The following is a 268,784-nucleotide window of genomic DNA, read 5'->3' as shown; positions in this document are numbered from 1 at the left end:
CCTCACTGATGTAATCTGATTTGTGTTTTTGAACTGAAAGACAAATTGATAATTTGATGACAGTTATTCTATCAAATGATTAAAGGAAATGTTTAAGATTTTGGGGATTATTCTCCTGTTTTACAATGTTCCTCTCTGGGCTATGACAACAGGTCCATCGGTCCGTTTGTCATTCTGTTATTTTGTGTATGTTACTAAAAGAGAAGAAATCATTAACCAGAGTCACATTTAGAATGGACGGTCTCGTAGTCTCGCTCAACACATTTCCAGCAGGGTCTTTGTAGTGGTGGGGGTGAAGCCTTTGGTCAGAGACCGATATGACAGCAGATGTGGTCTTTGTTCTTGCTTTAGGCACATTTTGGGTCACGGTAAACCAAATGTTGACACCTGTAACAATTGAATTAAGTTACCAATATAACCATTTTCACATGGAAGAGAAAATCAAGTTTGTTTGACATGTTACGATAGAAGGTTGGACTGAACTAATGGATTTTTTTACTAGAACTCAGCCGTGTGTGTAAGTGAAGAGGCTAGGCGTTAATTATTACTGTCATTAATAAACACCTGAGTCAGTCTTTTTCTGGCGACCAAAGGTCTTACTGACCATCCACTCTGACCATTCTCTCCTTTCCTTCACCTGGCCTTTCTCTTATCGGACGTTAGGAAGGGAGCCCTCTATTTAATAGACACTTGTATTATCATTATCCTTTCCTCCAAGTCCTGGACTGATACCCTTTGGTTTGACATTATTAGGGCCGTTGACGCCGTTCTTCATTTTTGTTGAGAAATGGAGAATCCCACGTCTGAGACCACACCGGCGACGAGGACCATTAATAATCTAGCTGATATCTTGGTCATAATCGGCTACTTCATTCTGGTCATTGGCGTGGGCGTCTGGGTTCGTAGTTACACCTATCTGTATATCTGTCTGTAGCCTACATAGTTTTAAGTTATACATGACTCTCCATGTATAATTGATCATAATGATGTTATGTCAAACTGGGTATTTGTATAGGTCATATTCCACTTATTGACATGTACAATACAGTAGAGTACGTCATGAGGTAAACCACTGTTTAGGGATTACATCCAGTGAATGTCCTGTCTTCCAGTCTATGTTCCGGACCAACCGTGGAACTGTGGGAGGCTACTTTTTGGCAGGACGGACCATGACATGGTGGCCAGTGAGTTCAACTTGACCTTTAACCCCTTTGACAACTCTTGTATTTTAACTAACCCTTTGGGTCTCTGCTTCCACTAGTTTTTGCTTCCAGTCACCTTTCCTGTTTTGCCCAGTCCCGTTGTATACATTACAGCCTGTATGTGTGTTCAAGGACAATTCCACTCAAAAGCTATCTTTTGGTATTTGTTTAATTAGTCCACTGTTGATACAGTCCCAATATGTTTTGCATGTCAACAGTCAAGTTTTCAAGATATAGGATATTCCAGAAGCAAAGCGTCACATGCCACATCATGACGATGTGTTTCTCCTTGAACAGTTCTCCCCCGTGTCTCTCTCTCTCTCTCTAGGTTGGAGCATCACTGTTTGCCAGTAATATTGGTAGTGGTCACTTTGTGGGCCTTGCTGGTACCGGAGCAGCAAGTGGAATTGCTGTGGGGGGGTTTGAGTGGAATGTAAGTATAATTTGCCCCCTTAAAATAAGTTATGACATGTTATTAGAGAGTTTTGTTTTGTAAAATGTGCTGATCAGGAAATTGAGATTCTTCTGACATTGGAGCCCTCTTTCTCTACCCAGGCCTTGTTTATCGTGCTCCTATTGGGCTGGCTGTTTGTCCCCGTCTACCTCACAGCGGGGGTAAGTTACACAAGACCATTATATGCCAGCTAACATGGCATACTGCAGAGATTTGTGCCCATTTGTCTGTAATTTCTGCATTTCCCATTGCTTAGGTAATTACAATGCCTCAGTACCTGAAGAAGAGGTTTGGGGGAACTAGGATCAGTCTGTACCTCTCCGTCATCTCTCTGTTCCTCTACATCTTCACCAAAATCTCTGTGAGTCTAGGACAGGGCTCCCCAACCTTGTTCGTGGAGAGCTACCGTCCTGTAGGTTTTCGCTCCAACCCTAATCTAGCACACCTGATTCTAATGATTAGCTGGTTGATAAACTGAATCAGGTTAGTTACATCTGGGGTTGGAGCGAAAACCCAAAGGAGGGTGGCTCTCCAGGAACAGGGTTGGATTTAAATCCTACAGGAGGGTAGCTCTCCAGGAACAGGGTTGGAGAGCCCTGGTCTAGGACAGCACTATGGGGCACTGTTTGTAACATGCTAGAAACGTCCCCCACAGTCCTTCATCATTACATTTTCTTCAATATTGATTGTATCTGTGGTATTGCTAAGACTCCTGAGTTCTGTACGTTTTATTGCGGTATAAACATACCTGTGGACCAGTCTGTCTGTCTCCTCATCTCTCTCTCCAGGTGGACATGTTCTCTGGGGCTGTGTTCATCCAGCAGGCTCTAGGCTGGAACATCTATGTGGCTGTGATAGCCCTGCTCTCCATCACAGCTCTGTACACAGTCACAGGTCTGTTTGATCAAATTATGCACAAAACTCTTTCATTACTTGTTGAAGAAAAGGCTGTCCGCGATTAAAGAGAGGTCATGATTGGAAAAGATGACCCATAGGGAAAAAACAGAGCCTCGGGCATTTTGTCTGTTAACCTCAGCCCAAAGTGTGTGTAGGGTCATCTAGAGGTGAATAGATAATCATTGTATTGTGTGTGTGTATCCTAGAGGAATGTTTCCCAACTCCGAGTTTGGGAAACACTGTCCTAGATGACCTCAGTGGTTTGTTCATTAACTGGGTTATTGTTGCCTAGTCACCTTACCCCAATACATATCTACCTCTATCACTCCAGTATCCCTGCACATGTAAATATGCTATTGGAACTTATGCTTACTTATTTACTTTATTGTGCATTTCTTATTCTACTTTCTTGTGTTTTTTTCCTAGTAATACATTGTTATTGATTATTGCATTGTTGTGTTTTGAGTTGTCAAGAAAGGCATTTCACTGTACTTGACACTGAAACTTGAAACGTATTAATCTGTGGTGATCTGTTTTGCTCACTAGGGGGCCTAGCTGCTCTGATGTACACAGACACCGTCCAGACATTTGTCATCATCGCTGGCGCCTTCAGCCTCACAGGTTTCGGTAGGTTCAGAGTCCTGTGTCCAGAGTGCCACACATTCCATCTTGTTGACTCCACTTGTTACTCAACGCATGACGGAGTAAAAAACAGCAAACGTTCGCTCACACCAAAAAACTAAAAGAATTGATAACAAGCAGTCAAAACTTGTACAAAGTGACATCAATCGGTGCTTAAATGTCCTTTTTGTTTATGCATTCATGTGTATATACGGTGCATTCGGAAAGTATTCAGACCCCTTGACTTGGTCCACATTTTGTAACTTTACAGCCTTTTTCTAAAATTGATTAAATAAATAGTTTCCCCCCCCATTTACATAAGTATTCAGACCCTTTCCTCAGTACTTTGTTGAAGCACCTTTGGCAGCGATTGCAGCCTTGAGTCTTCTTGGGTATGACGCTACAAGCTTGGCACACCTGTATTTGGGGAGTTTCTCCCATTCTTCTCTGCAGATCCTCTCAAGCTCTGTCAGGTTGGATGAGGAGCGTCGCTGCACAGCTATTTTAAGGTCTCTCCAGAGATATTTAAGTCCGGGCTCTGGCTGGGCCACTCAAGGACATTCAGAGACTTGTCCCGAAGCCACTTCTGCGTTGTCTTGGCTGTGTGCTTAGGGTCATTGTCCTGTTGGAAGGTGAACCTCCGCTCCAGTCTGAGGTCCTGAGAGCTCTGGAACAGGTTTTCATCAATGATCTCTTTGTACTTTGCTTCGTTCATCGTTCCCTCGATCCTGACTAGTCTCCCAGTCCCTGCTGCTGAAAAACATCCCCACAGCATAATGCTGCTACCACCATGCTTCACCGTAGGGATGGTGCCAGGTTTACTCCAGACATGATGCTTGACATTCAGGCCAAAGAGTTCAATCTTGGTTTTATCAGACCAGAGAATCTTATTTCTCATGGTCTGAGAGTCCTTTAGGTGCCTTTTGGCAAACAGCAACTGTCATGTGCCTTTTACTGAGGATTGGCTTCCGTCTGGCCACTTTACCATGAAGGCCTGATTGGTGGAGTGCTGCAGAGATGGTTGTACTTCTGGAAAGTTTTCCCATCTCAGAGGAACTCTGGAGCTCTGTCCGAGTGACCATCGGGTTCTTGGTCACCTCCCTGACCAAGGCCCTTCTCCCCCAATTGCTCAGTTTAGCCGGGGGGCCAGCTCTAGGACAAGTCTTGGTGGTTCCAAACTTCTTCCATTTAAGAATGATGGAGGCCACTGTGTTCTTGGGAACCTTCAATGCTGCAGAAATGTTTTAGTATAGTTCCCCAGATCTGTGCCTCGACACAATCCTGTCTCGGAACTCTACGGACAATTCCTTCGACCACATGGCTTGGTATTTGCTCGGACATGCACTGTCAACTGTGGGACCTTATATAGACAGGTGTGTGCCTTTCCAAATCATGTCCAATCAATTACATTTACCACAGGGGGACTCCAATCAAGTTGTAGACACATCTCAACGGTGATCAATTGAAACAGGATGCACCTGAGCTCAATTTCGAGTCTCGTAGCAAAGGGTCTGAATACTTATGTAAATGAGGTATTTCTGTTTTTTATTTAATGCATTTGCAAAAATGTCTAAAAACCGGTTTTTGCTTTGTCATTATGGGGTATTGTATGTAGAGTGATGAGGAACATATTTTATTTAATTCATTTTAGAATAAGGCTGTAACGTAACAAAATGTGGAAAAAGGGAAGGGGTCTGAATACTTTCTGAAAGAACTGTAAACTAACTGATACCAATGATGTACAGATGATGTCATGTATTATAGATACTGTACCTCCAAATTAAATACTTTACCATGTTTTAGTTATGACTGCATTTAGTGTCTCAAAACACTATTTCAGTGGTCCACAGTGTGACTTTTAAAATGTGTATTTTGTATTGTCAACTATTGTATCATTGTGAAGTGACAACTGACTCAACTGGTCATGTTCAATTAGCTGCCGTGTCTACTGAATCTGTTAGTGCACTCACTCACTCACTCATTCACTCACTCACTCACTCACTCACTCACTCACTCACTCACTCACTCACTCACTCACTCACTCACTCACTCACTCACTCACTCACTCACTCACTCACTCACTTCCTCAGTCACTCACTCCTTCATCCAACCTCCCTCTCTCATCCACCACCCACTCCTTCATACAACCTCCCTCTCTCATCCACCACCCACTCCTTCATCCAACCTCCCTCTCTCATCCACCACCCACTCCTTCATCCAACCTCCCTCTCTCATCCACCACCACCTTTAGTAAACCACTTCCTTGACCTATCCACACTGTAGACCCACTATAGATCTCCCAGTCCACTCCTCCTGACCTCTGCTCCCTATGTGACATTATGTGTGTGTCCCTCTTCCTTTCTCATCCTGTCCTCAGCCTTCTTTGAGGTGGGGGGCTACAACGCTCTGCTGGAGAAGTACAGGTTAGCACTGCCCTCCAAGAACCAGTCCCTGGAGCCCCAGCGCTACAACATCTCCCCCCAGTGCTTCACCCCCCGCGACGACGCCTTCCAGCTGCTCAGGGACCCCGTGACCGGGGACCTGCCCTGGCCGGGGGTCCTCTTTGGCATCGCCATTGTGGGCGGCTGGTATTGGTGCACCGACCAGGTAAATAAGCTCATAGGAACACAGTGGATGGAATTCATATGTGGGTTTATTTCACAGTGCATTTAGATGTAGATGACCCATTCAAAACTGCACATTGCTGACTGAATCTAATTTGACATAATGTTGATGTCTGCTCTGCTCATTCTGTTGCTATGGTGAGAGATACTTAAATTTGATGGATGTGAAACAACATGGATCAGATGGGACGATTAAATCGTTGGTTGAGTTGATCTGGTATCTGTGTGTATAGGTGATCGTGCAGCGCTGCCTGGCGGCCCGCAGTCTGACCCATGTGAAGGCGGGCTGCATCATGTGTGGATACCTGAAACTGCTCCCCATGTTCCTTATGGTGTTCCCCGGAATGATCAGCCGCGTGCTCTTCCCAGGTGAGTTCCCAAAAATATGCCATCATAGGATTGACACAGAGTTGAGTGGAGAGTTTCATGAACAGGGAAACAAGCACACAGCAAAAGAGTCAGTAAAATACCTTTTTTACCCTGAATATGTGTGTGTGGTGTTCCCTCTCTTTTCCTCCTGTCATTATGGTAACAGAGCCTGTCTTCTCTCTGTTGACAGATGAGGTGGGTTGTGTGGTGCCAGAGGTGTGTAAGAAGGTGTGTGGGACGGAGGTGGGCTGCTCCAACATCGCCTACCCCAAACTGGTGGTCTCTGTCATGCCCAATGGTGAGAAGTCTCTTTCCTCTGCTGAACTTGTTGCTCAGATCTGGGTGACACTTTTACCGTATTATATATATATATTTTACACACAGAATTTGTCTCTCCCCCCATCTCCTCTCCCTCTCCCCCAGGTCTGAGGGGCCTGATGCTGGCGGTCATGCTGGCGGCCCTGATGAGCTCCCTGGCTTCCATCTTCAACAGCAGCAGCACCCTGTTCACCATGGACATCTGGACCCGCTTCAGACCGCAGGCCAGAGAGAGCGAGCTCATGGTCGTTGGCAGGTCTGGGCCTTTTTTCACTTGGTTTACATAGAAAAACTTGGTTTAGGTAGAAAAGTTCAGCTGTCCCAGACCATTTGCTGGAGTAGGTCAATAAAATGTCTGCCTCTCACTGACTCCGTCTCTCCCTCTCAGAGTGTGGGTCCTCGTCATCGTAGCCGTCAGTATCTGCTGGATCCCTGTGGTCCAGGCGGCCCAGAGCGGTCAGCTGTTTGACTACATCCAATCAGTGACCAGCTACCTGGCCCCGCCTATCGCCTCAGTCTTCTTCCTGGCTGTGTTTGTGAAGAGGGTCAATGAGCAGGTGAGGTCAGAGGGTGTGTTGTGTTCTAGTTACATTGTTGTGAGAGGGACGACATAGGAAAAGCATTGGCAATGTAACCTATGAATGTGAGAGAGACATCTGGGCCCTTATTCACAAGGCATCTCAAGGTAGGACTGCCGATCTAGGATCAGGTCCCCCCCGTTCATATAACCTTATTCATTACGATCTAAAATGCCAAACTGATTCTACATCAGCACTCTTACTTTGAGACTCTTTGTGAATACAGACCCAGACATATACCACTGGATGAACTTTTCCTTCCGTTTACTTTGGTACTACATTTTTATTTCAGGGGGCGTTTTGGGGCCTGATGGGGGGCCTAGCTATGGGGCTGTGCCGTATGGGGCCAGAGTTTTGGTTTGGCTCAGGCAGCTGCCTGTTCCCCTCAAACTGCCCTACTCTGGTGTGTGGGGTCCATTACCTCTACTTCGCTGTGCTGCTCTTCTTCTGCACCTCCATCCTGGTGCTGCTGGTCAGCTACTGTACACCGGCCATAGATGACAAACATGTGAGTGCTCGTAGGCAGAATAGACAGTGTGCCTCAACTGTTTTATCAAATGCCTGCATCCATTAGATATTATTAATGCAAGGGAATCTTACCCATTATAATGAGAATTTACTAGAAACACAGAGACGAATAAACCGACGGTGGTATGCATCTACCCATGTAATGCTCTGTGAGTGATTTCTGATAGAACTGCTCTTCTCCTAGCTCCACCGTCTTGTGTTCAGCCTCCGCCACTCCAAGGAAGAGAGGGATGACCTTGACTGGAAGCAGGAAGTGAAGGGGAGGATAGCACGCAGGGAGGCAGAGGAGAAAAGCAGAGACAAGTCTGAGGACAGCCCAGGTATGAGAGAACATACTTCCACTTTGGTGTCAACGCCCCCCACCACTACAGTAGTGCAGATCAAATCCATGATGCGTTGTGGGTAAATTGGGACTGACTGATCTACGATTAGTTTATTTATTATGCGAAAGGATTTGTAGATTGTCTTGACTCGCCTGCAATGTCTAACAAGCCCATAATCTTGTTTTATTTCCTTTGTTAGTGGATGCTGAAGAACCCAAACCAGGTATCTGTCGTCTCGTTGGCTGGTTCTGTGGCGTCAGCGGCACTCAGGTCCCAGAGCTCACAGAGGAGGAGGTTACTGAGGCATCCAAAGAGCTGCCTGACATTAGTGAGGAGCCCTTCTGGAAGCATATTGTTGATGCTAATGCCCTGGTTATGATGGCTGTGGCAGTCTTCCTGTGGGGTTACTATGCATGAGGGGGCTAGGGACCATTGATAAAGTGCACTTTCGGTCATTCTCACTAGATTTTGAATTAAACCAAAAGTGTATGTCATTCAATGGACACATCTATTCATGAAAATAAAGTAGTTCTGTGTAGCCCCTTTCTTGAAATATTATCATCGTTATGAAATTGGGTATAACCAATAATCCACACTCCTATGCTAAACCTGGATATTAGCACACATCTCTCCCCTCGTGGCCATTGCACATATCAAGCGTCACCATCTTGCGTCAACTAGAGTCATGTGGAGGACAAATGGTTTGCAAATCATTTCTAATCTATAAATAAGCAAAAGTAAATCAATATATGTTCAATAACCCCTAGACCAGGGGTGGGCAATTCCAGTCCTCCAGGGCCTGCTTGGTGTAACAGTTTTGCCCCAGCTAACACACCTGACTCCAATAATCACCTAATTATGATCGTCAGTTTAGAAAGCAATTTGATTAAATCAGCTGTGTTTGCTAGGGATGGAGAAAAAGAGTGACAATCAGGCCCCCAAGGACTGGAGATGCCCACCCCTGGCCTAGCCTGTAGCAACTTCTCTATCAAAATAAACATGTTACCAACACAGGTCATCATGCAGAAGGAAACATGTCAAGGGTAAAATTCCAGTTTTAATCATTTCTGTTTATTTGAGAAGCACATTCCCATTAGCATTGTACAACTGAAACCTACAGTGGTCTCCCCTACCCAGTCAGAGGGGTCAAGTGAACAAAGTTCTCTATACTGTATTTGTCAAGGTTTTGCAGATTTAGGGATTGTGAGCAGGACCAGTGGGGTTAAGGCTGGAAGCTGGTGTAGAGAGCTCTATGGTCCGTGTTTCTTTTCACCCGCATTGACGCAAACGACGGCTTTGGCAAAGACTGCCCTCTGCCGACTAGCAGGTTGGGTCTGGGGGTTAGTGGGGATCGGCAATTTTTTTTTTTTTTTAAAACAATAAAAAAAAAAAAAAAGGTTAAGGGAGGGAGAACAGTCAAAAAAAAAAAATGAAAAAACTGGAAATAACAGCAAACATTCGCTCACACCAAAAAACTAAAAGAATTGATAACAAGCAGTCAAAACTTGTACAAAGTGACATCAAATTGCCTTCTCTTGCCCCACACTGTTAGTCTCATTCATTAAAGGCCCAGTGCAGTCAAAAACGTGACTTGCCTGTGTTGTACATACATTTTCACACTATGCGGTTGGAATTATACTGTGCAATTGTGAAGATGCCCTTTTAGTGTAAGAGCTGTTTAAAAACACAGTCTGAAATTTTGGTGATGTATTTTTGGCCTGCCCGGTGACAACGGGTAGTACATTTGTTAATAGACCAATAAGAAAGAGTTCCAAACCTCTCTGCCAATAACAGTTTTCCCCTCCCGAGCAGACCAGTCCCATACAGTCCTATCAAAAATTGTTGCTTGAGAATTTGCTCTTTACCAAGATGATATTTTTGTTTCATTTTGACCATTTTAATTGAAACAATTACAGTAAGGTACTTAATTGTTACCTAGAAATTATTTGATAGAGATAAAAACAGCTGCATTGGACCTTTAAACTTTCACAGACTCCCTCTGTGAGCCAGCCAGTCAGTCCTCAGTGGCTGACCCTATGGTCAGTAAAGTTGAGGTCAGCTTTAGCATTGACAGCACGGCTAGGACGCGACTGTCAGTTGACCAATAGGCAGAAACGTTGAGCATCAGGCCCCATGCAGCACCATACCATACCACGAGCATGGGCCCACTCATCATGAGTCCAGTTTTCACATGTACTAACATCCGAGTAGGGAGCTAGTCGACTGCTAAGAACAAGGTGATAACGATCAGAGAGCTGACAACCCAGGAGAGAACCCTGGTCTTTAGTTCAGCACCAGGGCCAGTGGGGTCTAGAGGGAGTAAGAGGGGTGCTGGGGATGGCCCCTTTACCTCCCGTCCTCCCTCTTAGCGCGGGTCTGCACCAGCTCGCAGGGCTGCAGTACCCAGTTGTTGTCGTGCAGCCCCACGCGGCAGCCCGGTGTGTCCTTGTCTGTGCGCCGGCAGCACATCCAATAGGAGCGTCCATAAGGCAGGTCGTGGTGGTAAGGTTTGGGGTGCCAGCGGCAGAGAGACACATCACCCCGTTCGTACTGCCGCTTGCACTGCTTGCAGGGGTCGTCGCGGTACAGCGGGTCCTGGTTCCAGCGCGAGTCGGTGGCGGGCACACCGTACGTCTCAATCAGAACCTTGAAGTCGTAGCAGGTGCACTTGAGGGCGGCCAGCGAGCGGGTGGGCAGGTAGCTGAAGATGTTGACCATGATGTGGTCGGGCAGTAGCAGCATGTACTGACGAGGCTCCAGCAGCCGCTGGATCTGGAAGCGGATCTCCAGGAAGTCGTGAGAGACGTGGCGGTAGAGACGGCACAGGGAGGGGTCCGAGCAGTCCTCCACACCGGCCAGGGGGGAGTCCGGCCGGTCAGCAGCATCCCCAGCAGGATTGTTGTTATTGGTGCAGTCCAAAGAGCACATTCCATTGCTGCTGCCGGTGCCACTGTCCTCGTCAAACCCTCTCTGGGGCTGCAGGAAGAACAGCTGGCCTGGAGGGGGGTCCTCTGAGCTGTCGGCCACACTGGGCATGGCGAAACACACAGTCTCCTCTTGCACATTCTCTGTGCTGTCCTTGCCATAGAACACACACTGGTCTACAGCACCTGTGACCACCACCTCCACGTGGAAGCCAGTCACCCTCTCCCGGGCCACAGGCTTCTGCTCCCCAGAGCCGAGCTCCTGGCTGGGGTCCGGGCTGCTGGAGGCTGGCCGGTCCGTATGGCCCTCCCCATGGGGGTCAGCTTTTGGAGAGCCGGACAGCAGGAGGCTGGGGTCACGTGACGAGGGGCTGACCAGCTGGTAGAGATCACAGGTGATCTTCTCGTTGGCCCGGGCCCCCGCCTGGCCCCCTCCTCCCCCACAGCTCATGAACATGCAGCGGGGCCTGCCTGCGGGCTCTGACTGCGAGCCAGGATCTAGGCTGGACACCCGGAAGGCAATCCTCACTTCACCTCGGCCGTGGGTGGGCCCAGAGTCCCCGCTCCGCTCCCTCTCCCTGGGCGAGTCCAGGCCCGACACGGGCCTCAGTGTGTTCTCCAGGAGCTGATGTTGGGACTCAAAGTGGGCTATGGCCTTAGCCACACGCCGCGACTCCTGCTGCTCCTCCTCCTCCTCCAGGACACCGTGTGGGGGGTGCGGGGGGTCAGGGCTCTCTGACAGGAACACCATGGGGCTGGGGTCGGAGACTGTGCCCTGCAGGAGCGTGTGTTCGGGGTGTTCTGTGGCGGTCTGTCCCTGGGTCACCATGCCCTGCAAGGCCATGGCTGTACGCTGCTCTACCAGGGCCACCATCTCAGCAACGGACAGCAGGTCAGTCTCGCACACTCCCGGGATGTCCTCTGGGGTGGAGGCTTCTGGGGGCGGGGTGGTGGGGATAATGTTGGTCTGGGCCCGGGCGGGGGGGTCATAGGAGGAGCAGCGCCGCCTGCGCTTGGCCTTAGTGCAGTCCGTGGCCCAGTTCCCTTTCACCTTTATGGCGCTGGGTCGAGGGAGGCCCACCCCACTGAACTGGTGGGCCACGAAGAAGGCAATCTTCTCCTTGGTGTTGCCCGGCTTGATGACATACCAGGTGTCCAGCAGCACCCTCCCATCCTCCATCTGAGTGGCGCCAGAAGGGGTGGAGGGAGCCTGCAGTGCCGAGGCCGGGTCGGCGTCTGGGGGACTGTTCTCGGAGCCGGCATCCTCCTCTTCCTTCTCCTCCTCCTCCTCCTGGCCATCCACGCTTCCCCCGACCTCCAGCGACGTGCGCCCCGCAGTGTCAGCCTTGCAGAGGAAGGGGGCTACCCCACTGCCCCCCGTACCGCGGGGCTTGTTCTGGGAGTAGGTGCCAAAGGGGCGTGGGCACCACAGTCGGATGTGGGAGAAGGTGTCTCGGTCCATCACGGGCCAGAGGGAAGCATATCGGCGGCGTCTAGGCTGGGCATCTGCTGTGCACCACACCACTCATTCTCTCTGTGCGAGCCAGCAGGCACCGTCACGGGAAGAGGGCATACAATCTGTAGGGAGAGAGAGGAATTTTATTACAGGAGCACTATTACAATATTCACCATCATAGGTCATCTAGCTGGGGGAGACAAACATGAGTAATGTCATTTCATCAAATTTAATTAATTACACATCTAAAAATGTAATTGGAGGGAGAATTTCTTCCCATGCATTCTACATGTTGCATTAGTATTAAGTCCCTAAAAATGACCTCATCTAATTGTGTGACATGCCGATTCAGAAGCAACCACTATGGAAGGTTATTTCAACTCCTAGCCATTCAATACAATACAGCAAGAGCACAGCAAATGATAGGCAAATCAGCTCCTAGCCTCTTGGTGGTTCAGAAACAAAGGTCACAGTGCACAAGTCAGGAAAACTCATGCTTTCAGACAGCCTCAACAGCGAAACTCAATTAGTCATTACATACGCTCACTGTAATATAAATTCTCTCGCCTTGAAGGTTTTCAATCTAATTAAAGGCTTCCATTTCGGGGCCTTGTGTCTGGGGCAGATGAAGGGAGATATAAAAGGAGGGGATGAGGGGAAGAAAATGGATTCCCATCCTGACGCTTCAAAGAGGACCTGCCTAATAGGAGGCAAGGAAGGCATATGCCTAACCTATTTTTAGAAAGGGAGAGTAGTGGAGTTGATGTTGAGAGTAAAGGACCTTGGCTGCGGCCTGCAGGAAAACCGTTTACGAAGGGTGCCCGTGCCATTTCATGTTACCAGGCCAAAAATGTGGCACTGGGGGCTTAAGAGGTATAAGTGGCACAAGACTGTTTCAACAAGACATTTAGACCTCTGATGAAGCTGTCTGTTGTTCTTAATATGGTTTTGTAATTTCGTATATTTTATGTGTCTGATGTATGTAGGGCTCATCTGTAAAATACACCCTAGTCTCAGTATGACTTCCCTGTCAAAAATAAAATAGTATAAAAATGAAGAAAAAAAAATTATTTGTGAGACATGCTGATTCAGAAGCAACCACTATGGAAGGGTGCGAGACTCACTGGATCAAATTTCACCTTCTAGCCGTTCATTACAGCAAGAGCACAGCAAATGATAGGCAAATCAGCGTCTAGGCGGTTCAGAAACCAAGTCGCAGTGCACGTGATATATATCTATATCAGCAATGGGTGTGGCTGAAATGGCCAAATCCACTAATGTGAAGAGGCGTCTACACATACACAGGTGTATAAAAATCGAGCACAACGCCATGCATTCTCCATAGACAAACATTGGCCTTCATGAAGAGCTCAGTGACTTTCAACATGGTACCGTCATAGGATGCCACCTTTTCAAAAAATATCTGCCTTGCTAGAGCTGCCCTGGTCAACTGTAAGTGCTGTTACTGGGAAGTGGAAACGTCTAGGAGCAACAACAGCTCAGCCGCGAAGTGGTAGGCCACACAAGCTCACAGAACGGGACCGCCGAGTGTTGAAGCGCATAAAAATTGACTGGTACTGTTTATATACAGATTACCGGTCAAAAGTTTTATAACACCTACTCACTCAAGATTATTCTTTATTTTTATTATTTTCATCATCATTGTAGAATAATAGCAAAGACATCAAAACTATGAAATAACACATATGGGACCATGTAGTAACCAAAAGTGTTAAACAAATCAAAAATATTATATACATTTGAGATTCTTCAAATAGCCACCCTTTGCCTTGACAGCTTTGCACACTCTTGGCATTCTCTCAACCAGCTTCACCTGGAATGCTTTTCCAACAGTCTTGAAGGAGTTCCCACATATGCTGAGCACTTGGCTGCTTTTCTTCACTCATCCCAAACCATCTCAATTTAGTTGAGGTCGAGGGATTGTGGAGGCCAGGTCATCTGAAGCTGCACTCCATCACTCTCCTTCGTAAAATAGTCCTTACACAGCCTGGAGGTGTGTTGGGTCATTGTCCTGTTGAAAAACAAATGATAGTGGGACTAAGTGCAAACCAGATGGGATGGCAGAATGCTGTGGTAGCCATGCTGGTTAAGTGTGCCTTGAATTCTAAATAAATCCCCAACAGTTTCACCAGCAAAGCACCTCCACACCATCACATACAGAGATCATCCATTCACCCACACCGCATCTCACAAAGACAGTGTTTGGAACCAAAAACCTCCAATTTGGACTCCAGACCAAAAGACAAATTTCCATTGCTCGTGTTTCTTGGCCCAAGCAAGTCTCTTCTTCTTAAATGGTGTCCTTTAGTAGTGATTTCTTTGCAGCAATTTGACCATGAAGGCCTGATTCACAGTCTCCTCTGAACATTTGATGTTGAGATGTGTCTGTTACTTGAACTCTGAAACATTTATTACGACTGCAATTTGCGAGGCTGGTAACTCTAATGAAGGTATCCTCTGCAGCAGAAGTAACTCTGAATCTTCCTTTCTTGTGGTGGTCCTCATGAAAGCCAGTTGTATCATAGCACTTGATGGTTTATGCGACTGCACTTGAAGAAACTTTCAAAGTTCTTGAAATGTTCAGTATTGACTGACATTCATGTCTTAAAGTAATGGACTATCATTTCTCTTTGTTTATTTGAACTGTTCTTGCCATAATATGGACTTTGTCTTGAAGCAAATAGGGTTATCTTCTACCTTGTCACAACACAACTGATTTGCTCAAATGCATTAAGGAAAGAATTTCCACAAATGAACTTAAGGCACACCTGTTAATTGAAATATATTCCAGGTGACTACCTCATGAAGCTGGTTGAGAGAATGCCAAGAGTGTGCGAAGCTGTCAAGGCAAATGGTGACTGAAGAATCTCAAATATATTTTGATTTGTTTAACACTTATGGTTACCACATGATTCCATGAGTTATTTCCTAGTTTGTCTTCACTATTATTATTTCTACAATGTAGAAAACAGTAAAAAAATTAAAATCCTTAAATGAGTAGGTGTCGTAAAACTTTTGACCGGTATTGTATTTATGTACACTACCGTTCAAAAGGTTGGGGTCACTTAGAAATGCAGTTCCCGCTCAGCCCAGTCAAAACTGTTCGCTGCTCTGGCACCCCAATGGTGGAACAAGCTCCCTCACGACGCCAGGACAACGGAGTCAATCACCACCTTCCGTAGACACCCGAAACCCCACCTCTTTAAGGAATACCTGGGATAGGATATAGTAATCCTTCTAGCCTGTAATTGAACCCACAAATGCTGATGCTCCAGATACTCAACTAGTCTAAAGGCCAGTTTTATTGCTTCTATAAATCAGAACAAGTTTTCAGCTGTGCTAACAATTGCAAAAGGGTTTTCTAATGATCAATTAGCCTTTTTAAAATGATAAACTTGGATTAGTTAACACAATGTGCCATTGGAACACAGGAATGATGGTTGCTGATAATGGGCCTCTGTACGCCTATGCAAACTCAGCAAAAAAAGAAACTTTGCTTTTTCAGGACCCTGTCTTTCAAAAATAATTCGTAAATATCCAAATAACTTCACAGATCTTCATTGTAAAGGGTTTAAACACTACTTCCCATGCTTGTTCAATGAGTCGTCATACCGCTCAGGAAGGAGACGTGTTCTGTCTCCTAGAGATGAACATACTTTGGTGCGAAAAGTGCAAATCAATCCCAGAACAAAAGCAAAGGACCTTGTGAAGATGCTGGAGGAAACGTACAAAAGTATCTATATCTACAGTAAAACGAGTCCTATATCAACATAACCTGAAAGGCCGCTCAGCAAGGAAGAAGCCACTGCTCCAAAACCGCCATAAAAAAAGCCAGACTACAGTTTGCAACTGCACATGAGGACAAAGATGGTACTTTTTGGAAAAATGTCCTCTGGTCTGATGAAACAAAAATATAACTGTTTGGCCATAATGACCATCATTATGTTTCGAGGAAAAAGGGGGAGACTTGCAAGCCGAAGAACACCATCCCAACCATGAAGCATGGGGGTGGCAGCATCATGTTGTGGGGGTGCTTCGCTGCAGGATGGACTGGTACCCTTCACAAAATAGATGGCATCATCAGGTAGGAAAATTATGTGGATATATTGAAGCAACATCTCAAGACATCAGTCAGGAAGTTAAAGCTTGGTTGCAAATGGGTCTTCCAAATGGACAATGACCCCAAGCATACTTCCAAAGTTGTGGCAAAAGAGCTTAAGGACAACAAAGTCAAGGTATTGGAGTGGCCATCACAAAGCCCTGACCTCAATCCTATAGAACATTTGTGGGCAGAAATGAAAAAGTGTGTATGAGCAAGGAGGCCTACAAACCTGACTCAGTTATACCAGCTCTGTCAGGAGGAATGGGCCAAAATTCACCCAGCTTATTTGACCCAAGTTAAACAATTTAAAGGAAATGCTACCAAACACTAATTGAGTGCATGTAAACTTCTGACCCACTGGGAATGTGATGAAAGAAATAAAAGTTGAAATAAAATCACTCTACACTATTATTCTGACATTTCATATTCTTAAAATAAAGTGGTGATCCTGACCTAAGACAGGGAATTTTTACTCGGATTAAATGTCAAGAATTGTGAAAAACTGAGTTTAAAATGTATTTGGCTAAGGTGTATGTAAACTTCCGACTTCAACTGTACATACAAAACATAGTAAAATGACTGAACAAGCCCCACTCTTTCCATCCTGTGATCCCAAACAGGTTGAGACAGACAGCACTAGTATAACACTATAGTTTGGCAACTCTTACCAGGCAAACGTAGGTTGATATCTAGCCTATCTATACTTGTCGCCAGTTGAAAGCATGATAATGTGAAATGTGTACCTTCGGCTGAAGAGGAATGTCTGACTAGTCTGCTACACAGGCTGTTTGTGTGTGTGTGTGCGTCAGAGGCCAGAACTACTCCTGGGCTGGTTAAGGGCTTTATAATCACACAGCTCCAGCTAAGAGCCTGCAGATTACTCTCTGTATGAAGTACATCCCAGGGCCACCACCCCACCGATAAAAAGATTGGATGGCGTAACAGGGACAGTGAGCGTCAGTCCATCTTTGTGACTAAAACAGGCACTTCCTGAAGCAGTGAGAGAGAGGCAGTGAGTGGCAGCCAGTGCATGATTGAATGGCTCCAGTCAGATTTCCTCTCTATTGACCAGTATCTATTATTCAGAGCCAGCCAGCCAGCCAACAGTGCTTCAGAAGATGGAAAGATGGAAGAGGGCAAGGGGGGGGGGCAGTCCACTACCAGTCATCCAGAGGCTGGAGTCAGTAGCTTTAATCCATGCTGTAGTCTTCGTTGTCAATTAATAGGCTATACGACGGTTTACCCTGCAATTTAATTAGGAAGTAAGGCGGCCGATGAACAGGTGGTAGTAAAATGCTACGATGGTAATAGATGGCATGCAGTATGCAGTTCTAATGACTGGCCTAGTAGCCTATAGGCTAGCTATTTTACACTTGTCTCCATACCAGGTGTTAAACAAAGCTAAACTCTGCAGGGAGATGTTTAAAGACATCTATACTGGCTTAATATCAGGTAATGAGTAATAACCTGAATATATGAGAAAGTCCACATAAAATATGAGGACATGAGACTAGAAGTCCCTTCCTTGTATTCGAATGATATCCACGGGCCAAAACATGGCCCAGATGTTGCCGACAATCTGTATTCATGAAGACTTCATTCCCCGACAGATGATAACTGCATTATTATTGCAGAGGTTTTTTCGTTTCTCATTTGAAACAATTCCTGCAAATTAAGGCTTGTTTTAATCTTTTTGCATAATCCACCAAATCCTGTCCATGCCCAGCAGTACAGAAATCGCTGAGTGCCGTGCTAGAGGCTCGTCTCTCACTGTCTCCCCAAGTTGTCCGACCTCTGAACTACACACACCAATGCAGGAGGATTCATTCCTCCATCATGACCTCGCTCAAACAATCCAGAGACTTTCTGTTGGAGGAGATTCAGCAGGCTCAACATCATAACACAATGCTCCAGATTAACCAGGGAATGTATAGAAACAAAACAGTTGTCAATTGGCCACATGACAGCCACAGAATAAAATGTCAATTCTAAAACTTGCGTTTCTATCTGGAGCATTCGGAAACATTACGCCCACTAAAATACCACCGTTAGAATAGTCTCAGGCATTGAAGGAATGTTCAGCACTACACCATTCCTATTCTATTACAGAGAAAATGTCATATTGAAAAGACAACTTAGGCACAGTAAGCAGGGAAGGACCTTTCAAACAAAAAAACACTTGTTATTTTTTTCTTCTTCTAATTCCAGGCTGTCCTCAGATAATTCAGACAGCCCCCTCATTCACCTCCAGGGCTATCCTCCCTCTCAGAGGCTATGGGAATGGTGGGCAATGCAGGGAGGTGATAAATGGTGCTCGCCTTGGCTGCGCCTGCAGGGACAATACAGCAGTAGTCCTGCAGCAGGTGAGGCTGATGATACTCGTCTACAAAAACAATGGACTCCCCCCATCCCCGATAAAATGAACCCAGAGTGCCTTCGTCATGAGAAGGTCAGGCAGACAAGCTGGCTATAGAATTGTTTGGTCTGTCTATGATATCTATGGACTCCTTTAAACTATAGCTCTTCATCAGGTTGTTTCTTCCACCACTTGGCTTCAACTAAAAAAATTTAATAAAAAATAGTTCATCAACCCCCTTACTCAAATAGTGTTGGTTGTAAGGGCCAGGACAGTGGTCGCCAAAATGGTGAATTGTTGTTTATCTGTAAACATTGAATACAAACCATGCCAGTACAAAACTGATATACAGGCTATTCTGAGAGGATTTTAGGCTGAACCAAGCAGGCGCATCAATGGATGTTCCCTGGAACTTAACTATTGAATATTTTTGGCGCCAAAGGCTTTACGTTTCAATGCCCCATTGCTCCACTATTCCCATACTTCTGATTCTAAAGTACCAAAGATAAAGATGTATAGGCCTAGTTCTCAGTTGAATAACAGATACCAGCTCACCAACAACATAGGTGCTCATCCTGTAGTTTGATTACTTCTTTAGTCTTTGAGAAAAGATTAACGCCCACAGATGACTTATTTTTGGTCCGGTCCAGACCGGCCTTGATTTGGCACAAATAGACATCCATGATTGGTCCAGATTATGTTTCACAAGTTTTTCAGAGCACAACACAAAAAGTTGAGTACAGTATACTTCAGTACAGCAGAGTAGAATAGAGTTCAGTTGAATACACAGTAAAGCACACTAATGTACTGTGCTGAACTACTAAAATATTTAAGAGCCTTTGAACGGGCTATGAAGTAGGTGCCAGGCGTACAGGTTTGTGTCAAGAACTGCAACGCTGCTGGGTTTTTCAAGCTCAACAGTTCCCTGTGTGCATCAAGAATGGTCCACCACCCAAAGAACATCCAGCCAACTGTGGGAAACATTGGCCAGCATCCATGTGGAACACTTGACACCTTGTAGAGTCCATGCCTGACGAATTGAGGCTGTTCTGAGGGCAAATGTGGAAACAGACATCAATGACTGGCTCAGATTTGGCCCGGTCCAACCAAATGTGGTCTCATTAAAATAGCCAGTGTGTAGAATAATACCCAAATATGCAGAGGTCTATATTGCATATTTCTACATTTGTGTGCCTATTTAGGATACAACACCTTAATATCCATAATGATGCAAGCATTTATGTGTAGTACAGATCAGGGACCTATGATGAAATTCTGTTATCGCAATTCTAAATCCACTTCATACTGTAGTTTAATAACCAAAATACATTTTTAAATAACCAAAATATATCAAGGTGTCATAGCTGACACCCCATTGTTTCTGCAGACATGGTTGAATCTTAATTCAGAGTATATATTTAACAGTGTTTGGAAAACGTGGTCACCTAGCCAATGCTAAATCAAGAAGCTGAAAACTAAATAGACAGAGAAACGTTACTGCACTGAGGAAGTACAGGTGACATTGACTAGCTATAAACAAAGCGCCTTCAGAATTGTAAGGCACATTTCCATTAGGTTGTAACATACAGGTGGTCAGCATGGGTAACCATGATTAGCCAAGGACTAATTATTGACATGCTCATAGGTGTTCATTCAGTTGTCTAACGCTGATCAAATGGTAAGTTGAAATGTGCAAAAATGTCATAATTTTACAAGAATTGCGCAATCTAGCTAGGAATAGGATGAAACAGAAATCCAGCCTGTGTGGTTTAACTATTCTTACAACTACAGTAACGTTAACTAAGTTAACCCCCGAGGTCCGTATTAATAAACCAAGTTGGTTAACTAGCTAACTAATGTGAGCTTACGTTAGTAAAAGTGATTCTCATATAACTAACCTAACTAGCAACTATATGATGTGCAGGCCAAAGAAGTAACGTTAAACACTCATGTTAGCTAGGTAACGTTAGCTATCAAAGCTAGCTAGGTAACGTTAGCTAACCAACATCATTTCTTTGCTGCTAGTTTAGCTTAACGTTAAAAAGTTAACGTTGGCTGGCTAACTAACTAGGCTGAGTTAGCTAGCGCGCTACAGCCCAAAGGCCAACAACAATCGCGTTGTTACATTGATGTTACGAACACTCGCCAAGGCGCGGCTAACTGATAGGCACCAACTGATCGTCTTTGACGAAAATAAAACGAGTTAGCCAACTACGTTAAGGGGTGTAACGTTGTGTGCTGACTAGGCTAACGTTGGTTAGCCAAACAAAATTGCAATGGAACCCATATTGTGTGTTGCTGGCTAACGACGTTGACTAGCTTTTGAATTTAAATACAGCTAAGCTTCGCTAAAGTGAAGTAATTAATGTTTCTGTCATCTTACCTGTAGATCCGCAAGCACTTGACCTGCAACAGTGCTGATGACAGTAACGTTACTAGCAAGCCCCCCCCCCCCGGTCGTAAAACCTGTTTTCCTCTCAACAACCGACCGATGAATCAGATTGAGCAAGGATAGGGGTGCAGGTGACTCGGGTTATCTTTTACTTGTCCATTAGCTAGCTATCTGGCTGCAGAGTACTTTCCAATATCAACCTAATGTTAATATCGAAGCCTACTGTCCGTTTTTCAATTCTACACAACCTATCTATACTGATCCTGTTTCACACTCTTCCTCGTTCATCTGGCTACCTTTTCAGAACTGACACAGGCTGACCTTTACGGTATGTTCTCTGAACAACCAAAATAATCGGAGTCAGAACATCCGTGGAGAGGAAGGCCATCTTGTTGACAGGCAGCTGCATAAGGCCCACAGCCAATAGCAAGGCAGAGTCGATGGTGTGCCCATATATGGCATATATGGCCCCACTCACCCCCCTTCTTAGGTCTCACTCCTCCGCATCTCTCTCAATTCAATTCAATTCAATTTAAGGGGCTTTATTGGCATGGGAAACATATTATAATGAAACCGGCAGGGAGCAGGCCTCGAACCCTCGACCTTCTAGCCCGAAGTCCAGCGTGCTATCGACTGTGCCCCAAAAGCATGCTCAAGCGGCAGAATCGATATCTGCGCATATACATCAAGGGTCGTTACAATATGTTAACATTGCCAAAGCAAGTGAAGTAGATAATATACAAAAGTGAAATAAACAATACAAATGAACAGTAAACATTACACTCACAGAAGTTCAAAAAGACAATAAAGACATTACAAATGTCATATTATGTATTTTTACAGTGTTGCAACGATGTGCAAATGGATAAAGTACAAAAGAGAAAATGAATAAGGATAAATATGGGTTTATGGTGTTTGTTCTTCACTGGTTGGCCTTTTCTTGTTGCAGCAGGTCACAAATCTTGCTACTGTGATGGCACACTGTGGTATTTCACCCAATAGATATGGGAGTTTATCAAAATTGGATTTGTTTTGGAATTCTTTGTGGGTCTGTGTAATCTGAGGGAAATATGTGTCTCTAATATGGTCATACATTTGGCAGGAGGTTAGGAAGTGCAGCTCAGTTTCCACCTCATTTTGTGGCCAGTGTGCACATAGCCTGTCTTCCTCTCTCAAATTCAAATTCAAGCTGCTTTATTGGCATGAAAAACATTGCATCAATATTGCCAAAGCAACAATGTATACAATATACATTGTAATAAAATAAAATAATAAAGAATAACAAATAATGATATAAAATGGTAGTAAATAATCATAATAAGACAAAATAACAACAATAAAATGGTAACAGTCAATACTAGAAATATAATAAATATAAAAGGCTAAACATGGAAAATGAAACTATACCTAACTTATAACTAACTAACTGTCAGCCTCAGCATTACATCAGTACTACAACTCCCATCATCATTACCACTACTACTACCACCACCATCACTAAACTGCTATCACTACCATCACCCATACCACTACTATTTGGAATAAGAATCACAACAATATAATAGTAATAACAATAATAATAACTAAGTTACTGTTTACTATGCAGGTGTTATTATTCCGTTTTTGTTTTTCCTCTGGGTTTAATAAGTTAAAATTTGGAATAAATTTAGTAATTTCTGTAAATAGTGAATCTCTTGGTGAGGAAGATTTATCACAGTAAAGGAGAAAGTACATCTCTGTTTCTACCTCCCCTGATGTGAGGTGACCACATACACACTCCTCTTTGGGTAGCCATGTCTTTTTATGTCTGCCGGTTTCTATTGCCAATTGGTGGTCACTCAGTCTGTACTTGGTAAGGATCTGTCTCTGCTTCGTATTTCTGACAGAGTAGAGATAATCAGACAATTCATATTCTCTGTTTAGGGCCAAATAGCAATTTATACGGCTTTGGGATTTTGTTTCGTTTTTTCCAATGTTGTAAATATGAGTCCTTTGATTGGTTCATGATTTTGTTTATTTGAATTCTTTCTTTTTGGAGCAGTACTGGTGTCAGCTTGGTTGGTTAGGTCCAACACCAGCTGACTGAAAGGGCTCGTTTCTGGGCTTAGCTCTTGGGTTTGAAGTGCTTTAAATTGGAGACTTGAATTTGGACTTGAAATTAGATGTAGCCAAAATGTTTATGATCTTTTGTGTGTTTTCATTATCACTGGAAAGCGGCCAAATTCTACCCTGCTGTAAGGTTCTGTGTTTATTTTCTTAGTCATCCTTGTGTTTTGTTTCGTTGTGTTCTTGAATGTAGCCCTGTTTCATTGTGTTCTTGAACGTAGCCCTGTTTCTCTGTGTTCCTGAATGTAGCCCTGTCTTTCATTTTTGTTTATTGATTTCACCTGTGTTAGTTACTCACCTGGTCTCATCAGCTCCTTATTTAGTTCAGTTCATTCTGTTTGTGCCTTTGTGAGGTATTGTTTGTTTTGACTCTACTAAGCCTTGTCTGTTTGTGAGATCCAGTTATAGCATTCAGTCCAAGTTTTGATTTACTTGCCTGTTTGCCTACCTGCGTGTGACCGATTCCTGCGTAGACTAAATAGTCACCTGCTGCGTGTGAATCTACAAATTTTTCTCCCTGAGTATTCATGACACCTACATGCATTGGTTGGTATTTCTTTGGAATTGTAGAATTTTGGACAGAATTCTGCATGTAGGGCTTAAATTGGATATTTGTCCCACATTTTAAAGTCCAGTTTATTGAGTGGTCCCAACCTCACTTCCACAAAGAGCCTATTGGTAGGATTACGATGTCAAATATTTTGGTCCAAATTCTAATTGGGATGTTGATTCTGAATAATTTCACTTTTATTGTATACAATGCTCTGCAGGCTTTTTCTTTGAGTGCATTCACTGCCATATTAAAGTTTCCTGATGCAGATATGGTCCGACCAAGGTGTGAGTATTTTTTTTTTGTGCGTTCAATCATGGGTGAATTCAGGGTGAATTTATATTTGTTTGACTTTTTTTCTTTCTGGAAAATCATGATTTGTTTTAAATTTTATTTACTATGAGGGCCCAATTATGGCAATATTGCTCTAGAATGTTAAGGTTCTGTTGAAGACCTTCTTTGGTTAGTGACAGAACAAAATCCTTAGCATATAGCAGGTATTTTACCTCTGTCAAATACTATAGTGTGTCCTGGGGCTGGAGGATAGTCCAACATGTCTGCTAATTCACTTATATAAATGTTGAAAAGGTTTGGACTCAAACTGCAGCCTTGTCTCACACCTCGGGGTTGTGAACATTTTTTTTCTGTGTACATTTCATTAAGTCATACACCTTAACAGATTTATAAATAAAAAAATTGGGGTGGGCTGGATGTGTTTATTAGTGTGATGGTTGGGGGGGAAAAAGCCAATTTGACATTTACTTATTTTGTTTCTTGAAGAAATTCTTGAATTCAAAATGCTACAGAACCTTTCCCAAGTTGCTGTTTACACAAATTGCCCTGTAATTATTGGGGTCTGATTTGTCTCCACTTTTGTAGATAGGGGAGATGAGCCCCTGGTTCCAGACATCAGGAAAGCAGCCAGAAGTTTTTACTATGTTGAACAATTTAAGCACAGCATTTTGCATCTAAGGTGTGCTGTTTTTCAGCATTTCATTTCTGATATCTAGACCACAAGCCTTTGGTTTTATAGCTTTTCATTTTGTTCTTATTGGGTAATCTAGTGGAGTTTTTTTTTTCATTACTAATTCAAGGATGCTAAATTTAACTTGAATTTCTAATTGGTTAAGTCTTTTTGTGGGATATTTATGTATAGATTATCAAGATAAGTTTTCCAAATTCCTTCATCTTGTATGGCTAATTCTTGTGGCTCTGTCGTGCTTAAATTGTTCTAAATATCCCAGAACTGATTTTGGTGAATTGTGTTTTAAATTTCATCAAGTGTCTGACAATGGTGTCTGTGGTCTGACGGTGAATGCACTAATGGAGAAGGGGTTGACGTCGGTGATGGCATAATCAACTACACTTGTCCCAAGACAAGACGGACAGTAAGTAAACCGACCTAAAGAGTCCCATCTAACTCTACCATTAAGCATGTCCACGCCTAAGGCCCGACAGACGCTCTAACTCCTTCAAATTTTTATTCAGTATTTGGTCAGGACTGTTTCTATTATTTATAAGGCAACTCTACAAGGAGAGGTGTCCAAATATGCACCTCCTGGAGTCAACTTAAAGCAGCCAAAGCCTAACTGAACTTGGACTATATTTGGGAGATTTAAAAAAAATGAAGTTTTCTTTACTAAACAGAAATACCACGAGTATAGCAATAGGCCTAGTAGATTTCTTTCTTACCAATTAAAAAAAGAGCAGTCAGAGCGTACAGCGTACAATCATGGCTATCCGAACAGCAGAGGACGAGGTCACATATGACCCAAAAAAGATACATTTAACTTTTCATGATTTTTACTGCAAACTATCTACTTCTGAGAGAACATATGGAGGCAGAACTCCATTCCTTCCTAGAGGGAATCTCACTACCTAAACTATCAGAGACCGACCACGAAGATCTCAACTCCCCCTTCACTCCTGAGGAGGTCCTGGAGGCAATTACCTCCATGCCACCTAATAAGTCCCCAGGCCCAGATAGATTCCCCAGAGAGTTCTACAAAGCTTTTTGGCACTAGCTTAGCCCTACTTTCATGCCAATGCTGGGTGATTTTTGCAAAAACGGAGTTCTCCCAGACTCTATGCACACAGCTCGCATTAGTGTTGCTCAAAAAAGACAAGGACCCTCTATCCTGCTCGTCCTTCCGGCCCATGTTGGATTTCGACTACAAAATAATTACCAAATTGCTCGCCAAAAGACTAAACACTCTCTTCCAAAATAATAAAAGCGGACCAAACTGGATTTATTAGAGACCGGTACTCTTCTGATAACATTTGCCGTCCTTTTGATATTTTTGATCAAGTAAACGCACAGAAGACCCCTGTCCTGTTGGCTTCACTGGATGCTGAGAAGGCGTTCAACAGGATGGAGTGGAGCTTTCTGTTCTGTCTTAGAAAAGTTCAATATGGGCCCAAACTTTATTAAATGGATTAAGTCCCTATACTCATCCAAATGCCATGGTGACTACTAACGGACTGAACTCTGACAGATTCCCTTTGGGATGGGGCATAAGACAAGGGTGCTCGCTGCCCCCCCCCGCTCTACTTGTTGGGGGCGGAGCCTCTGGAAGAGTCGATAAGGAGCAATCCAAGTATTATGGGTGTTTCTGCAGGCGGCCTGCAGCACAAGATTTCGCTCTACGCGGAGGATGTCTTGCTCTACATATCCAACCCTGAGAAATCCCTTCCTTACATTTTAGACAACTTGCCATACTGAGCAATTTTTTCAGGATATAAGAAATTTTAACAAATCCACTGTTTACTCTGTCAATCTTACACTCACCAGCTCTATGAAGACACTATGTCCGTTCCAATGGAAGACACAGGGGTTTCAATACCTTGGGATCTTCGTAACACCAGATCTGAATTGCCTTTTCAAGGAAAATGATCTTCCACTCCTGGATCGAATCAAGAACGATCTCCAAACCTGGATCTCCCTCCCAATTAGCTTAGTCGGAAGGATTAATGTAATCCGTATGAACATCCTCCCTAGATTGAACTATTTATTTCAGATGCTCCCATGCTATCCCCCAGTTTCCTTTTTCAAAACAACTAATCAAAGCATCACCAAATTTATATGGGGCAATAATAAACCTAGGATCAAGTTCTCCACTCTATCGAAACCTGAATCTAAGGCTGGTCTTGCCCTTCCCTCCCTTCAATTGTACTACTGGTCTGCCCAAATCCGCAACATGCTAACATGGATCACAAACAGAGAAGACTCAACGTGGATTCAGAAGCCCAATCCTGTGGTTCATCGGCCCTTAGCTCAATTATATTCATTAATAACTTTAGTGAAGTGGGCAACATAATCACAAAGGTTTTGGCTAACAGCACCCTACTAGCATGGAGGGACTGTAAGAAATACCCGGGCATTTCCTCCCAAATATGTTCTCACTCGCCTATAGTATGCAACCCAGACTTGCCAAAGCCCTGAGTGGTGCCAATTTTAATATTTGGCATACTCTAGGGATCAGGAACTTTTCAGACCTATTTCATCAGAAAACCACTACACTGAAATCCTTTCAAGAGCTCTGCAGTGAATACATTGTGCCAAGATCCATTTAAAAAAAAAGATATATCTTCAAATTAGATATGAGGAGGTTTAGAGCTCAGCTGAATGAAGTTGAAACCCTTCTTGCTACAGCACAATCCATTAAAGGCAAAATCTCCTATATCTATAGACTCCTTTCTGAGGAAATAATCTGGGAAAGGGACCTTGGTCTGACTATCAGTGATGAGTTATGGGCGGAGGTTTGCGACAGGGTATACTGCTCCTCTACTAATGTAAAAATTGAAAGAATCTAATTCCAAATTTGTGTACAAATTTTATTACACTCCAATGAGATTCCATAGAATGAAAACAGACATTTCTCATAGCTGTATAAGATGTACCTCTGAAAGTGGAACCTATATGCATGTATTTTGGAGCTGTAGAGAGATTGCCAAAATCTGGCAATCTATACATACTGCTGCACAGAAAATACTAGATGTACAGTTTGATATGACCCCGTGTATCTATCTTTTTAATGCCCAGCAGGACTTTGTTCTTGATCCTGACAGAGAAAATTTGTTTATCACTATCGCATACTTTGCTAAGAAATGTATTCTTCTATTGTGGGCTTCTAATACCTCTCCTACATTTAAAATGTGGATTGACCAGATTGTTGACTTTCTCCCTCTTGAAAAGCTCACTTTTGACCTCCGCAAGAGACAGTCCAAGTTTGATAGACTCTGGTCTCCACTACTCAACTACACTGCTCAAAAAAATAAAGGGAACACTTAAACAACACAATGTAACTCCAAGTCAATCACACTTCTGTGAAATCAAACTGCCCACTTAGGAAGCAACACTGATTGACAATAAATTTCACATGCTGTTGTGCAAATGGAATAGACAACAGGTGGAAATTATAGGCAATTAGCAAGACACCCCCAATAAAGGAGTGGTTCTGCAGGTGGTGACCACAGACCCCTTCTCAGTTCCTATGCTTCCTGGCTGATGTTTTGGTCACTTTTGAATGCTGGCGGTGCTTTCACTCTAGTGGTAGCATGAGACGGAGTCTACAACCCACACAAGTGGCTCAGGTAGTGCAGCTCATCCAGGATGGCACATCAATGCGAGCTGTGGCAAGAAGGTTTGCTGTGTCTGTCAGCGTAGTGTCCAGAGCATGGAGGCGCTACCAGGAGACAGGCCAGTACATCAGGAGACGTGGAGGAGGCCGTAGGAGGGCAACAACCCAGCAGCAGGACTGCTACCTCCGCCTTTGTGCAAGGAGGAGCAGGAGGAGCACTGCCAGAGCCCTGCAAAATGACCTCCAGCAGGCCACAAATGTGCATGTGTCTGCTCAAACGGTCAGAAACAGACTCCATGAGGGCCCGACGTCCACAGGTGGGGGTTGTGCTTACAGCCCAACACCGTGCAGGACGTTTGGCATTTGCCAGAGAACACCAAGATTGGCAAATTCGCCACTGGCGCCCTGTGCTCTTCACAGATGAAAGCAGGTTCACACTGAGCACATGTGACAGACGTGACAGAGTCTGGAGACGCCGTGGAGAACGTTCTGCTGCCTGCAACATCCTCCAGCATGACCGGTTTGGCGGTGGGTCAGTCATGGTGTGGGGTGGCATTTCTTTGGGGGGCCGCACAGCCCTCCATGTGCTCGCCAGAGGTAGCCTGACTGCCATTAGGTACCGAGATGAGATCCTCAGACCCCTTGTGAGACCATATACTGGTGCGGTTGGCCCTGGGTTCCTCCTAATGCAAGACAATGCTAGACCTCATGTGACTGGAGTGTGTCAGCAGTTCCTACAAGAGGAAGGCATTGATGCTATGGACTGGCCTGCCCGTTCCCCAGACCTGAATCGAATTGAGCACATCTGGGACATCATGTCTCGCTCCATCCACCAACGCCACGTTGCACCACAGACTGTCCAGGAGTTGGCGGATGCTTTAGTCCAGGTCTGGGAGGAGATCCCTCAGGAGACCATCCACCACCTCATCAGGAGCATGCCCAGGTGTTGTAGGGAGGTCATACAGGCACGTGGAGGCCACACACACTACTGAGCCTCATTTTGACTTGTTTTAAGGACATTACATCAATGTTGGATCAGCCTGTAGTGTGGTTTTCCACTTTAATTTTGAGTGTGACTCCAAATCCAGACCTCCATGGGTTGATAAATTGGATTTCCATTGATTATTTTTGTGTGATTTTGTTGTCAGCACATTCAACTATGTAAAGAAAAAAGTATTTAATAAGATTATTTCATTCATTCAGATCTAGGATGTGTTATTTTAGTGTTCCCTTTATTTTTTTGAGCAGTGTATATTTCAAATTGGACAGAGTGAATGGGGTGGTTAGGGAAATGAGCAGATACATGTTGTGTAAGGTGCTGTAAAAACTAATTATTTGCTCGCCGTCTCAGCTAAGGCTGGAAATAGCTAATAAGAACCTTGATAGTGCTGCTGCAAGTTTATTTTTTTATATATTCTTTTATACATATTTTTTTTAAATAATTATTTTTAATTATGTTTATTTTTTTATTATTATTATATTTTACATTTAAGTCTGTCACATCTGTGAATGTGGAATGTGTTTTGTTGGTTGATTGAAAAACAAGAGAACTTAAAAAAAAAAATGCTCCCAGACCTTACACATGTAGTTACACTTGCACACAGTACTGTCAAAATATAAATTATTCTCATTAAAGCTGCAATATGTAACTTTTTTGGGTGACCTAAATTCACAGAAATGTGTGTTATAGATCTGTCATTCTCAGAGAAGTAGTACTGCTAGATTTGGGGTTCTACACAGTCAAATGTAACAGATAACTACATTTTTAGTAAAGAACTGTACAAATGATACATTTGTGACATCAATATTTAAAAAATATCAAATACAGTAATATGAGATCTGTATGTAAAACATTTACATTTGACATTTTAGTCATTTAGAACATTCCATTCCAACTAAACATACCATTCCAGTATTTACATCAAATACAGGTATAAAAATATATTTGGTAATTTCGACACAAAATACATTTACAACTACATGCCTTCACAATAACAAGATTCTCAGTAACAGTAACAACAATTGTTTAACTTGCTATGACTGTGATATGTAGTTGTTAATCTACCTTAGTTACGTGCTGCATATCATTTTGCCCCACTGTAGTATCAATGCGCAAAATAGTACGCAGCATCATCTGGATATGTGTGCAACAAAAGTTAAACATTCGTCTTCTGCTACTATTACTGTCAAGCCGTCTACGCAGACAGTTTGACGCATACGTTCTATAAATCCAACGTATGCACCACACAGAACGCACAGCAAATGCCTCTGCAATGCAACGCTGCAAGGCAAACGCAGTGTTTCATTGGAAATGAATACAATTCTGGTGTACTAAAATGAAATAACGCTGTCGGTGTGATCGAAGCGTACTCTTTTTGAGCAGACGGCTGGCGCTGGCTGGCTGCTGCAACAGAGCATCAGATAGATGGGCTACACATACAGAGACAGAGGGACGCTGTATCGCTCGCTCGTATGCTTTTTCTGGTAAGATACATTCAGCCTCTTGCGAATTGAATAACTTATGAAACACAGAGATACGAAAGATATAAAATAATCTATTTGTTCTTTTTTTATTGTGCAACATTTTCAACCATAAATACACGCCTTTAAGCATCAGCAACATCCTCATGATTTTGTAACTACATTCCAAACACTTGCATTTTGCTCCAACGTGATACGCCCTTTAAAAGTTATTGGCCATTGGGTTGCCGTAGCTTCTCCTGTTACTTCTCTGATTTGTTCAGTGGACTTACTTTCATCCGTTAATCATACGTTAAATAATTTAAACGTGCCGTATGATTGGTCTAATTATATTATGCCCGCCTTCTCATATTTCGCGGGGCGCAGTTGGACCACAGGCACGTCTGTCAAGTTAGTCAAACCTCTATTTCCGGGTTTGAAAGTTGTTGCGAAACAGCGTCAATCGTTAAACAAATATATATTTTTAAATTTTGCACCACCATCTTCACTCGGTAATCAAACGGTAACGTCTTTGGAATGGATATAAGTCAATTAGCTAGTTAATGCCTTAGCTCATGAGTGCAGGTCTGTCACACGTGTCTGTATTACATGTGTTACGAACCGGCTCTGAGTTCGCAACAAAAGGGAGACAACGTGGAGACAAGGAGTATCAAAATATATATTTATTAACTAAAGTAACTAAATAATTAACAATGGCGTGTGTAATCAGTAGTGTAAGTGAGTGTTTTGCATACCTGAATGTAATAATGCAGGGTGTTGAAAGGTGCCAAAGCAAATAACCAAAAAGCCACAAAACTACACAACCAAAATCAACAAAGTGTCTGCATGGAGAGAGTCCCTCTTAATGACTGTGGAAGAGGTCTATTTATCCTGGGACCCATCCGGGCCCAGGTGCTTCCCATTTAGCTGACGACCCTTCCAACTCCGCCCACCGGCATCCTAATAAGGAAACAAGAACAAAGAGAGAGAATACGGCAGACAGTGGGAGGGTCGTCACACATGTCATGCTCACTGAATCATCTTTAATGATAAGCGAAGCTTAGAATACATGTATAGGTAGCTAGATTGTTTAAAATGTGCGTGTGTTTGTCTTTCCAGTGATGCTAGCTGAGGTGTTTCAGGTGCTGCGGGGAGCAGGGAAGGTTGGCCAAGCATTTGCCAACACACAAGGGGAGATGCTGAGGCTAATGGCCTGCAACTCCACGCTGGGCACTGGGGTCAAAGCTGCCCAGGAGGTGGTCGAGGGCGTGATGGGCACAGTCATGGGTGGTACTGCCATGGTATGTTCAAACGGGAGAGAAGGGGGGCCTTTCTGCACACATCAAATAGATATACGGATATTGGAGACATTATCACAGTTCAATGTCCTTTTCAGCTTTTAGGCTACATAAAGTGTTATAGTACTCTGCCAAATACAATTGAATGCACCATGGTGTATATTGCCTGGAGTGACATTGAATGAGGCACTGAATGTGACTTTTTCCATGTTCAGCAACAGTCCATCAAGGAGGATGTGTTCCCTGATGCTGAGGGATGGGAGGAAATGGATCCGGACGAGGCTGCTAAATGGGCGGTGGGCTCTGAATTCCCACCAGGCCTAGAGGCCACAGAGATGCCCAGCGGAGCGCCTCTCAGCCCAGCTGGGGGTCCAAGGGGAGCAGGCTGGCCTGGCCAAAGTGCCCGGTTCCTGCACATTGCCTTGACGCAATGGCACAGCAGGTTTTTCCATGACTCAGTAGTGGCCAGACTCACCCCAGATGACATCAAGAAGGCCAGGGAGTCCAAGCAGGCATTTGCCAGGCCTATTGTTAAGCAGAAGGTCAGTGGCATAGGCTTACCTCCTGATTGTCTTTGATCTCATGTGTGGGCTGTAACACTGACTGGGTTTTGGGTTGATATTGAGGTAGGTGTAAATCATGATGGGGCATTGGGGGGTTAAGTTGGTCTGTGCTATATTAGGAAATGCCCACAAGTTCTCAATAGGATTTAAGTCTGGTGAGGAAGGGGGGTCAGGTCATTATTCGGGCATCTTTGAGGCTCTTGCTGGCTAGTCAAGCAGTGGAGTACTTGGATGCATATGATGGAGCATTGTCCTCCATAAATATCCTGGCCTTCTTGAATGCTGAGGACTTCTTCTTCAAGCAGTGGTACAAGAAAGTATCTTCAAGAAACTGGCAGTAGGTTTGGGAGTTGAGTTTCAGTCCATATCAAAGTTTATTTGTCACGTGCGCTGAATACAACAACTAAATACTTACTTACATGCTCTAACCAATAGTGCACAAAAGGTATTAGGTGAACAATAGGTAAGTAAAGAAATAAAACGACAGTAAAAAGACAGGCTATATACAGTAGCGAGGCTATAAAAGTAGCAAGGCTTCATACAGACACAGGTTAGTCAGGCTGATTGAGGTAGTATGTACATATGGTTAAAGTAACTATGCATATATGATGAACAGAGTAGCAGTAGCGTAAAAGAGGGGTTGGCGGGTGGTGGGTGGGGGACACAATGCAGATAGCCCGGTTAGCCAATGTGTGGGAGCACTGGTTGGTCGGCTCAATTGAGGTAGTATGTACATGAATGTATAGTTAAGTGACAGAGAGTAGCAGCAGCGTAAAAAGAGGGGTTGGGGGGGGCACACAATGCAAATAGTTCGGGTAACCATTTGGTTACCTGTTCAGGAGTCTTATGGCTTGGGGGTAAAAACTGTTGAGAAGCCTTTTTGTCCTAGACTTGGCACTCCGGTACCGCTTGCCATGCGGTAGCAGAGAGAACAGTCTGTGGCTGGGGTCTTTGACAATTTTTAGGGCCTTCCTCTGACACCGCCTGGTGTAGAGGTCCTGGATGGCAGGCAGTTTAGCCCCAGTGATGTACTGGGCCGTACGCACTACCCTCTGTAGTGCCTCGCAGTCAGAGGCAGAGCAATTGCCATACCAGGCTGTGATGCAACCAGTCAGGATGCTCTCGATGTTGCAGCTGTAGAACCTTTTGAGGATCTCAGGACCCATGCCAAATCTTTTTAGGTTCCTGAGGGGGAATAGGCTTTGTTGTGCCCTCTTCACGACTGTCTTGGTGTGTTTGGACCATTCTAGTTTGTTGTTGATGTGGACACCAAGGAACTTGAAGTTCTCAACCTGCTCCACTACAGCCCCGTCGAGGTGTTTAGTCCCAGAATCCTTAGCTTAGTGATTAGCTTTGAGGGTACTATGGTGTTGAACGCTGAGCTGTAGTCAAGGAATAGCATTCTCACGTAAGTGTTCCTTTTGTCCAGGTGGGAAAGGGCAGTGTGGAGTGCAATAGAGATTGCATCATCTGTGGATCTGTTTGGGTGGTATGCAAATTGGAGTGGGTCTAGGGTTTCTGGGATAATGGTGTTGATGTGAGCAATGACCAACCTTTCAAAGCACTTCATGGCTACAGACGTGAGTGCTACGGGTCTGTAGTCATCACCCCGAAAAGGTTCAACTACCTCATCCTTAATGATAGCAGCCCATACCAGTACCCCTCCTCCACCTTGCTGGCGCCTGACTCGAAGTGGTGCACTGTGTCCATTACTGAACCATCCATCTGGTCCATCAAGAGTCACTCTCATTTCATCTGTTCATAAAACCTTTGAAAAATCTGTCTTCAGAAATTTCTTTGCCCAATCTTGACGCCTTAACTTGTGAATCTTATTCAGTGGTAGTCGTGTTTCAGCCTTGTAGACCTTGGCCATGTCTCTGAGCACTTGACACCTTGTACTTCTGGACACTCCAGGTAGGTTGCAGTTCTGGAATATGGTGGCACTGGGGGTCAATGGGTTCCTGGTAGCTTGAAGTCTTTTGCAGTTAATTTGCGCCCCAGTTGACTATTCGCAACAAAACGTTTGTCTGGTGGTCACGCCTCAATAGTTTAGCTATTTGAAGAGCGTTGCATCCGTTTGAAAGGCATTTTACAATTAGATTTTTTAGTGTCAGTTAAATCTCTTTTTTGGCCCATTTTTACCTGAGGCAATGAAGCTGTCTAATAATTATGCACACCTTAATATAAGGTGTTAACTTTTCACACACCCTCCCTCATTACACATACATATCACCTGAAAAATGATTAAATCCAATAAGCATTCAAGTTTATATGGTTTGTAGTTGAAAATGTGCATAGAAATAATAAGATCAGAATACTCACTTGCCTAATTGTGCACGCAGTATATATATTTTTTAACATGTGTTAATGTGCAGTGTTGTCCTTTGGTATGAGACTTGTTCTTTTTGCAGTAGCTCAAATTAGCAAATTTGATCGTTAAAACAATAACATTCTCATTTTTACAGCTTAGTGATCGTGCAAGAGAGAGGAAGGTCCCTTCCACGAGAATCAGCAGGCTGGTTAACTTCGGGGGTAAGCGTTTCACTGCAATTAATGTAAATCACCCCCAGATATTGAAGTTGTATTAGGTACACCTATAGGATTCTATTGCTAGAATGCCATACAACAGATGTCTAAGGAAACATGACCCAGCCAGCATGCAGCTATATTACAATCAATATTTCTAATATTCTTAAATCAACTATTATAGTCATGACATCATTGCACAGCCCTGTCCCTATGACCTTGAGTCAAGTATACCTCTGTATAATCACTTACACCAAGCTCTCTGTGACTCATCTTAAATGGTACATGTTACTGTGTATGATCGGTGTGTCTCAGAAGTGAATGCGTATAATGGTAGGCACACTTACCATAGTTCCTTATGTCTGCCTCCTTGGCAGGTCTGGCTGTCGGGCTGGGACTAGGTGCCATTGCAGAGGTGGCGAAGCAATCTATGGGAGCCAAGCGTGCAGGTAGGTTCCTCCATGCATCTCTGAAACAGACATGAGATGAAGAAGCTGCATGATAGGTGGCACTGGAGGTCGTACGATTGGCTGCCAGGCTGGACTGACTGAAGTTCCTCTCAATATGGCTTGGTTCACCCTTTGTATGTTATGATATACAGTGTTTCTCAAGAGTGTAGTTACTTCGGTCTTGCTCATGAATTCAGACTTTACTTTGTTTCACTCGCTCATTCACTCTGATTCTGTAATAAACTCCACCATGTCTTTCTCAGAGGGTGCCCTGTTGGACTCACCTCTCTTGTCTGAGGCCAATGCTGAGAGGATAGTGAACACCTTGTGCAAAGTCAGAGGGGCAGCCCTCAAAATAGGACAGATGCTCAGTATACAAGGTATAGTGATCTACCCTCCCCTCTGTCACCCACCACATTAACTTTGATTAAATTACTTGGAATACTTGTTAGATGCAGCATATCAGAGCAAAAACCAAGCCATGATGTTGAAGGAATTGTCCGTAGAGCTCCGAGACAGGATTGTGTCGAGGCACAGATCTGGGGAAGGTTACCCAAAAAATGTCTGCAGCATTGAAGTTCCAGAAGGACACAGTGGCCTCCATCATTATTAAATGGAAGAAGTTTGGAACCACCAAGACCGTTCCTAGAACTGACCACACGGCCAAACTGAGCAATATGGGGAGAAGCGCCTTGGTCAGGGAGGTGACCAAGAACCCGATGGTCACTCTGACAGAGCTCCTCTGTGGAGATGGGAAAACATTCCAGAAGGACAAACTTCTCTGCAGCACTCCATCAATCTGGCCTTTATGGTAGAATGGCCAGACGGAAGCCATTTCTCAGTAAAAGGCACATGACAGCCCGCTTGGAGTTTGCCAAAAGGCATCTAAAGGGCTCTCAGACCATGAGAAATAAGATTCTCTGGTCTGATGAACCCAAGATTGAACTCTTTGGCCTGAATGTCAAGCATCACATCTGGAGGAAACCTGGCACCATCCCTACAGTGAATCACTTTCGTGTTTTTGACGTAAAATGGTTTTGTTGTACTGTATGAATGTTTCTAGTTTTGTTTTATGTTGTGTTAGTGTATGTAAGTTGTTTTGTCTGAAACGTTCCCTCTGCTGCTGTTGGACCAGGTCTCTCTTGGAAAAGAAATGTTATCTCAATGAGAAAAACCTGTAGAAATGAAGGTCAAAAAATGGTGGTGGCAGCATCATGCTGTGGGGATGTTTTTCAGCGGCAGGGACTGGGAGACTAGTCAGGATTGAGGAAAAGCTGAACGGCGCAAAGTACAGAGAGATCCTTGATGAAAACCTGCTCCAGAGTGCTCAGGACCTCAGACTGGGGAAAAGGTTCATCTTCCAACAGGACAAAGACCCTAAGCACACAGCCAAGACAACACAGGAGTGGCTTTGGGGCAAGTCTCGAAATGTCCTTGAGTGGCCCAGCCAGAACCCAGACTTGAACCCGATCAAACATCTCTGGGAGAGACCTGAAAATAGCTGTGCAGCGACGCTCTCTATTCCAACCTGACAGAGCTTTAGAGGATCTGCAGAGAATGGGAGAAACTCCAAGCTTGCAGCGTCATACCCAAGAAGACTCAAGGCTGTAATCACAGCCAAAGGTTCTTCAACAATGTACTGAGTCTGATTACTTATGCAAATGTGATATTTCCATTTTTAATACATTTGCAAAAATTTCTAAACTTGTTTTTACATTGTCATTGTGTGTAGATTCAGGGAGAAAAAAGCCCCAATACATTATAGAATAAGGCTGCAACTTAACAATGTGGAAAAAGTCAAGGGGTCTGAATATTTAGATGGATGGTTCTGTCGACTGTGGGACCTTATATAGACAGGTGTGTGCCTTTTCAAATCATGTCCAATCAATTGAATTTACCACAGGTGGACTCCAATCAAGTTGTAGAAACATCTCAAGGATGATCAATGAAACAGGATGCACCTGAGCTCAATTTTAAGTCTCATAGCAAAGGGTCTGAATACTTAGGTCATTAAGGCATTTCTGTTTTTTATTTTGAATTCATTTGTTAATTTTTTCTTTTTTTTTCTTCACTTTGTCAATATAGTATTGTGTGTAGATTGATGAGGAACAAATCAATATTTAATCAATTTCAGAATATGGCTGTAACGTAACAAAATGTGGAAAAAGTCAAGGGGTCTGAATATTTTCTGAATGCGCTGTATACTAGGTCAATTTAACACGTGTTGTGTTCTTCCCGGTAGATAACTCCTTCATAAACCCCCAGCTACAGAAGATCTTTGAGCGGGTCCGACAGAGTGCGGACTTCATGCCCGCCTGGCAGATGAATGTGCGTCATGCATACACTGAAATATCTTCTTAAACTTCAGTTATTGTATAGTACAGATAGACATTCCATATATTTGACTTTCCACTACTATGACTGTTTTACTATGACTGTTTGCAAGTCATTTTGGAATTGAATTGGACTTCTAGACTGATGTCCCCTCTGCTGTGTATGTCACTGCAGAAAGTTCTGGAGGAGGAGCTAGGTGCAGGCTGGAGGAAGCAGCTGTTGTCGTTTGAGGACAAGCCTTTCGCCGCCGCCTCAATTGGCCAGGTGCATCACGGGATGCTGCAAGACGGCAGGGAGGTCGCCATGAAGATCCAGGTGAGGGATGCCATAAATATCCTTTGACATCCAAAGGGAACCAGCCTCCAATGCCAGGTTCAGTAGTATAGTAATGGTAGCAATAGTAATGGTATCAGTCACTGACCCATGAATAGAGGAGGTTTAATTTGTCATTGTAAAGTCTTTGGATGAAGAAAAAAAAAAACAACCTACTTAACATCCCAACCCCTAGTTAGTGGTTGGGTGTGTTTTTATTTTAACACTAACTTGTAAAAAAGGTTCTTGTTCTGGTGAAGAGATTCTCGCTGTGTTTTGTCATGGGAGCTCTAAGATTAGATTCTTGATATTCTCAGACAGTCTTTGATCTTTACTCATGTAATTCTGTTCTCACTCTCTCTCTCTCTCTCCCTCCATTGCAGTACCCAGGAGTAGCTGAGAGCATCCACAGTGACATCAACAACCTGATGTCTGTGCTGAAGATGAGCCTTGTTCTACCAGAGGGTAAGGGTTCAGAAATCTAAACCTATTGTAATAATGATGATGATGATGATAAGAAGAATGTATTCAACTTGTATAGCGCTTTTCATTACAAAAATGATCTCAACGCTTAAATAATAATTGGTCCTCTGTATTGAATGCTTTGTAGTGAGAGTCCCAAGTGCTTGGGAAAATGCCCTGAGGCTGCCCAACTTATATTGACATTATTTTCTCGCAGGCTTGTTTGCAGACAGTAGTCTAGAGGTCCTTCAAAGAGAGCTGGCGTGGGAGTGTGACTACAAGAGAGAGGCGGAGAGTGCCAAGCATTTTAAGTAAGCCCTACACCTCTGAGTCTGTCATAAAGCATGAAGTCTCTTCAGAAGGACTGATCATTAACTTGAATAGCCTGTAGTAGTCCTCTTAGTGTATCCAAATGTTACTATACCGTGACTATAAATTAAATACCACTTAAAATACCACTTTCCACAGTATTGGAGATGCTGGCCCTCATTTTATTTTCTAGATTTATTTAGTTTAGTTCCTATCAAGATGATACTCTCTCTAATGCACTGTGAATCTGATGGTAGTCCACTTTGTGTGCCTGTTGTATAGTGATTCATAGTAATGTACCAGTTTAGTCCTGTTGAGCAGATGATTGATTTATGTCTGCCTCAGGTCACTTTTGGCAGATGACCCATTTTTCCACGTGCCATTTGTGGTGGACGAGCTCTCAGGAAGGAGGGTTCTGGCCATGGAGCTGGTGTCAGGGGTACCGCTGGACAGCTGTGTAGATCTGGATCAGGAGACAAGGAACCAGGTAAGAGCTGACCTCTGATCTCCAGCCAGGAGAATAAACATTGGGTGAATGTGATGAATGGTCTTTTTCCTGGTAGCGCTGTGGGATGATGTTGTGGCCACATTATTACCTACCCTTAGTCTAACTCGGTGACTGGTTGACTGACCGGAGACCTTTTTGTAGCTATGACTGCCCTTAACCCAGCTTTCCCAAGGCGTGCACGTTTTGGTTTTTGCCCTAACACTACACAGCTGATTCATATTATCCAACGTTGATGATTATTTGAATTAGCTGGGTAGTGCTAGGGCAAAAACCAAAACGGGCACGCTTTGGGGTCCTGAAGACTGGGTTTGGGGAAACTCTGCCTTAATAGATATGTTGCTATACTATGACTCTGCAGACCAGCTGTGTACTATGACTGCAGACCAGCTGTATAATGTGCTCTTCTCAGTTGTCATTGATTTGAAGAAATTAGGCATTACCCCCAAAACCCTTTTGAAGCAATGAATCACATATGCCATTGTCTCTACAGTAGAGGAATCATGTATATTTATTAGATGGATCTAGTGATTTGTAGCATCTGGTTTAAAATGGCTCCAGGTTCTTACTTTGTAAACAGACAATGTTTCACTCATGATTCAGCACCTGTGGCATTGGGATGAAATGGAAACCACAGAAAACTGAGAGGATTATTAAGGATCGGACCCTTTTTTTCCAATTTTCCCCTAAAATGACTTACCCAAATCTAACTGCCTGTAGCTCTGGACCTGAAGCAAGGATATGGATATTCTTGATACCATTTGAAAGGAAACATTTTGAAGTTTGTGGAAATTAATGTAGGAGAATATAGCACATTAGATCTGGTAAAAGATAATACAAAGAGAAAAAACATGCGTTTTTTATTTTTTCATATTTGAAATGCAAGGGAAAGGCCACAATGTATTATTCCAGCTTAGGCGCAATTTTGATTTTGGCCACTTGATGGCAGCAGTGTAAAGTTTTAGACTGATCCAATGAACCATTGCGTTTAAGTTCAAAATGTTGTATCAAGTCTGCCCAAATGTGCCAGATAGGTTTATGAATACATTTTCTAGTTCATAACTGTGCACTCTCCTCAAACAATAGCATGGTATTCTTTCACTGTAATAGCTACTGTAAATTGGACAGTGCAGTTTGATAAAAAATCATGTAATCTTTCTTCCCATATCAGAGATGTCTATGTCCTGGGAAATGTTCTTGTTACTTACAACCACATGCTAATCACATTAGCTCAAATGTCCCGTGGGGGGGGACACTGATCCTGTAGAAGTTAAAAGGATGCTCTAAAACCACATTTCTGATGCAACACTATGCACATGGGCCATTTGACCAGCAGAGGGCCGTAACCCGAGTTGAGTGGTGACACTATCGCTCACTATGTAAGGTTGTGCCCCCCCCCCCCAGATCTGCTTCAACATCCTACAGCTGTGTCTGAGAGAGCTCTTTGAGGACCCCAACTGGGCCAACTTCTTTTACAACGCTGAACAGAACAAGGTGAGAGGATGAGTGAGCCTGTGACAAGATGCTGGGGACGTCCCATATGGCATCCTATTCTCTATATAGTGTGCTACTTTTGACCAGAGCCCACAGGGTGCACAGATTATGTAGGGAATAGGGTGCCATTTGGGAATCAGAGCTTTGTCGTTCATCAATACCATGACTCTGACCTTCAAGCTAGTTTTTGTATGAATTAGCTTTATAACGAATTTATAACAGCATACATGTACAAAAAAAGTAACATTCATTTTCATGAGAACATACCACTTTATTCCCCGCGTTTATGAACATGTACGGTGGCGATTGTTGTTTTGGTGGGGATGTGACGTAGTTTAACCTCTGCCCACTGTGTCTCCAGATTATTCTGTTGGATTTCGGTGCGTGCCGGGATTACCCTGAGGCCTTCACAGATGATTACGTACAGGTAAATTAACCTCAGTCGTGTGCATTAACACCAAACGGAGGAAAATGGACTGAAACGGACAGACTACCTGGACACATTTTTGCTACGGTGTGCCCTAACAATTAGTGCATTCAGAAAGAATTTAGACCCCTTGACCTTTTCCAAATGTTGTTACGTTACAGGCTTATTCTAAAATAGATGAAAATAAAAATACTCATCAGTCTACACACAATACCCCATAATGACAAAGCAAAAACGGGGTTTTAGAAATGTTCTTCTAATAAAAACTGGAAATATCCCATTTACAAAGACCCTTTACTCAGTACTTTGTTGAAGCAGTGATTACAGCCTCGAGTCTTCTTGGGTATGACGCTACAGTCTTTGCACACCTGTATTTGGGGAGTTTCTCCCATTCTTCTCTGCAGATCCTCTCAAGCTCTGTCAGGTTGGATGGGGAGCGTCGCGGCACAGCTATTTTCACGTCTCTCCAGAGATGTTCGATCAGGTTCAAGTCCGGGCTCTGGCTGGGTGACTGAAGCCACTCCTGCATTGTCTTGGCTGTGTGCTTAGGGTTGTTGTCCTGTTGGAAGGTGAACGTTTGCCCCAGTCTGAGGTCTTGAGCTCCCTGGAGCAGGTTTTCATCAAGGATCTCTCCTTTGCTCCATTCATCTTTGCCTCTGCTGACTAGTCTCTCAGTCCCTGCCGCTGAAAAACATTCCCACAGCTTGATGCTGCCAACACCATGCTTCACCGTAGGGATGGTGTCAGGTTTCCTCCAGAAGTGACGCTTGGCATTCAGCCCAAAGAGTTCAATTTTGGTTTTATCAGACCAGAGAATCTTGTTTCTCATGGTCTGAGAGTCCTTTAGGTGCCTTTTGGCAAACTCCAAGTGGGCTGTCATGTGCCTTTTACTGAGGAGTGGCTTCCGTCTGGCCACTCTACCATAAAGGCCTGATTGGTGCTGCAGAGATGGTTGTCCTTCTGGAAGGTTCTCTCATCTTCACAGAGGCCCTCTGGAGCTCTGTAAGCGTGACCATCGGGTTCTTGGTCACCTCCCTGACCAAGGCCCTTCTCCCCTGATTGCTCAGTTTGGCCGGGCGGCCAGCTCTAGGAAGAGTCTCTTGGTGGTTCCAAACTTCTTCCATTTAAGAATGATGGAGTCCACTGTGTTCTTGGGAACCTTCAATGCTGCATACATTCTTTTGGTACCCTTCCTCAGATCTGTGCCTCGATACAATCCTGTCTCGGAGCTCTATTGACAATTACTTCAACCTCATGGCTTGGTTTTTACTCTGACATGCACTGTCAACTGTGGGACCTTTATATAGACGTGTGTGTGCCTTTCCAAATGGTATACAATCAATTGAATTTACCACAGGTAGAATCTAATCATGGCTTTGAGTTTGTTCTCTGTAACCTTTTTGATATGGTAAGTTGGTCTGTCTGTGTCCAGGTGGTGCACGCAGCCTCCATTGGCGATAGGGAGACTGTACTGGAGAAATCCAAGGACCTTAAGTTCCTCACAGGGTTTGAGGCCAAGGTAAGAGGGTATTTATGTGCAGTGGTAACTATGGTATCATGAAGCGCATACATTTTTGATGTGTGGTTTGGGGTATATACGTTGCAATGTACTGTTCTATACTTTTGAGTTAGTAAACAAAGGGACATAAAGTAATATTATAAGCCATAAAGGTGCATACATGGTTATAACACGTAATAAAGCGTTATACATGCAGAGTGTTACCGAGTTGTTGTGTTGAAATGCCCTCTCTCCCCAGGCGTTCCAGGACGCCCACGTGGAGGCTGTGATGATTCTGGGCGAGGCCTTCGCCAACTCTCACCCCTTTGACTTTGGCACCCAGAGCACCACGCAGCGGATCCAGAGTCTGATCCCCGTCATGCTGCGTCACCGCCTCACCCCGCCCCCGGAGGAGACCTACTCCCTGCACCGCAAGATGGCCGGCTCCTTCCTCATCTGCTCCAAGCTTGGCGCCAAAATCGCCTGCAAGGACATGTTCCTGGACATCTACAACTCCTACCAACAGCGGCGGCTGGAGAAGGCTGCCCAAATTCAGGTCTAGATAGGGTCAAAGGTCATTACTAGTGGTCACCCTCTCAGACTGCACCCTAGTGGGCAGAACTGACAGTCCAACTCCCATGGCTTTGTACTATGTTTATTTAAGATATAGTAACTGCACTACATGGATGATCCACAGACTCCCAGCACTTTGACTCTGTCAGTGACTTGATGCCACTCCAAAACTGAGTGAGGTGGTCTGGCAGTAAGGAGTGGGAGGCAGAGCGTCTGCTTGTATAAAAGAACACAGAAAGAAACTCTAGCATTTGTGTGATTTGAATCACTTGAGATTAGTGTTAATAATAATTGTTTAAAGGTATGGTCCAACTTGATGTACATATAATTGATTTGAGCTGTGTCTCTGTTAAGGGAAAAGGTAATATGTTTTGAGTGTTGGATTGTGTTTTTGATGTGCCCTGGTCCAATGGTTTCCATCGAACTGTCATTTTTAATGTAAATGCCACAAACATCGTATTTGTTTCTGAAAATGGCAGTGTTTGTCCTCAAAGCCATTTTTACACTGAAAGTGAAGTGGATGTTATTATACACAGTACAAAGATTGCAATAATATTTGAAAGAGCAATCTTCAACAGGTATAATTTTGGCTAAAAACAATGTGGGGAATATTTAATGCTGGAAAATAACTTCTATACAAGGCTTATTTCACTGCCTTTGGTTGCAGTATTGAGCTGCCTTGTGCATGTATTTCCACAGCATGTTGATGAGCATTGTTCTACGTATTTTAAAGGACTGTTTGATGGAAACCCTAATGTCCTTGAAAACAGTATGATAAAATAGTCCAGCTAGATGACGTCGTCTGTAAAAAAAACATCTGCATAAATGTGTGCGTTAATGTTCTGTTCCATGCACTTTGGGACCGTACTCCACCTCCGTAAGACATAATCAATGATTATTCTGTGGGTTTCCATCCTTGCAATTAACAGTTGACTAAAAGGGAGACCTATTGCCACGCGATAGCTATTTAAATTGGGTTAAATTCAGAACAAAACGGGCTGAAATGTGAAGGATAACCTCCTTTTCTCCAATAAGAAATGCTAATTTTGTTGCAAAAGGTTTTGCTATGGTATACACTAATGAATATACGCCTGTATTAGCAGGCGCCTGCTAGTAATGAGGTGATTTACCAGCTCAGATAACACAAAAACATACCTTAAACATGTTTACTCTGATGTTTAAGAGATGGGGCAGGGAATGGAACATCGACTAAATGGCCCATCTTTACTGTATATTCTGCTAAACTCTCTGATGTACACAAGGTGAAGCACTGTAAGGTGCATACGGAGAAGATGGTTTACTGGTGTGAGCCCTAGCTGTTGGATTTCCTTCTTCACTCCCCGTGAGTTATTTACTGTTTATGTCTCTGGACTGAAATAGAGGAGACCTTCCAGGGTCCACATACAGAACATCATGATAATAGCTCTTTCCATTCTAATGCTATTTCCTCCACAATAATCTAATGGACAGTTAGCCATTATATTCCATCACCTCTGGCCCATCTACCTTGTCCTTGTACCAGACATACAGTGGCAAGAAAAATTATGTGAACCTTTTGGAATGATCTGGATTTCTGCTTAAATTGGTCATACAATTTTGATCTGATCTTCATCTAAGTCACAACAATAGACAGTCTGCTTAAACTAATAACACACAAACAATTCTACATTTTCATGTCTTTATTGAACACACCATGTAAACATTCACAGTGCAGGGTGGGAAAAGTATGTGAACCCTTGGATGTAATAACTGGTTGACCCTCCTTTGGACGTAATAACCTCAACCAAACATGTTCTGTAGTTGCGGATCAGACCTGCACAACGGTCAGGAGGAATTTTGGACCATTCCTCTTTACAAAACTGTTTTCAGTTCTGCAATATTCTTGTGATGTCTGGTGTGAACCGCTCTCTTGAGGTCATGCCACTGCATCTCAATCGGGTTGAGGTTAGGACTCTGACTGGGCCACTCCAGAAGGTGTATTTTTTTCTGTTGAAGCCATTCTGTTGTTGATTTACTTCTGTGTTTTGGGTCGTTGTCCCGTTGCATCACACAACTTCTGTTGATCTTCAATTGGCGGACAAATAGCCTTACATTCTCCTGCAAAAAGTCTTGATAAACTTGGGAATTCATTTTTCTGTCGACGATAGCAAGTTGTCCAGGCCCTGAGGCAGCAAATCAGACCCAAACCATGATGCTCCCTTCACCATACATTACAGTTGGGATGAGGTTTTGATGTTGGTGTGCTGTGCCTTTTTTTTCTCCACACATAATGTGTGTTCCTTCCAAACAACTGAACTATAGTTTAATCTGTCCACAGAATATTTTGCACATCGAGGTGCTCTTTTGCAAACTTGAGACGTGCAGCAAGGTTTTTTTTGGACACTTCTTCCGTGGTGTCCTCCCATGAACACCATTCTTGTTTAGTGTTTTACGTATCGTAGACTCGTCAACAGAGATGTTAGCATTTTCCAGAGATTTCTGTAAGTCTTTAGTTGACACTGTAGGATTCTTCTAAACCTCATTTAGCATTCTGCGCTGTGCTCTTGCAGTCATCTTTGCAGCACGCCACTCCTAGGGAGAGTAGCAACAGCGCTGAACTTTCTCCATTTATTGACCGTTTGTCTTTATTGACAGGCTGATGAACATCAAGGCTGAACATCAAGGCTTTTAGAGATACTTTTGTAACCCTTTCCAGCTTTATGCAAGTCAACAATTCTTAATCTTAGGTCTTCTGAGATCTCTTTTGTTTAAGGCATGGTTCACATCAGACAATGCTTCTTGTGAATAGAAAACTCAAATGTAGTGTTTTGTATCGAGCAGGGCAACTCGAACCAACAACCCCAATCTCGTCTCATTGATTGGACTCCAGGTTAGCTGACTCCTAACTCCAGTTAGCTTTTGGAGAAGTCATTATTCTAGGGGTTCACATACTTTTTCTAACCTACACTGTGAATGTTTAAATTATGTATTCAATATAGACAAGAAAAACACAATACTTTGCGTGTTATTAGTTTAAGCACACTATGTTTGTCTATTGTTGTGACTTAGATGAAGATCAAATTTTATGACCAATTTATGCATCAATCCAGGTAATTCCGAAGGGTTCACATACTTTTTCTTGCCACTGTACCTCTGATTGTCAAGGTAGAATATTGACTAAGTAGGCTATTACTGTCAAACCTAGAAGCTATCAATAATGAAAACCTTAACTATTATCTGTATGAGAAGAGGAGTGCTGCGCTGCAGTCCTGTAGTCACAAGCTTTAAGTTACACAATTATGCATGTAGGGCCAAACGAGTATGAATGTTAGTATTAATTGCCACTTCTAAGCAGTGGTGTAAAGTACTTAAGTAGTACTTTAAAGTATTTTTACTTAAGTTGTTTTTGGGGGCGTCTGTACTTTACTATTTATGTTTTTTAGTACTTTTACTTCACTACATTCCTAAAGAAAATGTTATTTTTACTCCATACATTTTCCCTGACACCCAAAAGTACTAGTTACAATTTGAATGCTTAGCAGTACAGGGGAAAAGGTCAAATTCACATACTTATCAAGAGAACGTCCCTGGTCATCCCTACTGCCTCTGATCTGATGGACTCACTAAACATAAATGCTTCCTTTGTAAATTGTGTCTGAGGGTTGGATTGTGCCCCTGGCTGTCAGAAAAGTAATAAAAAAGGAAATTGTCCAGTCTGGTTGGCTAAATATGAGTAATGTGATGTATAGCTTTTTTGAGTACTTTTTCCACAACTGTACTTAATTACATTTAAAATTGGATACTTTTAGACTTTTACTCAAGTAGTATTTTACTGGGTTGCTTTCACTTTTACGTGAGTCATTTTATATTAAGATATCTTTACTTTTACTCAAGTATGACAATGTAGTACATTTTCCACCTCTGCTTCTAAGGACATTTATCAAATAAGATGTAATAACTGGCACATACACTGGGAAAGGAAAGGCTCAGTGATGTTGTAGTTTTGTGTAATGGAAAGTTGGATTGCAATGGTGCTAATAATGACCAGCTGGTTTTCGTTTATATCGGCATGAAAATGGACATTTTGGCCCTAAATCACACATTTTATTAGGCACCATTTTTCATTGTGTCTTGCTAAATGCTGCTGATGTCTACTGAAACCACAAAGTAATTTGTGGAAAAATGAAACATTTCTTATAGAAGCTAAATCTGGAGACTTTTAAGGATCTTCAGTCAGAATTTATCTCTGAAGGTTTTTAGAACACATCAGCCATTCAGTAGATTCTCATCCACAATCTTGAAGGCAGGACATCATGGCATCTTCTGCCTGACAAGAACACATTTGTCCATTTAAAGTCCATTTATTGTAGTCTTCAACATCAATTTAGGTTTAATATAATCCAACTTGAAAGAAAGGTTCTGTCACTTCAGTGGCAATAGCGCAGTTACTTATTTTGAATTATACAATCACACGGTGGCGCTGTAGAGTGAAACATGGGTCCGTCGTGTTTTTGTAAAACATCAATGGGTAAAGTAAATTTGCATGTCCGGGCGTCTGTGCCAATAGGCTCGCTCAGAAGGCAGGGCCAACGATTGGAGTTGGGAGAGGAACCCAGTCTGTGCGACAGTAAGTGCACAGTGAACTAAAGCATAAAGATTACAAACAATTTATTGAAATCGTTCTTTACTGCTCGTCTTTTTTTTGTTTTATTTTATTATAAGCAGATTGATTGACTTGTACAAGTATTTGCATCAATAAGACCACTTGGCCGCATCGTATCATCGCTCCATCCAATGTTCATGAAGACATTCTGAAATTACATGTTCTTCCATATTTCTTTGGGATTGGATTACACAAAAGGCGGCACGGACTCACAATTATTCACTCTTCTCATTGGTGAGTTCACTCTATATTCCCTATACCGTTATTTATGGGGACTTGATGTTTTGTTGATTGTTAATGGTTAATAATGAATTAATCTCCGCGCGTGCATGTCTCGGAAGTCTTCTTCGTTTTCAAATCCAAGAAATGGGATCAATTAGTATGGACAAGATACGAAACAATTCAGATCTATTGAAAAATAACTGCAGTCAATATTTTGAAATAGGCTATTTATATGCATGTAATATATGAAATGAATTGCAGTGCCTGCAGTAACCTATGGTTCAATCAAGACCACCCTTACAAACCCCTCTGCATTGCTGAATCATTACGTTCTGAGTCAGATGTATACCATTGTATTCTGCTTGTGGTGTGGGAAATGATCTGGGTTTTATTTAAAGGTAAACTATGAAATATCTGTGTTCGGTGTAATAAGAGCCGTGCCCACCTTCTATCGTGTTCTGTGCGGCAGTAGTTTTTGCCTATTCATCTCTACAGTAATACATTTCAAAAACGCGCCCTGCATTTTTATACGACGCCTGCCTGCAATGAACCACCTTGTACTGTCATGTAGGCTAGCTGTCAGCATCCTTTGATATGGCAAAGTGAACAGTCAACTGGAATAGTATGGGTGCGATTGAAAGGAAGTGTAGTTTGCCTACTGTATCCTATTGTAATGGATTGATATAAAGCACATCGGTTCTGTGGACCTTCCTTCTGGCCATATGGGAATGGGTCAAGAAAGACCTCAGGCCAGGGCTGGTATGGAGGGATCGACACTAACATTATGCACAATATATGACTGGTTTGTAAGCCTAATACTATGGTAATACTATGACACAATGACTTGCGGGTTCTGAAACTCTGGTAGGATGGCTGAGATATGTGTCCAGACCAGCGTCCAGACATTGATGTCCCCCACACTATACACTTATCCTCTTGTTAGAAACCAACTGTAGCTCAGTTGGTAGAGCATGGTGTTCGCAATACCAGGGTTGTGGGTTTGATTCCCACGGGGGGCCAGCACAGAAAAAAAATGTATGATATGTATGAAATTGTATGAAATGTATGCATTAACTACTGTAAGTCGCTCTGGATAAGAGCGTCTGCTAAATGACTAAAATGTAAATGTAAATGTAAAAAATGTTGAGGCTGGGGATGATGATGAGGATGCATCAAGTTTCTTGTTATCCCATCATGGCCATACTTATGCGCCCTGACATCGGGGCCGTGTTGTCACCATTAGGCAAAATATGTGACTCAGCAGCCCGTCTGAAAGGGATAGATGAATGTAATACATTGACAGGTGGTGCGTATCTGCTGTATTGATCTGTTTCTCCGCCCTGAGACGGAGAACAGGGGTAGATCTCAATTGTGTTGTCCTCGCGTCCTCTCTAATCTCTCCTCGTCTCCTTCTCAAACCTCATTGGATGAGAAAGCCAGATGCCCCCCCCCCTCCTTGAGGCCAAAGTGTTGACAACTCTCGACAAGTTTTACATCGAAGCCACCCACCCGTGAAATACTCCAACCATCAAATGTGCAAAGCAACGCTAGGAATGATCTCTTGAGTACCCTATGTATTTGTAATTTAAAATTTAAAAAAAGCTGTTTAAATGCTTGAGTTGACATATAGGTATGCATATCATGTATCGATAAACAACAGTGCGTGAACATTCTTTACGCGTGTCTTGATTGCATACCTTACATTCTTGAGCACAGCGAGTCATGTTATTTCAGGGGTCTGTTAGTGTGTTGGCCTCTAAGTGCTATAGTTTCCCCTCCTTGGTGTCACATTCCGAGTATTAACATGGGGACAGTGTGGCTTAGCCCAGGATCCAGGACCACCTACCTGGATAGCTAGACAGCTGCATGGGCAGGAATCTCCAGGGCTGGGCTGGGTCTGACCTGGGTGCAGCACTGTGGTACAATGACTTTAAACTTAGGTCTATTGTCTTGGCTGGTATCAGACCATTTTAATGCAGTCAGTAAGAAATGGTTGAGGATTTGGGTGAGGAGTATGTACAGTTGAATAAGCAACTGATTGCCTGGCAACCTCTCATCTCCCCAAACTGTTTCCCCTTCCTTTTAGTTAGATTGCAGCATTTAAAGTTGGCACCCTTTTGTTAGCCAGACGGACACACGGAGGGACAGACCAGCTGGGCTCACAAAGGGAGGGGGTCAAAGGTAATCCAATCAGTGGCGAGCTGAGCGGCAGCCAGCAGTGGAGGGTGTTGCTCCCTTTGTGATAATCAGGGTGTGACTGCTGAACAACGGGCTGAACTTCCACCCCGCTCTGACCGGCAGTGTTTGAATATACTGTTTAGGGTTTTGGCCTTGTAACTTCCAGTCGAGAACATGGGAGGGGTCTTTTTTGTCTCTGACACCAGCCCAATGATATATAGGTTACTAAAGGAAGTGACTTTGGTATGTGCTATTTTTGTCAGCCTCTTGACAATTCTCATGTTTGTACTCTGAGTCTGTGTGAAAGGGACTACGCTCTACTAGTAACCTAGCATTAATTATAGCAGTCTATTTTGGGTGGCTGAATTAATCACAGAAGAAAGAGGGGGAGAGAAAGAGAGAGATGGGAATTAGCCAACGGGGGAAAAAAAGCTATTTGTCTCCTGTTTTCCTCTATGCCCGACAGAAAAATCCTCAGGTCATTGGAAATGATTACATCAACGTGTGCATAGCTTTGAGCCAGAAGATTCTCTTGTCTTCCTCAATTTGTATTTCTGTCAGCTGCTGTGGCCCACAATTTTGTACACAGACATTCGTTCATCAGGACTTTCTGATCTTTTCTGTGCCTATATGCTAAGTTGAGTGATTGGTTTTCTTGCTAGGTAATTGCATTCAGCCTATTGTGTCATTTTCATTAGAGCACTCAATGGCTATGTACAGTGCATTCGGAAAATATTCAGACCCCTTGACTTTTTCCACATTTTGTTACGTGACAATCTTATTCTAAAATGGATTATATTGTTTTTTCCCTTCATCAATCTTTCATCAAGCATCTCTCTGTACTTTGCTCTGTTCATCTTTCCCCCGATCCTGACTAGTCTCCCAGTCCCTGCCGCTGAAAAACATCCCACAGCATGATGCTGCCACCACCATGCTTCACCGTAGGGATGGTGCCAGGTTTCTTCCAGAAGTGACGCTTGGCATTCAGGCCAAAGAGTTCAATCTTGGTTTCATCAGACCAGAGAATTTTGTTTCTTTTGGCAAACCCAAGCGGGCTGTCATATCATGCCTTTTACTGAGGAGTGGCTTCCGTCTGGCCGCTCTACCATGAAGTCTGATTGGTGGAGTGCTGCAGAGATGGTTGTCCTTCTTGAAGGTTCTCCCATCTCCTCAGAGGAACTCTGGAGCTCTGTCCGAGTGACCATCGGGTTCTTGGTCACCTCCCTGAGCAAGGCCCTTCTCCCCCGATTTCTCAGTTTGGTCAGGAGGCCAGCTCTAGGAAGAGACTTAGTGGTTCCAAACTTCTTCCATTTAAGAATGATGGAGGTCACTGTGTTCTTGGGGACCTTCAATGCTGCAGACATTTTTGGTACACTTCCCCAGATCTGTGCCTCGACACAAACCTGTCTCGGAGCACTACGGACAATTCCTTCGACCTCACGGCTTGGTTTTTGCTCTGACATGCACTGTCAACTGTGAGACCTTATATAGACAAGTGTGTGCCTTTCCAAATCATGTCCAATCAATTTAATTTACCACAGGGGACTTCAATCAAGTTGTAGAATCATCTCAAGGATGATCAATGGAACAGGACGCACCTGAGCTCAATTTCGAGGCTCATATCAAAGGGTCTGAATACTTACAATTTTTAATAAATTAGCAAAAATGTCTAAACCTGTTTACGCTTTGTCATGGGCTATTGTGTGTAGATTGATGAGGGAAAAAATAATTTAATACATTTTAGAATAAGGCTGTAACATAACAAAATGTGGAAAAAGTCAAGAGGTCTGAATACTTTCCGAATGAACTCTGTCCAACAGGCATATAAGAAATGTATGAGTATGTGTTTGGGTATGTGTATGAGCGAAGTGATTGGTGCGTGAGAGCAATCATACAATTTTGTTTGCGTCTGCCGATTTCCCCTGGTAATCAGTGATTCCACTGCACTGTTGGTTAAGGGCTTGTAAGTAAGCATTTCACGGTAAAGTCTACACTTGTTGTATTCGGCGCATGTGACAAATAAAGTTTGATTTGATTCTTCCGCTTCAGTGACATTTTGGCTGCAGATAACAAGTGAATTGCTGTTTCTTAGCAAGGCCAAGTTGGATGTGGTCGGTGTGTGTATGAATGCTATGCCATCGGTGAAATAAAAAAATCGGTGTGACAAACAAGTGCAATCCCCAAAAGATGATTGGGGTCGTGATCTTGTGTGATACACAGGTTCACGGTTGAACAGGTCTGACTCTGTGCTGCATGGTGGGCTTAGTTTGAGGTAGAGCTCTCGGTCTTCTGACAGGAGAGAAGTGGAGCTTACCGGGACTTTCTGAACCACAATCTGCCAAGCACAGAGCACGCTATTCATCTTGCTCCGTCAAGAGTGGAGAGAAGGGAGACAGCAGGGGGGTGGGTAGGGCTGGTGAGGCTGGGTGCTTTTTCGATGGGGTGGGGGTTGAATTGGATGGCTTCATAGGCTGAATTATCCCAACACATCCAGGCAAGCAACTCTGAACAGAGAGGAAGGGATGGCAGAAGCCAGCAGGGAAGGACTTTTTCTGGGGTTAACAGAAGCAGTAGGTCGCTGCTAGGTTTTGTGTGTGTGTGTGTGTGTGTGTGTGTGTGTGTGTGTGTGTGTGTGTGTGTGTGTGTGTGTGTGTGTGTGTGTGTGTGTGTGTGTGTGTCTCAGAGCACTTCTCTGCTCTGTCAAACATCTAATTTTGGAACACGGTTGGTGGTTAAAAAAATGTCAGATGAAATTCTCCATCAGGGCCTGTCACTCTAATCACATCTGAGATGGAAGTGAAGATTGACCCCTGCTCCGTCATGTCCATCCCTCACCTGGGAGGAGCAGAGGACATTATCACAGTTCCTCGTTTGGTATTCCAGAGAAAACGACTCGAGCTATAACCCTAGCCATCAAGCTCAAGACGTGAGTAGTCACTGAGGTTTCAATCTTTCTTCATTTGGAACAATACAGTTCAGGCCACAGTTCTGAGGCAGTTTTCCAAAATCACGACACCAGCACCGACTCAAAAGTTGTTTGGATGACACCAGTCAAACTTCTTTGCCTCATCTGAAGATACTTGACTGAAGATACTTGACTGAAGATACTTGTCTGAAAGGAACTCTCTATTGTTTAGAATATGCCTTTGTCTTTGTGTATTATGCCTTTGAAACAGTGCTTTAGAAGCAATGTTTTCTACCTTTTAAGCCAGACAGAGAGCAGAAATTGAAGAGACTGCTTTAGAAGAGACAGCTAATTGAGATCCAAGGCAGATGTGAGTGATCCCTCCAGCTGTGTAGAAAGTCAGAGACAATGACTCATGCCCTGAGAAAAGGTTACAACATCAAAGTTACGTCTGAGATGCACTCTGGCTGCACATCGTCTCTGTACATCATCTCTTATCCGGTTTCCATCCATTTTAGGCTTGCTTAAATATTTTTGTTGGGAGAGTCTGCTGGCTTTGGATGACTTCTGGTTGTAAATTTGCAAACGAGGCATGCTCCTTTCTCTTTTTATGGCCATTACTTACCGTAGCCATGGCTGATGGTATCACAGCCAATTTGGCGCATCTGGTTCGACACGAGATCTTCGCCATGCTCTTGCTCCCACTTCACCTCGTACTCTCCGCCCCTCTCTGCCCTCCCCTGCCCCTCTCAGCCCTGCCTCCTGGTGTGCCTGTCTGAAAACCCCCAGCTTCTCCCCAGATGTGGCCGAGTCACCCAGTTGTTACGCGGAGTTCCACTGTGAAGGAGAAGGAAGGGGGTTGGGAGAGAAGGATGGGAGGAGGGATAGATTGGGAGGGAAAGATACATCTCTCTTATTTCACAATCGACACCAATCCTTCAGCTGCAGAAGAGGCCAGATCCTAGTTGTTTGCTCCTAACGGGTCTAGAATGTGTTACTCTTGACCCCAAACCGCTGGGTTGTTTCCTTGTTAAGATGTCCGACCATGTTGTCCTCTACAGAGGGTGTGGGAACTGCATGGGAACCAAGTTGAAGTGGAAGGTTATTGCTGTGTGATGAAGAATCAGAAAGAAACCTGGTCACATTGCCTGGGAACTGCATACAATCACCGTATGAAGATGTACAGTAGGCCTACAGGCATACATAGTCAGGTCCCATTATTGGTGTCTTACAGGAACAATCATGGTTGCTCATTGAAGATAGCCTACTACTTAGTCAAAAATTAGTCATAGAAACACATTATTCTGCCGATTCTGCAGATCGTTGCACTTTAAACTGAGGACCTGCTCTATCCCTAAGAAACCTCAGGGATTTGAATGGAGAAGTTGGCCTTTTCAGGACATTGACTACAGCTAACAAGCCTGCCTGCCTGCCCCCTAATGCCCCCCTCTGGCCGACCCTGCCCTGTGACTGTCTGTCACTCACATAGACCTAATGCCTCGGCATCTAGCATTATCGAACGGGTGGAAGTGGTCGTTCCAAGACAGGGAGTCTGCCCCTACAGACAAACAGACCTGCCATTGTTTGTCGTGCTTGCATGATGAGCACTGGGGCCATCCAGGGTTTCAGTCAGTAGGCCAGTCCACAGAGAGAGGGAGAGAGAGAGGGAGAGAGCCAGAGAGCTCTGGCCAGACAGGGCTCCAGGGCTGCATTGCATCCATCACTGGGGATCAATTAACAGTAGCAGCAGCAGCAGAGAAGTGTCCTCTGCTCACACACCAGACCAGTGCACTCTCTCTGCCTATAGGCTGAGGAAGCACTGATACAGAAGGCTGAGATGGAGGGGGCATGGTGAGGGAATTGAAGAGGAAGAGAGGAGAGGGGATAGAAGGCTGGGGGAGCATTAGATTGTGTCTGCTGATATCTTCAGCATCCATCCTGAGTAATGAAAGCTTACAGGGACAAAGGAAAGGAGCACGAGTTGAGCTATGCTGGAGACGACATGGTAGATTTTGTAGAGAGGTGGGATGGTGGGAAGGGAGAGAGAGAGAGAGAGAGAGAGAGAGAGACAGAGAGAGACAGAGAGAGACAGAGACAGACAGAGACAGACAGAGACAGACAGAGACAGAGAGAGACAGAGAGAGACAGAGAGAGACAGAGAGAGACAGAGAGAGACAGAGAGAGACAGACAGACAGACAGACAGACAGACAGACAGACAGACAGACAGACAGACAGACAGACAGACAGACAGACAGACAGACAATACATAGTGCATATGGGCCATGGGAGATTTTCCCATTCTTCCCATTCCTCCTCTACATACTACATGTCTACCCATCATTCTAGTAGGTTATTCTAGTAGGAGTCTCGCTCATAAAGCCAGCCCCCGTTGCTCTCTCTCCCTATAAATACGATCTCCTTCCACCTGCTTGTAGCCTATAGTAGTAATACACAATCTCACAATGCCTTCCACCAGCTAAGCCAAGTGAATAGCAGTCTCGTGTTACTGTACTCCCAGTCCCAAGTCTCATGCAGGAAGCCTGGAATCGAGGCTAAGTAGCTAAGTGAATATGAATAGCATACTGTATGTCGGTCAGTTCATGTTTCCAGTTCCTGTGCTGTTGTTGACATGGAGGGGCCTGTGTGTTACAGTTCCGGCTGCTCAACATGGGGAATTTGTTATTGCTCCAGCTTCGCGGCTTGGCATTCCAAGAAACCCAGAGGAAAATCATAACCCCAAACGGCACCCTCCCTCCTCCCGCTCCTCCCCCCGACTGCATGTCTTTGAACCCTCAATCCCCGCCACAACCACACTGGTCCTTTCATAATGGGTTCTGTTGACATCCTCACAACAGCCTCGCACAATGCTTCTCTCCACAGTCACAGAGGAAGCTGTTCAGGTCTGCCCGGTCCATGTCTCTGGTCCATGTCTGTGGTCCATGTCTGTGTTCCATGTCTCTGGTCCATGTCTCTGGTCCATGTCTGTGGTCCATGTCTGTGGTCCATGTCTCTGGTCCATGTCTCTGGTCCATGTCTGTGGTCCATATCTCTGGTCCATGTCTGTGGTCCATGTCTCTGGTCCATGTCTCTGGTCCATGTCTCTGGTCCATGTCTGTGGTCCATGTCTCTGGTCCATGTCTCTGGTCCATGTCTCTGGTCCATGTCTCTGGTCCATGTCTCTGTGTGGCTGTGCTGCTGTCGTTGGACTGGACATTCGTCTTGGTGTGGTTAGCTGGCTAGCTGTTCTGTCTCGCTCTATGACTGTATGAGATCTGGTGGGTGGAGGAGATGCTTGACATGCTGCACTCTTTCCATCCACTGCCTGTGTCCATTTCCATAGAAACAGGGTTTGACAGACAGACAGCTCAGCACAGTTCCAATCCCCCAGCAGCAGTAGCCGCACAAACACACATGCTGTCGGTGGCATGAATGTAGCTGGCAGTTGGGAGATATGCCTATCGTGTCTCCTTGTCGTTTTTTTAGCCCACTACTACACTGTGTGTGTGTGTGTGTGTGTGTGTGTGTGTGTGTGTGTGTGTGTGTGTGTGTGTGTGTGTGTGTGTGTGTGTGTGTGTGTGTGTGTGTGTGTGTGTGTGTGTGTGTGTTACTGAACTCCTCTGTGGTTAGTATTGGCAGGAGATTGTTGCTGTTACAGTTCAGCTGATAAATCCGACTGATTCTGAGGAAAATCCCTGCTTGTGATTCATGGCAGCAGAGTGTTCTCCTCCCTCAGACAGATCTTGTGTGCTCCTCTCGTCTGGCTTCCCATTTACAATGCAGCTACATGAATAACAAGGTGTTTAAGTCACAATGTGATCTTCATGGTATATAGCTACACACATTTCATCAGGCAGAGAGGAATCTCACAGAACAGCTCAGATCCCAAGGCTGTAGCTAGTAGGCTAGACACCCTGTGCCCATATTCATAGAGCGCTACGGAGTATGAGTGCTGATTAAGGATCAGTTTTGAATATGATTAGGCTATATGGACAGGGGGGACCTGATCCTAGATCAGCAGACGTACATGGAGCTTTATGAATACGGTCACTGATCTTTTTTGTTTTCGTTTTTTTTCCATTTACTACGAGCTGCTGCTTTTTGGGAATCCCAATCCAACGGAGGGAAGTCTCATATTTCCAAACATATCCAAATATATAAGTAGTAAAGTGGTGCCTGAGGCACCTCCTTAAACTGGTGAATTAAAGTAATACATTATGACTCTCTGACTCTGTAGGAGTCCTCATTTCCATCGCTAAGTGATTTATTTTGCTGGGTGCGCCTGATAATATTATTCACTAATAAAATAACACCATCGCTGCCATACCATGAGGCACTTAAGAGCCACTCTCTTCCATTCCGTCATGTGGAAATGGAACGTGGAGTGTATGCAATGTCGGTTGTTTTCCCATTCCTCAATACGATCTCTCTCAGAAGCATTGTGCATTTTTTTTAAAGTACAGGAATGTGTGATCTGATCGACGTACTGTTTGTCGCCATCTCTGTCTCTTTCTCTGGGCAGTCTCAATTTAACAAGCAGCTAGGAGTCGGACCAGACACGCCTGTTGTGTCTGTACTGTGTAGGTGTGTCTGTGGTTGTGTTCCAGCATCCTCCATTCCTCACTCTCCATGGTGGTGTGTGATCTTCCCTGAGTCATGCTACTCTGCCTGGCCCTGCTTCTATCTGGGTCCCGGGCCCTGATCTAATGCAATATGTCTATCTAATATTCAGCCATGCTGCCCCCAGGGAGAGGAGATGGCCAGGATCGGATGGATGTGAGGGAGGGAGGCCCCTCACATCGATCCGATCCAAGAGGAGAGTGAAGGGGAGAGTGCATGCCTGGCGGTAAACTACAGTCTTTCCTGGAAGACTCTCCAGGCCGTTGCATGGAAAGCCGACCAAGCTTAGATTAACAGGAGTAGGAGGCATACAGGGCTGCTCGTATAAAGATATTTAGCTATGATGGTATTTAAGTGTTACTTTATTATAGAAAGCTCTATTCATTTCAGAGGAAGTAGATGGATAGAGAGGGGGGTAGAGTTGGCATACACCACCGGTCAAACGTTTTAGAACACCTACTCATTCAAGGGTTTTTGTTTATTTTTACTATTTTCTACATTGTAGAACAATAGTGAAGACATCGAATCTATGAAATAACACATATGGAATGATGTAGTAACCAAAAAAGCATTAAACAAATGAAAATATATTTTATATTTGAGATTCTTCAAATAGCCACACTTTGCCTTGGTGACAGCTTGGCATTCTTTCAACCAGCTTCACCTGGAATGCTTTTCCAACAGTATTGAAGGACAGCCCACATATGCTGAGCACTTGTTGGCTGCTTATCCTTCACTCTGCGGTCCAACTCATCCCAAGCCATCTCAATTTGGTTGAGGTCAGGGGATTGTGGAGGCCAGGTCATCTGATGCAGCACTCCATCAATCTCCTTCTTGGTAAAATAGCCCTTACACAGCCTGGAGGTGTGTTGGGTCATGGTCCTGTTGAAAAACAAATGACAGTCCCACTAAGCCCAAACAGATGGGATGGTGTATCGCTGCAGAATGCTGTGGTAGTCATGCTGGTTAAGTGTACCTTGAATTCTAAATAAATCATAGACAGTGTCACCAGCAAAACACCCCCACACCATAACACCTCCTCCATTCTTTACGGTGGGAAATACACATGCAGAGATCATTCGTTCACCCACACCGCGTCTCACAAAGACACGGCGGTTGGAACAAAAAATCTCCAATTTGGACTTATCAGACCAAAGGACAGATTTCCACTGGTCTAATGTCCATTGCTCGTGTTTCTTGGCCCACGCAAGTATCTTCTTCTTATTGGTGTCCTTTAGTAGTGGTTTCTTTGCAGCAATTCGACCATGAAGACCTGATTCACACAGTCTCCTCTGAACATTTGATGTTGAGATGTGTCTGTTACTTGAACTCTGGGAAGCATTTATTTGGGCTGCAATTTCTGAGGCTGGTGACTCTGCTGCAGAGGATAAGTTCATTAGAGGTAACTCTGGGTCTTCCATTCCTGTGTGAAATTTTCCGGATTGACCGAACTTCATGTCTTAAAATAATGATGGATTGTCGTTTCTCCTTGCTTATTTGAGCTGTTCTTGCCATAATATGGACTTGGCCTTTTTCAAATAGGGCTATCTTCTGTATACCACCCCTACCTTGTCACAACACAACTGATTGGCCCAAATGCATTAAGAAGGAAAGAAATTCCATAAATGAACTTTTTAGAAGGCGTACCTGTTAATTGAAATGCATTCCAGGTGACTACCTCATGAAGCTGGTTGAGAGAATGCCAAGAGTGTGCAAAGCTGTCATCAAGGCAAAGTGTGGCTATTTGAAGAATCTCAAATATAAAATATATTTTGATTTGTTTTACACTTTTTATGGTTGCTACATGATTCCGTATGTGTTATTTCATAGTTTTGATGTCTTCACTATTATTCTACAATGTAGAAAATAGTAAAAATTGAGAAAAACCCTTGAATGAGTAGGTGTTCTAAAACTTTTGACCGGTAGTGTACATCGTGGTGGTTGGTTGGGGATTGGCCAGGTGGGAGTCTGTCTGATGTAGGTTGGGGTTTAAGGTGCTTTTGGAAAGAATATAGCCAGAAACTATAGGCCTAGCATGGATTAAGACTTCGAGTATGTTCAGGTAGGTAGGTCGTCATTGTAAATAAGAATTTGTTCTTAACTGACTTGCCTAGTTAAATAAAGGTTAAATGAAAAATACAAATAAAATACTGATCCAAAGCCATGCTAATGCTACTTGCTAACACTGACTTCACTGACCCCGCCCAACTTGCATTCCCTTAACACTTACAGTAAGTTGCTCCTTTCTATCCCTCTGCAGACAGTGCAGTCTCTCTAACCACCCATTCACCATTGTACTCGTCCTCTGAGAGACTGGGCCAAGGCCTTGCGTAACAACTCCCCCATCCATACCCCGTCCCTGTTTATTCTCTGGCAGAGAAATTAGGTCTTTGGCCCACTTGTCTCCTCCTCCCTCCATCTCTCGCTCGCCTCCCTCCCTTCCGCTTGCTCTCTCTCTTTCGCGCTCTCTCTCTCTCTCTCTCTCTCGCGCTCTCTGCCTTTCTGTGTTTCTGCTCCCTGTTACGAGTATCGTGTGAGAATAGTCAGATAGCCACTCGTTTTTCTTCCATAACTACACGTTTTCAAGCTGAAGTGGATGTGGACTGAGAGACAGGTATGATTATGACTAGTACAGAGTATGACTATGAAACAGATTCTCTGCTGTGTTGTTGTCTGTTTCTGCTGTCTGTGGTGTTTCTGGAGCCTGTAGGGCCACATATGGACCTCTGGGCCTCACTAGGAGGAGGATGTGCTGGTGTCCAGGTGCTTTCCAGTTAGTCCATTCTAGAAGAGATTTCTGGGGAAAACTCTGGCTGTGGCTGGTTCAGTTGATCGTCTAATGGGACGTGGTGGAAGTTGCTGCAAAAATGTTGTCAGTGTTAGTATAGGGGGAAATCACATGACATGACAGACACGCTCTCCGACAGATGGTTGATTGGCTTTTCTGCTTCTGGTGGCCTGTCATCTCATCCTTGTCTTCATCCTCATCATCATTCTCCAGCGCTCCCTCTAAGCCATGTGCTGGTCCTGGAGTAAGCCAGGTGGGTTGTCAAGGGAGACTGCATGAGGCTCAGTGTTAAGAACCGGGAATAGGTGACCACATGCCGTGGGTTTGAGGAAAACTCCTCTCCTCAAATCCCTGTTCGCCCCTCTCCCCAGCCTACAGCTGGCTGTTTTTGGTTGGGGAGCAGTGGAGGGAGGGGAGGGTCAATGAAAACACAGCTGGTCTGACCCCCTCCAAAACCAGCTGCTGTCACAAAAGACCCTGTCAAGCGTTTGGAGAGGTGGCCTAGCTGCCTGCCTGCATCTGCATCTCTTTCCCTCCCCTCTTCACTTCCTCCCCCTTTCTCTCTCTTCATTGTGTCCCCCCAGACCCCACCCAGCTGTTCCAGGGTTTTTACTTTCCTTCTCCCCCGACTGAACAAACCTGACTACACACACACACACACACACACACACACACTTACGCACACACACACACACTTACGCACACAAACATTTACGCACACACACACACTTACACTTACACACTCTTATGCATGCACACACACTTATGCATGCACACACACTTATGCATGCACACACACTTATGCATGCACGCACACTTCCACACATACTCATTATCCCTGAGTGACAGATTAAAAAAAAAATATTATGGAACAATGGGGACTGTGAAGCAACACAAACATAGGCACACACACACACACACACACACACACACACACACACACACACACACACACACACACACACACACACACACACAGAGAGACAGACAATAACATACGCACTATACACACGTACACATGGATTTAGTACTGTAGATATGTGGTAGTGGTGGAGTAGGGGTCTGAGGGCACACAAAGTGTTGTGAAATCTGTAAATGTATTGTAATGTTTTTAAAATTGTATAAACTGCCTTAATTTTGCTGGACCCCAGGAAGAGTAGCTGCAGCCTTGGCAGCAGCTAATGGGGATCCATAATAAATACAAATACACACCTATGCAATCCCCCTTGAGACAAATGTTTGATCAGTCACACCAAAGGCTGTGGCTTAGTATTGGCTGTGTGCCTCTGAGGCCTCCAGGACTGGTAGAAGCCTGGAGCTGTAGTTAAAATCCAGTGGCTGGCTGTGATGCCTCGAGGGTGGGCTGCTGCGTGCTGGACTGATGCCACACCCTCCCTCCCCTCCCCTATCCCATTGTTCCAATCCCTGACAAGTTGCAAGTGCCTCTCTATTCACGCTGACGGTGGGGGGTGGGCGGGCCTTTGTGTGGCAGCCATTGCGTCGGACACACGCTCTCATTTGATAGACGCGTGCTGACAAAAGAGAAAAGGGGGACACTTGGGTTAATTATTTGCGGCGCTACTGTGAAAAGGGGAGAAGCGGCGGCCATCTGTGATTCGTGCTTCTAATCTGTGCTTTGCCCACACTGTGGACCCACACTCCTCCCATGATCCCCCCCTCCCTCTCTGCCCCAAAATCCCTGCTTTTGTCCTGGCACGCTTGTTTAGGGAGTATTGTCATTATTTTGGTTAGCCTGTCTTCTCACTGGGTTTTGGGAGTGGACAGATATGGTGTTGTAAGTATCCTGGGCTCTGAGTTATTCCTCTCTGCCGTGGCCATTCTGTAAGGCAGAGAAGGTCAACGTTCTCTCCTCTCACTTCCTCTCCTCCTCTCTCATCTCCTCTCCTCTCTTCTCCTCTCTGCCTGAAGAGCTGAAAGTGTCTTTTGTTGATCCTGGGCCACTCTCCACTCTGACGCTTTTGTTTCATAGCAACGAGACTAAACAACTGGTCTGATCTCTCTCTCTCTTTCTCTCTCACTGGATAAGTGCTTTGACTGGCACATGCTCCTCCTCTCTGCCCTGTTACAAGTGTACATTGACACATGGCAGTCCTGTTGTAGCCCACTAAATGCTTGAATCTCTGTTTATCTGCACCAATCAGGCCATTCGTTTGGGATCAATACTGTTTTTGTAGCCCGTCAAGGTCATTCAGGGAACAAGCCTCGAGTCTAAAACACCACCGACCAAACTGCAATCGATGTTGTTGAAGACAATTACCCCTCCTCTTATAGGGTGCAGTAAAACTTCTGAACGATAACACTTGGACTTGGCTTTTTTTAAGTCGGCCTGTCTTTGCGTGGCACCAGATGTTTGTTGACGAGTCTGGCCCCGCTGGGCACAGACGTCAATTCAACGTCTTTTCCACGTTGGTTCAATGTAATTTAATAGAAATGACTTGGAAACAACGTTGATTCAACCAGTGTTTGCCCAGTGGTGCCTTTCTGCACGAACACTCTCCGTTAAATGTAGGATTGGCTAGGGGATGTGACTGGCTGCCTGTTTTTAGGCTGCTGCTGCCGGGATCCCCGCTGTTCTCATTGCCCTAGAAAATTCTGCAAGCTTTTCTCTCGGCTTCCAGTGAGAGCGCCCGCCTGTAGACAGACAGTGGAGGGAGACAGAGTCACAGAGACATGCCGACTTAAAAGCTTATCGATCTCTCAGAGCTAGCCTGACTCCACTCTCTCCAACTCCGCTGTCTGATCTCCCAGTGGGTCACTACAACAGACTGCCCACCCGTCCAGGGTGAAAGCATTCCTGGCTGCCTCGCATCGCATGTGTGGGTTCACTTGGGGCCAAAGGTCACAGGCGAAGAGGGACCTGGCTTTATGGTATTTTTTGGGCACGTGGGGGTGATTGTATGGGGCTCACTCAGCCTCCTTTGTGTGTCCCTCCTGTCTGGTCCCGTACCCCACCTCCGCCCCCCACCACCCGGCAGCTGTCCCCCCTCCATTAACATGACAAAGTGGCGTGGTTCTGTTCCCCACCAGGGACGCTGCTAGCTTTCATGGTGGGGCCATTTGGGCCAGCCCAGCCCTGCTGTGGGCCATCTGTGTTTGGCCTCTACTCTTACTCTCCTCTCCTACTGTGAGTCACTCAGAGCAGGGCAGGGTGTGACAGACAGTTAGACCACTGGGGCCTCCTAGAATACCATGAGGTAATTCACATTATACCCAATCAGAGCGAGACAAAGTTAAACATGACATTGTCACTCCAACTACGGTCTTAGAGGGACGATGTAAGAATGTGAGTGTCGTTTTTAAACCAGAGCCGCATGAGGTAATGGTATGGCCCAGACAGACACAGAAATACCCAGTCACCACTGCCTCTCCATCTTTCCACATTGAAGAGGGGCGTGTGGATGAGAGAGGGGGATGAGAGGAAGAGGGAGGGACAGGAAGTCAATCAAGTGATGTCATGCGTGAAACCTGTTGAGGAAGAAAGTGGAGGCTGTAGGGACTTGTCTTTTGGTAGCACTTTGTTTTCTTCTCACAAGTCTCTTGCGGTCGGTTAACTGCTTTAGGGGATGTTGTGAAATATATGTTCTGGATGTTTCCATACTGATGCATAGGAAATATCCTGGGGCTTGAAAGCCACACACCTTCCTCTCTGCTGAAATAGAATTTTGTCATATATTTCAACACTGTTATTGATACGCACTCTTATTTCCCAGCACCGTGTAGCAGTTAGTTCATCTGGTGACAAACTCGTATGCATCCCTAGTGATCTCACTATGTGCCTCTAGGACGGTTCAGCCTATCATATCCCAGGATTAGATTCACACACCCTCAGTAATACACGACCGGTGCTTGACCCTGCGATGTTATTTCTCTGTGCTCAGTCCTGGATGTAAATGTGGTGCTCGGCCGCAGTGGAAGCTTAATTAAAAGTGAACGGTGTTCTCTGAGGAGACCCTAATCATGGAAAAAGGAATTCGAGGATTACTTCACTGATATTTTCCCTGACCCGGTCTGTAATATCAACTTGCCCCGTAGCACTCACATATATAGCCATTATATGCTTTGAAAGGCTGGTCATGGCTCACATCAACACCATCATCCCAGACAGCCTGAACCCACTCCAATTCTCATACTGCCCCAACAGATGACACAATTGCTATTGCGCTCCACACTGCCCTCACCCACCTGGACAAAAGGAATACCTATTTAAGAATGCTTTTCATTGACTACAGCTCAGCATTCAACACCATAGTCCCCTCAAAGCTCATCACCAATTTCAGGACCCTGGAACTGAACACCTCCCTCTGCAACTGGATCCTGGACTTCCTGACGGACCGCCTCCTGGCGGTGATTGTAGGCAACAACATATCCGCAACACTGACCCTCTACACGGGGGCCCCTCAGAGGTGTGTGCTTAGTCCCCTTCTGTACTCCCTGTTCACCCACGAATGTGTGGTCACGCAAGACTCCAACACCATCATCAAGTTTGATGACGACACGAAAGTGGTGGGACTGATCACTGATGACGGTGAGACAGCCTATAGGTAGGAGGTCAGAGACCTGACAGTGTGGTGCCAGGACAACAACCTCTCCTTCAACGTCAGCAAGACAAATAAGCTGATCGTGGATTACCGGAAACGGAGGGACGAGCACATACCCATCCACATCAATGGGGCTGCAGTGGAACGGGTTGAGAGTTTCAAGTTCCTCTGTGTCCACATCACGAAGGAATTAACATGGTCCACACACACAGTTGTGAAGAGGGCACAACAGTGCTTCTTCCTCCTCAGGAGGCTGAAAAGCTTTGGCATGGGCACTCAGATCCTCAACATTCTACACCATTGCTGCACCATTGAGAGCATCTTAACTTTCTGGTACGGCAACTGCAAGGCCCTCGACTCTACAATGGGTGGTGAGTACAGCCCTGTACATCACTGGGTCCGAGCTCGCTGCTATCCAGGACCTCTATACCAGGCGGTGTCAGAGGAAGGCCCCAAAAATGGTCAGACTCCAGTCTCCCAATCCATAGACTGTTCTCTCTGCTACCGCACGGCAAATAGTACCAGTGCACCAAGTCTGGAACCAACAGGACCCTGAACAGCTTCTATCCCCAAGCCACAAGACTGCTAAACAAGACTACTAAATAGCTGATAAAATGGCTACCCGGACGACCTGCATTGACCTTTTTTGCGCTAACTCTCTTGCACTGACTCTATGCACACACACTGGACTCTTACCGACACACTCACACATACTTACACTGACACCCCAACACACACATATATACACACACATATACACTATGGTTCTCAGAGTTGTGGCTGCACAAGGACATGGATAATATACATCTAGCTGTTTTTTCCATGCATCGTCAAGACCTTACGACAGCGCTCTGTAAGGGTGTGTCTTTGTTAACATCAGCTGGTGCGCAATCTGTAATATTAAGGAAGTCTCAAGGTTCTGCACGCCTGAGTTAAGCTGTAAACCATACCATTTACCAAATAGTTTTCATCTATATTTTGCAGGCTGTCTGCATTGACCCTTTTTGCGCTAACTTGTTGTTTACGAAGCATGTGACGAATAACATTTTGATTTCACACACACACACACCTACACACACCCACACACACACACACACACACACACACACACACACACACACACACACACACACCTACACACACCCACACACACACACACACACACACACACACACACACACACACACACACACACACACACACACACACACACACACACACACACACACACACACACACACACACACACAGTCCCGTACCCCTTCATACATTCAACCTCCAGCTGTGTACTCCCTCTAGCACCAGGGTCAGCGCACTCTCAAATGTTGCTTTTTGCCATCATTGTAAGTCTGCCACACACACACACACTATACGATACATTTATTAAACATAAGAATGAGTGTGAGTTTTTGTCACAACCTGGTTCGTGGGAAGTGATAAAGAGCTCTTATAGGACCAGGGCACAAATAATAATATAATAATAATCAACAATTTTGCTCTTTATTTAACCATCTTACATATAAAACCTTATTTGTTCATCAAAAATGGTGAATAACTCACCACATGTTAAGGAGAAGGGTGTGCTTGAAAGGATGCACATAACTCTGCAATGTTGGGTTGTATTGGAGAGAGTCTCAGTCTTAAATCATTTTCCACACACAGTTTGTGCCAGTATTTAGTTTTCATGCTAGTGAAGGCCGAGAATTCACTCTCACATAGGTATGTGGTTGCAAAGGGCATCAGTGTCTTAACAGCGCGATTTGCCAAGGCAAGAAACTCTGAGCGCTGCCCTATCCAGAAATATGGCAGTGAATTCTGATTCAATTTTCACAGAACCACTTTTTGCAATTTTGATGAGGCTCTCTTGTTCAGATATCAGTGGACTGGAGGCAGGGAATGAAAGGGATAATGTATCCAGTTGTTTGTGTCATCTGTTTCGGGAAAGTACCTGCGTAATTGTGCACCCAACTCACTCAGGTGCTTCACTATATCACATTTGACATTGTCCGTAAGCTTGAGTTCATTTGCACACAAAAAATCATACAATGATGGAAAGACCTGTGTCGTCTTTGTTAATGCAGACAGAGAAGAGCTCCAACTTCTTAATCATAGCCTCAATTTTGTCCCGCACATTGAATATAGTTGCTGAGAGTCCCTGTAATCCTAGATTCAGATCATTCAGGCGAGAAAAAACATCACCCAGATAGGCCAGTCGTGTGAGAAACTCATCATCATGCAAGCGGTCAGAAAAGTGAAAATTATGGTCAGCAAAGAAAACTTTAAGCTCGTCTCTCAATTTAAAAAAAACGTGTCAATACTTTGCCCCTTGATAACCAGCGCACTTCTGTATGTTGTAAAAGCTTTACATGGTAGCTGCCCATATCATTGCATAATGCAGAAAATGCATGAGAGTTCAGGGACCTTGCTTTAACAAAGGTAACCATTTTCACTGTAGTGTTCAAAACATCTTTCAAGCTGTCAGGCATTCCCTTGGCAGCAAGAGCCTCTCGGTGGATGCTGCAGTGTTACCCAAGTGGCGTCGGGAGCATCTGCTTGCACACGCGTTATCACTTCACTATGTCTCCCTGTCATGGCTTTTGCGCCATCAGTACAGATACCAACACATCTTGAACCCCAAAGTCACAAAGCTGTCCAGTACTTTAAAAATATAATCTCCTGTTGTCCTGGTTTCCAGTGGTTTGCAGAAGAGGATGTCATCCTTAATTGACCCCCCATAAACGTAACGGACATATACCAGGAGCTGTGCCAGGCCCGCCACATCTGTTGACTCATCCAGCTGTAATGCATATAATTCACTGGCTTGTATGGAAAGCAGGTATTGTTTCAAAACATCTCCTGCCATGTCACTGATGCGTTGTGAAACAGTGTTGTTTGATGAAGACATTGTCTGTATAGTTTTTTGGTCCTTTTCCCCCAGCATTGTCCCAGCCATATCCGCGGCAGCAGGAAGAATTAAGTCCTCCACAATAGTATGGGGCTTGCCTATCCTAGCCCCTTGGTAGCTCACCATATAAGAAGCTTCTAGCCCCTTCTTATTAATGGTATCTGTTGCTTTCATACATGTCTTACTACTCGAAAGTCGTCTTTATTCTCGCTCAGAAAACTCCCGTGGCGTATTTCTCAAATTGTCACGTTTCGTTTCTAAATGTCTGCGCAAGAGTGAAGGTTTCCCGCGAGAGAGTAACGATTCATGTGATTGGATGTTAATTATTTTACTAGGCTACCTGTATTTGCCGTTGTGTTGTTATTTCTCTGAACACTAGATGGTTTAATTGTATTTTTGGCAGTGAAACGAGGCGTACCCCCGACGGCGTTGCCCCAGTTTGGGAATACCTGCTACACACAATACCCCATGATGACAAAGAAAAACGTTTTTTTTAGAAATGTTTGCAAATGTGTGTGTTTCGCTGTGTGTGGGAGGGAAAGGGTTTTCAGCATCCTATTACTTTGTCTTTCAGTCCCTGTTTCTGTTTCTCCCATTCCCCTCTCTCTCTCTCTCTCTCTCTCTCTCTCTCTCTCTCTCTCTCTCTCTCTCTCTCTCTCTCTCTCTCTCTCTCTCTCTCTCTCTCTCTCTCTCTCTCTCTCTCTCTCCTCTGCTCTGATCCCGCTCAGGAATAGGTCTTGTTGCTGTAAACACTGGTACATTTCCTCTTCAGCACAAGGTTGTGTTTGCGTTCAGTTTTTTTCCCTCTCATCTCATCTCAAGTGTAAGCAGCGCCAACTTCATCAGAGAGGAGTAAAGTCCCAGAAGGCTGAGGGAATTAGGAGACGAGAGAGAGAGAGAGAGAGAGAGAAAATCACACACTGCACGACTAGGAAAAACATAGGAGAACGAGGGCAGGAAGGAGGGAGGCTAAAGATAATCGCGTCGCAAGGTGTACAGGAGACACGTTGTGAGAGGGACTGAAAGAGGCGACAGATAGGGCAGTACTCTGTTACTATGACAAGCAATCAGAGGGTAGCCTAACACTCCAGTCCTCAGGTGCTGAAAACAGGCCTGACAGAGAACTCAACGTAGGCTGGGGGCTCCCCTCCATGGCTATTACTCTGAAAACTGTACCATGTGCAGTATTACAGCCGTCTGCAATGACCTGCCTTGTGGACACAATTAGAGGTTGAGTGGCCCACGTGTAATAGCTATTGTGTGTGTGTGTGTGTGTGTGCGCGTGTGTGTGCGTGCAGAGCACTGGTGTTGCATATCAGGTCTCAGGCTCACTGCTGCCCCTTTGTTAGCCCACCAGACATGTGACCCAATTCACTCTGCTTGCTCCCTCTACACACACACACACACACACACACACACACACACACACACACACACCCCTGGAGAGAGGAAAGCCATCGATCCTCTCTCTCTCAGGCAATTTACAGGCAAGAACCACAGTTTATTTACCAGACAGTAAAAAAAGAGAGTCTGGAGCATTTACTTCATGGTTAATTGGTGCCGTTAAATAGGCTGCATTCGGAATGTTTTGGGATGCCGCAAGGAGGTACACACACATACTCACACATTTCTCTATCCTCCATAGTTTTTTAGCAGATTGGTGACAATGTGTCTTTGTAGTGGGGAACAGAACATGCTTTTGGTTGGAGAGAGAGAGAGAGAGAGAGAGAGAGAGAGAGAGAGAGAGAGAGAGAGAGAGAGAGAGAGAGAGAGAGAGAGAGAGAGAGAGAGAGAGAGAGAGAGAGAGAGAGAGAGAGAGAGAGAGAGAGAGAGAGAGAGAGAGAGAGAGAGAGAGAGAGAGACATATATATTATTATATTGAACAAAGTCACACATCGATCCCAGTGTTTTTTAGATGAGTGTCTGGACTTGGCTCTGGCCAGCACTGGACCGGACAGTGGGGCTGTGTCCCGAAGCTCAGAAGATGATTGGACAGGAGGAGAGTCACGAGTTATTTACTTCTGTGGGCTTAGCTGATTGGTATCTGATTTGCGACAATCGTTTGGAAAGTTGAGCTGTATCTCATACAGTGTGGCTAACAGGGATTTCGGATCACACCATTCCCAGACAATTGATACACACACTTGACATGAGCCTGGCTGAAAGCACACGTACACTGGAGCTCATCCATGCACATAATGTTTGAATCATAGTAGCACAGCAACACAAGTCAACTGCATACATAGTTACTTTCAAACTGGCCCAGTGTATCTTTAGTGTACTCTGTTCGTATACTCCTAACAGTAGAGTGCATTTGAGTATGGATGTACTTTGTGTGCACACACACTTGCTGTTGAGGTTTGGGAAATGCCTGCGGCTTGTGGTATGTTTCAGGAAATGACATCATCCAGCAACAGTTGGTGCAGGTTTCTAATTTCCATACCAAACCCATGGAAATAGTCTGTCTGTTTGGGCTTGCCATAATGTTGGAAGAATTGTGTGCAATAAAGATGAATACAACAAGAAAACACAGGGCTATATTGTTGTCATAGACGGTGTATAGAAGAAGAACCAAAGTGTGTCTAAAAGTTGGAACGAGAGTAGGAAAAAGAGGATGATACAAGGAGGGGGAGAGTTGTGAGAAGAGATGAGGAATCGCTGACATGGATAGAAAAAGGGAAAGAGAGGAAAAGAGATACCTATAGGAGAGAGAACATGACAACTATGTACATACAATGAAAATAACTGACACAGAGTTTGAGAATGGAGAGATGAGATGAGCACTTTTGGAAAACCTTGTACTCAGATAATGTCTGATAATGTGAGTCTGACTTGAATTTGTACAAGTGTCACAGCAAAGTACACATGGGAATACAATGTCAGACATTTTGTATTTATGCAACAACAATGTGTTATCACTGTGCTTGATCTAATAGCACAACCAAATGACCTGGATTGCAGTTGAGATGACATGAAAAGTGCCACAGTGATCAACGCTGTTCAAGATTCTGTGCAGATTATTATAGACATATTGTGAAGACTTCCACTGACCCGCGACCTTTACATGATATCTTGAACCTGCACACGTTCTAGGATTACAGATGAAGACATTTATAGTTACATAACCTTAAAATGTGGCCATGGATGTGGTTCTCATTTGAAGGTTGAGTAAATACTGTTCCATTAGTTTGTAATGATAGACAGGCTACTTAATGTATTGTAAAAGGGATATTGATTGTGTTTGTTTGTCAACGCAACGAAATATCAACATTTGAAGGAGATGTCTGTTTTGTGCCACTGAGCCTGGCTTTAATTCCATGTCTACAAATTAAAAATGGATATGTTGGATTCGTGTCTCCATCTCAACCAAAAATCGAATGGCATTTAAAGTTTGATTTGATTTAGTCCTATTCTTTAACTTAGATTTTTGGTTGAGATGGAGACATGAATTCAACATATTAATTAACAATTGAAGATTACTTTTGAAATCAATCAAAGCTTGAAACCCTAGGCCTGTATTGTCTATTTTTAGTTGAACCCTGGGTTAAATTGAAACAATAGCTGTTGATGACTCATCAATATTTAGGCCGATGTTGGATTTGCTGATACATGACGTAGAAAAGATGGTTCCATTTCATTTGCTCTGTTAAATCTACCTTTTGGAATGCCTTTGATAGCAACAGTGAATCTAGTTATAGTAAGAAATCTTTTGCTAATCATTCTCACGATAGCACATTGCTATTAGTCAGTGACAAATATGGAAGTCAAGTAGGACTGGACTTGGTTAAAACCCTGGATGGGAGATCAAATGGATAGCTGTACATAAATCAATTCTCCAGTAGGAGGTACTGCCCAGCTTATTTTTTATTTGTTTTGATAATGTTGGAGATCTGACATTGTTTCAAAGGTACAAATTCAACAAATTTTATAAAATGTTTGTCTATGTTAAAAATTGGTTACCATGATAACATAATCCTGTGGTTAAAATTAAACCCTCAAAACAACAGTTGATGATTTTTTTTCAAATCCAATGTATTTTCCATATAGATTCCACGTCACTATTTTTGACAAATCATGTGTATTGTGGGATGTGTATTGTGGGTTTGCATGGTAGTGCATGTGAGTCTGTAATATTTTTTTCACAAGCACAAATTATTTAGTATCGAGCATTTGTACAGCACAGGAGGTTGGTGGCACCTTAATTGGAAAGGACGGGATCATGATAATGGATGGAGCGGACCGCGTGGAATTGTATCAAATCATCAAACAGACATTATTATGAGCCGTCCTCCCGACAGCAGCCTCCTGTGTTGTACAGGCAGGCTATTTGATCATAATTGTTTCGACTGTTCGTGAGTGCGTGTTCGCGTGGGAGCGCTTGCGCGTGTGTGTCGGTTCATGGACATGAAAGAATATGTCTACCACCGCAGGTCCTGGCTTACTCTAGCATAGTTAAACATCAGTAAAACGTTAGAGTTTACACGTTGAGCCACCACACATAAACACGTAGCACTGAAGCCACTCAAAAGTGGAACATCAGAGTACACACACACACAGCTTTGTTTTTGTGAATTTTTGGGGAGTAAAAATGTGTTTCCATTCAAAATCCTATTTTCCATAACCCTTAACCCAACCTTAACCCTAATCTAACCTCTAACGCTAAACCTAACTCCTAATCCTAACCCAAACGTTAAACCTTTCAAATTTGTATTGTTTTCCTACCTGTCAGGACGTTCTGGTGGCTTGTCAGGACATTGTGGTCTTGATAATGTAGGAAAACATGTACACACACACACACACACACACACACACACACACACACACACACACACACACACACACACACACACACACCAAGCCAGCTCTACTGGTGGGCCCTCATTTGGGTCATGAGAAATTCAATTAACAACACTGAGCAATCAATGTTCACAGTGCCTATGGCTCAGCACACCACACCACACCACACCAGGCTGCATGGCTATTTCTGTTGGGGTAAAACCTTTACTCCAGGGGTAGACAACTAGATTCAGCCGCAAGACGATTTTTGTCGATGTGGATGGTCGGGGGGTCAGAACATAATTATAATATTTTTTACACTGCAAATTGACCACAACTAAGCCCAAAAATAGATTTTTTTGAAAATAAGAATCATTATATACCTTGATTACATTGAGACACGATCACATATGTCTCTTTTTTATTTTTTATAATATATTTTTTTTAAATGATCACTCACAGGCCGGTTTTGGCACGCGGGCCGCCGGTTGCCTGCTTTTGTCTTCTCCATGATCCCATGGGAAAACAGAAAAACAACACAGTTGGGAAACCATAAAGATCCTGTAATCTAAATCCTAATTTAAATGCAATCCACAGGGGAAGATTACTCATAGTTTCGTTTAGGTGTGCACTCTAGTTAGCTCCATAGAAAAATAATGACTATATTCTAATTCTATGTGTAATCAACAGCAAGAACAAGGCTCTGGTGAGTGGTGAACAGCAGAGCTAGTGTTACCATGGGAATGATTAGGGTGTGATGGTGATGGTAAAACACTGGTTGATTGAATTCTTTGGAAGCCATTTTTGTTACGTAAGGAGGAATCTGAGCAGTATGTGTTCCCATCCAGCCCGTGAGGTCATCGTGTTCAATAACTATACCATTAATAGGCTTATGGGAGAGCTCAGCCCACCGCTGTATGCTTTGCCCACAGTGAATTATCAAGCTAATCTCTCTATATTACACAACACAGATGGACACACTTTCTTTCTGGCTGTCTCCCATTTTGTGAAGCTATCTCTCTTTCTTTGTCCTCCTCTCACGCACTGTCTATTTTTATAGATCTAGCTATCTCTCGCTCCCTCTTTCTCTCCCTTTATCTCTCTCTTCTCCAGCTGAGAGAGAGAGAGAGAGAGAGAGAGAGAGAGAGAGAGTTGCTTCCTTGTCTTTGGAGCAGTATAGTGCTTGGTGAATGAATGGCTCCCAGGCAGAGGTGAACGTGTGGCCAGGCAGGCTGCAGGCACAGAAAACCCCCCCATTCCAGATGGACGGATGAAACTGTATCACCGCTAGCCTAATCACCTCTCCGCTCCTCCCCCTCTCACTCTTTCATCTCTCATCCTCTCTCATTCTCATCCTCTCTGTGTCTCTCTGTCTGTCCTCTTCATCCTCCCATCCTCTCGGACAGGTTTTGGAGAGGCTGAAAATGAACCGTCCCTCTCACAGGCAATTCAGACAGGAGTGTGTGTGTGTTAGAGACACACGTACACATTACACACAGCGACAGGGGTGTGTGTGAATGTGTCTGTTGCCTTCTCTCCAAGTTAATCTCTTAAGAAGAGGTGTGGTTCTCTCTCTCTCTCTCTCTCTCTCTCTCTTTCTCTCTCTCTCTCGCTCGCTCTCTCTCTCTCTCTCTCTCTCGCTCTCTCTCTCTCTCGCTCTCTCTCTCTCTCTCGCTCTCTCTCTCTCTCTCTCGCTCTCTCTCTCTCTCTCTCTGATCCCCAAGCAGATTTTCATCGCATGTTCTGTTAGTTTAATTCTCCTCCGCTGCTGCTGCTGCCGCTGCGAGTCTCAGGGCGTTCTCTTTTTCGCATTTTTGAACACCCATCATCACCATCTTCATCATCTCTCCACTTCTTCTTCTACTGCTCTCTGCCTCTTCTTCTGCTTTCACTGGTCTGAGATGAGTTTGAGCGCTGAGATGGGGGAGGCCATCGAGCTAAGGTGAGTGTTTGTGGCTGGGGGGATTGGGGTGGGGGGGGGGGTTAGAGTAGGATAGGCTGATGTGTTGCAGTAGCTGTGAACACAGGTCAATAGCCTAGCTCTAGCGTGTGTGTAGTTAGCGATAGCATTAGCCTCGGTTATTATTGGCCATAGCCATTTCAGCAGCTGTCAAAACTGATGGGGCGTCTACTGGCTTATTCCAAGAGCTCATAGTCTTAGCAGCTCTATTAGCCCCCGCGCCCATATGGAGCAGATTAGAGTCTCAGTTGATATGTTTATGTGCCGCGTGTGCGACATTAAATGTTTAGGGATGTTTTCATAGCAGAAAAGGAGGAATCTTAGTAGAAGAAGTAGCAGCAAAAGCCAAGTTAAGCAGACACAGGAGAAAAGTGGGACTGTTTTTGTCTTTTTGTTTGAGTGATTGGCAATGCAACACTTCTCTTATGTTGAGAAAAGGGAAATGTTTTTCACACGTTATTTCCTGCAGTGTGTGTTTGAGAAGGGTGAGATGTGAGTGCTGTCTGCACACTTGCTCTTGTCTGAATGACTCCTTGTGAATTAGAGAGCCTGTGGTTGATAAGAGCATGTGAGAGGTCTTCACATGGCTGCTGTGTTTTTACATTAGTCCTGCTGTTTAGGGAGCCCCTACAAACACACTGGACCAGCTGGACCGCCATGCCCGCTCTCTTTCTCCCCACCTACAAGGGCACAGGGGGATTTAGGTGTTTTTGTTGTTAATCTCCATGTCTTGGAGCACACACACAGGCATGTGTATCTCATCTTCACTCAGAGGCCCTTGGCTGAGAGCTTAGCCTGTGAAGAAAGGGAGGGACAGAGGAGTGTGACTAAGCTGAGGGCACAGCTGTGTGTTTGGGAGGGACATTACATTTATCTTTATTTAACAAGTCAAGTCAGTTAAGAACAAATTGTTATTTACAATGACGGCCTAGGAACAGTGGGTTAACTGCCTTGTTGAGGGGCAGAACAACAGATTTTTACCTTGTCAGCTCAGGTATTCGATCTAGCAACCTTTCGGTTACTGTCCCAACGCTCTAACCACTAGGCTACCTGCTGCCCCTAACATTTGGTAGGATTTACTCCACCCACACAGATAAGTCAAAGTGTTCTGATTTTGTAGCAGGTCTATGAGATGAGAAAAGGTGACATGGCACATAGGCTCTACTTGCACCATATGTCTCTGTGTCCCTGGCATAGAACGTCTTACCTTCACATCACAAACATATACCGTATTACCGTTACCCTTTAGCTTGTTATTCCCAAACCTCAATGCTCCTAACAGGTCTCACTGTGGTTGTATCCCAAATCAACACCCTATTCCCTATGTCAGTGGTTCTCAATCCTGGTCCCTGGGACCCAAAGGGGTATACATTTTGGTTATTGCCCTAGCACTACACAGCTGATTCAAATCATCAAAGCCTTTTGATGAGTTGATGATTTGAATCAGTCAAAAGTAGTGCACTACACAGGGAATAGGGTGGCATGTGGGACATGTCCACGTGTCTCTCAGTGATCTTATCTGAAAGGCAGATACAATACTGGATCATTGTTGGTCTCAAGTTGCTCCTGTCCTGTTTGATATTGATGTCCTTGATGAGTCATCACTTTGAGATCACTTGGCAGAGATGCTGGTTGGGAAAGCAGGTTGATTTGTTGCCAGAAAATGAAATGACACTACTTAGACACTGCTGCTGTAGCTTTACTGTAAACACATGACACTCCTTAGACACTACTGCTATATCTTTACTGTAAACCCATGACACTCCTTAGACAATGCTGCTGTAGCTTTACTGTAAACACATGACACTCTTAGACAATGCTGCTGTAGCTTTACTGTAAACACATGACACTCCTTAGACACTACTGCTATATCTTTACTGTAAACACATGACACTCCTTAGACACTGCTGCTGTATCTTTACTGTAAACACATGACACTCCTTAGACAATGCTGCTGTATCTTTACTGTAAACACATGACACTCCTTAGACAATGCTGCTGTATCTTTACTGCAAATGCATTCTGATAGATGCTTTGATAAATTTGGTTGGCACTAAATAGTAATGACTGTAATAGGAAGTCAATTTGCTCTCTCCTAGTTAGCAGTATGTATGTTTGGTAGTACTGGTCTGGGTGAATGTATGTTTGAGAACTGGAAAGTCACTGCTATGGAATCACTATGGAAATTCCAACTCGGCTTTGTCAGTTGGCACACTCACTCGACCCCTTCTTCGATGATGTGTATATATAATGGAAACAGAGAGCAGAAGATCCCACGCACGCATGCACACATGTCCACACACACACACACACACACACACACACACACACTGAAGCTCGACCCCATCCACATACACATGCAGACGGTTATTTTGACCTGTAGCCTTACATGCTGACCAGACTGCACACGTTGATTTTGTCCACCCACACCAGATGCGATGACGACACGCAGGTTGAAATATCAAAACAAACTCTGAACCAATTATATTAATTTGGGGACAGGTCAAAAAGCATGAAACATTTATGGAAATTAAGCTAGCTAGCTTGCTGTTGCCAGTTAATTTGTCGTTGGATATAAACATTGTTATCCTCTATGGGCTAGGTGGGACGCTCGCGTCCCACCTACGTAACAGCCACTTGCAGCCTGTGGCGCGATTTTCAAAACCTTAGAAATCCTATTACTTCAATTTCTCAAACATATGACTATTTTACAGCTATTTAAAGACAAGACTCTCGTTAATCTAACCACACTGTCCGATTTCAAAAAGGCTTTACAACGAAAGCAAAACATTAGATTATGTCAGCAGAGTACCAAGCCAGAAATAATCAGACACCCATTTTTCAAGCCAGCATATAATGTCACCAAAACCCAGAAGACAGCTAAATGCAGCACTCACCTTTGATGATCTTCATCAGATGACAACCCTAGGACATTATGTTATACAATACATGCATGTTTTGTTCAATCAAGTTCATATTTATATCAAAAACCAGCTTTTTACATTAGCATGTGACGTTCAGAACTAGCATACCCCGCAAACTTCCGGGGAATTCGCTAACATTTTACTAAATTACTCACGATAAACGTTCACAAAAAGCATAACAATTATTTTAAGAATTATAGATACAGACCTCCTCTATGCACTCGATATGTCCGATTTTAAAATAGCTTTTTGGTGAAAGCACATTTTGCAATATTCTAAGTACATAGCCCAGGCATCACGGGCTCGCTATTTAGACACCCGGCAAGTTTAGCACTCACCATAATCATATTTACTATTATAAAAGTTTGATTACCTTTTGTTGTCTTCGTCAGAATGCACTCCCAGGACTGCTACTTCAATAACAAATGTTGGTTTGGTCCAAAATAATCCATCGTTATATCCGAATAGCGGCGTTTTGTTCGTATGCGTTCCAGACACTATCCGAAATGGTAAAGAAGTGTCGCGCGCATGGCGCAATTCGTGACAATAAAATTCTAAATATTCCATTACCGTACTTCGAAGCATGTCAACCGCTGTTTAAAATCAATTTTTACGCCATTTTTCTCGTGAAAAGCGATAATATTCCGACAGGGAATCTCCTTTTCGGCAAACAGAGGAAAAAATCACAAAGGCGGGGCGGTCGGGTCACGCGCATAAGCCCAGAGTCCCTTGATCGGCCACTTGAGAAAGGCGATAATGTGTTTCAGCCTGGGGCTGGAATGACGACATTCTGTTTTTTCCCGGGCTCTGAGAGCCTATGGAAGACGTGGGAAGTGTCACGTTAGAGCAGAGATCCTTAGTAAAAGATAGAGATGGAAAAGAAGTTCAAGAAATGGTCAGACAGGCCACTTCCTGTAAAGGAATCTCTCAGGTTTTGACCTGCCATTTGAGTTCTGTTATACTCACAGACACCATTCAAACAGTTTTAGAAACTTTAGGGTGTTTTCTATCCATATGTAATAAGTATATGCATATTCTAGTTACTGGGTAGGAGTGGTAACCAGATTAAATCGGGTATGTTTTTTATCCAGCCGTGTCAATACTGCCCCCTAGCCCTAACAGGTTAATTTACCTGAAATGCACAAGGTCCTCTACTCCGACAATTAATCCACAGATAAAATGGTAAACCGAATTCGTGTCTAGTCATCTCTCCTCCTTCCTTCAGGCTTCTTCTTCTTATTATTATTTTGGACTTAATATGGCGGTTGGCAAACAACTTTAGGTGCATTACCGCAACCGACTGGAGTGTGGACCTAAGTTAATCTTTCAACCCCCGTGGGTATATGCTCCTAAAAACCAATGAGGAGATGGGAGAGGCAGAACTTGCAGCGCGTTAAGCGTCACAAATAGAACCAATTTCTATTTTAGCACCTGGCCACGCAGACACGTGCGAGCAGTGTGGGTGCAATGATTGAATAACATGTATGTGTACATTTATTTTTGCAACGTTCGCGCAGAATAGCAAGACATTGTTTACTGTGCCATACATTACAAAAGGATTCAGGAAGAGCTCTGAGCTGTAAATGTTACTAATCTTCTGGAGAGAAAAATGCTGCCTCTGCAGAAACAAGACAAATACTGATAAGGCACATTTAATGCCTTTCAGCATTATGACTTAATGCATTTAACATTTGTTTGTTTTTTTGCGCCCTCCTTCACGCTTGCTGTTTGCGCTTGAAATGTGTCTCCACGGCCATAAATAATAAATAACGTGACAACTTTAAAGATATTCCCATGACTGCGTTGTTGTGTTCAGTACTAATATGGTGCTCTATTAGTGGGTTTGTGGAACTACTTCCAGAGAGTCCCACCACCTCACCTGTTGTCATGGTGATGCAGCTTATTCATGTACTTTATACGCTGAGGAATCCCAGAGACCAGCAGAGCAGAGCAGTGTGAGTGACAGGCAGTCAGAGACCAAGGCAGGGCATCACTCTCATTATACTAACTGACTTACTCTCTGACCAGCCTGTGGTTCAGTCTAATTGAGTTTGGGCCTTGGACCTTCTCAGCAGTGGTCTTCCCAGAAGCCCCTCGGCCTGTGGCTTCTTCTTCCTAATTGCATTAGGGCCACAGGAAGGACTGATGGTGGGTTGTGTCGCAGCCTGTTTAAAGCTAATTATGTCTGTTGCCATGCCGAGGTACATCAACTATCTGACCACAATAACAGATGCCCTGTGTGTTCTGACCCCCACACCCATCCGGGTCATCAGAGGTGTAAAGTAGTTAAGTAAAAAATATTTTAAAGTACTACTTAAGTAGTTTTTTGTGGTATCTGTACTTTACTTTACTATTTATATTTTTGACTACTTTTACTTTTACTTCACTACTTTCCTAAAGAAAATAATGTACTTTTTACTCCATACATTTTCCCTGACACCCAAAAGTAGTCGTTACATTTTGCATGGCTAGCAGGACAGGAAAGTGGTCCAATTCAGGCACTTATCAAGAGAACATCCCTGGTCATCCCTACTGCCTCTGATCTTGCGGACTCACTAAACACAAATGCTTCATTCGTCTGAGTGTTGGAGTGTTCCCCTGGCTATCCGTACATTTAAAAAACAAGAAAATGGTGCCATCTTGATTGCTTAATATAGGGAATTTGAAATGATTTATACTTATATACATTTTAGCAATTACATTTACTTTCAATACTTAAGTATATTTAAAACCAAATACTTTTAGACTTTTACTCAAGTAGTATTTTACTGGGTGACTTTTACTTGAGTCGTTTTCTATTAAGGTATCTTCACTTTTACCCAAGTATGACAATTGGATTCTTTTTCCACCACTGCGGGTCATCCGGGTCACCGCTGTTTGGAAGTGTGGGTGGGGGGTAAGATTGTGTGTGTGTGTGTGTGTGTGTGTGTGTGTGTGTGTGTGTGTGTGTGTGTGTGTGTGTGTGTGTGTGTGTGTGTGTGTGTGTGTGTGTGTGTGTGTGTGTGTGTGTGTGTGTGTGTGTGTGCGCGCGCCGTGTGTGATGTGTTTGTGTTGTATCAGAGGTTATGTATCAGTATAATCTGCTGTACATCAGAGTCCACAGTCCTGGCTGTCGCCCACACTGCCATCACAGCCTACACAAGGCATGCATGCTCCACGTTACTGTGTTGGAGGGTGATTGAATTACGGCATGGCCTAAGTGACATGAATGAAGGACAGAGACTGTCTGCTGGATGAACTATGAGAGGGAATGGGGAGAGAGACAGGGATGGAGAGAGAGACAGGGATGGAGAGAGAGACAGGGATGGAGAGCGAGACAGGGAAGGAGAGAGAGACAGGGAAAGAGAGCGAGACAGGGAAAGAGAGAGAGACAGGGAAAGAGAGAGAGACAGGGAAAGAGAGAGACAGGGATGGAGAAAGAGACAGGGATGGAGAGAGAGACAGGGATGGAGAGAGAGACAGGGATGGAGAGAGAGACAGGGATGGAGAGAGAGACAGGGAAAGAGAGAGAGACAGGGAAAGAGAGAGAGACAGGGAAAGAGAGAGACCAGGAAAGAGAGAGGGCTGGAAAGGTACTGTATGTAAGTGTGACGGTGGAATGATATATGGTCGGGATTGAGGAGAAACAATGTTTAGTTGCACAATGATGGGTGAGAGAGTGGTGCTATGTGATGGATGGTGGTGCTACAGGCAGTAGTTAGCATTAGAGGTCGACCGATTAATCGGAATGGCCGATTAATTAGGGCCGATTTCAAGCTTTCATAACAATTGGAAATCGGTATTTTTGGACGCCGATTTGGCCGATTTTATTATTATTATTATTTATTTTTTATTTAACCTTTATTTAACTCGGCAAGTCAGTTAAGAACACATTCTTATTTTCAATGACGGCCCAGGAACGGTGGGTTAACTGCCTTGTTCAGGGGCAGAATGACAGATTTTTACCTTGTCAGCTCGGGGATTCAATCTTGCAACCTTACGGTTAACTAGTCCAACGCTCTAACCACCTGCTTTACATTGCACTCCACGAGGAGCCTGCCTGTTACGCGAATGCAGTAAGAAGCCAAGGTAAGTTGCTAGCTAGCATTAAACTTATCTTATAAAAAACAATCAATCAATCATAATCACTAGTTAACTACACATGGTTGATGATATTACTAGTTTATCTAGCCTGTCCTGCGTTGCATATAATCACTTAGGTACACGTTGCTCCAACGTGTACCTAACCATAAACATCAATGCCTTTCTTAAAATCAATACACAAGTATATATTTTTAAACCTGCATATTTAGTTAATATTGCCTGCTAACATGAATTTATTTTAACTAGGGAAAATGTGTCACTTCTCTTGCAAACAGAGTCAGGGTATATGCAGCAGCTTGGGCCGCCTGGCTCGTTGCGAACTGTGAAGACTATTTCTTCCTAACAAAGACAGCCGACTTCGCCAAACGGGGGATGATTTAACAAAAGCGCATTTGCGAAAAAAGCACAATCATTGCACGACTGTACCTAACCATAAACATCAATGCCTTTCTTAAAATCAATACACAGAAGTATATATTTTTAAACCTGCATATTTAGCTAAAAGAAATCCAGGTTAGCAGGCAATATTAACCAGGTGAAATTGTGTCATTTTGCGTTCATTGCACGCAGTCAGGGTATATGAATCAGTTGGGGCCGCCTGGCTCGTTGCGAACTAATTTGCCAGAATTTTACGTAATTATGACATAACATTGAAGGTTGTTCAATGTGACAGGAATATTTAGACTTAGTGATGCCACCAGTTAGATAAAATACGGAACGGTTCCGTATTGCACTGACAGGAAAAACGTTTTGTTTTCAAAATGATAGTTTCCGGATTTGACCTAAGGCTCGTATTTCTGTGTGTTATTATGTTATAATTAAGTCTATGATTTGATAGAGCAGTCTGACTGAGTGGTGGTAGGCACCAGCAGGCTCGTAAGCGTTCATTCAAACAGCACTTTTGTGCGTTTGCCAGCAGCCCTTCGCAATGCATTGCACTGTTTATGACTTCAAGCCTATCAACTCCCAAGATTAAGCTGGTGTAACCCATGTGAAATGGCTAGCTGGTTAGCCGGGTGCGCGCTAATAGCGTTTCAAACGTCACTCGCTCTGAGACTTGGAGTAGTTGTTTCCCTTGCTCTACATGGGTAACGCTGCTTCGAGGGTGGCTGTTGTCGATGTGTTCCTGGTTCGAGCCCAGGTAGGAGCGAGGAGAGGAACGGAAGCTATACTGTTACACTGGCAATACCAAAGTGCCTATAAGAACATCCAAAAGTCAAAGGTATATGAAATACAAATCGTATAGAGAGAAATAGTCCTATAATTCCTATAATAACTACAACCTAAAACTTCTTACCTGGGAATATTGAAGACTCATGTTAAAAGGAACCACCAGCTTTCATATGTTCTCATGTTCTGAGCAAGGAACTTAAACGTTAGCTTTTTTTACATGGCACATAGTGCACTTTTACTTTCTTTTCCAACACTTTGTTTTTGCATTATTTAAACCAAATTAAACATGTTTCATTATTTATTTGAGGCTAAATTGATTTTATTGATGTATTATATTAAGTTAAAATAAGTGTTCATTCACTATTGTTGTAATTGTTATTATTACAAATAAAAAAATTAACAAATCGTCCGGTTAATCGGCATCGGGGTTTTTGGACCTCCAATAATCGGCATCGGTATCGGCGTTGAAAAATCATAATTGGTCGACCTCTAGTTAGCATTGTGACAATGGTGGAGAGAGCTGGGTTATATTCATAACGACACACCCACAAGCAATTATTTTTACGCAAAATGACAATGTGCATTTCATATTGGACAAGTTCAGGTATACCCTCCCTGTTTCATCCTGTTTTCTTCCCTTTGGTGCCTAATGAATAAGACCCAGTGCTGGTGAACTGAGGATAAACAGGGTTGGTGGGGGGTAGAGAGGAGACCGTCCTAGGCAGACAGGAAGTCTGTGCTGGTTAGAGAGAGTGTCAGTCCGTCAGGCTGAAGACTGCCTTTACACATGACAGCCTCTGTTCCAGCTGTCTCTCCACATCAGCTTTCACACACACCCACCCACGGACGCACCAGCACACAGCCCACGCTCATTATAATATGCATAACCATCCCGTTCCAGTACACAGTATAGGCCTTCATACTGTACTGTAACCACCAGAGCGTCAATGTTGTATTTGTTCAGTGTTTCCAGTACAGACTACAGATGGTGATGTATTAGTAGTGTTCTGATACAGTTCTGGCCTGTCCTCTCCTCAGGGGTTTCTCTGTATCAAATGAACTATGGCTAATGTGACATCGACAGGAAGGACCGCTGACCCCAGAGTTGCGTATCCCTGGAATGAAGTGGGGCCGACCTCTTCTCCCAGGGTCAGAAAGCAGTCAAAACACTGCTGCCCCTGTTTATGTGGGCTTGGTTCCGCTCCCTCATTCCACAACCACACACACACAGAGAGAGAAGGGGTGGAGGGAGGGGGGGTTGGATATGTGGAATGGAGAGAGGGGGGAGCGGAAACAGACGGTTGTCGTGGGGACAAGCCGACTCTTTTCTTTCTCTGGGTCGCTCAGTATTTACATTTAGTGTCCGAGAGGCCCCGGAAATTGGATCATCCTGAGGCAGCACAGTGTGTATGTGATCTATTACATTTTTTTATAAATACACACACAAAAAAAATAGAATGCAGGTAACATCATAAAGAAGATTCCTGTTTTTACAGAATAGACGTTTTGTCCCTCACCAGTCCCTCAGTAAATCATTTTTGCCATGGCCGGGGGAATGTTCCCGCAACACTCCCTGATCTCCAGTAGAATCTAAGCATTAGCTGTCTCTCACAGTGTGGCGGCTGCTTACCCCTGACCACGGCTAGTTGGTCTATTTCTCATTTGCTTTGATAAACGTTTTCCCTGCTCCCTGCCCTGCCGTCAGGCTTTTCTAACTGTGGGAGACCATGATACTTTACTGAGATAATAACTATATTACCTCAGTAACGGTAATAAACTCAGTCAACTCTGTTGTTCGTCTACAGACTTACCATTACTGAATGAACTAGACTGATGTTCTACTAACCTAGTGTGCATGTGGAGTGTTTTTTTAAATGTTGTTTTATTTTTACCTCAATTTCGTGATTACAATCTTGTCACATCGCTGCAACTCCCCAACGGGCTTTGGAGAGGCGAAGGTCAAGTCATCGAAACCGCCCGAACCTTCTTAACACCTGCACCATTGTGTTGGAGGAAACACCATTCAGCTGACGACCGAAGTCAGCCTGCAGGCGCCCGGCTCGCCAGGAGGAGTCGCTAGAGAGCGATGAGCCAAGTAAAGCCTCCCCGGCCAAACCCTCCCCTAACCCGGACAATGCTGGGACAATTGTGTGCCGCCCTATGGGACTCCCGTTCACGGCCGTTAATGACACAGCCTGGGATCGAACCCCAAGTTGTATTGACGTGACAATACTGCGGCACAGTGCCTTAGACTGCTGCGTCACTCGAGAAGCCCTATGTGGAGTGGTTTTGTTTCAAACACTGTTTCCAAAGTCTTGAACAGGAATACGTATTTTCCATAGTCAAATTGAAATTCTGTTCCTCTCAAATTAATTTAGGATGGTTTAGCTCTAAATTCACTATCTTTGTGTGTGTACTCTGATGTTCCACTGTGAATAGCCTCAATGCTGTGTGTTTATGTGTGGTGGCACAACTCTGTTTTACTGATGATTTACTATGCTAGAGTCCATCCTAGTTTTATTAGGCTTCAGGTTTCACCACTATCTGTCAACCGTTTTTCCAGTTGCCTATCCTCCCACTCCTCCTCTCTCTCACAATTCAATTTCAATTCAATTTCAATTTAAGGAGCTTTATTGGCATGGAAACATATGTTTACATTGCCAAAGCAAGTGAAATAGATAATAAACAATACAAATTATCTTTCTCTCTTTCTCTATATGTTTGCCATCGTTTACCTCCAACCACTAATGCACACACACACACACACACACACACACACACACACACACACCTCTTTCTCATCTTTGTTTTGTCATTCTCCCGTTTGGCTTCTCTCATAACTGCATACTGGTCTTGTTTTAATATCTTTTTACTTCACTTTCTCTGACACATACACACACACACACACACACACACACACACACACACACACACACACACACACACACACACACACACACACACACACACACACACACACACACACACACACACACACACACACACACACACACACACACACACACACACACTCCCTCCTGCCTGCTCTACTTCTCTGATTCCTGTTGTTAATATCGCAGAGGTTTATGTGCACCGTGACTGAGAGAGAAAAGAAAGCCCATGTAGCTGTAATCTAGTGCTCTGATTCCAGGCTTGTGTATCTGTGGCTAGAGCAAGGTGAACGAGGAGGAGGAGGAGGTGATGGAGAGATGCAAAGGAGGGATATAGGTCAGACTGACAGAGATGGAAATAGGAAGAAGGTTGATTAAGTCACAGAGGAGAGAAAATCTTAGAAAAGGGTGTAAGAACAGAGGTATTCGACATGTCACGGTTTGTATAACAGATGCACAGAGAGATACAGGGAGAGAAAGGGAGACATTCAGAGAGAGGGAGAGAGAGTGAGAGATGTAGAGAGAGAGAGAGAGAGAGACAGGTTGCTTATGCACACTGTCACACAATAATACCCAACCCCTAAGCCAGCCCAATCCCATGTTGCATGTGGAGACACTGCCATACGGGGTGGTATGTTTCCCTACTAGCTGTGTGTCTGGATGGCTTACGGTAAAGCTGGCCAGGGACGCACAGTGGGAGAGGACTGTCGCTTTCCCAGCTCACGGCTGCAGCTTGTCTCTCTCTCTCTCTCTCTCTTTTCTCTCTCTCGTTCTCTCTCTCTCTCTCTCTCTCTCTCTCTCTCTCTCTCTCTCTCTCTCTCTCTCTCTCTCTCTCTCTCTCTCTCTCTCTCTCTCTCTCTCTCTCTCGTTCTCTCTCTGTCTCTCTCGCTCGTCGTTCTCCCTCCCACCCATGGAGCAGGTCCAACTCTCAGAGAGACACTCTTAAAGGGACAGGCCACTGCTGCAACTCCCTCCTGCAGCCTCAGACACAGACACACGAGAGAGGAGGAGGAGATCGATTGAGAGAGGAGAGAGAGAGATAGAGAAGATACCACTAATACACACACACACCTTTTAGATAGAGAGAGCGAGAGAGATGGGTATCTGAGGGGGAGAGAGGATAGAGTCCTTGCGGCTAGTCTACAGACATTTATAGTTGCTGTTTTGTGTTGATAAGGATAATGAATAAAGCTAATACTATTTATTGGATTTGAATGTATATCTGAAGCCCACAGTGCCTCACACTGTACAAGACAATACACCTTAAGATGCAGGGAGGGTTGGACTTGGCATTGGATGCTGACAGATGCAGCTTTCTCCTCAGTACAGGTTTCTTGGCGCGTTAGAATGCGTTTTCTAGCGCCGCTGTGTTTGTGTCTGCCAGCCAAACAGGGGAGTGGGTTTTAGGGAGGAGTGTGTATGAAGGAGGAGTCTGTGAGTGAGGACTGGTATATGTGTTATTGGCCAGCTCTGAGGCGGCTCCTCCTGGTTGTTTTGATTGGCTGTGATTGGTGCCCTGACAGTTTGCCCTCAAGCTCGAGCTGTATGCTGTTCTAATGGTGCTGCTCTGGCTGAAGGGCGTACTCATCACACACACACACACACACACACACACACACACACACACACACACACACACACACACACACACACACACACACACACACACACACACACTCCTGCCGCCAATGTAACATCAACATTGGGCTAACAAACATGACTCCCAAGCTATAACTCCTATATTGTCGTTGTTTCATTCAAAGGTCTCCGTTGCCAAACATGGAGTGCTGTGCAGAATGTTTACATTAGTCTCTTAAACTGTGCTGTGCAATATTCTAGTAGTGTTTAAACAACATGTTTCCTGCCTGATTAGTTGTGAATGTGAATCTCAGAGAGGCATAGAGAGAGAGAGGCAAAGAGAGAGAGAGAGAGAGAGAGAGGCAAAGAGAGGCAGAAAGAGAGACATGAAGTAAGAAACGGGGTGAAGGAGGGAGCAAACCGGGAGGATGACTTCAGTCTACGGTAAACAAAAGAAAGACAAAAAGCCATAAGTCATTCCCCGACCAAACACACTTTCCCAGTACAATGTACTCCAGATGTCTCCAGATGTCTTCAAATGAAAATATTGGGCGAGGTGCAACTATTTGTTCGTAGTTGAAACTTGGCATAGACCTATACTGTGTGTGTGTGTGTGTGTGTGTGTGTGTGTGTGTGTGTGTGTGTGTGTGTGTGTGTGTGTGTGTGTGTGTGTGTGTGTGTGTGTGTGTGTGTGTGTGTGTGTGTGTGTGTTTTTTGGGTGTTTTTCTATCCTCAAAATAAATCTATTCGGGGGACATTTCGGCGGGCCTCACAATGAAAAAGGCTATTTTAGACTTAGGTGCTAGGGTTAGAAGTTAAGGTTAGGTTAGGGGTTTGGGTTTTGGGGTTAAGTTTAGGGTTAGGTTAATGGTTAGGTTAAAGTTTATGGGTTAGGGAAAATAGGATTTTGAATGGGAATCAATTGTTTGGTCCCCACTAAGATAGTAAAACAAATATGTGTGTGTGTGTATTTTTTGTGCAATTAATATGCATGTGTGTCTTATTTATGTGAGTGATTTGTAGACTGGGATACTCACGCTCTCTTTTCTCCCTCTTCCTTACTTTTTGTTGTTGTGCTGAACTGTGAACTCCAGCTGGTTCTCATTGCAGGAAGGAGTTGGATGAGACTTGGGCTTGAGTGCATGTCTGTGTCTGTGTCTGTGTCTGTGTCTGTGTGTCGGTCTGTCTGTACTCAGCCGTGGAGATGCATGTTTTGTAAAGCTACAGTGGTCTAGGATTATGAGAAGTTAGACGGTAATTGTGAGAGGTTGCGTGTGAAAGTGGATGAAGTGTTGTCAAAGTTTCCTTCACCGCACTCTGGCTGTAGTTTGGTCTGGCATTGCAAGTGTGCCGCCCTCTGAATGCTGGGTCTGTACTGACTGGGGTGAGTGGCAGGGCGCTGGGTGCAGGGGGTTGATACCCTGGCAGAGAGAAGCAAGCACCAACACTGTGACCTCAATCAGATGAGATTGAGATTTCAAAGTCCCTCCCTCCCTCCCTCCCTCCCTCCCTCCCTCCCTCCCTCCCTCCCTCCCTCCCTCCCTCCCTCCCTCCCTCCCTCCCTCCCTCCCTCCCTCCCTCTGCCCCGTCTTCATCTTTTCTTCCACTTCTCTTCTCCTCTCCTTTTCTGACACTTTCCCTCCCACTCTCTCATTCCCCTCCTTCTCTGTTACCGTCTCTCCCTCTATCTATTTCTCTCTCTCTCCATACTTCTCGTTTCCCTCCCCTCTGTTCCTCTGCGGCCTCCTTGGCAGGAGCTCAGCCGTTAGGTCACATGACCTCATAGCAAGTCGATTAGATCAGCCCTGAAACTGGAGCACAACACTCAGAGCCCTGGCCCCTTCCTGGGCCCTCCCTGCCCTGCCTCCCCCAGCCCTGGCCCCTCCCTGAGCTGGGCTGGTTCCCCATGTCCCGGGGCCTGTGGCAGAGCGCTAAGCCCACTCCACTGCTCCTTCCCTGGGGGGCCATCTGACGCCAGCCGCCCCCGTGCACCTGCTCCAGAGGGGGCGCCGGCCAGATGCCACGCTGCCGGCATGCTGCCCAGAAACACCCCTCCCTCTCGGCCTCTAAGGGACATGCCACTCTTGGCAGAGGCCACATGCCAGCCATGCCAGCGATGAGTAAAGACACTTTGAGTGTACCCCGTAAACAGATCCCAATGTGCGCGTACACACACCTTTCACTTCAGCCATGCCTCACACCTGCTACCCATCCCGTAAGGTGACAGAGCTGTGTGTATGTGTGTGTCCCAGACTTATCTAATAGCAGTGTGTTTGAGTCAGTATATAAACCTTGGCCTGTGTGTTTTAAGGGAGGAGAACAGTTCTACAGGGCTGACAGATTGCTTTGGAAGAGCTTTATCTAGATCAGCTGATTATACTTTCTGATCAAACTTTTGGGAACACTTCAACACACCAACTAGACAAATACTTAGTGAAAGCCAGGAGAAAGGGATGCCGAAGCTTGGGGCATGACCGCTGAGATGCCCAAGATCTGAGATGCCCAAGATCTGAGATGCCCAAGATGGTAAGATCATTTGTCTGTTCCGCTTTAAATAATTCCAATGTTCAAAGCCCACAGGATGAAAGGATCGTCTGGGGTATGGGGAATAATCTACCTGTAAGCCTTTTGACTCTAAACATTGATGGAAATGTGATTAGACACATCTAATTGAGAGAGCTCTGTATAGATATTTAATGATGATAATATGGATTCAATTACTAGGTTGTGGTAGGTGTGTAAAACACTACTGTCATTCATTTCAAATCATCAAATCAAATTAAATTCTATTGGTCACATACACATTATGTGACATTAGCAGCGAAATGAGTGTAGTGAAATGCTTGTGCTTCTAGTTCCGACAGTGCAGTAATATCTAACAAGTAATCTAACAATTCCCCAACAACTACCTAATACACACAAATTTAAAGGAGTGAATGAGAATATGTACATATAAGTATATGGATGAGCGATGGCAGAGCGGCATAGGCAAGGTGCAATAGATGGTATAAAATACAGTATAAACATGTGATATGAGTAATGTAAGGTATGTAAACATTATTAAGTGGCATTGTTTAAAGAGGCATTGTTTAAAGTGACTAGTGATCCATTTATTAAAGTGTCCAGTGATTGAGTCTCAATGTAGGCAGCAGCCTCTCTGAATTAGTGATGGCTGTTTAACAGTCTGATGGCCTTGAGATAGAAGCTGTTTCTCAGTCTCTCGGTCCCAGCTTTGATGCACCTGTACTGACCTCGCCTTCTGGATGATAGCGGGGTGAAGATGTCGTGACTCGGGTGGTTGTTGTCCTTGATGATCTTTTTGGCCTTCCTGTGACATCGGGTGCTGTAGGTGTCATGGAGGGCAGGTAGTTTGCCCCCGGTGATGCGTTGTGCAGACCGCACCACCCTCCGGAGAGCCTTGCGGTTGAGGGCGGTGCAGTTGCCGTACTAGGCTGTAATACAGCCCGACAGGATGCTCTCGATTGTGCATCTGTAAAAGTTTGTCAATGTTTTGGGTGACAAGGCAAATTTCTTCAGCCTCCTGATGTTGAAGAGGTGCTCTTGCGCCTTCTTCGCCACGCTGTCTGTGTGGGTGGACCATTTCAGTTTGTCTGTGATGTGTACGCCAAGGAACTTAAAACGTTCCACGTGTTACAGTGTTGTCTACAGGGGCAAACACTTTATTTCTTTAAAATAGGGTTTGCCCCTCTGGGCCACCATGTTGTCTCTCTCGCTTTCAGAGCAGAGGTGTCATTTCTTGTCATTGTCGTTTCACCTCTATGATAACACCCTCCCGCCACTTCGCTGTCACGAGTGCACCCTTAACCCATACTGACCTTGCCCCCCTGTGTGTCTTTGTCTCCATAGCAACAGGGAGCCCCAGACCCCGGAGATGAATAAGCTGCGTCAGAGCCTGCGCAGGAAGAAGCCCACCTACGTGCCGGAGGCCAGTAGACCCCACCAGTGGCAGGCAGACGAGGAGGCCGTACGCAAGGGCAAATGCAACTTCCCTGTCAGGGTAAGACTGAGACCCCTGTCCTGGGACCTGGTCTTAAACTGACTCTTAACTAAACCTCAATCTAACTCTTAGCACTCTTAATCTTTTGGTTCAAAATATTCAGGGATAAGATTCAATTGGCACACTATCTGGAACAACAGGGAAGGAAGTTGTATTTCGTCTTACAAAATCACACCTAACTCTAGCCTTAGCTCTAACTTAGTTCAGACTTTTACTCTTATCCTAACTCTTTCCAGACCATGAGAAACAATATTCTCTGGTCTGATGAAACCAAGTTGAACCCTTTGGTCTGAATGCCAAGCGTCACATCTGGAGGAAAACTGGCACCATCCCTACGGTGGTGGCAGCATCATGCTGTGGGGATGTTTTTCAGCGGCAGGGACTGGGAGACTAGTCATGATCGAGGGAAAGAGGAACGAAGCAAAGTACAGAGATCCTTGATGAAAACCTGCTCCAGAGTGCTCAGGTCCTCAGACTGGGGTGAAGGTTCACCTTCCTACAGGAGAACGACCCTAAGCACACAGCCAAGACAACACAGGAGTGGCTTTGGGGCAAGTCTCGAAATGTCCTTGAGTGGATCTGCAGAGAAGCATAGGAGAAAATCCCCAACTCTGCCAAGCTTGTATCGTCATACCCAAGAAGACGTGATGCTATAATCACTGCCAAAGGTGCTTCAACAAAGTACTGAGTAAAGGATCTGGGAAAAAAATCTAAAAACCTGTTTTGCTTTGTCATTATGGGGTATTGTGTGTAGGTTGATGAGGGGGAAAAACGATTTCATCCATTTTAGAATAAGGCTGTAACGTAACAAAATGTGGAAAAACTCAAGGGGTGTGAATACTTTCCGAAGCCCATTGGAGATATACCCTTCAGTTTATCCAGGACCTGGGACTTTCTTTGGGACCTTCATCCATAGACAGGATTCAACGGATTTCACAGGTCTCTGAATCTGAGGTTAGGAAACATAGAAATTAGACCAGGACTTGTTTCATTATTCTCAAGTGATATAGCATTTGATATTTCGTTGCAATTGTGTTTTTGTGTTGTCATAGTTCTCTCTTTGGGACTGGAAATCTGTTCATTAGCTAACTAGCTTAGCTACTAGCTAGGTAGCTAATGTTGTTGTTTTTAGCAGATCAAGCTAACGTTTGTGTCATAAAAATATGTAGCAAGCTAGCTAGCTAGCTAGCTGACGTTACCTGGAATAGATGGTTAACTTGATAAACAACTTGCCTGTGTGCTGCACATAATCCCAGCGCCACCACCTCCTGCTGCTAGCATTACTATCCATGCAGGAAATGCAGCTTCTTTGAGAAATCTATAAACATTCATTTTAAATAGATGAAAATAGATGAAACTCTGGTTGCCAGGACCATCCCACGTGCAAATACTATGGTCAAAATTCTAGTTTTAACCTTGAGAAAACCACTAGACCAGGGGTCTTTTTTCTAGCATGAGAGATACTTAAAACAAATTGCGAGCTACTAATTTTGTTATAGCTATTAAATAGGCACATTCTTCTCTTCTACTCTACCCTGCAACTCATCCCTCTGTCCTTAGTGTACAAGAGATGTCATTATAGCTGGTAAAATAGTTGTTAATAAACAGTATCAAAATGATATTTCTATTTTCCTGAATTCTGTTTTTGCTGGTTTATTTTTCCTGGTGTAGAATCTTTTTTCGCTTTTTTACTCTCAATAGTACAATTATTCATGGAGAAACAACGAAAATTGATCTTCTGAGTCCATGTCAATGCTTAAATCACATCAGATGACAATTTTTTAGGTAAACAAAGATTTTTGAGTGTAATTCCTTTTTAATTGTGCATCCAGCAAGAGAGGAATGTGTTGGCACAGAGTTTCTAAACCCAGAGGCACAACTTCGTAAGACTTACAGGAACGCTTGTGAAATAGATCAAACAGACCAGGCCAAGGTTTGGGGTTCGAGAAGTAAATGAGAGAAGTGAAAAAATCTTCCTTAGTTGTTAATTTTCTCTAAATCTAAAGGCACAACCTAGATTAGAGACAATGTCTTAAGTAGTTGAACATGTTATTACTCCAACCTCGTGATTGACAAACTGACACGTTTTCATTTTGGTCAATAAACTACTTTATATCAAATGAGTGCCTTCCATTTCACGGCCTGCATATGCACAGTTCGGCGTGAGACGACCGTTTGACCCGATGACGTGTTTCTATGCAAGAGCTTAGCTAGCCATTGTCGCCATGACATCACCTACAAGTGTGATCAGGGAGTTCTATTGGAAAAGCAGTTTTAGCCTATCTTCATTCTGTACTCTCTCAACCAGGTGAAGCTGGTTGAGAGAATGCCAAGAGTGTGCAAAGCTGTCATCAAGGCAAAGGGGGGTTACTTTGAAGAATCTCAAATCTAAAATATATTTTGATTTGTTTAACACTTTTTTGGTTACTACATGATTCCATATGTGTTATTTCATAGTTTTGATGTCTTCGCTATTATTCTACAATGTAGAAAATAGTAAAAATAAAGAAAAACCCTTGAATGAGTAGGTGTGTCCACACCTTTGACTGGTACTGTAATTCCAGTAAGTCTACTTTGCAGTTAACATTTAATTGAGAAGGTTATTGGGGAGTCTTTCTGTCTACCCACAAGATGGTTATCATTAGCATCGTTAACTGGCTACATGGAGTGATAAACAAACACGCACACAAAACAGACAGTTGGTAAATATTGCTGGAAATTAATTGGCAGATATTAGTTTACATTTTGCTTTTTAAGCCAATAGTGGCAAACCTGGGGTGGGAAAATGTAAATGTGGCTTTGATTGGATAGTAGCTGGGAGCTTTATGTTTATGACAGTTTGTAATGGAACAAATAAAAAAATGCAGGTACTTTCATAATTGCTTGGCGAGCTTCTGTTAGCTCGCGGTCTACCCCTGAATTATACTAAGTTCACTAGCTTAGCTAGCTAGCTGTTTACAGCCGCGACGGAACAGCTGTTGTTTACAAACGCATTGGAAGTTCTTTGGGGTCCTCCTCAAAAAGCTGTTAAAAAGGTCTATACAAATTCAAGTTTATTGGTCGCGTACGCAGCGAAATGTTTATAGAACTAGAAACAAGGCGACCATGTCTGTCGGTGCCATCTTGCTACAAGAGCATAGCAGCAGTGTTTGGAGGCATGCCAAAGTCTACACAAGGTGTCTTTCTCTGTTTTTCTCTCTCTCTCTCTTTCTCGCTCCCTTTATTTCTCTCTCTATCTCCCTCTCTCCAATGTTCCCTCTAAACTTTGCGTGGGTACGCAGCTCCCCGGGACTGCTGCACAGAAGAAATATCAGCACGCGCAGAGAAGCACAAGATTTAACTTCACTCAGCTTTCTAGAGTTTTCCCTGTTAGTTAACACTATCAACGGTTCCCTTTACTGTGGGAATTGTGATCGAATCAACAAAATATTAGCCACTTTTAATGCAACATACCGAAACAAAACGAACTATGCAAGACTTAGTATGCAAAATTAACTATATAAGATATTTTGTTGTAGGCAGAACACATCGGAGTAGGATTCTATTGCATTGACACCACTACTCAGCCCTTACTCTACACAGACCGGTGCGCCATAACCAATCAGAGCTGCAGTAGCCCTATATGCAAATAGACCATTGCCATATATGGATCTGTGCCATACACTTTGAACTGGACTGTGTTTACAGCATCAGCGGTTGTGGGTAGATACGCTTGTTTTGAGATAAAAGTGAGAGCTACATGTAGTGACGTGTGTACATTTGTTCATATCCTTTGCTAGTTAGTGAGGTATTAACCCAGTGATAGATCCTTTGTAGTCAGCAATGGGGGAGTGATTGCTTCCTACAAGAGCACAAAACGTGTGTATTTCTAGACATCTTTGAAAAGCGAGATGGGTAAAGAGCTTTTTTTGTCTAAAAGGGCAGTGTTGTATTTTGAGAGAGGCTTGAATAAGCTAAGTAGCCAATAGGCAGAGGGTAGCATAATTTGTCTAATTCTCTGTAATAATGGTATGGAAATAATGCTGCATTTATTTTGTAAAGTGGTTTCTTGCATCAAACAACACAACAACATTTTCATTCACCTCCTTATCTGAAGGACAAGTGGATAAACAGGTTAATGTCAAGTCCTGCATGTTTTTTTCAAAGTCTCATGGAATGTCGGCCTACATTGGACACCACACATTGTCTGCTACTGTAGGCTGAACGATAGAACAGCTATTTCCATGTTAAAATGTTATTGGATGTGTTTCCTCCATTGTTAGGCCTACATTATGATAGCCACAGAAGCCTACTTGACCACTGTTAAAACTAACTTAAAGTGGGTACAGCCTCAGTGTTCACAGCAAAAGCATGCCGGAAGTTGCACAAAGTTACACAATGTTCAAGTTTGAGCTCAGCAGACCTGAAATTTGCTCAGTGATGAAACAATTTTGAGAGAACATTGCCTCTCTCTATCTCTCTCTCTCTCTCTCCCTTGCTCTCTCTCTCTCTCTCTCTCCCTCTCTCTCTCTCTCTCTCTCTCTCTCTCTCTCTCTCTCTCATTTTCTCTGTCCACCTTCAGTCAGCCACACAACTCTAAATGGGCTAAATAAAGTGACTCATGCTTTCAAAAGGCCTGTGGCCGATGCTCCACAGGGAACTCTGTGGGACAGGAAATCTAATCCCGTAAAAGGTCTCTTATCCTCCCTCATTCATCCTCATTATTAGCAACTAACACAGTCTGGTGGCTCACTTTGGAATGGAAGGACTTACACTATTTTGTGATAATGTGAATGCAGAGGATATGAACTAGATTGCATAGGTTACTTGGGCACAGTTGTGTGTTGATGCAGTTTGTATGAATCTTCATAATAGCCTTTGCATCTCCCTCTGAGTTTTAATGTATCTCACATTTTCTCTCTCTTTCTGTTGTTGTTTCTCTCTCCATCTCTCTCTCGTTGTTTCTATCTCTCTCCATCTCTATCTGTAGTACCTGGGTCTGGTGGAGGTGGAGGAATCCAGAGGGATGCATGTGTGTGAGGAGGCTGTCAAAAAGCTCAAAATTGTAAGTATCCCTCCACTCTAACCCCCTGCAGGTACCTCTGTTGTATTTCTGTTTACGTAAGCAGCCATGTTTTGTTGTATAGGCAGGTATTCTTATCCTGGTGGAGTTATCAACTCATTATAAGATATCCTGCACCGTGCACGTATGCAGTAGTTTAACACACACATGCACGCAAGCACTCACACTCAATCACACGCGCACGCATGCGCACACACACGCGCACCGATACCACTGCAGTTTCTTGCTCCCTCTCAAGATTTTTTCAGCTTTTTTCACCCATTTCGATTTTTTCCTTCCAATTCCCTTTTTTTCTCCTTACTCACCTCTTACCTCTTATCCCCAGATCCATATCTCCTCTCCTCTTCTGCCCTCTACCTACCTCTATTTTGTCTTTAAGCTCAGCCCAATCCCACCCCAAGCATCTGCATTTAATTCCTAATCTAAGCCCCTTGCTCCTTCTCCTGGTGGGGCTGAGCCCTCCTTAGTCTCAGTAATGAGCTCAGCTACTCAGACCTGACCATCCCCGTACCACAGCTTTAGAACAGCCGCCCGCCACTCGGCCCTCTGGGAAGGCAGTGTCAGACTGGCCGTGCGAACAGTGTGACACAGAACAGGCCGGGTCACACAAGCACAAGCTGCAAACAGCGAGAAAGCAACCATAGCATGTGCTGCTGCCCGGGCCAATGCTGCTGAGAAGCCTGGTATACTAGACAGGGTCTTGGGGATAGGGTGGCATGCAGTCAGAGGGGGGTCAGGAAGGAGGAGACACCCCCCTGTCAGCTCCCAGGCTCCCCTGACCTCGGGGCTCTGTCTATGGGGAAGGAGTTGGGAGAGCAGGCCTAGACCCATGGAGAAGCCTGGACGGCTCCGGTGTTTCACTGTCTTGTTTGTTTTCCCAGCCTGACCCTTTTCTTCTCATCGTCTTTCATGGGCTTTGTCCACTGCTCAGCAGGGTAGTTGTGTGTGTGTGTGTGTGTGTGTGTGTGTGTGTGTGTGTGTGTGTGTGTGTGTGTGTGTGTGTGTGTGTGTGTGTGTGTGTGTGTGTGTGTGTGTGTGTGTGTGTGTGTGTGTGTGTGTGTGTATCTCTTCTATCCTTTAGCCTTCATCAGCAAGTCTGCTGCACCCCTGTCGTCTCCTTTGTCACTTTTCTTTTACCTATCCACACACTCAGTTCCCTCTCCCTCTCTCTCCCTCTCTTTCTCTTTCTCTCTCCATTCTGCAGTATAGTGATTGGCTGTAATTCTGGCTGGTAGTCAGGGAGCAACTCTTAGCTTCTCTCAGAGGCTCGCCTCCTCTTCCTCTCCGGCTACCTTCTCTCCATCGCTTTACCTTATTTTTCACGTGCTTTTCAATCTTTTACATCGTCCTCCTCCTCTCCTCTAGTTCATCTCTCTCACTGCCTCAACTCTCTTCCTTCCCCTCTCCTTTACTCTCCCCTCGCGCTTTCTCTTTGGGATTATGCAAAATACTGACATCGGTTTGCCACGCTTTTCAAAGTCATTTCCTGCAGCGCTCTCAGTCTCCCTCATCTCGCTCTTTCTCTCTTTCTCTCTCTCTCTTACTCTCTCTCTCTCGCACGCACACACACACACACACACACACACACACACACACACACACACACACACACACACACACACACACACACACACACACACACACACACACACACACACACACACACACACACACACACACACACACACACACACACACATCTCAGCCCCTCAGTAGGATTGCAGGAATACTGCTCTCCCAGCTACCCTCATATTTTGATGGTATTTTTAGCCTGGCCTTGTTCTGGTGCCCCCTGCTGAATAGATAGAGAGGCTTGTGAAGAGAGACAGCCAGCTGGCTCCTCTCTGTAGGATACCCGCCTCTATTTCTCTTTATCTACTGCCTCCTACAGAGAAACAGAACAACTGGGACATGCATTCCACTATTGCCACTTGAGGACAATGAAAACCCTTAGATCTACTATACAGCCATATGTTTTAGGCCTCTGGTGATCTGACTGCACCGGTCCTGCAGCATCAGTCACATAAGTGCACAATTGATGATGCCAGGCCAGAGTGATTGAATGGTCCTGTGGTGTGAGTGTGTTGGATGAGAGTGGAAACACCTTGGTGCTCTCTCTCTCTCTCTCTCTCTCTCTCTCTCTCTCTCTCTCTCTCCCTCAATCCCTCCCTCCCAATTCAATTACATTTTAATTACTTTATTGTCATGATGTAACAATGTACATATTGCCAAAGCATACTTTGGAAATTAAGTGATTCATTCATTTATAATATTAACATAATCAAAATAATAATAATCAAGATTGTCAACGGGATAATCAGTAACAACAATAACAATAGCAATGGCATAGCGGACATGTGCAGGTTGGTTGGTCTGTCAGACACTGCCTCATGTTATGGCAGGCAGCAATGTGGTGCACTGTTAACCCACAGCTCTCTGCGTCCTCCCCCAACAGGACATATTTTCGTCAGAGAGGTCTTTGAAACCTTTAATAAGCGTTTCAAATTTGGTTAAATGATACTCTAATTGTTTTATACTGTATTTTGTACATTTTGTCAGGAAATGCAGCTCTGTCTCAAGTTCTGCTGGGGTGCAGTGGTTGCACAGCCTTTCCTCTACAGGGAGCCAGGTTTTCCTGTGTCTACCCTCCTCAATAGCAAGGCAGTGCTTACTAAGCCTGTACTTTGTCAAGGTTTTTCTATGGTTTTGATCAGTAACCATGGTCAAATAGTTTGTCATGGTGTACTATTGATTTAGGGTCAGATAGCACAGCATTTTGCTTTGTGCTTGTGTTTCCCAATAGGTCATGTAGTCTTGTTTAGACTGTGTTGTAATTTGGTTTAATCAGATTGATTGGATGTTCTGGTCCTGAGGCGTCAGTGTGTTAGTAGAACAGGTTTGTGAACTCAGCCCCAGGACCAGCTGGATGAGGGTCCTGAGGCTTCAGTGTGTTAGTAGAACAGGTTTGTGAACTCAGCCCCAGGACCAGCTGGATGAGGGTCCTGAGGCGTCAGTGTGTTAGTATAACAGGTTTGTGAACTCAGCCCCAGGACCAGCTGGATGAGGGTCCTGAGGCGTCAGTGTGTTAGTAGAACAGGTTTGTGAACTCAGCCCCAGGACCAGCTGGATGAGGGTCCTGAGGCGTCAGTGTGTTAGTAGAACAGGTTTGTGAACTCATGTGCTGTGGGGGTTTACTGCCAAGGCCCAGGTCTGGCAGTACTGCTCTAGCAGGTCCAGGCTCTGCTGTAGGCCATGTGCTGTGGGGGTTTACTTCCAGGGCCCAGGTCTGGCAGTACTGCTCTAGCAGGTCCAGGCTCTGCTGTAGGCCATGTGCTGTGGGGGTTTATTGCCAGGGCCCAGGTCTGGCAGTACTGCTCTAGCAGGTCCAGGCTCTGCTGTAGGTCATGTGCTGTGGGGGTTTACTGCCAGGGCCCAGGTCTGGCAGTACTGCTCTAGCAGGTCCAGGCTCTGCTGTAGGCCATGTGCTGTGGGGGTTTACTGCCAGGGCCCAGGTCTGGCAGTACTGCTCTAGCAGGTCCAGGCTCTGCTGTAGGCCATGTGCTGTGGGGGTTTACTGCCAGGGCCCAGGTCTGGCAGTACTGCTCTAGCAGGTCCAGGCTCTGCTGTAGGTCATGTGCTGTGGGTGACAGCAGCTACAGGTCATCTGCGAATAGCAGGCATTTAACCTCTGAATTGTGGAGACTTAGACCAGAGGCTGAGGATTTTTCTAGAATATTGGCCAATTCTTTGATGTAAATATTGAGGAACGCGGGGCTGATATTGCAACCCTGTTGAAGGCCTTGTACCTGGTTAAAGAATTGTATTCTTTTCTTGCTCATTTTGACAAAACTCGTATTGCCATTGAATTATGTTATATGTTACCCCCTACACCACCTTCATTAACTTTTAGAACAGTCCTATATGCCAGAATAGGGGTCCCGTGTGGCTCAGTTGGTAGAGCATGGTGTTTGCAATGCCAGGGTTGTGGGTTCGATTCCCACGGGGGACCAGTACGGGGAAAAAATGTATGAAATGTATGCATTCACTACTGTAAGTCGCTCTGGATAATGTAATGTAAATGTAAAATAGAATCAAATGCTTTTTGGAAGTCAATAAAGCAAGCATACATTTTGGTCTTATTGTGGTGGACATGTTTATCTATCAGGGTGTGTAGGGTGGAAATATGATCAGTTGTGCGATGTTTTGGTATAAATCCAATTATTGAGGAAGTATAAAACTCTTACATTTATAATACTGCAGAAAATCTCTCTCTCTCTCTTTTCTCTCTCTCTCCCTATCTCTCTTTCCCTCTCTCTCTCACCCCTCCTCTCTCTCTCTCCCTCTCTCTCGCTCTCTCTCTCCCTATCTCGCTCTCTCTCCACAGAGTGGCAAGAAGACAGTGAAAGCAGTGCTGTGGGTTTCAGCAGACGGTCTCAGAGTGGTGGATGACAAAACCAAGGTAAGAGTGTGCCTGCAGGGCTGTTAGCATAAAAGTGTGTGCTAATCATACATACAAACATACAAAGTCTGCTTCCAGATGTAAACAGTGACTAAACATGAAACAGCAGCCTGGGACCATAGTTACCCCTGCAGGTGGTCTCTATCTCAGTAAGTCCAGAGTTCGTATGACAGAGCAAGTGTACAGATGTAGGATCATAATTTGATCACTCTGATGCAGGATAACTTTCCTACAATGCTGGACATTTGAAACATATAGTGTTTTTGAAGTTTAAAAAGGCTTCTGAAGTTTGTAATTTCCACAGGGAAATCTTTCAACCCCTACAAACATTTCCATAATTATAATCCACATAATAATTCCCATTTCTGATTGCTGCAGGATCATTTTTATGCTGTAGCAAACTGCCTCAAATTAAGATCCTACATCTGTGGTAGGGAAAGTGTGTTGGAAAGACAAAGAGAGAAAACTGCTCAGCAGGCGAGAAGCTGGCACTCCCCCTCTACCCTCCCCCTACTCCCCCGTTCGTCTTTCACTCTCCCCCTCTACCCTCCACCTTCTCCACCCTTCGGCTGCTACTCTCCCCCCTCTCCTTACCCACACTGCAGGTCTCTCTTTACCCCAGCACTTTCCCAGGTCACCTGCCATTCTCAGTCTGGGCTTAGATTGATGATGTAACCCTTCAGACTCAGAGCACAAGGACCGTACCTCGTGCCTGTCCCGATGACTGTGTTTATCCTCGCTGGCCAGATTAGACTTACTTTAGGCCGCACTGCTGAGTTTTCACACTTGACATGTGTTACTGATGGATGTCAAAGGGGGCTTTGGGTGGGGGAGGGAGACACAGTACACACACACACATAACATTTGATTTGACACACACACACACACAGAAACACACACGCACACCTCAGCACAGGACTGTCTGGCCGCCAGGGGCCCCTATTGCGAGTGCAATTACACACGTTTCTTGTCAGGCCAGAGAAAAGAAAAAGGAGGAGAAACAGTCCCACTAAGTAGTCTTTTTTGTTTCCTCCCATCCCCCCCATCCCCCCTCAGCATCCCTCTACCTCCCCTCTTTATTGTAATCCCCTCCCTCACTGAGTCAGCACAGTCTCCTAAAGCTCCCTCCCCTCCCTCCCCTCCCTCCCTCTCCCGGTCCAGTCAGCGTCAAAGAACACCACCGCCACAGAGAAAGAAAGCCCCCTCTCCCTCCGTATCTGACCCATGTGACATGACTCAGCACTGTGCCCCCTTTCAGTTTTTCAGTGACATGCCTATGAGTGATCCCCCACAACCCCACACACACCCCTTGTTATCCCCATCACCTCCACCCACCCAGAGGAAACCCAGTCCAGCACGCGCACGCACACACACACACACACACACATAACCAGACGTTCACTTCCACCACCAGCCTTTCTTCATCTACTAATTGGCTCTGAATGAATAGACTGTTATTTATTCCTTGCCCGCTTCATTCATCCCCCTCTTCCTATTCCCAGATGAAGAGTGGAAGTCCCTAGAGGAGTGTGAGCCCCATTTCCCTTTCACCGCTTGTTTCCCACTCATTCCACTCTGACTCAAAGGGTGTCAGGAACCATGGGGCCACAAAGTGGCATGGGGTGGGGGGGGGTGTAAGAGAGGGGGCCCCTTCCTCACCCGATAGTTCCCTATGGTCACCAGCCGAAACTCCTGAATGAGACTGATACAGATTCTGGAACAAGAGAAAAACAAAGTGTTTACATCATCATGTTTTACATCATGTTTTACATCATGTTTTACATCATGTTTTACATCATGGTTTAAATCATGTTTTATATAATGTTTACATCATGTTTTACATCATGTTTTACATCGTTTTACATCATGTTTACATCATGTTTACATCATGTTTACATCATGGTTTACATCATGTTTTACATAATTTTACATCATGTTTTACATCATGTTTACATCATGTTTTACATCATGTTTACATCATGTTTTACATCATGTTTTACATCATGTTTACATCATGGTTTACATCATGTTTTACATCATGTTTACATCATGTTTTACATCATGTTTTAATCATGTTTTACATCATGTTTACATCATGTTTTACATCATGTTTACATCATGTTTTACATCATGTTTACATCATGTTTTACATCATGTTTACATCATGTTTTACATCATGTTTACATCATGTTTACATCATGTTTTACATCATGTTTTGTAGAGCTGTGAACAAGATCTAGTGCTTGAGAGTAACAAAGGTTGATTCTTGGTAGATTATCTTTCCTCACCAAATAATTACATTTGATATTTTAGTATGTGTGTTTTAATCATATGCATTCTCTATAGGCTACCATGTTATGTGTGATACGTTTAATTTATGACGTGACAAAATCAGCCTTCTTTAAAACGTAATGTCTTTGTCTTTAGGACCTCATCGTAGACCAGACCATTGAGAAGGTGTCCTTCTGCGCGCCCGACCGCAATTATGACAAGGCTTTCTCCTACATCTGCCGTGACGGCACCACACGCCGCTGGATCTGCCACTGCTTCATGGCCCTGAAGGACTCGGTGAGGGTGTGTGTGTGTGAGTGGGCCCAGGCCCAGCGACTAGTCCAATCCCCGCATCGCTCACCCAGGGATTAAGATTAGGATTACTCTAGGGTTATCTCCATCTGAATTGCTTCTTGGAGCGCTATCCACTGTGACCTCCTGGCACTCGGAGACATATTTTCTACAGGGTGATAACCACTTTTATAGTGCCAAGTCATTGCTCAAAGACATGGCTTTGGTTTGATAAAGCATTTTCCAGTATGGAAATTGACTGGCTTTAGGCTATATTCAGGTTTGTCAATGTGTATGTTTCAGTATTAGTGGCTATTCACACATAATAGAGTTTTACACACGCGAACATGCATGCGCCCACGTACACACACACCAAAGGGGTGTTGAGGAGGGGTGTTGACCGGGTGTGTTGCGGTCACCAGGGCGAGCGTATGAGCCACGCCGTGGGCTGTGCCTTCGCCGCCTGCCTGGAGAGGAAGCAGCGGCGCGAGAAAGAGTGCGGCGTCACAGCCTCATTCGATGCCAGCCGCACCTCCTTCGTGCGCGAGGGCTCGTTCCGCATGACGTCGTCCAGCCAGCAGGGGGGCGAGCGCGATGACATCACGAAGCAGCTGCAGGACAAGAAGAAAGGTATGACTCATCAGGAGATGGAGAGCAGCACATAGTCCAGCATTTACCCTGGTCATTGTAGTCCAACATTTACCCTGGCCATTGTAGTCCAACATTAACCATTGTACTCTCTCTGTCTCCAGAGCCCCCGTGTACCATCCCAGCCATCCCCCCTGGCACCTCCTCACCCCCTGAGGGTGCGGCCTCGCCTGTGGGGCAGGGGGTGGAGCACGCCATACCGAGGCGCCACGCACCCATTGAGCAACTGGTGCGTCAGGGCTCCTTCCGGGGCTTCCCGGCCCTCAGCGGGAAGAACTCGCCGTTCAAGAGGCAGCTCTCGCTGCGCCTCAACGACCTGCCTTCCAACCTGCAGCGCAAGACCGCCGACTTCCAAAGCAAGAACCCAGGTTAGCCTCACCTCTTTATGTTAGCTTAGCTAAGTCTCTGCATTCTATGACCTAGGACAAAGAGTGGTTAGCCTCACCTCTTCATGTTAGCTTAGCTAAGTCTCTGCATTCTATGACCTAGGACAAAGAGTGGTTAGCCTCACCTCTTCATGTTAGCTTAGCTAAGTCTCTGCATTCTATGACCTAGGACAAAGAGTGGTTAGCCTCACCTCTTCATGTTAGCTTAGCTAAGTCTCTGCATTCTATGACCTAGGACAAAGAGTGGTTAGCCTCACCTCTTCGTGTTAGCTTAGCTATGTCTCTGCATTCTATGACCTAGGACAAAGAGTGGTTAGCCTCACCTCTTCGTGTTAGCTTAGCTATGTCTCTGCATTCTATGACCTAGGACAAAGAGTGGTTAGCCTCACCTCTTCGTGTTAGCTTAGCTAAGTCTCTGCATTCTATGACCTAGGACAAAGAGTGGTTAGCCTCACCTCTTCATGTTAGCTTAGCTAAGTCTCTGCATTCTATGATCTAGGACAAAGAGTGGTTAGCCTCACCTCTTCATGTTAGCCTAGCTATGTCTCTGCATTCTATGACCTAGGACAAAGAGTGGTTAGCCTCACCTCTTCATGTTAGCTTAGCTATGTCTCTGCATTCTATGACCTAGGACAAAGAGTGGTTAGCCTCACCTCTTCATGTTAGCTTAGCTAAGTCTCTGCATTCTATGACCTAGGACAAAGAGTGATTAGCCTCTCCAGTATAGGACAACATAGTGCTGCAGTGCCACCCTTCCATGTTGTGTTCATCACTCGGAGGAAACCTGGAAATCAAGGCTAATGTCAACCAGAGCCTGGAGTTTTCCTGCCTTCATGACATGACCAAGGCTAACTCAGGGCTATTTCCTGGTCAGATCATGGGTCAGGAAAAACTCTGGACCCTTATGACAACGTATGGTGGTGTTTATAATTACACCAAAGTAGTATTTGACCAGGAACAAGTGAAGCCAGAGATTGATTGAGGTCATAATAGCAGTGGAGTTGATCATCTGTCGTTCTGCCCCTGAACAAGGCAGTTAACCCACTGTTCCTAGGCCATCACTGAAAATAAGAATTTGTTCTTAACTGACTTGCCTAGTTAAATAAAGGTCAAATAAAATAAATAAATGAGTGCGTTATTAAGGATGTTGTTAATTGCTGTGGCTGATTGCTGAGTCCATGTAATGGTTATAAGTATAATAATTAGGATTCCCAGCACGGCTTTGTTCCTGCTGTAGTGAGGTAGATTAAACCTCTCAGTTATGTTGATTATAGTTATTATGAGGCTTATGGTGGCAGACCGTGGCTTTTAATAATTAACAAACACACATTTCTGAAGGTTGCAGCACAATTGTGCCTGACATCTATTTACATTCATGTATGCAGCAGTAGCAGTATTAGCATAGTGTACAGATATTCTCTCTTTCGTATAGGATCTGTACCTATTTGAATCCCACGCATGCATAGAAGACACCCACACACGCACTTAGCTAGCAATAGAAGCCACACGAGCATGAACACACAGGACACATGTACACCCACCCACACACACAGTAGCAGCTAATTTCACTGGTCTCTCAGTGAACAATGTGTCTATGAGCAGTCTCCACTAGACCAGTCCCTGCACATCCCCTTAAAGCTGTCATGTCCACAGAGACAGCCCCCAGCCAGCCCCTCTCACAGCCATAGACCCAGAAATTGTAGTACACATACACACACACTCACGCACACACACATGCATGCACACTAACACTACTACACAGAGAAACCCCACAGCTGCTCTCGTCCTCTCTGAACCCTATAGGCCAATGAAATGTTCAGAAAGAGAGACATTACAAGGCAGTCATGAACAAAGCAGCAGGGCTCTCCAGACAGAAAGACACTCTACATCTGCACCTGGAGTAGTTCTTCTAAGCAAGGTCATATTCATTAGGCACCAAACAGAAGAAAACAGACTGAAACAGGATGTGACTACTTAAACTTGTCCAATAAGAAATGCCCATTTTTGTTTTCGTTGCAAAAGGTTTTGCTACGTTGTGCCCTAATTAATAGGACCCAACAGAGGGACGGTGCAGCAGCAGCTCCATAGGGATTACATCCATCACTGACCCCTCTGGTTCTGATTGGCCCCACAGCTCTCTCTGCTCTCCACAGGCTTTGCTCTCTCTCTGTCAGGGACAGGTCACTGATAGGGGATTTACACAAATTCTGAGCTATTTATATCTACTGGCTATAGGTTGAGAGGTTCCCTCTGTTTTCTACACTGAGGATTTAGGCTATAAAGAATCTCATGCATGAAAAACAGACTGGTCAGGTGTTACAGAGGAACTTTTATTTTCTTACTTTGAAGTACAAACGATTATGTGGACCTTCAATAAAAGGCTTAGAAATGTTTACATCCGGTGTCATGTACCCAATCCTCAACCCTTCTCCCCCCCGTAGTCCCAGAGATGGATCTGTCTGTGTGTGGCGAGGCAGACAGCAGCATCAACGCTCTCTGCAGCCAGATCAACCATTCCTTCACCAGGCCCTCTGAGGAACTCTTCTCCAACCCCACCCCCAACGGCCTGCCAGCCTGCACTGTGCCCCCAGCCATCCCCCCTCCCCCCGCCCCCCTGCAAGGTAACTCACTGACTACCTTATCATTCTCTCTCTATGAGCTCTAGTCTGGCTTAACATGTAGTGTACAGCTCAACTCCAACTTTGTATTTGGAATGAGTTTGTATTGCGTTTGTAATGCGTTTGAATTGCGTTTGTAATGCGTTTGTAATGTGTTTGTAATGTGTTTGTATTGTGTTTGTAATGTATTTGTATTGCGTTTGTAATGTGTTTGTAATGCGTTTGTAATGTGTTTGTAATGCGTTTGTAATGCGTTTGTATTGCGTTTGTATTGTGTTTGTATTGTGTTTGTAATGCGTTTGTAATGTGTTTGTAATGCATTTGTATTGTGTTTGTAATGCGTTTGTATTGCGTTTGTATTGCGTTTGTATTGTGTTTGTATTTGTAATGTTTCTAATGCTGTATTTCTTCTAATGCTTGTAAGGCTGATTTGCCTGCGAAGTGTCAGTTATCTCTAGGCAGGGATTCAGTCTGTGATGTGCTATAGTGCAGGTCACTATACAGCCGTCAATGCAGCTTTTTAAAGGCCTTTTACCCAATGTTTGTGGAGGTCATATTCATGGTAAATGCTGTGCATGTCGGCTCAACCCTTAAAAAGTTTGTTATATATATGGCACGCCTTGCATTGAATCCCGGCCCTAATCAGAAAAGGCTGCCGAATAGGGTGTGTGTGTCCTCTGTACTTGACATGGTAAAGCGGTAGAGAGATCCAGCAGCAGGGTTGATGTAACATGTGATTGACATGTGGTTCTCTGCTTCTCTTCCACAGCCACGTCCTCCTGGGTGCAGGCGGAGCCCCCGGTCCAGTCCCCTCCGCCGGTGGTCCACAGTGGGCACAGGAGGACGCCCTCCGAGGCTGAGCGCTGGCTGGAGGAGGTGGCCCAGGCCGTCAAGGCCCAGCAACAGACCCCCAACCTGCCCCCGCCACCCATCCAGCCCACCCCTGCCATTCCAGGGCCACCCATGTCAAGCGCACCTATGTCCTGTGTGCCCCTAATGGGGGCATCCATGCCAGGGGTACCTGGCTCCCTGCCCACTTCCATGCAGCCCTTTCCCTTGGCATTTGATGCCACTCCCGCGCCTGTGGGCATGTATACCCAGCCACCCCTGCAGCCAGCGTTTGTACCCATGCAAGCCTACATGCCCGCCCTGGCCAACAGCATGACGTACTCCAACGCCAGTGTGCCTGTGGTGGGCATCACGCCTTCCCAGATGGTGGCTAATGTCTTCTGCACGGCAGGCGGCTCTACCGGCGGGCCTTCCATGGGCATGGGCTCAGGGCCTAAAATGGGCACGCTCAGCGGTGGGCATCGCCACTCTTTCTCCGGCCAGCCGGGCGGGTTCCCTATGCCACCCTTTGGAGCTCATCCCACCGTCAACGGCCTCCCCCACAACATTCCCACCTCCTCCCTCGCCACCATCACGCAGAACGGCACCAGCAGCAACGGTGGCAGTAGCAGCAGCTGGCCACCAGAGAGCGCACAGCTGGCCAACCCGCCCCCAGCCAATGCCCAGGAGGTTGATCGCTTCGAGGCAAAGTGGGCTGCACTGGAGACCAAATCGCAACCCAAGGCGGCGCCCAACCCCTTCTCCAATGACTTGCAAAAGACATTTGAGATCGAGCTTAAACTCGGTATTAACCCAGGTCAGGCCACTGCATAGACTATGATGATGCAGACCCTCAACCAGACTGAACCACTCCACTCCCCCCCAGCCCCCTGCCCTAAATGCTTTCGCTACCCCCCCCCCTCTTAATTTTCTCCTCCTCTGTTGAGACCCCAGGATGTAAATTGTGTCTGAATGCAGGGGGGACATGAATGCAGGGGGGACTGTGTATGGGGCTCCTCGCGATGCATTCCATGGGATTTCTAGCAATCATGTTCTGCATGGGGATCTGTGGATGAGCAGGAGAATATGGACACATCACAGGACACTGAGATGAGACACAGAGAGGTTACGTTGATGTTACCCAAGCACAGCAAAGGCCCTGGTTGACTAGCCAATGACACGACTTGACGGTAGAGACCCCAAAGGAGGCGTCGACCAATAAGAGTGACAGGTTTGACGGACAAAATTGTTTTATTTATTATTTTTACTTTGATTTTAACCGTTATAGTTTTACATTAAAAAAAATGTCTTCATCAGTGTTCAAAGGTTGTTTCTCCCTGTATTTATTTTTGTGGAACTGGAGAGAGGAGGGAAATAACTAGCAACTGTAACTGGCAGCGGAGGGAGCAAAGAGAGGGAATGAGTCATGAAACCAGAGGCTGGAAACGAGTGTAAATAGCATGCTTTTTTCACCCTCTATTTATTACCAATCCACGTATAACCGTCAATTTGCTATTCAACCCAAATGAGTCACTGTTAGCTAATCACCATGGTGACCTAACACTCCTCTCTGTCCCAGTGCCAATCCACCTGCACGGCAGACACACTAGAACCCTAGAACCTTCTGGAAAGGGTTCAAATGGTCCAAATAGTACAGCACACTCCAACGTGGTTGGCTGACTCGCGTTATATTCTGAAACAGGGTAATAGTCACCCCCACTACGAGTTTAGTCAGTCAACACTACGAGGGTCTATTTGGAAATGTTGAGCCTGATGTTCAAGAGAGGAGGGAGGGAAGAGCTTGAGCACTTCGTAAGATAAAGATGGGGAGTTTGGGGCGAGGCTGGCTTTATTTGAGAGGAAGTTATGTTGTTGTTTTGTCACTGGGACTGGGTTTGAAATAGCACCCTATTCCTATATAGGGCCTTGGTCAAAAGTAGTGCCTCCCACTGGGCACAGCCGTCAATTCAATGATGGTTCAACTTCATTTAATTGAAATGACATGGATACAACGTTGATTCAACCAGTGTGTGCCCAGTGGGCTTGGTCAAGCTGCACTTCTGACATAGTGGGACTACAGTCAGTTTGTAGAGGCTTCTGGATCCAGGCTCTTGTCCTGAGGCCATTGTGACAGGAAGACGTTATGGCACCTGCTGTGTGTGTTCTACCAGGCTGAATAAAGATGCCTAGAGGAAGTGATGAGTCATTTACCACTTTAAACAGACAGAGGAAAGCATCCATCTTTGTAGAGGGAAAACAAAGACATGAAAGTGATATGGATAGTCGGGGGAGAGGGAAAGAAAACGGGAAGGTGAAAGGTAGACGGAGAGATCGAGGGCATACTTACGAGAATGAGATGAGGAAGTGGACTATTGAAGGGCTGTGGTGAACTGAGAAAAGATGAAAGAAGAAAAACGTTACGTTAAACAGACTGGTTGTTTCATTCCTTTAAACTCCTTTCACTGCTCCCAAACAAAGGTACTTCTGTTAGAATGATACTCACCATGCATTTAGAGCTCCATAGAAACAATACTTTACTTTTTGATCATATTCTCAAAAGAGGCAAGCATTTCCTTCCGTGACTTTAGTTTAAACACACAAAGACAATAAATGTGCAGTATACTATAGCTACAACCCCATATCGGAATTTTTGCCCATTTGGCAGGACTTCCAATGGCAGGTCAAGACGGAGCAAACGCATGTGCTTAGATGGGATGCTTTATGCTATTTGCCATTATAATGCTTTATGTACGATCCTGCCCCAAACAACAGGAGTGTATGGGAGTGAGACGGAGTGGGACCCAGGGGACCAGTGTTATTGAATGGACATCACAACTAGATAAACAGGCTTCATCCATCCCGCTCTCCTGGTCATTAACTCATTAGGACTCGGCCAATCAGGCGTTTGCCATTTTCACGTGGCACAATACTGACTGACATCCATTTGCTTTCCCAAAGATATAAAGCAGTAGTGAGGAGCCATGCTTTTGCTCGGTTAGACAAATAGATCTTCTAAATGAATTCTCTCCCCGTCTTTTAAGAGAAAAGACATAGTCATTCATGAAATTGCTGTTTTTATTTCGTTAAATTACCCTTGTTTGCACGCCCTTTAAATTAAAATGTAGGTTAATTATGTTCAAAATAAGAACTAAATTACCTCTTAAACTTGATTGTAAACCACAGTGTAGTGATAACAAACTAGTGGAGTTTATTTGTATTCTTTATTTACAGAATTTTGTATTTAAACCTACATATTTGTATTGTAATTACATTGTACAAAGATAAATAAATAATATAATATTAAACTTGTGTTGGTGTCTGTGTTTTTGCATTCTGTATCATGCTCGCCCTCCCTTTCTCCCAATGCAGGTCATGTACCTGTCTTATCCTTATCCTCATAAGATCTTTATCTTCACCAGTACTAGTAGATCAAATGTATCTGCACCCTGTGCCAACGGGGATGTATATAGTCTGGTTTTAAAGATGGTCAATAGTTGAACAGCACCAGTCATTAAATTCAGTGAATTCTCTCCATAGCTGTATTTTATATCTCAAACCTACTGTATGGCCTGAAAGTCATGGAGTAAAGCGTTGAAGAATTCTCTCTCATTGAATGCATTGACTACGCTTGCCAACTCTACCACTGTTCACAGTACTCGTAGAGCAGCCTTTCTCTAGTGTCTTGACAAAAGCTCAGGCCCCTAATGCGACCAGACAAGGCCCCTTTTCTTCCCCAAGGGCCATGAAAAAGAGGACAGCCACAGAACACTTGAGTCATTTTAGTAGTAACTCTCTCGTCATTGTCTTTCCGCTACTGCTTACTGCAGCGCTGAGGAAGAATCGGGACAACAGGAAACACAACAAAGACAGAGTTAGAATGAGGACAGGCCCCACTACTACAGAACAGTGCAAGGGAAATGGGTTGCCATGGACACAGCAGTGAAAGGGTAATTTATAAACATCCCAACACTGCCAGAGTAGGCAGAAAAAGCTCAATACATATATAAATTAAACTGCCATAAGGAGAGAATGTTGTTGGAAATAAAAAAGCAGACTAATGTGCTCACATAGGCCAAATCCTAGTGGTGTCTGTCTGGCCTGAGGAGAAGCTGTCGTCTAAGACTTCTCACTGTTTCTATTATGGACATGCTGAACTGCAGGGCCCATATTCATAAAGCATATCAGAGTACCATTTTATTGTGTATTACTGTTGCTACTTTACCCCAATTCAATTTATGAGCTGGGTGCATAATCCCCCAAAGTCATTCTTTAAAACAACCCCATAAAAAACAACACATTTTTATCTGCTTTCAATCTGGTGCGTCACACAGTGCTGGTAAGTGTATGACGGCAGCAAGTGATATCAGAATCAGAATCAGTAATTGTGTAATAGCGCTTACCCAGATAATGGAATGGGCAGATAATATATTCACTGCTATTTGTTTCTAGTGTTTTAGGATTGGTGTATGGCTACTGTGGCACATCTGTTTCCAGTTCACGTCTGTTAAAAGTTGCTTTACCACCGTTAGAATAACATTGGGAATTGCTATGGATGTGAAACGTAAGCGCTCGCACGTGACCTTAAAAGTCCTTGAGGTGAGGGAGGTGATTAAGTAGATTGATTTCATACATTTAGACATTGATCATTGCAGAGTCCATTGTTCTCTTCCCTGTGGCAGGCTGCTAATCACACATGCAGTCATTCAACGAGGTCATTTGAACAGATGAAAGGTGTATTTTAATATTTATTGTGTTTCTTAAAGAATCTTTTATCTTCAGTATAAAAATTGTGGTTTGAAGCCTGATGGCTCCAAGCAACCTCAAAATGTCAAAACACACAGACACACACACTCGGAAGGTATTCAGACCCCTTGACCTTTTCCACATTTTGTTACGTTACAGCCTTATTCTAAAATTGATTAAATATTTCCCCCCCATCAATCTCCACACAATACCCAATAATAACAAAGCAAAAACAGGTTTTTAGAAATGTTTGCAAATATACACATACTACTGTTCAAAAGTTTGGGGTTACTTTGAAATGTCCTTGTTTTTGAAAGAAAAGTAAATTTTTTGTCCATTAAAATAACATCAAATTGATCAGAAATACAGTGTAGACATTGTTAATGTTGTAAATGACTATTGTAGCTGGAAACAGCAGATTTTTAATGGAATATCTACATAGGTGTACAGAGGCCAATTATCAGCAACCATCACTCCTGTGTTCCAATGGTACGTCGGGGAGTTTCACCATCTAGCAGTTCGACAGACGAATCTGGGTTTGGCGGATGCCAAGAGAACTCTACCTGCCCGAATGCATAGTGCCAACTGTAAAGTTTGGTGGAGGAGGAAAAATGGTCTGGGGCTGTTTTCATGGTTCTGGCTAGGCCCCTTAGTTCCAGTGAAGGGAAATCTGAATGCTACAGCATACAATGACATTCTAGACGATTCTGTGCTTCCAACTTGTGGTAACAGTTTGGGGAAGGCCCTTTCATGTTTCAGCAGGACAATGCCCCCGTGCACAAAGTGAGGTTCATACAGAAATGGTTTGTTGAGATCGGTGTGGAAGAATTTGACTGGCCTGCACAGAACCATGACCTTAACCCCATCGAACACCTTTGGGATGAATTGGAACGCCGACTGCGAGCCAGGCCTTAATCGACCAACATCAGTGCCCAACCTCACTAATGCTCCTGTGGCTGAATGGAGGCAAGTCCCCGCAGCAATGTTCCAACCTCTACTGGAAAACCTTTCCAGAAGAGTAGAGGCTTTTATAGCACCAAATGGGGACCAACTCCATATTAATATACATGATTTTGGAATGAGATATTCGATGAGTAGGTGTCCACATACTTTTGGTTATGTAGTGTATCTAAACGCACACATGCTTGCACATGCATGCATATGCACACACAACCACGCAAAGGCATGCTTTCATGTGCACGCACCCACCCGCCCACACACACAAAGCCTCCACCATTCTAGAAGGTTGGTTGATATTGTTGCCTGTGAGCCTGACTGGTTGCCTGACTGGTTGGATACTCAGTGCTTTTTCCTCACCCCTCCCACTCTTTTCCCTACCACTGTGTCCAGACCTGGAGCTCTGACTGGCGCCTTGGCACTGCCCAACTGCACTGGCGCCACTTCATCCCCTGCCAGCTCCTACCGACCCCTGCCAGCAGCTGTCATTCATAAATAACAAGCCTGATAGCTGCCAGGGTGTCCCAGGGAGGGCATGATGCCCACATAGACTACCCATAGACCAATATGGGTAGTCTACGGTATGTGGACATGACAATATGCATACAATTAACCTATATGTACCTGTTCCAATAGGGGACTATCGATTACGACCATAATTGGGAATAAGATAGAGACATACAGTACCAGTCAAAAGTTTGGACACACCTACTCATTCAAGCCTTTTTCATTATTTTTTACTATTTTCTACATTGTAGAATAATAGTGAAGACATCAAAACTATGAAATAACACATATGGAATCATGTAGTAACCAAAAAAGTGTTAAACAAATCCAAATATATTTTATAACCAGCATGGCTACCACAGCATTCTGCAGCGATACACCATCCCATCTGGTTTGCGCTTAGTGGGACTGTCATCTGTTTTACAACAGGACAATGACCCAACACACTTCCAGGCTGTGTAAGGGCTATTTGACCAAGAAGGAGAGCGATGGAGTGCTGCATCAGATGACCTGGCCTCCACAATCACCCGACGTCAACCCAGTTGAGATGGTTTGGGATGAGTTGGACCGCAGAGTGAAGAAAAGCAGCCAAATGCTCAGCATATGTGGGAACTCCTTCAAGACTGTTGGAAAAGCATTCCACGTGAAGCTGGTTGAGAGAATGCCAAGAGTGTGCAAAGCTGTCATCAAGGCAAATGGTGGCTACTTTGAAGAATCTCAAATATAAAATATATTTTGATTTGTTTAACACTTTTTTGGTTACTACATGATTCCATGTGTTATTTCATAGTTGTAATGTCTTCACTATTATTCTACAATGTAGAAAATAGTAAAAATAAACAAAAACCCTTGAATGAGTAGGTATGTGCAAACTTTTCACTGGTACTGTACATAGTTGGAACAGTTGCCTATTACCTTCGAGACGTAATGCTTTGATTTTTCACCATCTTCCTTGCAGTCCAAATCTGTGTACACAACAGATGCAATATATTATGCAATTGTTCAAAGCTCCTGTCAGATGTGATGCAGTAAGGGTCATCACTAGTGTGTTTAATCTGCAGTCTGCCATCCTGATCTCATGTTGCTTGCTTCTACATGTGATTCATGTATTACAGTAAGCCAACATGGATAAATGTTGGTATGTACATCATCAAACGGTCATCATTCAAAACAGACAAGATTAAATTGAATTAACCATTTCTGTCAAAACCTACCATGGTTCAATGATATCAGTAGTTATGTAGGCCGTAGTGGCTAGGCTGCCTACTTCAAGAAATCCCTGTCACTTTGTCAGCCACTGCGTTTTGATGCTGCAGGCAGAGAATGACATTGCTATTCATGTACCTCCACCTAGTGGCAAGAAAGGATTATTGCGCATTACACAACTGATCCATTTTACATTAGTCATTGTAGGAGCATCATCTAACATAAGAATCTTTTGTCCCATATCCTTCAGCAGGTTGACTCTGTCTTAGAGTCTGTCTCATGTCAACACATAGTCCCATTGATAAAAATGAAGTAGTTGGAGAAGTAATTGTAGCAGTGTGTGTGTTTTTGTGTGCATGTCTACACTACGCATTTAATTTCTCTCCTGTAATTAAATAATATAGGCCCCATAACCTCTCCATTATGCTCCAGAACTCACAAATCATAGTGGACTGTGCCTTCGGTGTGCTATGTCATGAATTTAATGGTTGGGTGGTGTTCTGGGGGCAGTTCACTGTGGCTGCTTTCACACAGGCAGCCCAATTCTGATCTTTTTTTTTTACTAATTGATCTTTTGACCAGTCAGATCAGTGTTGAAAAAGATCTGTGAGAAGTTCTGATGTGATTGGTCAAAATATGAATTAGTGGAAAGAAATATGAGAATTGAGCTGCCTGTGAAAACGTAGCCTTAGATCCCTGTAATCCTGCTCACTGAACCCTCCTACTAATCACAATGCCACTAATGGATTAGTAGAACAGAACCATACATCAAGATAAAGTTCAACCTTTATGCTGGTTCAGGTTCATTTAATCCAGTATTTTATCTTAATCCAGACCATAATGGATATACAGTAGGTGATCAGGTGCTGTACTTTTGACTTTCCTCTGTTTACAGTGTGCTACAATTCAGGGGTCAATTCGAATTAAAGTCAGTGAACTCAGGAAGTGATTTTAATTAATGTAAAAAAACTTATGATATACAGAAGGTTCTCCATTTTAGTTTATCGAGAAGTCATTGAAAATATAAGGCCATTTTTCAATTATTGAATTGGAATTTCAGTTTACTTTCTGAATTGACTGACTTCAATTCCAATTGACCCCAACCCTGCTACAATGCTAAACCTATGAGACAGTTTTTCCACATTTTGTTACGCTACAACCTTATTCTAAAATGTATTAAATTGTTTTTTCCCCCTCATCAATCTCCACACAATACCCCATAATGACAAATGAAATATCACATTTACATAAGTATTCAAACCTTCTACTCAGTACTTTGTTGAAGCACCTTTGGCAGAGATTACAGCATCGAGTCTTCTTGGGTATGACGCTATAAGCTTGGCAAACCTGTATTTGGGGACTTTCTCCCATTCTTCTCTGCAGATCCTCTCAAACTCTGTCAAGTTGAATGGGGAGTGTTGCTGCACAGCTATTCAGGTCTCTCCAGAGATGGTAGATCAGGTTCAAGTCTGGGCTCTGGCTGGGCCACTCAAGGACATTCAGAGACTTGTCCCGAAGCCACTCCTGCGTTGTCTTGGTTGTGCACTTAGGGTCATTGTCCTGTTGGAAAGTGAACCTTCGCCCCAGTCTTACATCCTGAGCGCTCTGGAGCAGGTTTTCATCAAGGATCTCTCTGTACTTTGCGCCGTTCATCTTTGCCTTTATCCTGACTAGTCTCCCAGTCCCTGCCGCTGAAAAACATCCCCACAGCATGATGCTGCCACCACGCTTCACTGTATGGATGGTGCCAGGTTTCCTCCAGACGTGACGCTTGCCATTCAGTAGGGGCCTTTTGGCAAACTCCGAAGCGGGCTGTCGTGTATCTTTTACTGAGGAGAGACTCCCGTCTGGACGCTCTACCATAAACACCTGATTGGTGGAGTGCTCCAGAGATGGTTGTCCTTCTGGAAGGTTCTCCCATCTCCACAGAGGAGCTCCGTCAGAGTGACCATCGGGTTCTTGGTCACCTCCCTGACCAAGGCTCTTCACCCCCGATTGCCCAGTTTGGCCGGGCGGCGAGCTCTAGGAAGAGTCTTGGTGGTTCCAAATTTCTTCCATTTAAGAATGATGGAGGCCACTGTGTTCTTGAGGACCTTAAATGCTGCAGAGATTTTTTGGTACCGTTCTCCAGATCTGTGCCTCGACACAATCCTGTCTCGGCGCTCTACAGACAATTTCTTCGACTTCATGGCTTTGTTTTTGCTCTGACGCACTGTCAACTGTGGGACACTTACATAGACAGGTGCGTGCCTTTCCAACTCATGTCCAATCAATTGAATTTACCACAGGTGGACTCCAATCAAGTTGTAGAAACGTCTCAAGGATGATCAATGGAAACAGGATGCACCTGAACTCAATTTCGAGTCTCATAGAAAAGGGTCTGAATACTTATGTAAATATGGTATTTCTGTTGAATATTTTTTATAAATTTGCTAAAAAATGTAAAAACCTGTTTTCGCTTTGTCATTATAGGGTATTATGTGTAGATTGATGAGGGGAAACAATTATTGAATCAATTTTAGAATAAGGGTGTAATGTAACAACATTTGGAAAAAGTCAAGGGGTCTAAATACTTTCTGAAGGCACTGTATACCTATCTGTAAGCTACTTTATATTCATAATCAATCTATAGCTCATTTCCTGTTTATGTCTCAGCATTACATGGGAATTGTGGGTAATAATGTGTTCCTTCCGTGAAGGAGGCATGTTTTCCACGAGGGGCATGAAACTCCTCATGGCATGGGCCAAATCCATTTATATACTGTAATTGGTATGATTCAAGGAAATGGTTGTCATTTCATGGCTCTAAGTCTGATTACCACCCTGTTTTCTCTGAGAAACCTACACAGAAAAACAGACCAATCACCTTCACATGACCTTGGTCTTTCAGGAACTAGCCAATCTGTGGAATAAAATAGAGTGATGGTCCAGGGCGCTCCATCAACAGAACCTCCACCTATACCTTCGCTCCACTGAGGCTGGTTTTATACGTCACATCAGTTCTTATGCAACTCAGTTCTTTCTAGCTTGACCTGACATTTCTGAAGAAGGTTCAGGGTGGATAAATCCAGGAGGTTAGAGAAATTGCAGTGCTAATGGCCTATATGTACACAATGGAGACAACCTCTCTGCCAGACTGCTTTCTCGAGCCAGTACTGTTGGTGTCTGCCTGCCTATCCTCCTACTTACTGGCTGTGCTACTTGTGGTGTCGTCTGAATGTACATTAGTAGTGCCCTTAGAGAAAGGTGTAGGAAAAACTAATGATGTAGCTATATGTATTATTCACATATTCTGTATACAGTATGAGATTACATTTACTTAATTGGGAGAGAAAAAAACCATCCCACTGGTCACACACTGTTTGAATTGTATTTTAATATACCTCTTTATTTAGGTTGTTGGCATGACATTGACACAATGACGTTGATTCAAACATACCATTTTAGTATTAACATTGAAACAAGGTCAAATAAAATGTCATATGAATCATATGAAATTCAACAATTTCAACCACCCCAATATACTGTATATTGAATATAGGATGTGGAATTTTCAACACAATTTCAACGTATACATAGTTCTGATGATTAGGTTGAATTTAGATTGATGTAACAACCTGTTAGTCAGGTTAAGTCATTGTACAAGTTGAAGTTTTACCCTAATTTCAATGTTTACAATGCTGGATAAAATTAGATGAAAACAGTACTGGTTGACTTTTTGCAAATCCAAATGTGTTTTCCACAGCAAAATAGGTTGACAAATGAAGTTGAAACAACGTTGATTCAACCAGTGCGCGCCCAGTGGGATAGCTTAAGTTATTACAAATTCAGACAAGTCTGATTTAAAAAAAATAAAAAATGAAGATTGTCATATACACAGAATCTGATAGCACACACACATTGAATAAAACAACAATTGGTTATAACTATATAGAAGGCCAGTATTATAGGATCCAGTACTTTGTAAAGACAATATCTGATGGAGAAATGAAAATCCCACATCAATGGACACTGGATAGATGATATTACAAATAATCTGTGCTTTTCATCAGCAAGCGAATCAATTAGCTTTCTTCCAAAAAGAACACTATCACAAAACTGGTCGTTTGGATCCAGGACCCCTGCTAACAATTCCATCATGACATGTTGCTGTCCGAATCATCTCGTCTTTCTCAACTCGAACATTATTTCCCCTTGCTTCCAGACTAGAATTTATTTAGGTATAGCATGGGTTAATATTAACCTTGATGTCTGCCTGACCGACCTTGGAAACAATGTTTAACTCTTACATTTCCATCTCTGTAGTACCATACATAGTGAACGGTGGCCAGACGAGATCACTTTTTCTGACCAATGCAAAAATCCCACATCAACGTCATTACCATGGACAAATCCAAGTAAATGCCAAGAGAAAACAGCTCAAACAAAGGAAAATGAAGCTAGTGTACTGTCATTCCAGGTTCAATGTTTGACGTGACTGAGCTGAAGTTGGCTTGCTAGGGACACGAACGTTATCCAGCCTGCATAGCAACCATTTTGTTTAGCAGAACAGACAAACGTCCCTTTGCATAGCAACTACGCAAAAATCATTAACGACTGGTTCGCACCTGTAGCAACACGACTGAAAGAACCAACAACCAGATCTCTGTCCGCACTATATCTTCTGGTGGAAGAATGACATTTTATATACTCACTTATCAAAATAAAGTTCATGTAAATATGTAAGTCATTGTTATTTCAATATGTTGGTAACAGATTTCTAAAAGCAACAAGGCATGCAAGGCAGTGCTGCATCATGAATAGTCACAGGGAAATGGTTTGACTGCGCTGTAGCCTTGGGCCGAATGCCATTTACCTGTGACTGTATTCATGATACACCACTGCCTCTGGTGCCTGATCACTAACTACACCCTCAGTACTCATTCAAAATGATGTGCTCGTTTCAAACATCAATGGATCCCAAAGGTGCCCACCTTTTAACATAAGCAGAGGCTAAATTAACATACTATACCGCTTTCACACTAGTGAGTCGAGCCCAGCAGTACTGCACTGACCTGGTTAACAATCCACCCTAGTTGCTGGAGCCATGCTGGAAAGGACAATGTCAAAGGAAAATACATGAGCCAGGAGAGTATGGATGGGGTCAGCACGACACTGTGAAAAAGGGTACTAATGTAAACTGGAATGTCTGTATGTGACATCTTTATTCATTTTCCTGTCTTGTGCATCGACTCAAACCATGGCGCACTGCCTGAGATCGCATCGAGGAGGAAGATCATGTTGCGATGTCACTTCCTTTGTCTCCTCCTTGTCGGGTTACCATGGTTACAGGGCTGTTACTCCTTGGCGTTGTCTGAGGCAAAGGCTTGGCTGGCCACTACAGCCAACACCTGAATTAAAATCTAACCTAACTCATGAATGTTCAGCCATTCCCAACAGATAAGAATGATATTAACTAAACCCTCAGTATTCATTCAAAATGATGTGCTTGTTTCAAACATCAATGGATCCCAAAGGTGCCCACCTTTTAAGATAAGCAGAGCCTAAATTACCATACTTAAGACTGCCTCTTGTGCCTTATCACTAACAGAAAAGTTGTTGGGCTAATATCTTTCAGTGCCGGCAGTGGGTCATATGGGTTGGGGGGGGGGTTCTCTCAGTCCTCTACACTCAGTCATTTACAACTGTCTCGGCATTCCAGTTTTCAGAAGTCCAGTTCTTGTCCAATTCTTGTTCCTGGTTTTAGGCAGTCGATATCAGATGAGGCAGTCCCATATTTAGAGTGCTACTCCAGGACATCAGTCGAGTGCCTTCCCCATAGGACAGGGCTCACATGGATTTTTCTCTTAAAGGTCAGTGGCTCATAGTGCACAGGGAGACAAAGATAAGCAACATGTAGTGTGCCGTGGCGTCTGACTAGATTTCAGATGCCCGGCAGAATAGTGTCCCTGGTCTCTGCCCTGACCTCACAGGCTGCCCTTGCGAATGGCGCAGCCGTCACAGACGCGGACAGGGTGGTCCCAGCCACGGGAGGGCACAGGGCGGCTCTTGGAGGAGCAACCGCTGCAGACACCCTGGCCACACGCCCGGCAGTGGTGCTTGGACATACTGGGGGTGAAGGCTTTGCTGCACCTGTGGCACTGCACGATCTGGGGGTCGGGGACCCAGTAGTCAGGCCGGGCCACTCCTTTCACAAAGCCTGGAACATGGAGGACAGAGAGAGAGAAATAAATAGCTCTCTTTATGAAGTAGATGCCATTGAGTCAGAGCGGAGGATAAAGACTGTGTAATCTTTGTGAATATAATATTAAAATGCTGTATCTTGTGGATTACTGTCTGCATATACTGGAAAATGTCTATGGTTTCCAAGTGTTTCTGTGAATACACAGAGACATGTATACTAGCTAGCTTTATTTGTGATGCATTTCTCAAACACGACGCTGGCTCCAACACGACGCTAGCCGTACTCACACAGAGGGTAGTCCACTGCAGTGGTGACCATGTCTAGAGTAGACTGGGCCACCTCCGTCACCCTGCGGGCCATCAGCCCCCGCGGCTCCACCACAGCCACTACAGGACACAGAGAGGGACCAACAGAGCCATCAGGACCACTGGAACACATTTTCCTTTAACCTCTATTCAACCAGGAAGTCCCTTGAGATGAGTCGTCTCTTTCTCGAGGGAGACATGAATGAACACTTACTATTCACATCAAACACCTTGGTTGTCTCCCAAATGAAACCCTATTCCCTTTGTTAGTACAACTTTTGTCCAGAGTCCAAGTAAGTAAAGTAAGTAGGTAAGTCTTTGGCAAGTAAGCGTTGTCCGACCCAGAACAGCCCACCTTGGTCAAATGTAGTGCAGTATAAAAGGAACTGGATGCCATTTGGGATGCAACCCTCATTCATTCATTACAAAAAAATAATACATTTGACTAAAAACTGATCCTGAATCAGACTAAGAAGGAGGTAACATCAGCTTGTACATTAACATCCATGACCAAACACTGATCCTAAATCAGACTTTGGGGGAGGTAACATTAGCTGGCATCCTGACCCTGGTTGGTGGTGTCTGTCCCTCCCTGGCGGTGGCAGGCGTCACAGACCCGGACGGGGGTGCTTCCCCAGCCCCTCTCGGGTACGGGCATCCTGCGGGTGGAGCAGGCCTGGCAGAAGCCCTCGCCACACGAACGACAGTGGTGCTTCCTCTCTGCCTCCTCAAAGGGCTTCTTACAGCAGTGACACGCCTGGGGGACAGAGCACAATAATGATTAGAATGTCAAGAGCCAGTAGTCAAAACTATACAATACACTCACAACCATACCAAACAACTCTGTTCAGTGCATCATTTGAGAATTACAACAGCCGAGTACTGATTTCATTCACTATAGTGATATATTGGGTTTAGAATTAATGCGGCATTCTTTTGGTATTTGGGCACTGGATCTATCGCCTCAATAAAAACAGCTATTCTTAGGGCTCTGCTATCTGTTCAAAAAGCCTGTGAGTGTGCTGCTGGTCTAGATGCCGTGTTGCTGGTTCGACGATGCTGTGAGAGTGATGACTCACGGTGATGTCCGTGTTGGGTCTCCAATAGAGCGGGGCCACCTGGTCAGTGAGCCAGGACGTGACAGCCTTGGTGGGGCCCGTGCTGTACTCCGACACAGACTGGATCACAAAGTTCATCCCATCCAGCATCCTCTGGGCCGCATTCTGGTGGTCCGTCAGGAAGGCCTCAGACTGGACACACAAAGACAGGGAGAGCAAAGGTCAGAGGGAGGCCATCTTTGAATGTATTTGATATCCATGTTGGTAGTGTGTATACATCCATTCACAATTGATGATGACCGTGACACATTGAAGTACAGCGTGTAGAGTTGACGTTGCCAGTGCAAGTAACATTATCTTTATTAACCTTTGACAGGTGACATACTTTGAAAGTTAAATATATTCCAGAGACTTTGCGCATATATTACAACCTGCTGTCACAAATGCCTCTAAATATTCTCACTGATACTTCAATTGAGCTTGAGTGACTGTTTGCATGTTGTGCCAGTCAGTACAACGAGGAGTGTGTTGGACTAGGAAGCTCTGCTCACCCCGTCCCAGACGTGTTTGACCTCGGGCCGCACCACGCCGCTCTCTGGGTCCTGGTTGCCCAGCCAGTACTGCCGGCTGCGGTAGATGATGCCACAGCTGCCACATTCCAGGACATACCTGGCAGGACAGGGGCACCGTGGTGGAGGAAAGGATGAGAGGTGAATTGCGTTCGATGGCAGAGTGGATTCTATGTTTGGACGTGTGTACTTCATTGAATGGATTCGAGAGCCCTGGTTGAAAGGGACATCTTTAATGCTATCATAAAAGTTCATGCGTGTGTGGTGTGTGTGTGTGTGTGTGTGTGTGTGTGTGTGTGTGCGTCTCAGTGTCTGCAAAAGAGTCCAGATTACGTCAGCAACTCACCCAGACCAGGCGTACTTCGCCAGCCCAAACCAGGGGTTGTCTGTGGAGGCTGAGGTTTTAGGAATGACAATAACCTCCCTGCCCCCCTCATAGCACCTCTGTGTGGGTAGGACCAGATCAGGGAGAGAGCACACAACATATGATTACGGCTAGGTTCATGCATTTCACTAGTACTACAAACCGTTCAACACCATCTCCACAGGATTCAATTCTATATCGTATAAATAGAAGAACACTACTGTCAACTTTCTTTTCAGATCACATGAATAAGTCTTTATTGCCTTCAACTGAACTTAATTTCTTTCTCTTATGTCCCATGACAGACATAGAGCATATGTGAAATGTCTTACCTTGCAGATGAGGACCTTGTTGTTGTACTGGTGAGCGTACTGACACAGTCCGTCTGCCAGGTGAGGGACCCTGTCTCTGAGATGGTTCATCCCGTTCTTACAGCGGATACTGAGGGGAAAGAAAACAAGGAAAACCCATTTACAAAAATCAGAAGGACGGTTGAATAGATCTATCACAAACCTAACATCCAAGTTACTTGTGTAAAACGTGAAGGTGTACAGAAAATACTTGGCTGAACGTCTGTGAATAACACTCCATGTTGGTGGATGGCCAAAAGGCGTTTCTCCTTCGCTCCTAGCGGCTTAACACGTTAGATGTGCATCATAACACATTTATAACAGGGACAAACAAGGCTTTATACTCAAGCAGTGAGCGCCTGTTAAACCAATACCTATTTCTGGATATGAACACCAATCAGTGTTTTTAGGGAAAATATTTGGTTTCTAATCTAGCTCAAATTTCCCAAGTGAAAGAAGACATGGTACTGTACAGAATGAATACCCATAGAGAGGTGTGATATCCATATGACAAACCGACTTTTATGCTTCCTTTGTGGCAACCCATCTGGGAGGGACACATATCCTAGCACTATTTGCTCGCATGCAGCATGTGAATACACCATTCATTAGTGCACACTGTAGCAAAACATTCTGCAACGGAAAATGGTTTGCAACAACAATTTCAGGTTAGTCCCTGCCCATTTAGTTTTGATTCATGTGATAGTTACTCTGAGCAGATATATGCAGCAGATGCAGGTAAGTCACTTACTTGCAGCTGAGGCAGACTGAAGAGCAGGTGAAGTATTCGTCAGGGAAGAAGGAGTAGAGGGGTATCTTGTCGTCAAAGATCTCCCCACAGAACCTGTCACTCAGGGCCTGGAGAGGAGGGGAGAAGGAGTGAAATGAGGAAACCAAGGGGTGGAAAGGGAGGAGCCAAGCAGGATCATGAGGTCAAAAACAAACAATCAATGGGTTTTGGAAAGGCCTGTAGACAAGCACCCAATTCCCATTAACATTCACTAGTACTGGCATTACCTGTCTATCAAACAAATGAATTATGCGACAATACAAAGAGGTACCAACACACACAGACCTGCAAGGCACTGAAGACGATGGCAGGTTGACGGGGCGATCGGGTGGCAGTGTTCCTGACTTGCTGGCGTACAGCCTCCAGGAGCAGAGAGTAGTTGGTCGGTGGAGTGATGGTCTGTGTGCCCACGTACTGCACTGAGCTGAAGGCCTCTGTACCCAGGCCCAGGTCATGGAAGCGCCTCTGGAGCTGAGTGTCTGCATAGCCAGGGACATCTGTTCGCTCTGTGGGGACAAAGTAGGACATCGTCTTGGGTTGAGTTCACACACCCACCTGACTGTTGTGTAAATGGTGTAGTATGTGTGGGTGTGACTGAAGTAGCTGGGGAACCTGTATCTGTGTCTCAGCCAGTGTGACGGTATGGATGTTATTTATCCCTAAGGGGCAATTACTTTGGGCAGATGAGTCTGCAACAACATGACAGCATACCCCAAACATACCACAATGTGTTGCCTAACATCTCAGGAGCAAAATGTTGTGTAATGCATGCATAGAAACAGATGATTGCATGTGTTGCATGTTAGTGACTGGGCCTCTCCTGTACATACCATGGCCCAGTAGCTGGGTGTGGGTGGTCTCCTGGAACACGATGACCGCCGGCCCCAGAGAGGAGAGGGGAACGTCCATGCCACAGCGGCTGGAGAGGGCGCGCAGCTCGGGGGTGAAGTGCTTCAGGTAGGCCCCTGAGGCGCTGCTTAGGAACTGGAACATGTCGTTGTGCAGCCTCTCGGCCCGCGTGCGGTACACCACCACGTCCGATACGGCCAGCACCTTCAGCAGCAGACGCATGCGCTGGTTCTGGTTGGCCGCCGCCCCCAGCAGGCCCTCTGTGTCCAGAGCCACCAGGCCCAGCCCGGAGTCAAAGGCAGCCCACACGCCCACCGTGCAGGAGCTGGGGGACTTGGAGGTGTAGAACACGGTATCCCCGCCAAACAGGATGTGGTTGAGGGTGTGGGACTTGCCGTCACCCGTGTTGCCGAAGATGGAGAGGACCTTGACGCCCTGCATGTCACCGCAGCCCAGCCTCTCCAGGAACTGAGCCTCATCGTGGACCTGGGTTAATGTTGGAGAGGATGGGAGATCAAACTATGTTATAGGCAGCTGTAAGATGTTATGTTGTCAGATACATGTCAAATTACTTTACCTGTAGGAGCAATTTTGGCTTACTTATGTGGTTGTTGTGTTGTGTATATAGTTTGTCTATATTTATTCAATTAATGTGAACACTAAAGGGCACTATATCGACTTGGGTCATGGGTCAAATGTATAGGCACACAGGTGACCAGAAAATATGGATGCACAGAGGTATGGAGAAGACATGCAGATGTAATTACCGTAGGTGCATATTTTTAGTTCCAATGTGTTAATGGTGAGCAGGGTAAACAGGACAAGATGGCTCCTGCATTACCATTTGGCCTAACAATGATGTTATGAAAGAAGGTAACTTTACACTGACTATAGTGATTAGTAGTCACATGGCTCAACCTTACCCTTATTCGTGACTCAAATTGCATTTCATTACATTGAGCCATTGGATGTCCCCTTTAGCCTTGTGAAGAAAATGTCCCGACGATACCCAAATCATCTGTTTAAACGCAAATACACCTCGCACGCGTTCCAGTTTTTGAAACATTTGGAATTAGAACTTAACATTCATATAATCGAGAGTTTTTCTTTATTCTAATACACAAGATACTTACTGTATGACATTTTAGGAAAGTTGCAAAAACTATCAAAGAAATGCATACAAAGATAACCTCAACCCATTCCACCTCTCAGTCAGCCTCCACATCCTCCCTCCACAACCAGAAACCATGCCTCGCACACCAGCAGTGCTGCCTGCCAGCAGTAATCTTCTATGATTTATAGAGAGATTCAAGGGGCTATCATCATTAAGTAAAATAATGTTTTTTGTTGTATATTTTTTTTTACTTTGCCCTAGAAGCATATTGCCCTAGAAGCACAAGGCACTCCAACATCAATGTGCTTACCTGCTGTCGGGGACACAGTGAACAGTTGGGGCCAATTTCAACGTTAAACGTTTCCTTGGTGTTAAATACAGTCTGTGAACAAACTTAAAATGTATAAGTTGATGGTTCGGTTTACAGGATAATTTTCCATATTCTGTTCCAGTTAAAGGGTTGTTCAGATTCAATTAGATCTGTGGGCCATACCTTTTAATGGCTAGCTCAGAATATGAGCTTTCCAAAAGTTGTTTATATATTATAGCGATCAGTCCTTTTGGGAGCCCAGATCATTTATTTATAAATCCCATCATTGGATGGTTTGGTAATTGGATTTCCTAAGAGACTCCATAGGCCAGCATGGCTGAGCTAAGTTGTAAATACAGAAGGAAAAAAAACGTGTTTCCTGGTAATGTGTACGCATCTTTCAAATCTTGGAATGTTCTCAAACCATTGCTGTCCATGATATCGGTAAGGATTCCACATTTGGACCATTGGGGGGGATGCAAAAGGCCACCCTCCAGATCACAAGGCATTACTGTGAAACATTGGCGTATAGGCATGGCATTTTGATTCCCAGTTACATTGATTTTCAATTTTGCACCAAACAGAAATTGTGTGAGCAATAATAAGCCCAAAGCGTAGTTTACATTATTTAAGGGATACTGTATATTAGTGAAGACCACTTCTTCCAGGGCAATAGGCAACACCATATTTCTCTATACTCAGCCGGGGGAGCAGAAGAATCACGTCTTAACCAGTTTAGGATGGGATGTAAATACAATGTAAAGTTTGGTACGGATAGTCCTCCGTCTTTTCCTCTTTGTAAATGTGTTCATTTGATCCTGAATCGTTTACCTTGACATATACATTTTTAAACCACACTATGAATTTCATCCCAATAGACAGAACTGGGAACAATGGGAAGCATTGAACTACAGAAACTCAGCGGTGGCTATTTATTTATTTTGACAATAGATATTCTGCCGGTTAAAGCAACTGTGTTATTTCATCTACCAACTTTTTTCTCTCTCAATTCATATTGAATTGATTTGAGCGTTGTGTTCAAGTTTCTGTCATTGGTTTTATCTAAGGAAGGAAATATATCTACTCCCAAATACTTAAGATGACAAATGATTGGTAGATGGAGTCCTGAGATGGTAGACCTCAGAAGGAATACTGTCCTATCCAGGTGATTTGCCTTTGTTCATGCTATCCAAAAGCTTTTGAGTTCATTGAGAGAGATTTGGGCTCCCAGCAAGGTGGCTTCTTCTGTTGAGCGAAAAGGAGTTGTTCATTCTTCTAGAAAGGACTTAGTCTGACTTGGTGTGGATTTACAATCAGAGGTGTACACAGTTCTTTATAGAAGCGGGAGAATCTGATATTGAATCTGAATCAGGGGATTTACTAGATGCTATATCAGCTAATTGATCATTACTGCGTAGCTTGTTGGCCAGTAAATGACTGGGACGATTACCATGGATGTAATGGTTGAGTCTTACTCGACGGATGGCACATTCTGCTCTCGGTCTTATCAATAAACCAAGTTGTGTCTTGACTTTGGAAGAGTAATGGCTACCTGGCCTGAAAAAAGTGTTTGTTAAGAACGCTCCAACACAGTTAACATTTCAAAATTTGACATTTTCTTTCGTTGTGATTTATTAAACTCTGTTGCATTATTATCTGTAATAAAACCTTTGCTGAATTTTTATTGACTATTATTAATTAATTTAGTTCGCAGTAGTAATAAGTGTGTCGGTCAGACAAGCTCATGTCGAATTTCTATTTTCTTAATTAAAGAAACTAGAGGTGTAGATGGTAGTATGACATCGATTTGTGAAAATTATTCCTGCCTGTTTGAATAGAAAGTGTACTCTTTTGCTTAAGGATTATGTGCTCGCCAGGCATCAATGAGGTTGTAATCAGAGAGTGTATGCTGGAGAGCCTTGGTTGCCTGTGGATTGTAGTTGTTCTTATTAGATATTTCCCACATGTCCAAAATACCATTCATGTCTGTCCCAATAACCAGATGGAATTCAGTTAACTCTAACAATATGCAGACAATCAAAACATGTAGGATCATATGCATTTGGAGTGTACACATTAATAAAAGGTCATTTTCTTTCCATTATGGATACATTTTAGGAAAGTGATTCTGCCTTCTTGGTCTTCCCCTTAACCCAGGATGGTGATTTTGAGTTTCTTATGTGTCATTATGATTCTGCATTCTATGAGTCCTTTTGGAGCAGGTGTGTTTCAAGGAGCATTGCTATATCTACATGGCTTCTTGAAAGGATATCAAGACAGCTGGAACATTTAAGAGGACAGTTTAGGCTTTTCAAATGTGTTCCACACGGATGCTGGTCCATGTTGACCCCAATGCTTCCCACAGTTGCGTCAAGTTGGCTGGATGTCCTTTGGGTGGTGGACCATTCTTGATACACACGGGAAACCGCTGAGGGTGAGAAACAGCTGTGTTGCATTCCTTGACACACTCAACCCGGTGCGCCTGGCCCCTACTACCATACCCTGTTCAAAAGCACTTAAATATTTAATACAAATAAAATGTGATTTGATTCACACTGAATTGCACACATACGCAAGCAATGTCGCAATTGTCTAGAGGCTTAAAAATCCTTCTTTAACCAGTGGATTTAATAAGTGACATCAATAAGGGATCATAGCGTTCAACTGGATTCACCTGGTTAGTCTGTAATGGAAAGAGCAGGTGTTCCAAACATTTTGAACACTCAGTGTATGTGCTCTATACGATGTACAAAAAACATGAAGATGTATTTGTGAGAACACTGCTGCCAACCGAGACTACACTTCCTCCCCTCCAAATTCAGCTTCAAACGACCCCAATGGAGCATAACTGGGACGGACGTTTAGCACCTCGACTGGTGGCTGACGGCTGTGCTTTTGATAATTGTGTCGAGTGCAAACAGGATGCAACATTGCTAAACTGCATACAGTATGTGTATATTTTGTATTTGGAAGATTCCAAAACTACATCGCAAGCAAGGATCATTCATGTTTCTAAATGTTAAAACAAGAGCGTCGGAATTGTAGTTCATTGATCCAGGTGTGGTCCCGATGTTCAATTGTGAACTCAAGGGCTGGGTAGCTAGCCACAGCCTCTTGGGCTCTAGACAGTTAATTAGCTTCAGTCTAGACTTGAGTGTGGCTAGCTGCTTCTAGCAACACGGGTCTATTTACATACACTAGTGTTGCTCACGATTGTATTGGGTTGCGCAAAAACAGAAGTTATATCCAATTCCATTTCAACGGTGCTGGTGGGCAGGATGGTTTGTGATTATGATGGTGGGAATTTTAGACAGAATATCTAGGGGATTGTATTATTAAACAGGCTTTACAAATGTGGGTCTGTTGACCCACTTCCTCTCTGCATACCTCTAGTCAAAACGATCATTTTGATATTTTGTCTCAAATACCCCCCCAGTCTTAATGACCAACCATCCTAACCACCGGTGCAGTAAGTCAAAATGGAATTGTATTTAACTTCCGGAATTCCTGCGGACTGTTTTTGTGCAACCCAATATAACTGGGATCAACATGTATGTAAATACACAATCATTGCTAGGGAGTTTTTCCTAGCCACCGTGCTTCTACACCAGCATTGCTTGCTGTTTGGGGTTTTAGGCTGGGTTTCTGTACAGCACTTTGATATATCAGCTGATGTAAGAAGGGCTATATAAAACAAATTGATTTGATTGCTAAAAGCAGCTAGAGTGTGGTGTGTTTGCACTGCCTGATTCATTGGGGACTTTCCTGAAAGGAAACAAACAATACCAGTCATGCTGACAGACCATAGACCTAGATAGAGGACTAATGTTTATATATGTGCCATTATAGTGTCTGTGACAGTACGGGCAGCGCCATTGAGGCTACAACCCATAGGAATCCCCACCCAGTTGACTACTTTAAAATGGCGGAATCCCACAATGGCGCTGCCCATGTTAAAACGGCCCTTTGGCCACTGTTATCTATGTAACAGACATCAAGGTATAATGCTCCTGCCCTTTTGAAAACGAACCATCTTTAACTAGCTAGTCATACTTACATGGCTAAAGTTCCTTTCAAGTTAACTGCGCGTCGACCATTTCGACGAAATTGCTACAAAACAAGAATAGCCTGCTAGTATTGTTCAATGGCTAAGTAACGTTAGCTTAGGTTAGACGAGGCCCATGTCAAAATAATGAGTAACGATAGCTAATTAACACCGTAGTTGGCTGTTAGTTGTGTAAGACGGGATGGCAACATGATATATTTAATTTTATTAACACAAACATGACAACTGGCTAATGTTACCCGTTGGCCAACCAGATGGGCTTTGTTTTCATTCTAGCCAGTTAACGTTAGTTGCGTGCTAGAAAATCGACGTCGTTACCTGTAGATTTTCTTGTTCGTCAACCAAAAGAAAACTCCGACCATTTTCCGAGTGTTCTTCTGTTTTTATGTGACAAAGCGATACCTCCTCCATTTCTTTCATTAGTACTTCGGACATTGTTATTAAACCATCCCTGGCCTGACCCTAGCAGAAACTTCCCCCACTCCCGACAACAACAAGACAACGCATGGATTGGTGAGGGAGGAGCCATCAGCAACAGAGCACGGAAAAGACGACGTAGTTACGTGAGGAGCATTCTGTCGTGTGCTCAGCAGCAGCACCATCTTGTGGTGAATATGCAAGTTGACACGATTAGTGAAAACCACTGAATGCGAGGGAAGAGAGCACACAATTTAAATGCTGGACCGTTTAGAGTCGAAATAGCATAATACAAAATCCCCATACAAATCCGTCTGTTTAATCTAGAGATGTCTGTTTTTTTTCATGGGCTGCGTCTCAATTTACTGCGTCCGCTGATGTCAGCCTTCCTTATCTGTGGTGAAAGGTGGCAGAGCTACAGCAGTTTGTCAGACCATGAGACTTCCCGAAAATCGGTCTTCTCACGAAAACATCTGTAGCGTTCAAACGGTTATAACCCCTAACTATTATGACCCCTTTGTGGAAAGTAGAGAATCTCACGAACAAGTAGCCTACATGTCGGGTTTGCTCTAGGACGCCCACAAGCCTCAAAAGACTCATCTGAAGGTAGCCCGGTACCAGTTAAAAAAAATGAATGGTAGTATTGTATACATTAAATGTATGTCAATATATATATTTTTACAAATCATTTCTTGATCTTTCTTATATCTCTGAGATATAGGAAATATACTTCAAAACAAACATATTTGTTTCCTCAAATATTTTTTAAACCTATTTTTTGATAAATAAAGGGGTCCTAAAATTCTAAATCAAATAGCTAAATGTTCCTTGTTATAACAATCTTAAAACAAATCCATGTTAGCTCACCTGCTTCAGGTGATAGAAATCTGAACAAACTACCAGTGCTTTGAAAAGGAGATTTAATTATACTTTTTTGTGGATATATTGTCTCACGTTCCTACCGCCAAAAGGACCAACCGCACAGACAATCGGCAAAGTACATTAAAATATAATTTTATTCAACATTCTGGCTTGTTGAGGTTGTGAGAGGAAACTTTCCTGATTCAAACGCTCATTTCTGCCCGATGTAGAATTCAATGCAATTCAACATTGGGTTTCCAGGCAATGCCCTACCAAGCAAAAGAGCAGTAACTGCTAATTGAGTGGAACTGAGAAAAATGGCATTAACATTTTTTAATTGTCCAACCAAATGAGTTGTAGGCAGATCACTGGAAATGTGGTTATCTGTTATCTTACTAACAGGTAATTTTTTATTCATATTGACCCTGACTTCTGACATGACCTTTGACCCAAAATGGCAGTTACTGCCTTGTTGCTTGGTACACCCACTGGAGTATCTTTCCATACAAAAGTATGTGGACACCCCCCTGGCTATTTCAGCCAGACCTGTTGCTGACAGGTGTATACATTTTTTTATGTATATATTTGTTTTATTTAACCTTTATTTAACTAGGCAAGTCAGTTAAGAACAAATTCCTATTTACAATGACGGCCTACCAAAATGCAAAAGGCCTCCTGCGGGGACAGGGGCTGGGATTAAAATACAAATAAATATAATTAAGTTATAGAACAAAACCCATATTACGACAAGAGAGACAACACAACACTACATAAAGAGAGACCAAAGACGACAACAGAGTGGCAGCAACACATGACAACAACATGTTAGCAACACAACATGGCAGCAGCACAACATGGTAGTAGCACAAAACATGGTACAAACATTATTGGGCACAGACAACAGCACAAAGGACAAGAAGGTAGAGACAACAATACATCACGCAAAGCAGCCACAACTGTCATTAAGAGTGTCCATGATTGAGTCTTTGAATGAAGAGATTGAGATAAAACTGTCCAGTTTGAGTGTTTGTTGCAGCTCGTTCCAGTCGCTAGCTGCAGCGAACTGAAAAGAGGAGCGACCCAGGGATGTGTGTGCTTTGGGGACATTTAACAGAATGTGACTGGCAGAACGGGTGTTGTATGTGGAGGATGAGGGCTGCAGTAGATACCTCAGATAGGAGGGAGTGAGGCCTAAGAGGGTTTTATAAATAAGCGTCAACCAGTGGGTCTTGCGACGGGTATACAGAGATGCCCAGTTTACAGAGGAGTATTGAGTGCAGTGATGTGTCCTATAAGGAGCATTGGTGGAAAATCTGATGGCCGAATGGAAAAGAACATCTAGCCACTCAAAAGCACCCTTACCTGACGATCTATAAATGATGTCTCCGTAATCTAGCATGGGTAGGATGGTCATCTGAATCAGGGTTAGCTTGGCAGCTTGGGTGAAAGAGGAGTGATTACGATAGAGGAAACCAAGTCTAGATTTAAACTTTAGCCTGCAGTTTTGATATGTGCTGAGAGAAGGACAGTGTACCGTCTAGCTATACTCCCAAGTACTTGTATGAGGTGACTACCTCAAGCTCTAAACCCTCAGAGGTAGTAATCACACCTGTGGGGAGAGGGGCATTCTTCTTACCAAACCACATGAACTTTGATTTGGAGGTGTTCAGAAGTTAAGTTTAACACAAGTTGAGCACGCAGCCATGCAATCTCCATAGACAAACATTGTCAGTAGAATGGCCTTACTGAAGAGCACAGTGACTTTCAACATGGCCCTGTCATAGGATGTCACCTTTCCAACAACTCAGTCCATCAAATTCCTGACCTGCTAGAGCTGCCCCCGGGCAACTGTAAATCAAATCAAATCGAATGTATTTATATAGCCCTTCGTACATCAGCTGATATCTCAAAGTGCTGTACAGAAACCCAGCCTAAAACCCCAAACAGCAAGCAATGCATGTGAAAGAAGCACGGTGGCTAGGAAAACCTCCCTAGGAAAAACTCCCTAGAAAGGCCAAAAACCTAGGAAGAAACCTAGAGAGGAACCAGGCTATGAGGGGTGGCCAGTCCTCTTCTGGCTGTGCCGGGTGGATATTATAACAGAACATGGTCAAGATGTTAAAATGTTCATAAATGACCAGCATGGTCAAATAATAATAATCATAGTAGTTGTCGAGGGTGCAACAAGCTAGTCCGGTGAACAGGTCAGGGTTCCATAGCCGCAGGCAGAACAGTTGAAACTGGAGCAGCAGCACGGCCAGGTGGACTGGGGACAGCAAGGAGTCATCATGCCAGGTAGTCCTGAGGCATGGTCCTAGGGCTCAGGTCCTCCGAGAGAAAGACAGAAAGAGAGAAAGAGAGAATTAGAGAGAGCATATTTAAATTCACACAGGACACCGGATAAGACAAGAGAAATACTCCAGATGTAAGAGACTGACCCTAGCCCCCCGACACATAAACTACTGCAGCATAAATACTGGAGGCTGAGACAGGAGGGATCAGAAGACACTGTGGCCCCATCCGATGATACCTCCGGACAGGGCCAAACAGGCAGGATATAACCCCACCCACTTTGCCAAAGCACAGCCCCCACACCACTAGAGGGATGTCTCCAACCACCAACTTACGTCCTAAGACAAGGCCGAGTATAGCCCACAAAGATCTCCGCCATGGCAGTTGTACTTGAGTGACTCAACCCACTCAAGTGACGCACCCCTCCCATGGACGGCATGGGAGAACACCAGTAAGTCAGTGACTCAGCCCCTGTAATAGGGTTAGAGGCAGAGAATCCCAGTGGAGAGAGGGGAGAGACAGCAAGTGCTGTTATTGTGAAGTGGAAACGTTTAGGAGCAACAACGGATCTGCAAAGTGGTAGGCTACACAAGCTAAAAGAACGTGACCGCCGAATGCTGAAGCCCGTACAAATCGCCTGTCTTCGGTTGCAACACTCACTACCGAGTTCCAAACTGCCTCTGGAAGCAACGTCAGCACAAGAACTGTTGGTCGGGAGCTTCATCAAATGGGTTTCCATGGACGCACACAAGCAGCCGCACACAAGCCTAACAACAACATGCGCAAAGCCAAGCGACGGTTGGAGTGGTGTAAAGCTCACCGCCATTGTACACTGGAGCAGTGTAAACACGTTCTCTGGAGTGATGAATCACGCTTCACCCTCTGGCAGTCCGATGGACGAATCTGAGTTGAGCGGATGCCAGGAGAACGCTACCTGCCCAAAAGCATAGTACAACTGTAAAGTTTGGTGGAAGAGGAATAATGGTCTTTCATGGTTCTGGCTAGGCCCCTTAGTTCCAGTGAAGGGAAATCTTAATGCTACAGCATACAATAACATTCTAGACGATTCTGTGCTTCCAACTTGTGGTAACAGTTTGGGGAAGGCCCTTTCATGTTTCAGCATTCCAATGCCCCTGTGCACAAAGAGAGTTCCATACAGAAATGGTTTGTCTAAATCAGTGTGGAAGAACTTGACTGGCCTGCACAGAACCGTGAAATCAACCCCATCGAACACCTTTGGGATGAATTGGAACGCTGACTGCAAGCCAGGCCTAATCGCCCAACATCAGTGCCTGACCTCAATAATGCTCTTGCGCCTGAATGGAAGCAAGTCACTGCAGCAATGTTCCAACATCTAGTGGAAAACCTTCCCAGAAGAGTGGAGGCTGATAAGGCAGCGAAGGGGGGACCAACTCCATATTAATGCCCATGATGATAGAATGAGATGTTCAACGAGCAGGTGTCCACATATTTTTGGTCATGTAGTGTAGTTTGATACTTGTATCAGCAAAGAACAATCAATAAAACCAAGGTAAACCGTAGACACTGTAGCCCAAAGCTTGGTGAAACCAAGGTAAAAGGCAGTGACTGATGTTGGTGATTGCAGTTACTGCCTTTTTCCTTGGTTTCACTGTAACTTTTTTTGCAGTTACTACAAAAATGACCCCCCCATTTTCTCCATAACACAACACAATGGAGGCAAGACATTTTTCCACATGACAAAGCATGTATTGAATGTATCAAAAATGTCAGTAACACATTTTTGACCAGTTAATGCTCTTTTGCTTGGTATGACATGCACTCCACAGTAAATTCTGAACATTTTCTGCCTGGGTATATTTTATTGGAATAGTCCTTCCATAGACTGAACTTGCTAATGTTCATTAAATATTTGTTAACAGAGATGTACAGTTGAAGTCAGAAGTTTACATACACCTTAGCCAAGTACATTTAAACTGAGTTTTTCACAATTCCTGATATTTAATCCTAGTAAAAATTCCCTGTCTTATGTCAGTTAGGATCACCACTTTATTTTAAGAATGTGAAATGTCAGAATAATAGAGAATGATTTATTTCAGATTTTATTTCTTTCATCACATTCCCAGTGGGTCAGAAGTTTACATACACAATTAGTATTTGGTAGCATTCCCTTTAAATTGTTTAACTTGGGTCAAACGTTTCGGATAGCCTTCCACAAGCTTCCCACAATAAGTTGGGTGAATTTTGGCCCATTCCTCCTGACAGAGCTGGTGTAACTGAGTCAGGTTTGTAGGCCTTCTTGCTCGCACACGCTTTTTCAGTTCTGCCCACAAATTTTCTATAGGATTGAGGTCAGAGCTTTGTGATGGCCACTCCAATACCTTGACTTTGTTGTCCTTAAGCCATTTTGCCACAACTTTGGAAGTATGCTTGGGGTCATTGTCCATTTTGAAGACCTATTTGCGACCAAGCTTTAACTTCCTGACTGATGTCTTGAGATGTTGCTTCAATATATCCACATAATTTTCCTACCTCATTTCCTATCCTACCTCAATTTTCCTACCTTGTGAAGTGCACCAGTCCCTCCTGCAGCAAAGCACCCCCACAACATGATGCTACCACCCCCGTGCTTCACGGTTGGGATGGTGTTCTTCGGCTTGCAAGCCTCCCCCTTTTTCCTCCAAACATAATGATGGTCATTATGGGCAAACAGTTCCATTTTTGTTTCATCAGACCAGAGGACATTTCTCCAAAAAGTACAATCTTTGTCACCATGTGCAGTTACTATTGCTTGTACAGATGAACGTGGTACCTTCAGGCATTTGAAAATTGCTCCCAAGGATGAACCAGACTTGTGTAGGTCTTGGCTGATTTCTTTTGATTTTCCCATGATGTCAGGCAAAGAGGCACTGAGTTTGAAGGTAGGCCTTCAAATGCATCCACAGGTACACCTCCAATTGACTCAAATTATGTCAATTAGCCTATCAGGAGCTTCTAAAACCATGACATCATTTTCTGGAATTTTCCAAGCTGTTTAAAGGCACAGTCAACTTCATGAATGTAAACTTCTGACCCACTGGAATTGTGATACAGTAAATTATAAGTGAAATAATCTGTCTGTAAACACTTGTTGGAAAAATTACTTGTGTCATGCACAAAGTGGATGTCCTAACTGACTTGCCAAAACTATAGTTTGTTAACAAGAAATTTGTGGCGTGGTTGAAAAACAAGTTTTAATGACTCCAACCTAAGTGTATGTAAACTTCTGACTTCAACTGTATAAATATCACATCACAGAGTGGCTTCAGTGGCGCCACTGCTGCTAAACTGAAATGGAGAGAAATTCCATCACTGCTGTGCCCACTGTCTTGGTTCAACAGATGAGAGGCAACTCCTAAAATAATCAATTATCTTTCCTACTCCACTGTCCCCCAAAACGATCAATTATTAAACCTCTTCAGCATCGGCTCACCTAGAATAGATTATATCATTATCAATTGGCCCATCAACACATCTTAGTTTTCCCTCTTCCAGAACACCCTCCACCCTTTCTCTCTCTAACAGGATGAAGTAAAGGACCCTTTAGTGTATTCGAAAGTCATCCACAAGTAAATCTCAAAATTATATTGGATTCAAATTCTTGGAACATTTGGGGTGTGAAGATTATCACTGATGTTATTGTGGGAAATGAGCCCAGCACCAACAGTAAACTCTATGTAGTAGAATGTTGCACAATTGATTTATGACATAAAAATTACAAAATAAAATGAATACACAAATATGTAATTCACCTTACATTCCAACCTGGGCACTGTCCAAGACAGGATGCAATTCTGATGTTGGTGAAACATAAATCTACAATTTAGCATCCTATATTTGAAACATTGTTTCAAAAAGTTGCTATTGTCACGTTGAAACTGAACAGAACTCCTTGTAGCATCCTCTCTGAGAGATGGTGCGCATACAGCCTCGCCCTTAAAATGTATTTCTATATCTGCAAGACAAGGAAACAATGCATCAATTAGAATGGCAGCTACAGACTGACAGTCCAGTAGCACACCAACCTTGACATTACAGTAGACGGTTTGGCTTACCCATAGAAGTCCAAGGCGGGACCGTTATACAGTTGACCGCGATACATACTGGTAGTTGTAGTGCATTGACTCTCAGCATGTTACATAGTGACATGTGCAAAAACTACATTTCCCCAGACCTGTCACTGAGCGTTCCCGCTCCTATTGGCTGGCAGCTCCAGCCGCAGCCCCAGAGAATGAATGAAATTGAAATTGCTGGTATATTACATGTGCAATACCGGGATCTGCAGTGTTACATTGTATCTATCATACTATATCAAAATGGCCACAGTGGTACAGAACCCCCTGAAATCGTAAGTGCATACATTTTATATTTTACATTTTTAGGGATACATTTGTGGATGCTGTCAGTCCATGTAGCCTAGGTAATCGTTGACATTTGTATGCATCGTAAAGAAGTATCCAGCCTAAAGGCTACATCGCTATTATATAGCAAGCTACATATATTTATATGGTAGTGTAATAGCGATGGAAAGGTATATTTGAAACAGCTTTATTATAAGGCCGGGTTATGTAGAGCTGCCTATGCATGCCTAGAAACAATTACACTGAGCCAGTAATTACATGAGGAAGCTATGGTGGAATGTTGAGGTACAATTTAGGACCCGGTGTCCCTAGTCAATAGACAAGATCGCAGCCCACTTGCATGGCTGGTCAGGTAGCGCTTACAATAGCGAATAATAGCGAGTGGCAGCGGTTTTTTGAAAAGGTTGTGCTTGATACCTGTTCACATTATTGCATTAGGCTGTAAACAGGTAGATAAAACCAAGCTGGTGGTAGCCTATGTCGGCTGAAACCTAATACCCTTTGGACATCATTTTCTTGGAGACAGACCTCTTGGCAAAATAGCCTACGTGCTTGCGATTATAATGGCAGCAGTGTTTACAGGCAGCGCATCTTCGCTCCAATAAGACACGCGTTCCTATCTGCAAACATCTGAAACAATATTGTGTAAGCCTGCATCATATAAAATGGTTAACTTATGTGCCGGGAGTGGTTGCTTTTATTAGACTAGTGTCATCTCTACCAGTCGCGTTGAACGGTGAACATTCCATCAAGTTTCCATTCGATTCCTTTGTGCAGAATTGACACAATAACATTTCAACGTGCGGAATGCAGCCTGGGCTCGTGTCCAAAAGGTGGCTGTGCGTCTATCCGCTTGGCAAGATGCAGTTGAGACCTTTTCGATTAGAAATAATTGAAAACATGATAAATCGACTCCCGAATATGTATTTTTGGAGTGTTGCTTGGTTAAATGTAGGCATTTGCAGCCTGTCTAACAAAGAACGTGGTAGCCCAGTGTAGCGCGGAACACAACGGATGGTACCTGAGCGGGAATGTAGTTGCGATGCAGTCGATGCTGTGCTGTCAGCGCTATCTGAAATCCAGACAGGCGACATTTCATATAATTCATGACAACACATTACCTTAAATATACGAATAGCCTGTTACAAGCAACAGTGAACTGCTTTAATTAATGTTTTTGTCTACAACATCATTTATTTGATTCCGTCGATGCGCGACAGTGATGGCATTCTACTTATTGGGGAAACTAACACAAGTTAGGCTATTTGTTGCCATAGGATATGGCCAACTAGTCTAAAATGTTTGGTTATTCATATATGCATAGATAAAATGGTAAATTCGTGTGTAGGTTTTAGTAAGGCAAAACTGCACCTCTTAAAATGTATTAAATCAGCCTATTGCCTACCGATATTGATCGTAAACAGCACAGGGACCCGAGGTGAAAGGTGGTGTTGGAGGCATGAGCTATGCCGCTCATTTTCCAATTATAATATTCTCCGTTTAGGCTGCCCCATTGTTATAGGAGAGTAACTAGAACATTTTTATAGGAATTTGTTGCTTTTGTGTTGCTGTTTTTAAATACATTTTCAGATGACTAGTTGCATCTCGTTCTGAAAGCAGATAGAATGAACACAGTCGCACACTGTTTAGGCGAACCAACAGTATCCTACCACCCATTTTGTCATTTATCAGTTATTAGTAATGTGATTTCCATGTCATGGCAGTGTTTTAGCGACCCTGCGCATATCTGCGCTCCCAGTGATGCGCGCGCGGCTGAGTTCCTTTCTGCTGTGCGCCTGGTCTCTGGTTGCTCAATTACTGGGAACAAGTGGGGACATAGACACTCCCAGAAGCCTTTGCAAGACCATGTCAAGGGGATTCGTTTGACTTATTTGCATGAAAAATGCGAATACGGGGAGCAAAGGGAATGGCATGGGATAGGAGCCATCAATGGACTAGAAACTGATTCATTCTGACTTGAATGTTTCTCAGTAAGGGTCTAGTCTAGTTAATACCCTCTACCACTGCTTCCGCTGCTTATATAATGCTATCTAGCCTACTGAATGCACTAGTTGTTGAGGACAACACTGATTTAGAGTATTCGGAGCTCACTACTCAAATGTTGTCCAATGCATCTCAGAGGTTCAAAGAGCTCAGTGTGTAAGCACATCCTCAGGGAACCATCAGTCTACTGGGAATTCCCCTAACCTCTCCAATAGTCCTCCTTTAATCTCTCTGTTACTCTTCCTCTCTCTCTCTCTCTCTCTCTCTCTTTCTCTCGCTCATTTTCTCTGCTGCTCTCATATTGCCATCCCTGACTCACAACTCAGTTCTCAGTTCTTTAGGGGTCCCTCTCTCCGTTCGTTCTCTTTCCATCCATCCTCAAACCTACCCCTTGCCCACATCATGTCTCTTTGTTTTTAACTCTTTCTCTCTTCCTCCGTTGACTCCCTTTCTCCTTCTTCCCCCCATCCTTTCATTCTGTCACTCTACTTGGAGAAAGAGGCCATATGCTGACTGACTGTTGTGGTAGTTACTCTGCTGTGCCTGACTGATCTGAGGGAAATTAATTCAACATAATTCTGTGCTCAGGCACTGTTTAAAGGAACAGCCAGGCCTGCTGAGTTCACTGGAGCCTGAGCATCCCCTCTCTCTCTCTCTCTCTCTCTCTCTCTCACTCCTCTTGCTCTCTCCCTCTCTTTTTGTTAGGGAATTTCTTTTCTGGTTTATTGCCATCAGTCCCCCTTTTTTCCACATAGACTTTCTTCTCTTTGTCTTCATGGGAAGACTAGAGAGAGACACAGATACGTATTTTTAGCTCTATGACCTATTTCTCCATTGCTACCTAACTGACTGTCAGTCACTTCCCTGTGCTTTGGGATCCAATATGGTCACCGGCTGTAGTCAAGTTGTAGTTCAGGACAGGGAGAATAGGAACTACAACAGCCCTTTACAGTAGTGGCCAAGGAGGCTATTAGAATATTTCTCTTAGGAAACCTCCATTGGATGTGCAAGAAAGACACAGGAAGTAGTTCCAGTATGCATGCACAGCAATGAGAGGGCTATGATTCATCAGCCATGTTGTCCAACATAGTTTGACTGGTGCTGGAGTAGTAGGGTCATTTGGAGCGGGCATACGACTGTGGGGGACGGTCGGGACATGGATCTAGCCGTGTGACTGGGAACATTCAGAAGAGCCACTAAAATAGTCAGATTCAGACTGACTGAAAGGAAAACAGACGTGTAATAATGAGGGTAATGAAAGGGTTGAATGAAGAAGAGAGGAGAACGAGGACGTAATTCCAAACATGCATGTATTTGGATGGATGCCTATTGTCAGGTTTTGTTTTGTGTGCAAAAAATGCTTTGGGGTTAGAAACATGGTACCGTTGCTTTATTGTTATTGCCTGTGACTGTGACTGTGACAATGACAGGTAGGGATGGATGAACAGGGCGATGCAAGGTGTCCACTGACAGAAGACGGGCTTGGTGCAGTGCATGCAATGCAACTGACTGCACAGAATAGGCCGCAGCAATAAACATGCTTGAATTGCATTGCACATTTGTATGGCACAGAGAGAAGGTCCCAGCTCACGTTCATTATAAATCACGGGGAAAGAAAATCCATTGGAAGAAATAATGTCACAACGGTTTGTAGACATTTTAATCAGTGGTAAAGCGAGTGTCGTGGACATCCACCAGTGGAGGCTGCTGAGGGGAGGATGGCTCATAATAATGTCTGGAACGGAGGAAATGGAATGGCATCAAACACATGGAAACCATGTGTTTAATGTATTTGATACCATTCCACTGTTTCCGCTCCAGTCATTACCACGAGCCCGTCCTCCGCAATTAAGGTACCAGCAACATCCTGTGACATCCACATGGCATCATCTACTTCTACTGGCATCCTTAACATAATATACTTCTACTGGCATCCTTAACATAATCTACTTCTACTGGCATCCTTAACATAATCTACTTCTACTGGCATCCTTAACATAATCTACTTCTACTGGCATCCTTAACATAATCTACTTCTACTGTCATCCTTAACATAATCTACTTCTACTGGCATCCTTAACATAATCTACTTCTACTGGCATCCTTAACATAATCTACTTCTACTGGCATCCTTAACATAATCTACTTCTACTGGCATCCTTAACATAATCTACTTCTACTGGCATCCTTAACATAATCTACTTCTACTGGCATCCTTAACATAATCTACTTCTACTGGCATCCTTAACATAATCTACTTCTACTGGCATCCTTAACATAATCTACTTCTACTGGCATCCTTAACGTAATCTACTTCTACTGGCATCCTTAACATAATCTACTTCTACTGGCATCCTTAACAGTCCTACTCAGTCCTATAATAATCTCAAAGTATTCCTGCTTGTCCTCTCCCAAAACATTCCTCTAATCCCAGTCTCTGGTCATTACTGCACTCTTATTCTCTGACACACACACACACACACCCACACACACACCCACACACACACACACACACACACACACACACACACACACACACACACACACACACACACACACACACACACACACACACACACACACACACACACACACACACACACACACAATTCTATACATTCTGCAGTAGTCCCATTCTACAGAACACTCTTTCCTCTGAGGTAATTATTTTAGTTCCATTGTCTCTGGCCACTGGTATGGATCTCTGCTAGAAACTGGTGGGTGGAGTCATGTGAAGCAAATTAGTATTTCCTCATGCAGCACGTTAATAACGTTGGAGAGAGAGAGAACGAGAGGGAGAGGAGAGAGAGCGAGAAGGGAGGAAGGATCCATCCATGTAATAACAGCAAAAGTGCAGAGTCAATAAATCTCACCTGAAGGACCAGTTTTCAGCCACGGTGGTTGGATTGCCATGCCCTGATGTACTGCCTGAAATGCACACTCAGACTCACAGTACAAATACACAGAATATACAAACACATATAAACACATATACACAGAATATACAGACATATACACAGAATATACAGACATATACACAGAATATACAAACACAAATACACAGAATATACAAACACATACAAACACATATACACAGAATATACAGACATATACACAGAATATACAGACATATACACAGAATATACAAACACAAATACACAGAATATACAAACACACACACAGAATATACAAACACACACACACACACACACACACACACACAGAGAATATACAAACACACATACACAGAATATACAAACACACACACAGAATATACAAACACACACACACAGAATATACAAACACATACAAACACAAACACACAGAATATACAAACATACACACAGAATATAAAAACACATACACACAGAATATACAAACACATACTGTACATACACATGCTCCAGACACAAACACACAGACACACAGTATACAGACACACAATATATAGACACACAGTATACAGACACACAAGGAATATGTATTGTGCATAAACAGACTCACAGCATCAGCAACACCCAGCTGTAGCAGTGTTGTCCGACTCCAGTCCTTGACTACCCCCAACAGCAAACGTCTTTGTTGCAGATCTTGTCTAGCCATCTTGTTACAAGAGGACCACAATGGAAATAAGTCCCAGACTTTAGTGTGTGTTATCCCATGGCTTTTTCAAGTTTTACGTGTGCTTGTTTTAAAAAATGGTCAAATGAATAAACGAAACTAAGCCCTGGACAAACAAACTTGATTCAACTCATCGAGGGCTTGATGGTTAGTTGACAAGTTTAATCAGGTGTGCTTGTTCAGGGCTACAATACAAATGTGTACTGTTGTGGGTACTGGGGGACTGGAGTTGGGAAACACTGTCCTCTAGAATACAGTCACGTAGACAGACACACAGATATGAAACTTTATGCAAAACCAGAGGCCTGTAACATGGCAACAAGGTAGTTACGGTAACATGCAGATGAATACATACCAAACACAGACCTATAGATACATAGACACACCTACTGTACAGATTCATTCTCTCTCTCTCCACACACACACACACACACACACACACACACACACACACACACACACACACACACACACACACACACACACACACACACACACACACACACACACACACACACACAGTGATGGGCGGAAAAATCGATCCAGTTACATTTCACAATATTATTTTTGCGCTGGTTGGCTGCACCTGCACCAAAACTCATAGCTTGTTCTCCATCTTCTTTTTAAATAGGGAGACAATTTGTTTTCAGCACCTTTATTAACATGACTGATCAAAAGTCGTTTTCTCATGCCTCTCTCTCGTCCCTCTGCAGAAGACAGGTGAATAATATGTTTAGAACATCGAATCGCAATAAAATCACAGCATCGAATCACAATACATATAGAATCGTAAGAATTGCAATACATATGGTATTGGCACCTAAGTATGGTGATAATATTGTATGGTGAGGTCTCTGGTGATTCCCAGCTCTACACACACACCAAGCTGTATTTGTCTCAGTGACGTGGTACTTTAACAGATGAGATGTGTGATAGTCCTACAGTGGTGCAGCTGTCTGTGTTGCTGTCTGTTTATGTGTCAGCATCAGCTTAACATCAGCACTGTGTGTGTGTGTGTGTGTGTGTGTGTGTGTGTGTGTGTGTGTGTGTGTGTGTGTGTGTGTGTGTGTGTGTGTGTGTGTGTGGTAGTGCGTGCAGGCCTGGGTGTGTGTGTGTTTGTGTGACAGCTCCTGGTGAACAACGCCACAGCCCCCTCAACAGACCAATGTGTTCCAGCTGTTAGACTGGCAGATGCTAGCTGACACACTTACTTTATATATACACACACACACACACACACACACACACACACACACACACACACACACACACACACACACACACACACACACACACACACACACACACACACACACACACACACACACACGTACATACGTACATACGTACATATGTACATACATACATACATAAATATGTCATCACAGCCTAGTCACTGACGGGCATCCTAGCCATGGAAAAGGCCTAGGTTTCATGCTACATGCCTTCGTTAAAGCCGTCTCCCAAAGTGACAAGAAGTCGATGTGCTTGTCTGTGTACGTTTTTTTATTATGCACAAAGTATATTCACTGTCATAAGTTGGAGAGTGAGTTTGGGTGGACGCAATACATACAGGCTACAGTTGATTATGTTTGGATTGAATTCATCTCTTTCCTGTAACATGCATTCCACTTTTTTGCCCTCACATGGTTTGATAATACTGCTAAGTATGTATTTTCCAGAGCGCATACATGTCTGCCCTTATTTTTAGGGTCTGGTTGGGCGTGTGAGGCAGAGGCTGTTCAGTTCTGGGCTGTTCTGCTCACTACACCAGGCCTATAGCTTTACATCTCCTAGTCTTCAGCAGCACAGCAATCTACTGAGAGTACTGAGAGACCAAGAAAAGGCAGTCACATCTGTAGAGGGGGAGAAACAGAGATACATCATTTCTCTGGGTACGGTGAAAGAGAGGGGGGAGGAGGAAGAGAGATGGAGGAGGTGAAATGGGTAAGGGTGATATTGCATAGTGTAATCTGCAGACTGGGTGTGGGGGGATGGGCGCACAGATTGCCTTTCCTCCACCAGGCAAGGCAGAGCCTGCCTCACACTGCTGTGCTGTGTGGACCAGAGAAGTAAAGCATCAGTACTGAAGGCCTATGACCGTGGTCCGAAGGCTAGTCCACACAGGCTGTTCACCACACCGCTGCCTTCACACACACACACACACACACACACACACACACACACACACACACACACACACACACACACACACACACACACACACACACACACACACACACACACACACACACACACACACACACACACACACACACATACATATATGACCATCCACACAACCCACTCCCCCATATGTGTGTGTTGAACATATTGGCTTCAAACCTTATGATAGAGAGATTGCTTTTGTGGAAATATGATTTAGTGTACGTAGCTGTCTCCTGAAGACCTACATGATGTGAAATCATCCTTCCTTGATAATCCATCAGCTAAACGCCATGCCATTGCTCTTGCAGCGTCATTATGCGTACATCACCAAGTTAGAAATCACCATTAGAATGTCATCCCTTTTCCTAATTGACATTTTGTAATTGTAGCTTGGTTTTTATGACTGGTTCACATTTTACATGGTGAGGTTTCATTTTCCAATGACCTGACTTTCCCTCTAGGTGGAGCCCTCTGTTTCTCTTTCATTCAAGCCACTGCTAATTGAGGCTAATTGGAGAGTGGTCAGGGGTTGGAGTTTTGGGTATTGTAGTTTGTAAATTGCGGTCGTAGCGTGTACTGTGTGTAGATGTGTTATTCTGTGGACTGCAGTTTATTGCTCTTGCTTCCAATGCCTTAGAAAGTGGGTTATAGAGGGCGTTATGGTGGGGGGGTTGTGCTATCTTGGAGGGTTGTATGTTTGCCTGTCTGTGTGTGTGTGTGTGTGTGTGTGTGTGTGTGTGTGTGTGTGTGTGTGTGTGTGTGTGTGTGTGTGTGTGTGTGTGCTTTAGTGGGTGCGCTCCCAGCCATATGCTCCATTCTCTGCTCTGCTTTTTGTTTGGACCAATCGCTCCCCTCTGTTTGCCTGGTGTCGAGATGCTCTGTGGGTTTAAGATTGTTGAAAAAGGCACTCGATGCTCCAGGCTTTTCCTCGTTTCTCCTTCTTTGTGTGTTTTTGTGTCTGTATCAGTGACTGGTCTGAAACCTGCTAACGTGCCTATCCTTGTGTACTATCTGTGTGGTTTTGTACGGCTTTGTTTCTGGCTGTATCTAGAGTTCTGATTGTGTATGGCTGCTGGTGGATGGTCATCTCACACTGTCCACCTTATCTAGCAGAGCTGTACTCCGCTTGTTATGCTGCTGAAGTAGGTTCCCTCTCTATGCTGGTGGCCATAGAGTTGATCAATTATTTCCCCCCCTCGGTGAAACGGAGCCTTTCCTGTCCTCCTCAGACAGCCTCACAGAGTCCCTGCTAAGCCCCCGGAGCTGAAAGCAGGCCAGACCACCAGTAGAGGCCCTCAGCTCCTCCAGGTTGTAGTAGGCCGCTAGTAGGACGCTCTGGATGCTGACGCTGGACAGAATAGAGAAGCTTGGTCATCTCTGTTTCTGCCTGGTTTCCCTGGTGATGTGGTATATATTCAGCTCTCCCAGCCTAGCTTCCACTAACCCCAAATAGATATTTTTTTAAACCTTCAAGGGCAAACAGCCGCGGCGTAATGTAATGAGATTGCAGGCAGAGGCGACCAAACTGAAAGCAGCCATTTTCTACAGCTGTCAAACTTCTTGTTGAAAGGGCCGACTTATTCCGATAGCTCGAATGGCAGCACCAGGGTGACGGGGTGGGGGAGGGGCTGAAATGGGGAGTGTGTGTGTGTGTGTGGGGGGGGGGGGGGGTGCAGAGAAGAGAGGGGTGCAGGGAGAGGAGGAGGGAGAGGGTGGAACCTCCAGCGTTATAGCTGCTTTGCATTTTGAATGTTTTCTCTCCTCTTACCCTGTTGCAACCCATCCCTGTGCTAGTGCAGCCTTAATATTTTAAAAGCTGGGTGTATAGGTTTGCGTGTGTATGTGTGCACGTGGCGTGCCTGTGTGTCCTTCTGCCTCTTTGCATTTAGGAGTATTTATTTGTGTGGACATGTGCGTTCTCCCCAGCCAGCGTATCCATGAGGTTTGTCTAAAAAGGAAGATTGATGGGAAACGTTATGTCTGTGTTGTCATCTTGAAGAATGACACATATCTAGGGATTACACCGATATTAAACCATGTGTCTAGTGATTACACCGTCATCAAAGCTCTGCTGTGAAATGCCAACAGTACAGTAGAACAGTACGTCAAGACTTCCATACCACATTTGAACATCATCCACTACCCCCATCCAACACCACTCAGCCTCAGTTTAACTGATTTCCCTGCTACCACCATGGCTAAGCTTCATCCCAAATGGCAGACTATTCCCTATATAGTGCCCTGGTCAAAAGCAGTGCACTATTAGGCAAAAGGGTGCGAATTGGGACATAGTCTAAGTCCCTTAGTCTTATTCCAGTTCCTCCCTGCTGTGGTATCCAGGCCTCCTCTCATCCCATAGAAAGCACTAGTGAGTGACCATAGGTTGGACTGCAGGGAGGGAAGGGAGTCACAACATATCCCTTTTAATGCCCAGCCAGAACATCTCTCATCCCCAGTGCAGAGGTTGGATCTGATGGTATAGTATGGAGTGTGAGGTGTAGCCACTCCCAATATTCTGTCTGGTCTGTTACACTGGAATTTGTGCTATATTTCCTTGTATGGTTGTGATCCTATATACTGTATGTTGTATGGTTGTGATCCTATATACTGTATGTTGTATGGTTGTGATCCTATATACTGTATGTTGTATGGTTGTGATCCTATATACTGTATGTTGTATGGTTGTGATCCTATGTACTGTATGTTGTATGGTTGTGATCCTATATACTGTATGTTGTATGGTTACGATCCTATATACTGTATGTTGTATGGTTGTGATCCTATATACTGTATGTTGTATGGTTGTGATCCTATATACTGTATGTTGTATGGTTGTGATCCTATATACTGTATGTTGTATGGTTGTGATCCTATATACTGTATGTTGTATGGTTACGATCCTATATACTGTATGTTGTATGGTTACGATCCTATATACTGTATGTTGTATGGTTACGATCCTATATACTGTATGTTGTATGGTTACGATCCTATATACTGTATGTTGTATGGTTGTGATCCTATATACTGTATGTTGTATGGTTGTGATCCTATATACTGTATGTTGTATGGTTGTGATCCTATGTACTGTATGTTGTATGGTTGTGATCCTATATACTGTATGTTGTATGGTTGTGATCCTATATACTGTATGTTGTATGGTTGTGATCCTATATACTGTATGTTGTATGGTTGTGATCCTATATACTGTATGTTGTATGGTTGTGATCTTATATACTGTGCACTGTATGAACAATATACTGTATGTCTGCCATGGCTGGCAACCTTGGTGTTGTGACTGTGTTAGAGAAGCACATAGGTGATGAACAGGAGGGAAGGAGAGGAGGGAAGGAGAGGAGGAGGGAAGGAGAGGAGGAAGGCAGTGACTCACAGTGCCTCTCTATCTTTGTGTTCACAGGCAATCTGGAGGAACAGTCATTAAGAACAGGTAAGGGAGGAGGGAGGAGGAGGGAGGAAGGGGGGAGGGGACTTGCATTCACTTACAGTACAAATACACACACCTATTACTCTACCATCAAGTGCCCACATGTATAACACACACACACACACACACCACTGACATTATGTTGTCTAGCAGTGAGCAGTCTATTCTACCTCATCCGGCGACGCTGATAGCCTCACTCTGTTCACACATTCAGAGCACTGTATCTCACCTTTCATGTGTCACTACATGCACTGTTTGTGCGTTTCACTTCTGATGAGTCTCTACATGCCCTGGCACCACACAGCCCAGGTCCTTCTGATAAGTCTCTACATGCCCTGGCACCACACAGCCCAGGTCCTTCTGATGAGTCTCTACATGCCCTGGCACCACACAGCCCAGGTCCTTCTGATGAGTCTCTACATGCCCTGGCACCACACAGCCCAGGTCCTTCTGATGAGTCTCTACATGCCCTGGCACCACACAGCCCAGGTCCTTCTGATGAGTCTCTACATGCCCTGGCACCACACAGCCCAGGTCCTTCTGATGAGTCTCTACATGCCCTGGCACCACACAGCCCAGGTCCTTCTGATGAGTCTCTACATGCCCTGGCACCACACAGCCCAGGTCCTTCTGATGAGTCTCTACATGCCCTGGCACCACACAGCCCAGGTCCTTCTGATGAATCTCTACATGCCCTGGCACCACACAGCCCGGGTCCTTCTGTTGAGTCTCTACGTGCCCTGGCACCACACAGCCCAGGTCCTTCTGATGAGTCTCTACATGCCCTGGCACCACACAGCCCAGGTCCTTCTGATGAGTCTCTACATGCCCTGGCACCACACAGCCCAGGTCCTTCTGATGAATCTCTACATGCCCTGGCACCACACAGCCCAGGTCCTTCTGATGAGTCTCTACATGCCCTGGCACCACACAGCCCAGGTCCTCTGAGAAACCCACGCCCAGACACAGAGAGAGACAGAGGAATGATACTGTACTTTGGAAAAACAGATGTTGTCACTGTAGAGTGTGGATAATGCAATGTCGATGTGTGGGTCCTGAAGTGAAATGACCTAGGTTAACAGGGCTCTGTGTCTCTCTCTTGCCTCCCTGTGCCCGTTGTGTGCCACCCTGTCTGTGCCAGTCTGGGCGAGGAGTTCTATAGAGAGGCCATCGAGCACTGCCGCAGCTACAATGCCCGCCTGTGTGCTGAGCGCTCCATGCGCCTGCCCTTCCTGGACTCCCAGACTGGCGTGGCACAGAGCAACTGCTACATCTGGATGGAGAAGAACCACCGTGGCCCAGGTGTGTGTGTGTGTGTGTGTGTGTGTGTGTGTGTGTGTGTGTGTGTGTGTGTGTGTGTGTGTGTGTGTGTGTGTGTGTGTGTGTGTCCTTGTGCGTGTGTAAGGTCTAGGCTGCGTGCGTGTGTGTGTTCGTGGACAACATGTTAGTGTGTGTTCCAATGCATGCAGCCCTGTAACAAAACACAGGGTAAGAGGCAGCATAAAGAGGTATGAGGCCTGGGGTAGGGATGTCTGGAACACAGCCTCCAGACCTTCCTAGTTCACATCTTCGGTTCTCCTCTGCTCTCAGCAACCCTTTGTCCTCTGTGTTGTTCTCCCATCTTCTTCCTCTCTCTATCCTTCTCTCTCCCCTCTCCTCCCTCTCTCTTTCTCTCTCCCCTCTCCTCCCTCTCTATCCTTCTCTCTCCCCTCTCCTACCTCTCTCTTTCTCTTTCTATGTCCCCTCTCCTCCCTCTATCCTTCTCTCTCCCCTCTCCTACCTCTCCCTTTCTCTCTCCCCTCTCCTCCCTCTATATCCTTCTCTCTCCCCTCTCCTACCTCTTTCTTTCTCTAAATTTTTCTCTCTCCCCTCTCCTCCCTCACTCTGTCCTTCTCTTTCCCCTCTCCTACCTCTCCCTTTCTCTCTCCCCTCTCCTCCCTCTCTATCCTTCTCTTTCCCCTCTTCTCCCTCACTCTATCCTTCTCTCTCCCCTCTCCTCCCTCACTCTATCCTTCTCTCTCCCCTCTCCTACCTTTCTCTTTCTCTCTCCCCTCTCCTCCCTCTATCATTTTCTCTCCCTTCTCCTCCTCTAGCCTCCTCTCTCCCCTCTCCTCCCTCACTCTATCCTTCTCTCTCCCCTCTCCTCCCTCTCTATCCTTCTCTCTCCCCTCTCCTACCTCTCTCTTTCTCTCTCCCCCTCTCTCACACCTATGTGTAGTATCAGTGTACAGTATGTGTGTGCATGTGTACAGAGTTTAGAGTTTGTTGTGTGTGTGTGTGTGTTTTTTGAGTGTGTATGAGTGACACAGTGTTGTTTTTACTAACATAAACGACCGATGCAGGTATAGGTTTGTCAAGCACAGAGACTGATGGAGGTATAGGTTTATCAATCACAGAGACTGATGGAGGTATAGGTTTGTCAAGCACAGAGACTGATGGAGGTATAGGTTTGTCAAGCACAGAGACTGATGGAGGTATAGGTTTATCAATCACAGAGACTGATGGAGGTATAGGTTTATCAATCACAGAGACTGATGGAGGTATAGGTTTGTCAAGCACAGAGACTGATGGAGGTATAGGTTTGTCAAGCACAGAGACTGATGGAGGTATAGGTTTATCAATCACCGAGACTGATGGAGGTATAGGTTTGTCAAGCACAGAGACTGATGGAGGTATAGGTTTGTCAAACACAGAGACTGATGGAGGTATAGGTTTGTCAAACACAGAGACTGATGGAGGTATAGGTTTATCAATCACCGAGACTGATGGAGGTATAGGTTTGTCAAGCACAGAGACCGATGGAGGTATAGGTTTGTCAAGCACAGAGACTGATGCAGGTATAGGTTTGTCAAGCACAGAGACCGATGGAGGTATAGGTTTGTCAAACACAGAGACTGATGGAGGTATAGGTTTGTCAAGCACAGAGACTGATGGAGGTATAGGTTTGTCAAGCACAGAGACTGATGGAGGTATAGGTTCGTCAAGCACAGAGACTGATGGAGGTATAGGTTTGTCAAGCACAGAGACTGATGGAGGTATAGGTTTGTCAAGCACAGAGACTGATGGAGGTATAGGTTTGTCAAGCACAGAGACTGATGGAGGTATAGGTTTGTCAAGCACAGAGACTGATGGAGGTATAGGTTTGTCAAGCACAGAGACTGATGGAGGTATAGGTTTGTCAAACACAGAGACTGATGGAGGTATAGGTTTATCAAGCACAGAGACTGATGGAGGTATAGGTTTATCAAGCACAGAGATCATAAAAGCTTAGAATTTCTGTTTGCACAAAAAAACGAACATGTCCCTTCTATTTAAAGTAAATAACATCATCACCTTAACCCCGTCATTATAGTTTAGTCTGCATTAGTAGTTTTTCATGACTTGTTGCATTGCTCTTTGTTTGGCCCCCAGGTTTGGCCCCAGGACAGTTGTATACTTACCCTGCCCGCTGCTGGCGCAAGAAGAGACGGCTAAACATTCTGGAGGACCCGCGCCTTGGACCCATCGAGTTTAAGATCGGTAAGAGACAAGAAAACTGGAAAGGAGGATGAGGAGGCCGTAGAATGACAGAGAAAAACCACAGGAGGCTGGTGGCTTTTTAATTGGGGAGAACGGGCTCCTGGTAATGGCTTCAGTGGAATCAGTGGAATGGTACCCAATACATCAGAAACATGGTTTCCAGTCGCTCCGTTCCAGACATTATTATGAGCTGCCCTCCCCTCAGCAGCCTCCTGTGGTGTACTGTAACTGTACTTGTATTGTTGTGTTAGTCTGTCAGGGCAAAGTGATAGCTGGGAAGGAATTGTAACATGTATTAGCAGGGGAGGGTTACTGTAACGTACGGTATGGTGTGTGTGTGTGTGTTTAGACTACGAGGCGTCTCTGAAGAAGGAGGGGGGCTTGCCGGAGGGGCCGGTGTTGGAATCACTGCTCAGTGGAGAGACTCTGGACAAGAAGGTGGAGACCAAGGAAGAGGAACCTATGAGCGAGTGCCAGGTAAGAGGAGCTTAGAATCACTCATGGTGGCCTGCGCGCGCGCACACACACACACACACACACACACACACACACACACACACACACACACACACACACACACACACACACATACACACACACACATACACACGCATGTTCTAGTTTCCCTTTGTCATGCTCTCTTGGAGCCCTCTGACCCATTCCTCTACTTCTTCACCTTGGAGCCCTCTGACCCATTCCTCTACTTCTTCACCTTGGAGCCCTCTGACCCATTCCTCTACTTCTTCACCTTGGAGCCCTCTGACCCATTCCTCTACTTCTTCACCTTGGATCCCTCTGATCCATTCCTCTACTTCTTCACCTTGGATCCCTCTGACCCATTCCTCTACTTCTTCACCTTGGAGCCCTCTGACCCATTCCTCTACTTCTTCACCTTGGAGCCCTCTGACCCATTCCTCTACTTCTTCACCTTGGAGCCCTCTGACCCATTCCTCTACTTCTTCACCTTGGAGCCCTCTGACCCATTCCTCTACTTCTTCACCTTGGAGCCCTCTGACCCATTCCTCTACTTCTTCACCTTGGAGCCCTCTGACCCATTCCTCTACTTCTTCACCTTGGAGCCCTCTGATCCATTCCTCTACTTCTTCACCTTGGAGCCCTCTGACCCATTCCTCTACTTCTTCACCTTGGAGCCCTCTGACCCATTCCTCTACTTCTTCACCTTGGAGCCCTCTGATCCATTCCTCTACTTCTTCACCTTGGAGCCCTCTGACCCATTCCTCTACTTCTTCACCTTAGAGCCCTCTGATCCATTCCTCTACTTCTTCACCTTGGAGCCCTCTGACCCATTCCTCTACTTCTTCACCTTGGAGCCCTCTGACCCATTCCTCTACTTCTTCACCTTGGAGCCCTCTGACCCATTCCTCTACTTCTTCACCTTAGAGCCCTCTGACCCATTCCTCTACTTCTTCACCTTAGAGCCCTCTGACCCATTCCTCTACTTCTTCACCTTAGAGCCCTCTGACCCATTCCTCTACTTCTTCACCTTAGAGCCCTCTGACCCATTCCTCTACTTCTTCACCTTAGAGCCCTCTGACCCATTCCTCTACTTCTTCACCTTGGAGCCCTCTGATCCATTCCTCTACTTCTTCACCTTGGAGCCCTCTGACCCATTCCTCTACTTCTTCACCTTAGAGCCCTCTGACCCATTCCTCTACTTCTTCACCTTGGAGCCCTCTGATCCATTCCTCTACTTCTTCACCTTGGATCCCTCTGACCCATTCCTCTACTTCTTCACCTTGGATCCCTCTGACCCATTCCTCTACTTCTTCACCTTGGATCCCTCTGACCCATTCCTCTACTTCTTCACCTTGGATCCCTCTGACCCATTCCTCTACTTCTTCACCTTAGAGCCCTCTGACCCATTCCTCTACTTCTTCACCTTGGATCCCTCTGACCCATTCCTCTACTTCTTCACCTTGGATCCCTCTGATCCAATCCTCTACTTGCTGTGTAGTTTCTTTACTCTCCTCTCTCGGCCTATCCCTCTCTGGTTCTCTCTCTCGCTCTCTGGTTCTCTGTCTCTCCCTCTCTGGTTCTCTCTCTCACTCTCTGGTTCTCTGTCTCTCCCTCTCTGGTTCTCTGTCTCTCCCTCTCTGGTTCTCTCTCTCTCACTCTCTGGTTCTCTGTCTCTCCCTCTCTGGTTCTCTCTCTCCCTCTCTGGTTCTCTCTCTCTCCCTCTCTGGTTCTCTCTCTCTCCCTCTCTGGTTCTCTTTCTCTCCCTCTCTGGTTTTCTCTCTCCCTCTCTTGTTCTCTGTCTCTCCCTCTCTGATTCTCTGTCTCTCCCTCTCTGGTTCTCTCTCTCCCTCTCTGGTTCTCTCTCTCCCTCTCTGGTTCTCTCTCCCTCTCTGGTTCTCTCTCTCCCTCTCTGGTTCTCTCTCTCCCTCTCTGGTTCTCTCTCTCCCTCTCTGGTTCTCTCTCTCTCTCTCTCTCTCTCTCTCTCTCTCTCTCTCTCTCTCTCTCTCTCCCTCCCTCCCTCCCTCCCTCCCTCCCTCTTTGGTTCTCTCTCTCTCTCCCTCACTCTCTACCCTTCTCTCTCCTTCCCTAGTTGTCTCTCCCTCTCTGGTTCACTCTCTCTCTCCCTCTGTCTCTCTCGCTCCCTCTCTGGTTCTCTCTCTCTCCCTCTCTGGTTCTCTGTCTCTCCCTCTCTGGTTCTCTCTCTCCCTCTCTGGTTCTCTGTCTCTCCCTCTCTGGTTCTGTCTCTCCCTCTCTGGTTCTCTCTCTCCCTTTCTGGTTCTCTCTCTCCCACTATGGTTCTCTCTCTCTCTCTCTCTCTCTCCCTCCCTCCCTCTTTGGTTCTCTGTCTCTCCCCTCACTCTCTACCCTTCTCTCTCCTTCCCTAGTTGTCTCTCCCTCTCTGGTTCACTCTCTCTCTCCCTCTGTCTCTCTCGCTCTCTCTGGTTCTCTCTCTCCATCTCTCTCGCCATCTCTGGTTCTCTCCCACACTCTCTCCCTCTCTTTCTCTCTCTCTCTCTGCCTCCCTCTCATGGCCCTGTCTGTAGTATCAGGGACTCTGGTTGGCAGTGACACATCCCCTGCAGCCATGACACACCCCCACTGGCCCAGTTCCTCTCCTCCTCCCCAGAGAAAGTGTGTGTTTTGGAGGGAGGGAGAGAGAGAGCATTGATGTGTGTGTGTGTGTGTGTGTGTGTGTGTGTGTGTGTGTGTGTGTGTGTGTGTGTGTGTGTGTGTGTGTGTGTGTGTGTGTGTGTGTGTGTCCGTGTATTTGAGCGAGCATCAGTGTCTGTTGGTGTGGGTACTGTATGTGTGAATATCTTTGTGTGTGTGTGTGTGTGTGTGTGTGTGTGTGTATGTATTGTATGTGTGTTTCTGAATCTCTCTCTCTCTCTCTGTGTGTGTGTGTGTGTGTGTGTGTGTGTGTGTGTGTGTGTGTGTGTGTGTGTGTGTGTGTGTGTGTGTGTGTGTGCCTGCTTCCTCTTCCGGATGAGCTGTCATCTCCTCTCTGTGAGCTCTGTCTCCAGTCCCTACCCCACCTGCTCCAGACGTGACAGTCTTCCTTCCCTAAGGTCGACAATTAGCCAATTAGCACTTCAATAAATGGCCCACGCAGCAGGCCCAGGGCTCCACTGTGGGTAGGCCTCTGACCCTGGGCCTCGCTTAGCTGCCGTACCCAGCAGGAAGCTAACACAGGAGGGCTTTGGCTTCCTCTTCCATTACAGCTTCTCTCCATATGCTCCCTTTAGAGTTTGTTCTTTTGTGACACTTGTTTTTTTGTCACCTCTCTTTCACAGACCCATGTGTTGTACTTTTTATTTTGCGGAATATGTTGCTACTTGTTTTGCCGATGAGAGGAAGTGTTTCTTTCACTCCTACATTTTAGGAGTGCATGAATAACAGCACAGTGTTCTCCTGGTCACTAGCAGTTGTAACATGGGGGATGTTTGTGTTAAAAGGAAGGAAGGCCACCCTTACTGGTCTAATGGAATGATTGTCCTTTGGGCTTACTTTATCTCTCTCTCTGTCTCTGTCTCTTTGTCTCTGTCGATTCAATTCAATTCAAAGGGTTTTATTGGCATGGGAAACATATGTTTACATTGCCAATGCAAGTGAAATAAATAATAAACCAAATTTAAATAAACAATCCAAAATTAACAGTAAACATTACACTCACAAAAGTTTCAAAGGAATAGACACATTTCAAATGTCATATTATGGCTATGTGCAGTGTTATAATGATGTGCAAATAGTTAAAGTACAAAAGGGAAAATCAATAAACATAAATATGGGTTGTATTTACATTGGTGCTTGTTCTTCACTGGTTGCCCTTTTCTTGTGGCAACAGGTCACAAATCTTGCTGCTGTGATGGCACACTGTGGTATTTCACCCAATAGGTATGGGAATTTATCTAAATTGGATTCTTTGTGGGTCTGTGTAATCTGAGGGAAATATGTGTCTCTAATATGGTCATACATTTGGCAGGAGGTTAGGAAGTGCAGCTCAGTTTCCACCTCATTTTGTAGGCATTGTGCACATAGCCTGTCTTCTCTTGAGTGCCAGGTCTGCCTATGGCGGCCTTTCTCAATAGCAAGGCTATGCTCACTGAGTCTGTACATAGTCAAAGCTTTCCTTCATTTTGGGTCAGTCACAGTGGTCAGGTATTCTGCCACTGTGTACTCTCTGTTTAGGGCCAAATAGCATTCCAGTTTGCTCTGTTTTTTTGTTAATTCGTTCCAATTTGTCTTTGTTGATTTGGTTGGGTCTAATTGTGTTGCTGTTGCTGTCCTGGGGCTCTGTGGGGTGTGTTTGTGTTTGTGAACAGAGCCCCAAGACCAGCTTTCTTAGGGGACTCTTCTCCAGGTTCATCTCTCTGTAGGTGATGGCTTTGTTAGGGAAGGTTTTGAAATCACTTCCTTTTAGGTGGTTGTAGAATTTAACGGCTCTTTTCTGGATTTTGATCATTAGCGGGAATCGGCCTGATTGTGCTCTGCATGCTTTATTTGGTGTTTTACGTTATACAGGGAGGATGTTTTTGCAGAATTCTGCATGTCTCTCTCTCTCTCTCTCTCTCTCTCTCTCTCTCTGTATCTCTCTATTTGTTTGTATCCCATGTATGACCTAGTCCCTGTTATATTGTACTGTTATCCAGTTGCAGCAGCAGGAATTCACTGGGGTAGCTGAGCATTCTTTATTGTGGGCGCTAGGCTTATTCTGGAGAGGGCTTCAGCACTCCCTGGAGCTCCTCCTTGCTGATATCTCCTCTGATGTTCTGGTGTGTTTGCTGCTCCAGAAGCTGCTGGTCGGTGATTTCCCCCATGAACTGGAAGCGGAGGAGATGGAAGAGGACGTCCCCAAACGCAAGAACCGCAAGAACCGCGAAGGACGGGTAAGACAAGGGAAACGCACAGGAACGTACAGCCACTTACTGTCCCTGTATTGTTGGCACTGCAAGGGGCAACTTTGTCCTCTTGCAAATACACAAGTGCTATGAGTTAAGATCTGATACTTCAGCTTGCAGTTTCATTGCATGTACAGGGTGTATCCTCGAGGATACCAAAACTGGTCCAACTAAACTTCCTTCTCACATTTCACTCATATTATAATTTCACTCATCCTGTCTATTTGAAATATTACTGTGTTTGAAATGTTACTTTAATTTCACACATCCTCTCTTTTCTGTTTCAACTTCTCGTTAACGAAGTGTTATAGAAATACCATTAAGGATTGTTTTAAGGTGGAGATGTGGTTATTCTGTTGTAGTCATGCTCAATGCTGTTGGTTGGTCATCAATCAACAAGATAATTTAAATAAACATGCTTATTTTATTTCATAATATACACCATTTAAAACAGCCAAACTCTATTCACAACAGTATTCAGTTGGTAATAGACAGACATCCAGTAAATACTAGGAATAGATTGTCCACCATCTACAATTGAAGTCGGAAGTTTACATACACTTAGGCTGGATTCAATAAAACATTGTTTCTCAACAACTCCACAAATTTCTTGTTAACAAACTATAGTTTTGGCAAGTCGGTTAGGACATCTACTTTGTGCATGACACAAGTAATTTTTCCAACAATTGTTTACAGACAGATTATTTCAATTATAATTCACTGTATCACAATTCCAGTGGGTCAGAAGTTTACATACACTAAGTTGACTGTGCCTTTAAACAGCTTGGAAAATTCCAGGAAATGATATCATGGCTTTAGAAGCTTCTGATAGGCTAATTGACATCATTTGTAGCTGTGATTGTATTTCAAGGCCTACTTTTAAACTCAGTGCCTCTTTGCTTGACATCATGGGAAAATCAAAAGAAATCAGCCAAGACCTCCACAAGTCTGGTTCATCCTTGGGAGCAATTTCCAAACGCCTGAAGGTACCACGTTCATCTGTACAAACAATAGTACGCAAGTGTAAACACCATGGGACCGCGCAGCTGGCATACCGCTCAGGAAGGAGACGCATTCTGTCTCCTAGAGATGAACGTACTTTGGTGCGAAAAGTGCAAATCAATCCCAGAACAACAGTAAAGGACCTTGTGGCGATGCTGGAGGAAACAGGTACAAAAATATCTATATCCACAGTAAAACGAGTCCTATATCGCCATAACCTGAAAGGAAGAAGCAAAGAAGAAGCCAGTGCTCCAAAACCGCCATAAAAAAGCCAGACTACGGTTTGTAACTGCACATGGGGACAAAGATTGTACTTTTTTGGAGAAATGTCCTTTGGTCTGATGAAACAAAAATCTAATTGTTTGGCCATAATGACCATCGTTATGTTTGGAGGAAAAAGGGGGATGCTTGCAAGCCGAAGAACACCATCCCAACCGGGAAGCACGGGGTGGCAGCATAATGTTGTGGGGGTGCTTTGCTACAGGAGGGACTGGTCCACTTCACAAAATAGATGGCATCACGAGGTAGGAAAATTATGTGGATATATTGAAGCAACATCTCAAGACATCAGTCAGGAAGTTAAAAGCTTGGTCGCAAATGGGTCTTCCAAATGGACAATGACCCCAAGCACACTTCCAATGTTGTGGCAAAATGGCTTAAGGACAACAAAATCAAAGCCCTGACCTCAATCCTATAGAGAATTTGTGGGCAGAACTGAAAAAGTGTGTGCGAGCATGGAGGCCTACAAACCTGACTCCGTTACACCAGCTCTGTCAGGAGGAATGGGCCAAAATTCACCCAACTTATTGTGGGAAGCTTGTGGAAGACTGACTACCCGAAATGTTTGACCCAAGTTAAACAATTTAAAGGGAATGCACCAAATACTAATTGAGTGTATGTAAACTTCTGACCCACTGGGAATGTGATGAAAGAAATAAAAGCTGAAATAAATCACTCTCTCTACTCTTATTCGGACATTTCACATTCTTAAAATAAAGTGTTGATCCTTACTGACCTAAGCCAGGGTATTTTTTACTAGGATTAAATGTCAGGAATTGTGAAAAACTGAGTTTAAATGTATTTGGCTAAGGTGTATGTTAACTTCCGACTTCAACTGTATGTGAAAATGTGATCATATTATAAATGTGTATTTTAATGTTTCAGAACTCTTGGAAGATTAGTCCAAATGATGACTAAAAGAGATATTAATCAAATCAAATCAAATGGAGATAAAACAGCCTGTGAACTTATCCATCTCCCTGAATGAGACAGTCACAGGCTCCCTCCCTCCCTCCAGTTCCCTTTCCATTTCAGAGAGCTAGCTGACTCTCTTGTCTAGTACATAGGACCCACTGCAAGTTATGCAAACTCAAGCCTCTCAAGTAATACTATCAATTCCTCATGGAAGCCCTCTCTCTCCTCCTGCTGTACTGAGAGGGTGAGGGGAAGCATCGGCAGCTCCTTAATCCATTCTAGCTCCTCTCCTCTGCTCTGGCTGGCTCTCCTCTCTTCTCCTTTCGGCTCCCCTCTCCTCTCTCCTGCCCGCTCCTCTTCTCTCAGGCAGTCAGTGGTACAGTAGCAGCCATGCTCTGGGTACTAAGGAGCCATATTTTCTTCCCTCTCAGCTTTAAAGATAAAACAGATACCAATTCGTATCTCAGTTCACTATACTCAATTCATACATTTTGGGATGGAGGGTGGAAACAAGTCATTTTTGTAAGTGTGTTAGTAGTGTATGAATTGTGTGGGAATTAGATACAGTACAATCATGTGGGCATTAGATGCAGTACACAGTATTTCGACATGCAGTGAGTTATCAGATTGTATACATGGATGCATTCTAAATAACTCTTATTAGACCAGAAAGGCGTCTCTCTCTCTCACTGTCCTGTGTGAAGCCTCGCTGCAGGCTGTAACGCTGTATCTGTCATCCAAACAGCCATGTTGTTCACTGGAGCTTGAAGTTCTCTGTTAGGTGTCATCAACCCCGCCTGTCTGAGGAAAGGGTGATTAGAGAGAGGGGGGCACCTGTTAAAGTAGCAGATGATTATGGTGTGTAGGAGTGTGGTGTGTGTGTGTGTGTGTGTGTGTGTGTGTGTGTGTGTGTGTGTGTGTGTGTGTGTGTGTGTGTGTGTGTGTGTGTGTGTGGAGTGTGAACTCCGTTCACCCGTCTGTGTTCTCGCTGCAGGCCTGTGGTGTAGGGGGTATGAGGAAGAGACAAGAACCCAGCACCATTGAGGACAGGGACAAGCCGTACGTCTGTGACAGTGAGTAACACACACACACACACACACACACACACACACACACACACACACACACACACACACACACACACACACACACACACACACACACACACACACACACACGTGCACACACACACACACACACACACACACACACACACACACACACACACACACACACACACACACACACACACACACACACACACACACACACACACACACACACACACACACACACACAAATAGGTCATTCAGCCGGAATACCTGTTTTGCATTGGTAATTTCAACGTCTTCACACACACACACACACCATGTCTAAGAGCCATAGACTACATTCTCACTGCAGTCTAAACTACGCTGGCAAGCATATGGCTGCTGTCTCCACTCTGCACAAAGCAAGCAATTCTCTCACTGCCAATGTTATGGGGACAACTCCTCTAGTGGAAATGAGTCTGTTAGAGCAACAGGCACTAACAGAACACTATAGAACAACCTATAGAGCAATATTCCAACTAAAACACTGACATGGCATTAGCTAGTGATGGATACAGCATTCATTCATTGTGAGTGTATCTATTTTCAGTGGAGCACATATTTACTGATGTATAGATATGTTATGATGATTGGGCTACATTTAGTACTGTCTCTTGATGTTGTGTGTGTGTGTGTGTGTGGTTGTTTTCCAGTCTGTGGGAAACGCTATAAAAACCGCCCGGGCCTGAGCTACCACTACACTCACACACACCTAGCGGACGAGGAGGGAGAGGAGGACTCTGAGCGACACACCCTGCCCTTCCAGCGCAAGAACAACCACAAGCGTGAGTCCATGTGTTACAGTGTGTTCTACGCTCTACCCTGAGGCTGGCTGCTGCACTATGCCATGTGTTACAGTGTGTTCTACCCTGAGGCTGGATGCTGCACTATGCCATGTGTTACAGTGTGCTCTACCCTGAGGCTGGATGCTGCACTATGCCATGTGTTACAGTGTGTTCTACCCTCTACCCTGAGGCTGGCTGCTGCACTATGCTATGTGTTACAGTGTGTTCTACCCTGAGGCTGGATGCTGCACTATGCCATGTGTTACAGTGTGCTCTACCCTCTACCCTGAGGCTGGCTGCTGCACTATGCCATGTGTTACAGTGTGTTCTACCCTGAGGCTGGATGCTGCACTATGCCATGTGTTACAGTGTGTTCTATGCTGAGGCTGGATGCTGCACTATGCCATGTGTTACAGTGTGTTCTACCCTGAGGCTGGATGCTGCACTATGCCATGTGTTACAGTGTGTTCTACCCTCTACCCTGAGGCTGGCTGCTGCACTATGCTATGTGTTACAGTGTGTTCTACCCTGAGTCTGGCTGCTGCACTATGCTATGTGTTACAGTGTGTTCTTCCCTCTACCCTGAGGCTGGCTGCTGCACTATGCTATGTGTTACAGTGTGTTCTACGCTTTACCCTGAGGCTGGATGCTGCACTATGCCATGTGTTACAGTGTGCTCTACCCTGAGGCTGGATGCTGCACTATGCCATGTGTTACAGTGTGTTCTACGCTCTACCCTGAGGCTGGATGCTGCACTATGCCATGTACAGCGTGCTCTACCCTGAGGCTGGATGCTGCACTATGCCATGTGTTACAGTGTGTTCTACCCTGAGGCTGGATGCTGCACTATGCCATGTGTTACAGTGTGTTCTACCCTGAGGCTGGATGCTGCACTATGCCATGTGTTACAGTGTGTTCTACCCTGAGGCTGGATGCTGCACTATGCCATGTGTTACAGTGTGCTCTACCCTGAGGCTGGATGCTACACTATGCCATGTGTTACAGTGTGCTCTACCCTGAGGCTGGATGCTGCACTATGCCATGTGTTACAGTGTGCTCTACCCTGAGGCTGGATGCTGCACTATGCAATGTACAGTGTGCTCTACCCTGAGGCTGGATGCTGCACTATGCCATGTGTTACAGTGTGTTCTACCCTGAGGCTGGATGCTGCACTATGCCATGTGTTACAGTGTGTTCTACCCTCTATCCTGAGGCTGGATGCTGCACTATGCCATGTGTTACAGTTTGTTCTACCCTGAGGCTGGATGCTGCACTATGCCATGTGTTACAGTGTGTTCTACCCTGAGGCTGGATGCTACACTATGCCATGTGTTACAGTGTGCTCTACCCTGAGGCTGGATGCTGCACTATGCCATGTGTTACAGTGTGTTCTACCCTGAGGCTGGATGCTGCACTATGCCATGTACAGCGTGCTCTACCCTGAGGCTGGATGCTGCACTATGCCATGTGTTACAGTGTGCTCTACCCTGAGGCTGGATGCTGCACTATGCCATGTGTTACAGTGTGTTCTACCCTCTACCCTGAGGCTGGCTGCTGCACTATGCCATGTGTTACAGTGTGTTCTACCCTGAGGCTGGATGCTGCACTATGCCATGTGTTACAGTGTGTTCTACCTTCTACCCTGAGGCTGGCTGCTGCACTATGCCATGTGTTACAGTGTGTTCTACCCTGAGGCTGGATGCTGCACTATGCTATGTGTTACAGTGTGCTCTACCCTGAGGCTGGCTGCTGCACTATGCTATGTGTTACAGTGTGTTCTACCCTCTACCCTGAGGCTGGATGCTGCACTATGCCATGTGTTACAGTGTGTTCTACCCTCTACCCTGAGGCTGGATGCTGCACTATGCTATGTGTTACAGTGTGTTCTACCCTCTACCCTGAGGCTGGATGCTGCACTATGCCATGTGTTACAGTGTGTTCTACCCTCTACCCTGAGGCTGGATGCTGCACTATGCCATGTGTTACAGTGTGTTCTACCCTGAGGCTGGATGCTGCACTATGCCATGTACCCTCCGCTCGCATGTCACGTCAGACGCAGTATCCTACAGAATGTTACTACACAGCAACTTGCACATGTCCTTTGCGGCACACAGTGTGCGAAGTACACGCTGATGCACAATGTAGTAGCGTTTATGTTTGTCTGCCTGCATGGCTTTCTGTAATGCTGTTTGATTAGCCTGGCCCTGAGTTGGACGGTGTTAATTGGCTGAGCAGGGGAATCTTTTTTTGTCCCCCTCTCTCCTCTAGCACATTCCATGTCCGAGCTGGTAATTTACACTGAGAGAGGTTGCATCCCAATTGGCACTTTGTTGGGAATAGGGTGTCATTTGGGACGCAGACAGAAACACAGCTCTAGTCGTCCCCACATCAATGTCCTTGTAGAAAAATACCCATTTACCTCCTAGACTTAATTGGCTGAGCTCTTTTTTAAATTGGCCTGTCTTAGTGGATTGTCCGTCACTGGGTCCTGGTGCTGATGCCTCTGTGTGTGTGTGTGTGTGTGTGTGTGTGTGTGTGTGTGTGTGTGTGTGTGTGTGTGTGTGTGTGTGTGTGTGTGTGTGTGTGTGTGTGTGTGTGTGTGTGTGTGTGTGTGTGTGTGTGTGTGTGTGTGTGTGTGTATATGTGTGTGTGTGTGTTTGTGTGTGTGTGTGTGTGTATATGTGTGTGTGTGTGCACGTGCTGCAGTTTTAGGACTCTGCAGGGTGAAAGAGAAGAGAATGACTGCATTTGAGAGGTTTAATATCCTCCTCTCTTCTCCTCCTGCTACACACACACACACACACACACACACACACACACACACACACACACACACACACACACACACACACACACACACACATCAATACATACATGCACAAAACTAAATTCTCTTGTGAAATGCAAATAGAAGCCTAGTGTGTGTGTGTGTGTGTGTGTGTGTGTGTGTGTGTGTGTGTGTGTGTGTGTGTGTGTGTGTGTGTGTGTGTGTGTGTGTGTGTGTGTGTGTGCGCGCGTGTGTGTGTGTGTCCATGTTTCTATCTGTTGGTTGCAGATGCACCCCCTCCTTTATATTACACCATATACAATAATGATATTAATATGAACGGTTATAATGAAACTGGTCCATACATTATTCATGTAATATTCTTCCTAAAATATTTCTAGACTAGAGTCTGTAAGCCTGGTCCACTCCACAAGGCACATTTAAAGGAAAACTCCATCCAAAAACTATCTTTCGGTATTTGTTTCATTAGTCCATTGTTGACATAGTCCCAAAATGTTTTGCAGGTCAGCAATCAAGTTTAAGACATATAAGTTTCAAAATGCAGAAACCGAGAATGGAAGATCGCTGAAATCCAAAGTCTCTTCTCTTTTATTTCATTATTTTACCTCCCCTATCATTCTCTCTCTTTCTCCCTTTTCCATCAGTTTGATAAATGACAGATTATTCCACTAGGAGATGAGATTCTCACACACACATTCCCCCTCTCATTCTCTACCTATTCGCTCCCTCACTCTTCATCGCCAGTTTACCATGCTTTCTTTCTTTCCTTTCCCGCTTCTCTCTGAATCTCTCTCTCTCTGTTTCTTTCTCTCCTTGTCTCCCTCTCTCTGCTTTTGTCTTATGACTTATCCATCGCTTATCATTTTCCTCATTTTATCTGTATTTATTTCCATTGCAGGAGTGGAAGCCGATTGTTAAAATGAACTGCAACATTAAAATTCATGGCTGCCTCTCAGTTTTTTTTTCTTCATAAAGTGAGAGATGCAGGGGTGGTGGGGGCTGGTTTTGGGCATTGATGAGATGGAGAGGAGGGAGGGGTGTTTACTTTAGAGGGCGGCCCTCTGGTGTGCACCTGAAAATTGGTTTTGTGAGCAGAAAGAGTCAAGCCAGTTCTTGTTACGTCCTCTCCCCAAATCAGAATTGAGATTCCGAGTCTGGTTTATCTGGACGGACAGACGGTCGGAGGAGTGAGAGCAGGAGGGGGGATGGAGGGATGGAGGGATGGAGGGATGGAGGGGGGTAACATGTAATTGAGCCGTTTGAAGGTCAGCGTTCTTTCGTTCCTGTTGTTCTTTTTCTATATTTATTTATTTAAAAAAAAAAAAAAGCTCCCCAGTTTCACCTCACTCACAAAATGGCTTCCCTCGCCTTGGTCCGCCAGTGTGAGAAGGAATCCTTGTAATCAGCTATAAGGACAAAATGTATTACGTTTAAAACCTAAAATGGCGTCCTGGCTGTCTCTGTTCCCTCTTTCTCTCTCTGTCTGTGGGGTAGGACACTATATGTGGAATGATATCTGTGGAGTGCTGGTTGGTTCCGTTCCAGCAGGTTCACATGTGATGAAAGTCCTGCAGTAAGAGAGAGAGGGTGGTCTTTTAATGAGGGTCTGGTGACAGTGGAGGGCCTGTGTCATTGTAGGGACTGGGAACGTTCAGACAGATGCACTGACACTATAGAGGCTCTAGTCTACAGCGCCCAGTTCAATTGTATGTAATTGTTGAAATATTTTGTGAGTGGGCAACATACACTATCATCCAAAATTGACTTGTTGAATTATTTTTGAAATATTAAATTATTTTATAATACGCTAATGTGGACAGTTTGTGTTACTTCCTTACACAAGCTCGCATTTTCACCTCATACAATTTAGTGATTTTTTTTAACCTCAGATTGGTGATGTTAATGTACAAGTTTATAGTCATCAAGATGAACCTAAATCGATTGCTTTAAACAGATGAATATCTTTGGTTTGGTCCGGTTGATTTGATCATACTCACCTGTCTGTCGCAGGGTTGAGAACGTAGTGGTGAAATTCACAAGGAGAGGAGTTGATAAATACAGGTTCTCATCTATCGACAGGTATATCTAGTATACCCAAGTTCGTTGTGGTTTGTACTTTAGAAGAGCGCAAATGGCAGTGAATTGTCCCAGTTCCATTGATTTCCATACAATATTGACGTGAGTGATTCATCTGTGCACGCTATTGATTACAGTAGAACAAGCTAATCAATTTCAATCTGGAATGACTGCTTGTTAAATTTGATGCGTGAGCATCTTTTAAGGTACTAATTTAGCAAAATACAAGTAATCTGAACACAAGTGTGACACGTGTGTATAGGGAGTAATTGTATCTATTAGTCTTCAACATATCACAACTTATTTCAGAATATTGATTATGAATTTATTTGGACATTTAAAAACGGTGTTTTGACACTCGGCTATATAAAAAAATAGGAAGCAGCAGTATAATTTTCAATTTATGTTTTAGGAATATAAATTGCACTTTCAACGTTATTTTTTCGACATGAATCAACTTAATCAGGTAAAAACTACTGAATGAACCCCTAAAACATGCTATGATTTATTTGATTTTGATGGTATTAGTGAAATAGTGAAAATGAGTTTGTCCTGGCTAGTCATTCTGTCTGTACTGTAGCAGACAGGTACAGAGCAGAGTAGCCTATAGAGGAGACTGAGTAGAGATACAGGCTGGGTTCAGAGAGAGAGAGAGGACCGGGATGGTGGGGGCGAGGCAGTACAGTCACGACCCACGGACCCTGAACATGCAACACACACCACCTGAACACACTACATGATCAGCACACTACACCACTACAAGTACAGAACATGTATACTGTACCTAACCATATAAAATAAAAGTAAACATGGTCCAAATGACAACCAGTTTATGGGGTGGTTTCCCCCACACAGATTAAACCTAATCTTGACTAAAAAAGCATTTTCAATATAGATTCACTATTGAGTTTGCCTTTTAGTCCAGGACAAGGCTTAATCTATGTCTGGGAAAATGCCCCTATGACTTTACTTGACTTTAGATTCTATAGTCTAGCTCAAATGGCGATCTATTTATGTGTAGTCAGTCCCAGTTGCTCAGTCCCTTGCTTGCTGTAACCAGGGCTGAGACTTGGTCTGCCAGTTTGCCCCACCACGGTAAGGAAGTAGAGTGACTACTATTAGAGTGAAGACCTTTCTGGACTTACCAATATAATTATTCAACCCCGACCATCACCTTTAGCTGTTATTTTGGTCTGGTTTCTTCCTGAACTTTCCACATGCCTGTGCTGCTGGTGCCAGTGCCGGTACACTAGCTTCCTCCATAGCCAGACCAGCTCACGCTGCCTGCCGCCCCGCCACTCCACTGCCTCCTCTACCACAACAAAGCAGGAAGAGAAACGGCTGTTGCCTAGCAATCTGGTTGCTATAGTGACAGGCTGGGCTCCCTCCTAAAGAGTATGTTGTTATGTACATTGAGGAGGGGGGGAGTGGAGTTTGGCATTGGAGCGGTTGAAACGGAGGGGGCAGAGGAGTTCATTAAAGGCAACAAAAAGAAGAGAGATAGTGAAGGAAGGAGAGTAAAAGTAAAGAATTCTCTTTCTGATTTATCATATATATTACCCCAGACAGGGAGAAGGCAGGCTGATATTGCACTGCTTCATTTGGTATTCTCTATTAACAGAGGAGAGGCTTGCCGGGTTAGGATTGGATCCTCAGTCATTTGGCCATCTTAGTATAACCCCCCCCACCCCCCCACCCCCATCCTGCTCATGAAAACCTGTCTGTCGGTCGGAGCTTAGACACACACAGACACACACACACACACACACACACACACACACACACAATCTTACTAGGATGTATTTTATGTACTGTACTGTATACCTCTGTTGCTGTCTAAATTCCAGCGTTTCCTCAGTATTTATTTGGCGGGTCAGACAATGGGACCTAACCGCAGCTAAGAGTCTGAGTTGAGGGGCTTTTTAAACAGGATTACAGAGTCACATGGGGGAGTGTATAGAACAGTAATCTGTTCTCCCTTCACCAAAGATTATTCATGTTTGCATTTTTCTGAGCATCAAACAGACATTCCAGTTGGCACAGGGGTGTATGTGAAGTGTGTATGTATGATTTGTGTTTGTGTGTGTATTATGCAGGTGTGTGTGTGTGTGTATGAATATATGTGGGTGTATATGCATATGTGTGTATGTGTATATATACAAATAAGTGTGTATGTACTGTTTATGTATGTGTATCTGCTACAGAGAGAGGTAGCCTCTTATGCTGCCACAGAGGCTGACATAGCGTGTGCAGGTCAGTGTGATTACACTGCAGCCATAGATCAAGTTTTATTATGCACCAAAATCTCCACCGTCCTCTCGCTTTGCAATGTCATTCTGTTTCAGACCCACAATGCACTGGGACTTACGCAACCTGCTGACTGGACAGGGAAGAGAAACGAGCATGTTATTGCATTGCGTCTTGCTGGTGTGTGTGTGTGTGTGTGTGCGTGTGTGTGCGTGTGCGTGCGTGCATGTGTGTTTAAAAGAGAGATAAAGAGGGAGAGATAGAGAATTGAAGGAGGTGGAGACAGATGGTGTAGGTATTTGTGTGACAATAGACGGATTGCAGAAGAAAAATCAAATTTCCTCTGTGAAAGAGAGAAGCACAGCCAGGATGAGAGAAGAAAGGTACCTCATGAGATATCTCATCTGTGACTGACACTTTTCGTCTGACTGACTCACACTCACTCTCCCTGCATAATACTGAATCCATTGTCTCTCTGTGCATTTGTGCTGTGTGTGTGTGTGTGTGTGTGTGTGTGTGTGTGTGTGTGTGTGTGTGTGTGTGTGTGTGTGTGTGTGTGTGTGTGTGTGTGTGTGTGTGTGTGTGTGTGTGTGTGTGTGTGTGTGTGTGTTAGCGCCATGGTTATGGATGAAGATCGTCATGAAAATAAAATAACCGTCATAAACATTTTTGGGGGGGGTGTAACGAACAGCTGACTGAAGACTGGATGGCCGGGCGTTCATGAGGTTGTCTGTTTCTGCGGTAACATGGACTACAACGTGATGAAACTTTGTTGCTCCTTGCTGAAATAAGCAACGTGTTGTAGCAAACAAGTCTTCAGTTGCCTAGGCAATACCTTCCTCCCCCATTTATATCATAAAATTCATGAAAACGTGGTCATTCAAGCTTGTAGCGTCATACCCAAGAAGACTCAAGGCTGTAATCGCTTCCAAAGGTGCTTCAACAAAGTACTGAGTAAAGGGTCTGAATTTTATGTGAATGTGATATTTCAGGTTTTTCTTTTTTATATACATTTGCAAACATTTTGGTGTGTAGATTGATGAATAAACAAACAATTTCATCCATTTTAGAATAAGGCTGTACCGTAACAAAATGTGGAAAAAGAGAAGGGGTCTGAATACTTCCCGAATGCACCGTACAATTATATTCTTATTCGTGGATTAATTCACTTTTACCTGATGCCTTTCATGAAGGTTTTCGATTGCTTTTACATTTTTTTTAACCTTTATCCATGAATACAAATATATCTTAAATGACCCCATTTTCATTAATTTTATGATATATAAGCCCAATCAAAAACAGTCCGGGACTTGCACCAGTAAGTAGGTGGGACATTCATAGGGTATAGCAGAGGAGAGGAGAAAATGTGTGAAAAAACAATAACTGTCATCCAAAATGTCACCCAAAATTCCATGACCGTCACAGCCCTAGTGTGAGTATGCATTGGATGAAAGCTGATACTGAAGGCTGGATTGGGGGCAGAGGGACTCTCATTCGTCACGTTAAAGAGAGAGGGTGGGGGTTGGGAGTGGAACGAGCCTTTAAAAGTTATTATGCAAAGATCTGCTGGCTATAAATCTGTGTGTGTGTGTGCGTGCGTGCGTGCGTTTGTCACAGTGTGTACTTGCACATGTTCCGGTGTGTGCTTGTGCACGTGTTTGCGCCTGTGTGCGTGTATTGTCTGTGAATGTGAGTGTATGTATACATTATATTAGTGTGTATCAGTATGTGTGTGTGTCTAGGTGTGGTGCTCCCATCATTAAGCAGCCTGGCGACAGGAGTGCAGAGTGTGTGTTTTCACACTGACGCTCTGACACAGCAGCAGCCACTTCTTCACTTCCCTCTCCTCTTTGTGTTCTGCTCTTCCTCTCTTCCTCTCTCCTCTTCTGTTCTAGTTGCTCCCCTGCCATGCTGCAATGTGTGTTGTGTTGTGGGGAAGGCAGTGTGTTGGTGTGTAGGTGAGACTAGGAGCTGATCTCTGTCTCTGTTGGTATGGTTTGTTCACAGGTAACATCATAGACAGCACCATCACTGGTTAACCCTAGACTAGTAGGATTGCTTTAGTGAAACCCTGTTTTATTGTCAGGTGCAAAACCATAATAACTAAGTTAAGCTTTCTAATAGTTGGCACTGTGTATGAGTTTAAGCTCATTGTACTGTATGCTGGGACCTGTGTGAATAGGTTTGTGCTCAGAAAACAGAGTGAAGAGACATGGGTGAGAGAGCAAAAGGAGGAATGAAAGTGTGGAGGAGAGTGAGACGCATAGAGAAAGTGAGACCAGGCAACAGGTGCTTGTGGGTATTCCTGCGGAAGTGTTAATTCGATAATGCTGTGGCCACTTTATTGACCAGCCAGTGCGGTATGGATCTTAGGCCAGGGATTGTGCTAGAATGAGATTGTGGAAACTCCAGGCGCAGGCTGTATTGAGAATGAAGGAGTGAGAAATGGAGAGTGAGTTGGAGAGAAAAAGGAGAGCGCGGAGAGAGAGGGTTGTAGAGAGATCGGGAGAGTGAGAGATCGGAAAAGAGGAAGAGAGAGGGGGATGGAGAGAGGCGGAGGGGAGAGGAAGAGAGGTAGAGAGGCTTATACTGAGAGAGTGAGAGAGAGGTAGACGAAGAGAGGGGAGAGAGTTAGGGGGAGAGAAAGCGAGAGAAGGGAACGGAAGGGAGTGGGGAGATATGAAGGGGGTATTTGAGGATTCATCTCTCTCCCCTAATTCCCAGTGGGTTCCCGAGACACACTTAAAAGCTGTGAAGTGTGCTGTTCTGCCTGTATTCTCCCAGTAATTGGAGGGGTGTTACAGGAAAGGTGGAGCTGGAGTTGAGATGGAGGGAGGGAGGGAGGTGTGCATCACCCTTGACAACCTCAGGAACGTGCTACTTGTGATCATTTTTATCTACCTCTCTCACGTATGTTCTTTGTCTCTGTCTGCCTGTTTGACAGTTTTCTGTGTCTCTCTGTCTGGTTTGGTCTGTATGTCTCTATGTCTCTCTCTTCCACTCGCTTTGCTGTCTCCCTCTCCCTCCCACCCTCTCTTTCTCCTTCTCCCCCCTCCTCTCTTTTTCACTCCCTATCTCTCTTTCTCTCTGTCTGTCTTAAGGATATACTACCTCAGGTTAGCGTCTCAGACTTTAAACATGGCCACAGGCATTTAATCATTGATGGGCTTTCCTTTCTGAGCAGGCAGGCCAGCAGGCAGCCCTCTCACACACAGATGTGTCAGGGCCTGCTGATTCACTCTCAGGGGTCCTCGCAGCCTCACGGTCCACAGAGCCCCAGAGCAACACTGTTTGTAGTATGTGCCGTTTGGCATATAGTTTTATGTAATTGTGTGTGCATATACAGTTTTGCTCCCCAGGGACTGTGGTAAAGCACAGTCAGCAGTAGTCTGTTGAAATAAAATACATACAAAGAAGGGGTGTGTGTTTTCTTCACAAGGCCAGAGGCTTAATAAAAAAAAAACCTTACTCAAAGTGACGTATTTCATTAATAAACCTATTTTGCCTTGCTTTTAATGCTTGCACTGTACATGCATAATATATGTACCTGTTGTATATAGTCCATACATAGCTCAGTGCCCAAGTGGCAAGTGTTGTAGACGAAGGTGGCGATAGTGGTATGTTTGCCACAGTCCCCTGAATGTACGTAATGTACCACTCCACTGTACATTACTGCTCCTCATTATACAATAAAGTACAGAGCTGCCTGCTGCGCTGGTACCATGGACAGCTCCTCTGCTCTTTTCTCCTCCCCCCTCTCCTCTCATCCTGATCAGAGTTGTTTTTTTTCTCTCTGGGGTTTATTGACCAACCCTGTGGAGTAGAAAACCCAATCTCCCCCTCCACACCCTCCGCCCCCCCCAGCCCCCTGCCACAATCCACCCTGGTCTGGATTAATGACCTCGCTGGGGAGGGCCCTGGCTCTCCAAATCACACACCAGACAGCCACTGATTACTCCACCATGCCGACTGCTGCTGAATTCTCTGTGTATGTGTTTGTGCGTGTGTGTGTGTGTGTGTGTGTGTGTGTGTGTGTGTGTGTGTGTGTGTGTGTGTGTGTGTGTGTGTGTGTGTGTGTGTGTGTGTGTGTGTGTGTGTGTGTGTGTGTGTGTGTGTGTGTGTGTGTGTGTGTGTGTGTGTGTGTGTTTACGTATTCGGGATGAATTCCTGTGTGTACTTGTCTAGTCTACTGTATACTGTTGTCTGTTTGTCTTCTTCTGTCTTACATGGCACGATGATGAGTCATTGTGATGTTCCTGTCCATTGCATTGCATCTTAATACAGGAAAAAAGGACACAATCAAATACACTGTCCTGGTTACGTGATCAGAGCTATTAAAGTTATTATGCAATCGACTGCAGTCAGTGAGACAGCGAGGATGCATGCAGGGGGACGTTCTTCTCCATTAATGGTTATTCTAAAATGGCTTCCCGCCGCGCACCTGCCGCTTGATGCACAGCAAGTCTGTCCCAACCCCCCCACCGCTCCTTTGACAATATTTAACAGACCCCTGGGCCTCCCAGTGGAGTTCCCTTCCCGTCTTACTCGTCCCTTCCCTGGCTAAGCACGAGCTGGCGAGTCCCAGGCTTCAGCGGGCCTGCTGCTTGCTTTACCAAAACCAACATATGGAAGAGGGTGAGTTTTATCCAGCTGGGACGCTCTGCAGTCTGGTTGGCTGGAAGTCTCATATTCTCTCACTCTATGTTTCCTGTCTCTGCCGCTTTCACTCGTTTCTGCTTACTCTCTCTCTCGCTCTGTCTCTCGCTCTCTCTCTTCCTCTTTCTCTCTCCAAACCTGCGATGTTCCTCCTACGTCAGTCTAGTTCTAAGACTGTTGAGTCCTCAGCTCTACACCAGCCTCAGTAGCAGGTCATCAGTAACCACAGACCATAGCTATAGACTCTGTGCTCTAGGTCTGTGCTCAATGGAGCTTCATACAAATGCTGGATTACTCTTATATTCTAGAGCATAGAACATAAGAGTAATATGCAGCTTTTCTGTAAGAGAGTGTTTGTTATGGAAAGAGCTCTATCGTATTTAACCTTTCCACCTGTGTGATTTCAGCTAAGAAAGCTGCAGACGGGTCAGTCATCCCTAATGGCTACTGTGACTTCTGCCTGGGCGGCTCCAAGAAGACCGGCTGTCCCGAGGACCTCATCTCCTGTGCCGACTGTGGACGCTCAGGTACGGACAGACAGACACTCCTATGGACACCGGTTTCAGTTGGTTTTAAATGTGTCATTATTACACAGATGTTACTTTGTGTTGGTGTAGTGGAAACAAGCCCAACTTGATGACGACGACAACGATGGCGATGAAGTGGAACATGAAGAGTGTGTATGTCCCTCTCTGTGTCCCCAGGTCACCCGTCCTGCCTGCAGTTCACAGTCAACATGACCGCAGCAGTACGGACCTACCGCTGGCAGTGTATCGAGTGCAAGTCCTGCAGCTTGTGTGGCACCTCCGAGAATGACGTGAGCACCACACGCACACACACACACACACACACACACACACACACACACACACACACACACACACACACACACACACACACACACACACACACACACACACACACACACACACACACACACACACACTCCTTCCTACTCCCAAAACATCTATACTGAAAAAATATATAAACGCAACATGCAACAATTTCAAGGATTTTACTGAGTTACAGTTCAAATAAGGAAATCAGTCATTTGAAATAGATTCATTAGACCCTAATCTATGGATGTCACATGACTGGGAGTACAGATATGCATTTGTTGGTCACACATACCTTAAAATAAAGTAGGGGTGTGGATCAGAAAATCACCATTTGCCTCACGCGACGCGACACATCTCCTTCGCATAGAGTTGATCAGGCTGTTGATTGTGGCCTGTGGAATGTTGTCCCACTCCTCTTCAATGGCTGTGCGAAGTTGCTGGATATTGGCGGGAACTGGAACATGCTGTCGTACAGGTCGATCCAGAGCATCCCAAACATGCTCAATGAGTGACATGTGTGGTGAGAATGCAGGCCATGGAAGAACTGGGACATTTTCAGCTTCCAGGTTTCGGCTTTCAGCTTCCATTCGGATGAATGGCATGACAATGGGCCTCAGAACCTCATCACGGTATCTCTGTGCATTCAAATTGCCATCAATAAAATGCAATTGTGTTCGTAGCATATGCCTGCCCATACCATAACCCCACCGCCACCTTGGGGCACTCTGTTCACAACGTTGACACCAGCAAACCGCTCACCAACATGACACTATGCACGTGGTCTGCGGTTGTGAGGCCGGTTGGACGTACTAACAAATTCTCCAAAACGACATTGGAGGCGGCTTATGGTAGGGAAATAAAACATTTCTGGCAACAGCTCTGGTGGACATTCCTGCAGTCAGTATGCCAATTGCACGCTCCCTCAAAACTTTAGACATCTGTGGCATTGTGTTGTCGGACAACTGCACATTTTTTTGTGGCCTTTTATTGTCCCCAGCACAAGGTGCACCTGTGTAATGATCATGCTGTTTAATCAGCTTCTTGGCAAAGGAGAAATGCTAACTAACAGGGATGATAATGATATTTCAGCTCATGAAACACGGGACCAGCACTTTACTTGTTGCGTTCATATCCCACTCTCCATTTACCCCAACACACACTCGCCTGGACTCTCCTCCTCCTTAGTAAAGGTTAATAACACACAAGAAAATGGGTGCAATCTTTGCACCGGGTGTGAACGTGTAGCAAATCTGGGCCTGTGTGTTATGTGTAGTATGTGCTATATTTGATTGATGATGTCATAACATTATTTGTGTTTGTGTGTTTCCTTGTTCCAGGATCAGTTACTATTCTGTGATGACTGTGACAGAGGCTACCATATGTACTGCCTGAGTCCCCCTATGGCGGAGCCCCCAGAGGGTAGGTACACTACAGGATATGTGGAGGATATAGGCCTAGTGTAGTCCTATAGAATACAGTATAGTATACCTAGGCCGGCATATTGTCGGTAATTGATGACCATGCAATGGCTGGGTTCATAATGTCACTTATACAGTAGATGCATTATTTTACATTTACATTTACGTCATTTAGCAGACGCTCTTATCCAGAGCGACTTACAAATTGGTGCATTCATTATAAGGGGAAAGGCCATGTGCATAATGCTTGTGTCATCTGCAAGTCAAGTTGACATGGTTAAGAGATTGCAAATCTATCACACTACCTGACCACAGTAAATTTACAGTGTTCATTTATTCTGCTAGGGTTAATCCCTAGGCTTTCCAATAACCAGTGAACTTGTGAACTGTTGATCTTCCAGGGAGCTGGAGTTGCCATCTGTGTCTGCGACAGCTGAAAGAGAAGGCCTCGGCCTACATCACCCTGACCTAATCAACCACGCTACCCACCACCCCCCCTAAACATAACAACTGGACCAACTCCAATCTGAGAAGACACCCTCAACGCCCTGCAGTTTTTCCTCCTCTACAAAACGACAACAGACGTCTGTCCACCTCTCCAGTCATCAGGTTTCCCAGCCCCAGCTGTTTTAACGTCAATGGAAGTACCTACATCCCAGGGTGCACCATGCTCCATCCAGGTCTCCCCCAGTCTGCCCCTGCTGAGGCCCAGCCACCTGCCCCTGGAGTCCCCTCCACCTCCGGCACCTCTGGCCCAGGAGGAACCACCTTCTATCCCAGCAGCCTCAGCGGGGAGCATCTGATCATCAATAGCCTAACTGGGCTGCCCCCCGGGGCTTGCCGGCCCTCCACCGTCTGCCTCCAAAGAGCCGTTTATCAGTAGCCCAGAAGGGCACTCAAGAGGCACGCTCTCCCCTGTGAAGGGTCCTTAGAGGAGCCCTAACGAGCATCAGCTGCCACTATGGCCCTATACTCCCATACATTTGGGCCCTGTATTTGGGCCACTCGGCTGTGGCCCTGGCAGCAGAGTACACAGAGAGAGGGAGAAGCAGGCCGTAGTGACGACCAGACTCCTCCTTAGGTTTAAAGCAGCTGCAGCCCCGCCCCCTTCCTCCCACATGGAGCCGCCACTCAAAGCCTTTGAAAGTGAAGTACTCTGGGATTGATAGCATCGCGCAGAGCTATTGTGGCTTTATGACATTTACAGAGGAGAGAGAGTGGAGAGGTTGTCACTCTGCCATCAGCCACTTAGATCAAATTGTGTGTCCAAAAAAATTATGAATTAGAGCAAAGGTTTTCCTCAACTATGAACTTCTGGTTACCTTCATTTCCTTCAAAACAACAACTGAAAAAGCCAACATCAGACTGCTATGACTTTGGCGGAGCTTGGTGTATTTTGTCTTGTGTTTAGCAAGAATGTAGGTATGTTTTAAGTGTGGACAATGCAGGTTTTATTGTCTGGCCTTGTCAAAAATGCAGGGCCCAAATGTTTTTTTTACATTTTATTTGGTACTTTATTTGCATGGTGTTAACATTATAGTTTTTAAAGATATTTTAAGGATAAAATGTATTTAAGAAAGCACACTTAATTCGCAATAATGTGTTTGTGACCCATTTGGGTAAAGTTGTGTGTGTGTGTGTGTGTCTGTGTGTCCATCTGTATATGTGCGTGTGTATGCGTGTGTGAGTGAGGGCAAATGTGCCCTCCTAAAACTGCGTGGAAATGAGAGCCAACCGTAGCCAACCAGGTGCTAGGCAGGACCTATGGCAGGGTCGGGGAGCAGGAAGGGGAGGGGCTTCTGATGATTCTGATTCCTAGAAACACCACCATGACTTACTGTATTACATTTTCTGTTGGACCAAACGAATTCAAGCCAGCTTGCGCCGTTTCTCTCTTCCGAGCCCTGTTTTTTCTCAAAGAATAACTCATTTTTGTGAAAAGTCATCAAAACTAGTAGAATGAGCTCTTTACTATCTGCAAGACTGCTTTGTGTGCTAGGAACTTGTAATATAATGTGCTTTCAAATAGTAAGCTAAAAGCAAGGACTTCTACTAACTGGGACGCCAGCATGTGAGTTTGTGAGCTTGCACTGAGACGAGTCTTTTTTCAACCCAAAGTCCCCTCCCCCAGTGGCCTATCTGACTGGACTATTGTATGAGGCTGCAACTTTGATTGGTCCAATGATCCCTCCTACTCTTCCTAGAGCTTTAGGTTGGGAGACATTTTGCTGTAAATAGATTGTCACTCTCTCTGTTTATCAAAAAGACTAATTGCCATTTCATAATTCACCGTCTCAGTGCATATCGAAATATGAACTCAAAAATACAATTTCTGTCTATTTAAATGCACTTAAAATTGGTTGTCCTATTAGCCTCCATATTTGGAACGTCTCTCACTCTTCAAATGTATGTGTTTATATTCTCCTATGGTATGATCCAACACACACAGCCATGTTGGGGAAAAGGTTACTACCTGTGCTACCCAAAATGTATGTACCATCATTTAGGCATGTGATACCAGAAATTCTCTCAATTTCATATTTTGATATCTACTTCATTTATTTTTCTTGAATAACTAGGGATGTTTTCACCTCTTCTCTCTCAGTATTGTTCTCTTATTTGTTTATGTCTGTGTTTTTCTACTTCAAACATTTTGCACAGTGTGTTTGTTTGTTTGGCATGTGTGTGTGTACGTGTGTGTGTCTATGTGTGTGAGAGAGAGGGAGAGACACTCAGACTGACTTGAAGGCGCTGTCTGTCAGTGGTTCCATTCCAAATGACACCCTTTCCTCTTTATAGTGCACTACTTTTGAACAGTGGCCATAGGGCTCTGGTGAAAAGTAGTGCATCACATAGGGAATAGGGTCCCATTTGGGATACACACAGTCTCTTTAAACTCATAATGAGGTCCTCGAAAAACAAACAAAGACAGTGAAAAGATGGTTATTATTTTTCAAACTTCCTCTCCATGACACAGGCTGCATTCCGATACCTCCAACAATACAGTCAACACTAGTGTACTACACTAGAATGGGTACTGCTGAAGCCTCAGTCCTCGCTACTGTAGTTGGTCCCGAGTGACAGTAGCCTGATCCCAGATCTGTTTGTGCTGTCGCATGACAATGACCCTTGGAGAACAGATGTGGTATCGGGCCAGACTGACAGGATGTTATTCTACTGAATTTGATTGATTGTGATAAGTGCAGTGTGTCATGATAGATTGTGTCCTAGCGGTGAATCCTTCAATAATTCAACTCTTCACCTTTTAATGGACGGACTCCTCAAAAGACAATGTGAAAAACTTCACCACATTACTGTTCCATCCTTTTAAGTTTCCCACCAATACCCAATCAGAGTTGTGTTCAGAGCCAGTACTGAGGGAATAGCCAGATGATGACTTGTGATTCTGTGTGAATGAGGTGAGCTGATCTGAAAGTGTTTACTGATAAGCCTTTACTTCTGAATTTATTCCTGGCACTTATGAGGATGTGGTGGTCAAACTACATTGATTGTACTATCTGAGAAGATGCAGTTGCAGAAAGAGGGGTGACTCAAGCTCAGATATGACCTTTGACCCCCCATCTTTAGACTGGGGGTGGGATCAGAAGGGAAAGAAGATTATTGGCCAGTCCTCAAACGAAGCAGGATTTTGGCCCTCTTGTAAATTGTCGTGCTGTGATCTTGCTTTTTATTCCCCAAATAATAAATTCCTGTGTGAGTGTGTGCACATTTTCCTTTCTTGTAACTGTCTGTTGGAAAAAAAGAAACACTGGATAAAATGAATTTGTTAGTATTTACCCTGATGGAGATCAAATGTTCCTGGACACGTGGGTTGTTTTTTCCTTCTCTGCTGTCTCCTACCTACCTGGGAACGCTTTGAAATATTGACTGCAACTGCATAGCTGTCATTCATTCATTCACTGTAAATTCATCTTGTCTTTCTCGAGGCACCCAATTTTCCCACATTTTTCTGTCCTGACTCCTTTTTTCATTTACAAACAATCATTAATAAAAGTAGTAACTCCTGAAACGGTCTGCTGTGGTGTGTGTCTGTGTGGAGCCTCTGAACACCCACCAATTTAGCAATGGTTGTGTATTTCTGAAGAAAATGTGAAAAGCTGAAAATTCATCCATTATGTTTTAAGTGTCATAAATACGCTATTTACAATAGATGGTTTGGAGCTTGGATCCATAAACCCACGCGAGCACTTTTCTCCCAAAAATATAATGATCTACCACAGTATGATTGCATTACTTGAACCTCTTATGGCTTGAAAGCAAACAGGTTCTCTTTGAGCTATAATGTTTGTATGGGATAGATTGGAGAATAGGCATCTATCATACTGTAGTCCTGGAGAGACCTGGCTCAAGCAAATCCTGAATTCCATTCTTCACCTTCCAGAAGCCAGAATCATCACTAGTGCACACCTTTTTTTCTTGGGGAAAATTTGTATTTTAAAATATATATATTCTTCCATCCATTTCTTGGCAAATTCCCACTTCCACCTTATCCCAAATTCTGTATATCCATCCAACCCCCCCGCCCATCCAGCAAACAAGAGACTACTACTAGCCTACTCCCACCTCTCTTCCTGCCCACGTTATTCTGACCCCTTGTCTCCCTCTTCCATTTCCAAGGATGTCTGTGAAGCTTATGTGGATTGTGTTTGTGTGTTTATAGTACTGTATGCGTGTTTTGTGTTTGTGTGTATCTGTATGTGAAGTGGATGGGGGGGGGGTTGAGACTCCCAGCCAATTACCACATCTACCAGACAGGCTCAGACTGCCTCTGTGCCAGCCAATCAGGGAAGAGCTGCGCATAGCTGGGCCCATGGTGGTTGCCATGGTAACTCTGGGGCTGTTTGCATGGTGGATGATGGAACAGTGATGGATTACAGTAACAGGGTGTGGGGAGGGAGGGAGGGAGGGAGGGAGGACTAATACATAAATATATTGGAAATGTATGAATACATCTTAAATGAATTGATGTTGGGAAAGAAGAGGGAAATGAAGGGAGTGATTGGGTGATGGGGGTGCCTAAAATGTAGGCTACCTATTTGATTCTGTCTGTCTGTCTGTCTGTCTGTCTGTCTGTCTGTCTGTCTGTCTGTGTGTCTGTCTGTCTGTCTGTCTGTCTGTCTGTCTGTCTGTCTGTCTGTCTGTCTGTCTGTCTGTCTGTCTGTCTGTCTGTCTGTCTGTCTGTCTGGTCTAAGGCTGATAATGCTTAAAGAATAGCCTGGGATGCAGTCTGACCTTTTGTCTCCTCAAGTCATTGGGCCATTAGGACCTTAGACTGTGCTCTGAATGATTTCCTCAGTCCAGCTATAGTCCACTGTCGGTCCAGCAGTAGCCTACCAGAAAGGTAGCTAGATGACAATTTGTGGAAAGGGCTCAAGATTTGGAACACTAAGCACAGTTCAGGTACAGTCAGTGGCCCAGTACTGTATCACTCACATGCTACACACTTATAACTAAACACACATTTTACTACACAGTATGCACAACAATGGCTTGCAAATAACTAGGAAAGCAGCACTTCTGAACAAACCATTGGCGTCCAGACAGACAACTATTAAAGTAATAATCTGTCTGATCCATAAGCATTATTTACCCATAATCCACGTGATTAGTAACACGCAATTAAAAAGGAATGGGCCAATCAATTGAGTGACCAGGATCAATGTCAATATAGGCACATGTGCCTGTAAGTCAAGGAAAGTCTATTCACATTCAGTAATGCAGCCTTGACAAATTAATGACCGGGTCATTAGAAACAGTTGTCATTATTTAGCTTAATAGTGTTCACTTGTCACTCATGTTTAATAAATGAATGTCTGCCAAAAATCAGCCTGTGTGTGCCGTGTTCTAGCTTTCCCGGAAAACCAATCCTCAAGACAATAATTCTACATTTTGAGATGTAGCACATTTCAATTTTACAACAATGTCTACTGGATAAATGTATACTGGGTAAAAATTGGTACTGCTACTGCCTGCATTCTGGAATGTTATACCATGAGGACCATGGGACATGTACAGTAGCCAGGCCTCCCTGTTACATCCCAAACATCTGATACAAACCTGACATCTAGTGGCAGACTTTAAGAGCAGCACCAACCCTCATTACAATGTACTGTCTGTGTGAATGGGGAAACCAGACACAATTTGACAGCCAGTTACCACTTTGAATGCAACATGGTGTGAATGATTGATATGAAAGATGAGAGTGCATGGCCAAGGCAAAGTACTTACTATACATGACAAATCTAAGACTGTACTGTATACTGTAGATCTGAGTTAACAAGGTTATAGTCAAATTATTTACTTGATGTAAGTGTCCTCAGAAGCCTACTGTTGTGGAAAAACCATGCCTGGTTAAATCCCTTGTTTCACACTTTTGATATCTCTAATCTGATCTGCTGTATTTTCCCCTCATGCCTCTTAGGGTTCCTGGGCGAGCGTGTCTACCAAGAGGGTGAGACCAGACCAGGAATCTAGCTAGGTTTACCCTTGCCTGGGAAGCCAACACGAGACTACTGTTATACAACCAAGACTTAGCCATTGACTTTGACTACACCAACAATACTTCATAGAAGCTCTACCATAAGATTGACATGTGAAGGAAAAATGTGTGTCATTTAGAAGTTTGAACATAACAATGGTACAGTACCAGTCAAAAGTTTTAGAACACCTACTCATTCAAGGGTTTTCCTTTATTTTTACTATTTTCTATATTGTAGAATAATAGTCAAGACATCAAAACTATGAAATAACACATACAGAATCATGTAGTAACCAAAATTCTAAATATATTTCATATTTGAGATTCTTCAAAGTAGCCACCCTTTGCCTTGATGACAGCTTTGCACACTCTTGGCATTCTTTCAACCAGCTTCATGAGGTGGTCACCTGGAATGCATTTCAATTAACAGGTATGCCAGACAGTTTTGTTGTGACAAGGTAGGTGTGGTATACAGAAGATAACTTTATTTGGTAAAAGACCAAGTCAATATTATAGCAAGAACAGCTTGAATAAGCAAAGAGAAACGACAGTCCATCATTACTTTAAGACAAGAAGGTCAGTCAATCCGGAAAATGTCAAGAACCTTTAAAGTTTCTTCAAGTGCAGTCGCAAAAACCATCCAGCGCTTTGATGAAACTGGCTCTCATGAGGAACACCACAGGAAAGGAAGACCCAGAGTAACCTCTGCTGCAGAGGATAAGTTCATTAGAGTTACCAGCCTCAGAAATTGCAGCCCAAATAAATGCTTCACAGAGTTCAAGTAACAGACACATCTCAACGTCTTGTGGGGCTTCCGAGTGGCGCAGCAATCTAAGGCACTGCATCTCAGTGCTAGAGACGTCACTACAGACACTCTGTTTTGATTCCAGGCTGTATCACAACCGACTGTGATTGGGAGTCCCATAGGGTGGCATACAATTGGCCCAGCATTGTCTGGGTTTGGCCGGTGTAGGCCGTCATTGTAAATAAGAATTTGTTCTTAACTCACTTGCTAAATGTATGGCCTTCATGGTCGAATTGCTGCAAAGAAACCACTACTAAAGGACACCAATAATAAGAAGAGACTTGCTTGGGCCAAGAAACACAAGCAATGGACATTAGACCGGATGAAATCTGTCCTTTGGTCTGATGAGTCCAAATGTGAGATTTTTGGTACCAACCGCTGTGTCTTTGCAAGACGCAGAGTAGGTGAACATATGCTCTCCGCATGTGTGGTTCCCACCGTGAAGCATGGAGGAGGAGGTGTGATGGTGCTTTGCTGGTGACACTGTGATTTATTTAGAATTCAAGGCACACTTAAGCAGCATGGCTACCTGAGCATTCTGCGGCAATACGCCATCCCATCTGGTTTGCGCTTAGTGGGACTATCATTTGTTTTTCAGGACAATGAACCAACAAACCTCCAGGCTGTGTAATGGCTATTTGACCAAGAAGGAGAGTGATGGAGTGCTGCATCAGATTACCTTGCCTCCACAATCACTCGACCTCAACCCAATTGAGATGGTTCGGGATGAGTTGGAATTCAGAGTGAAGGAAAAGTTGCCAACAAGTGCTCAGCATATGTGGGAACTCCTTCAAGACTGTTGGAAAAGCCTTCCAGGTGAAGTTGGTTGAGAGAATGCCACGAGTGTGCAAAGCTGTCATCAAGGCAAAGGGTGGCTACTTTGAAGAATCTCAAATATAATGTATATTTTTATTTGTTTAACACTATTTTGGTTACTACATGATACCATATGTTTCTTCACTATTATTCTACAACGAAGAAAATAGTACAAAAATAAGTAGGTGTGTGCAAACTTTTGACTGGTACTGCACATTGCTCTATCGTCTTTCTGATTAAAATTTTTCAACTAAAATGTCAATTAATGTTACCGGAACTATCTGCACTGCCCCTACACACACACACTTACTAGACTTTACATACAGTGCATTCGGAAAGTATTCAGACCCCTTGACTTTTTCCACATTGTTACGTTACAGCCAAATTCTAAAATTGATTAAATTTTATTTTGTCCTCATCAATCTACACACAATACCCCATAACGACAAAGCAAAAACTGTTTTTTCAAAATGTTTGTAAATGTATACAAAGAAAAACGGAAATATCACATTTACATACAGGTAGGTATTCAGACCCTTTACACAGTACTTTGTTAAAGCACCTTTGGCAGTGATTATATGCTCGAGTTTTCTTCGGCATGATGCTGCAAGCTTGGCACACCTGTATTTGGGGAGATCCTCCCATTCCTCTTTGCAGATCCTCTCAAGCTCTGTCAGGTTGGATGGGGAGCGTTGCTGCACAGCTATTTTCAGATCTCTCCAGAGATGTTAGATCAGGTTCAAGTCCAGGCTCTTGCTGGGCCACTCAAGGACATTCAGAGACTTGTCCCGAAGCCACTCCTGCGTTGTCTTGGCTGTGTGCTTAGGGTTGTTGTCCTGTTGGAAGATGAACCTTCACCCCATTCTGAGGTCCTGAGTGCTTTGGAGCAGGTTTTCATCAAGGATCTCTCTGTACTTTGCGCCATTCATATTTGCCTCGATCCTGACTATTCTTCAGTCCCTGCCACTGTAAAACATCCCCACAGCATGATGCTGCCACCACCATGCTTCACCGTAGGGATGGTGCCAGGTTTCCTCCAGACGTGACGCTTGGCATTCAGGCCAAAGAGTTACATTTACATTTAAGTCATTTAGCAGACGCTCTTATCCAGAGCGACTTACAAATTGGTGCATTCACCTTATAATATCCAGTGGAACAACCACTTTACAATAGTGCATCTAAGTTCAATCTTGGTTTCATCAAAAGCAGAACAGCTGGTCTATGTAATGTACACACCACCTGAGAGAACCATGTACATTTGGATCTACCCAGACACTGTGACCTGCTGGTTAAACAGGCTATACAGGTTCAACCATTGTGCTCTGCTTCAGAGGCATAGCTTGGTGCAGGACAGGTGAGTGGGCAGACACAGCTAGTCGTGACCAGAGAACACGAGACGAAAGCAATCAACTAGGAAGTAGGAACGTCCCATCCAATGATGCCGATCCCAATAGCCCTGTCTGTATTCCTGGCTGGAACCCTGTCCCTTGTTGAGGGGGATGTGATGGCCAACTTCAAGGACATCCCAGAGTGTGTGAAGTATTTTTACCAGGGAAGGTACTCGGCTGGGGCGCTGACACCCCCGGTGCTGCCCGCCTGTGCCAGCGCTTCTACAACAGGTACCAGTTTGCCACGCTATACAACACCAACCACCGCATTGCTGTGTATTCAGCCTACCGCTTCCAGCCCAGCAACGGAGGAGGCAGGGAGAAGCGCTGGTTTGTGGAGCCCCAGGTGGGTCATGAGAACAGGGCAGATGTGTCTGTGGCTAGAAACAGACTTGCCATAGGATGGTCTCCTCAACAACTCACATCAATAACTCTATGCTGGTGACACAAATTCAAAAAGGCTCTAGATCATCATATTTGTTGTGTCCTGTGTTGTACAATATGGAGGCAGATTGTTGTCTAAAGAAATTGGGGGAAAAAACATTGAAATAAAGTGAGATGCCTAAAAAGACATAATTTGCCTTAAAGACAAATTATCTTTTCTGTTTGAATTGATCTAAAACTTTGGGTTGTAACAGCAGTTTATTTTCCCTCCCAGCTTGTGGGGTGCAGAGATGAAGGATGGGTACTGGCTGGGGAAAGATCACTCTGGGGTTTACCTGGGTGAGAGCAGACACTCAACGAGGACTACACCCACTCTGGCCTCGACCGCGGCCATCTCAACCCCAATGGACACCATGCAGGTAGTCTACTCCACAATACCGACTCTGCTTTGAACAGATATCATGCAATTCCAATTCCAGTATTGTTAGGATTGTTAGAATTGTTTCTTAGTTCACTGTGGATTACAATAATGATGGTAGACTATTGAGCTGAAAGTTAAGTACAAGGTAAAGTACAAGTATTAATGCAACCCAACAAACACACAACGTTGCCTCAAAGTTGACTCCAACTGGGACTCAATATGCCATTGCTACTTTGTAACACTTACTAATTAATCTCATGACAAATTGCTTAAACCTAAAATATATCTCTCCTTTTTCTCTCTTCTTAATCTCACACGGTCACCCACTTCCTTTTCCCCCCCAGGCGTAACGCCACCTTCACCCTGACTAACGTGGTGCCCCAGAACCCCAAGCTCAACCAGAACGTCTGGGTCCGCCACGAGTCCCAGCTCACCGACCTGTTCAAGGCCCAGTGCGCCCAGGCCTGCGTGCTGGTGGGCGCCATCCCCTCCACAGACAACTGGATTGTCAAGGACAACGTCCGATGCGTCAACATCCCCGAGTACATCTGGAACGCCTACTGCTGTGTGGACAACAACGGTAAGCCTGTCCATAGCGGCGGCGCCACCACCCGCAACGCTGAGCAGAACTGAGTGGACCAGCACTCACTGCTGAAGCTGAACGGTTTCCTGCAGCACTACTCTAAAGCACCAACAGGGGACTTGTTTCACAACAACTGCCAAGCAGTGACCGAGAAGTAGTATCCCACTCATGCGTTTCTATTCATGATTTGACAGTGGCAAAGTGAGCTAAAACTTCAGTTCACATACCAGTACTAGTCCTTCAGCCCAGTCCTGTGCTTTCTACTGTGAAAATGTAATTATGAACTACAGTGAATGAATAAAAAACTATGTTTGGAGAGATACATATTTTATTATTCTTTATATGTGCTTTCTAGGAATAAGTGAGAATAATATAATAATAATAATACAAATTAAATAACAAGAGGTACATTTCTATAGCTTTGTATACAGTATCAAGAACATACACAACTTCAGAATAAGGGGCTTCACTGGGCACATAACTACATTTGGAATGAAATAGACCCTGTAAAACATCCGACTTATGATTAATAAGGCACTTGCGCGGACTCTTCTGAAGTGCACTAGAATATACTATTGCATTTATAGCCAACAATAGACCCAATCTCCTCAGCCAGCCCTTTGTGATGACTTCAAAAACCGATATAATTATTTATTTCTTTGCACAACAGACGCAACCATGATTGTTGCAGTAGCATTTCTACACCAGGCCAGCAAAGTCCTAATCACCACTCCTTCACCTTAACACGTCACCAAACGGTACCTACCCTTCACCAGCAATCCCTGACCTGTGACCTCTGACCCCCAATATAAGGGGGTGACATCCCCTATAGGTCAGCCATACTGGGCCATAGGGTGGTCGCTCCACACCGGCATGTTAGAGAGCTTTTCCTCTGTAGCGGGCTCAATGGGCCAGCCCCAGGCCTTGAAGAAGGGAGCCAGGTTCCTCTCGACCGCCAGGGAGAAGGTCTCAGCATACAGGTTCATCTTTCCCTGGTTGTCCTTGGGCACGTTCTGCATGGTGTGGTAGGCAGAAAACACCTTCTTGAAGGCGTCCCAGCCAAACTGGTCCTGGAGCTGGTGGGAAGGAGGACAACGAAGAGAAACAGTTTACACAAACTCAACCCTTGATAAAGTAATTTTTTTTGTAGATGTTTTACTGTTGCATCTATACTTTCCTGTCTATCTACACATGCCTTTTCACAAGCACTAACTGTTGGGTTTGTACACAACATACTCTGCAGCATGGAGTACTATACAGTATACATCACTACAATCTCATGTCACCTGCATGTAGGTCTCCAGTGCCACCCACATGTCCCAGCTGGCCAGCTTCCTGCCCCCTTTAGCGTACCCCTCGGCACGGCTCTGTCGGTTGGCCAGCGCCATGTTGGGGTGGGCCTGATCCCTATTCACCCCCAACACCTCCTCGTGCACGTACACAGACCACAGGTTACACGTGCACTCAGTGGTGTGCGAGGGGAACTCCCAGGCTCCTCTCTGCTGGTTGTGACCCAGCTCGTGGATGGCTCCCCACAGGCCCGAGCTGCGGGCTGCCACAGGGTTCACCAGGTTTGGGGCGGAGGAGGATTGTATCATGATAGGGTAGCCTGCATGCATGAAGCCTGTAGGGGGGAAGGGAGAGAGGAAGAAGATTGTCTGATCAATGTCTGGATTCTGGCAGGGCAGAGGTTGTGCAGCCCACTGCTATACACTCTTTAAAAAAAGGATTCCAAACGGGTTCTGTGTCTGTCCCCATGGGAGAATACTTTTTGGTTCCACGTAGCTCTGTGGAAAGGGTTCTACATGGAAGCAAAAGGGGTTCTACCTGGAACCAAAAGGGGTTCTCCTATGGGGACAGCCGAAGAGGTTACTTGCGTACAACACATTTTCTACAGCACAACAACTTACTCACTTAGAAACTGTATCGGTACTGTCCTACCTGACTCAAAATACATATACATTTTTTGGGGGGCAATGTCTTTTCAGATAATCTCTCTTTTTCCTGTTCATATCCAGCAATTACACAATCCCTAGTTCCCCTACCATAGTCAATTCCAGTCATGACAGTTTGTCCATGCTAAGAAATAAGAGGAACAGACGCTGACCATGGGAAATCTGGACGTCGGCCACAAAGCGCTCCTTGCGTGGGAACTTTGCGGGGACGGCAGCCAGGTCAGCTATTCCCCTCATGATGTCATCCCAGAGCGCTGCCACCAGGTCAGGCCGATCCAGACCTCGGACCACATCAGAGTGGACGGTCAGGATGATGTTCTCAAACTCCATCTCTGCCCAGGGGGAAGGGGCGGTCCGCAGAACTGCCCAGTCTGCAGGTGTGGTCACCCCTAGAGACAGGAGAGAGGCAAGGGTTGGAGAAAAATCTTGGATAATCTGACAGAATTGATCATTTTAATGAGGTGTTATGACCGGGCTGTGTGTCTTCATGATCAATCAATCTCATCTCAGCTTGGTATGCCAATTAGAGGAAACAGATAAGCCTAGCATAGGTGAACAACATACATTAAATGGCCTTCATGATGACTATTACAAGACAAATCTTTGGTACAGTGTGATTTCCTACCACAATGATGAGTAGCACATTGCAAATCCATTCTCATAACAGCAGGGATTCAGCTTCAGTTTTAGTAACACAGCTGCAATGACACAGTCTATCTGAGAGCATAGCTGTTCTCAGCTTAGTTCATCTCTGTATTCTACAGATGTTTCATACAGAACAAAGGCTGTGTCATTACCCCTTTTAATCTGTGGCAGCCTTCATCATTGTACATTCTAAATGGCAACAGCGAGCAGGAAGCAACTCAATTATGTTTTAGGAATACATGAATAGCAGATCAGAATACATGAATACAACTCTGAGGAAATGAATAAAGATTTGATTCATTTACAAGAAATTGGGTATAAAAAGAGGTTAAAAGATATGAAATATTCTGCCTGGATGAAGTCAAAAGGGTCCCAGACACATATATTGTAAATGAGTAAATGAGGGGGCTGGATGGAGTAATGTATTTTGTTCTCTTTATGGTGTATGTACTTTGTGTTATATTTTATTCACCTGGTATTTATCCAGGTTAGTCTCATTGAAATACCCTCTCTGTGAAACTTTCTATGAGGCACACACATATAATAATGGCACACTTATAGTGCATTATAACACTTGCTACAAGTGGTCATAACAACTCATGAGTTATAGCAACTCATAGTTGTAACACCTTTATAATACATCCCTTGGATGCATTATAAGACCAAAGTGTAAAATGCATCATAGGCTCCCACCTCTCCCACCCACTTACCAGTCTTGTAGTAGGGGGCCGGCACAGCCCCCTGAATAATGACCTCCACCCCCTCCACCTGGGTCTTAGGAGGGGCGATGAGATAGAGAAGACCGCCCCACAGGTTCCACACCTGCATCATCTCTGAGTCTATGGGGAAGCGCTCATGAACCACTGGCGCTCGCTTCAGCTCGTTCGAATTCCCAATGTTGTCAGTCTGACAGCCTATCTGGACCTGATGGTAACAGGGGCATCAGTCAATCAATTCACAAAGTTCTTGAGGGCTTGATCTCAAAACAAATAAAACATTTGTTTATTCAATAGAATTTATAATTATAAGACAAAACAAAAAGCAGTATTGGATACCTTCCAGCCCTGGTTGACGATTTGTGGTGGCATGGCCATGTACGTCCTCATCCCAGGGGAAAGGAACAGACCAGTGCTGAGCCACTCCTCTCCTCCTAAGACAATGTTCAGTAGTGGTTATATTCAAACACAACAAAATATAATAGTGAGAGTAAGGTTAGAAACACGTATTACCACGCTAACCATTGAACTTGCATATAAGCAGAGTAGCTATTGCGAAAAGTATTTTTTCGCCCCCGTTTTAGCTAAGCCATTACTCCTGGTGTTTCATATTGGTTCCCAAGACTAAACCATCTCCATTAGACCCATGATCCTCCATTTTAGAGCTCATGTCCCATAAGAGAGAATGAGAGACTACTAACCTGCTGTATTACAGTTGATCCTAACCCTGGCATTGGACAAGGCAGGCATCATGGGCTGGTCCTTGATCAGGTAAGGCAGTAGGGCGTCTGGGTCCTGGCACACCTTGTACACCTCTGCGCCTACACTGAGCAGCAGGTGGTCCTTGGCGCTTATCACCGGACAGCTGTGGCACACCTGGGGGATGCCTGCCTCCTTCAGCACGTCAGTGAGCATGGCCACCACCGAGGTGTACGAGGCACAGTCGTGCGCCCGCATGTGCAGATAATTGGCACAGTCGCCGCCAAGCTTCTTCAGACCGGCCTCCTCATGGTCCGTCAGCGCCTCGCCCTGGGTCACGTGATCAGCAAAGCGGCGCAGCAGGTGGCGGAAGTGGAAGCCCTCAGAGCAGGTCTGACCTGGGACTGGGGCCTTGTAGCAGCCTGCAACCAGAGTGTTCCCCAATAGGCTGAGGCCCATCTTGTTGAGGATGCGGTTGCCTGCGTACCCTGTCATGGCGCTGTGACCCGGGTTGGCCTGGGCCCAGTACCAGGCGTGGCCCCCGATCAGTAGGCCCCCGCCCTCGGCCACAAAGTCCTGGATTTCGTCGGCCTGGGCGTCGCTGTAGGAGGTGCAGACGTAGACGCTGAGCTCCTTCCTGAAGCCGCTCTTCTCACAGCGCAGGCCAGACTTGCTCAGCAGGGTGTGGGCGGCACCGAGCTGGGGTAGGACGCCTACCAAGCCGTTACGACCCTCGTCCAACCAGCGCACGGCATTGAGCATGAAGGGGGACAGCTGCTCTCGGCCCAAGTATCCCTCGTGGGTGACCACGATGACTCGGCCCTGGCCGTAGTATGCCCCGGCCAAAAAGGCCCTGCCGTCCTGTGTGGTGCCAATGGGGAATGCCAGAGGGCCGTGTACCAGCACCTCTGAGCAAATAGTCCCGCCCTGGATATCAAACTCAGTCACGCCCTCCAGCAGGAACTCCAGGTCATCCTTGAAGTCCTTGCCTATCCTAGGGAAAGAAGAGAGTGAAAGTGTAGGTATGATTTGACAAGAACTTAAGACACATAAAAATAGCTCAAATAAACAATTGATTAAACATTTATTAAACCAGGTGATTTCTGGAGTTAAATAAACTCTGCTTTCTTGTTTTGTTTTTTACACCTGGTTATAGGAGGTGGTGATATGAGGCAGAAAATACCACCATGTATACATTTCCGTTTTACTACAGTATCTCTATATTAATATGCCACCGCCTTTTTCTCTTCTCTCTATGAAGTGCCCAATACTTACGCCACAGCCAGCCAGCTGGAAGGGATCTGTGGAGGCACAGGGAGAGTACCCAGCTCCCCAAGTTGGTCCGAGAAGTAGATGCCAGCCACACTGGACACCTTGTTCCCAGGGAAACCCAGCAGGGTGTTCTGTTTGGGTCCCTCGGCCCAACTACATGCCTGGCCAGCCATCAGCAGCCCGCCTCCCGCCTTCAGGAACTCTACCAGCTCCTTCACCTCTGGACCCACGCAGTACGCATCCGTCACATACACTCCCAGGCCCTCGCAGAAGCCCCCTACTTTGGGTTGGAGGCTGGAGTAGCTCAGATTGTCAGCCACGGCCTTACAGCTCGGGTGAACGCCCACGGTAGTGCTGTCACAGGACGAGCCTGTCAGCCAGGTCAGTGCATTCTCCACCAGGGCAGGAAAGGCAGTGAGGTAACCCTCGTGACCCAGCACCACCACCCGGCCTCGGCCGTAGAATGAGGCAGCCATCAGGACCTGGCCACGGGCGTTCATGGCCAGTGGGAAGGCTTGGTCGCCGATCAGTATTAAGTCGCTGGGTATGTTTGGCCCGTTGAGGTCCAGCTCCTTGACCCCCCTCATCAGGGCACTGTAGGCCTCCTCACGGGACATGCTGCTTTGGGTCATGGCTTAGTCTGTGGGCTGACGATCCTATTGGTGATGGAGAAAAAAATGATTTTAAATGACATATGTTTAAAACAGTATAAGTACTGGAGGTTGACAGTCCATGTACATGCATTTAACTCTTTAAAACTGTTGTTAGGAAATAAAACAAGTTTCTGAATTTTGCTTTGCGGTAATCTCTACAACAGAAGCATCATACATAGATCAGAACAAACAAAGGCATCTGTAAAAACCTACCTAGATACAAAGGAAAACCAACAGCGGAAGATCAGTGTCAAGCCAAAAATGGAGTTCAGAGCAAGCAGAGCAGCAAGCTGTGTTATATTCTACTGAGCATACCTGGTGCACAGTCTGAATGAAGGGAAGAAAGAGATCATCACATCAGCAAAACAAATAAAAGGAGCAGGGAGGGACATGTGTGTGGCCAATGACTGGCCACTGTGACCTGAGCAGATAGGGCAGGGCAGGGCAGGGGAAAGGGAGGCATCTGTCAACAGTGAATCTGTAGGAATACGGTGTGCTCAAATGGGTGGAGTCAGCCAATTACCAGAAGGGTTGCCTAATGCATCAGACTGAAATGAAGTCGCCCTAAAAAAGAAGCCAGAATGATGAATACAATGATATTTAAACTGACTTTATCGGTTGTCTGTGGTGTTGGTCATTTTGATGATAGGATGTGAAGATAAGATGTCCACAGGAAAGTATTATTAACCAGACTTTTTGAGGCACCGGTCTGGCTCTGTCGGCTTGTATTTCCGGTATGTATTTTTAATCTCTGATGCATTGCCCTGCCCTGCCCTGTCTACTCATATCTCCCTCACTAACTTTAAGCATCAGCTGTCAGAGCAGCTCACAGATCACTGCACCTGTACATAGCCCATCTGTAAATAGCCCATCCAACTACCTCATCCCCATATTGTTATTTATTTATTGTTGCTCCTTTGCACCCAAGTATTTCTACTTGCACATTCATCCTCTGCCCATCTATCACTCCAGTGTTTAATTGCTAAATTGTAATTACTTCGCCACTACGCCGTATTTATTGCCTTACCTCCCTAATCTTACATCATTTGCACACACTGTATATAGATTGTTTTCCTATTGTGTTATTGACTGTACGTTTGTTTATTCCATGTGTAACTCTGTGTTGTTATTTGTGTCGCACTGCTTTGCTTTATCTTGGCCAGGTCGCAGTTGTAAATGAGAACTTGTTCTCAACTGGCCTACCTGGTTAAATAAAAATAAAATAAAAAATTGCACTTGATGCACATTATGTAAACAATAGCCAAATGTATGCGAACATTGGACCGAAGCAAGTTTCCTTGCAATCAGCTGGAAGTGTTTGAATCTTACTGAAAATTAGAAGTTGGCAACGTTCAGTCTGTGGTTCGGTTGGCTAGGCCATTGTTTGCAAATTGTGCAAGTGTTTACATCGGGTGCTACAGCATCAGTCATTGAAACTACAAACTGAAAATACAAAATCGCCAGAACCTACAGACCAGTGTACTGAAAATCGAGTTAATAACATTTCCCTGTGGATATTTTGTCTCAGATTACCCCCGACAAAATCAGTGGACAACAGGTAAAGTAAGTCAAAATTAAGTTTATTCAACATTCTGATTAATGGGGGACTGTTTGAAATGTGAAGTCGGTCACAACTTGCAGACTTGTTTACGCTGCTGTGCGTTTTGTTGCCGATCTTACTTTGCTACCTGGCGGTTTTTACTTTTTCATTACCGTATATTTTTACTTTTTCCCCTCACTCAACTTTTTCACCCCGGAAGTTTTATCTGGACTTCAAACAGCCGAAGCTAAGTAACATTAACATGATGCCTTCTAATTGCAGTCGTTGTACTTATAATATACAGGAGAACGATCGCCTTACGGCAAGGATAGCTGTGCTGCAAGCCCAGCTTCAGACGCAATCGTTAGGCAAGGGCAATTTCAGTGTAGGAAAGGATGAAACAGCGTCTGTGCCACCAGTAAGTACAGATAGTAACGTTAGTATAAACCCCCTCGCACGGTCCCCGCAGCCGGACAACTTTCTCATGGCTTCTGGAGGGAAACGCTGTAGGAATGCTCAACCGGTGTCGCTTATTCAGCCGACAGAAACTTTCAACCGGTTCTCCCCATTAAGCGAGTCGGAGTCGGAGGCCGAGACTTCTCTGGTCTCTACTCCTCCCGTTGTGGGGTCTGAGACGCCGACGGCTCCCACCATTAGCTCTGACAAATTGAAAACCCTAGTCATTGGCGACTCCATTACCCGCAGTATTAGACTTAAAACGAATGATCCAGCGATCATACACTGTTTACCAGGGGGCAGGGCTACCGACGTTAAGGCTAATCTAAAGACGGTGCTGGCTAAAGCTAAAACTGGCGAGTATAGAGATATTGTTATCCACGTCGGCACCAACGATGTTAGGATGAAACAGTCAGAGGTCACCAAGCGCAACATAGCTTCAGCGTGTAAATCAGCTAGAAATATGTGTCGGCGTCGATTAATTGTCTCTGGCCCCCTCCCAGTTAGGGGGAGTGATGAGCTCTACAGCAGAGTCTCACAACTCAATCGCTGGTTGAAAACTGTTTTCTGCCCCTCCCAAACGATAGAATTTGTAGATAATTGGCCCTCTTTCTGGGACTCACCCACAAACAGGACCAAGCCTGGCCTGCTGAGGAGTGACGGACTCCATCCTAGCTGGAGGGGTGCTCTCATTTTATCTACGAACATAGACAGGGCTCTAACTCCTCTAGCTCCACAATGAAATAGGGTGCAGGCCAGGCAGCAGGCTGTTAGCCAGCCTGCCAGCTTAGTGGAGTCTGCCACTAGCACAGTCAGCGTAATCAGCTCAGCTTTCCCCATTGAGACCATGTCTGTGCCTCGATCTAGGTTGGGCAAAATTAAAAATGGCGGTGTTCGCTTTCTTTATCTCACTAGTATAAAGACCTCCTCCATTCCTGCCATTATTGAAAGAGATTGTGATACCTCACATCTCAAAATTGGGTTACTTAATGTTAGATCCCTCACTTCCAAGGCAGTTATAGTCAATTAACTAATCACTGATCATAATCTTGATGTGATTGGCCTGACTGAAACATGGCTTAAGCCTGATGAATTTACTGTGTTAAATGAGGCCTCACCCCCTGGTTACACTAGTGACCATACCCCCGTGCATCCGGCAAAGGCGGAGGTGTTGCTAATATTTACGATAGCAAATTTCAATTTACAAAAAAAAACACAATCACGTTTTCGTCTTTTGAGCTTCTAGTCATGAAATCTATGCAGCCTACTCACTCACTTTTTATAGCTACTGTTTACAGGCCTCCTGGGCCATATGCAGTGTTCCTCACTGAGTTCCCTGAATTCCTATCAGATCTTGTAGTCATAGCAGATAATATTCTAATTTTTGGTGACTTTAACATTCACATGGAAAAGTCCACAGACCCACACTCCAAAAGGCTTTCGGAGCCATCATCGACTCAGTGGGTTTTGTCCAACATGTCTCTGGACCTACTCACTGCCATACTCTGGACCTAGTTTTGTCCCATGGAATAAATGTTGTGGATCTTAATGTTTTTCCTCATAATCCTGGATTATCGGACCACCATTTTATTGCGTTTGCAATCGCAACAAATAATCTGCTCAGACCCCAACCAAGGAGCATTAAAAGTCGTGCTATAAACTCTCAGACAACCCAAAGATTCCTTGATGCCCTTCCAGACTTCCTCTGCCTACCCAAGGACGTCAGAGGACAAAAATCAGTTAACCACCTAACCGAGGAACTCAATTTAACCTTGCGCAATACCCTAGATGCAGTTGCACCCCTAAAAATTAAAAACATCTGTCATAAGAAACTAGCTCCCTGGTATACAGAAAATACACGAGCTCTGAAGCAAGCTTCCAGAAAACTGGAACGGAAATGGCGCCACACCAAACTGGAAGTCTTCCGACTAGCTTGGAAAGACAGTACCGTGCAGTATCGAAGAGCCCTTACTGCTGCTCGATCATCCTATTTTTCCAACTTAATTGAGGAAAATAAGAACAATCTGAAATTTCTTTTTGATACTGTCGCAAAGCTAACTAAAAAGCAGCCTTCGCAAATGGAGGATGGCTTTCACTTCAGCTGTAATAAATTTATGAACTTCTTTGAGGAAAAGATCATGATCATTAGAAAGCAAATTACGGACTCCTCTTTAAATCTGGGTATTCCTCCAAAGCTCCATTGTCCTGAGTCTACACAACTCCGCCAGGACCTAGGATCAAGGGAGATACTAAAGTGTTTTAGTACTATATCTCTTGACACAATGATGAAAATAATCATGGCCTCCAAACCCTCAAGCTGCATACTGGACCCTATTCCAACTAAACTACTGAAAGAGCTGCTTCCTGTGCTTGGCCCTCCTATGTTGAACATAATAAACGTCTCTCTATCCACCGGATGTGTACCAAGCTCACTAAAAGTGGCAGTAATAAAGCCTCTCTTGAAAAAGCCGAATCTTGACCCAGAAATTATAAAAAACTATCGGCCTATATCGAATCTTCCATTCCTCTCAAAAAAATTTGAAAAAGCTGTTGCACAGCAACTCACTGCCTTCCTGAAGACAAACAATGTATACGAAACGCTTCAGTCTGGTTTTAGACCCCATCATACCACTGAGACTGCACTTGTGAAGGTGGTAAATGACCTTTTAATGACGTCAGACCGAGGCTCTGCATCTGTCCTCGTGCTCCTAGATCTTAGTGCCGCTTTTGATACCATCGATCACCACATTCTTTTGGAGAGATTGGAAACCCAAATTGGTCTACATGGACAAGTTCTGGCCTGGTTTAGATCTTATCTGTCGGAAAGATATCAGTTTGTCTCTGTGAATGGTTTGTCCTCTGACAAATCAATTGTAAATTTCGGTGTTCCTCAAGGTTCCGTTTTAGGACCACTATTGTTTTCACTATATATTTTACCTCTTGGGGATGTCATTCGAAAACATCATGTTAAATTTCACTGCTATGCGGACGACACACAGCTGTACATTTCAATGAAACATGGTGAAGCCCCAAAATTGCCCTCGCTAGAAGCCTGTGTTTCAGACATAAAGAAGTGGATGGCTCCAAACGTTCTACTTTTAAACTCGGACAAAACAGAGATGCTTGTTCTAGGTCCCAAGAAACAAAGAGATCTTCTGTTGAATCTGACAATTAATCTGGATGGTTGTACAGTCGTCTCAAATAAAACTGTGAAGGACCTCGGCGTTACTCTGGACCCTGATCTCTCTTTTGAAGAACATATCAAGACTGTTTCAAGGACAGCTTTTTTCCATCTACGTAACATTGCAAAAATCAGAAACTTTCTGTCCAAAAATGACGCAGAAAAATTAATCCATGCTTTTGTTACTTCTAGGCTGGACTACTGCAATGCTCTACTTTCCGGCTACCCGGATAAAGCACTAAACAAACTTCAGTTAGTGCTAAATACGGCTGCTAGAATCCTGACTAGAACCCCAAAATTTGATCATATTACTCCAGTGCTAGCCTCCCTACACTGGCTTCCTGTTAAGGCAAGGGCTGATTTCAAGGTTTTACTGCTAACCTACAAAGCATTACATGGGCTTGCTCCTACCTATCTTTCCGATTTGGTCCTGCCGTACATACCTACACGTACACTACGGTCACAAGACGCAGGCCTCCTAATTGTCCCTAGAATTTCTAAGCAAACGGCTGGAGGTAGGGCTTTCTCCTATAGAGCTCCATTTTTATGGAATGGTCTGCCTACCAATGTGAGAGACGCAGACTCAGTCTCAACCTTTAAGTCTTTACTGAAGACTTATCTCTTCAGTAGGTCCTATGATTAAGTATAGTCTGGCCCAGGAGTGTGAAGGTGAACGGAAAGGCTGGAGCAACGAACCGCCCTTGCTGTCTCTGCCTTGCTGGTTCCCCTCTTTCCACTGGGATTCTCTGCCTCTAACCCTTTTACAGGGGCTGAGTCACTGGCTTACTGGTGTTCTTCCATGCCATCCATGGGAGGGGTGCGTCACTTGAGTGGGTTGAGTCACTGACGTGGTCTTCCTGTCTGGGTTGGCGCCCCCCCTTGGGTTGTGCCATGGCGGAGATCGTTGTGGGCTATACTCGGCCTTGTCTTAGGACGTAAGTTGGTGGTTGGAGACATCCCTCTAGTGGTGTGGGGGCTGTGCTTTGGCAAAGTGGGTGGGGTTATATCCTGCCTGTTTGGCCCTGTCCGGGGGTATCATCGGATGGGGCCACAGTGTCTTCTGATCCCCTCTGTCTCAGCCTCCAGTATTTATGCTGCAGTAGTTTATGTGTCGGGGGGCTAGGGTCAGTCTCTTACATCTGGTGTATTTCTCTTGTCTTATCCGGTGTCCTGTGTGAATTTAAATATGCTCTCTCTAATTCTCTCTTTCTCTCTTTCTGTCTTTCTCTCGGAGGACCTGAGCCCTAGGACCACGCCTCGGGACTACCTGGTATGATGACTCCTTGCTGTCCCCAGTCCACCTGGCCGTGCTGCTGCTCCAGTTTCAACTGTTCTGCCTGCAGCTATAGAACCCTGACCTGTTCACCGGACGTGCTTGTTGCACCCTCGACAACTACTATGATTATTATTATTTGACCATGCTGGTCATTTATGAACATTTTAACATCTTGACCATGTTCTGTTATAATATCCACCCTGCACAGCCAGAAGAGGACTGGCCACCCCTCATAGCCTGGTTCCTCTCTAGGTTTCTTCCTAGGTTTTTGGCCTTTCTAGGGAGTTTTTCCTAGGGAGTTTTTCCTAGCCACCGTGCTTCTTTCACATGCTTTGCTTGCTGTTTGGGGTTTTAGGCTGGGTTTCTGTACAGCACTTTGAGATATCAGCTGATGTACGAAGGGCTATTTAAATAAATTTGATTTGATACATATTAGAGATGAGTGTCTTCCTTTTGACAGTTTGTTGCAAAAGTTATATTTTGGTATTTTAGTAGTAAATCTAGCTCTTTTTACCCCTAGCTGTTCAACTCTACCATTGAAATGGTGATCTCAAACTTATCTCACAGACTGGGCTCATAGACTAGACGTCACATAGTAAATGTAAATCCGGTACACTCAAGTTAGTATATGTTACGTTTGTTATGGTTACATGAGATAAAGGTTACTTAAGGCAAAAACGAAAGGAGGGTGGGTGTATAACTCGAATGTCTAGCAACTCAAAGTTTGCGTGTTCGAATCTCATCATGGACAATTGTATCTAATTAGCAACTACTTACTCCTTTTTTGGCTATTTTATAACTACTTTGCATGTTAGCTAACCTTAACCCTTTTAGCTAACCCTTCCTAACCCTTTAACCTAAATCCTAGTGCTGAGTGATTAACCAAAATGTCAGTAATGTTTCTGTTTTTAAACAACTAATTGACTGATGTCAGTTAAATTATTTGAATTTGATTTTATTTGTTTTTTTCCCCGTGAACTCAATGCAGTTTCTCTAGAGATAAATCAGATCATGCCCGAACTGTGTGAAGTATTAGGGAGTTGTAGTTTCCAACAGGCCAATGTTCTACATAGCGCATAAAACGTGATAATAAACTACAATGACCACAATCCATTGTGTGGCTACTTGTCTGGTCTTTCTTTTACGCCTGCCATGTAAGAGAAGAATGCCAGATCAAGTGGGGATACATAGAGAGCAGTTGCTTTGCAAGGTATTGGTATTCATCAGTCATAAAAATGTCTTATTTACTTTCAATAATTACTAAAAATAATGATTTTGTCAGACAGCATAGGCAATTTTTTTAACAGACGTGGGACCAAGTCACTATTATTCTAGTCACAAGGAAGTCTCAAGGTCTGAGTCTCAAGTAGATTCTCAAGTAGAATGGGTTGAGTCTCAAGTAGAACGGGTTGAGTCTCAAGTAGGACGGGTTGAGTCTCAAGTAGGACGAGTTGAGTCTCAAGTAGGACGGGTTGAGTCCCAAGTAGCATGGGTTGAGTCTCAAGTAGAAAGAGTTGAGTCTCAAGTAGAACGGGTTGAGTCTCAAGTAGAACGGGTTGAGTCTCAAGTAGAACGGGTTGAGTCTCAAGTAAAATGGGTTGAGTCTCAAGTAGCACGGGTTGAGTCTCAAGTAGAACGAGTTGAGTCTCAAGTAGAGCGGGTTGAGTCTCAAGTGGAACGGGTTGAGTCTCAAGTAGAACGGGTTGAGTCTCAAGTAGAACGGGTTGAGTCTCAAGTAGAAAGAGTTGAATCTCAAGTAGAGCGGGTTGAGTCTCAAGTAGAACGGGTTGAGTCTCAAGTAGAACGGGTTGAGTCTCAAGTAGAACGGGTTGAGTCTCAAGTAGAACGAGTTGAGTCTCAAGTAGAACGGGTTGAGTCTCGAGTTAAGCCCAAGTTGTGCATTCTAAGAGCAATCGCGTTATGTGTCTCAACGAAGAGGAGTACTGTCTGCTGGTCCATCTGTTAAAGTTTTGGAATAATCCAACAGTTACCAAACGTGAGAAATGGCTCGTAGTCCACTGGAGGAAAGGCGCCAAGGAAGCAGCTCGCCACAAAGGCAGCCAGGAAAAGTGCACCATCCACCGGAGGAGTGAAGAAGTCCCATCGTTTCAGGCCAGGAACCGTGGCTCTGAGGGAGATCCGTCGTTACCAGAAGTCTACTGAGCTGCTGATCCGCAAGCTGCCCTTCCAGTGCTTGGTGAGAGAAATCGCCCAGGACTTCAAGACGGACCTGCATTTCCATAGTGCTGCCATTGGCGCTCTTCAGGAGGCCAGCGAAGCACACCTGGTGGGTCTGTTTTGAGGACACCAACCTGTGCGCCATCCACGCCAAGCGTGTCACCATCATGCCCAAAGACATCCAGCTGGCCTGCAGGATAAGGGGAGAGAGGGCCTAAATGGCACTCAACCTTCTGCTCCAGACACAGAATCCTATTTATCTCACTTAACCATTTTGTGAAATAAAAAAAAATGTATTTCTTGTTTTTTTCCCTTTTGTAATGTATTTTAGAATGAGGTAACGATCAGTCATTCCACAACCAACATGACTTCAGATATGGCTAGTGTGCAGATAGGACTATCGGCTTGCCTTCAATTGCAAATGAGGCTTGTTTTAACGTTAGAGGATAGAAAGTTTTACATGACTGTCACTGTGTTGACTTCAGTCAGATGGCCTCTTCACATGTTAACTGGCTCATTTAGGGTGACAGTTATCCATGCTCTAGATGACATTGGATCTTTTGTGGTTGGGGGGGGGTAAAGAGATGACTTGATCTGTCAGCTTCCAGGGTGGTGTGTCAGGGTGTTTCCTCTACTACCACCCTTTGTCTCAGCAGTCTGCCAGCATGTCTTGCACAACAGTTCACTCCTAACACTCCAGAGGGGTGTCAGGGGGATTGTCTATGCACAGTTACTCCTCCTGACAGTGTCTGGGACAGCCAGGAGCATGACCAAGACTCCCTGTATATTCCGGACAGTTTTCTTGCAACATGCAACAAACCTTGGCAGCTACATTTAATATTTGTGTGTCACATTGTCTTTCAATTAAATGTCTTTACAAGTAAAACCCTCTTAGGCCTCACTCTCCCCTATCTGAGATATCTACTGCAGACCTCATCCTCCACATACAACACCCGTTACATTCTGTCTAAGGTCCCCAAAGAGCACACATCCCTGGGTCGCTCCTCTTTTCAATTCGCTGCAGCTAGCGACTGGAACGAGCTGCAACAAACACTCACACTGGGCAGTTCTCAATCTCTTCATTCAAAGACTCAATCATGGACACTCTTAATGACAGTTGTGGCTGCTTTGCGTGATGTATTGTCTCTACCTTGTCCTTTGTGCTGTTGTCTGTGCCCAATAATGTTTGTACCATGTTTTGTGCTGCTACTGTTGTGTTGCTACCATGTTGTCATGTTGTGTTGCTAACATGCTGTGTTGTCATGTGTTGCTGCCTTGCTATGTTGTCTTAGGTATCTCTTTATGTAGTGTTGTGTTGTCTCTCTTGTCATGATGTATGTTTTGTATTATATTGATATATTTTTAATTTGTTTTATTTTAATCCCAGCCCCCGGCACCGCAGGAGGCCTTTTGGTAGGCCGTCATTGTAAATAAGAATTTGTTCTTAACTGACTTGCCTAGTTAAATAAAGGTTAAATAAAAAATTAATAAAAAAGTCAAGTCAAGTTTTTTCCAAGTAAAAAAATGGAATAATCTTTACATGCAATGACTTGTTCAGCTACACATTTTTGTCTATTCACTGAGGCTACCAGACAGCCCTTTTCATTATTTTGTCTACAACGCATTTTCATTATGTAATAATTAATTTGAACAACAAATTCCAAATGCAACTTCATAAGTAAATGATAAATGTCAAGAAATTTGACATACCAAAAAAACATTAGGCCTATGCTAGTAATTGTTGATTGATGCCCCATTGCTGGTCAACTTGCAAAGTAAACAGTTAACCGTGTAACGATCGTCTGGAAGAGGGGACCAAGATGCAGCGTGGTAAGTGGTCATAATGATTTTTAATGATACACTTCAAAAAACAAACAGGGAAAACGAAAGCCAACAGTTCTGTCGGTGCAAACCACAAAACAGAAGCAACTACCCACAAAACCCAAAGGAAAACAGGCTGCCTAAGTATGATTCCTAATCAGAGACAATGATAGACAGCTGCCTCTGATTAGGAACCCTACTCGGGTGCGGGACGTGGACCCCGCTCCACCCTTGGCTTCGGCCACTTAGGTGGCGCCCCTAGCTGCGCCGGAGGACTGGTGGGCGACCCTGGCTGCGCCCGGCTGGCGGGCGATTCTGGCTGCGCCCGGCTGGCGGGCGACCCTGGCTGCGCCCGGCGACCCCGGCGGCTCCGGGCTGGCGGGCGGCTCTGGCCCAGGATTCACCAGGCTGGGGAGATATGAAGGAGGCCTGGCCCTGGGCGCAGGCCTCACCAGGCTGGCGGGCGGCTCTGGCAGCTCCGGCGGCTCCGGGCTGGCGGGCGGCTCTGGCCCAGGATTCACCAGGCTGGGGAGACATGAAGGAGGCCTGGCCCTGGGCGCAGGCACAGGACTCACCAGGCTGGCGGGCGGCTCTGGCGGCTCCGGACAGGCGGGCGGCTCCGGACAGGCGGGCGGCTCTGGTGGTTCCGGACTGGCGGGCGGCTCTGGCGGGCGGCTCTGGCGGCTCCGGACTGGTGGGCGGCTCTGGCGGGCGGCTCTGGCGGCTCCGGACTGGCGGGCGGCTCTGGCGGCTCCGACTGGCGGCGGCTCTGGCGGCTCCGGACTGGTGGGCGGCTCTGGCGGGCGGCTCTGGCGGCTCCGGACTGGCGGGTGGCTCTGGCGGCTCCGGACTGGCAGGCGGCTCTGGCGGCTCCGGACTGGCGGGCGGCTCTGGCCCAGGATTCACCAGGCTGGGGAGACATGAAGGAGGCCTGGCTCTGGGAGGAGGCACTACAAGGCTAGTGCGAGGAGCAGGAACAGGACGTACTGGAGAGAGAGTGCGAGAGGCAGGCACCTGAAAAGCATGGGTTGTTGACTCAGGCCTCACCCCTGGTCCAGCCGAAATACCCGTGTGCCCCCCCAAAAAAATGTTTGGGCCTGCCTCTCGTTCTTCCCGGGTAGGCCCCAAGTCCAGTCTCTCCTCCAAATCCACTCCTGATGAGACCAGGTGTCCATCTCCTCCCGAGCACGCTGCTTGATCCAGTTGTGGTGGGTAGTTCTGTAACGATCGTCTGGAAGAGGGGACCAAGATGCAGCGTGGTAAGTGGTCATAATGATTTTTAATGATACACTTCAAAAAACAAACAGGGAAAACGAAAGCCAACAGTTCTGTCGGTGCAAACCACACAACAGAAACAACTACCCACAAAACCCCAAAGGAAAACAGGCTGCCTAAGTATGATTCCTAATCAGAGACAACGATAGACAGCTGCCTCTGATTAGGAACCCTACTCGCCCCAAAACAAAGAAATTCAAAAACATAGAAAAAGGAACATAGAACGCCCACCCAATGTAACACCCTGGCCTAACCAAAATAAAGAACAAAAAACCCCTCTCTATGGCCAGGGCGTTACAAACCGCCATTTCCTGATTGCAAAAAATCAGGTTGAGACAAAACAAGCACATATAGTGTAGAGAATCATTGTACCCTCTAAACCACTGTAAAATGTATTTTCCATAACCAAAAATATGATGTTTTAAGATGTTTGAAGCTGGTGTACAAAACTGAAAGTAAAAGACTCAAAAACAAAAGTTAAGAACAGGTAGCATAGAAATAGTGCACATAGAACAAATCTACCGCTTTTTAGACTTGCTTTCAATGAAAATTACATACCTAAAACTCATATTTCTATGTGAATTTTGTCAGGTCCCCCCAAAAATTACTTATTGCAGATTTAATATTCTTTTGAAACTGCATATTTATTTATGGCAATCCTCTCTCTCTCTTCAATTCATGTACTTTGAAATTATTCTGCATAATGAAAAGCACTTTACAAATGTAATTTATTTTAATCTTTTTTTACCTTTATTTAACTAGGCAAGTCAGTTAAGAACATATTCTTATTTTCATTGACGGCCTAGGAACAGTGGGCTGACTGCCTTGTTCAGGAGTAGAACGACAGATTATTATTTTGGTATATATATATTTTTTTACCTTGTCAGCTTGGGGATTCGATCTTGCAACCTTTCGGTTACAGTCCAACGCTCTAACCACTAGGCTACCTGCCTATAATTATTATTATTATTATTACTACTACAATTTGACGTTTGCGCTGCACCCAATCCTATAGCTGTACAGCAAATTCTCAAACTTTGAGCCGAGACTCCAGTAAGGAGTGGTTCAAAGCTTGCGAACCTCCGCACATGTACGCGCGAGCATAATCGCTGCGCAAATGTAGCCTGTCATTTTCATAGAAATAAGAATTCATACAGCCATAAACAGCGATGCATTTTCAAAACGCAAGACACAGAAATAAACTGCCATTTACACCTGCATTTTGAGCTGAAAGTCAATTTGTAAGTCATTTTTAGCTGAAAGTCAATTTGCTTACTGTTTCATACACATCCATAATATGGAAGCCCATTTCCGCCACAAATGTACTTTTAAAACATCAATACTATCTCAACATTTCTAGATACTAAGTCAACATTTTTAGGATACTAACTCGAAGTACTAACTTTACATTTCGAGATAGTAGAACATACAAATAGGCATAGCCGCGGGAAGTAGGGGTGCTACAGCACCACCTGAAATATCAGAATAATAAAATAAATAAAAAAGTATTATTATTATTATTCTGTTTTTGTATTACTAAAGTAGTGCACTGGGCCTTTAATAGTGCTGTATTAGCAGATGATATAGCATCTGTAGTGCCGGGAAAAACATTTTCTTTCAGCATCCCTCCCCCAAACTACTTCTCACGGCTATGCATATAGGATATGTTTCTTCATTTGTAGCACTATGTGGCAATTTCCAGAGATCAGCACAGCAGTGCAAACGTGTGGCGAACTGGCATATGCCCAAACACATTTGATTTGGTTTAATAAAAAATATTGACACAAAAGCGTTGAAAAGAGGAACAAAGCACTGTTGTTTAGACTGATTTGCCTCATGATTGCCAACTCGTGCACAATTCATCTGTGCTTCAGTTTAAATCAACTGTAGCCTACTGATAACCACAGCCGCAGGTAGCCTAGAGAAGCCTATGCTCTCTGATCCTCTTTGCCTGGGGAAATAAAGTGGTAACCTCCTGTATTTATAGCCTAAGCTATGTATTTACAGCATAAAATAGGCCTATTTATTTGCTTTAAAAGAAAATGTGATTTATATTCAAATTTCAGTCCAAATTATTGACTGGAATTAATCAATCAACACAATATTGATGAGATAATGTGTAACATTTTAATTACAGATGCAAAGGCCTACATGCATGATGCAACCCTGCACAAAGCAAACTCAGCCCTGTTAGTTATATTATCCAATCGCAGTTGTTGTCAATTTCTTTTCAACCAAATGACCCGATTGAAAATAAATTTGGTCTCATCATAGCCTATATAAAACCGTTTTACAACAGATGTATTACTATGTCATACCCTGCAACTAGTTTTACCTGGTTCGGTTAGCCCAGTGGTTCTCAAACCTCTCCACGGGGACCCCAGACATTTCACAATTTTGTTGTAGCCCTGAACAAATTCAACTGATTCTACTTGTCGTGATGTGTGTTTTGTCCTATATTCTTTTTTTTTTTTCTAACATGTTTAATCCCAGCCCCCGTCCCTGCAGGAGGCCTTTTGCCTTTTGATAGGCCGTCATTGTAAATAACAATGTGTTCTTAACTGACTTACCTAGTTAAATGTGGTGCCACCACTGAAATCACGCTACAAATGAAGAAACAGATCCGATAAGTATGCTCTATGCTCTAAATATATACTGTATAATAATTGTGGCGGGAATGGGCTTCCATAGCTTCCATACATCTACACTACCGTTCAAAAGTTTGGGGTCGCTTAGAAATGTCCTTGTTTTTGAAAGACAAGCACATTTTTTATCCATTAAAATAACATCAAATTGATCAGAAATACAGTGTAGACATTGTTAACGGCAGATTTTTAATGGAATATCTTCATAGGCGTACAGAGGCCCATTATCAGCAACCATCACTCCTGTGTTCCAATGGCACGTTGTGTTAGCTAATCCAAGTTTATCATTTTAGAAGGCTAATTGATCATTAGAAAACCCTTTTGCAATTATGTTAGCACAGCTGAAAACGAAGGTTACATATGTAACCACGGTTATGTGAGCTATATGGATCACTCCAATATACTGGTATCACTCTGCGGCAGAGGGATACATCCGAGGTGAGGATTTACAGATTTACTCCCGTGTACACCTGTGTCACGGCTGGGGTCCGCCCCTATACAGTATATAGACGAAATGGCCGTGACACACATTGAGGCGCCTTTAGCACCGTAGAGGATTGGAGTGATCCATATAGCTCACATAACCGTGGTTACATACGTAACCTTCGGGGGAACCAGATTAGTCGGTGCTAGAGGGACCTGGCCAGCCAGCGTCAAAGTCCCAGCGCGGGACCGAGACGCATGGGCGGTCAATGTGGAAGGGGGTCCCGGCACAGTCCCTGGAAGGGAAGGTGACGCCCAGGACCGCTGAACCAACCGCAGAGGGAGGTGCCACATTTACCCAATAGTACCTAGTAAAGGTGCAAGAGGAAGCCAAGCTGGCCACAGCACAGATATCAGTGAGGGGCACTCATCTCAGTAGTGCCCAGGACACAGCCACACCTCGTGTTGAACGTGCCACCACAGATCCCAGCACTGGCCTCCCAGCCAAGGCGGTATGCTGTCGTAATCGTGTCCACAATCCAGTGAGAGAGCCTCTGCTTTGATAGCCCAGTCCCCAGGACTCTCTCATCATAGCAGACAAAGAGCTGGTTTGTTCTCACTGACCATGTCCGCTCCACATAGGCAGCCAGTGCCCGCACAGGGCACAGTATGCCGGAGGGAGGCCCAGACTCCCCTGCCACTGCCGGGGGATCGTAAGCAGAACCTCTTCGGGAGGAATGAAAGGTTGGGGTGGAGAGATATACTCCTCTCACCGGGGTCCATCCGGCAGCACTCAGAACTTACCGAAAAAGCATTGAGCTCACCCAACACTTCATGGAAGTAATCGCTACCAAGTAAACCACCTTCATAGAGAGGTGTTTCAGGGAGGCAGACTCCAACGGTTCGAAAGGCGGCCAAAGCTGCCAAGACCACATCCAGATCACGGCTCACCATTGAGCGGCTCCTAGTTGAACACAGGCAACGAACCCTCTTCAGAAAACCTGGAGACCAAGGGATGGCGCCCCACAGGCCTGTCAATCCACCCCACATGGCAGGCAGATATAGCGGCCAAATACCCTCTCAGTGTAGAGGCTGCCAAGCCCTCATCCAAGCGAGATTGCAGGTATTGGAGGAAATACTGCACCCCGCATGACTCAGGCACAACCTCAATAGCAGAACAACTTCCAGCACAACTGGTATACCACGGTTGTAGCCGGTGCCCTTGCGCCCTTGCGCTCTGCATGGTGTTCATTACGCCCTCCTGTAGTCCTAACATGGACCATTGGTGCCATTCAGTGGACAAGCCCACAGACTGTGGCTGTGCGGTCTCGGACGCCACAGAGTTCCCCCGGCAGGTCGGGTCTCAGGGGCAATTGCCAAGGTGTCCCAGACAACAGGGACAGGAGAAGGCTGAACCAGGGTCGTCTGGGCCAGTATGGGGCCACCAGCAGCAGACGATGCTCCGCCATCGTGGTCCTGTCCAGCATAGCCTGGATCAGGGGAAAAAGAGGGGGGAATGTGTAAAGCTGGCCAATCTTGAGCCAGAGCATCCAAGCCCAGAGGCCCTAGTAGATCCGACATGGAGTACCACAGGGGGCAGTGTGCATTGCCCAGGGAGGCAAACAGGTCCACATGAACCCTCCCAAACTTGTCCCACATGTGCTGCATGGCCTGGGGATGTAGGCTACAGTCCAAGGTGGCGGGCCCTCCCTCGAGAGCATATCCGCTGCCACATTAAAGATTCCAGGTACGTGTGCTGCACGTAGAGACGCTAGACGTCCCTGAGCCCAGAGAAGGAGCTCCCGTGCCATAAGATGGAGGTGATGGGACCTCAGGCCACCCTGATGGTTGATTTAAGCCACCACTGTGGTGTTGTCCGTTCTGACCAGGACACGTCTTCCCCTGGAAGGAAAGACCGCAGAGCCAGCGGTACAGCTCAGAGCTCTAGTGTACTGATGTGCCTGCTGCTCCAAGGGGATAGCCAACAGATACTGGCCGACCGGCCCTTGGTCACACCCCCCCCCAGCCGATCTGGGAGGCGTCTGTGCTGACCAGCTCCCGGCGGCACATCCTCAGCATCTCCACCCCACCTGAAAGAAAGGAGCGACAGCTCCACCTCAACAATGCCCTGAGGCACTGTGCAGTCACCCGCAGCTGGCGGTGACGGTGGCTCTTCGGGTGCAGCAGGTGGGAGCTGAATCACCGCTGAAGAGGTCGGAGATAGAGCAGGCCCAGGGGAATCAGCAACGAGGCCACCGTCAGCAAGCCCAACAGGCATTGGCAGGTCAGGGCGGATACCACCGCCCCTGCCAAACGTGGTTGAGGTAAGATAAGATTGCCTGAACCCTTCTGGTGGGCAGGTGTGCTCTCATGAGGTCTGAGTCCAGTTCGTCCACCCTCTGGGTGGGCATCAGACAACTCTTCCTGTCATTTACAGTAATGCCCAGCCAGCCGATGTGGGTCAGAAGCATGTCTCTGTCTGAAAGGACCTGGGTCCTGGTTGGGGTACAAATCAGGCAATTGTCCAGGTAATTGAGGATCAACAATCCTGGGGATGTGAGAGGTGCCAGGGCACCGTCCATGCACTTTGTGAAAGTGCGGGGTGCCAAGGAGAGGCTGAAGGGAAGAGCCATGAATTCGTAAGCCGTCCCTTCGAACACAAATCGGAGGTACTGCAAATTAGCTGGGTGAACAGGAACATGGAAGTACGCATCCCTCAGGTTTAGCGTCCCAAACCACTGGTCCCTGGACACGGCCTGCAACACTCGGGCTGGGGACAGCATGTGGAACCTCAGTACCTTCAAATACCCATTGAGGTTTTAGAGGTCCAGAATCGGTCGAATCCCTCCGTCTCTTTTTGGGACCACAAATAAGTGGAGTAGAACCCACCTAGCCGTTCTGATGTCTCGATCCTGTGGATGGCACCCTTGTCCAGGAGTGAGGAGATCTCCAGCCGCAGGGTTTTCTTCAGTGGGTCGGCCACAGTGGTGACACGGAGGCCCCTAAAGGACGGTGGCCGGCACCGAAATTGGAGTCGGTACCCCTCGAGCATTGTGGGTACCCCACTTTGCCCTTTGAGACCGGGAGAAGCGGCCGAGGCCAGGGAAGGGTGTGTTATGGGTAATGCTGGGGCCGGCCTCTCCTCTGGCGCCCTGAGTGTCTGGGTCCCCCAGGCACGTCCCTCTGGCGGTAACAGTTGACACCATCACACCTGTCACAACTTGAAGCCATAAGCTCAGCCAAGCCAACAAGGCCACGGAGCAGGGGTCCGACACCCTGGGAGAGCTTATGTCATGACCCGCTTGGAGGAATAGGAACCCGGTGAGGGAAAAATTACCCAGTACCTCTGCAAAAAAACGGGGAAGATCCGTGTGGGAAAAACAAGCTGTTGCTTCATCGCACGCTGTGCCCCTCCCCGCTGTCGTCCCTTAGCACGAGGCGATGGGGCAGGAGAGGGACCCCACCATCATTCGGGTGCAGGTGGGTGGCGACGGTCTGTCTGCCTTGGACCCGGGGCCTGACAAGGTGGCATGAACTGTCTCAGGGTCTCCCGGTCCCTACAAACCTTATCGGTCTGCTCCAGAATGTCATCAACCCCTCGGCCAACGTCAGCCCTGGGGTGATGGGGTGAGTGGTAAATGTGCTCTGGAGAGCAGCTGGCAGACGGGATTGGGCCAGCCAGAGATGGCGCCGGGAGGTAACCGGCTGCACAATGGCCCGTCCGTTCAGTGCGGGCCATATGCCTCTAGAACAGGGAAAGCAGGCGAGACACCTCCATTGCTTCCCAGAGAAGCTCGTCTGTGCCTACCTGCAGCTGAGGCAACAGAGTCTGTAGGTAGGCCTGCAGCACCATGGCCGCGTCGGTAAGGCGGCCAAGAGAGCAGAGGGACGAATATGTGGCTTTCAAGTCTGTATCAAAGACTCTGGGGGGGTCCCGGCTTAAGTCGCGGGTTCTACCCTATAATCTCCCGGTCCGGGAGGACCATGGCAGCTATCATGGTGTCCATTGTCGGGTACTCCCAGAGACCGAGTGACTCCACGCCCGCAACATAACTCCATTGTCTAGTCTCTGCTGTGAGTCAGAAGCGCTACCCGAGTGAGTAGGCTCCTCATAGTCTCTCGAGCTGTTGGGGGCAATGAAGCCCCACTACCGGCTTCTGGCCTGTCAGCCTGGTAGCCCCGCTCACGGTGGTGAACAGCTGTCGTCGCCATCGAAGCCATCAACCTCCTGACACAGGGCATGCGCCTTTAGTACAAGGTGGTCCCAGCGGTCTGACTCATGCCCCAGTCCAGGACTGGCAGCAGAAGGGCCCAGTAGAGAGGCCTGCGGTGGCTCCGGCCACGCTTCCTGGGAGGGGAACAGGGCCCTGTAGAGGGACTAACAGCTCGCTGCGCACCACTCCTGAGGGAGGGAGGGGTCCGACACCCTGGGAGAGCTTATGTTGTGACCCGCGTGGAGGAATAGGAACCCGGTGAGGGATAAATTACCCAGTAACTCTGCAAAAACCGTGGAAGACGTTTCTTTACTGCAATATTATCTTTAATATCCAAGCAGTAAAAACAGCACAATATGATGGAGTAACTCCGTTAAGGAACTCCAAAGTTAATGTCTCAACATAGTGGAAGCCCACCACAATACTCTTACACTCTGCAGGGAAAAGAACAAGAAAAAACCCTGCAGGATAATTAGCTTTAATTTCCTGACTGATGTCTTGAGATGTTGCTTCAATATATCCACATTTTCTTTCTGAGGTCTTGGCTGATTTCTTTTGATTTTCCCATGATGTCAAGCAAAGAGGCACTGAGTTTGAAGGTAGGCCTTGAAATACATCCACAGGTACACCTCCAATTGACTCAAATGATGTCAGTTAGCCTGTCAGAAGCTTCTAAAGCCATGACATAATTTTCTGGAATTTTCCAAGCTGTTTAAAGGCACAGTCAACTTAGTGTATGTAAACTTCTGACCCACTGGAATTGTGATACAGTGAAATAATCTGTCTGTAAACAATTGTTGTTAAAATTACTTGTGTCATGCACACAGTAGATGTCCTGACCGACTTGCCAAAACTTTAGTTTGTTAACAAGAAATTTGAAGAGTGGTTGAAAAACTAGTTTTAATGACTCCAACCTAAGTGTATGTAAACTTCCGAACTTCAACTGTATACAAATACAATCAGTGGGAATAGGGGCCAGGTGTGCGCAATGAAAGTTCCAGAGGGTTCCGTGACAGTACCCCCCCTGACGTGCTGCACCAGCAGCTCAAAGACACCGGTCTCAAGGACGATCACAGGAACGCAGTGCGGGTCGATCAGGACCCGATGCAACTGCCGAAGTTGCGTCGTCATCGGACGGGCCAGTTGCCGCTGCCGGAGTTGTGGTGGCGTTGGACGGATCAGTAGCAGTGGCGTCGGACGGACCCGTTGTGACGACGTCGGATGACCCAGTTGTAGCTACCGAAGTTGTGGCGCTGCCGGATGGACCAGTCGCAGCGTCGTCGACGGGCTATTCCCACTGTCTCCCTTGATGGTCGATTATTCTGTCACGCTGCTATGAAGAGATTCGGGAGATAGACGCAGGAATGCGTAATGTTTTTTTTATTAAGCTCAAATTACGACGTGCCTTGTAAGGGCACGGGGACAAAGACCAAACAAACACGTAACAAAAACACAGGGTTGAAACCCGTAATCATCTGTGCAATCCACAATGGCACGAAAGCCAAAACACACAGCACAGGTACTCACACGCACCAATGGACATTGTAACAATAATGGACAGGACCATGGTGAACAAAGGGCACATATAAACAAATACAGTCAGTGGGAATAGGGGCCAGGTGTGCGTAATGAAAGTTCCATAGGGATCCGTGACAGCAGGATGTTAAAGCAATTCACAACACACACATAGAAAAAGCCAGCGGGCAAGTAAAGGTAAATTACAGTTTGTGACAGCAAGAGCCACCATACTAATGGATGCACATGGAGTCATAGTGTAACGCTAGCAAAACACAAGTACGACAAACCACGGGCGGAAGATACAGATCAACCGTGTGCAGCGAGTGGAGCACTCACGAGGAGGGGCTGGCCATGTGGCCAGCTGCTCCAGGCTGCAAACAGCCAATGAGTATACTTCCACGCAAGATATTACACTTACCAGTGACTTACCAAGTGAACTTCAGAAAGTTTGTATCTCAGACCTTGCGGACGTCCGTCGAGAAAATGAAAGAGAACGTGTGTCGCGGCCATGGGGTCTATATATGGGGCGGACCCCAGCCGTGACACAGGTGTACACGGGAGTAAATCTGTAAATCCTCACCTCGGATGTATCCCTCCTGCGCAGAGTGATACCAATATATTGGAGTGATCCAATATAGTGAAACATAGCAGTTGTCCTGATTAAAGAAGCAATAAAACTGGCCTTCTTTAGACTAGTTGAGTATTTGGAGCATCAGCATTTGTGGGTTCGATTACAGGCTCAAAATGGCAAGAAACAAAGAACTTTATTCTGAAACTCGTCAGTCTATTCTTGTTCTGAGAAATGAAAGCTATTCCATGTGAAAAATTGCCAAGAAACTGAAGATCTCGTACAATGCTGTGTACTACTCCCTTCACAGAACAGCGCAAACTGGCTCTAACCAGAATAGAAAGAGGAGTGGGAGGCCCCGGTGCACAACTGAGCAAGAGGACAAGTATATTAGAGTGCCTAGTTTGAGAAACAGATGCCTCCTCAACTGACAGCTTCATTAAATAATACCCGCAAAACACCAGTCTCAACGTCAACAGTGAAGAGGTGACTCCGGGATGCTGACCTTCTAGGCAGAATTGCAAAGAAAAAGCCATATCTCAGACTGGCCAATAAAAAAAAACTATTAATATGGGCAAAAGAACACAGACACTGGACAGAGGAAGATTGGAAAAAAGTGTTATGGACAGACGAATCTAAGTTTGAGGTGTTCGGATCACAAAGAAGAACATTTGTGAGACTCAGAAAAAATGAAAAGATGCTGGAGGAGTGCTTGATGCCATCTGTTAAGCATGGTGGAGGCAATGTGATGATCTGGGGGTGCTTTGGTGGTGGTAAAGTGGGAGATTTGTGTAAAAGATTTGGGTAAAAGGGATCTTGAAGGAGGAAGGCAATCACTCCATTTTGCAACGGCACGTCATACCCTGTGGACGGTGCTTAATTGGAGCCAATTTCCCCCTACAACAGGACAATGACCCAAAGCACAGCTCCAAACTACGCAAGAACTACTTAGGGAAGAAGCAGTCCGCTGGTATTCTGTCTATAATGGAGTGGCCAGCACAGTCACCGGATCTCAACCCTATTGGGCTGTTGTGGGAGCAGCTTGACCATATGGTATGTAAGAAGTGCCCATCAAGCCAATCCAACTTGTGGGAGGTGATTCAGGATGCATGGGGTGAAATCTCTTCAGGTTACCTCAACAAATTGACAACTAGAATGCCAAAAGTCTGCAAGGCTGTAATTGCTGCAAATGGAAGATTCTTTGACGAAAGCAAAGTTTGAAGGACACAATTATTATTTCAATTAAAAATCATTATTTATAACATTGTCAACATCTTGACTATATTTCCTATTCATTTTGCAACTAATTTAATCTGTTTTCATGGAAAACAAGGACATTTCCAAGTGACCCCAAACTTTTGAATGGTTGTGAATGTGCTTTTAAGAAATAAAAACATGTAGGCTATGAGGATTATACATCTATAGTTGTAGCTAAATCCATTTGAACAAGAAATAGATGACAATGGTGGTGTCAACTCGTATGTCAACTCGTATGTCAACTCAAATGTCAACTCGTATTTGTTTCCCAACGTCTATGACTGGTGGTGTAGTCTGCTAAAACAATTGGCTCATAGTTCAATGATTGGGAGTTCTAATCCCACAAGTATAAGGGCACAAGGTGAGACCCAGATGCAGACACAGGAGGCTGATGTTTAGAGTCTTAGTTGTTTATTTATATCCAAAAGGAGTAGGCAAGAGAATGGTCGTGGACAGGCAAAAGGTTAAAACCAGATTCTGAGTCCAAGAGGTACAGAGTGGCAGACAGACTCGATGTTAGGGCAGGCAGAAAGGTCAGGCAGGCGGTACGGAGTCAAGAAAAAACAGGCAAGGGTCAAAACCGGAAAGACTAGGAAAAGAGAATAGAAAACAGGAGCACAGGAAAAACACGCTGGTTGACTTGAAAACATACAGGACGAATTGGCACATAGAGACAGGGATAAATACACTGGGGGAAATAAGTGACACCTGGAAGAGGTGGAGACAATCACAAGAACAGGTGAAACAAATCGGGGCGTGACAACACGGGCAGATTTTTTATGTTTAAAAAAAATCCTTTATTTACTATATTAATGCCGTACCCACACAGTTCTAATTCTATCAAGTGAAATCATACCTGTGAGAGGGTCGCCCTGGTAGTAGTTGTAGGTTTTTATACGGTACCCAAGACCAATATGTGAGTTCATTTGACCCTGGGAAAAAGAGCTACTGCGTGAATACTGCAATACAGGTTGGATTGAACTGAGCTCTTAATCTTCATTTTCTAGGTGATGATTGTACTTTTCTTCCCAACACAATCAAACTCGCCACTTTTAGTCCTAAACCCGGGAATGACCTCAGGTTCGTTCAGCCATCCTTATGGGAAAAATGAATGGGGAAAGAATAGGGTTTCGGAATAAATGCTGAAAGTAAGGTCTGAGGTTAACACAGGTTTAGGAAATCTTATACATTTTGTTCTATGCGATATTAGCAGTCAATTAACATGACCTTTATGAATTATGAGCCTTTATGTGCTTTAAAACATCAATTCTTCCAAAATGGTCCAACAAACCATGCCTACAAAAAGACTCCATCACTATTTCTCTAACACAGTACCGCAATAAATGAGAGTTCACATATCAAAGATTTTTTTTGCACCCATGGGGGATTCAAAATTAAACTGGAAGTGGCAATACACACAGATCAGCTTCCTGTTTAAAGTGGTAACAGGGGAAATTGTTCTCCTTGCAAAGCAGGTAAATGTTTTAATCAAATTATTATATTAATCTGACAATCCACAATAATCGCAAGTAATCGTACTCATTGGGGTTGAGTAACCTTTAACAAAACATACAACTCTATGCACAATGAGTACTTTTAACAATAAACCAAAAAATAATACATTTACTGGAAAAACTGCAGATGTAAACTTTATCTGCACATTTCTTCCTGTAAATTAGTTTTTTTTGTCATATTTGGTGGAATTTGTTCAAAGTACTCACTGTGCATATAATTGTGTGGTTTGTTAAAAGTTTTTTTTAATACATAAAGTGAAAATTGGAGTATCAGTTTAATTCCATTACTATGGAATTGCCAAACGAACTACATTAACCTGAGCTATCTCTTGAAAACCCTTCTCCATATGTAATGTTAGGGTTTTCAGCAGTTAATGGGAAAAAAAGAGAAACTGCTACAGTAAGTGTTGCACAGATCCGCGAGCTGTGTGTGCCTCTAATTGTCGAACTACACTTCCTCCCAAGTTTCGCTTGGCTTATGCACAGGTGTTCGGAGCGAGCTAGATAGCTAATTAGCACAGATGGCAGCCTATGTCTTCTGTAAACATGCGATGTAACATGGAGATATGGCCTTGTGGGAACACTAACCATATTAAGGAGTGTAGTATCTTCTGTTGAACAAAGGGTACATTAAATTACTATGTCAATATGTGCTAAAGCAGTCCCGATTAGAAGATACTATGTCAATATGTGCTAAAGCAGTTAGCGTCTATGAATTGGGTAAACTTCGGCTAGTCAGATGTCTATTTTGACAAACCGGTTTTTCGGCAGGCAGGTATTCTAATAGCACTTCTGAGACTGACTCCACCCATGTGAGCAGTCCTATTGTGGAAAACGAATAGAGGGTATGATGACAGGGTGATAAAACATGGGAAAAACAAGCCCACTAGGTTCGGAATCATATATGAGATGGATGTTTCTAAACAAAAGTGTTTTTGTGACGAACCAATTAAAGTTGGCAAGTGCTACCTTTAAAGTGTTCTGCTTATTTCTCTGCAATATTCCATTCTTCCTCTTGTGTAGTTGTGAACTGAAAATGATGAGTACACTTTTGAATGGCCGATGTGGGTGTATTCACCATGCAAAGCTTGGCTTTGGCCCGTGCATGACTACATGTATACATGGCTAGCCAGTAGCTAGCGTTGAACTTATAACGCTACAGTAGTTATAATCGCTCTTGACTTCAGTCAAATTTGGCATGGTTAATTCACTTTACACCCATTTTAAAATGACATGTTATGTTATTTGTTGTTCACTACTGTCTCTTGTCTTTGCAGATGCAGCAGTGCACAGTGCACAGTAGTCAGTGCTTCCGGAGTTTGTGTCCCACTAGCCGATAGCCGAGCCGTGATCCTAGGTCGTGGTCCAGAGACTGGAGTTGTTGACAAGAAGTGCTCCCGAAACCAGGGTAAGAGGACTTGCGGCGTTGTCTACCAGGGTAAGAGGACTTGGTCCAAACCCCTCTTCCTTGGGCAGCGAGAGTCTTGGTAGAGGCCAGTCTGGCCGACTGACCCATGACAGCACCCTCTACCTGGTCAACCAGAGCCACCCCTTCAGAGTGTAGTTCTCTACTTCCAACCAAACCTCCTCATCCTCTGCCCAGAAGGGGAAGGCTGTAGAAAGGTTGAAAGCATTGGATAAGACAAAAGGAGGAATGAACAACAGAGGGAGGGAGGTTCAGAGCACAGGTCTCAAACGCAGTATCCAATACTTTTTTGCTTCCTCTCCCGAGAAGGTATGAGAACACGTTTATCTTTAAAGGAGAAAATGGCATGCATTTTAATTTGTCTAGCAATATTTTGAGTAACCAAGAGGATTGAACGTATCACTTCATCTGTTCAAAATACACCAAGTTTTCACAATGCCAACCTCAATTTACTTGAAGTTTTATTTGACCATACCATGATTGCATTTTTCATGCAGGCATCCAAACTGCCACACAGTTCCTAGGAGGACCCGCCGGAGAAGCATCGGAGGACTGAGGGCTCAGACATTGGGGGTGAGGATGAGGCTGAGAAGCTTGCTGAGGAGAAGCTCTGACAGCTCCAAGAGATATCAGAGAGGGCTTCAGGGACCATCAGAGATGGTTTCCAGCAGCAGGCATCAGCCTCAACATGTTCTCAAAGCCACTGGCAACAGATTGGAAACCTCATGCTCTACACTGCTGCTAGTGTCACTGGAAGCACCAAGGTTAGAGGTAACTCTGTACAACTAAATATTTGATTAAAGCCAATTAATCACTTTGGACCAACCAAGCAGTACAAACACAATTACTTTTAGTAACGTAATTTATTTTTAAAGCCGACCCATCTTTCTTCCTGGCTCAGACCTTCTGTTCTGCCAAGTTCTGGCTTTGCATACGACCTCCCTCTTCTTCGTCTCTTGACTTTTCCTTCCCTTTATTTGTTCTCTTATCTCCTTCACAGGATTCTCTTTCCTGAGATCCAGCCCAGACTGGACAGCTTATTAAAGAAAGGCTACAAGGTAGTGGCAAACATAAATGTATTGTCAAGCATGAATACTGAAAAGCTGTTTTATGAGACCTGCTTCTTACATGCTGACCACACCGCTCGCGTTTCAAAATAAATGTACACATACGTTATTCAATCATTGCACCCACACTGCTCGTGCGTGCCAACGAGCATCTGCGTTGCCAAGCGCTAAAATAGAAGTCAGTTCTATTTGTGACGCTGAACTTGGTGCAAGTCCTGCCTCTCCTATATCCTCATTGGTTTATAGAAGCAGATACCCACGTGCCATCTCCTCATTGGTTATATCCACGTGGGTGATTGAAAGATGAACTGAGATCGGTCAGTTGTGGTAGTACACCTTATTATGAAGGTTAGATGCCAATCGCCATTTAAAGTCCAAAGAAGAAAAAGCCTAGAAGAAGGAGAGATGACTAGAAGTGATTCGGTTGACCGTTTTATGTGTGGATTAATTGTCGGAATTGAGGACCTTGTGCATTTCAGGTAAAATAACAACTCGACGTTTATATCCCAGGACAAATTAGCTAGCAACTGCAAGCTAGCTAGCTAAATTGCCATCAATGTTTAATGCTTTTCGACCTGTCCCCAAATTAATATAATTGGTTCAGAGTTTGTTTTGATATTTCAACCTGTGTGTTGTGATCGTGTTTGGTGTCGGGACAAAATCAATTTGCGCACACGGACGTACACGCGCGTCCAGTTCGGGCATGGTGTTATGCATCCTTTTAATGGTCATTTGTGTCTAGATGAATAGCTAACGATGTCCCTGTTGCCCCTCCCAGGTTGTGTTCGTCACCATTCAGATGGGTATCTCTAGGGGGAAACTGAAACCTGAGGATTTCAATATTTGAATCGTTTAGTCAGAAACATTTACACACAAAGATGGAGCTTGATAATTTTTTTATCGTGTGTAATTCAGATGTTGACACCTCAACCTGTGTGTGTCTCATGTCTTTGTGGCATCTGATTCTGGGATCTACAGGAAGCCAGCGATGGGGATGTGGGAGCACCTTTGTGAGAAGGTGAGACCAGAAGACATGCCTCATATCAGACATTGCGAATAGGGATTAAAGGGAGACTATGATTGTATCCTTCTACAAAAGACCACAACACAGGTGTCGCAAAAGGTTCAAAAACCAACTCCCTTTGGCGTTGTCTAGTTGTGCTTGTCATCCGCTCAGACCACATTACCCTGGTGAGTCATGACATAGACCAGTCACTGCTTCAACATTTACTTTACATTTTAGTCATTTATCAGACACTCTTATCCAGAGCAACTTACAGTAGTGAGTGTATACATTTTCATAGTTCAACAAGCGCATGGTGCAGGAAATAAATGGAATAGAATAGAAATATCAGATTAGAATACAATAGAAATATTAGGATAGGATAGAAAAGTACTTTAATTTGTCCATATGCTTCCAGCTTGAAATGTATTTTTCCCAACCCCCCCAAACAACAAACAAACATGTTTGGTACACCATGTGTCTGTGCTTTTCCTCTCTCAGGCAAATGGCGGTGTGGCTGTAGATAAGAGCCAGTCTCTATGTGGGAGGTGAGTCAACAACAACAGAACACCCCATAGCAACATAACGTCTTCCTCTTACATAGCCTATTCTTATCTTGACTCTTGTAAGTGATGTGATGCTTATGGTCGTGTTTGATGAACGTGTACTTGCCCTCCAGAAACTGAGAGCCTGAGACCTTTGTCTCTCCTCTGCCACAGATGCAGCGGGACGGCCTGTTAATTGGGCTCCTGGCAAAAAGAGGAATGACTTCTCCTGCAGTGACCGACTGGTGAGAGGAACTGCACTAACCTCTAGACCAGTCTGTTCAACTGTCCACCAGTCTGTCCTGACCTCTAGTTCCAGCGCATCTTCATACTCACCAAACATAAAAGTGTCCCAAATAGTCGGTTGAAATAAGGAATTTGAATATGATAAAAATCAATGGAGACAAATCAGCAGAGAGAGTGTTCTGTGTCCACTGACTGTATGAAAGGTGATTCTTGCTATGTTGTAGATACACTTTATGACCAGATGTTGTACAGGCATGCATTGCACGTCTTAATAGTGCCTGATTGTCTCTCTTGACTAGTTTGCTCTGAACCTTGAGCTGCAGTTCCAAACTCCAGAGGAGTTCTTCCTGGGCTGGAAGAGCGCCCCCTTCAGTCTTCCTCCATTTGATCCTGTGAGTAACCTGGTGAATTTCAGTGGTATTCTGTCTGCACAGAATACGTATCTGAAACTTTTTAAGCCTCTGTATGTGTCTCTCTTTCCAGAGTAAACGTGACTCCAACGCCCGTCTGTATGACCCGCCCAGTGCCTCCCTCACCTCCACCAAGCATGAAGTCATCATTGCCGTGGGTTTCCCTGTTTGTAAGTGGACGTGTATTCCTTTCTCTTCTTCACTTTTTACTGACAACTATCTGCCTTCTTTTTTATCTAGCCGGGAAATCAACCTTTTTCCACACACACATCATCCCCAAAGGTTACGTGAACAGAGTGAGTGGATCAGTGCGCTGTTGGATCTCTTAACATCCACACACACACATATACACACACTGACCTGACCTGTGTTTGTCAGGACACCCTGGGCTCGTGGCAGAGCTGTGTATCGGTCTGTGAGCGGGCTCTGATGGAGGGCCGCAGCGTGGTGGTGGATAACACCAACCCAGATCCTGAGTCTCGCAAACGGTACCCGTCTCTGTGCTCCTACTGGTGTGTGGCGCACTTTTGGTTTGTAATTCATGAACAACCTAAACCACATACATAGCAGATAGTGGCAAATCTGCTACATGCATGAACCTAACCCTCCAGGTATGTTGCTGTCAGCCAGTGTTTGGGCGTGTCCTGTCGCTGCTTCAACTTCTCTGCCTCCCTGGAGCAGGCCAAGCACAACAGAGTAGGTCTCCTCTCTCCATCTACTGGACTACACATGATTCATTATAGTAGAGTAGAAGGTGATGTGAACTTGGGACCTGATCGCCCACACAGTATAGCCCAATCTGGGACTTAAACTACAACCATCTGGTTCAATGTCCACTTCTTAAACCTTATAAGGTACAGGCCATGGGAGACACCCAGTTCAATATAGGCTCTGAGGTGCTGCCCTGATGCAGTGTTGTTCACTATTGGGCTCTTCCTGTGCTGTACAGTTCCGTGAGATGGCCCCCTCCACCACTAAGCACCTCAAAGTCAATGACATGATCTTCCGCAGTTACAACTAAGTGACATTGGATATTATCAAGGGACTTCACAGCATCACATTCTCAAAGTAGGGATTCACTGGCCTCTACATTGGGTTGAAAGGATCAGAGCACACTAATATAACAAATATGGCTTTTATGGTTTACACAGCCAGCCCAATTCCGATCTTTTGCCCAATAATTAGCAAAAGTGCTGATCTGATTGGTCAAAAGACCAATTAGTAGAAAAATATCAGAATTGGGTTGCCTGTATAAACGCAGCATATACATATGTCATGCAAAATAAATGCATGTCCGAAGGTATTTGCCCACTCTGAACAGAATTTCTCTCCACACAGGAAGAAGTTTGTGGCGCCCAGAATATTGGAAGGTTTTTCAGAAATCCTGCAACTTAATTTTGTCCCAACCTTTACAGACAGCCAATCAGAGGCCCTCTTCAGGCAGTTCTCTGAAGGCTGATTGGATGGCTGGCATTCTAACGGTATTCTAACCTAAGATTTGTCAGAATGTTATTGGTGCAGAGTAATTTCAGGAAAATAATCTAGCAGTTGTACCCTGTGGCTGTATGTAGACAAACTATTTAGTTACCTGCTGCTAATCAACAAATCACTGTTATTGCACTGCATACATTTGAAGGTACAGATGGTTTAACTAAATGTAACCACAGCAGACAGCATTTCTGTTTGATTTGCTTGAGTTTCATATTATGTTTTCTTGTCAGATATACAGTACTTGTTTCCAGAAAGCCTAAAAAGTAAAAAACCATGACCAATGTTTATTCATTTTATATTTTAATAAATTGTTATTAATTTGATTCATTTTAGGAATGGGTCCTATTCTGTAAAGTAGGGAAACGGAAAGGCATTTTCTTCTGCTAGTAAGCCACCGTCCTAAAATGGCGCTACTAAATCAATATTTTAAGCTTTATGTGAGAATCCAAGTTGAAACTCAGTCGTCCATAGGTAGAAACTCCAGGTCCGTCCCCAGGTGCTGTTTTAACCATGGCAGCAAGTGGAAGACACTAATGTGGAAGTCCCTTGCGTCAGGAGGGGGCCTGTCACTCCTGTCTTGTGGCTCACACACGTTCTTGGTGCCCCAGCTCACTACTCCCACCTGAAGGATAGATGAAATAGAACCGCGCGTGTGGATTCATTCCTACAGTTGAAGTCGTAAGTTTACGTACACCTTAGCCAAATACATTTAAACTCAGTTTTTCACAATTCCTGACATTTAATTATATTAAAAAAGTTCCTGTCTTAGGTCAGTTAGGATCACCACTTTATTATAAGAATGTGAAATGTCAGAATAATAGTAGAGAGATGTATTTAAGCTTTTATTTCTTTCATCACATTCCCAGTGGGTCAGAAGTTTACATACACTCAATTAGTATTTGGTAGCATTGCCTTTAAATTGTTGGACTTGGGTCAAAAACGTTTCAGGTAGCCTTCCACAAGCTTCCCACAATAAGTTGTGTGAATTTTGGCCCATTCCTCCTGACAGAGCTGGTGTAACTGAGCCAGGTTTGTAGGCCTTCTTGCTCGCACACACTTTTTCAATTCTGCCCACACATTTTCTATATGAGGTCAGGGCTTTGTGATGGCCACTCCAATACATTGACAATGTTGTCCTTAAGCCATTTTGCCACAACTTTGGAAGTATGCTTGGGGTCATTGTCCATTTGGAAGACCCATTTGCGACCAAGCTTTAACTTCCTGACTGATGTCTTGAGATGTTGCTTCAATATATCCACATAATTTTCCTGCCTCATGATGCCATCTATTTTGTGAAGTGCACCAGTCCCTCCTGCAGCAAAGCACCCCCACAACATGATGCTGCCACCCCGTGCTTCCCGGTTGCGATGGTGTTCTTCGGCTTGCTAGCCTCCCCCTTTTCCCTCCAAACATAACGATGGTCATTATGGCCAAAAAGTTCAATTTTTGTTTCATCAGACCAGAGGACATTTCTCCAAAAAGTACGATCTTTGTCCCCATGTGCAGTTGCAAACCGCAGTCTGGCTTTTTTATGGAGGTTTTGGAGCACTGGCTTCTTCCTTGCTGAGATGCCTTTCAGGTAATGTTGATATAGGACTTGTGTTACTGTGGATATAGATACTTTTGTACCTGTTTCCTCCAGCATCTTCACAAGGTCCATTGCTGTTGTTCTGGGATTGATTTGCACTTTTCGCACCAAAGTACGTTCATCTCTAGGAGACAGAACGCGTCTCCTTCCCGAGCAGTATGACGGCTGCGTGGTATCTGTACAAACAATTGTTTGTACAGAGGAACGTGGTATCTTCAGGCATTTGGAAATTGCTCCCAAGGATGAACCAGACTTGTGGAGGTCTACCATTTTTATTCTGAGGTCTTGGCTGATTTTCTTTAGATTTTTTCCCATGATGTCAAGCAAAGAGACACTGAGTTTGAAGGTAGGCCTTGAAATGCATCCACAGGTACACCTCAAATGATGTAATTAGCCTATCAGAAGCTTCTAAAGCCATGACATAATTTTCTGGAATTTTCCAAGCTGTTTAAAGGCACAGTCAACTTAGTGTATGTAAACTTCTGACCCACTGGAATTGTGATACAATTAATTATAAGTGAAATAATTGGTCTGTAAACAATTGTTGGAAAACTGACTAGTCATGTACAAAGTAGATGTCCTAACCGACTTCCCAAACTATAGTTTGTTAACAAGAAATTTGTGGAGTGGTTGAAAAACGAGTTTTAATGACTCCAACCTAAGTGTATGTCAACTTCCAAATTCAACTGTATATGCCTGGTCATTGAATAGAGTCATACAAAAAGTACACTTAGCTTGGCCTAATGAACCCAAACACCAGATACTGGTACATAGTTCTATATGCTAGTATGAAGTATGCTTATCATGGACAAGATTTAGCAGAAGGGGAGTTTCTCACTTGAAAATACCGCAGTCTGTTAAGAAGGAACAGAGCGCCTCCAGAATCACCTGTTAGGAAAAGTTGGATCATATCACGCATGAGAATAACAAAGGTTTATCCTATTATTTGTATATTAATTAATGTATGTGTTCCCGAGTTGTATAATGTGGCTTCCCATGCTGTGTATTCCTACAATCATACCTTTGCAAGTTACTGCATCTATATGATCGGCAGATCCGCCCGAGCACAGAAACCTGTCTGGCACGTATTCATTCAGAGTTGCATCGTGAGGAGTTAGAAGTGTGTTCTCAGCCTGTTTAATACAGTCAAGCCTCTGCAAATAGGAACATCAAACAATGGTGCTACCCATTAACACCGCGCCCTTCACATGACACCCTTCACAAACATGCACATCAATTAGACATAATTTGCAGGCATACATGAAGACAAACTCAGTCTTATTCAAAAAGTACATTTGTAGAACTTCACTCCTCATACACAAATGGTAGTAAATGCAGAGCCAATGATAGATTATACTGTAGAAGGCCTGTGGATGTGACCTATGACCTTTATGAATGTGTGTTTGGTTGTTGAGTACCACTAACCTTACTCCCTGTATGAATGTGTGTTTGCTTGCGTTTTGCAACCTTGACTGTAGCCCCCTTGTTGATGAAGTATGCTCTGGTCTCCTCCATGGGTAGCAGGGCTTTCTCTGCAGACACACACTCCATTAACTGGTTATTATACACTCACCAATGTATTATTATTCCACCTCTCTCATCAACAAGCTGTTTTCGCCCACAGGACTGCCACCGACTGGATGGTTTTGTTTGGTACTGGATCTGGCTCACCAGGGACGGCAGGTAGCCTAGTGGTTAGAGAGCTGGGCCTGTAACCGAAAGGTTGCTGGATCCGAATCCCCGAGCTGACGGGGTAAAAATCTGTCATTCTACCCCTGAACAAGGCAGTTAACCCACTGTTCCCCGGTAGGCCGTCATTATAAATAAGAATATGTTCTTAACTGACTTGCCTAGTTAAATAAAAATAAAGGCACCGACAATCATACCACGCTCAAAGTCGCTTAGGTCACTTGTTTTTCCCATTCTAACGTTAATTCGAACAGTAACTGGATGCCTGTCTGCCTCGTGACTCACTGTCTGAGTGATCCATGTTCATGAACGGGGTGGTGTACGTAATAAACTGGCCGGTGAGTGTATATATATTACAAATAGAACTCGAGTCAAGCCAAGACATGATCTGATTCATGGGTGGATGACACCAGTCATGGCCAGCAGTACCAAGTTCAACGAGTTGAGTTGGGCTTGTCAAGCTAATAAAAAAGGATTGCACTCCGTCTGCTTGTTCAGGAGGAGTAGTAATCATCTTACCGTGGTGTTCACAGGTGGAGTTGGGACCCATCTTCATGGCTCGGTTGGCGGGCTTGGTACACGGTAAGCAGATGGGCCTGTAGAGAACACATACCAGATAAACAACACAGGGAGGTACAGGAAGTCATGTAGCTAGTCATGTAGTTACACAAGATTAGAGTGCAATAAAGTACTCATGTTAATATTGTAACAATGAGTAACAATGTCATTGCTGGTGAATGATTTGACCAAGTAGATGGAATCGTGGTGGTTTGGAATGAGAACGATTTACAAGGGAATTATTTCATGAGCTAGTGTTGCTGCTCGAACCCACCTCGCCGTCCATGACGGCTTGATTTCTTCAACCTTGACCAGAGCAATGTCATAGTCATAGAACTCTTTCACGTTCTTGTGGCGGAGTCCATCAATGTTGTACTGTGGGTGCGGGATCACAAGCAGCACCTTTGCTACCTCCTTTCCTTCAAAACCTGGGGGACATTGGCTTGAGGTTGATACTTACTAGTAAGCATTACTTGGGGATGAAAGGCAGAATAGACATCACCTATTTAATAATCAGTATTCTGTGTTATCTATCATCTGTGTTATAGATTGGTATTTCTAAATGGGCAGACACACTGCCAAATGACCCATGAACATTTTGAGGTCAATGCAGAGACCTATGTGCAATTAGGTAGGCTACTGACCAATCTTCACAGTCACTTTGTCTTGGTTCACTTTCCCCCCAGATCTGATGGCAGAAAAGCAGTGAGCTGCGGTCAGGATCCAGTTCTGGGTCACGATGGAACCCTGGCAGGTCTCAGACTTAGCGCTAGTCTGTAGCGGGATGAATAGAGTAGATTTTGTTAACTAAATACAGTACCAAGGAATGTACAGTAATGTCGTTGATAGTGTTTCTTGTGTACAATCTTCTATGTTCTGTTAAATAAGGCTTACTGTGATGACATTGACATGCCACGGCCTGGTATAGGCTGTCTTGGTGGGCCCAAACTCCTCCTGATTCTCTGACACGTCTTCCTGTGCCACCCCACACATGATCACACTTTTATCACCTAGAAATAAATGCATCATCAATACTACATTTAACTTCATTCTGCGTGGTTCAGCCATTCTATTGCTAAATATACTACATACAAAGACTTTGATACAGAATTTGTACCAAGAAATGATCAAATGCACTTGTTACAGTAAATGTAATGATGACACTAAGACAACCCACTGATCATGCTGTTGAACACTTCTCCCAGCTGTTTGTAGTCCTTCAGAATGAAAAGGTGCTTCTCATGTCTCTTCCTAGAGGCAATCAGATTCAGCTCGTTCTTATTCACGTTGTCCCCAACACCAAACACGTAGACATCTGCATAAAATACACACACACACAATCTGAGTAGATATTTATACAGTCTTGAGTGAAGCATCATAGAGCTGTACGGTTGTCAGTGTGGCTCCCTGTGTAACTGACCTAGCAGCTTGTCTTCAGTGTGACTCCCTGTGTAACTGACCTAGCAGCTTGTCTTCAGTGTGACTCCCTGTGTAACTGACCTAGCAGCTTGTCTTCAGTGTGACTCCCTGTGTAACTGACCTAGCAGCTTGTCTTCAGTGTGACTCCCTGTGTAACTGACCTAGCAGCTTGTCTTCAGTGTGACTCCCTGTGTAACTGACCTAGCAGCTTGTCATCAGTTTGGTCGAGAGCCGAGGTGCTGTACCCAAGCAGGGAGCGGATCTTAGCCAGGACAGCCAGGGGACTACCCCCTGTGTTGGAGTACCCTACGGGGCAGAGAGAATACACATGGATGCCTCTCTCCTCTCCATACACAATGAACATTATATTGAAAAAGTCCTTGAGTAGGTTGAACCCTCCTACAATGTACCATCTGTTTCAATGAGGATGACGTTCTGTGTTTCACTGAATCGGGTCTCGTTCCTCTCTTTCAGGATGGCCATGCGTTCATACACACGATACAGAGCAGCGTACAGGTTGGTGCCAGTCTGGTTCCCGTGGCCTGTAGGTGACAGGTATTGTATCAAACCACACCAGGCACTGTACTCTAATCAGTAATGTATGCTAATCAGTCACGCACACCTCAACCATTGTCAACTGCTAAAGTATATATTTTCCTGTACAGTGTCATGGCTTCATAAAGTGCAGAAAGGGAGAGGTGCTGACATACTTTGGTGATCAAACGCTGCCAGTCTCTTTAGGACACTTTTTACGTTGCTCCTGACATGCTCATCGCTTCTGGACACAATGTCCACAATATCTTTAGCCTGGCTGGCGTAGGAGATCACCTGGAATTTCAGCTCAACCTCGTAGCTGTCAAGCTGAGAGAGAATCCTGTTAGTTAGACGTTAGTGTCTTTTAGAGGCTTATCATAGAATAGTGTGTTTATTATCTGTGAGAAGTTTATAAGTTCTGAGGATTCTCAGGGCTGATTTCGCAGGCACAGAAATGAAACGCCATTGAAAGTGCTATTCAGTCTAGGACTAGGCTTAATCTGCGTCCTCAATGTTTGTGGGGACATAAATGAAAGTAAGACCTTGCGTATGAGGGCAGCAATGGCGTCCCTGGCCAGGTTAAAGTGGGTCTTGGAGATGCTGCCTGAGGTATCCATCAGGATGAACACGTTCATACGACCATCAGACACCCGCAGGGTCCTACCAAAGGCGCTTCCTAGAACGCAGGGACAAGATAGGGGGTGTAATGATCTCAGCTTAAAGTAACACATATGACACACCGAGTATACACAGGTACAGAGATACAGCATACTCACAAATGCAAGCACGTACACACTATAATGGATCACCTTTGTTTTTCTTTATGAACTCAGGTGACAGAACATCCATGACTCCAGACAGAGAGCCTCCCATAGCGTCTGCCACTGCACTGGGGGAGTCAAAGGCATACTGGGCTGTTTTGAGACAGATAATAGTATATTAGCATGTCCAGAACTTTGACTCTGTAAATAACATTGGATTGAAAATTACATATAAAAAGGTAGCATGTAGGTATGGCCATAATGTTGCAGTAATGTATTAGTCTAGCGTAGCCTGATCCAATCAAGGCACTGACTCTGGCAGCGTGTCTCTGAGCCGCTCCACTCCCTGGACTCCAGACAGACCCTCTCGGCTGAGCCCAACAGGTCCAGACCCATCTGGCAGCGGTACTGGACCTTCTCCCCTTTCCGGAAGCGGCCCTCGGACCTCAGGGCACCCGGGGGCACACCTGGGTTCTTACAGTCATCAGCTGAAATGAGAAGATTTTGTATGAGCCATGACACATGCACTAATCACAAGTCCGGTCACAACTTGCAGACTTGTTTATGCTGCTGTGCGTTTTGTTGCCGATCTTACTTTGCTACCTGACGGTTTTTTACTTTTTCATTACCGTATATTTTAACTTTTTCCCTCACTCAACTTTTTTCATTCAACTTTTTCACCCCGGAGGTTTTATCTGGACATGGTTCGTCAGGACTTCAAACAGCCGAAGCTAAGTAACATTAACATGATGCCTTCTAATTGCAGTCGTTGTACGTATAATATACAAGAGAACGATCGCCTTACGGCAAGGATAGCTGTGCTGCAAGCCCAGCTTCAGACGCGATCGTTAGGCAAGGGTAATTTCAGTGTAGGAAAGGATGAAACAGCGTCTGTGCCACCAGTAAGTACAGATAGTAACGTTAGTATAAACCCCCTCGCACGGTCCCCGCAGCCGGACAACTTTCTCATGGCTTCTGGAGGGAAACGCTGTAGGAATGCTCAACCGGTGTCGCTTATTCAGCCGACAGAAACTTTCAACCGGTTCTCCCCATTAAGCGAGTCGGAGTCGGAGGCCGAGACTTCTCTGGTCTCTACTCCTCCCGTTGTGGGGTCTGAGACGCCGACGGCTCCCACCATTAGCTCTGACAAATTGAAAACCCTAGTCATTGGCGACTCCATTACCCGCAGTATTAGACTTAAAACGAATGATCCAGCGATCATACACTGTTTACCAGGGGGCAGGGCTACCGACGTTAAGGCTAATCTAAAGACGGTGCTGGCTAAAGCTAAAACTGGCGAGTATAGAGATATTGTTATCCACGTCGGCACCAACGACGTTAGGATGAAACAGTCAGAGGTCACCAAGTGCAACATAGCTTCAGCGTGTAAATCAGCTAGAAAGATGTGTCGGCATCGATTAATTGTCTCTGGCCCCCTCCCAGTTAGGGGGAGTGATGAGCTCTACAGCAGAGTCTCACAACTCAATCGCTGGTTGAAAACTGTTTTCTGCCCCTCCCAAAAGATAGAATTTGTAGATAATTGGCCCTCTTTCTGGGACTCACCCACAAACAGGACCAAGCCTGGCCTGTTGAGGAGTGACGGACTCCATCCTAGCTGGAGGGGTGCTCTCATCTTATCTACGAACATAGACAGGGCTCTAACTCCTCTAGCTCCACAATGAAATAGGGTGCAGGCCAGGCAGCAGGCTGTTAGCCAGCCTGCCAGCTTAGTGGAGTCTGCCACTAGCACAGTCAGCGTAGTCAGCTCAGCTTTCCCCATTGAGACCGTGTCTGTGCCTCGATCTAGGTTGGGCAAAATTAAAAATGGCGGTGTTCGCTTTCTTTATCTCACTAGTATAAAGACCTCCTCCATTCCTGCCATTATTGAAAGAGATTGTGATACCTCACATCTCAAAATTGGGTTACTTAATGTTAGATCCCTCACTTCCAAGGCAGTTATAGTCAATGAACTAATCACTGATCATAATCTTGATGTGATTGGCCTGACTGAAACATGGCTTAAGCCTGATGAATTTACTGTGTTAAATGAGGCCTCACCCCCTGGTTACACTAGTGACCATACCCCCCGTGCATCCGGCAAAGGCGGAGGTGTTGCTAATATTTACGATAGCAAATTTCAATTTACAAAAAAAACCACAATGACGTTTTCGTCTTTTGAGCTTCTAGTCATGAAATCTATGCAGCCTACTCACTCACTTTTTATAGCTACTGTTTACAGGCCTCCTGGGCCATATGCAGTGTTCCTCACTGAGTTCCCTGAATTCCTATCGGATCTTGTAGTCATAGCAGATAATATTCTAATTTTTGGTGACTTTAACATTCACATGGAAAAGTCCACAGACCCACTCCAAAAGGCTTTCGGAGCCATCATCGACTCAGTGGGTTTTGTCCAACATGTCTCTGAACCTACTCACTGCCACAGTCATACTCTGGACCTAGTTTTGTCCCATGGAATAAATGTTGTGGATCTCAATGTTTTTCCTCATAATCCTGGACTATCGGACCACCATTTTATTACGTTTGCAATTGCAAGAAATAATCTGCTCAGACCCCAACCAAGGACCATTAAAAGTCGTGCTATAAATTCTCACACAACCCAAAGATTCCTTGATGCCCTTCCAGACTGCCTCTGCCTACCCAAGGACGTCAGAGGACAAAAATCAGTTAACCACCTAACCGAGGAACTCAATTTAACCTTGCGCAATACCCTAGATGCAGTTGCACCCCTAAAAATTAAAAACATCTGTCATAAGAAACTAGCTCCCTGGTATACAGAAAATACACGAGCTCTGAAGCAAGCTTCCAGAAAATTGGAACGGAAATGGCGCCACACCAAACTGGAAGTCTTCCGACTAGCTTGGAAAGACAGTACCGTGCAGTATCGAAGAGCCCTCACTGCTGCTCGATCATCCTATTTTTCCAACTTAATTGAGGAAAATAAGAACAATCCGAAATTTCTTTTTGATACTGTCGCAAAGCTAACTAAAAAGCAGCCTTCGCAAATGGAGGATGGCTTTCACTTCAGCAGTAATACATTTATGAACTTCTTTGAGGAAAAGATCATGATCATTTAGAAAGCAAATTACAGACTCCTCTTTAAATCTTGGTATTCCTCCAAAGCTCCATTGTCCTGAGTCTACACAACTCTGCCAGGACCTAGGATCAAGGGAGATACTAAAGTGTTTTAGTACTATATCTCTTGACACAATGATGAAAATAATCATGGCCTCCAAACCCTCAAGCTGCATACTGGACCCTATTCCAACTAAACTACTGAAAGAGCTGCTTCCTGTGCTTGGCCCTCCTATGTTGAACATAATAAACGGCTCTCTATCCACCGGATGTGTACCAAGCTCACTAAAAGTGGCAGTAATAAAGCCTCTCTTGAAAAAGCCGAATCTTGACCCAGAAATTATAAAAAACTATCGGCCTATATCGAATCTTCCATTCCTCTCAAAAAGTTTAGAAAAAGCTGTTGCACAGCAACTCACTGCCTTCCTGAAGACAAACAATGTATACGAAACGCTTCAGTCTGGTTTTAGACCCCATCATAGCACTGAGACTGCACTTGTGAAGGTGGTAAATTACCTTTTAATGACGTCAGACCGAGGCTCTGCATCTGTCCTCGTGCTCCTAGATCTTAGTGCCGCTTTTGATACCATCGATCACCACATTCTTTTGGAGAGATTGGAAACCCAAATTGGTCTACAAAGGACAAGTTCTGGCCTGGTTTAGATCTTATCTGTCGGAAAGATATCAGTTTGTCTCTGTGAATGGTTTGTCCTCTGACAAATCAATTGTACATTTCGGTGTTCCTCAAGGTTCCGTTTTAGGACCACTATTGTTTTCACTATATATTTTACCTCTTGGGGATGTCATTCGAAAACATAATGTTAAATTTCACTGCTATGCGGACGACACACAGCTGTACATTTCAATGAAACATGGTGAAGCCCCAAAATTGCCCTCGCTAGAAGCCTGTGTTTCAGACATAAAGAAGTGGATGGCTGCAAACTTTCTACTTTTAAACTCGGACAAAACAGAGATGCTTGTTCTAGGTCCCAAGAAACAGAGATCTTCTGTTGAATCTGACAATTAATCTGGATGGTTGTACAGTCGTCTCAAATAAAACTGTGAAGGACCTCGGCGTTACTCTGGACCCTGATCTCTCTTTTGAAGAACATATCAAGACTGTTTCAAGGACAGCTTTTTTCCATCTACGTAACATTGCAAAAATCAGAAACTTTCTGTCCAAAAATGACGCAGAAAAATTAATCCATGCTTTTGTTACTTCTAGGCTGGACTACTGCAATGCTCTACTTTCCGGCTACCCGGATAAAGCACTAAATAAACTTCAGTTAGTGCTAAATACGGCTGCTAGAATCCTGACTAGAACCAAAAATTTGATCATATTACTCCAGTGCTAGCCTCCCTACACTGGCTTCCTGTTAAGGCAAGGGCTGATTTCAAGGTTTTACTGCTAACCTACAAAGCATTACATGGGCTTGCTCCTACCTATCTTTCCGATTTGGTCCTGCCGTACATACCTACACGTACGCTACGGTCACAAGACGCAGGCCTCCTAATTGTCCCTAGAATTTCTAAGCAAACGGCTGGAGGTAGGGCTTTCTCCTATAGAGCTCCATTTTTATGGAATGGTCTGCCTACCAATGTGAGAGACGCAGACTCGGTCTCAACCTTTAAGTCTTTACTGAAGACTTATCTCTTCAGTAGGTCCTATGATTAAGTATAGTCTGGCCCAGGAGTGTGAAGGTGAACGGAAAGGCTGGAGCAACGAACCGCCCTTGCTGTCTCTGCCTTGCCGGTTCCCCTCTTTCAACTGGGATTCTCTGCCTCTAACCCTTTTTACAGGGGCTGAGTCACTGGCTTACTGGTGTTCTTCCATGCCGTCCATGGGAGGGGTGCGTCACTTGAGTGGGTTGAGTCACTGACGTGGTCTTCCTGTCTGGGTTGGCGCCCCCCCTTGGGTTGTGCCATGGCGGAGATCGTTGTGGGCTATACTCGGCCTTGTCTTAGGACGGTAAGTTGGTGGTTGGAGACATCCCTCTAGTGGTGTGGGGGCTGTGCTTTGGCAAAGTGGGTGGGGTTATATCCTGCCTGTTTGGCCCTGTCCGGGGGTATCATCGGATGGGGCCACAGTGTCTTCTGATCCCTCCTGTCTCAGCCTCCAGTATTTATGCTGCAGTAGTTTATGTGTCGGGGGGCTAGGGTCAGTCTGTTACATCTGGAGTATTTATCTTGTCTTATCCGGTGTCCTGTGTGAATTTAAATATGCTCTCTCTAATTCTCTCTTTCTCTCTTTCTGTCTTTCTCTTGGAGGACCTGAGCCCTAGGACCATGCCTCAGGACTACCTGGTATGATGACTCCTTGCTGTCCCCAGTCCACCTGGCCGTGCTGCTGCTCCAGTTTCAACTGTTCTGCCTGCAGCTATGGAACCCTGACCTGTTCACCGGACGTGCTTGTTGCACCCTCGACAACTACTATGATTATTATTATTTGACCATGCTGGTCATTTATGAACATTTTAACATCTTGACCATGTTCTGTTATAATATCCACCCTGCACAGCCAGAAGAGGACTGGCCACCCCTCATAGCCTGGTTCCTCTCTAGGTTTCTTCCTAGGTTTTTGGCCTTTCTAGGGAGTTTTTCCTAGGGAGTTTTTCCTAGCCACCGTGCTTCTTTCACATGCTTTGCTTGCTATTTGAGGTTTTAGGCTGGGTTTCTGTACAGCACTTTGAGATATCAGCTGATGTACGAAGGGCTATATAAAAATAAATTTGATTTGATTAATCAAGACTAACTTAAATAATAAGATCCAAAGGCCTTTATTTGACTGATCCTGTGGTAAAGCATGGAACAAGAAACGCCAAGGTTGTGGGATCAAGTCCCGCAGCGGTCACGTGTTGGTGTACTAAAATGCATGTCCTCACTTTAATGTAAGTTGCTTTCCATAAAAGTCTGCTAAATGGCATATATTATTATATAGTACTGCAAAAAGCATACGCAGAGACGTCGTACAAGCTTTGCTCATTGACCTGCTTTGGGGTTATAATGCACAATATCAAAAGCGCCATTCATCTCTGTGCCTGTCAATGTGTTTCTAAGATTCAAAAAGCTTCTTATACCTAAGTATTATACCGAAGTAAGTGGGGCTCTATGCACGCCTGTATGCACTTGAACACAATTGGTGCAGCCAACTCTCAACTAATAAATGCCGTCTTACACCAACCAGACATCTGTAAGAGTGGGCATTTGCCTGAATGCATAGAATATCAATATCAACGGTAGTTACAACTTTACGACTATGACAGTAACCAAAATGGCAGCCTATTACCTAAATAGTGCACTGGGCCCTGGTCAAAAGTAGTGCACTATAAAGGGAATAAGGTGGCATTTGGGACGCACACTATGTCTTCAGTGTAAAGGATGTGTTTATGTAAATAGAGAGGTAGTGCTTAGTTAGGATCGTTTACGTCCGGCCACAGGGTATATAGTGATTAATACATCAAGTCCAGCAGGTTCATACAGGAAATTTGAGTGTTGAATCAGCTGATAGCCTCGGCTGATATTGAACCAATTAGATAAATCACACTACCTTAATATGGCGGTCTATTTAGTAAACCAGGTTTGCACAAAAATTCTCTTTGCGCTTCTGTTTTTGGTGACATGCAATTTTTTTTATTTTATTCATTTAACCTTTATTTAACTGGTCAAGTCAGTTAAGAACAAATTCTTATTTACAATAACGGCCTAGGAACAATGGGTTAACTGCCTTGTTCAAGAGCAGAATGCCAGATTTTTACCTTGTCAGCTCTTGGATTCGATCTAGCATGCTGTAACATGCTGTAATGCTGAAACATGCACTACTCGCCACTCGTGTGCTTTCTGCTTTCACACCCCAGCCTCCACCTGTTGGGGCTCTGCTTTTGTTTCAGTCAGGGGGATCGGTAAAGCGTACATTGTTCACTGCCTGTTATTAATATATCTTACATGATTTATGCTCTCGCAGTGAGCTACCCAGAAGGAGCAGGGCCTAATGCCAAGACTATTGTACATGTACTGTAATCTTCTAATAAATGGTTAAACGAATACGTGGCGTTTCCTGTCTGAACTTAGCTAAGGTAAAGTCCACTCTCTTTGGCACAGATTTATTAATCAATACTGAGATTTTTTTGCACAAGTTCTTTGCACCAAATATTACCTCTACCTTAATGTTTTACTTCTGATTTGAATCCTCATTCTACCACTTAATATATTGTGCACTATACAGAGAAAAACATTCTAAAGCTTACTTTATCTGGCATGTTGTACAAGGGTGAGGGCTTCTCACCTTGGCTATCACACACTGGGATTGTGCCTGTCCAGTCTCCTAGAGAGGTGCAGTTCCTCTGAGCTGACCCAGACAGGCTGAAGCCACTGTGGCAGGAGAAACTCTGGCTCTCCCCTGGCTTCAACCACTGTTCCCTGGGCCAGAACTCACCATGGTCCAATTGGAGCTGGCCTGGACACATTATCGCTGTGAGAGAGAAAGAGAGAGCGAGAGAGAGGGAGAAACACATTTTGAGACAGAATGAGATGGAGAGAGAGGAGAATACAGCAGTAGTTTATCAGATACTAACTCATCACCTGCCTCCTGTATCCACCAGAAACACTACCTTTACAGGAGGCTCGCGACACTCGTCTGCCATTGGTCAGTCTCATGGTGGACCACTCCCCATCGGCGCTGCACACCCGTTGGCTGACGGGGTACGGGTAGTGTCCTGCCTTACAGTGATAGGTCAGCACGCTGCCCTCAGTACCTGCCTGAGCGTAGGACACGTTGCCGCCGCCGATCTTCTCAGCGATGGAACAGTTCTGGGGCTGTTCATCCTCATAGTCCCCATAGTCTTCCCCCTGCATCCACACTGAAATACAGGCATACGTATGACTGAAATGCAGACATATTCCTGAAATGCAGACAAAATACTGAAATACAGACATGTAACTGAAATCCAGTCACAAATTACTGAAATGCAGTCACTTTGATGTTTTAAGTAGAAATTGTGCACCAATATTGAATTTTAAAAGCCTGTTATATTAAATGAAGTGTCCTTTAATATAGACCACATGGAGAATTCAATAAGTCAGATTTATTATATGAATAAAGACTTGCTAATATGCCAAAATTCAGCATTTTGACATGTCCCTCCGTGAATCAATTACATCTGTCCCTCATTTTAAGGTCAACCCTGTGACGTGAACTGAACTCTTGTTTTAATATGGTGAAACCTTCATTTTTTCAATATTTGATATACTTGATATACTCTTTTTTGGACATTTTGTGTTTTTTTGCGGCGGAAAACTGAGCGGATCGAGCATAACACGTCTACCCTGTTACCCATAGAGAGGCTAGAAAGTGTTGAACCATTTATAATAAAAAAAAAGTGAAGCTTGCATTCAATTGCCTCTTCCTGTTGCACACAACAAGCTTCCTTTTGTCACAAGGGGATTCAGGACTGATTCATGATGAAATCATCAACCCTGTTACGGTAAACTTTATTTGTTACTTAATAGGCACTTACTATTGTCATTTTATTAATTTAATATCTTCAGATGGGATTTTTTTTATGAAGTTGAACATGTGCTCTTTATGACAGAATGTTAAAAATAGTTGTAATCAAACGTGTTCTAAAATAGGCTCCTTGTTGGTGGAACGACCCACACACATTTCTGAAATACAGATGTACATATGACTGAAATACAGACACATTACTGAAATACAGACATGACTGACATACAGACATATGTCTGACTGAAATTCAACATTTTACTGAGATACAAACACATTACTGGGAGATCATGAATGGTGTTGTTTGTTACAGTAACTTCTGACTCGTGCATCTCCCTGACCATCTCAGTACTCACCCTCTTTGACAGAGTTGAAGGAGAAGGCCGCACACAACAACAGAGTGACAGCATACATGACAAGTATGTGTTTATTCCTTTCCGTCTCTGTTGGTGTCTGACTTAAAATATATGTCTGCATGCTACTATGTAGTTATCTTATTTGATGAGTGACTATCCATTAACGAACCACAGCAAACACAAAAGCATGGATTGAGTAATGTTTTCCCAGAACTGGGTGATTCAACTTTACATTTAGGATTCATAAAACATTATTATCCATGTATTGGTATCTTTATTTTAACTGTAATATTTTACTTTGAGACTCAAATAGCCTCTAATATTTAGAAATTGTTGCATCATCTACTGAGTCAGTAATAAAGGGGGCAACTATGAATGAGAATCAGAAATGTGGTTGTAAAACAAAAACTTAAATCTGAGATCAAATCTTTTTAACCCAGTTCCACTACAGGGTCCCAACTTCACTCGAGGTTAGGGCCATGTTGCCAATACACTATATGATTTGTAAATTACACAGTTTGTGCTTGCCATTGTTTGTGTGTGTGTTAGTGTGTGAGAAACGCTTTAGGAGATTAGATGATCATTATGCATATTATAGAGAATTTACTCTGAGCGCCCCCCACACCCCACTACACCCCACCCCCCTCCTGCCCCAGAGCTCAGTCCTCTCAGCTGACTCGGCTTTGTGGAACACTGTGAAGGGAGTTCTAGGCATATTTTCTAACAAATTACTCACCCTCAACAAACAAGAACAGACTGCACATCTACCTACCTCACACACACAGACACACCATGACTTAATGAAGTGATGAAAGGAGAACCGGACTATAAACACCTGGGGCACTTTCACTGGATTTTAAACCTCAAATTGGTGGACTAAATATTTTGTTCTTACCCCAAATAATTTTGGGGTATTCGTAACAAAATGATGAATCGATCACTCTGGAAAGATACAGGCCTCTTTTATCTGTCACATTGAGATTTCCTGCTGAAACGTTACCTTTTCACTTTTCACATTCCAACAAACATGTTGTTGATGTGCTCTTAACAACAACAACACACAACTACATAGTGGGTAGAGTGGGTATTAGGATGTGGATTTTCAATGTTTCCCTGGAAGACTGAAACTGAACTTTAACCGAAGATGACGGACCTCACTGAAGTATCTGTTTACTCAGAATCCTCTGACATTTACAAGGTGAGGACAGCGACAGCTTGTGTGGGCCTGGAATTCTGGTTTCAATTTTTATGTCAACCTTGTATTTCATGGTGGGAAGTTACTTGGCGTTTCATGTTATACCAATTGTCTTTTCTTTTCCCAGAATGTTTTCTGCAACCCCACGTTTGAGCTTGAGGGTGAGCGTGAGGAGAAAGTGGAAGGATTCAGTTCTGCCAGTACTGTCATGTCCCCAGAGCCAGTAAAGAACCCAGCAGCAAACAGTGAGTCTGACAACCTAGTTTCTCCGTTCCATAACATCATATAACACCGGAGTTGGATATGCAATAGGATTGGTTGTTTCCAGATGCCAAGACCTATTCAATTTGACCTAGTTGTTGTCTTCCACAATAGGAAAGTGGAAACAAGAATTCTCTGAGGGACAGGAATGTTACAGCAACTTAAAGTTTCCTCAACCACCATTGTCTTTCCTCCCATCTTCCTCCCTGTGTGTGTGTGTGTGTGTGTGTGTGTGTGTGTGTGTGTGTGTGTGTGTGTGTGTGTGTTGGTTTGCGTGTGTGTGTGTGCATGCGTACGTGTGTATGTGTCCCAGGCCGAGGTGTGTTCAGTGTGTGTGTGATGCGTCTGCGAGGTTTATGGTGTAGCTGGGGGGCCCTGGTGGTCTCTGTTGCTGCTGTGCTCCTGGTAGCAGCCCTGGGCCTGGCACTGGTGCTCATCTTCACACGTGAGTGATGGGACGGGACGGGGACTGGGACAGTGGGAGGAGTGGGACCACACAGATACTGTAAATCGATGTAATTCTATGGGTGGAACAGTGGGACCTCTGATCCTCAAAAGGAACTGATTACAGAGCATGGTGTACATACATTTCACTCATCTCTCAAACAAAATCTCAACGTCATAGAGACCTACGTAATTATGGACACAATGTCCTTATTTAAACAAATATTGCCAATTCATACACTATATGCACATCACAAACTTGTGTCATTCACTAATGTCCTCTTACTCTATCTCTCACTGGGTTCTTCACCCCACAGAACTAAAGGGGCAAAGTGTGGATGGGGAAGTGGTGTCGACCAATCCCCTGGACTTGTTGACTGGAGATGGACTGCCTCGTGGTCTACCCACAACCCCCACCAACCACAGTCAGAGGGACAGTACAGTGGCCCCACAGCCAGCCAGATTCCCTACCCCTGAAACTAGTGGGTATTTTTCTACTACAGTTGTATCCATAGGAAAAGACTAAGTAATTCTATTCCAATGATTGTACCTTACAGATGCGTACTTACCTACAAATAGTGTACGTACAACACAGTAATAATACTGTGATACACTACCCTGTACTTTTCTCACTGTCTGTCTGTCTGTCTCAGGATGTGGGGGCGTATTGACAGACTCAGAGGGTAGCTTTAGCTCCCCCAACCACCCTGGGTCGTATCCCCCAGACTCTCTCTGTGTCTGGGTGATCCGGGCGCATCCCCCATCCCTGGTCCAGATCCATGTGTCCTCTCTGACCATAGAAGGACCGTCCCCCTGCCTCTTTGACTGGCTGGAGCTTCAGGAGGAGACGGAGCAACCTTCTGTTGTCACCAGGTGGGTCAAACGCACTGTATCTAAACCTGTTTCGAGGTAGAAGATGCCTCTAATCACAGATCTAGGATCAGATGAACCTATACTGAAGGGGAGGTAACATATAGTGACTATGGACACGTTTTACATACTTCTGAACCTAGTGCGTGGCAGCCTCTTGAAAAAGCATCCTCTTTATGATACACTGTGGCAGCTAGGTGGCATACAAGTTCAGTATAGGTAGCAACGCTTTCTACTTTATGTCCCATAAGTTTTGTTTTGCAGTTCTGCTGTTCAGGGATTTTAGGTGAAGAATAACGATACATTATGGTTGCCTTTTGGGGCTGACATTTTAAAAGTTAATGTTTCTCTCCACCCTAGGTTCTGTGGCAACGTGGCACCCCCTACTGTGAACACCAACAGCAGCACTGTGTGGGTGACCTTCCGCTCTGACGGGAGCATTGGAGGCAGTGGCTTCACCGCCCAGTACCACGCCATCACACCTGAACAGAGTGAGTACTGGGCCAGAGGTAGAATCAACAGGTACACTGAACTGATCTTTGCCTTAGGAAACAGATATGTAACATCAGCAACGTGTGTGTGTGTGTGTGCATCTGTTCTCAGAGAGCTGCTCCAGGGAGGAGTTTATGTGTGACCACGGGCGCTGCATCCTGCCCGTGTCAGTGTGTGATGGTCAGCCCCACTGTCATGACCTCTCTGATGAGGCCAACTGCAGCCACAAGCACAAAGGTAAGAACAGGGTGTGCAGCACAGTACACACTCAGCGTCAGAGTGACTTATCTGCATACACACAGCAGCAACAAGCAAAATAAGGCTGATATGTAAAATGGTAGACTCGCACTGTCATTCGTCTAAGTCTCGTTCATCACGTGGACAAAGTTGTGAGGAAGCCTGGTAATCCATTATAGTAAAAGGGCAATTGTTTGCTTATCTATGCAAAACAAATTATCCTCGTTTTTTGCTATGTTGTTGAACAGAGTGTGGGGGCCAAAAGACTGGACCCTACGGCTACCTGGCGACTCCAAACCACCCAAAGCCTTACCCGCATCAACAGGTACTGTACCTACCTAGACTTGGTCTAGCAAACCATCACCAAAATCACCAACATGCATCATATCTAATTGACATACCCAGCCATATAGCCCGAATAGACTTCATGAAATCCTACCATGGTAAATTATGTTTAATTTACTCTTATCTCTCCGTCAGTTGTGCACATGGCGGATCTCTGTCGAGGAGGGTCATGTGATCAGGCTGAGTTTCCTCAACTTCAGTCTGGAGACCCAGGACGTGTGTGAGTTTGACTATGTGGAGGTGCATGATAGTGCTGACAGCGGGACCGGCAGAGTACTCGGACGGTAAAATCTATTATGTCAGCTCACAATGTGTTCTTTCATACACTACCTATAAATGAGCTCAGAAGGGTTGAAAAAGGAATGTTCAAAGCAAGTACATCCAGTCAAATAACATTTTCTGAAATCAAGCATAGCTGTTGCATGACACTATATGACACTATATGTGTACCATAAAACATTCAAAACAGTAACAGCACTTTTAATTGATAAGACGGTGTACTGTAGTAGCCTGTGGTGGGGACTCCTATGGTTGCAAAACAGAGGATGGTCACAAACAGATCTGGAATCAGGCTAATTGTACCCTACTGTGCCACAGCCTGTAACACAGTACTACTGTTACTGTACCACAGGCAGCTCTAGCGTTCCTTCTCTATCCTGTCCCAGGTACTGTGGCACTAGCCTGCCTCCTGAGCTGACCTCCTCTGGGCCCCGGATAACCGTGGTGTTTCTGGCTGACGAGGGTGTAGCAGACAGTGGCTTCAACGCTTCCTACCAGGCCATCTCCCTTTCCGAGAGTGAGTCCCCCCCATACACAGAGGGGCTAGTGTTCAGTAGGAAAGACTGTAGCAAAAAGTTTAGCAACAATAAACAAGGTTCCATTCATGTTTCAAAACGTTTCCTTCTTAATGAACACGACCCAGATCGGTCTCCCTGTATCTAGTCTATTATGGCTCTTCTAACGTAAAAAATAAGCCAATTTATTAAAACATCTAACAGTGGTTTAAGGGATTTGCACTGGAAATATGAGGAGTGGATCACCCGTTTCCTTGTTTGTGACAGGAACATGCAGTCCTCCTCAGTTTGCCTGCAGCAGTGGGGAGTGCCTGCACCAGGAGTGGCTGTGTGATGGCTGGAATGACTGTGCAGATGGGACAGATGAGCACGACTGTGACAACTCAACCTATCCCCCTTTCAGTGAGCCAACAATACACAACACACACATCATATAAACTCAGCAAAAAAAGAAACGTCCCTTTTTCAGGACCCTGTCTTTCAAAGATAATTCAGAAAAATCCAAATAACTTCACAGATCTTCATTGTAAAGGGTTTAAACACTGTTTCCCATGCTTGTGCAATGAACCATGAACAATTAATGAACATGCACCTGTGGAAGGGTCGTTAAGACACTAACAGCTTACAGATGGTAGGCAATTAAGGTCACAGTTATGAAAACTTAGGACACTAAAGAAGCCTTTCTACTGACTCTGAAAAACACCTAAAGAAAGATGCCCAGGGTCCTTGCTCATCTGCGTGAACGTGCCTTAGGCATGCTGCAAGGAGGCATGAAGACTGCAGAGGTGGCCAGGGCAATACATTGCGATATCTGTACTGTGAGACGCCTAAGACAGCGCAACAGGGAGACAGGACGGACAGCTAATCGTCCTCGCAGTGGCAGACCACGTGTAACAACACCTGCACAGGATCGGTACATCTGGACATCACACCTGCGGGACAGGTACGTGATGGCAACAACAATTGCCAGAGTTACACCAGGAACGCACAATCCCTCCATCAGTACTCAGATTGTCCGCAATAGGCTGAGAGAGGCTGGACTGAGGGCTTGTAGGTCTGTTGTAAGGCAGGTCCTCACCAGACATCACTGGCAACAACGTCGCCTATGGGCACAAACCCACCGTCGCTGGACCAGACAGGACTGTCAAAAAGTGCTCTTCACTGACGAGTCGCAGTTTTGTCTCACCAGGGGTGATGGTCAGATTCACGTTTATCGTCTAAGGAATGAGCGTTACACCGAGGCCTGTACTCTGGAGCGGGATCGATTTGGAGGTGGAGGGTCCGTCATGGTCTGGGGCGGTGTGTCACAGCATCATCGGACTGAGCTTGTTGTCATTGCAGGCAATCTCAACGCTGTGTGTTACAGGGAAGACATCCTCCTCCCTCGTGTGGTACCCTTCCTGCAGGCTCATCCTGACATGACCCTCCAGCATGAGAATGCCACCAGCCATACTGCTTGTTCTGTGCATGATTTCCTGCAAGACAGGAATGTCAGTGTTCTGCCATGGCCAGCGAAGAGCCCGGATCTCAATCCCATTGAGCATGTCTGGGACCTGTTGGATCGGAGGGTGAGGGCTAGGGCCATTCCCCCCAGAAATGTCCAGGAATTTATAGGTCCCTTGGTGGAAGAGTGGGGTAACATCTCACAGTAAGAACTGGCAAATCTGGTGCAGTCCATGAGGAGGAAATGCACTGCAGTACTTAATGCAGCTGGTGGACACACCAGATACTGAATGTTACTTTTGATTTTGACTTTGTTCAGGGACACAGTATTCCATTTCTGTTAGTCACATGTCTGTGAAACTTGTTCAGTTTGTGTCAGTTGTTGAATCTTATGTTCATACAAATATTTACACACGTTAAGTTTGCTGAAAATAAACAGTTGACAGTGAGAGGACGTTTCTTTTTTGCTGAGTTTATTTGTATATTTGTAACACAATTGCTAAGCCTTCAGTAGAATGACTCCATTATGACAGACTAGTAGCCTTTTCTGGATCCGTCTCTCCATGCCTCTCCCCCAGGCTCGTCCTGTGAGCCCATCGAGGTGGAAATGTGCCAGGGCCTGAGCTACAACCTCACCTCCTTCCCCAACATCTGGCTGTCCATTGCTGACCAGAGAGAGGCAGCCACGCTGCTCCGCCAGTACATGGTGAGACCGCACACCTGGCCTGTCAACACACAACCACACCGAACAATAGCAATTTCACATGAAATGTATATTTTATTTAATGGGTTTTCAGTTAACTTGAACATTATTTGTAACATAATATAGGTGCATAGCGGTAGAGGCTGCTGAGGGGAGGACGACTCATAATAATGTCCGTAATGGAATCAAACACATGGTTTTCATGTATTTGATACCATTCACTCCATTCCAGCCATTACACTCGTTTCTACCACGATAAATCAACTACACACTGAAAAATACCATAAATGGGATGTGCAGGACCTCCCTTAAGTGTTTGATTCTGATGGAGCTAGATACTGTATAGCCGCTCTCTAACTCTCTCCTCTGTGGTTATTACTAGGTGCTGACGGAGCTGGCGTGTTTCCAGCCCCTGCGCCGGCTGGTATGTGGGATGTTCATGCCACACTGCAGCCCTCAGGGTGGCGTGCTGCAGCCCTGCCGGTTAGTGTGCTCCTGGGCAGAGCAGCAGTGTAGTCAGGCCCTGGACGTATTCACCTTCAGCTGGCCCTTCAACTGCCACCTGCTGCCTGACTCCCAAGACCCTATGGAGTGCTCCAGTCCCTGATGCCTCTGTAGCTTAGCACTTGCCCCCTGAATGTGCTACAGTACAACCATAGTAATGAGAGGAAGCCAACACAGGACTGACTAGAAAAACTCGGAAGAATACCATCAAAGCGCCAATCTTTTCAAGGAACCTTGGAGACATGCAATAAAGAATCACAATGTTGCACTCTGCACTCATACAGTGCTAGCTTTGTACAGCATAATACAGATGTATGGAACAGAACTGGTTGGAGTTTACGTGGGAATAGAAAATAAATGTACATATTAACAAAAGCATTATGGAATTTGACAGTGTAGCTTGATGTTTTGCAAATGTGTGTGATTGGACCATGCATTTTCTGTATAATGAATCTGACTGAATTATGTTTTCCTTTTCAACAACCAGAGACAATACCTGTATGTTGTACAGTAAATGCACATTTGTTGCACTATATTTATTTCTGCCTGCATGTCATAAAATAATGATTGATCTTGTCCAGAATCCTATGGAAATAACATTTTAAAAAAAGGATAGAATCGGAAAACATTTTCTGACACACCCAAAACATTGTGCGTTGCTTTCATAAGGTTAGTGAATGAATGAACTGTCGAGATTTGACCTTTCTAGGGAGTACTGCAGGTTATTATGTCAGCATTATAAAATACAGTGACATTACAATCCAGTGGCTTTGACATGGAAGGTAATTGTTCCTTACATGACCCTACCTGATATCTCATATATTCAATATATATCACTGACATTATAAGAGATACATTGACTATAAGAAGTCATCAATTGATCTATAACCCCCAATGACTGATTTCACATATGAAACAAATAATCAATTATTCTATAATCACAAATACTTTACAAAAAAACAGTATTGATGGCTGGCATGATTGGTTGACATGGTGGCATGATGAGTTTGAGTGTGTGTTCGAGGGCTACGGCAGTGAGGCCCCACACGCGGTGCTTCCCGTTGCGGATCACGGGCAAGGTGTATCCATATCGCTCACCGGTACGGAAGTTGGTATATCCCCGATTCTGTGGGCTGCATACATGGGAGAGCGACAGGGTGAAGATCTCTTCTACCTGAGAGACAAAGGTAAATGTAATTTTAACTCCACATTAGGCGTTAATAGTGTTATTTGAGCCCAAAGGAGAGAAAAAAAGTGTGATTGTAACATTTGAAAAAAATTGTTCTTGTAACTGTACCTCGGCAGGATTTGGCTTGAACGACAGCGCCTCCAGGGGGCCGAGGTTGGCCAGTACAGGGGCTATCATCATTCCAGACTGAGAGAAAATGTGCCATGATTAGAAAAAGCAGCAGATCAACAATTTACATAGTGAAGACATACTCATATTAACAAAATGTTTCATTGAAAGAATACTACCCATCTCAAATGGTGTAGAGCAGAGGGGAGCTACTAACTGTCAGTGCGTCACACAGAAAGCGATGGCGATCATGAAGGATTATGGGTAGGGTTTTGGTCCTCACCATATCCCTGAGTGGTTTCAGCACGCCCCACACTTGGTTTGTTGCCACAGTGACGCCCAGTTCCTCACCAGCTTCTCGCAGGGCGGTGTCCACAACGTCCTTGTCCGAGGGGTCACGCTTGCCCCCTGCAAAACTGGACATTCACTCAGCACTGTCAATTTCCAGCCTTATGTATTACGTCATACATTCATTTACATGACAATATTGTCAAAACACACTAATAAAGTTGTCAATTTCAGAGTAATTAAGTTCTGTCATATGACATATGTCAAACATTAAATACCCCAAAGCAGTGGGAATGGTGCAGGAGTCTGGTTACCTGACATCACCCTTGTGTCTGCCCTTCAGTGCTGTGGATCTGAGGGTGAAGAGGAAGGCGGGCTCTCCCATCCACAGAGCAAAGAGAGACCAGCACGGATGCCCACTTCCCCTGGGCCTCACTGGACCCCCTCTTCCCCTGGACGTCCTTCTCATAAAGAGCCACGTTAGGCCCCAGGCTCTGCCGGCAACGCGCCTCGTTCACCAGTGAAAGGCACTCCCTCAGAGGACCCACTGGGCAGGAGGCAGCAGCCTGGCGCAGGCCGCGGCTCTGGAGTGAAAGGCATCTCTGGGGATCCACAGTCCACAGTTTGGGTGTGGACGCAAGCCGTCTGTGAAAAATGTCCTTGCCACTTTGAACAGGACTGTAACTATTACTTTTAACACTGAATGTGACGTTCACCTTCTCCTCAGAAGATAAACGTTGGCGACCATTGTCAGTTTGCCTCCTTTGTAGAAGGCACTTGAGGTCACTAAAACATTCAGGGACTTTAGAATTGTCCAAATGTTCCAATAAAGTGGTTTTCCAAGGGTCACATGCTACAAGCACCGGCAGTCGTGGTGTACGTTTCAAAGAAACAAAGCTAGAGTCCTGAGACAATTGATGGCGGTTGGGACGGGTGGTTTTTAGTAAGGGGTGTTGAGGTGCAGCGTTTAGGAGACAACTCCCACAACAGGAGGTGCCTCTGCTAACAAGTTGTGAAGAAATGGCTGAAGAGAGGGATACTGCCTCCTCCCCTCCATCCCCTTGACAGAGACGTCTCTCTGTTTTGTGTCCAGTCCACCTCTGACAGGCGTGCTCAGGTAGGGCAGGCACGTTGGGGTCTCTGCCAGACAGCTGCAGGGGTCTGTGGGTCCTGACAGGGCATGTCAAGGCCAGAATCTGTGGACTCCTGAACATTCTAGAAAACAGAGATGAGACAAAATAATAATTTCCATTGCTCCACAAAACAAGGCTCAATGGTTATGTTAATTTTAAAAAGTAAACCTATTTTGACATGAGTACAGTACAAAGAAATAGGTTTTCCTCACTCTTCACTGCAGCAGTGGTTCTCAAACCGCTCCTCGGGGATCTCCCGCAGCTCATGAATTTCCACTGCTAGCACATCTGATTCAAGTTGCCAATTAATCATGCCCTCTATTAACTTAAGGGAATCAGGTGTGCTAACGTTACTTCGGGGCTACAATACAATTGTGACACGTCTGGTGGTCCCCGAGGTGAGCTTTGAGAACAGTTATTCAAGAAAACCTAACCAATACCAAGAAAACAAAAAGCATAACATTGTGCAATCTTAAATGACCTTTCTGTTACTAACATTGTGCAACTACGCTGAAAGTTCAAGCTGCTGTCTGCTAATGTTAGCTGCTAGCACAATGCAAACTCAATCTGGCAAATGGCTAGCTAACGTTAGTTTTATAACCAACGCTATAAGGTTACGTTAGTTAAGTTTCTTACCTGTCAGCTACTTTCAAAATGGTTTAAAGTTAACGTTAGCTATTATCAAAGTTGTCAAACAAATCCAATTCGGGTCTAGCTGTCTATAGCTAACGTTGCCGTTGTTCTAGCTAGTGAGGCAATGTTCCCAAGCTGTCAAAAACATTTTGCTAGCAAGTTTTCGCATGCAACTAGTACGAACAAATAAAGTTAATCACATCTCACAAGGATCCCAATCTTATTCCAGGTCCGGTAAGAAACGGAGGTTAATGAAACCCCCGGTGCCCCTCCCTAAACAACTAAAATGACTATTACGTAGCGCTGACAACTGACCTTGAATATCGACAGTTAGCTACTGCGCCAGTACCCAATATGTCGCTGAAAAAGCTTCATGTCAATCACTTGCCCTTACAAGGTGAAACGTTATCACCATTTAGAGCTGCCATACCACAAATAATATAAGGCCTGTCAAACCATTAACTACATATAAACGTGTATGACGTTAAGATTTACAAAATAAAATAGCTAGGACATGTTAGGGTTGAACTGACTATTTGTATGCATAACTTATATAATATACTGGGGAAGCTATGTTACAATATTAAGTATATCAACTACGGGTAAATCAACTGTTGAAGACAAGAACTACAACCGGCAACAGGAAGTGCGTCACGACGCTGGGATCAGCCTGCACGCAGACGACAGGAGGAGCAAGTTTAAACCACGCTCCTCCTCCCTCTGATAGGCCAGCATTGAGCAGGAACTATCTCTGTCAGAGTATAAAAGCGAGAACAATAGGATGTGTCGTTCTTTTCTCTGTTTGCCCTGCGAGGTAAAACAGCGAGACCGTATATACGAACAACCCATTTACCACACACGTGTTTGCATTAATTAAAGTACAAATAAATCAGAAGTTACTATGTGCTGACTATTTTGTTCTGATACCAGAAACGAACTGTCGCAACATTAACAGACAATACTAATTTCTTATTTGAAGCAGGGCAATTCCACGGTGACAGAATTTCTAGGAGATTTTTCACTTAATGTAAGCCATTCAAAAACCATTGCCTTTAAAAGTTTAACAAACCATACAATTCACAATGACTACTTTGAGCAATTTACACTAATATTTTACAAAACATTTACTAGAAGAACTGGGCAGATGCAAAGTTTGGTAACCTAATTTCTGTAAAATCTCCTTTTATCAACAAAAAAAGAATTGACCATGTTTTCCAAGAACTCTGTTAACACATTTGTTCCCAAATCTTCCCCAACCTTGTCACAATGCAAGTGTTATGCCATAACCTTGGCATGTAATAATTTTTGTTTTGATATATATATATATATATAACTACATATATAAAAAAAAGAATGTCCCTTTTTCAGGACCCTGTCTTTCAAAGATAACTTGTAAAAATCCAAATAACTAAACAGATCTACAGGTCTGTGCGTGATTTCCTGCAAGACAGGAATGTCAGTGTTCTGCCATGGCCAGCGAAGAGCCAGGATCTCAATCCCATTGAGCATGTCTGGGACCTGTTGGATCGGAGGGGGAGGGCTAGGGCCATTCCCCCCCAGAAATGTCCCGGAACTTGCAGGTCCCTTGGTGGAAGAGTGGGGTAACATCTCACAGCATCTCATGCCCAAGAACGCAAAGGCAACCTGCCTAAATGACTACAGACCCGTAGCACTCACGTCCGTAGCCATGAAGTGCTTTGGAAGGTTGGTAATGGCTCACATCAACACCATTATCCCAGAAACCCTGACCCACTCCAATTTGCATACCGCCCAAACGGATCCACAGATGATGCAATCTCTATTGCACCCCACACTGCCCTTTCCCACCTGGACAAAAGGAACACTTACGTGAGAATGCTATTCATTGACTACAGCTCAGCGTTCAACACCGTAGTACCCTCAAAGCTCATCACTAAGCTAAGGATCCTGGGACTAAACACCTCCCTCTGCAACTGGATCCTGGACTTCCTGACGGGCCGCCCCCAGGTGGTGAGGGTAGGCAGCAACACATCTGCCACGTTGATCCTCAACACTGGAGCTTCCCAGGGGTGCGTGCTCAGTTCCCTCCTGTACTCCCTGTTCACCCACGACTGCATGACCAGGCACGACTCCAACACCATCATTAAGTTTGCAGATGACACACCAGTGGTCACCGACAATGACGAGACAGCCTAAAGGGAGGAAGTCAGAGACCTGGCCGGGTGGTGCCAGAATAACAACCTATCCCTCAACGTAACCAAGACTAAGGAGATTATTGTGGACTACAGGAAAAGGAGGACCGAGCACGCCCCCATTCTCATCGACGGAGCTGTTGTGGAGCAGGTTGAGAGCTTCAAGTTCCTTGGTGTCCACGTCAACAACAAACTAGAACGGTTCAAACACACCAAGACAGTCGTGAAGAGGGCACGACAAAGCCTATGCCCCCTCAGGAAACTAAAAAGATTTGGCATGGGTCCGGAGATCCTCAAAAGGTTCTACAGCTGCATCATCGACAGCATCCTGACTGGTTACATCACTGCCTGGTACGGCAACTGCTCTGCCTCTGACCGCAAGGCACTACAGAGGGTAGTGCGTACGGCCCAGTTCTCTCTACTATCATTTTACATTTACATTTTACATTTTAGTCATTTAGCAGACTCACTTATCCAGAGCGACTTACAGTAGTGAATGCTTACATTTCATTTTTTTTGTACTACCACATGGCAAGCGGTACCGGAGTGCCAAGTCTAGGACAAAAAGGCTTCTCAACAGTTTTTACCCCCAAGTCGTAAGACTCCTGAACAGGTAATCAAATGGCTACCCAGACTATTTGCATTGTGTGCCCCCCCACCCCAACCCCTCCTTTTACGCTGCTGCTACTCTCTGTTTATCATATATGCATAGTCACTTTAACTATACATTCATGTACATACTAGCTCAATTGGGCCGACCAACCAGTGCTCCCGCACAGTGGCTAACCGGGCTATCTGCATTGTGTCCCACCCGACAACCCCTCTTTCACGCTACTGCTACTCTGTTCATCATATATGCATAGTCACTTTAACCATATCTACATGTACATACTACCTCAATCAGCCTGACTAACCGGTGTCTGTATGTAGCCTCGCTACTTTTATAGCCTCGCTACTGTATATAGCCTGTCTTTTTACTGTTGTTTTATTTCTTTACCTATCTATTGTTCACCTAATATATTTTTTGCACTATTGGTTAGAGCCTGTAAGTAAGCATTTCACTATAAGGTGAAATGCTGTTGTATTCAGCGCACGTGACAAATAAACTTTGATTTTATTTGATTTGAAGATATGTCGAAGCCTTTGAGCCCAACAAATGGCAGGCTACCCCACCCAAATCCAGAGGCCTTGAAGCCACCTCCTGCTGTTCAGGGCCATCCACTGGCATTTTATACAAGTAATCTGCTGCACTGCTGCTTGGATTCCCCCCCTCCCCCGAGATTTCACACTCCTGCACACAGGGCGAGTGACTCTGAACGAACTTACAAAGGCTAGCCCCAAGTCGTTCTATATTTTTTTTTAATTATTGGGCATTTTGCTATTTGCCTCATGACGCCTGCATGCTTTGTTGACTACAAACTTTCTTTACCCAACCGTGGGAGAGACTTATGTTTGTTCCCACACTCGGGACTCTGACTCTCTATTGGTTACGCAGACTTTTGGCCTCCCATCCCATTCTAACCACCTCTTGCCGGATTTGTATTCATGTTACCTGATGAAATTGCTGTACAATATGATCTTGTTGCCATCTGATGCACGTTCAGATGTCATAAATCAGCACTGCAGAGCTCTCCCTGTCCTATGCTGTGCCCTGATTGTATTACTGTTGATGATATCTGGAAATGTGGATGTACTCCCTGGCCCATCTACTGTTGCTAGCCCCAATTCTGACTTGTGCTCTGATATCTGCTTCACTGATTTATGCTCTCGTAAAAGCCTGGTTTTTCTGCATGTTCACACTAGAAGCTTATTACCTAAAATGGATCAATTGAAAGTGTGGGTTCACAGCTCCAATCCAGATGTGTTGGTCATTAATGAGATGTGGTTAAGGAAGAGTGTTTTGAATACTGATGTTAACCTTTCTGGTTATAACCTTTTTCGGCAAGACAGATCTTCCAAAGGTGGAGGAGTGGCAATCTTTACCAAGGATCACCTTCAGTGCTCAGTTGTGTCCACCAAGTCTGTCCCCAAACAATTTGATTTGCTGGTTTTAAGTATTAAACTTTCAAATAGCTCTTTGTTGACTGTTTCTGGATGCTATCGTCCTCCATCAGCACCGGCTTGTACCCTACCTACCCTAAGCTCTCCCCTGGCCCCTTACACTAAGTCTGAATTTGTCCTGCTAGGTGACCTAAACTGTGACATTCTTAAACCACCTGACCAAGTCCTAAAGCAATGGGACTCCCTAAATCTTTCTCAGATTATTACTAATCCCGCAAGGTATGACTCCAAACACCCAGAGAAGGCTACTCTTCTTGATGTTATCCTCACAAATAATCCTGATAGGTATCAGTCTGGTGTTTTCTGTAATGATCTTAGTGATCACTTTTTTACAGCTTGTGTTCGTAATGGCTGCTCAGTGAAACGACATGTCCTGAATGTCATAGACGCTTGCTAAAAAACTTTAATGAGCAAGCCTTCCTTCTGTACCTGGCCTATGTAAAATGGTATAAAATCAGCTTGATCTCCTCTGTCAAAGACACTTTTTAAAAATATTTTCAGTGGTATTGTTAACAAACATGTCCCCATAAAGAAAATTAGAATTAATAACCGGTTCAGCCCCTGGTTCGACCGTGATCTTGCAGAGTTACTCCACCTCAAGAATTACATTTGTCGAAAGGCCCGGCACACACATTCTCAGGCTGACAGGCTCTCGTTCAGGCAAATGAGAAATAAGTGCACTCAAGCTATCAGGAAGGCCAAAGTTAGTTACTTTCAAGAGCAGTTCTCTCTCTCTGGGTCTAAACCCAAGAAGTTCTGGAAAACGTTTAAAGACCTGGAGAATAAACCCTCTTCCTCACATCTGCCCGTCCCTTAAAGTTGATGATGTGGTTGTTACTGACAAGAAGCACATGACTGAGCTCTTTAATCACCACTTCATTAAGTCAGGATTCCTATTTGACTCAGCCATGCCTCCTTGCCCGTCCAACATTTCCTCATCTCCCACCCCTTCTAATGCTAATATCCCCGATGCTGTCCCCTCTTTTTCCCTTGCCCCGCTACGAAGTTTCTCCCTGCAGCCAGTCATTGTGTCCGAGGTGCTAAAGGAGCTCCTGAAACTTGACCCCCCAAAAACATCAGGGTCAGATGGTTTAGACCCTTTCTTCTTTAAGGTTGCTGCCTCTATTATCGCCAAGTCTACCTCTGACCTTTTTAACCTGTCTTTCTTTTCTGGGGAGGTTCCCATTGCTTGGAAGGCAGCCACGGTTCATCCTTTATTTAAAGGGGCAGATCAAGCTGTTATAGGCATATTTCTATTTTGCCCAGTTTATAAAAAGTGTTGGAAAAACTTGTCAATAATCAACTGACTGGCTTTCTTGATGTCTATAGTATTCTCTCTGGTATGCAATCTGGTTTCTGCTCACGTTATGGATGTGTCACAGCAACCTTAAAGGTCCTCAATGATATCACCATTGCCCTTGATTCTAAGCAACGTTGTGTTGCTATTTTTATTGACTTGGCCAAAGCATTTGATACGGTAGACCATTCCATTCTTGTGGGCCGGCTAAGGCGTATCGGTGTCTCTATGGGGTCTTTGGCCTGGTTTGCTAACTACCTCTCTCAGAGTGCAGTGTATAAAGTCAGAAAATCTGCTCTCTCAGCCACTGCCTGTCACCAAGGGAGTACCCCAAGACTCAATCCTAGGCCCCACGCTGTTCTCAATTTACATCAACAACATAGCTCAGGCAGTATGAAGACATCTCATCCATTTATATGCAGATGATACAGTCTTATACTCAGCTGGCCCCTCCCCGGATGTTGTGTTAAATGCTCTACAACAAAGCTTTCTTACTGTCCAACAAGCTTTCTCTACCCTTAACCTTGTTCTGAACACCTCCAAAACAAAGGTCGTGTGGTTTGGTAAGAAGAATGCCCCTCTCCCCACAGGTATGATTACTACCTCTGAGGGTTAGAGCTTGAGGAGTCACCTCATACAAGTACTTGAGAGTATGGCTAGACGGTACACTGTCCTTCTCTCAGCACATATCAAAGCTGCAGGCTAAAGTTAAATCTAGACTTGGTTTCCTCTATCGTAATCGCTCCTCTTTCATCCCAGCTGCCAAACTAACCCTGATTCGGATGACCATCCTACTCATGCTAGTTTATGGAGACATAATTTATAGATCGGCAGGTAAGGGTGCTCTCGAGCGGCTAGATGTTCTTTACCATTCGGCCATCCGATTTGCCACCAATGCTCCGTATATCCGTCGCAAGACCCACTGGTTGATGCTTATTTATAAAACCCTCTTAGGCCTCACTCCCCCCTATCTGAAATCTCTACTGCAGCCCTCATCCTCCACATACAACACCCATTCCGCCAGTCACATTCTGTTAAAGGTCCCCAAAGCACACACATCCCTGGGTCACTCGTCTTTTCAGTTCGCTGCAGCTAGCGACTGTAACGAGCTGCAACAAACACTCAAACTGGACCGTTTTATCTCAATCTCTTCATTCAAAGACTCAATCATGGACACTCTTACTGATAGTTGTGGCTGCTTTGCATGATGTATTGTTGTCTCTACCTTCTTGCCTTTGTGCTGTTGTCTGTGCCTAATAATGTTTGTACCATGTTTTTGTGCTGCTGCCATGTTGTGTTTCTACCATGCTGTGTTGTCATGTGTTGCTGCCTTTCTATGTTGTTGTCTTAGGTCTCTCTGGGACTGGGATATTAGTCAGGATCGAGGGAAAGATGAACGGAGAAAAGTACAGAGAGATAATTGATGAAAACCTGCTCCAGAGCACTCAGGCCCTCAGTCTGGGGCTAAGGTTCACCTTCCAACAGGACACTGACCCTAAGCATACAGCCAAGGCAATGCAGGAGTGGCTTCGGGACACGTCTCAGATTGTCCTTAAGTGGCCCAGCCAGAGCCCGGACTTGAACCCAATCGAACATCTCTGGAGAGACCTGAACATACAGTAGCTGTGCAGCAACACTCCCCATCCAACCTGACAGAGCTTGAGAGGAACTGCAGAGAAGAATGGGAGAAACTCCCCAATACAGTTGTGCCAAGCTTGTAGCGTCATACCTACAAAGACTTGAGGCTTTAATCGCTGCCAAAAGTGCTTCAACAAAGTACTGAGTAAAGGGTCTGAATGCTTATGTAAATGTGATATTTCAGGTTTTTTTTTATATACATTTGCAAAAATGTTTAAAACCTGTTTTTGCTTTGTCATTATGGGGTATTGTGTGTAGATTGATGAGGGATTTTTTTAATCCATTTTAGAGTAAGGCTGTGACGCAACAAAATGTGGAAAAAGTCAAGGAGACTGACTACTTTCCAAATGCACTGTATTCTACTTATCACTGTTTTCTACCTCTCATTCAGCAACATAATGTCAACTTTCACTGCTATGCGGGCAGCACACAGCTGTACATTTCAATGAAACATGGTGAAGCCACAAAATTGCCTACCCTGGAAGCCTGTGTGTTTCAGACATAAGGAAGTGGATAGCGACAAATGTTTTAATTTTAAACTCGGACAAAACCGAGATGCTAGTTCTAGGTCCCAAGAAAGAAAGAGATCTGCTGTTTGATCTGACAATTAATATTGATGGTTGTACAGTAGTCTCAAATAAAACTGAAGGACGTCTGCATTACTCTGGACCCTGATCTCACTTTTGATGAACTGATCAAGAATATTTTAAGGGCAGCTTTTTTACATCTTTGTACATTGCAAAAATCTGAAACATTTTGTCCAAAAATTATGCAGAAAAGCTCATCCATGATTTTGTCACTTCTAGATTAGACTACATACATGGTTTTACTGCTAACCTACAAAGCATTACATGGACTACTGGTGTCCTGTGTGAATTTAAGAGGCTCTCTCTCGCTCTACGTCTAAATTCTTGGCTATGACAAGTCAACTGACATTTACTCCTGAGGTACTGACCTGTTGCACCCTCTACAACAACTGTGATTATTATTTGACCCTGCTGGCCATCTATGAACATTTCAACATCTTGAAGAACGATCTGGCCTTAATGGCCACCTACTCTTATAATCTCCACCCGGCACAGGCAGAAGAGGACTGGCCAACTCTCACAGCCTGGTTCCTCTCTAAGTTTATTCCTGGTTCCCGCCTTTCTAGGGAGTTTTTCCTAGCCACCGTATTTCTACATCTGCATTGCTTGCTCTTTGGGGTTTTAGGATGGGTTTCTGTATAAACACTGACATCTGCTGATTGTAAAAACACCTTTTATAAATACATCTGTTTGAATCACCATTTTATTTCAGCAGGCCCTCTCTTTGAAAGAACTTCTAAGCCCAATGATATCGGGCTGGATACTGATAGGGGAAACCTGCTGAATGATCAGAGAAATGATAGTCAAAGCTTTTCTTTTCGGCTATTTACAGAAAAATAAGTATTGGATGCTTTGCTAGCAATAGATAAGAAATCCACAGGTGCCAACGGATTGGATCATAGTCTGCTTAAGTATGCAGCACCCATCATTGTTGGCTCAATAACCCACATTTTTTATTTAACATTTAACAATGTACATCAATCAGGAATTATTCAAAAAGTATGGAAATCAGCTCGTGCTGCCACTCCATAAGGGTGGTTAGTAATGTTAATAATTATCGTCCCATTTCAAGGCTTCCTTGTCAAGATTCTTGGTAAATGTACAACTTTTGTATCTGAGTTGTATTTTGAATGTAAACCAAATCAGGGTTTAGGCTTCGGTATAGCACTATTACACCAACCACTTTAGTTGTTTAATGATCTTGTCTATGTTTTAGGCACCCAAATGAAATGTCTGCTTTGTTTGTGGTGCTGTCAAAAGCTTTTCCTATGGTTGGTCATGCTATTTTATTGAATAAGTTGTCCTCGATAGGCCTGAGCTCTAACACCTGTTCATGTGTGTCCTTTTATATGGACCTGCTGCTTACACAGTATAGCCACGCGCTCCAGCAGGTATATCTCTCTGGTCACCCCTAAAGCCAACTCCTCCTTTGGTCGTCTCTCCTTCCAGTTCTCTGCTGCCAATGACTGGAACGAACTACAAAAATCTCTGAAAATGGAAAGACTTATCTCCCTCACTAGCTTTAAGCACCAGCTGTCAGAGCAGCTCACAGATCACTGCACCTGTACATAGCCCATCTATAATTTAGCCCAAACTACTACCTCTTCCCCTACTGTATTTATTTATTTTATTTATTTTGCTCCTTTGCACCATATTATTTATATTTTAACTTTGAACTTTCTTCAAACTACAAATCTACCATTCCAGTATTTCTTTTCTTGCTATACTTTATTTACTTTGCCACCATGGCATTTTTTTGCCTTTACCTCCCTTATCTCACATCATTTGCTCACATTGTATATAGTCTTATTTTTTTTTCTACTGCATCATTGATTGTATGTTGTTTTACTCCATGTGTAACTCTGTGTTTTTGTATGTTGTCGAACTGCTTTGCTTTATCTTGGCCAGGTCGCAATTGTAAATGAGAACTTGTTCTCAACTTGCCTACCTGGTTAAATAAAGATGAAATAAAATAAAAATAAATACAATTTCTGTATCCATTGTATTGTTTATTATTGTAGGTACAACCACATTATTGTGGACACACAGTATTTGCTATTTTATTAGGATCCCCATTAGCTGTTGCAAAAGCAGCAGCTACTCTTCCTGGGGTCCACACAAAACATGAGACATGATATAATATAGAACATTAATAGACAACAGCTCAAGGACAGAACTACATCAATTTAAAAATGACAAAAGGCACACGTAGCCTACATATCAATACATACACACAAACTATCTAGGTCAAATAGGGGTGTTGCTTTATCTGTTTTTTGAAACCAGGTTTGCTGTTCACTTGAGCAATATGAGATGGAACGGAGTTCCATGCAATGATGGCTCTATATGATACTGTACGCTTTCTTTCATTTGTTCTGGATTTCGGGACTGTGAAAAGACCCCTGGTGGCTTGTCTAGTGGGGTAAGTGTGTGTGTGTCAGAGCTATGTGTAAGTTGACTATGCAAACAATTTGGGATTTCAACAGATTTCATGTTTCTATTTAAAGACTAGAAGTGATGAAGTCAGTCTCTCCTCAACTCTTAACCAAGAGAGAGTGGCATGCATAGTGTTTATATCTGCCATCTGATTACAATGAAGAGCAAGACGTGCCACTCTGTTCTGGGCCAGCTGCAGCTTAACTAGGTCTTTCCTTGCAGCACTCAACCACACAACTGGACAATAATCAATATAAGACAAAACTACAGCCTACAGGACTTGCTTTTTGGAGGGTGGTGTCAAAAAAGCAGAGCATCTCTTTATTACGGACAGATCTATCCCCATCTTTACAACCATTGAAGCTTATAGGTCTGCTGCTGGAACCAGTAAAGGCCCGCTTTACCACTCTTGGGTAGCGGAATTACTTTGGCTTCCCTCCAGGCCTGAGGACAAAGACTTTCCTCTAGACTCAGATTAAAGATATGACAGATAGGAGAGGCTATCGAGTCAGCTACCATCCTCAGTAGAGTAGCTTTCCATCTAAATTGTCAAAGCCAGGAGGTTTTTCATTATTGATAGATAACGATAATTTTCCACCTCTCCCACACTAACTTTACAACACCCAATGCTTTTCTTTCATTATTTCGTTTTTTTTATGCATGAATACGATGTCTCACTGTTCGTTGTTGGCATTTCATGCCTAAGTTTGCTCACTTTGCCAATGAAGCAATAATTAAAATAATTGGCAACATCAAATGGTTTTGTGATGAATAAGGCATCTGATTTGATGAAAGATGGAGTTGAATTTGTCTTTCTGCCTATAATTTCATTTAAAGTACTCTACAAGAAAAAATGTGATCATCATTATATCATTGATCTTGGCTTCATAATACAGTTTCTTATTCTTTTTGTTGAGTTCAGTCATATAATTCGTCAATTTGTTGTAAATTAGCCGGTCAGATGTGCAGCCAGACTTATTAGCCACTCTTTTTGCACCATCTCTTTCAACCATTGTCACGACTGTCGTAAGGAGTGGACCAAAACGCAGCGGGAAAATGTATACTCATCTTCTTTTTTTATTTGAAGAAGGAAAAACAAAATAAACACGTATACAAAACAAACGACTCCCAACAATCCCATCAGGTGCAACAAACACTAAACCAGGAAATAACTACCCACCAACCCCCATAGAACAAACACCCCTATAAATAGGACCTTCAATCATAGGCAACGAGAAGCAGCTGCCTCCAATTGAAGGTCAACCCAATAAACACCACATAGAAATAGACCAACTAGAAATAACATAGAAATACACTAACATAGAACATAACTCAAACAACCCCGAAACACCCTAAACAAACACCCCCTGCCACACCCTGACCAAACTACAATAACAAACAGCCCCTTTACTGGTCAGGACGTGACAACCATACAGTTTTTCAATTGCTCATCAATCCATGGAGCCTTAACAGTTCTAACAGTCAGTTTTTTAACAGGTGCATGTTTATCAATAATTGGAAGAAGCAATTTCATAAATTCATCAAGTGCAGCGTCTGGATGCTCCTTATTTATCACATCAGACCAACAAATATTTTTAACATCATCCACATAAGAGTCAGCTAAATCTTTTGTATGATCTTTTATACTATTTTAGGCCCAGCTTTTGGAACGTTGGCTTTCCTGGATATAGCCACTGTACTGTGATCACTGCATCCAATGGGTACGGATACAACTTTAGAACAAAGTTCTACAGTATTAGTAAAAATGTGATCGATACATGTGGATGATGTAGTTCCTGTAGTGTTTGTAAACACCCTGGTAGGTTGATTAATAATCTGAACCAGATTACAGGCACTGGTTACAGTGAGAAGCTTCCTCTTGAGCGGACTTTCCTCTAGGATCAGATTATAAAAATATTGACAGAAAACCAGTCAATATTAAGGTCCCCAAGAAAGTAGACCTCTGTTAACATCACATACACTATCAAGCATTTCACACATATTATTTAGATACTGACTGTTAGCACTTGGTGGCCTATAGAAACACCCCAAAAGAAAAGGCAGTGTATTTTTTTAAACAAGAACTAGGCTATTTATATCCACAGAGAAGGTGAAAATGTGGTTCCTTCTTGTAGAAGATGAAAAACCTGTTGGTCTACCTCCTTGATATTATTTAAAAAATGTAGACAACTGAGGCGGGCCTGCAACTACAGTGTTTCTACCTCATCAATGTGACTGTGCCATTTTTTACATTCATTTTTATTTAACCTTTATTTAACTTGGCAAGTCAATTAAGAACAAATTCTTATTTACAATGACGGCCTACCCCGGCCAAACCCTCACATCAGATAGAATGTTTTGGAAACTCCTTACCGGTCTTACCTGTTTTTCCTGCCTTGCCCAAGCCCAGCCCTTTTTGGTTTTAACCAGCATGCTGTGTCATTTGGGAAGCATTGGTCTTACTTAGAATGACTGTGGTCCACTCTATCTCCAGGACCTACATTTCCCACCACCATGGCCGCTGCCGCATGGCCTGAGGAGGAGTTTGTGTGCTCTGTCTGTCTGGAGACGCTACGTGACCCTGCCACGCTGCCCTGTGGTCACACCTACTGCCTGTCCTGCATCCAGGGGCACTGGGACCGGAATGAGGCCAAGGGTCAGTGTAACTGCCCCCAGTGTAGACAGGTCTTCACCCCACGACCCTCTCTGGCCAAGAGCACAGTGCTAGTGGAGGCCATGGAGAAACTGAGAAGAAAGGGTATCCAGGAGCATCCCTACCTCTCTATCTCGTCTGCCCCACCATCCATGCCTGTCTACCTGGAGGTGTGTGCGGACACAGGCCTTCGCCAAGGGGGGATGTACCCCCAGCTGCCAGTCGTCAGCCACAGGCTTTGCCCTCAACACCAGCGGCCCCTAGAGCTCTACTGCCATGACGATAAGGAATGTGTGTGTGACGAGTGTTGTCGTCATGGACACAAGGGCCACCGTGTGGTTAAGCCAGATGAGGAGAGGAAGGAGAGACAGGTAAAGAACCATGACTGTGTGTTTTTTCTGTTGCCACAACTATTTTATTTGAATATAACGGCATCATTTGAATTTGATAAAATACTGGGTGCTTGAGAGAATCCTGTGTTTCTGTATACTGTGTCCCTATGTGCAGAGGGAGCTAGTTCCGATGCAGGCCGAGACACAGAGGAGGATCCAAGAGATGGAGAAGGAGCTCAAGGAGTTCCCACAAGCTGCCCAGCTCCACAAAGTAAGGAAACCCCTCATCAATGGCAGTATGAGTAAAATATGTTGTGGTTACATCATTTGTTGTCAGAGCCTAGTAGTTAGTCACAGTTTCATAACACTCTGTCCCCTCTTTCACTTCCTCCTCGTCTCTCCCCCTCTATCCATCCCTCCATTTTTGCTTTGCTTCTCTCAATGTCTGTGTCCTCTCTCTTCTCAGAGCTCAGTCCAGGTCCTACAGAAGGAGGGTGTGGAGCTCTTCTCTGAGCTGGTGAAGAGTGTGGAGCTGATGGGTACCCAGGTCAGGGAGCTGCTTTGTACCCATGAGGACTCCATGGGCAGCCGGTCTGAGGGCCACATCCATAAACTGGAGCAGGAGCTGGCCCAGCTCCGCAGGAAAGACCAGGAACTCAGCAGACTGGCCAGCATGCAGGATCACATCTGCTTCTTAAAGGTACAAGGGGACAAGATAATGGGATTGAGATGATGACAGTTTAATTCAGACAAGTGCCAATGACCATCCTCACCACCAGGTGTTATTGTCTTAATCTATCGTCTTTCACAGAATTTCTTCACCCTGGAGCCCCTCACACAGAATGGGGGCAGAGAGGGGGTAGGGCTGGGTGAGGAGGCCCTTGTGTCTGAGATTCAAACCGTGATGGGAGAGCTAAGAGATGGACTACAGGATCTCTGTAAATCCAGCATGGCCAAGATCTTCCGAACTGGTGAGTTCATGGGCGTTTTCAATGGCCTGAAACATATACAGGGAAATTAGGACCTGTTTTACTATTTTCCAGTATATACTTCTTAATATTACTGAAACTGTTTTCTTGCTTGTAGTGAATGATGCCACTCTTAGTCCGTCTCAGTTGTTCAGTGGTCAAGTTGCAGGGAACGGAGCATCTACTGACAACAATCAGGTGGCTACACAAAACACAGGTAAGCATCTACAAGTCATGTTAAAAGAAAAAGAAAACACAGAAAGGTGCAGCTGACATTTCCTATCAGAATGTTAGTCTTTTTATATTTGTATTAATCTCCCTGCAGCTTCCGAGGTCCCATCAAACCCTCGACTGAACACAGGTAAATGTTTCATTCAGTCTTTGTATGAGAAGATTATCAAGTACATCAACCTTTAATAACAGACTAAAGATGCTTTCCCTTTGTTGCATTTTAGTATGTGAAATAACATCAAACCCTTCACCTCTACCTCCACCTAGCCGATTAAACTCAGCTCCACGGAGTTGAGTGGCGACTAGTGTCGGCGGACTGGAGCTCCGACGTCACATATAGACGTTTTTATTAAAAAAAGACTGATTTCAGCTCCCAGAGAATAGCCCGCAATTACACACATGGTGCTGAAACCAGTCGTTTTTGATAAAAACTTCATTTTATGTGACGTTGGAGCTCCAGTCCACCCATACTCAACTCGATCATAAATCGTTGAGTTTAGTCGGCTACCTCCACCTAGACCTCAAGGTAAATGCATTATGAGTATTCTGAAAAAAGTTAAAGTTTCAGAATAACCGTAAAAACAGCCTTCTTATTTTCTCACCTCTATTGCTTTTCTTTAGTGAATGAGGTGACATCAACAAACTTTCTACGTCAACCTCCATTACCTCCAACTGGATCTGAAGATAAATGTATAAACAGCAGTCTGAGGATTTTTCAGTGTAGTTCCAAAGTTTGCATTAAAATGCCAATAAAATGTTGACATTAGACATTTTTATTTTCTCTCACTTTTAGTGAACCAGGTGACCACTGTTGGTTTGGCAAACCCAGAGCCGAAAACCAGAGAACAAATGCTCAAATGTGAGTACCCTTTTTACTGCTTTCCACCCTTTAAATAGTAATAGAAATGTAGCCAAATTCACCATTGAAGCGTCTTCAGATCTTCAGACAACGAAAGTGAGTGTGGACTACAAAGGAAGACAATAGCATGACCAGTCTTTCCTGTATTTCTCCATGTAGTTTGCTTAAATCCGACATTCGACCCCAACACTGCGTACCGCCACCTGAAACTGGGTGATGGGGATCGTAAAGCCACTCTGAAAGCAGAGAAGCAGGACCAGCCGGAGCACCCCGACCGTTTCATCTACTGGAGACAGATACTGTGCAGGGAGCCCCTGGCTGGAAGCCCTTACTACTGGGAGACAGAGTGGACGGGCCAGAAGGTGTGTTATTACTGGCATAGAAATATAATTACTGGAAGGGACCCAGTGTCCCAGGCTACGACCACGCTTAACTCGAACACTCATGCGTACACACCAGTGGAGGCTGCTGAGGGGAGGACGGCTCATAATAATGGCTGGAATGGAGTCGATGGAATGTTATCAACCACATGTGTTTGATACCATTCCATTGGCTCCATTCCAGACATTATTATGAGCCGTCCTCCCCTCAGCAGCCTCTACTGGTACACACTCAATCTAATTATATTTCTATGGTTGCTCCCTCGTCATTAAGATCACATCAACTTATGTTATGTTCTTGAGAGGTGCCCTTGATTTGAATCTATCATCAATTGACTAGTTTTCACTATTTTGGCAATGAGTATTTTACTTCGTTTTTATTGTTTGTCACTCAGATCACTATCGGCGTGGCCTACAGAGACTTGAGCAGGAAGGAGGCTGACGACAGCAGCAGGCTGGGCTACAACGAGCAGTCTTGGAGCCTGAACTGGTCTGGGACGGGCTTCTCCATGTGGCACGCTGGGAAGGAGACCCAGCTAAGTTCAACCAAGGCTCGCAGGCTGGGGGTGTACCTGGACCAACATGAAGGAGTACTGGCCTTCTACAGGATCTCCAACAACCAGGCCCATCTCATCCATTCCCTCCAGACAGATTTTACTGGCCCCCTCTATCCCGGGTTCCGCTTCTGGTCAGGGGTTGGGGTGTCTGTGACTCTATGTCAACTGGACTAGGCTGGCATCTGGTCGTTCAGATCCATTCTGGAAGCCATGAGAAGGAAGTCAGCAATGACAATACAGTGCTCAGTGCTTAACAACAGTTTATAGAACTGATAGGAAAGTTCCAGTATTAGATGCTGATTTGCTGATAGCTCGTTCCAGCCATATCTCAGCTGCCGACCTATTGTCATGTGCCCTTTTGGATTGTGAGAATTATATTCAAATGCATGATAAAAAAAATAAGCATAAACAAAGTTGATTCAGGTGAATTTGAATTGTTTTCAAAATGCCAGTAGTAGCTTTCCACATAGGAAGAGCAACACTGGATCATTTGCCCACTGTTCTTATTTTCTCCTGGTTTGAGATAAGATTTGGCCCACCAGCCCACAATGCATTGTCATGACAATGATCTTTTGAGCTTACAGTGCATTCTGAAACTATTCAGACCCATTGACTTTTTCCACATTTTGTTACGTTACAGCCTTATTCTAAAATTGATTAAGTTTTTTCCTCAATCTACACACAATACCCCATAATGACTAAGCAAAAACAGGTTAAGACATTTTTTGCTAATTTATTAAAAATAAAAATATATTAACTGTACCGATTTGGACGCACATACTCATTCAAGGGTTTTTCTTCATTTTTACTATTTTCTACATTTTAGAATAATAGTGAAGACATCAAAACTATGAAATAACATCTATGGAATCATGTAGTAACCAAAATAGTGTTGAACAAATCAAAATATATTTTATATTTGAGGTAACCCCCATTTGCCTTGACAGCTTTGCACTGGTACTGTAAGTATTCAGACCCTTTACTCAGTATTTTACTTTGTTGAAGCACCTTTGGTAGCGATTACAGTCTTGAGGCTTCTTGGGAATGACGCTATAAGCTTGGTATTTGGGGAATTTCTCCCAATCTTCTCTGCCAATCCTCTCTAGCTCTGTCAGGTTGGATGGGGAGCGTCGCTGCACAGCTATTTTCAGGTCTCTCCAGAGATGTTCGATCAGATTCAAGTCTGGGCTCTGGCTGGGCCACTCAAGGACATTCAGAGACTTGTCCCGAAGCCACTCCTGCGTTGTCTTAGATGTGTGCTTAGGGTTGTTGTCCTGTTGGAAGGTGAACCTTCACCCCAGTCTGAGGTCCTGAGCACTCTGGAGCAGGTTTTCATCAAGGATCTCTCTGTACTTTGTGCCGTTCATCGATCCTTCTCCTGACTACTCCCAGTCCCTGCCGCTGAAAAACATCCCCACAGCATGATGCTGCCATCACCATGCTTCACTGTAGGGATGGTGCCAGGTTTCCTCCAGACGTGATGCTCGGGATTCAGGCCAAAGAGTTCAATCTTGGTTTCATCAGACCCAGAATTGTGTTTCTCATGGTCTGAGAGTCTTTAGGTGCCTTTTGGCAAACTCCAAGCGAGCTGTCATGTGCCTTTTACTGAGGAGTGGCTTCCGTCTGGCCACTCAACCATAAAGGCC

At 44.6% G+C, this 268,784-nt stretch overlaps 10 protein-coding genes and 4 pseudogenes across 18 annotated transcripts; 9 read left to right on the top strand and 5 right to left on the bottom strand.

Annotated features, from left to right (window-relative positions):
* The first annotated feature begins 637 nt into the window (after window positions 1–637).
* slc5a2 (solute carrier family 5 member 2) lies at window positions 638–8,452 on the top strand. Its single transcript, NM_001140069.1, is given in 15 exon segments — window positions 638–898; window positions 1,113–1,184; window positions 1,531–1,635; window positions 1,758–1,817; window positions 1,913–2,017; window positions 2,445–2,550; window positions 3,100–3,180; window positions 5,552–5,781; window positions 6,032–6,167; window positions 6,358–6,465; window positions 6,591–6,741; window positions 6,874–7,042; window positions 7,356–7,571; window positions 7,776–7,911; window positions 8,114–8,452. Coding segments are annotated over 15 exon segments (2,004 nt in total). The 5' UTR covers window positions 638–787; the 3' UTR covers window positions 8,332–8,452.
* Window positions 8,453–8,963: 511 nt separating this feature from the next.
* LOC106580832 (F-box only protein 46) lies at window positions 8,964–21,582 on the bottom strand. 3 transcript variants are annotated; one of them, XM_014162303.2, is made up of 2 exons: window positions 21,157–21,582; window positions 8,964–12,416 (listed from the first exon to the last, which is right to left on the bottom strand). In XM_014162303.2, the coding sequence occupies exon 2, from the start codon at window positions 12,298–12,300 to the stop codon at window positions 10,261–10,263; it is 2,040 nt and encodes a 679-aa protein (XP_014017778.2). In that variant the 5' UTR covers window positions 12,301–12,416; window positions 21,157–21,582; the 3' UTR covers window positions 8,964–10,260. The 3 variants fall into 3 exon arrangements, with proteins under 3 accessions (XP_014017778.2, XP_014017780.2, XP_014017779.2); XM_014162305.2 differs by lacking the exon at window positions 21,157–21,582 and adding an exon at window positions 19,329–19,747; XM_014162304.2 differs by lacking the exon at window positions 21,157–21,582 and adding an exon at window positions 14,129–14,247.
* A 9,024-nt stretch (window positions 21,583–30,606) lies between these two features.
* Window positions 30,607–47,306, top strand: LOC106580831 (atypical kinase COQ8B, mitochondrial-like). Of its 3 annotated transcripts, none has more exons than XM_014162300.2 (15): window positions 30,607–30,885; window positions 31,981–32,162; window positions 32,375–32,701; window positions 35,188–35,254; window positions 35,626–35,697; window positions 35,961–36,077; window positions 37,940–38,025; window positions 38,206–38,346; window positions 38,727–38,808; window positions 39,023–39,116; window positions 39,460–39,601; window positions 41,024–41,113; window positions 41,475–41,540; window positions 42,973–43,059; window positions 43,298–47,306. In XM_014162300.2, the coding sequence occupies exons 2-15, from the start codon at window positions 31,983–31,985 to the stop codon at window positions 43,598–43,600; spliced, it is 1,854 nt and encodes a 617-aa protein (XP_014017775.1). In that variant the 5' UTR covers window positions 30,607–30,885; window positions 31,981–31,982; the 3' UTR covers window positions 43,601–47,306. The 3 variants fall into 3 exon arrangements, with proteins under 3 accessions (XP_014017775.1, XP_014017774.1, XP_014017776.1); XM_014162299.2 differs by lacking the exon at window positions 30,607–30,885 and adding an exon at window positions 31,286–31,384; XM_014162301.2 differs by lacking the exon at window positions 30,607–30,885 and adding an exon at window positions 31,298–31,373.
* Window positions 47,307–48,179: 873 nt separating this feature from the next.
* On the top strand, window positions 48,180–111,703 carry LOC106580830 (numb-like protein). Of its 4 annotated transcripts, none has more exons than XM_014162296.2 (9): window positions 48,180–48,487; window positions 91,681–91,831; window positions 96,801–96,875; window positions 101,278–101,352; window positions 103,780–103,920; window positions 104,337–104,544; window positions 104,667–104,930; window positions 107,390–107,569; window positions 108,336–111,703. In XM_014162296.2, the coding sequence occupies exons 2-9, from the start codon at window positions 91,706–91,708 to the stop codon at window positions 109,226–109,228; spliced, it is 1,962 nt and encodes a 653-aa protein (XP_014017771.1). In that variant the 5' UTR covers window positions 48,180–48,487; window positions 91,681–91,705; the 3' UTR covers window positions 109,229–111,703. The 4 variants fall into 4 exon arrangements, with proteins under 4 accessions (XP_014017771.1, XP_014017773.1, XP_014017770.1 ...); XM_014162298.2 differs by lacking the exon at window positions 48,180–48,487 and adding an exon at window positions 60,674–60,790; XM_014162295.2 differs by lacking the exon at window positions 48,180–48,487 and adding an exon at window positions 74,862–75,146.
* Window positions 111,704–119,165: 7,462 nt separating this feature from the next.
* On the bottom strand, window positions 119,166–132,298 carry LOC106580829 (zinc finger FYVE domain-containing protein 1). The gene is made up of 11 exons (XM_014162294.2): window positions 132,085–132,298; window positions 126,258–126,762; window positions 125,713–125,933; window positions 125,389–125,495; window positions 124,620–124,728; window positions 124,270–124,367; window positions 123,906–124,023; window positions 123,376–123,546; window positions 122,864–123,053; window positions 122,279–122,377; window positions 119,166–122,006 (listed from the first exon to the last, which is right to left on the bottom strand). The coding sequence occupies exons 1-11, from the start codon at window positions 132,199–132,201 to the stop codon at window positions 121,774–121,776; spliced, it is 1,968 nt and encodes a 655-aa protein (XP_014017769.1). The 5' UTR covers window positions 132,202–132,298; the 3' UTR covers window positions 119,166–121,773.
* A 7,274-nt stretch (window positions 132,299–139,572) lies between these two features.
* Window positions 139,573–181,971, top strand: LOC106580828 (zinc finger protein neuro-d4). Its single transcript, XM_045703628.1, has 12 exons — window positions 139,573–139,702; window positions 150,925–150,954; window positions 152,093–152,253; window positions 154,363–154,470; window positions 154,820–154,947; window positions 159,738–159,833; window positions 163,036–163,114; window positions 163,786–163,917; window positions 176,092–176,211; window positions 176,389–176,501; window positions 177,861–177,942; window positions 178,343–181,971. The coding sequence occupies exons 1-12, from the start codon at window positions 139,590–139,592 to the stop codon at window positions 178,411–178,413; spliced, it is 1,233 nt and encodes a 410-aa protein (XP_045559584.1). The 5' UTR covers window positions 139,573–139,589; the 3' UTR covers window positions 178,414–181,971.
* Window positions 181,972–187,346: 5,375 nt separating this feature from the next.
* On the top strand, window positions 187,347–189,113 carry LOC106580901 (endonuclease domain-containing 1 protein-like; annotated as a pseudogene).
* Window positions 189,114–189,187: 74 nt separating this feature from the next.
* On the bottom strand, window positions 189,188–195,128 carry LOC106580827 (TRPM8 channel-associated factor homolog). Its single transcript, XM_014162292.2, has 8 exons — window positions 194,991–195,128; window positions 194,128–194,780; window positions 192,855–193,846; window positions 192,493–192,587; window positions 192,148–192,361; window positions 190,945–191,181; window positions 190,124–190,461; window positions 189,188–189,913 (listed from the first exon to the last, which is right to left on the bottom strand). Exons 2-8 carry the CDS (start codon window positions 194,754–194,756, stop codon window positions 189,671–189,673), a joined length of 2,748 nt encoding a protein of 915 aa, XP_014017767.1. The 5' UTR covers window positions 194,757–194,780; window positions 194,991–195,128; the 3' UTR covers window positions 189,188–189,670.
* An 8,022-nt stretch (window positions 195,129–203,150) lies between these two features.
* On the top strand, window positions 203,151–203,626 carry LOC106580892 (histone H3.3A-like; annotated as a pseudogene).
* Window positions 203,627–213,013: 9,387 nt separating this feature from the next.
* On the top strand, window positions 213,014–224,799 carry LOC106580891 (bifunctional polynucleotide phosphatase/kinase-like; annotated as a pseudogene).
* Window positions 224,800–225,114: 315 nt separating this feature from the next.
* Window positions 225,115–240,499, bottom strand: si:ch1073-280e3.1 (complement C2). The gene is made up of 18 exons (XM_014162291.2): window positions 240,330–240,499; window positions 239,081–239,329; window positions 238,756–238,941; window positions 231,695–231,868; window positions 231,429–231,533; window positions 231,162–231,295; window positions 230,796–230,946; window positions 230,496–230,627; window positions 230,287–230,391; window positions 229,844–229,981; window positions 229,561–229,676; window positions 229,311–229,440; window positions 228,941–229,094; window positions 228,628–228,704; window positions 227,845–227,951; window positions 227,441–227,573; window positions 227,258–227,307; window positions 225,115–225,453 (listed from the first exon to the last, which is right to left on the bottom strand). Exons 1-18 carry the CDS (start codon window positions 240,448–240,450, stop codon window positions 225,289–225,291), a joined length of 2,427 nt encoding a protein of 808 aa, XP_014017766.2. The 5' UTR covers window positions 240,451–240,499; the 3' UTR covers window positions 225,115–225,288.
* Window positions 240,500–241,011: 512 nt separating this feature from the next.
* LOC106580824 (membrane frizzled-related protein) lies at window positions 241,012–247,924 on the top strand. The gene is made up of 13 exons (XM_014162287.2): window positions 241,012–241,527; window positions 241,652–241,769; window positions 242,099–242,230; window positions 242,547–242,711; window positions 242,883–243,102; window positions 243,460–243,590; window positions 243,703–243,828; window positions 244,077–244,153; window positions 244,309–244,457; window positions 244,839–244,969; window positions 245,235–245,369; window positions 246,989–247,116; window positions 247,496–247,924. The coding sequence occupies exons 1-13, from the start codon at window positions 241,474–241,476 to the stop codon at window positions 247,718–247,720; spliced, it is 1,791 nt and encodes a 596-aa protein (XP_014017762.1). The 5' UTR covers window positions 241,012–241,473; the 3' UTR covers window positions 247,721–247,924.
* A 194-nt stretch (window positions 247,925–248,118) lies between these two features.
* On the bottom strand, window positions 248,119–251,277 carry LOC106580825 (uncharacterized; annotated as a pseudogene).
* Window positions 251,278–263,579: 12,302 nt separating this feature from the next.
* ftr86 (finTRIM family, member 86) lies at window positions 263,580–267,540 on the top strand. Of its 2 annotated transcripts, none has more exons than XM_014162286.2 (9): window positions 263,580–264,182; window positions 264,304–264,414; window positions 264,610–264,843; window positions 264,955–265,114; window positions 265,230–265,328; window positions 265,437–265,472; window positions 266,136–266,201; window positions 266,361–266,563; window positions 266,977–267,540. In XM_014162286.2, exons 1-9 carry the CDS (start codon window positions 263,673–263,675, stop codon window positions 267,310–267,312), a joined length of 1,755 nt encoding a protein of 584 aa, XP_014017761.1. In that variant the 5' UTR covers window positions 263,580–263,672; the 3' UTR covers window positions 267,313–267,540. The 2 variants fall into 2 exon arrangements, with proteins under 2 accessions (XP_014017761.1, XP_045559581.1); XM_045703625.1 differs by having other exon boundaries at window positions 263,582–264,182; window positions 264,319–264,414.
* The last annotated feature ends 1,244 nt before the right edge of the window (window positions 267,541–268,784 follow it).

This window comes from Salmo salar, chromosome ssa20, assembly GCF_905237065.1.
Source record: "Salmo salar chromosome ssa20, Ssal_v3.1, whole genome shotgun sequence".
Taxonomy (NCBI): Eukaryota; Metazoa; Chordata; class Actinopteri; order Salmoniformes; family Salmonidae; genus Salmo; species Salmo salar.
This window is presented reverse-complemented; position numbering and strand designations above follow the sequence as displayed.

Coding starts and splice junctions, on each gene's coding strand:
- LOC106580830 (XM_014162295.2), top strand. CDS start 75,106: ATGAGTTTGAGCGCTGAGATGGGGGAGGCCATCGAGCTAAG. Junction 101,353..103,779: donor TGGTGGATGACAAAACCAAG/GTAAGAGTGTGC, acceptor CTTTGTCTTTAG/GACCTCATCGTAGACCAGAC. Junction 104,931..107,389: donor CTTCCAAAGCAAGAACCCAG/GTTAGCCTCACC, acceptor TCCCCCCCGTAG/TCCCAGAGATGGATCTGTCT.
- LOC106580829 (XM_014162294.2), bottom strand. CDS start 132,201: ATGTCCGAAGTACTAATGAAAGAAATGGAGGAGGTATCGCTTTGTCAC. Junction 124,368..124,619: donor ACAAGGTCCTCATCTGCAAG/GTAAGACATTTC, acceptor CTACCCACACAG/AGGTGCTATGAGGGGGGCAG. Junction 123,547..123,905: donor TCAAACACGTCTGGGACGGG/GTGAGCAGAGCT, acceptor TTGTGTGTCCAG/TCTGAGGCCTTCCTGACGGA.
- LOC106580828 (XM_045703628.1), top strand. CDS start 139,590: ATGAAATTGAAATTGCTGGTATATTACATGTGCAATACCGGGATCTGC. Junction 154,471..154,819: donor ACCCATCGAGTTTAAGATCG/GTAAGAGACAAG, acceptor GTGTGTGTTTAG/ACTACGAGGCGTCTCTGAAG. Junction 176,502..177,860: donor GTGGCACCTCCGAGAATGAC/GTGAGCACCACA, acceptor TCCTTGTTCCAG/GATCAGTTACTATTCTGTGA.
- LOC106580832 (XM_014162303.2), bottom strand. CDS start 12,300: ATGGACCGAGACACCTTCTCCCACATCCGACTGTGGTGCCCACGCCCC.
- ftr86 (XM_014162286.2), top strand. CDS start 263,673: ATGGCCGCTGCCGCATGGCCTGAGGAGGAGTTTGTGTGCTCTGTCTGT. Junction 264,183..264,303: donor AGGAGAGGAAGGAGAGACAG/GTAAAGAACCAT, acceptor TTCTGTATACTG/TGTCCCTATGTGCAGAGGGA. Junction 264,415..264,609: donor AAGCTGCCCAGCTCCACAAA/GTAAGGAAACCC, acceptor CTCTCTTCTCAG/AGCTCAGTCCAGGTCCTACA.
- LOC106580827 (XM_014162292.2), bottom strand. CDS start 194,756: ATGACCCAAAGCAGCATGTCCCGTGAGGAGGCCTACAGTGCCCTGATG. Junction 193,847..194,127: donor TCCAGCTGGCTGGCTGTGGC/GTAAGTATTGGG, acceptor TTCTTTCCCTAG/GATAGGCAAGGACTTCAAGG. Junction 189,914..190,123: donor CACTGGAGACCTACATGCAG/GTGACATGAGAT, acceptor CCTTCCCACCAG/CTCCAGGACCAGTTTGGCTG.
- si:ch1073-280e3.1 (XM_014162291.2), bottom strand. CDS start 240,450: ATGCAGACATATATTTTAAGTCAGACACCAACAGAGACGGAAAGGAAT. Junction 229,677..229,843: donor AGTGTTCAACAGCATGATCA/GTGGGTTGTCTT, acceptor ATTTATTTCTAG/GTGATAAAAGTGTGATCATG. Junction 229,441..229,560: donor GGCATGTCAATGTCATCACA/GTAAGCCTTATT, acceptor ATCCCGCTACAG/ACTAGCGCTAAGTCTGAGAC.
- LOC106580824 (XM_014162287.2), top strand. CDS start 241,474: ATGACGGACCTCACTGAAGTATCTGTTTACTCAGAATCCTCTGACATT. Junction 243,103..243,459: donor CAACCTTCTGTTGTCACCAG/GTGGGTCAAACG, acceptor TCTCCACCCTAG/GTTCTGTGGCAACGTGGCAC. Junction 243,829..244,076: donor CTGCAGCCACAAGCACAAAG/GTAAGAACAGGG, acceptor GTTGTTGAACAG/AGTGTGGGGGCCAAAAGACT.
- LOC106580831 (XM_014162300.2), top strand. CDS start 31,983: ATGCTAGCTGAGGTGTTTCAGGTGCTGCGGGGAGCAGGGAAGGTTGGC. Junction 35,698..35,960: donor TATGGGAGCCAAGCGTGCAG/GTAGGTTCCTCC, acceptor TGTCTTTCTCAG/AGGGTGCCCTGTTGGACTCA. Junction 43,060..43,297: donor TCACAGGGTTTGAGGCCAAG/GTAAGAGGGTAT, acceptor CTCTCTCCCCAG/GCGTTCCAGGACGCCCACGT.